We start from the raw sequence: 288,358 nt of genomic DNA, 5'->3' as shown, positions 1-288,358 counted from the left end.
CCTCTCTTCTCTTTGCTACTAACCACATCTGAGCCCTCATCACTTCATGCAACAAGTGTCTCAATAGCTTCCGGCAATGATTCTCTCCTTTAGCCTCTACCCAAAGAGTTCAAGGTGCAGATAACTATAGATTTACTTCCTGAAACATCTAAAAATTTAACTTGATCACATTGGAGCTCCTACACCATCCAAATACTTTTAGTCACTCACCTTGCCAGGAAGTTGAAATTTTAACCCTTTAACCTGACATTCCAGGCTTTTAAAAATCTGACTACAGTCTAACTCTTCAGTTTTTGGAACCATCACTGGCATGTATGAATTATCTCCCAAACCAAATGCATGAATTACTAGTCTCTAAATACGCATTTTATTTTTTCACCTTTCTGCTTTGTCCATGCCATGTCACCACTAGAATGTTCCACCCCTCCTCCCCACCTCCCTTTACCTTTTAAAATTCTAAACATCCTCCTAAGCTGAGTATGAATTATTGACTGGAGAGTAGTGCCGTCCTTTTGTTTGTTTGTTTGTTTGTTTGTGTGTGTGTCTGTGTATGTTTCATCTTCTCCTCTAGACTGTAAGTTTCTTGAGAAAAGAAACTATATCCTTAATCTGCTACAGTATGATACAAATATTAGTTATCACTAATTTGATGTCACATCCCAGAACAACAAAAACTTATTCAGATATTTGCTCAGGCAGATATTTGCATCACTAATTGTGTGACCATGGCGTCCTTGGAAACTTACAGATTCAGATTCTTCTGTTTGTTTTATTAAAAGCCTTATATTTGGGGCTCCTGAGTGGCACAGTCATTAAGCATCTGCCTTCGGCTCAGGGCGTGATCCTGGCATTCTGGGATCGAGCCCCACATCAGGCTTCTGCGCTGGGAGCCTGCTTCTTCCTCTCCCACTCCCCCTGCTTGTGTTCCCTCTGTCTCTGGCTGTCTCTCTCTGTCAAATAAATAAATAAAATCTTTTAAAAAATAAATAAATAAAAGCCTTATAACAGTAGAACATAGAATAAGATTTCCTGCTTGACTACATAGAGCAAATAATTTACCTGATATATATATATATATGACTTTCAATGCACTCTCCCAAGAAAAGATAGTAAGAACTATGAATTATTGCTTGTATTAGTCAAGATTCTTGCAGTTAAAAATAAAATCTAACTTACAATTAGCTTAAGCAAAAAGGATAAGGTATTGGCTCATGGAATTGAGAAATTCATGGCTATATCTGGTTTTATTTATTTTATATTTTTTTTAAGATTTTATTTATTTATTTGACAGAGACAGCCAGCGAGAGAGGGAACACAAGAGGGGGGAGTGGGAGAGGAAGAAGCAGGCTCCCAGCGGAGGAGCCTGATGTGGGGCTCGATCCCAGGATGCTGGGATCATGCCCTGAGCCAAAGGCAGATGCTTAACAACTGTGCCACCCAGGTGCCCCTAAATTTGGTTTTAGTACCAGTTAGATCCAGAAGATTCACTGGTTTTAATAAGTCATACTCTCCTTGTTCTGAGTGTTCATATTATTCTCTGCAGCTGCAGATAAGCCAACTGTATGTGGTAAAAAGCAATGCTAACTACAATTTTGATTTCACATTATGCCAAACTGGCAACCCCAATTAAAGAAGAATTTCTCTCTATCTCTTTCTCCCATTCCATAATCATAGAGAAAGTTCAGGGACAACTGTTGAACCTAAATAGGTCATATACCTATCTTAATAAAGTCACTGGGCCAGAAAGAAGAACACCTGAGAATAATTCAACCTGAGCATGAGTTCATGCCAGTGGCCAAGATGGTAGCCAAATATATTGACAGCGTGTGTCTCCAAGACCACATGGTGTTGAGGAAAGATAAGGACCAGTTGCTTTCCAAAAGGAAGGAAGGAAGGAAGGAAAAGGAATGGAAAAAGAAAAGAAAAAAAAAGGATAGCAAAAATAATCATTTCTCCCTTTAAGTCAGGGAGATCCTTTGGGTCCTGAATTATTTAGATTGACTTTAAATTCTGAGGTGTTAGTTCATTCAATTATCCTCCAATATTTATACTGTACCTAGTATGTGTCAGTCACTCTATTAGGCACTGTTGAGGATAAAAGATTATTAGCTTTGATTTACAGGAGTGATAAATGTAATATACTAATTCTGATCCAAAGTAGGATTTGGTATGTGTCATAAAAGTGGGGCTAAAGATAAGGATTTAGGAATCATACATATAGAAGCAATAATGTAAGCACTGTAAACAGATGACACAAATTTTGAGGGAGAGAATAAAGATGCAAGAGAAATGGAGACTAAAGAGAGAAAGAACTTAGAATAAACTTTCATATCCATGTTCAAGTTGTATTCTATAGAATGTGAGCTCCTTAAGAGTTAAACTTTAATCTTGGGGCCCCTGGGTGGCTCAGTCAGTTGAGCATCCAACTCTTGGTTTTGGCTCAGGTCATGATCTCAGGGTCATGGGATTGGGCACCACATTAGGCTCCACGTTCAGCGGGGAGTCTGCTTGAGATCCTCTCTCTCTCCTTCTGTCCCTCCCCCACCTCTCTAAAATAAATAAATAAATCTTAAAAAAAACTTTAATCTTGCTTTGAGCAACAAAAATATTAATAGCAGAGAAATAAAATAACAATGTTAATACTGAGTAATATTTATTGTTTACCATGATAGAAATTGTGCTAATTTTCCCATTCAATCCTCAAAACAGTCTTATGAATTAGATAGTAATTTTAATGCTCTAATTTTATGGATAAGAATACTGAGATCCAAAATGTTCAATAATCTGCTTAAGCAAATGGTAGATATGGCTTCTTATCAAGTCCAGAGTGTGACTCTTTTTTTTTTTTTTAAAGCTTTTTTTTTTTTTTTAAAGATTTATTTATTTATTTATTCGACAGAGATAGAGACAGCCAGCGAGAGAGGGAACACAAGCAGGGGGAGTGGGAGAGGAAGAAGCAGGCTCATAGAGGAAGAGCCTGATGTGGGGCTCGATCCCATAACGCCGGGATCACGCCCTGAGCCGAAGGCAGACGCTTAACCGCTGTGCCACCCAGGCGCCCCCAGAGTGTGACTCTTAATCAGTATATTATAGTAAACATTTTCAAAGATTGTGTCTTCTCACATGAGCCAAGGAACAGATTCAGATTAAATTACCCAGAAATGGTGTTCTTTGAGCTTTTAGGTAGCCTCATGTGATCTCAGCTTCTTGCCCAATGTAAATCTCAACGTCATTCTCTCCTTAGATTCATCCAGCAGACTTTAAAATCATTCAGGAACTCTGTTGTTTAAGAGGAGAATGAATGGGAAGACCAGAGGAAAAAAACGTGGTTATAGCATGGTTGAAGCTTTGCCTTTGTAGTAGCAAAATAGAACTCAGAGATACTGTTATGGATTGATATATCACCCCAAAATTAATATGTTGAAGTCCCCACCTCAAGTATCTCAGGATGTAACCTTATTTGGACACAGAGTCTTTAAGAGATAATCAAGTGCAAACAAAGTCTTTAGGATGGGCTCTAATCCAGAATAGCTGGTGTACTCAAACCAATGGGAAATTTGGACACATGAGCATTCGCAGGGGAAAGACTACATGAAGAGATATGAAGGAGAACACCATGTGAATCTGAAGACAAATATTGAGGGTGATGTATCTACAAGGCAAGAAATAGCAAAGATTGCCAGAAAACCACCAGAAGCTAGGAGAGAGGCCTGGAACAGATACTCCTTCACAGCTCTCAGGAGGAACCAAACCTGCCAACACCTTGGTCTTGAAGTTCTATCTTCCAGAATTATAAGACAATAAATTCCTATTGCTTAAATCACCCAGTGTGTGGTGCTTTTTTACAGCAGCCCTAGGAAATTAATGTAAGTATCTTCAAGAAACCTGAGAACAAATCTAGGGTTCTTGCAAATGAAAAAAAGCAATTCCCAATTCTTTCTTTCATGGGGGTGCCATGTTAACAGAGCCAGTTCATAATGAAAAGAGTTGGATCAAACTTCTACCTGTGATTTTTATAGCCTCATGGGGAATGTTTGCAAATAATTTTACATAGATTATACATTTTGTGTTTTCTAATTTGTTGCCATCATTTGCTAAAAGGTTAATATTTTTTCTGAAGAGAATGCTTTTCTTTCTTCCAGAAAGCTGACACCTGATTCATAAGTGACCATTTACATTTCTTATTCTGGCTTCTAGGACACATCTAGATACTCGGAATAAATTGTTGACCCATTGTTCATAGGTCAAATTCACACTAAAATGTTCTCAAATATCAAGAAAATGTTTTTATTTTAATAACAATCAGCAGCTCATCTAATTGCTAATTATAAGGGGTCTTTTGATAACCATGGTGGAAGATCCTTATTTGAGGTTTTGTGAAGAAGTTAAAATATGGCATGAATCATAGTTGGGATCTATATTCATAGCCACATTACCAAAGAGCATACAGAACGAAAAGTTTAAACATTTACTATGTTCTTGAGTAAACTGAGAATGTGAGTAAAATGTATCAAAGTTGAACACCACAGTCCCCTGAAGGAAAAAGTCATAAGAAAATGTGCCCCTGTGGGCTTACTTTTCTAGACTCAGTGGGACTTGATGGACATTCTAAGCCAGCAGAATTGTGACCCATGTGCACCCTCAGAAAGAAGCATGGCTTGTAGCAAAATCTAACAGAGTCACTGATCCTGTTCTTGGACCTGATATGTTTGCCTTCCTCCCTTTCTGCCTCGCTTCTTCTTTCCTTCCTTCCTTTTCAGTATAAATATGTTTTTCCTATTAAGGTAATGCATGTTTGGAGTTATAAAGAAGCCCCATTGTTTTGGGCCCAGCTCTACTAGAATGAAGGAGCATTGTGAAGCAGGAAGCTTGTCTCTCATTTTCTCAATGCGGAGTATGAACTTAGCAGCATCACGTATAGGTTAGACGCTGATTTAGAAGTCAAATGGCCCTTGTTTTAAACTGACAAGTCCTCTTATTAGCTGTATATAATTTTAGGGGTAGTGCTTAGCTACTCTATGCTTCCTCACCTGTAAATTAAGGATGATCATTGCACCTCTCTCACATGGTCTGAGAACAAAACCAAACCAAAACAAACAAACAAACAAACGTGGCACCTGAAGAGCAGATAGCATAGGGATAACCCACCTGGTGAATACTTAATAAATGTAGGCTAATAATTATGCTTATCAAGAAGAGTAATTATATGACATTCTGGAAAAGCCAAAACTATAGCAAGGGCAAAAAAGAACAATGGTGACCAGGGATTTGGGGGAGGAGGAGAGTTAGGTGAGCATTGAATACATGGAACACCTTTCAGAAGGTGGCAAAACTCAATTCTGTATGATACTGCAAAGGTGGATATATGACATTATACACAACAAAATCCCCAGAACTTTCTAGCATAAAGAGTGAAACTTTCTTTATGCAAATTAAAAAAAAAAATAGTTTGGAGGTCAGGGTACCACAGGATGGAAAGCAGAATTCGATAAAACTACGTCTATTACAAATGTGTGAAATAAATCTAACCATACTACAAATATATGAAGCAAACTTAAGTGAAGGGGGTGCAGGGAAAAGGTAACCTAAGTAATTTTGGAAATGAAGGGAATCTGTGAACTAAAGGCAAAATAAACTATATATAAGTACTGTGGTCAGGTTGATAAAATTGTTTCTCTAGGGGATACAGTTAATTTTGATATTGCTGTACAAATACACTGGAACTGAACAATTAAGTAACTGGGTCCTAGATGTTGGGAGCCAGGTCTATCAGTGTTGCAGTGGAAGATTAAAGAGAGCAAGGGAGGAGGCTAGAATGAACCACGTGATGATTGATTAGACTTGGAGACATCAGTATGAACCCATGACTAGCTTAGGATACACACAGATGATTACATATAGAAATAATTATAGGTATGCATATATGAACAGGCTGATACTCACACATAGAACTCCTTGCTCTGTCAGTGGAGAGGGCTTAGAAGCAGTGACATCTCAGTACCAACAAGCACACCTACCACCCAGATCTTGTTTTCTAATGCCATTTTCCAATGAAGGGAATCAGGGTTCCCTGGGGAAAGGGTCAACTCTAGGACTGGGGCAGAAAATATATAAGATGAGCTCAGAGTACCTTGTAGTGCCAGAAAGTAAGGAAATGCCTTTTAAAAAATGGTGGTGTATGCAAAGGATATATTAGACAGTTAAAAGAGCCCCCAGCGGTTAAAGCTACAAAATTTGAGCAACACAATAAATAAAGTAGTATTGGCTTATAATTCAAAATAAAAAATAAATTTTTGATTCCATACTGATTCAGATAAATAATCAAACAAATAATAAATAAGGGAGAATAAACAAATCTTCCATGCAGAAGAATTCTAAATAATTAGTGGTACCCTGTCCTCAAGGAGGTGAAGTGGAAGTCCCCACCGACTTCCTTCCAGAGTACATATAGAAAAGGGAAAAAAAGAGCAATTTTACAGTGGATAAACCTCATAAACACTAACTCAGTCAGCTGGTCAAGGTAAACATCAACAGTGCTAAGCCAAGTTGATAGTATGTACTCTTATGATATGATGTGATGAAAATGGTACTTTACATGTATGGTCTTCCTCCCCAAAACCAAAATCAGACAAATACCAATTGAGGAACATTGTACAAGACCGTACAAAATCAACCAGTAATTTTCTAAACTGTCGAGGTCACCAAAAACAAGGAATATTTGATAAACTATCACAGCCAAGGGGAAACTAAGGACACATGAAGACTAAATGTACTGTAGTATCCTGGAGAGGACCCTCAAACAGAAAAAGGATATTAGGTAAAAATCAAAGAAACCAAAATAAATTATAGACTTTAGTTAAAGTAACATATCAATATTGATTCAACAATTGCAAACAAATGTAATATAAATGTACAAACATAAGACATTAATAATAGGAAAAATAGGTATGGGGTATATGAGAACTCTGTACTATCTTAAACTGTTTTGAGATTTCAAATTTCTTTTAAAAAGCAAAAATGTAAAGGTAAAACTATTGTAGTAAACCTGAAAACAAAAACATTAACCAGTATTACTAAATATTATTATTTTTTATTTGGTAAACTATTAGTACAAAAAATACCTGGCAACTATTAGAACTTTATTAAACCTAAATGTTTTTAATTATTGTTCCAACTAACCCTGGTTCAATTCTTATACTTTATTCAACTCATGTTGAATCTCTTCTTAAAATTAGACCCTCCTTGAACTTGATCTGGTACATTCAACAACTTTACTGCCCACTCAATTTACCTATGGGGAAATCTTGTGGATGTCAGTGACTTTTATATTCAATAGTCAATTCCTAACACTCTAAATGCTCCATTATTCCACACTCTTTGATTTATAGATTAAAGGACAAGTTGCCCTTTTTAATCAGTGAAAAACCACCCAAAAGTAAGAGGTTAGTCACAAATTACATTGACCTATTAGTCACACAAATCCCTCCACGACTATTTTTCCTAATAAAAGTAGATTTCACATCATTTATGTCTCCCATGTTTAGTTCTTTGCTTCAGAAGTCAGAATTTACAGATTTAGCTTTTTTTCAAGTAAATCTTCTTCTAACAAACTTCCCCATGTATAGTAGATTTTATGTGGCACTGTTTTCTTTTAAAAGATAGGTAGGTACCAATCCAGGCTATAATAGGGATAACTAAAAGACATTCTTAAACAATATGAGTGGGGCAACTGGGTTGCTCAGTCAGTTAGTTATCTGCCTTCAGCTTGGGTCATGATCTCAGGTCATGATCTCTGGGTCCTGGTCCCGGGATGGAGCCCCGCATCGGGCTTCCTACTCAGCATGGAGTCTGCTGCTCTTCTCTCCCTCTGCCCCTCCCCACTGCTCATTCTCCCTCTTTTTCTCTCTGTCTCTCAAATAAATAAATAAAATCTTTTAAAACATAAAGAAACAATATGAGTTTTAAAAACAATCATATAATAGTTTCCTGTATACTCCCAGCAAGTTGCCCCTTCCCTCCCTACTACAACATAGAAATGTACGTCCCTGAATCAAAGTGTTCTATGAATCCTGTGCTTTGAGAGCTTGAAGGTGAATAATGGGGCAGAGAGATTACAAGAAACAGTAGAGACAGGTAGTTGAGCTCCTCCCATCACATAATGTCATGCCATAAATCCCAGTCAGCATTCTTAGGACTTGTGTATCAAGATCTGATATGAGAATGATATAAGCATAATCTAGAATTTTATGGTTCCTCACAAGTTCCTAAAACATACAGTGACAATGGCCATTGATGCAGATGGGGCAGGTGGAAATACAGATGAAAGAAAATTAAGAAATCTTATCACTTCTCAAAGTGCTCAAAACCATTAAGTTCAAAGACAACTCATTTACTCTTGAGCTCAGTGGGCTTTCGCTCTACACCAAAAGTCTCTGTGTACCTACCACCCTGAGCCAACTTTAACCTGTATTTGGAAGATATGGACCATTATTTTATTCAGTATGAGAGTTCCCTTTGCTCTTCATAGTAAAATATAAAGTGATGTGGTAACTTGGTGATCAGCTCAAGGCTCCTCCCTACAGAGTGTGGGTCCTGAGAGAAACGGGAAAAGCAAGTGCAGCCAATTTATATAGCTGATAATTCTTTAATATATCTGGTAATTCGTAAGTCTTACAAAACTTTATGCACCTGAAAGTTTGGGGTCTATGTTGAATGTGTGTGTGTGTGCGTACGCGCGCGTGTGTGTGTGTGTGCGTGCGCGCGTGTGTGTTGGGCTGGGTTGCCTTTTTATGCATCTAAAAGTCAGGTTCTGGGGTACCTGGCACAGGTGGTTAAGATCCGACTCTTGGTTTCATTTCAGGTCGCGATCTCAAAGTCAGGCTCCACGTTCAGCACAGAGTCTGCTTAAGTTTCTTACTCCCTCTCCCTCGCCCCTCCCCACCTCTCTCGCCCACGCTCTCTTTCCTCCCCCTCTTTCTCTCAAATTAATTAATTAATTAACTAAAAGAATTTCAGAGGAAGTTAAGCTATGATGTGGTACTCAAACTTTTTCGACTGTAGTATTTGTGACAACTGCTGTGTATTTTATCAAATGGCATGGACTTAAATTGAGATATATTTTTAAGCTGCTGTGTCTTTTTGAGTTTAAATGTAAAAACAAGGTTACACACATGGGAGCTGTTGGATCCCATGGAACCATAAGGCAATGTGGTAGAGTAGACAGCATAGCTATTTAAACCTTGCCTCACCTCCAATTCCGGAAGCTGTCTTCTGGTCTCAGGTATCTCATTCTATTCCACAGACACCCTGTAAATCTTACTTCAATCTCTGTAAGGGTGAGATTATCTTATAGTCAAACCTCAGAAATGTGTCTACCCTGGGGCAGACTGAGCAATCCAAACAAATTTAACACCTCAGCTTTCCCAACCATACCAGACCTAACCTAAAATTGCATTTGAAGCTAAGACCTAACCTAAAATTGCATTTGAAGCTAAGACCTGTTGAAGTCCTTTGGATACATGACCGTTCCTTTATAATGCAGTTCTGAGGTTGGCTTTTCCACGGGGTGAATTTGAAATGGATATTTATGGAGATAGGTTTTACCTCCAAACCTCTCTCCAGGTTTGTTTGTTTGTTTTTTCCCAATCTTTTTTTCCTCTGTCTCTCGTTCTAATCTTCCGCTCTTTCTACCTCTCTGTTTACAGGTCACTCCCCTTTTCCTCTCTTCCCTTCCCCTTCTCCCTATGTCTTCCATTTCACTCCCTTTCTACCTCTCCCCCATGGACCTCTTGCATCCCCTGCAACGTTTTCCTTGACTTTCTAAAAATCTGTCTGTCTGACCCACGGTGCTGCCAGAGCTTCTGCTCTGATACTTCCCCTATTTCTCTTCCTCCTGCGAAACAAATTGAAGCAAAACTGTATTGTTTGTGGAATTTAACAAATGAAGTCTTATATTTGCTTCTCTAACATAGTTATATCATTCTTCGCTTACTTTGGTCCCTGAGTTCTCTTTCTGTGGGTCTTACTGAGAAAAAATTGAGGTATGCCGTGTTATACACATACATAATATGTAAATATTTGAAAATTTTTACTTATTGTAATTCTCTTGAATGTGTGTCAACGTTTTTTGTTTTTGTTTTTCTTTAGAGAGAGTGCGTGCGTGAGGGTGGGGGAAGGGGCATGCGAACTTTAAAACACAACACTGTATTTTATACTTGGAGGAAGCATGTGGCCCAGTTAGAGATGAATTTTGACTCTGATATTTTCAGAAGCAACATTTTAGAATTTATACGAAATGGAAATGAACTTTCTTCATCGTATGCTTTTAACTGCAATCTCATTAATGTGTTTCAGTTATTTTCTCTACAATAATAGTATGCAATTATCTATACTTATTATTGAAGCCATCTTAATAGAACTTTTATTAAAACTGGGAAGGCTTAGACATAATAATAAGACATACTGAAAATATTTATTTTCAGTGACAGCCTTTATTAGAAAGAACATACTTTTCCTCAGAAAGGAACTCTGTACAGAATTATTTTGTATTAATTTCAGTCTAATAAAATCAAAGTACATTTTACAAATTAATACATAAAGTAACACATTCTAGTGGATTATTTCTAAATTTAGTTTCGATTTTCTTCAATTAAACCAGAGGTTTGAAACGATCCTCAAATTTAAGAAATGACTTGAAAAAGACTGAGTAAAGATAAGAAAGACCAATATTCTTTACCCAATGACAAAAACAGTTAAGTAACGTCCAATGAGACTCACTGTAAAGGCATTTCCCCCCTTTCTTTCTCATTTCAGAAATATGGTAAATACTTGCCTATTTATCTGGGAAGCCATTTAGTGACAAGACACATCCTCAAACTGATGAAACTCCTCCTTGTTGAGATGGTATTATGGCAGACATTATTGTTGAGCCAGAGGCTTCCTTTGTATGCTCATGCAGAGCATTCTATCTTGCTGATAGCTTTGACCTATTGGAGGTCATATTTGACCTTGTAGCCTGAACAGAATTTTTTTTTTTTTCCTTAAAAAGAAATGACCAAAGGTGAAATCAAGAGTCCAACACTTACGGGACCAACCACTCAGGTGCCTACCCCCTTTTTTAAATATCTCATTTGGTTTTGATTTACATTCCACTGATAACTCATATGATGAACACCTTTTTGTATGCTAAGTTTTCATCCGCATGTTTTCATTGAGAAATATCTGTTCAAATCTTTTGCCCATATTTTAGTTGGGATATTTGTCTTTTTATTGTTGAGTTGTAAGTGTTCTTTATGCCTTTTAGATACAAAATCTTTATCAAATATATAATGTACAAATATTTCATCCCATTCTGTGGTCATTTTTTTACTTTTTTGTTAATATCATTTGAAGCACAAAAATGTTTAATTTTGATGGAGTACATTTATCTATTTCTTTCTTGTGTTATTTATGCTTTTTGTGTCATATTTTAAAAACTATTGCTTAAGCTTAGGTTACAAGTATTTGCTCCTATGTTTTGTATCTAAGAGTTCTATCACTTTAGCTATTTGTATAAGTTTAATACATTTTTAGCTAATACTGTAGATGGTGGAGGCAGGGTCCGGCTTCACTCTTCTGTGTATGAATATGCAGATGTCCTAAAGTCATTTGCTAAAAACACTATTCTTTCCCTCATTGAATTGTCTTGGCACTCTTGTCAAAAGTCAGTTGACCATAGATGTGTGGGTTTATTTCTGGACTCTCGGGTTAAATATTATGTGATCTTTATGTCTATCATTATGCCAGTACCACACTGACTTGATTACTTTGTAGTAAGTTTTGAAATCAGGAAGTGTGAGTCATCCAACTCTGTTTTATTTTATAAGATTGTTTTGACTGTCCTGGGTCCCTCGCATTTCCTTGTGAATTTTAGGATTAGTTTATACAGTATTGTAGAAAAAGGAGTCGGAATTTTAACAATATTAAGTCTTCTGACCCTTGAACGTGGAATGTCTTCCCATTTGTTTAGGTCTTCTTTAATTTCTTTCAATAACTTTGTGATTTTCAGTGTACAAGTCTTGTCCTTCTCTAGACAAATTTATTCCTAAGTATGTTATTCTTTCTGATGCTTGTAAATGAATTGTTTTCTTAATTTCATTTTAGGATTTTTCATTGCTAGTGTACAAAAATATAATTGAGTTTTGTGTATTGATCTTATCATGCAACTTTATTGAACTCTTATTAACTCTAATACTCTGCACGTGTGTGTACGTGTGTATTCTTGGTGTTTTTATATATATCTGCAAATATGAAGATACTTTTACTTCTTCCTTTCCAATCTGGATGCCATGTATGTCTCTTTCTTGTCTAACTGTCCTGGCTCAAATCTCCAATAGTGAACAGAAGTGGTGAGAGTTTACATCCTTCTCTTATTCTTGATCTTAGAGAGAAAGCATTCAATCTTTCATACTGACTATTATCTCAACTGTAGATTTTTTTGTAGTTGCCCTGAATTCAGTTCAGAAATTTCCCTACTATTTCTAGTTTGTTGACTATTTTATTCTGAAATGGTATAGGGTTTTGTCAAATGTGTGTTTTATTCTGTTTTTTGTCTATTGACATGATCATTTTTTTTATTCTCTTAATATAGTATATTAAATTGAATGATTTTCTTGTGTTAAAACACTGTTGCATTCTTGGAATAAATCTCAAATGGTCATGTGTACTCTTTTTAGAGTTGGTTTGCTAGAATTCTGTTGAAGATGTTGGCTTCCATATTCATAGGGGATATTGGTCTGTACTTTGCTTTTCTGTAATGTCTTCGTCTCATTTTGGTATCAGGGCAATACTGGCCTATAGAATGAGTTAGAAGAGTTTTCTCCTTTTCTTTTTTAGGGGAGAGAGGTGGAGAAGTATGTGAAAGGTTGATGTTAGTAATTCTAATGTTTGCTAGAAATCACCAGTTGTAGCTGCTTGTTTGTTTAGTGACATTTCTGAACTAATTCTGTAAAGTTCTATTTTTTTGTCATGTGAAAACTCTATTTAGTTTAGGGATGAGCTAGTGATGAGACAAAATACCAGAAACAATAAATACCCCAGTGTTTATTGAGATTTGTGGACATGTTGGAGCACACCTCCAACACTCAGTTTACAACTTGGCCTTTGCTTCCTCTTCCTGCTTGTGCAGAGTTTTAAGGTAAGCACAGGTGAGATCCTAGGGCCTTCTCAGGTCCTTCCTGAGTACGTACACAGCACTACGCATGTGAATGAAACCCAGATTCCCAGGGAATATGTCAGAGCTCTCCAAAACCTGTATGGACACCTCTTTCCTCAGCTTTTTCTTTTAAGCTTTTTGGTTAGCCAGTTGTTTGTGCTGATTGTTAACCATCACCTCAGTCATGGTCATTTTAAAGCATTGCCTGGAAATACTTTTCATAAATGCCCTCTGGGGAGAAGCTTTTAGCATTGGGCAAGCTTGAGTCAGGTCAAATAAAGGCAAACCTTTTCAGTTGGGTCTTCCAAGGAACCATCTAACAGAACAAGCAATATCAGTTCTTTGGGAATGAAGCTCTGGAAGAGCTCCAGCTCTGTTCCACCCCCTCCAGTATTGGGAAAGTGGGTTTCCCCCCCATCCCCCCGCGGCAAAGGCTGAGCTGGAGAGTGAAAGACGGGAATTGCTGTTTTTACCAGCATTTGACAGTTTTTCTTAAATAAATGCTTCCTGCGTTGCTACAAGCCTTTGGCTAACTTCCAGAGATCTGAAAAAGTGGATTCTGACTATTTTGCTACTTTTCTGTTGTCGCTTTTATGGAGAGATACATTTTTGGATGTCCTTTTCACTACACATAACTATTAGCAGTAAATTAACCGTACCAAAATTGAACTGATAGAGTACAGTCAGTTCACCAGTATTGACCAGTAATTTTGTGACAACTCAATCTTCAGTACTAACAGAGGAAGAAAATAAACTAAAATAAACAAATAAAATAATAAAATAAAACAGATGAACAAATAAAGAAACCAGTAAATAAAGTACGTTGAAGCAAATCAGGCATCTCAACCTCTAAACTCTGAAATATGACTGCAGGTAATAACAAAAGAATATCTTCTCTAAAGGTGAAGAACAGTGAAGTGTCTGCAGACAGGTGGTACGTATTTGGGTCCCTACTTAAGAGAAACATTCTCGGATGACAGCTCCAGGATCTGAAAGATTTCATCCCCTTGTTTTATATTTGGACAACAAATTAGAAGATGCAGCTAATGAATTAAGAGTAAAGTCTACTTGTAGGGGCGCCTGGGTGGCACAGCGGTTAAGCGTCTGCCTTTGGCTCAGGGCGTGATCCCGGCGTTATGGGATCGAGCCCCACGTGAGGCTCTTCCGCTATGAGCCTGTTTCTTCCTCTCCCACTCCCCCAGCTTGTGTTCCCTCTCTCGCTGGCTGTCTCTATCTCTGTCAAATAAATAAATAAAAAATCTTTAAAAAAAAAAAAGAGTAAAGTCTACTTGTAGAGTGAACGCATCAAAATGAAAGCAAAGGCTCTTTTTAGGAAGAGACTGTGTAAGAACATCAAGATCACTTTGCACTTAAACGCTCGCCAAGGATGATTGATGATACAAGAAGAAACTAAGAGGTAACATGTTTTTGTGGCTGTACTTTTATTTGCTGACACTACAAAAAGCCACATCTCTACTACACAAAGAATGAGTTCACAGTGGAAAAACACCAAAGCACCTCCATGGGCGTCTATACGGTACTAAGACAAAAGCTAACTCAGAAAACGCTTTCTGTGAAAACCAAGTTGCCTTACTCATATCGTGTTGATATCTCCGCATTTGTTTCCATCTATCAAGTAGTTTTATTTTTAAATCCAGTCTTCTCTCACTGCGATAAGGTCTTTCAAATCATATTCTTCTTGTGTGTCCTCAGAGCAATCGATGGGGTAGATGAGATAAATAGGACTATTCTGGGAGACACGGAATTCTTAATTATAATATAAAGTATGTCTTAAAATGACAGGGACTAAGTGTCTTTCAGTTGGGTCATTCGGTGTTTAAAAGGCCACTTTAATTTGGTACCTGTTGGGGCACAGACAACAAAGACATTTAGTTAATGATTGTGCATCATTATAGAGGGCAATTTAGCCGTGTATACAGAGCCAAACCCTCCCCAGAGAGTCGTCACAAACCCCACGATTATACTTAGACGACTACCATTGTCCTTTAGATGACACCGCTTGGCTTTAAAAAGCTCATGTTCCCTGGAAGAGTTTGCCTCTCTCTCGGGCTATGGGTAATCCTTAATCACTCATTTATCTGACTTCCTATTGCAATTACAGTAATTTCTACACAAACGAACATTCTATTATCCATGTTAGCTTTATGTGCTTTAACCTGGTCTTTTATTTAGATAATCTGCAGCTAGATTCCTGAATTTCTGTATCCCCCTCCTCCTTTCTTCTCCTCTCTTCTTTCATTCACGGGCTCCTGTCCTGATTCCATCTCATCCCAGCTCTTCACCGGGCAACAAATGCCACATCGCCTCCCTCTACTGTAGCAATTCATCTGAACTGTCTTGAAACCATCAAGCCTTCCCCAATGAACTGAAAGAAATTGTTCAACTTTACACTGTTTCTGCCCTGTTTAAAGATAATTTTGAGAGTTTCTCCTTATTTCTTATTTTTAAAAACTAACTGTCTGGTCTTACATCTGTAGAAGGTCGTATGTTTTGCTGTCTCCACTCCTCATTATTTGGTCACTGAAATACGGATTCTATTCCAACTCTTCCACAGAAACAATGCACACTTTACAAACTTTATCTTATTGGAAGTTTCTGTAGCACTTGAAATATTTGACCACTTTGTACCTTGAACAACAGTCCTTTCTCCCATATACTGCAGACTCATCTCTTGTAACTCTCCATCTTGCACTTGCTTACTCCCGCCTTCCAGAATGTCTTCTTGTCCTTCGAGATCACTGTGCCCTGGGCTCCTCTGTGCCTTGTCATATGCTCTTCTGTCCTCTCCCACCCTAGCCCCTTCCCCGTTGCTTGGACTGTATCTATTCTTCTCTAAAGTTTCTGTTTAGATGCTCCCTCCTTAAGGAATTCTTACCTGATCTTCCAGGTCTGGGTTTGTGACATCCTGTGAGTTCTCAGAACACTCTTTACTTCCCTTACAACAGCACTTCTGTTATAATATTGTAATTACCTCTCCTCATCTGTACATTTTGGGAGATCAGAACCATGTCTACCTCATCCATCTCATGAATCGCTCCCATAATGCTTAGGACCACGTTGTCATCATCATTATCATCATCTTCATCGTCTCCCCTCCTCTTCAGCTAAAAAGGAGACACTGAGCTAAGAGCTTGACATATTTAAACTTCCAACTACCATATTTTGCCCATCAGGAAAATGAGGTTCAGAGAGATCAGAAGAGGGGTCAGCTAAGAATGAGAAAGGAGGATTTGAACCTGGGGAGTCTAACTCTAGAGCCCACTCTCTATTCTTCCTTCTTGGGATAACAGTGTTAACAGCACCCGATTTCCCTCTGGAAAACCACTCCCTGTCCAACCATTCCCCACCTTCCTTTTTCTGAGATTTCACTTTTTACATTACCCCCCCCCCCATGTACCTGTGGCCACACATTTTGTGGCCTATGGGAAAGATTTGATTGTGATCTGCAGAAAGGTGCAAAGCCTATCACTGGTACCATTCCCAGTTCACCCAGGCATCTCCCCACCATTCTCTGGAGAGACTATCCCGGGTCCTTTTCATGGCACGGGCAAGAATGGGCATACATTAGAAAGAGAAGAGCTATCCTTTCTAAGGATTTAAGTGATTATGCCTCCCTCCAAATTCAAAAAACACTAGGTTTTAAGAGTAAAAAGAAGAAGGGACTCCTGGGTGGCTCAGTCGGTTAAGCACCTGCCTTTGGCTCAGGTCATGAGCCTGGAGTACTGGGATCGAGTCCTGCATTGGGCTCCTTGCTCAGCAGGGAGCCTGCTTCTCCCTCCCCCTCTGCCCTTTACTTTCTCTCTCTCAAATAAATAAACAAAATCTTTAAAAAAAACAGTAAAAAGAAGTGTAAGTGTACTATTTAAATTTGATAAATTAATAAAGCTAATAGGAAAACAAACAAAACTTATCTGAAATATAAAAACGAGACGTACAACTATTCAACTATAAAGTCCATCTCCAGGCACTCCTGACACTTGCACACTCCCTGTTGCTACACCAGTTACTACTCTGTTTCCTCAGCATTTGACAAGCTCTGTAACTCTTAAGCCCAAAGACTGTTTTCATCCCCGGAAGCTCAGCCTCCAGAACAGTTCCCAACATTACAGTGGTACTCAAAAAAAAAAAAAAAAAAAAAAAAGCAGTTGTAATATAATACAATGTAAGCCAATGAAGAAAATATATATTTCCATCAAAGGTTTTTGTTCCCTCTTCACAAGATAGTTTAAAAAGAAATGTGGTTGAATAATTTTAAAACTGAACTTGAATCTGTCTGACCAGATGCAATTGTGAGTATTTCAGAACCAAAAGGGAAAGTTAAGTTGTCCTCTGTTCTGTCATCTTCAATTCTCTGAAGCAGAGATTTATATAAACTGTCACGCTGCCCCATATTCCATCCAAATTTCATTTTGCTGCCGCACAGGGCTCCTCTGCCTTTGGGGTAGAGCTCCCTTATGCCTCAGTCAGCTTTCTTCACTCTGGGACAGGCTGTGTTCAGCCCCTCCTTTTACACACAGGCGGGCATCTTAACACCGGTCAATATTTCCTAGCGACAAGGGCACCAGCCCCCTCCTACGGTGGAGCAGAGAGCAAGGGTAAGGTGAAGGACAGACCCCAGGGCCTATGTGCCATCACTCGCTCTCCTTCCTTAACCAGGCAGCGGGTTGCCCTGGAGAACCGGCGCACAGATGCTTAGCCCCCTGCAGGAGCAATCTATTCTTGAGACGGATGAAGTTTTTTTTCCAGTCAGCACTGTGATACTATAATGAGTAGACTCCGGCCTCAAAATTAAAGCTTCCTGAGAAAAGAACATCCTGAAGATTGTTTGAACTATATTACTGAAATTCTTCTTAATGCATGGTGACTCAACCCTGTTTGTTCATTGCAAACATAAGCAGGGCTGATTTTGAAGGGTGTGCCTGGTTAAACATATTGTATACACCCTCTATATTAAGACCAACACCTGGTTAGAAGCTGCAATTTATTTTGTGTAGAGTGTTTAGTTTTCACATAGAATAGAAATTGAGAAAGCAGAAATTAAATAAGGTTGGCAGATGTCACATCATGAATGTCCTCCTATATCCTGCATTTTTGCTATAAAGGACATTATTGGGACAATGGGCAAAACTCAAATGGAGTCTGAAGATTAGAAGGCAGTCATGTATCATTGTTAATGTCCTGATTTAGGTGGTCGTGTCATAGCTATATTGGACACAGATGACATTCAGGAACTGTGAAGTACAGAACAAAATGTACAAGAATTAACTCAGGTTGCTAACAGTGTAACAGGAAAGATATCAGGGGCATGGAAAAGATGTTGAAAAATACAAAGCACAGTGTCATAAGGACCAAAATCCAGACAAGAATCTATAGTTGTCAGTATTTCTCTACCAACGACATTGGCTCTAATACTCACTCTTGGAGATTCATGGAGGTCTAGACCCAAGTCACTGGGAGATGGATATAATCCCATTCCTTTCCTCTCTGCTGAATGAACACTGGAAGAAGCAGGAGTAGCATTATTCTAATATTAGTTTAGAATTTATTCTAATTTAATATTAAAGGGTAAATGATTGACCATCTCGGTGACATCATCTCTACCTAATTCATCTCAAAAACATTTCAGTATACTCAAATTAATAAATGTTGAGTAAGGGCTGATATTTAAATGGGGCAATGAGTACCATTACCACCCCTTCCCACCGTCCCCCTCATTAAGAAGAAATTCCTGCCCACTCCACCTCAAAAAGCAACAGCCACAAACTTTACACTGGTAAATCCTACTACCTGCCACTTTCTCAGTAGTGCTTTCCATGTGTGCCAATAACACCGTGATAATAGATTCTTGGACAATTCTCAAGCTTGACATGTATTCGTCCACAATTATGGAGAGCGCTAAATAGTGAGAGAAAGATGCTTACAGTTTAGTGGAGGGAGATCATAAGCACAAGCAAACTCTGAAATACGTACTCACCAAATACACGCAGATCCCCTTCCCTTCGCCCTCACTGCAAGATTCGGAATGTCCCAGCTCACCTTCTCTCTCCTCTGACTTGTAACAGAATCTCATTTGCCCCCAGCAAAAAAAATGGGGAAATCAACTTACATGGGGTCAGGGAGATGCATTTTATCAAGTTTCCTGACATCCCTGAGTCTATTTCCACATACCTAAAACTGGGACAAGCAAACCTAGCACCTGGAGAGACTGGATCAAATGTGATCATGAGCATGAAATACTACACTCAAAGTATTCCTCCCAGCTCTCTTCTCTGCTTCTCTCAGGGTGGGTGGGTCTACAACCAGAAATGCAGTGTATAAATAGGAAAAAACCTGATGATTAGGAGGGGAAGTGCGATGGGGGGGCTTGGAGAAGGTTGAAGACCTCTCTCCTCCACCATGGCTTTTGGTACTCCTAACCCCAACTGATCTCTCCATTTTTCACTTCCAGGGAAGAGAAAAGCCTCTCTGTTTCCTGGTCTCCGTCTGCCCTCCCAGCATCAGAAGTAGAGAGGCATCTGGCCACCTGTTCAGGTGCTTTTCAGTTCCTTGATTATCAGAGAGAGCAGGCTCACTCAAGTTGGGTGGATATTGATCTGCCCCAGAACGTTCGGATTTCTGAACTGGCATGTTCTCAGAATCCTCCCCATTCCTTCCCCCAGTACCCTCCAGGGCTGGACTCCAAGCTGTGGTCCAGTGCAAAGACAGGAGTCATCTGTGTTTCCTGTCAAGCCACCCAAGGATCCTGGAGCCCCACCTAACACCCAGATACCTGCCTGCCCCAGCCCCAACCGCAGCTGTGCTCATGCAGGTGGATGGGCTGCATGTTGGAACTAGGTGGGAACAAGATGGTATAACAAGGCTGCATCTTTTCCAACTCATCAGCAAACTCCCCGTAATTCTTAATTCTTGAATCTTCTTTTCCTCTCCCATCCACTTTCACCAAACCCAAGAGTTACTTCTATAACTTTCCCAAACTGCTGAACCCTTGGGCCCTTCTCACATCACAAAAGCCAAATGAACCCTCCTTAGAGAAAGGCATGAAAGACAAAGAGGGAGGGAGGGAAAGAGTGAGAGTAGGAAACCAGAAGGAGTATAAGTTGGAAACCCTCATGTGATATGAGATTTCAACCAGTCACAAGTGTCACTCTCCCTCTTCCTTGAATACTGCCAGCATCATCCCCAGACCCCCACATTGGCACACACTAGTTCTCTGTTGTGGCGGAATGTCTCACTCCCAGTGGGGCAACAGCAGGAAATCTTGCATAAATACTCTAGAGTCATTTCAATAAAACAGGTTGAGAAGGAATTGATCAAAGACTTATCTTTGCCCTCTTCAGAAGTTTCTGGATGTCACTTCAGGTACTCCTGAGAAAAACTTGTCTATAGTCTATAGTTATATATTTTGTGCTATTTCAAGGTACTTACAGAGTTTGGTTTGTTACGTTGGGAAAGAAAATACATACTACTGTATTTTAGTGGTATATTCATCAAAGCCTGTCAATTCTTCCTTTGGTTTTCTAAAACAAAATAAAGAACCAGCCTGTATAACATTATTTTGGGGACCCCAAACTTGGACTTATGGTACATGAGCTGGCCCAGTCCTTACTCTATTAATAAATTACTTGTCATGCAAATTTTGGGGAACATTGACCTGTCTCCTTCTTGAGGTTATCATGAAATCATATTAGATGATATGTAAAAGTAGTTTGACAAAATACAATATGCAATATAAAAATAAGGTGTTATATTTAAAGAAATTACTAAAATAGAGAAAATCAATGCAAAGCCTATGAAAAAGAACCCATGAGACCTTTTGCCTAGAATTGCCTGATTTTTCCAAAAGCTTTAAAGAACTCAGAATGGGAAAGTGTCTCTGAATCTTAAATTCTTCCTTAAAAGTACAAAACCTTCCTCTTTTACCATGTGATATTTGAATTACATCTGTAAGTAAATCTAACCCAGTAGGTGTTAGACCGCATTCTTTATTATTTGGTATAAAGATCCATACCACAGTTGGAGTTGAAGCTATTCTCTGGATAATTTGATCAATTATTTCTTAAAACATTTAGAAACGAGATATGATATAACCCAAAGACTGACTAGCTGGCTGGTTGATAGACTAACATCACTGATGGAGGGAGCCTAACTGGATAACTGGGGACCAAAATGGATACAAGCACGTGGGCTCCATTTATTTTTTCTGTACATAAAGCTTAGTTTGTATGTTTCAGCCTTTCACATCACTGAAGTAACTCACAAGAGAATAAGGCCGTTACTAAAAGATATAGGACGTTGTTCACGCAGCACACCATAACCATTTTAGCCTTACATTTAATGCACTATTCCCTTTTAGCTCATACAGTAATCCTTAGCTCCATTACCAGAAAACCACCATACAACACACTATGTATTTGACATTGTTATCTTTTCTTCTGCGATGCTTATATTCTCAATATTACCTATTGTACCATAATTCTCAAAATTTTTAAAGATTAAGAACCTTAGGTTTTGTGTTTTTTTTCTTTTGGTCTAAATATTGAAGACCAGTTTATTCAAGTAGCATAGGTTAGATGAGTTTTCTGAATGATTTATTTCTTTTTCTTCATGTGCTTTTTAGTTTGGCCAGGAAAATGTATAAATAATCCACCAAGTCACATTACAAGTCATTTGATTACTGGTAGCTGGCATGTGGAGCAATGAAAATGCAGTTTAAAAAAAAATTAAATGCTGAGCGGCTACTACCAAGACACCAGGCAAATATATATAAACAAGAATCCTGTGATTTTACCATAAGGAGGCTATTTGTCTTACTTATTTCTGGCTTCCAGAACTGTGTCTGATCATAGTAGCCACTAAATAAATATTTGTTTAACATAAACAAATGAATAGAAACACCCAGACAAAATCGCTAGATCCGAGTGTGGACTGAAATAAGTTTTCTTGTTCGCTGTTTTTCGTTTCTTTTCTAGAAGCCAGAAATGGTTTCTACACAGTTCATTCACTATAGCAAATTTCCAAATAAACCTAAGTCTCCTTAGAATGTTCCATGGAGAAAGTCACTGTTCACAGGAGTTAGAAAGCATGCTAAGGCAGACCACAGCTTTTTGAAAGGGATGTGAAGAAATCCGAACCCTGCACAACAGCCTCTTACCCCAGACTGCCCTGTACAGAACTGCTTCTTACAACACTCTTTTTGGAGATGAACAATCACCAAGAAAGAATAAACTAAACATGCCACCATTTTGCAACGTGAGTTGTTTTTATATCCTGATCGAGTTTCTCTAACAGACAATTTATAATACTCTCTAACTTCACTATCAACACTGAAAAATGAACCCTTAAATATTTCTTTTTCCAGACAGTATGTAAAATTGATGCAAGATCTTTGCTGACTGTGGTATGAATTCATCTAATGATACTGCAAATTCTTTAATTTTCTTCCCATCTCCCCACAAAGCATTATCAAACAAGAAGAATTTTCAACTTGAACATCATTATAAATTTAGGGGAGGTGGTAGAGACAAATGACAAATCTGAATTAAAATGCAAATACCGGGGCCCCTGGGTGGCTCAGTTGTTAAGCGTCTGCCTTCAGCTCAGGGCCTGATCCCAGGGTTCTGGGATCAAGCCCCACATCGGGCTCCCTGCTCTGCTGGGAGCCTGATTCTTCCTCTCTCACTCCCCCTGCTTGTGTTCCCTCTCTCACTGGCTGTCTCTCTCTCTGTCAAATAAATAAATAATCTTTAAAATAAAATAAAATAAAATAAAATAAAATAAAATAAAATAATAAAATAAAATAAAATAAAATAAAATAAAATAAAATAAAATGCAAATACCGACAGAAGGTCTGGAAACCATTGCTGTCCATTTTTCATTTGTTTAGGTGGATGGTTGTAGGTTGTGAGGCCGGGAAGGAAACGCAATAAGCAATGTCATGATGATCCAGTTATGGCCAGAACATGGAGAAGTCGGAAGCCTTTACCAGACAGGTGTGAACAGGAACCATCCAAAGGAAGGCTACTCCAGGCTTTGAAAATGCTGGTGCAAGAAGGGAAAACCACAGAAAACAACTGAGTAGCAAATAGAGGCGGAAAACAGAAAAATCAAAGATAAATATGTCCATTCTAAAAAGAAATTCCCGGGACCAAACACAATAATCCCACCTAGTACATGGCCAGGAGTGGCCCAAAGCCCTCCTAATTTATCTTTCAATTCCCAGGGGCTTACCTTCTCATGACCCTTTGTCCCCAACCCTTGCATCTATGCATGATGTGTTTATTTCATCCATGGCAACCTAAGCCCGAACCTTCCTATCAAGCATCGTCATCAATTTTCATAAAAATAACACTCACCCTTAACATTTTTGAGTTTAGCAGAAACTGACTGATGCCCCTAATGATCAGAGATGACTGATGAAGAGAACAAAATCCACATCACATCACACTCTGCCATTTTACTGGCCTCCGCCTGTCTTCCTATCATCTCTTTCTTTTCAGGAGCAAAACACAAAATCCATTCTCTGTCTCACTCGGAACAACTTACCAAAGCCTCTGAAACCTTTGTACTAACAATAATCAAGTCTCTGGATGTTGGAGAAAGGAGAAGAACGTTGTAGGTGTCTACTTTCTATCAATAATTGTCAATGCTTTCTTCCATAAAAAGTAGAATGGTCTGAATAATGCATCACATCATTACATGTATCAAACAATTCTTAGAGATCTTTTGCAGTCACTAAGATCTTACTTTCAAAGAATATTTATGAACGTAAAATGCTTATGATATGGTGAGACATAGGCTATACATGTGATACAACATTTTTTACAGAAGTCATTTATATTCATAAAAATGACTTCAGAAAAATGTAGTAAAATATTAAAATATCTTTGAATAGTGGCATTATGGATGATTATAACTTTCTCCTTTATAGTCTCTCTATAAATGTTTTGTCATGGAAAGGAACTGTTTTTAAATCAGAAAGAAAAACATAATTCTTATTCTTAAAGATGTCTTGGAGTCACACTCAGTAAAATTGCTTTTAGATTAAAGTGATATCTGGTAAGTTTGAGCTACAAAAGCAGGTGAGAGCATTGTGAGTCTCCTTTTAAATGTGAAATACATACTTCACTTGTCCTTGAATCCCAAGCAATTTGATTCTTTGAGAAACTGAATTTGATTTCTCCTTGGGGAACTCAATCTTTTTCAAAATTTAAGTCACACTCTTATGAAATTAATACATTAGGTTAAAGGAACAAGAAAAAGAGATTATAAAAATAACATGAATTAAAGATACAGTAGCATATATATTTTAAACCCTTTCTTTCAATAAAAAAATTTATTAGGAAGGATTTAAACAAGTTATTTAGTTTTGGGACTTGCATATGATCTTCTGAAGTTGGGTACCTGAGGGCCAGGTTTTTAAAAAGTTACCTTTTAAGTGCATGCTGTATTATGATGGTCTTCTGTTGATATTTCCTGTCTCTTTAAATGATGTCACGATTACCTGTGACGCAAGGCAACTACCACAACTTCTCTTCCTGTCTCTGAAATAGAGATCCAATGTACTCTGCCTAAACCCCTTGCTAAGAAATAAGTGCCCGAGTATCTTCAATTTTTAAAATAAACATATTTAGGATACGCTACTGCCATTGATTCATGTATTCACATATTCACAACAAATATATACCTGTGTCTAACATATACCAGGCACTGTGTTAGGCTCTAACAATAATGAAGTGAATAGGAAAACTCCCCGCCCTTAAGTACTTCATATTCTATGGGAGACACTCAAGATACTGGTAGAAAACCAAACTACACAGTTGCTTGTTTGCCCTGATTCCTTAATTGCGATTAATGCTTAATTTTCCCTCTGAAAAAAATATTGTTACTGCTTTGATGGAATCATGCCCAGTTTTTTTCTCTTTTTTTCTTTCTTTAGCTCTCTTTTTTCCTTCCTTTCTTCCTTCATTCCTTCCTTCCACCCTTCCTTCCTTCCTATAAACCCTACCAGCGCTGTGCAGTAAAACAGCCACTAGTCATGTGGTTACTGAGCATGTGTGCTGTGGCTAACCCATATTGAGATGTATGCTAAGTGTAAAATACACACTTCATTTCAAAAATTTGATATTAAAAAATGCAAAATATCTCATTGATAATTTTTTCATATTCATTACATGTTGAAACCGTAATATTTTATACATAGTGAGTTGGACAAAATATTTTAATTAAAAGTATTATTTTATTATATATTATATTTATTATTATATTATATATTATATCCTATTTATATAATTATATATTATATTTATTATTATATTTATTAAAATTTTTATTTAATTAAAATTAAATTCACCTTTTTATTTTATTTTTTTTTCCAACTAGGAATTTATTTTTTTATTATAATAATATTTTTTATTATATTATGTTAGTCACCATACAGTACATCCCAAGTTTTTGATGTAAAGTTCCATGATTCATTAGTTGCGTATAATACCCAGTGCACCATGCAATACGTGCCCTCCTTACTACCCATTACCAGCTTATCCCATTCCCCCACGCCCTCCCCTCTGAAGCCCTCGGTTTGTTTCTCAGAGTCCATAATCTCTCATGCTTCATTCCCCCCTCTGATTACCCCCCCTTTCTTTATCCCTTTCTTTTCCTACCAATCTTCCTAGTTCTTATGTTCCATAGATGAGAGAAACCATATGATAATTGTCTTTCTCTGCTTGACTTATTTCACTTAGCATTATCTCCTCCAGTGCCGTCCATGTTGCAGCAAATGTTGAGAACTCGTTCTTTCTGATAGCTGAGTAATATTCCATTGTATATATGGACCACATCTTCTTAATCCAGTCATCTGTTGAAGGGCATCTCGGCTCCTTCCACGATTTAGCTATTGTGGACAATGCTGCTATGAACATTGGGGTGCGTTTGGCCCTTCTCTTCACTACGTCTGTATTTTGGGGGTAAATAGCCAGTAGTGCAATCACCTTTTTAAATTCATTTTAATAAAACTGGTTAAAAATTCTTTTTTTTTTTAAGATTTTATTTATGTATTTGAGAGAGAGAGGCAGCAAGAGAGGGAACACAAGCAGGGCATGTGGGAGAGGGAGAAGCAGGCTTCCCGCTGAGCAGGGAACCCGATGCGGGGCTCAATCCCAGAACCCTGGGATCATAACCTGAGCCAAAGGCAGACACTTGATGACTGAGCCACCCAAGCACCTCAAAAATTCTTAATTTTGTATGTGGCTTAAATTATACCGTAGCGCATGTGAATTGCACTAAATGCACTCAGTTTCTTACCCTGGGAGGAAAATAGAGAAGCTTACGACTTCCTAAATCATATTTGTACAAAACGTCATGACATATACTTTAGTTTTAGTGGTCAATTATGAGGGTCAGCCCATGTGAACATATAAACACCATTCAGGAAAACAAAAATCAAAACCAAAACCAAACACACTAGTGTGTGATCACTAATAGTTTTTGTGTATCTTGTAATCATTATAAAATACAGCAGCATCTAGTAACTTCCCTCTAGTTTTTACCTTTGGAGTGGAAGAGACGTTCTTTTCTACCTCGGTAATTTGTTTCATATTATTCATATCACATACTCATTACATAAGTACTATATAAACAGATCCATTTTTGTGGGTTTTGTAATTTACACTTTGTAATAGGATTAAAAGATATTTAATCTATTAAATATGTAAGAGTCTACATACATCTAGACATGTGCTTATACCAGAGAAGATGAAGAAAATATTATTTCTATTTTCTCCTTAAGAGTTGAATAAATCTAATTCCTTTCTTATTTGCTGTGATTCCGTGTGTTTGTAGTCTCTAGGTGAAATGTGTGGAGCTCAATGAAATATCACTAGAATTTTTCAAAAGCCTCATTATACATAAAAAAAAAGATTTTAGCAAGATGATTACTAGAATAATACCTTTTATTTAATGTTTTCTTTAATTTTCATAAAAGGGACAGTCACAATTTTAAATTTAAGTTTAGTTTAAAAATTTTAAATGGCTTATATTGTTTTTCTCAATAATACAACTTACAGTGTCTATTTACAATGTATATCACATTATAAAATATCCCACATAACTTTTCAATGATCATATTTTATAACGATATATCTGAAATATAATAAAGGTGTTTCTTAAACAATTTTGAATATAATAAAGTTTGAGCTAAACACTCCTAAGTGTATCTCACCAGAATCTACTCATTACATCTCACCTTAAATTACTTTGCAATGAATCATAATAGCATGCCATATAGTACACAGCCACACCTCCATTGTATAAAAGATACATGTAAAAGGAAAAATATATGCATACTTTTCTGTCTAATGGTATCATTGCCTTTAACACTAGATCACAATAAATATATTGGTTTTTTGTTTTTCTAATACAGCCTGCCATCTTTCTTTCTTCGGAAGTCCAAAACTCCTAAAATTTCCATCTCTATGATTTAGCCATTGAAAATTTGATTAAAATATTGCTTTCATTTGCATAAACATTGAACAGAAAAACAACACCTTTATTCACTTTTCCCATGCATTCATCCATTGAATAAACTTTTACTGAGCAGCTACTATGTGCCAGACACTGTGTTAGGCCCCCTTGGATATGATGATAAGCAACATATTATTTTCCTTACTTTCATACAACTTAAAAGGATAATTAGACATTTCACAAATAATCTCACAAATAAAAACACAGTTATACACCCTGAAGAATACAATGAAAGAGAAGCACAGGTTTTATAAGAAAGCTTAGGGACCTGTATGTTCTTTCCTTGTTTCCTTTTGAATTTCAAAACATGGGGATGTATTACCCGTTCAAAAATCAGTCATTAAAAAACAAAAACTAGGGTTGCCTGGGTGGCCCAGTCAGTTGAGCGTCTGACTCTCGGTTTCAGCCCAGGTCATAATCTCAGGGTCGTGAGATCGATCCCCCTCCTCAGGCTCTGTGCTCAGGAGGGAGTCTGCTTGAGATTCTCTCTCTCCTTCTCCCTCTGCCCCCCCCCCCAGTGCATGCTCTCTCTCTAAAATAAAAAAATAAATCTTTTATAAATAAGTACATACATGCATACATAGTAAATCCAGCAAGAAAAAAAAAAAGTTAAACTGAAGGAAACACAGGAAAATAAAAGTGGTTATTGGCATTAAGAGAGATGGTGAACTGGGAGGATGAACGGAAGAGGAAAATTTTTCACTATATCTCATTTATTTTTCTTTTTATTTCGAACTATGTTAATCTATGTATTCAAAAGTTTAAATAAAATATATTAAAAAGCTAAAATAAATAATTTTTTTAAAAGAAAGCTTAGGGGGATTACTTTAGCTGAGAGAAGTTAAGGAAGGCCTTTCTGAGGTAGTGACTAGTTTTGGCTGGAAGAAGAGCTAGGTTGCGCTGAGACCATTGGAGGAGTGTTTGAGGCAGAGGAAACTGTACATGCAAATACCTCAAGCCAAAGAACCGCACGCATCTGAGGTACTGAAAGACAGCTGGGGGATGATGGAAGATGAGGCTGGGGAGACTGGCAGAGGTCAGGTCACACCTTGCCTCATGTGCTCTTTTTTGAGACAATGGGCACCATCTAAGTGCTGATTACAGAGTAGTAATGTTAATTTCATGGTTTTGATGGTTATAGTTCGATTGTGCGGAAGAATGTCCTTGTTTGCAGGAAAAACACCCTTAAGTATTCGGGGTTGATGAGGCATCATATGAGCAATTTACACTCAAATAGTTCAGAGAGGAAAAAAGTTCTTTGTCTGATACTTGCAACTCTTCAGCAAGCTTGACATTGTTTCCAATAAAGAAACCAGAAACAAGATTGGATAATGAAAGTTCCTTTCTCCTCATCCTCTAATAGTTTTCCATTCCATTTTGTTTTTTTAAAACAAAACAAAATATCTGAATGAAATAATTTGGATGTATTCAAGGAAATACAATTTCTGGGACAACTTATCTTTCTTATTAGATACAGATCCATATTATGTGTTTCGCATACAACCAAAAATAAGGTATTGGGAAGCAATCATTTTCAGTTTAGTCCTAGAAGGGCTACAGCGAGACACACACATACTGTGGGTACAGGTAGTTTGGGACAAAGAAAAGGTAAAACAGGTTCTTCTCGGGTGAGTTACTGGTACAGCCCATTTCTTTGGCCTGAAAAGTTCAGTCTTCCCTGCTTCCAGCCCAAGCTCAAACACAGGACGGGCTCTACCAGGCCTGCTCTGATATGTGAGGAACAAATAGGGGCCCACATACCAAATGTTGAAATACTTAGAAATTATAAATCAAGCTAATAAAGTTAATTTAAATATATTTTTGTCCTTATCTTGATAGTATACCTTCATAGCCATCTAGAAGGTGAATTCAAAATTTATAAATAAAAATTCAAAATTCCAACTTCTTAGACTTCTTTCTGGAATATGTAGTTCAGGCGAGAGAGGCCCACTCCCCTTCTCTTCCCACATCAGGCTCCCACCCACCTGCAAAGCCCATCCCTCACACATGTATGGACACCTCCACAAAGAGCTGCTCCCTCTGCCACCACCCCTTGGGTCTAGGAATCAGGTGCAGGTATTCCTTCAGTGTCTCAGTGATTCTCTTGAACTTTCCATCATGTGATTTTTTTATATATTGTTCCAGAACTTCGCCTAACATATATTCACATCTAATATTTGCTAAACACTAGGTTTGCTAAACATCTATAGTATTGTTGGCATAAGTTTTTATTTCTTTTTACATGATATGAATCATAACAGATGTAACTATTATCTTCAGCTTGTTTTGTTGCTCTACAGTAAGTCTTAGAGATCTACCCAACTTTATCTATGACTTTGCTTTGAGAAATCATAGCCATCATTGTGCATGTGAGACTGAATGTACAGACAATGGTCAGACCATATACAAAAATGGAACTCTGACATATAATCTGCAGCAACCAGCTCAGGAAACCAACTCATTTGTTACAATATCCATCCGAGAAAGCCAGCCTACCAACTATAAGTCAGACTATTATCTCCAACAATTGGTCCAAGAAGACAAACAATAATCCCTGTAACATTGAAACCAAAATGTCCAGGACTTGACTAATAACTGTCAGTTTCCTTAACTTTTGTCCTCCTTCCATCTTAGGACCAACCAGAAAAAGCCAAATATGTACTCCTAACCGATCACATTGGATTCCCCACTTCTAGTTAGCCTACCTACAGCTTCCCATGCCAACAGCCCCCAATCAGGGCACACCTGAAGTCTTCCCTAATTCAGTATAAAGCCTTCCAGCTCCTGTGCCTGTCTTTGAGTCTCTGCCAAACACACGTAATGGTGGCTGATTCCTTTGTAATAACAAGCTTGGGGTAAATAAAATGTTCTCATTTGTTAGTCTTTGTTTATTTCCACATGTAGCAACCAATGATGGTTTTCATGCTTAACATCATTGATTGCAATGAAGCAACTGGCAAATTTAACTGCAATATCTGTTTGGCTAATGTGTATTTACAATTTGCTAATTTAAGTAAGTAATTTAATAAATAACTTTATTATTTTATCATTAAAATTTCAGTTGGACTTGTTTCTTTTATAGAACTAGCTGTGGCTCTAAAAAAAATGGAATGTAGACTGATTCAGGAAAACATTCACAAGGCTTTATTCATTTCCTGAGTTAGCAGCAAAAGCAAATGTTTCATTAGTAATTTATGCAGTAAATGGTAGATTCTTTGAGTTTTGCATATAAGGATGAGTCATCACCAAAGGGTATTTTATATGGTGAAAAACAATGTTCATATCTGTGAAGTCTTTTTACATAATTTAGTTAACAAAAGGATGTTAAATCTGAGAATATAATTGATTTTATTACTGCAAAAGCATTTGGTAAGAGGAAGAAAAAGGCATGATACTTAGAGCAATAGAATTCCTAATCAACAGAGGTTGAAAAGTGACATAAGTTCCCAGATATCTTCAGTCCTTACAGTAGGCTGTTTTTGAGGTCTGTGATGTGAAGATACTTTAAAAGTCAAACCATGAATCAGAAGTCATTTTGAAGACAGATAAAGTAGCTGGCAAATTCTAATTCCAGTGTTTTCTGTTTTCTGCAGAGAGCAGGAGAGCCATTTCCAGATGTAGCTCTCTGTCCCTCTCTCCTCCATTGAGTACGCATCTTCCTCCCGCCTTCCAGGTCCCTCCCAAGTTCATTTCTCCAAACTCTTCCTTCTCCCGTCATGCCAGTAATTCCTTGAGGTGTAGATGTGAGCAATCTAGAGCAGAGCCATCAAAAGGTGCCTGTCACAATGCAGATTCCTGGGCCCTGTCCAGACCTTCTGAATCAGAATCTCAGGGAGCAGAGCCAGAGGAATGTGTGTTTTCACAAGCTCTCCAGATGATTCCTATATACACCTGAAGTTGAGAATTACTGTTTAAAGCATTTATTGACCTCAAAAATCTCACCAAACCTCTTGGATTCAGAGAAGGCCTAGTAGGCTAATGACAATATAATCTATATTTTTAACCTTAGCTTCTCATTTGAAACTCAACTGGTTTCTCTAACTTCTGATAAGAACAATTTATCAGATAACTTACAGTCAATCCACAGCTCAGGAAGAATAAAACCAACCTTGTATATTTGCCACAAAAGAAGCTCCTCCCTTTTCTTCTATCGGTGGTCCATCAGCCTCCTAGTTATTGACTATTTAAAAATTTAAAAGTAAGAGTCATCTTCGACCTTTGTTTTCACATTGTAAATCCAATTGGTCACTAATCATGTGGCTTTTTCTCTCATTAAAGTGTCTAACTGTAGCCAAATCTATCTTCAAGGCAGTAATTGTTAACCTGAGTACCTACTATGTGCTAGGAAATAGTGATATGAAAATAACCAGACCTTATTCTTGGTTCGAGATACTTCTACTCTAACTACCATGAGAGTCCAATAACTAAATCATCCTCTGTGCTAAGTGCTATGGGGTAAACATGGCAAAAGAACTGACAGTACACAGATAAGGTACCAATGAATGATTCCTACGTGGTCTGTGAAAGGTACAGGCAGGAGGCAACATTTAAGCTGGTGTTTACTGAAGGGTAAGTGGCTTCCCAGGCAGCAAGGAAAGGACATTTAAGAGCAAAAACATCTGGGTGGCTCAGTCGGTTAAGCATCTGCCTTCAGCTCAGGCTGAAGTTCGAGTTCTGTGTCAGGCTTCCTGCTCAGCGGAGAGTCTGCTTCTCCCTCTCCCTCTGCTGCTCCCACTCTCTCTCTCACTCTCTTTCGCTCTCTCTCTCTCAGATAAATAAATAAAATCTTAAAAAAAATAAAAAGAGCGAAAACAATAGAAGCAAGAACACCGGGATGTGAAAGTGAGTTGGACAGAATAGTCCTTTGCCTGATGAGTGCTGGGGAGTGATTGTGGTAAAGCCAGAAAGGGAGGTTATGCCCAACTTATTGAATATCTTGTGTGACATGCCAAATAGCTTGGACTTCTTCCTTAGGCATTGAGAGTCACCAAAGGGTTGTTTTCTTTTTAATTATTATAGTTATAAATATATATATATAGGATTTTAAAATTCAAATATTACAACGCTTAAAATAAAATCAAAACATTCTCTATTCCATCCGCTCCCTCTCCAGGCCCTATTCCTCTCAGGCATCTACTTTCCATACTTAAAGCTGTTACTTTTAGTATTTACCGCCTTATTTCAAAATAATATGGGGCGTTGAAGAAATTTCATTGTGAAATCAACAAATATCGGTGTCATTGAGTCTTTCCTCTCAGCTGATCTCTTCTGTGAAGAGGAATTTTCTGGTCTCCTGCCTGAAGGCACAAGGTCAAGTGCAGGAGGCTTCACTGCAATCACCTTATGTTCTCGTTACTCGACTTTTCCCTGGACAGTAGTCTTTGAGGCTTAACACATCCAGGAGACTTTCTTTGATCTGAGGTTATGTCAATTACTTCCTATCAAATAAATCATTACATTAATTTTAGCTTTATACTTTGAAGATCCCAAGCTACCTAAATTTTTTTGTAGCAGTTGAACCTGGTTTCTATCAGACAGATGAAGAAACTGAACAGACTGAAGTGAGGGTAAAAGTTGGTGACTATTGAAGTCTTCTAAAGCAGAGGTCAGTAATCAACGGTCCATGGGCCAAATCCAGTCTCCCATTTTTGTACTGCACACAAACTAATAATGCTTTATATTTTTTAAGTAGCTAAAAAAAAAAAAAAGCCGGAGGTGAATACTATTTTGTAATGCATGAAAATTATATGAAATTCTGATTTTAGAGTTTGTAAATAAAGTTTTATTGGAATCTTACCAGGTTTAGTTTTTACATTTTGTCCCCAGCTCCTTTCATGCAGGAGTAACCATGTAATTGTGTAGTTGTGATAAAACCCACGTGGCTTGCAAAGCCTAAAATGTTTACTCTCTGACTCTCTGCAGAAAAAGTTTACAGACCCTTATTCTAAAGCAATTAGCTGGGGCAATGCAAAGAACATCAGGTAAGAGGATGAAAGCCAGGTAGTCTGGCCAAGAGAAACAGAGAGAGCCCTATTAGAGAAAGTGGGAGGAAAGAAAGTAAACGCGTTTTCTGCCTGTAGGACGTCCTTCAATTCTGGGTAATGGAGGCCATAGAGTATTAAGCCTCAGCAAATTTCAACTGTTAATACTTCTCCACGGAGTTTCCCATTTCAGCTTCCTATCTCACTCTCCTAAATCATTATTGTCTGTATCACTTGCCAATATATCTTTAATTATCGGCATAGGTGCATGTACACGATCTGTTCCTCAAATAAATTTTAAGCTCCTGCTGACTTTAAAAAGAGAGAGGAGATGCTTTACAGTCCCTTGTATTCCTGTTTTCCCAAGACCTAGAACAATGTATCATGATCCCGAGTGCTCATGAATGTTGAGGATGATTATCTGCCAGGCATTATCTTCACTTTTCTTTCTCTGGAAAAAAGAAAATAAATCCCTACAAAAATGTATTTCTACATTCAAAGAATTTTAACAAGATAGACTTTGAGGCAGCTTAAGCTATCAGATGCATAGCACAGTCTGGGAACTTGGAATTCCGATAAAACGTGTTCTTGGTTGAACCCATCAGTTAAAAAAGAGACCTTTAGAGCTCTCTCAATTTCCTTCTTTTCTGGACTCCACCTTCTCCAACACACACTTGCACCCGTGCCTCAACCATCACAGCCTGATATATTCAGAATCAGAGGATAAACTTCTTGACAGTGAAAAAAAGGTAGAGAAGAGATGTCAGACTAGCATGTGCTAAACCAGAGCAGAAAGAAAACAAAATCCGAAAATACTTGAAGCCAATGCAGTTTGCATCTCTAAATTTCACCCCAGGCTCTGGGGAAAGGGTGAACGGCAGGTTTCATTTAATTCAGTGAGACACCATTCCCAGGGTTAACCTTTTCCCGTTTGTGTCTTAGGTGATACAAATTTATTTCATTAGGGCGTTAATGGGCTGGTAGTCTCGATTGTAACCTGTTGCAGGAGTTCAGTAAACAAGTGGTCAAGATGCCGTTAACTGTGGTTTAATGTTAGGGGGGAAAAAAAGGAAGCAGGCCTATAAATAATTGCTTAGAAGCTCTGTCTGAATAGAAAATCCAGAAACTTGAGCGATCTAAACAGAATCATAGATTACACACCTTTTTAATCCCCGATGAAAGAATTGAAGATATTCTCGAACCTTACTCAGCAACATCATCTATGTATTGTCTGAAGTAAATCTCAGTGTATTTGACTTTAAAACATTTCTCTAATGTGACCAAGGAAGGGTAAAGTTGGAAGAAAGGGAAAAGAAGCGTGGCACATGGGCTGAAGAATTCGCCAGACAGAATGCAGCAGAATGCCAAAGGCTCTGAGACAGACTCTGAGGAATGAGAAGAGGGGAAGAACAAACTGGCAATTTTTCACAAAGAATAATAATGAGTACTTTCAAATCTCATCATCCCTTCCCCTGCAGTGCCAGCAGACTGATGATGCAGAGAGCCTAAGTGACTAGGGAGACACTTATTCTAGCCACAAACAGTGCGCAGAACAACATACATCTAGGACGCTTGCTACTTTGCTAGTAATTGTGGAACTCAAATGTGAGGCAATATTCCTTCGGTAATATCGGTAACCCCATTCAAACCACAAAATAGAACAACGAGCACATTGAGCACCCTCCGTCTCCATGATAACTTTGGCTATGCCTCATTGTTCCGAGCTTGTAAATTACAATAAGGAAGCTGAGGAGCTGGCATTTACTAGGCACTCGGTACATATCTTCCGGATGAACCAATAGGTAAATATCTGGGGGTTTCAGTGTATGGCTGCACAAATCCTGAAGATGCAGATAAAACAAAGCATAAAGGACTTTGTATGTATCACGGATAAAGGCAAACGTTTTAAGGACTCAGTGAAAAGCAGACTTGGTTATAGAATTCTGTGCAGGAGAGTTCTTGGTGAACACATCTTCTATTCCAGAGAAGATCAAAATGTTAGCCAAATAAGCAGAAGAGAGTTTCCAAGGCAATATTGTAAATCCCTCTCTCTGAGAATGAAGTCATCGAGCCTCCAGTGACTACACACCATGGTATAAAAATATTTCTTTTTGTCATTTTATCATGTAAATAGGATCCAGAATTTGGAAAATATGGTAATCTACATGAACGTTGGGGAACTTGCTCAAGAGCACATAAAAAATTAGGGAAGGGCCAGAATTATATGCCCCAAGGTTTTAACCTGCTCTTTAGTTCTTTAGCTCAGAATGATGCTCTGCATTCATCCTAACCTTGTGGATAACACACCAGAAATAAATGCCCTTCTCACCTAAGAAACCACCCTTCTGAAATTCCCTTTTATAAGTTTGAATAATTCTTCGTTTCCGATACTCTTTGGAAACAATATTTTTGTTCAAATGTCACAAAATCACATGTGTACAGAAGCCAGGCAAGTAAAATACACAAAAGAAGTGGAATGTATGAGGTGTGGCAAATGGTGAGTGACCCTCGGCCCTGGTTTCTGGGGACTCAGATGCCGAGGACTGCAGGAAATTCAAGACTCAAACCCAATGCAGAGGCTCCAATTTTTTGAGAGAGAACAGAAGTTCAGATTGGTATATAAGGCATTTAAATTTCATTGTGTTTATTTTGGTAACTAATTAAAATGTAAAACACTGGCCAGGCCAAAACCACAGACAAAACCAAGCATGTCTGTGGGCTGCGTCTAGCCAGAGGGACAGCTCACTTCCTTTATATGTTGCCAGATGGACCTGCTGGGGGTATGTCACTCTGTTTGGATTGGCTTCTAATGTATCAGCAATCAGGCACATTAAGGAAAGTCCAAGAACATTTTTAATAATGCCAACATAGATGGAATTATACAGCCTCCCAGGATGGCTTACTCTGTAGGACAAATAATTTAAGGTTGAGAGTTACGTTGTGTCCTAGCTAAGAACATAGGCTCTGGAACGAAGTTGCCTGGGTTTGAATTCCAGCTCTTTCAGTTACCAGCTCTGTAACCTTGGGCAAGGGATGTGATTTCTCATTGCTCAGTTTCAGGTCTGTGAAATGTAGATAATGACAGCTACATGAATATACACATATGAATATATACATATGAATATATACACGTACATATATACACACAAACACTTAAAATAATATCTAAATTAGTGATATTTAATTACTTGCTACTATTATTCACAAATCATAACATCGGTTAAAACGACAAACTCTACATGTCTATCTCACAGCTACTGATCCCATGAGTGACCTCAGGAAGCTTGCTTCTTCAGACAGAACAGGTGGGGAAATCAGGTTCCCTGTGGTAAATTCCCACTGCTTTGGCCTGAGTACTGATGCCATCACTTCTTGGAAATGGCATAATTGCATATTTCAATGAGATGAATATACATAGCAAATTTTTGAAATACTAAAAATGTTAGCAGTTAATAGTATGTCAATCTATCTTTCCATTTTTTCTTTCTTGGAGATCATCCATTTTAAAGTCGGGGACATTCTGTTCCAGAGTTGGAAGGCAGAAAAATCAAAGGACTTTTATTTTCCTCTTTTATGGGTTAGTGAAGCATGAAACTTATTGGCAGATGCTTGGGCTAGATAAGTCGCCATGCTATTCATTCAAGTTTATTTTCACATTAAATGATTCTAGAGGTTTTTATATTTTAAAAAGGGTACCCCAATTTTTTTGACTGCCTAGAAATAGAGAAAACAGATGGTCACATGACATCTTATCTATTTTACTGAAATAACCATATGTTTGTGAATCGTCAGTGATGACACAAAATTCACTTTCTGTGGCACCAGCATATTTTCTCACCAATGAAAATCAAGATACACTCTGCCCTTTAAAGATTCCATAACTTTTCTTTTTCATTTCCAGTATTCTGACAAATAAATAAAAGGCCCACCATGCTTTCCCTCCACCCAATTCTTCCTTCCTAAGGCAGGAGAAAACAATTGTGAACTCTCAGGAATAATCTCATGAAGGGCTGTTTGTGGCTTTGTGCTCACATGAAACCCAACCCAGGAGCTAAGAGAAGCCAAAGTGCAGAAGCACAGAATCACAAACGATGGGAAGGCATCGTAGAAAGAATGTTGTCTACACGCGACCACCACCACCATCCATTTAACAACAAGGGGTCAAAGCTCAAAGATAGAATATACAAAATATGCAGCTGGGTACACAGGAGCCAGAAGCCAAACCTAAAATTGTCAATGAATTGAACTATCTCTGTATTCTGAATTCTGTGTCTATTAGCTTCTAGAAGTATTAAAATTAGAGATGCATCATATAACATTTACTGTTTTTCCTCTTATAACTATTTCAAAATTCTCAGTTTTCCTCAAATATGATGGAAAGATCACCAGCCTCAAAATCACCTGAGGTCTACGCAAATGACAGATTCCCAAGCTCACTCCAGACCTACCGGGTGAATTTGGGTACTGGCAGTTTTAATACACAACTCAGAGGATTGTTACAAACAATAAAGTCTGAAAACCACTAAAATTCAGAATCTGGGATGTACATTAATACAAGTGGAATTATTGGAGTAGGGAAAAACTTTCCCACTTCATTTATTTGAAAAGTGGATATCCTTTAAAATCTCAAACTTGCAAGATTAATTGCTATAAAGAATCCTTGGGTTATAAATTCCAAATGCGCTTTCACATATGTGCATCAGTGGTTTTTTATCATAGAGTCACTTCCTCGTCTGGCTTTGTATCCTGGGGACTGACCCTAGAATGAGTCTTATTCAATGTCAGTGAAAGCACTTGGCTTATGTTAGGTGTGATGAGTTATATTTTGCTGCATTTAAAACAGAAGTACAGCTAGCGTTTTGTCTTGTGTTTCTGAACAAAGACTGTACCTACAGGGCTAGGGCATTTCAAACCCAAAGAATGACATAGAAAATAATGTTTTTGTGTCTCCATATTCCCGTTTAATTTATTCTTTACTCTAAAAGGAAAAAAAACAACTAAAATTAAACATGAATATAGCTTAGAGTTTAAATTGTATAACAGATTTAGAAACATGACAACTTTTAAAATGCATTAAACCAGGAAATGGCATTTCAAATATAGAAGATCCACAGATAAGCTTCTAGAATTTTATCTTAAGTTTGGTTCTCTTCCTTGTCCTACAGCCACTATTTCCCCCTTAACATGGTTCAGTACTAGCCTGGCACTCTACATACTATGTGGGTGAATTGAGGCTTTTTCGAGATTCTATTTTAAGACAAAAAAAAAAATCTGTTTTAATTTGAAACAGAAATCTGCTTTAATTTGAAACAGTAATGATGGTAAATCCCCAAGGATTCATGCCCAATGTTTCATTACAAAGGAGCTATTTCTCCTTGTTTTCTGATAATACTATGTTGTTGTTGTATTATTATTATGCTGCAATAACTCTGCCTGTTACATTGTTTCGTATGCATAGTTCATTGTTATTATTGCCACATTAAATTGGAATTGTGTTCTCCACGGAAGCTACTTTTAGTCAACCAAATACCCTGTACTCTACTACTCCTGGTACTTACATCTTATAGGAAATTATCAATGTCCTCAGAATAATAGTAAAAATTAATTTAACAATAGTCTAGAAAGATGAAGAAAGTGAAAATTATCCTTCTGAACTATTGTCACCAGTCCATTTAAGATAACGAATATCTAGGAAGTAGAACTTACTATCCACTAAGTTTTCATTACTTTTTCTATGCACTTCTTGTCCATTGTCATGTAAAGCTAGATCCATATGGTCATGCATTTCATTCTCCATAATATTAGGACATAGGTTAGGTTTCAATGATAGCTTTAGGCAAATATTTGTGGAAAGACTTGAAATAAACTAGGTAGGGCTGGTTAAATGTTTCCTAAATTTGTACTAGATTGGTTCTACAATGATTCATCAAAACATTGGTTAAAAATCTTGTATCTAAAATTTTGTTGAGAAACGACAGGCAGAGAAATGCCATCTGATTGGCTGATATTTGCTGGAAATTAATGACCAACGATAACCCACCCCCATGAGACAAACGCAAGGAACCAGATCCTTTCATACCTGGACGGTTCTAGGAATGCAGAGATGACCTGCTGTGAAACGCTACACCTGGGACCACAGTTTTACACCTGGTCAGCTTCACACCTCTTATCAGTAATCCTTTCTCCAAAGTCCATGCTGAGCTAAAGATCAGAGCTAACATTTACTTCTACATTTCACATTCTTTGGGTCCTTATTTGGTGCCAGGAGTCGTGCTAACTGCTTTACAATTCTGTTTGCTTGTATAATTATTAAATCCCATTTTACAGTTGAGAAAACGTTTAGCCTGTGCTTTTAATAACTTTAGCGTATAATTGGAAACATCTTTCTTTTTTAGTTTGGTAAATATTTTGATTTGCTATTCTTTTACATTTAGTTGAATTCTTTTTCTTGTGTTAAAAATCTTTCCTAGGTGCATATGCATAGATACATGCTACCATATTGTAGACAAATAATTTCACTTGTCTCTCCTAAATTCCAAAAGTAGATATTTGTATCTTTCTGGGAAGGGGAAGCATCCTTTCTTATGTAGACAAAACTAGTGGCTACTAATGGCTACTTCGGACTGAGAAATACTTCCAGTCAATCCTAGCCAATATTCTACTGTAGAATATTAATAAGTCCTTATTGTATATAAACCCTTAACATTTTCAAAGCGAATATTTGATTATTACAACTCCAAGGTAAGCAGGAAAGAGATTATGATCCCTGCCTTAGAGACGAGATAATTGAAGGGAGGGGAACGCCAGTCAACTGATTTACCCAAGATTATGTAGTTAAATAATGGCAGAGGTTCGTCTTAGAACCTTGGCCTTCTGATGACTCACTCAGTGTTTTTCTAGTAAAATGTCCCTCTAATAACACTGAACCTTCTGGTCATTCAAGTCTTTATAGCTCACAACTTTTATGAATGTGTTCATTTCTCCAGAAATAAACAACTCTATGTGGGATACGAAACTGAACTGAAAGAAAAAAAGACATGGAGATTCAAAACAAAGATGTAATAAGTTCCAAACTATGTCATAAAAAATCACAAAAAAAAATATTACCTGGAGAATTAGGTTTCAGCCCTCAAAAAATTTGTTAGACTGACCTTCAGAAGACAAATTCTTTAATTTATAATTTGTCTAATAGCAGCATTTGAAACACAGACCATCTTTGCAAATACTTGCTTTTGTTATTCTGTGCTAGCTGTGAAAAAAAAATATTTGTGTATGATAACTAGTTTTTGGACATTCCCATTCTGGACCAAATAACTATAAGAAAATCTTAGTCTCAGTCAAAAATGATGTCAATTTCAGCTATTTTAAATATTTCAAGATGAATATGTGTAAAAGACAGACCAGCATCAGGATTCCTGTGGAGTTACTTTCTTAATCAGTGCCATTTGAGTTTTTATTATTTACTCTAACTTCCTACAGTTAAAAAGCAAGTCAAAATACTATGGGAAAATGGGTTTTTTTTTTTTTCTGTCATTTACAGAGATTTTCTGTAAATGTAATTTACCAAAATGTTTGAATGAGTGAATCCAAGCTCTAATTCACAAGACAGCTGCTCTCTTGCTCGGTTGAATTGAATAGTCTCCGTTCCGTTTCTCTCCGATCATCAATTCTATTCTCCTCTCTGAAGACCCACTTTCTCTGCTTATTCATTATCACTGTTTTTCCAAATTTTGCCTTTGGTTTTATATCTGAAGGGTCTTCTTCTTTTTTTTTTTTTTTTTTCCTTTCTAAGGTAAGGCATGGACTCTGGTCCTAAGTTTTGATGCTTTGCAAGTCTAACACACATATTAAACCAGCCATAGTTTTGTCTCTTAATTCAAATTTTCAATATATAAGACAAACTGACTCAGCCCAATCTGGAGTCATGTTTCATCAGATATGATAAATAGGGTGAAGACTCATATATAAATAATGCCACTAAAGCCTAACAAGTCAGGATGGAAAGCCCACCAAGAAAGGAGAGTAGGCCAGGAAAACACCCTAGTTTATTATTAAACTATCATCCTAGTTGGCCCAATAAAGAAAAACACAGGGTGTTAGAGATACACATAGAGCGTGCACTTAGCCTAGACCGGAAAGCATTGTGGAAAGTTCCTAGAGCAGGTAATATGTGAGCTGAGATTTGAAGGATAAATGAATAAGAGTTGGGGAGAGACAATGAGGTAGAGTATTTAAAGGTTTGGAATCAACATGTACAAAGATAAGAGGTATAAAAGGGTTTGGCCTCTTGAGGGAACTGTAGGTTTTTCAATGGGACTGAAGAACAGGGTTTGATGGAGAGAACAACAGCAAATAAATCCGGAGAGTTTGGTAAGGACCAGATTATGGGGTATTAGTTAGGCTCACTGAGGAATGGGTTTTTATCCTAGAGACAATTATAATCCTTCAAGGAATTTTAAGAAGAGTTTTGACACGAAAATGCTAATAATAGTATTAGCAACATATTTTTGAGTACCCCTCTATCTCAGGAACCACAGACAATACTTGACATGCATTATCTCAACTAATTCTCACAAAAACTTAGTGAGGTAGACACTGTTAGTATCTCTATTTTTCAGATGAGATCATTGAGCTTGTAAGTAATAGAAACGAAGCCAAGGAAGACTTTGAGGCGAGCAAGATTAGAAACAGAAAAACCAGTTCTTAGATGGCTGCATTAATTCTGTCTGAGAGGGACTGGGACTTCATCTGAAGCAGACAAGAGGAAGGACTAGATGGGTGAACAGTGAGGGAGTCAGAATCAAGAAGTTGTGGTTCAGGTTGGCTATGGCCAAAAAGAGAAGGAAGCGGCCAATAACAACTCCCAATGTTCTGTATTGGTCATCTGGGAAGGCAATAATTCCTGAAAGGAGAAGCAAAGTTGAAGAAAAACAGGTTAGATTTGAGGCATCTGTGAGATACAAAAGTAGAAATATCTAGCCTGCAGTTGAATGAATGACTAGGGTACTCAAGAGAGACACAGAAAAAATGTAATCGCATTTCTTACTTCTGTAAAATTCCAGAGCAGGTATTTCAGGTTGGAGGGTGGCTCTCCCTCAGAAAATAAGAGTGAAAGTTTGAGGCCAGACATTTCCTCTTAAGCAAGTGAGGAGGAAGTTGCATGTATCACTTCTAATGCTAGAACCACCATGTGTCCATACCTACTGCAGTGGGGCTAGGAAATGCAATCCCTAGCTTAATTGACATAAAACGGTTAAAATTCTATTATTGTGGAAGAAGAAACAGCTATAGGATAGTCATTGGAGAGTTTAGAGCCATGGTAATGCATTAGATTACCTAGGAAGAATGTTGAAAGTGAGAAGTAAAGAAGGCCAAGAATGAAACTGACATATTTATAGACCTTCTCAGGCTACATAAGAGCCATCGGGGAGATTTCCTTGTTTTTTTTCTATCTTGAGTTGCACTTCTTATCTTGCCCTCCCCTCACCCACTGCTTTTTTTTAAGCATTTGATAATCTGACTCATGATTGTCTACTTCGTAACATAAAATACTGTGGTAGGAGATAACCCCGTTTCCAGTTACGATTCCAGGGTTCCCCCACTACCAACAGCACACTGCAGTCCTGACCTTCTGCTTTATCTGTGGAGATCAGCCAAAGCACATAGAAGGCATATTATAAAACTTTTTATAACAGATAATTTGTAGGGACAATTAAGTATAAATAAACCAGAATTAAAAGAGTTTGAAGGGAATGAATGATGGTCTAGTACTAACAAGATACAATTTTATAGGAATATACACAGTAATGTTTCAAAAAACTAAATTCATGAAAAAAGAGGTAGCTTTGCTCAATAACAGTTAATAGGAATACTGCAATATTTGCTGAACAACAGTTAATACAAATACCTCAAATTTTATTTGACCACAAGATCAATGTTCAGGAACACTGTTATACAGCTGCTAAAAAAGTAATGTCATCTCAGGTTTTATTGGTAGGCTTGGCACACACAACAAAAAATGGTACACAAAACATTTTATACCGAACTCTTGGGAATGCCATATTAACATTATGGTCACCTGTGAGTTCCTTCTCTCCCTTTACCCCACATCCAATTAATACCAAGTCCCATCTCTTCTACCTTTTAAATATGTTGTGACTCTTGTGGTATTGAGCTGGAATTGGAGACATCAGTATAAACTCATTGTATTTATAATAGGTATATTATATATAATCTATAATTATGGAGCACACATATATTACATACACAATTTCACAGAAAGAGTTATATACATATGTACCTCTGTGTGTGTGTGTGTATGTGTGTGTATATACGTTTCTTAGGTCTGTCAAATAGGTGGGCCCAGAAGTAAAGATATGAAAAGAGCAAACAGCACACGTAACACCCAGATCTTTATTTCTAAAGACGCTTTTTCACTGAAAAGACCAGGGATCCTTAGAGAAATAGTTGAGTCCAGAGTTGGGACAGGGAAACTATAAAATGAGGCTGGAACGTTTTGTTGTGCCAAAAAGTAAGAAAGTGCTGAAATAGAAACATCTCAAAAAAGACAGGATCCAGCTTAATGAATACTAAAATTAGTGGATGAAATTTAGTTGAACAAAAAATTTACATGATTTCAGAGTAATCACCAGAAATTACTTATTAATGACAAAGAGGAAAAAACTATCCTGGGGATCACTTCATTATGCTTAAAAATATTGAATAACTTTGATATATACCTGAAACTAAATTAGATGCTGTATGTCGATTATACTTGAATAAAAAAGAAGAAACCCAAATAAAAATTTAAAAATAAATATTCTCCCTAATATGATTAAAAAAAAGATTCACATATAGAAGATAGGTCATTTAAATCTTAGCAACTTTTTTTTTTAAAAGATTTTATTTATTTATTTATTTGACAGAGAGAGACAGCCAGCAAGAGAGGGAACACAGGCAGGGGGAGTGGGAGAGGAAGAAGCAGGGTCCTAGCAGAGGAGCCCGACGTGGGGCTCGATTCCAGAACGCCGGGATCACGTCCTGAGCCAAAAGCAGACGCCTAACGACTGCGCCACCCAGGTGCCCCAAATCTTAGCAACTTTTGTCTTAACCCAGGAGAAGCATCAAAATCTATGTGTGTATATAATATTGTGTATATATATATATATATATATATATATGCATGTATTTGTGCATATATATTTCATTTTACATATTTCTGTCAGAAAATATTTACATGGCTAAAATACTTCATACTGTGCTATATATATATATATGTATTTACTGTGCAACTGTTAACAGAACAAAAATAATTTTTTTCTTGTTTTCAGGGGTTATATTTGAAATATAACCTAATTTGTTTGTTGCATGCATATCTCAGAAGGAAATTGTACATAATTTTTAGAAAGGTTAAAGCAAAAGAAAAAAGAAAATTTTAAAAGGGGAAAATCAGTAACTTTATAGTAGATTACCTAACAAACACAAATTTCTTTAAGTTATCAAGGTCAACATTGGTAATAATGAGGCAAATCGACATTATGTGCTTCCTGATATGATATGCTGAGGACACGACATCGCTTTAATGTTATTACAATCAAAAATACACAACCGAAAGCTACTTGTGAGGAAACATCAAAGAAATCCAAACTGAAGGAAATTCTGCAAAGTTACTGGCTTTACTCCTCCAAAACGTCAAGATCATGAAAGGAAAAGGAAGGCTGAGGACCTGTTTTTAAATGAAAGGAAACTAAAGAAACACGACAATTAATACAACCTGTGATCCTGGATTGTATCCTGGACAAGAAAGCAAGCTATATAATATATTATTGGAACAATTTGTGAAACTTGGAGAAGAACTATGAATCAGATAATAATATTGTGCCAATGTTACATTTCCTGAGTTTGATAAAAATACTTTGGTTATGTAAGAGATAGTCCTTAGGAAATAGATATTGAAGTATTTGTGCATAAAAAGGAGATAGAGGGAGGAAAGAACAAATGCCACCCTAAATGAGGCAAAATGTTAAGAATTGTTTGGTAGAGGATAGAACAGAGTTCTTTACAATATTTTTTGCAAGTTTTATGGAAGTAAGGAATTGCATCAAAATTTGAAGCTAAGAGGAAAAACTCTCAAATCCAACCCAAGCAGTTAGCAATAGATCATTTTCAGAATCTAGTAAATACTTCTAATGCAAGAGGACCCATTCTTAATCCACTAATCTAAGAGCTTCCATCTGCTATATAAAAAAAAATGGAAAATGTTTGTAAAGTCTTTTGTTTACATTAATGCTGTGCTGTTGTTTGAGATAACTTCTGTTTTAACATACACCGAGGAGATCCTGTTTTCATCCACAGTCATTTGGGAGGTCAGCTTTCAATAATGGAACTTCCGAGAGTAAGAAAATTATAACACTAGATCTAAAAGATGTTTTAGGATACTAAGTGTGATCTCGAATAAGCTAAAAATATGCCATAAGTGTCACAACGTCTTGGGCAGTTCCATCCTTAGGATAAATCTGCCATAGCTAACAGCGAATGCTAAAAAGAGAATTCTCAGCAGAGTGCTCCAGACTTAGAGTTATAATTCAGCTCCACCAGTCACTAGCTGAATTTAAAAAGATACCATTTATATATTTAGTATATTTGTATTCCTAACAAGAACACTACAAATACTATTATCCCAATTTGACAAATAAAGACACTAAAGTGAAGAGATGTTGAGTAATTCTCCAAGCTCACACAGCCTGCAAGAATTTGAACTAGGACTCAAACCCTAAAGCCACCAAAAATAATGCCTTTTCCTCTATCCCCTTTCTACTGCTGTGTGAACGACATAGAGACCCTAAAGACTATGAACATTCCCGAGAGAGAATTTGCTCAGGCATGGTAAGTTAAACAAACAAACAAACATATAGAGTTAGAGTTATTGTGGCTATCCTCACACCCAGGAATGCTCTTCTAGGAATTTACCTTTAAGAAATAATCAACATTTCAAATCAAAATTTATATTCAAGAATGTATTCATTCTGGCAATTCTATATATATATATATATATAAAAGCTTTAACTATCCAATAATTGGTTAAATAAGTCATGGTAGATACAATAGTATAACAGTATAGTATATAATCATATAAATCATCAATGACTATGTGAAAATGAATACCATATAATGTTTCATAAAAAAGAGCTTAGACAGTATGGTTCAAATATATATACCTGTATAATATACTTAGTATATATGTCTATATATACATACATATGTAAGAAAAAGACAGAAGGCTATAAATCAAAATGCTAACATGTTTATCAGTGAGCATTGTGGGTGACTTAGGTTTATATTTAATATCTTATCTTTATTTTCAAAACTTTCTATGATTAGTTTTAATCACTTTTATAATTTAAAAAAAGCCACTAAGTAACATTTAAAAGAAGATTCAATGCAGCCTTTGAAAAGATAAGAAGGAAAATAAGAAAGAAAGTAGAAAGAAATCTGGTGGACTGGGTGCCTCCTTTTGCCTATATTCGTCAAAAAACCATGAAGCAAAGGGAGTCTCACCAGCAGTAGGCTCTGCAATGAAGAGATAACGGTGAGTCCCTGATCAAAAGAGAGTGAACAATATAGGGGAATTGCCTATTTCACAATCACAGTCACACAGGTTGCCAACGGCGCTCCGGGTGCTATATTCTAATAAGGGATGGCAAAAAAAAAAGAAAAAAGAAAAATTCAGGAAAAGTGTAATGCATTCACGGTTCATAAAAATGTTCAGGGAGGGGGCACCCAGGTGGTGCTGTTGGTTGAGCGACCGACTCGGTTTTGGTTCAGGTCCTGATCTCAGGGTGCTGGGATCCAACCCTGCTTAAGACTTTCTCTCCCTCTGCCCCTGCCCCACCACGCCCCCTCAAATAAATAAATAAATCTTTAAAAAATAAAAATAAAAGCATTCAGGGAAAAATACTGAAGTAGTAAGTCTTTGAATCTAGAATTTAAAAAGAAATAAAAACAGAGCACGGAAACTAATTCTGTACAGTACGATAATGGCAGATACATGTCAGTACGCATTTGTCAAAACCCACAGAACGAATAACACCCAGAGTGAACCCTTAATGTAAACTATGGACTCTGGGGCATAATGATGTGTCAATGTCGGTTCATCTATTGTAACAAATGTATCACTCTAACGTCAATAAAAGGGGAGGTTGGGTGTGTGCGTGGAGGCTGGGTGTACAGGAACTTTCTGTACTTCCCACTTAATTTTGCTAAAATTGTTCTAAAAAATAAAGTTCATTAAAAAATAAAAAAGAAATGAAAATGGAATTTTCTTTAAAATCTAGCACAATTCTCTAATCATTCCAACTTTAAGCTGTGAAATCACTGAAGGAGATTTCATTGGATTAATTTAATTTAAATTTATGTAATCCAATTTGATTTAATTTAATTTAAATTTTAATACAGGAGTCTCCGCTCATCCTCACACTATCACAAGAAGGGTAAGGACAGTACCATAAGATATTTTCAGAGAGAGAGACCACATTCACATAACTTTTATGACAGTACATTGTTATAATTGTTCTATTGCATTATTACATAATAGTTATTGTTAATCTCTTACTCTGCCTAATTTATAAACTAAATTTTATCGCAGATATGGCTATATCAGGAAAAAGCATGTTGTAATTTCAGGCATCAACTGGGAGTCTGGGAACATATCCCCTGAGGATAAGGGGGTACTACCCTCTATGCCCCTATATTTTATGCTTGTATTCCCTAGGAGGTGGAAAAATTAATTTTTTAAGGAAAGTATGTGGCAGGGTGTGTGGGTGTATATGTGTGGCAACATAGATAAATGAGAGAGAGAGAGAGAGAGAGAGATAATAAATACTATGCATTTACAAAACACCTGGCTAGGCACTGATACTAACTCCTGGAGATAAAAACAATTAAAGGCGAATTCTTGACCTTTAAGAGACTGTAGTCTAGCAGAGAGACAGACTTGCAAACAGACAGGGCCCCTCTCTACTGACATGCATGCTGTGTACTGCATTAACCCCGGGGAGGGGGGGTGTATCCTCATAGTAAACTAGGAAATGGATGATACAACTTGGAGTTGCTTGGCAGTCCTATGAAAAATTACAAAACAAAAAGGGATGGGTCCTGGGGGCATAAATGACCGGGCACCCACTTTCTCTGTGGAAGTGATGGAGCCTTCATAGATTAGATGACGCAGTACTTGAGACTAATGGGATATGAAGAAGGAGGGCTTGTTCCAAGTATGAGCAAAAGCAAGATTACAAAAGAGAAGATAGTGTTCCATGTGTCCGGGAAGTAAAGTGCAAGGTGAGTAGTGACAAAAGATAAACTGGAGAAGTAGGCAGAGATCCCGTGGGGAGGATACAGAGAGTAACAGTTTTCTACTGGAGCAGGGAGTGAAGAGACCTGAAGTGCTTTGAATAAAGACATGACATGATCAGATTTTTATATTAAAAAAAATAATCCTTGGGTAACAAGGACAGACTCCATACTAAAGACAGGAAGATAGTGAACTCAATACTGCAAGAATCTAAGGGAAAACAATGAGGGCCCGAACTAAGGGTCAGGGGTGGGGTTGGGGTGGGGGCAGGGCAGGGGGAGGAGGTAAGAGACCAAGAGCTATTGAGAAGGTGGAATCCGGGGAGCTGGTGTCTAATTGAATATGGTGGTGAGAGAGAAGAAAAAATCTCCAGTGACTGCCCAGGCACGGGACCTGGCGGCTGGATGCCATCTTTCTGAAAGGAAAATAGAAGAAAGGGATCACGTTCCAAGGAAGAGATGAGAAGCTTCGTGTAAAACATGTTGAATTAGGAGTGCCTGTGTTGGGCATCCACACGGAAAGAGTCAGACAACAGCTAGATGTTCGGGTTGTTTCCTTTTCGCTGACATAGAAGAAGTGGTGCTTTCAGGATCTATAGCTCCCCTGTATTTGCTATGCGGACAGACATCCAAGGACCATTCAATCCTGTGGAGGGAAATGTGCCTGTCAGCTCAGAGTCAGACTTCACCCAGAGGGCAGGGAAAGACTGATGCTGGTCCCGAACTCAGGTGAGCAGAGTTTCCTCTCTTCTAAGGCATCATCCCTTTTCTGTCAGCCTGCTCTTCTGGAGAATCCGGCAGTACAGAGCGGGTGTCGTATCTGATTAGGAGTGCGCGTAGCGGGTGTCTTCATACATGCAAAGAACACAAATGAAATTGAATATGTATACATTCAATTAAAAGCATCCAACTAAGAAAAACAAATCATTAGCTATCTTCCTATACTGGTGTCAAAAAAATTATTAATAACATGGCCGGATAAAGCTGTCCGGTAGGCATTCCATAAAAGTCATGAATGTCCATCATCCAGGAGATTTTAGAGAACAGCAATTCAAATATCAAACGGCAAACAGACATAAACGTCCACCGTCAGGCTTACCGTGACTCAACATGGACAAATATATAAATACCAAAGTATGTAGTCTGAGGAACGGGAGCTCAGAAAGTTGCGCAGGGAGGCAAAAATACAGAAAAACGGTCACCTCCCTTTTAAACCATCAGGGAAACCTCCACTGAGTTCACAGTAATTTAGTTGTGTGTAGAATGGTGAGCTTGAATTTCTGAGAATAGAAGTTTCTGCATCGAAAAAATAGCCTGGAAAGATTTGTAGGAAGGAGTGGGATAATTTGGTGATAGGAGAACTGCGTTTGTTTTCTTGGGGAGAGGTAATACACTGGATCTTGGAGGTAGGGGGTGGAGATTACAGAAGAAACTTTCCATGGGAAGCCATTTGGTTGCCTCCTGCCTTAACATGTGCATTCAGCAACAGCAACGGCTACCATGAACCAAGTTAGGAGCAGGTGCAAAATCACCCCCTATTGTGGCTTATGAGATAGAAGGGAATTTCGACCTTGTCACAGTTTTATTATGCATTCTTCCCAGGCTTAAGTTGAATGTTGTTATTTCTATTGTTGTAAGTTTCCAGTTTTCAAGTATCATGACCACGTGCTTATGCACGCATATTTTAGAAATTAAAAATAGATTTCTATTACAGGTGAGAGAAATAAACTGCATGGGAAGAGGAACTCCTGAACAGCAAGGAAATTATTTTCATCCAAATGTCCTGAGTGATTAAAAAATGAAAAGAGATTAAAAGGAATCCAGAACAATTGCAATACTATAGTATTTCTGCCACGAAATGTTGATGCAATGGGCACTGTTTTAACTGCTACCAAACCACCTTTACCACAGGTAACTATGAGCACAGGACAGGTTTTGCAAACTACAACTTGGAAACAGAAATTTCCCACGCTAGAATTCTTTTAATACGTGTAAAAATTAGTTATGATGTATATTTTAAAACAATACCCCCCAACAGGCAGTGATTTAAATTTTTTAACGTACAAGTCAGAAGGACAACATCAATCCCCATTTAGAATTTTTAAGTCTTCCTCAGTCTGACCTGGGGGGGATTCATTTCCGTACTCCACTGCATGCCAGATAATAATGAAAATAACAGCAGTAACAAAACAATTATTACTGAGCACGTATTATGTGTAAGGCATTGTTCTTAAGTGTTTTTCATGTGCCGGGTTATCTAAACGCCACAAATCTCAGTGAGGAGGTACCTTACGTGATGGAAAAAGTCAGCAGTATTTACAGTTTCAGACCCTGAAACTTTTCCAGTAAAGATTATTTAATGTGTGTTGAGTATTAACAAGAAACAGGACACAGTCAGTCTAAAGGAACCAATTCCTGAATTCAGATATTCAAAAAGATTTTAAGAGTGTACTATAGGCTCGTCATATTAATTGGACTTGAAAAAGGATTTTAAGGAGGAAAGGAAAATTTGGCAGGTGGAGAATAAGGAAATTTTACAGCTGAGTTAGAGTTAGAGTTGGCCTACAAGAAGAATCCGCAGGAAAAGAGATACTGAAGGGAATAGGGAAAATCTGGTTGAGGACCGGGACCAATCTTTAAAGCCCAAACTCAACATGTTCTCATAATCCTGTGTTTTGTCTTTTTATTTTTATTTTTTTTTAAAGATTTTATTTATTTATTTGACAGAGAGAGAGAGACAGCCAGCGAGAGAGGGAACACAAGCAGGGGGAGTGGGAGAGGAAGAAGCAGGCTCATAGCAGAGGAGCCTGATGTGGGACTCGATCCCATAACACCAGGATCACACCCTGAGCCAAAGGCAGACGCTTAACCGCTGTGCCACCCAGGCACCCCTGTGTTTTGTCTTTTTATAACTCAGACTAGTCACAAAGGCAGTGTGGAGCAGAAGAAGGAATTCTGCACAGAGAGAGGATCCAAGGGGCTGAATGTTCACCTTTGTTCTGCCATTTAGTTGTTGTGTGACTTTTACAAGCCACTCTTCCTCCCTGAGCTTTATTTCCTCAATCCTGAACTAGGGGCAATGATACGTAGGTATTGTTGTGAATATTAAACAGGTAATATGCTTTCAAGAGTGCAAAATACTATATAAATGAAAGATATTGGCTGTATTATTTTCAGGTTCAGTCACTGAACATTATTCTTCCTTTTTTTGATCTTTTGCCTTGTTGGCATAACAAGGTATCTTGGCATCAGCTGAGAATTCAGTTATGAAATTCTTAAGTAAAAAGGCAGTTAAATGACAGAAAGAGAACATGGTTTTGAGCCTGAGGCAGGACTGAATTCCTGAACGCACACTTCATGACTTACACACCAAGGTCACCAAGTTCTAAATCAATGGACTCTTTCAGCCACCCCAGCCCATCAACCATCATGGAACTCTACCCTTGCATAGCCCCAGGCAAGGGATGAGCATGAATTTGGACTCAAATACAACCTAAATGGAGATAATGCCAAAGACCAGCTTAATAAATCTGTGTGGTGGTAAAAAAGATTTTATTTTCTGATCCCAATATATAAATCTTGCAGGAGTTTAGGTGTACGTAGGTGTACTGGTTATTCTGGCTAACTGCAGTTTATAGGTCATAGGTCAATCTTCTTTCTCACGGTCATGTCATGGGGAACTCAGCTGCAACAGTCTCCGAGGTTTGGTGTGGCAAGTAGGGGAGGCAGAGGTGGCCCGTCTGTGTCTCCTAGTTACAGCGCTGATAGCTGGAGTCAGTAGAAAAATATGGCAAGTTGTACCAAAAGGAATGTAAGTCCAGAACTAGGGGTAACTAGAGAATCACACAATGTATCCACTGGGGGCAGAACAAAAGCCTGAGCCAAGGCCCAGAGGGAAATAGGACTGAGGAATGCAGCCAGTGAGGGTGGGATGTGACAGCTGGTAGGAAACCAGCCTAACAGAATTTGGGTTTTCTGTGCTGGCACCTAGAGTAGATCCATTAAAAGAGGCTACGATAAAAGAGGGAATAACTAGAGTGAATATATATATGTGTATATATATATTCCTTTTTCTAACACTTTTAATAAATACCTCTCTATATAGACATTACAAGAAATAATTAATTATGAAATATTGGTAATGGGGACATCAGCATTAGGTACTGTCTCAACATCACGACAGCCACCAGATATGATGCTGAACCTTAGGACTGTTACAGTCAGTTGAGTCTTCTAGTCATTTGGATGGTGACCAGTCAAGGGAAAATGCAACATTTTCAAAACTACTGATTTAGAAAAATCAGTCATCAAAAAAGTAAATAAAATGATAGCTCCAACAAAGTAAAATCACAAAGACAGAGATAATAAGATATTAGGAGGAATGATATTTATTCCAGTACTTGGGTAGAAAATCAACCAAAAACTTTGACCAGTGAAATACAATGAAAATCTGCAAAAAAAGATAACTGGCCCCTGGATAATGGTTTACTAAACCTAGGAGGAAAGACAAAGTCAAGGTGAATTAACGGAATATTTGCTATTGATGTAGCTTATAAATTTGATTCAGAATCTTGAAATTTTCATTGATAATTTGTATCCCTAAATTCTGATCATCTCTACAAGGTTACAAACTAATGTAAAAATTTGGCACAATGTTTTAAAACAACACCTCAAATGATAGTTTTTTAAAAATGCAATGGGAGACAGAAATTGAAAAGTGGATAAAAAGAGATAATGTTCATTCATAAATTCCTACCTACCCCTATCCTAGGTAAAATGAAAGGGAAATGATGAAGGCCTAGAGAGGCGAATGAGTTAAATTCTCCAGAGGAGCATTGTCTCAGAGTTACTATGTGGAGGAGCTGGGCTCTCAGGCAGAAGTGACCACACCGTCAATGAAGAAAGAATCTTTCATTATTCATGTCAGAGCGTCTTGGTCTGTTATGGAAAAGGAATGGGATGTTATGTAGCTGAGAGCAGACCTTACCTTACCTTGAATCCATGAATTTGGATAATCTGGATGTTGATATTTTTCGCCCAAAGGGAAAAAAACAGAGTGACACTTTTCAAAGTATGTGGGAGAGAACCACACTGAATGTGGGTAACTCTTAGGATTTTTATAATAATACTTTAAAACAAAATTGATGACTTTCTTCTTCCTGGAGTCTATAAAAACTTACACCAAAATAATAATAATGATATTTATAAAGATGTGGAATACAATGTCATATGGCAGGATAAGAAAACTCAGATATTTATCAGCATGATTTTTCTCTTACTCATCATCCACCCCTCCAACGCCCCCCCCCCCCCCCGCCTTTAGGCTCAGAGAAATGTGCCCTAGTTTTCCCCATTGGGAGATTATGAAAACTTTGCTGGCAATCAAGTGAGACATCTCAACGTGTAAGCTTTAATTGAATTTAATTTTTTTAAAGATTTTATTTATTTATTTGACAGAGAGAGAGAGAGCACAAGCAGGCAGAGGGGCAGGCAGAGGAAGAAGGAGAAGCAGGCTCCCCCATGAGCAGGAAGCATGATGCAGGACCCTGGGATCATGACCCAAGCTGAAGGCAGATGCTTTACTGACTGAGCCACCCAGGGGCCCCTGTAAGCTTAAATTTTAAATAGAAAGATTTAAGAGGCATACAAAAATGGTCAGGGGGGAAAAAAAGGAATTCTCTCTGCTCTCTCTGTCCTCCCCATGGAGATATGAGAAGGGAAGGCAGAAGAAAAAAGTGGAAGTTTTAAATATAAGTATGGAGAGCCCTATGCCTTGTACCTCCTTCCTCAAACATAATGGACAGTTGGGGGTGGGCACCCCACAAACATAGTTGTCTCTTCAAGCCTCTTCTTTCTCCCTTTGTTCCCTTTAGGTCTGATGAGCCACAAGTAGAGAATCTGTGACTTCTGCTCTAGGGGAGGTCCAGGGAAACTGCAAGCTGCCCAGAAAAGAAAGCACCCTCTTCCCCATTCAGTTGGTGCAGGCAGTAAACTGCAAATGTAGCGGGACAGTAGGCAGGAGAGGCCCCTGCCCTAGTTTGGGTCTTCGCACTGGACCACAGGATGTCATATTGGAAGGATATGGCATGGACGTGGATAGGGCATGTGCCTTGAAATCTGTTGAGTCCACTGCTATATCTTGGCTGTCTCCTGCGGGAAGTCAAATTGGCTTCCCCAAACTATCTTTTTGCATTTTGATGGATTGTGATTTATTACCTGAGCTGAGGACGTGGCAAGTCACACCAAGGAGAGAAGAGTGAGAAGTCAGTACACAGTTTGCCACCATGACAGCATTGTAAGACGGGGGCAGAAAGAAAACATCTTGAAAGAACTGAGTGTAAAACCTGAAATGGCTTAAAGAAAAAGAAAAAGCCCTAAGCTTACCTAATGTGATAAGATCGATTTTCTACAACAGGTTAAAAAAAAATTGAGGGTAAGTTTCAAGTCGGAAAATAATTGTAGTCTTTTAAGATGAAGAAAGTTTCACTTCTTGCACACTGTGAACTTTGTGCCTGCTGTAACAATAATGTATCAAATATGCTCTTTGGAGGATCTCTGTCCCTCTCTCAAATATGCTCCTGGATAATGATTTGGCTGCTGCTAAAGCAGCAATCTGAGTTGTATGGCAGCCAAGAAAATCTCGGATCCTATGTTTGCTAATTGGACGTAACAATTCATGCTCAGGGGCAGCAAGCAAAATGGGCTTTACTCTGCCAGAATTGTTTTGGCTTCCATTTTTTTGGTTAGCCCCAATCCCTCTTTCCAATTTCTCTGAGGCCTGAAACTACTTTCCCGGTGAATAGTAATTCCCTACCCAGATGTAAGAAACGCTCATTCCACTGTAGCCGGAGAGGCTAAGTCTTCCTGTGTGAGAAGATGAGGGTTAGCAGTTGGAGAGAACTTTATATTTCTCTGAAACTTGATCACTTTAGAATTAATAAGAGCAAATATTGGAATTAATTCACAAGGAAGTAGAAGTCATAAACACTAGACAATAACATTCAGGCATATGACCTTTCCATTTTAGGTAGCCTATAAATGTAAGTCATAGCTTGCAAATCAAATGACTAAGAGAAAAGGTGGGTCAATGATACAATTCTAGGTTTAAGTAATTAAAATTTAATGATATTTGGCTCTTAAATTATAGAAGAGAGGGCCAAATGATGGCCTCTGCCTGATCTCTGCAGTGGATGTTTAGATTATTAAAAAATGTTTGGGAAAGGGGAAATCAATTAGATTGAATCTTCATAAGATCTCTGAAGATTTCAGTTTTCCCCCCTCTATATGCGAAGTTTGAAGCTGAGAAAATGACCAGGAAGAGGAAATTACTTTGGTCATTTAGAACTTTGAATAAGTCAAAGTTCTTTGATTTGAAGAGTTCTTATATTTTTCTTAAAAGAGATTAGGGTACAACCATTAACAAACACAACTTTTATTTCTATTACTTTTTACAGTTTTTGTTTTTGTTTTGAATTTACCATTCGATCTGATCTCTATAGCATGCCTTATTTTTTCCCATTTTAGAAAGGGACGTTTATAATGTGAGTGGTTAAGTGAAATGTTAAGGGTTATACTGACTTACTAGAAGCCAGAAGGAACTCCTGCCTTCTGGCCCAGAGCCCATTGATTCATTCTTTTGCAAGCAACTGTTCTATGCCCCAGGGACACAGCAGAGAAGAAAACAAAATCCCTTACAAAGAAATGTCGTGTGTCAGTGGCTAGTGCCATAGAGAAAATGAGGCTAAGTAAGGAGCCTGGGGTGGGGATGGGAAATGCCTGACTGTGTGTGTGGGAAAGTGGGGGTGGAGAGGTTAAAACTGCTCCTATTTCATGGGAGAAAGTCAAAAAAGGCCACAATGTTAAGGTGACATTTGTGACAACTGGGCAGGGATATGAAGGTGTTGGGGAGCAAGAATGTCCTATCCCCTTCAAGGTCCTTCTAGTTAGACTAAGAATCAAATTGACATGAAACAGATTAATAGAAGAAATTCAAATTTATTTTTGTACATACTGGGAAACCACACAGGCATGGAAATTCTAAAGATAAGCAAAATGAGGTTTATGTGTAATTCTGAACTAAGAAGAAGGTGGTAGGGTTCCGGGACTTCAAAGGGAAGAAATGCAATTCACAGGAAGATGAAAAAGAGTAAATGTTTGATAAATAAATGTTTGCTGAGCCACTCAGAAACAATGGGACACAGAAGACTTTCATCAGAGAAGCCTTGGTAGGTTTCTCCCTATCTACCATCCTAGTTCATAGAATAATGTAGTTATCTATGGTGATAGCTCTTTTCCTGCAGCATGTCCTCTAAGTCTTTAGGCAGGTGTGAAGGAGCTAAAGAGCTTTTCCTAAATCTGCTGGGGTTTGATTGCTTTTTAACTAAAAATGATCTTCATAACAAAGTGACCCATCTAGGAGTGGCCTGCCTTTGGCCCCTACAAAGGAAATTTGGGAATGTATCACATGTAGAGATCAAATGTGAGAGAAGAGAAGTATTGGCCAGGGGTGGGCCAAATTCTAACCAATGAAGTTTTATTGGAACACAGCCATGTCCAGTGGTTAACATATTATCTATGGCTCCTTCTGTACTACAACGGCAGGGTTGAATAGTTGTGACTGAGGCCATATGTGGCCCATAAAACTGAAAATATTTGCTATCTGGCCATTAAAGGAAAAGTTTGTGGACCACTTGTTGATGCAGAGAGAACAACAAATGCAAAGTCCTAAGGCACAAGTGTGTTTACCATATTCGAAGAGTAAAGAAATCAAGTATGGCTATGGTGGAGTGAACAAGGAGAGAGAGAGGACAAAAGGACAGAAGCAGCATAGGGAGCAGATCTTGCAGGGCTTTTCTAGGCCATTCTAAAGGATTTTGAGCTTTACTTAGAGACAGGAAACCACTGGAGGTGATTGAGTACAGAACTGACATGATCTGATCTACCTTTTAAATTGTTCACTCTTCTTAGGATAGATGAGAGGAGCTTAGTCTGGTATATAGTCCAATGATCCAAATAAAACATGGTTCTAGCTTGGACTAAGGCACGAGAAATGGAAGTTGTGAGAATTTGTCAAATTCTGAATATATTATAAAGATTGAGCTGATGGGATTTGCTGATGAACTTGAAATAGAGCTGTGTGTGTGTGTGTGTGTGTGTGTCTATGTGTGTGTGTGTGTGTTGGGGGATGGTGTGTGGGGAGGTGAGACAGTAAGCGTAGTGTTTACTTGTGTGGGCCTTAACATGTAGAGGATAGGAATGCCATTAACATACGAAAGGCAGATTGTGAAAGATGTAAGGTGTAGTTTACTCCTGGAAGTGAACAATTCAGTATGCACATTAAATTTTAGATGCCCTTTGAATATCTAAGTGGAAATGTCAAAGAGGCACACACACATCACATCGGGGGTTCAGGGGAAAGGTTGGAAAGGGACAAATAAATTTTGGAGTCGTCAATGTTGACATAACATTTAAGTCACAAGGACAGAATAAAATCACCTAGAAAGTGGCTGTTAGCAACACAGGGGAATGATTTGAATAGCTACCATTTAATTTCAATATATGCAACAGGCCCTGAGCTAGGAACTTTATACTCTTACAACACGTAGGTAGGTACCTGTACACCTATTTTACACATGTGGAAATGAAGACTGTAGCATTAAATGACTTGTCTAATGCCACTCAGCTAGTGACAGAATCCAGATATGCCTGCCTCAGTGGTCTGAGCCATCCCTCTCTCATGACATAAGAAATAGAAAAAACAAAAGACTGAACAACGGCTCTGCATGTTTAAATAGTTAAAGAGGCAGTCAAATTACCCAAGTGGGTTGCACATGAACTCTGCTCGAAGTTTCAACTGCAGGAAGATGCCTCTCCAAGGAAACCGCTAGACTGGTGAACCATGATAATAATATCATGGAACTTCCTCCTCAATTTCCTGATTTGAACAACAAACTCTCTTGTCACGAATAAGCAGAACATGTCTAGTTTATGAGCAGATGAAGAGGCAGCCACTGCAAAGGAATTCATGCATTGATGTCATGCACATTTTAAGGCAAAATAAGGTTCTGGAGGTTAGATGCTCGTACAGGACACTGGACAGATCCTTTATTAAATGAGAGGAAACAAACCTCCTGCCTGAAAACCAGGTATGAATCACATGAAACAGCACTGAGACAGAGAATATTACTTAGCAATCGATGTGACTCCCCCCTCCCAATGTCATTACATCCTTCTAGTGTGACATTTAGCCTCACAAATGCACTAGGCCTAAGTGAAAGTGTTTTGGTTGACTGGTAGTCTCAAACGACTCTGCTTCCATGAGCTTCTCAAAAGTACAGTCACTCCAGCTGTTAAAAAACAATGAGGAGCCACAAAACGCCTGGTATCCTCCTTCCTTTTCTTCAGACACGCCCGTCCTGAAAGAAATCATCACAATTTTCGCAGCAGGCATCAAAAGAGACTCATCACGTTATGCTGAAAGGTAAATAGGAACTGAACTGTAAGCAAATGTGAGAACCTCCACTTACCCCAGTTAGAAAGCCACACCTTGAAGTTACACCCACATCGTGGTTATGAGGAAACCAAGGAAAGGAAGCTGTATTGGGGGCCTGTTGAACAAGATTAAGTCTTGGTGGAAATATGTGGGTCATGCTGGTCTGAAGGAAGCTTAGTGGGAGTAGCCAGAGGTTTGGAAAGCATCACAAGGAATTGAGTAATCCCAGCGTCTTTTCTCCTCCACCCCATGTTTCCCAAACCCCAGGTTTGCCTCTAGGGAAGCCCATTCCCTGGGACAAGGTGCCACAATGATGAGTACATATTCAATGGGAGAGCATTACTATGGAGGGTTTAAAATGATATATGGTGATAAGCCTCAGGAGAATGAAAAGATGTGTTCAGCATTGGTTCCTACCGTTGTTTTTAGGGATTTTGCTCCCTAATGCCCTCTTACCGAGTGCCACAACCAAGTTGTACCATCTTTGTATTCCCGGAAACACCCAACAAAACACTTGTCACACTGTGGGCATAGAGTCATGTTTCTGGAACGGAATAGTAATGATCACCCTGTTGGTAGATAAGCATAAGCGCCAGGATGCAGATTCTTGATCTTCTGTTTTGGAAATTGCACCAGTACTGCGCTCTCCTTGTGGTACTCCCTTGTTTTATAGACTACAGTCATTTTGTGTCCTCTGGATCTCTGGATGTATTTCTGGAGCAGGAACAAACTGGAACTAAACTACTGAGGTATACATAGTCACATTCATTGTCCCTCCCTTGTGAAGAATAGTCTTTGTGCTTTTGGGTTATTCAGGACTTTTTTTTTTCTGATTAGATGAGAATACTAGCCGAGTGTCAGAGAGAAGGGAGTAGACAGTGCTACATAAGAAAGTATATGGAAAAGAACTGTCTGTAAGGTTTGAGGAGGGGGAATTTGGAGGGAATGAGTAAGCCATCCAGCAAAGGCTGGGCTTTCTAAGGAGCCCAGGGCCCTTTCTAAGAATCAGGGTATTGGAATAACTGCCATGAGGTAGGGAAGAATGAGGCGAGGGGGGTTATAAATAGGTGAAGAGAATTTTGAGGAAGTTATCTTATGCTAAGTGTTTTATCTTCCTTCTAAGGTTATCTTAAGAAATCATTCAGAAAATATCCAAATTATTATCCAATTCTTTGGGACTTTGGTGTGTTATTTTGCTGAGAATAAAAAGGCTCTGTCTTATTTGGGGTATAATCATTATCTTTTACACTGACTTGACTAATGTTTTAGTTTACTAACATGTTAGTGGGTTACTGAATAGAGATATTTCACTAAAAATTGCATGCCCAGGGGCTCCTGGGTGGCTCAGTCCTTCTGCCTTCGGCTCAGGGCGTGATCCCAGAGTCCTGGGATTGAGCTCTATACCGGGCTCCTCCGCTGGAAGCCTGCTTCTTCCTCTCCCCCTGCTTGTGTTTCCTCTCTCGCTGGCTGTCTCTCTCTCTGTCAAATAAATAAATAAAATCTTAAAAATAACTAACTAACTAAATAAATAAATAATAAAAATTGCATGCCCAAAGGAACTTAGTTTCTGCCATTGGTCAAAGGATCAGGTGGAGTGCAGTGGCCACTGGAGGTAGAATTGAGACTGTGGGTGTGTGAAAATAGAATAAAAGGGTAACGTCAAAATAACAGATGGCCATGAGGCCAGAGGTTACCTAAAAGCTGAAGATGGTTGGCCCAGAGCTGGGGAAAGCAGATAATAGTAGCTCCTCCTACCCTTGGGGGATGTGTTCCAAGACCCCTAGTGGATGCCTGAAACCAGGGATATTATCAAACTTATATATATATATATATATATATATATATATATATATATATATATATATATATATATATATTGCTTTTTCCTATACAAAAATGTCTATAATAAAGTTTAATTTATAAATTAGGCACAGTAAGAGATTAATAATAATAACTAACAATAAACTAGAACAATGATAACAGTACACTATAATGAAAGTTATATGAATGTGGTCTCTCTCTCAAAATTTCTTACTGTATTGTACTCACCCTTCTTCTTGTGATGATGTGAGATGATAAAATACCTGTGTGACGGGGTGAAGTGAGGTGAATGATGTAGGCATTGTGATGTATCCTCAGGCTACTATTGACCTTCCTATGTTAAGTCAGGAAGATTGTCTGCTTCCCACTGTGGTTGACCACGGGTGACTGAAACCACTGATAAGGGGTGACTATTGTACTACAACTGTAGGTCTGTCGACACATTGTTGTTAGACTAAGTGTATGGTGTTGGCTAAAAACACAGTCAAGGAATCCATTCTGAGTGTAAAGCTAGATACCTGGTTCTGTTTTGAGGAATTCCATCCCTGAGGTTGAGACTGTGCTTACCCACCTATATAAAACCTCTGAGAGTTAGTATCCCTTGCATGTTTTCATGTTCAGTCCTAGTATGTTGCATGTTAGTGCTATTCTCTTGCCTCTGATAGGTCTTTGGAGAGAGGATTGCTCCTATTCTCCTTACATTTGATCCTTTTTGATTTCTCAGGGTGTATTCCTTTTTTTAAAAACGATTTTATTTTGTATATTTGAGAGGGGGAGGTGAGAGAGAGAGAGAGCAAAAGAGAGAGAGCAAGAGAGGGAGCAGAGCAGGGGGAGGGGCAGAGGGAGAGGGAGAAGCAGACTCCCCACATCAGGGAGCCCAACGCAGGGCTGGATCCTAGGACCCTGAGATCATGACCTGAGCCAAAGGCAGATGCCCAACTGACTGAGCCACCCAGGCATCCCGGGTGGTGTTCTTTAGGGTTGACCAAAAAGAAAAGAAAGTCAGCATCTAAAAGTTCTATAGCCAAATGACTAAGAGATGTGACACAGCTCTATGTCCAGCTCAGAGTCTGAGAAGGAAGGCCCTGTCACATCAGTCAGCTGCAATTGACATTATCTCATTGGGCTGCCATGTCAAGCAACTCTGTCTGAGGTAAAAAGTGTTCAGTTTTCTGTTGGTATGCTAGCATTTAGTTATTGACCTGGTGCTGAATAGTGTTTCATTGAAAAAAAAAGTGTGGCTTGGCAATTCCCTCAGATTCACACTTGGTATGTATGCTTGATCCCCACTAAGGGAATACTTTTTAGAAGTGTTATGATATACAATTCTCTTTTGTGTGTGTGTGTTGCAGGAGTTGGAGGGGGCATTGGGGGGGGGATTCAAGGGTGGAGCAGAGAGAGGCAACAGGGTGGGAGGATGGAACAAAATACTCACTTTAACTGCTTTTCAATTCTTATTCAGTCACTACGGTGTATTAACCATGAGTAATGGCATAAAGTACAGTAAAGTACAAACTTTGTTGCTAGCTCTTCAGTCCACAAATCAAATTACAAGGAGTTATTTGAGAAGAAGAGCTGAACTTCTGGTAAAAGTTTAGCAAAATTCTCAAAATTTTTACAGTAGTATTTAAATCCTAAAATTAGGTACTGAAATTGAAACTACTATGAGTATCATTCCTTAGCTCAAATATTGTGCCCATTGTAGAAATAGCATTTGAAATATATGAGAATTTATTGAAGAACTCCTGATTATCCAGTGTCTTGGTTTTAAGAATTTGATAATATTTTTCACTCTTATCACATTAATGCCTCATATTTTACATTTAAGTATTCATTTGGTCTAATTAGTTTTGTTTTGCTCTTCTGGAATTTTCTCTTCACTTGAACTTACTGGTCTTTATTTAGACATTTTTATATACGGTTTAATGATAGTCGTACAAACAATATTAAGTAGTGACGGGGTAATCTATGGAATAATGAAAGCTCACTAAAATTTTCCTTATTTGTTTTTCTAGAAAGGCCAGAGCCTGACAAAGAGCACAATGTAGTGGATCCTGTTTGTTCCCAGACATGGCTTGTTTATTTAGCTGATGATATTTGTCCAGTCTACTCAGGTACAAATGGTAATAAAATTATCCAGGATTCATAAATGTGGAAATTAAATTGCAACACCACTCTTCGAAGGGCTCAGTCCAAAACTCCGAGGCATCATCCTTGTCTCTTCCTTTCCCCCCGTACTGTCAGCAAATCCTCTTGGTTCTACCATTAAAGTAAAATCCAGGATCTGACCCTTTCTCACCCCAGCCACTACTTTTAACCATTCCACCCTAAGCCACCAACTCCTGGCTGGATTATTGCAGTGTCTTCTTAACTGTAGGGAGAACTGTGAGCAGAAGGTAAAATTATCAGTGAAAGATGGCTATAGTATACTCTATAAAGTATACTCTCGTATACTACATTCCTTTCTATTTGAGGGCAGGTTGTGTCTAAATTTCTGTCAGAATATTTGACTGTCTAAATTTCTGTCAGAATATTTGTCAGAATATCTGCTAAGAACCAGAAACCCATTCAAACTCATTTATACAAAGAAGGAAAGAAAGAGTAGCCAGTTTTCATAAGGAATAAGGACTGGGAAAATGGAAAGTCAGGAATGGAGACTCTGCTCTCCACTTCTCCATAGAGTCAGTTCTCTGTAGGTGGTATGTCTGCTTCATTCTACTATGTGCCATCTAAGTATGGGCACACTTATCTTCAGTCCCAGCTCCACATGACTTCCTAGTTCAGACTGATTAGCTTTGTCTGATTCAACTCCAAGTCCCCAGAAGAAGATGATCTCTTGGCTTGGCTTACTTCAGATGTCTGCCTCAATCTGTTTGGACCAGAATACATGATTATCTGTTCAAAACACCTGGTCCAGCAATTTTGCAGGACTTAGCGGACCCATTCAGATAAGGGGGCCTGAACTGGGCAAACTAACTAATTAATATCTCTGCTGCAATTTACGAATAATTTAAATTCAATATTCTGTTAAATGGTGTAGTGAATCAATTACTGTCACACATACATCCTTTGGGATTCAATAAATTGGAATGAAGTGGATATAAATAAATGCTGGCAGGTAAGGTAGATTTGGTCTACTTCCAGAAAGTTTATGCTGGTAACATAATTTCTTATTAAAATATTTATTTTCAGTGTCTTTTTTATTCCTCTCGATCAGCATCCAGCAGCCCCTATGAGACCAATCACAGAGCTTTCGTTAGCCTGGTAGCCTTTAAACAAGGCAATGAGGAGTTGCAGATTCTGGAATGTTATAAATCTCTGGTCTTTGGCTTTCCATGCTGACTAATTAAATGAGGTACCTTTCTTTTTCTATGTTGATTTTTCTTCTTCTTTTTTGTCTTTTTATTTTCATTGTATTAGTTGGGTATTGTTTCCAGCTGTGTTGACTCCGCTAAATGTAACATAACTACCTATAATTTGCCAGTGATATATACTATTACATCATCTCCTGGTCCATTCTTCCAGTGGGTAAGAAAGAATTCCATATGAAAGAATACTGCTTGCCCAAGGGCAGAAGCTACTGAATTGTTTGGAATCAACACACTGATTCATTCATTAAAACAAACAAAAATAAATCTTTGTTGAGAGATTATTAAGGGTAAAACTTTGTGCTAAACTTTAAATGCATAATATAAATTAAAATTTTAATCATTTAATTCTTAACTTAAATTTTTAATTAATTTTAATTTGATTCTTAAATTTTATATCTTAATTTTTTCTTTTCTATCTTAATTTTAAAAATCAGTTGATCAATTGGAACTGACTTACAAGAAAAACTGTGAGTTTGAGGATCCATTATTTTATTTTTGCTATCATAAGGTAAATATTTTGGGGCACTGTTGTTTTTTACCTAAAATAATTCTGGATATGTGCTGGTCTCCTTGAGCTTGGAGAGGATGGATTGCAAGACCACAAAGCTAAACGCCATTAGCAGGTATGCCCCACATTCATCTAAAACATCATGTGTCCTCTATGAACTGAAGTTTTGGGAATGCCAGGATGAATTCATAATCTGATGAGAGGGATGAGGCATGAAAATCAAAACCAAAATTATAGAGTAAAAAAATGGGGGACTGGCTTAAATTGGTGATCTCTTGAACTCCCTTTCACCTCAAGGACCCTGACAATAGGATGGAAAAACTGACATTTTTGAGTATCTACAGAGTGCTAAGCAACACAGTGCAAACTTACATTTGTTTCTAGTTTACCCTCACAATACCCTAAGAAGAAGGTAGTATGAATTTCATTTTACATATGAGGAATCTGGCCCTTAGGAAAAGTAAAGAATTTGCTGAACGTTGCACCTTATCACCAAGGCCTGGATTGAAATCCATGTCTGGCAGACAGCAGAACCAGGATTTTTCCACTGCACCACAAGTCTTCTGGGCAAGAAGCTGTCCCTTTTCCGAAGAGTTTTGTAAATTTATTTCCAACTTAGATGAAAAGGTGGATCAAAAAATTATGTGGGGGAAATGATCTCTTTTGCAATTTTCCTCTGTGGACGTTTTGGTATTTTAAAGAAGCTCTCCAGGTACTTTTGATAACCTCCCCACCTACCTTCTGATGCCCTTCCTCCTCTTCACCTGGTCAACTCCTATTTATTCAACTGTCGTGTGTATCACTGCATCTAGGTCTTCTCTGGCTGGTTAAATCACTCTCTTTAGTCCTTGTGCAAGATTCCATCATCTTAATGTACGATTTCTCTTTATGTGAGGTTTGTCCCCTTTAGGCTGTGGTGAGTTTGTCGAAAGCAAGTATTGCATTTTTGTGTCTTCGTTACCTAGCACAATGACTCAAACTCAAAATGTGTTTCATAGAACTAAATTAGTAAACAAAAACTTCAGAGCCACTTGGAAATGGCTTAAGAAAATTTGTTTTATTATCCGTTGTACCCAGTGAATTAACTGAGTGATTCAATAAAAAGTAAGCAACAAAACAATTTTACAGGTTCTAAGTGTCCCTTGATGCGGAAGCTCCAGAGAGAACTACATTTCCCCAAATCCCTAAGCCCCCGTCGTAGTTGGTTTGCTTAATATTAAAGACCTGTCACATCAACTAATAGCGTGGCGAGAATTTCCCTGAACCCGGTAGGAGGCCGCCAATCACAAAGAAGAGGGCGGGCGCTTCTGATTTCGGTTCAGGAAACCCCTTGTATCTTTTCCTTGCGTCTTCACAGGACCGTCGGAGGCGAAGTTAATTAACCCGAGAGAGTGTCCTCCCTTCCCATCCCCACCCCAAGAATTAGAATTAGTCTTTATGCGCCTCCGTCCTTTCTTACGTTTTCCCGTTTCCACATCCTTTCCAATCAAATGCCTCTTGCTTCCCATCCACATTTCTTTCTTTGAACACAGTCTCCGGGGCGGGGGGTGCGTAGTATTCCTAAGCATGAATCTCTACCTTTTCAAACTTGAGCTAGACATTTGTCTCTACACCTCCAGCGAGGGGGGCCAGTGAAGAAGCGGAAAAGTCTGAGCAAACACTTCATCCTTCCCTCTTCCCCTCGCAAGAGTGGAGAAGCTATTGGGGATTACTTAGTGCATAATCAGTATTACAAGGAGGATTGTAGGTTCTGAAATTGAGTGGCAGTGCGGTGTTTACTTCTACCTTTGCTCCCGCCTCCATCCCCACCCACCCTAGCATGCGGACTGAATCCAGGGGTGGTGTGCCACTGGCCCGGGCAGACACCCAGCCTTGGATCTGTTCCTCTCTGGCAGTCTGTTCCACTCCAGCAGCTACCTGCCATGGCCATGCTTTAATCTGACCAACAGTAATAGATTCAGGAAATACCCCCCCCCCCCCCGGTTTATCTCCTTTCTTTTTCTAGTACCTAAGTCTGTCATCCTTTTACCACAGACATAACCGTTGTCTAGAAGCTCTTTTTCAAAAATCAGATCCAAAACAATCCAAAACAAAGCCCAACAGTAAAGCAATATTGGACCCAGCTACCAGGAGCGTGTACCTCCGTAAAGGGTGAGAGCATAAAACCCCGCTTTAATGACCGAATTTAAAATAAAGGCTTCCTGCTGCTCGTTAGTCAACATTTTTACTATCTCAGCTGCAGGAGAAGCAGCTGCATACTCTGGCCTGGCTATTGGGGTGGGAGAAATTTAACCATGGTCTGGGATTTTCGCAGAGGGTAATTTAAGCCCCAGCTCCGCTCCCGCGGAGAGGGGGCACGCGGCTGGGGGGGGGGGGGGGGCTGCGATGCGCGTGCGCATGCTCAGCGGCCCCGCTCCGCGGAGGCCCAGCTGCCACCACCGCCGCGGCCGGCGCTGTAACCGCGGCTGCCGCTGCTGCTCGGGGCGGGCGTTGGTGTCGTGTGCCGAGGCGCCCTGTCAGGCGGGAGGGAGCGGCGGGGCGGGAGCCTGGGCGGCGGCGGCGGCGCCTGAGGAAGGCAGCGGGGGCTCTGAAGGAGCGAGGGCGGGCTGGTCCAGCGGCGGAGGAGCGAGGCGGAGAGCGCGGGGACCCACCCCGGGCGCCCTGCGTGCGATGCCGGGCGCGCAGCGGCGCTGAGCGGCGGGGAGGCCGAGCGGCGGCCGCGGACGGAGGGCCAGCGACCCCCGGGAGGAGGAGGAGGAAGCGCAGGAGCGGGAGGAAGCGCCGAGGGACTGCGGGACCGGGGCGGGCGAGAAGTGGCGGGGCCGCGGGCCATGGACGCGGCGGCGGCGGCGGCGGGGGCGAGCCGGGGCGGCGGCGCGGCGCAGAGTCAGCCCGCGGCCAGGTGAGGCTGGGCAGTGCGGGCTCCGGGCGCCGCCGCCACTGCTGTGCTGCCCGGCCGCGGAGCGAGGCGGCGGTGGCGGTGGCTGAAGCGGCGCCACAGCAGCCGCAGCGAGCGGCGGCGGCCTCGGAAGAAGAGGGGTCGCCGCCCGGGGTTCTGGTGGCCCCTGCTCTCTCGTCGTCGCAGTATTTCCTGTTTGGATTATCTTGTGCTTCTCCCCAGCTGCCTCCTTCCCCTCACACTCCCACTCTGCCCCACTCCTCCGTGTCCTCGGTGGAAGCTGCCCTTGGCTCGGGCTCGTTTCCCGCGCCGGGGGACGCCCCTTACCTCCCCTCGCGGGTTGCGGGGGAGCCCCTCCGAGACCATGAGGAAATTCAACATCAGGAAGGTGCTGGACGGCCTGACCGCCGGCTCGTCCTCGGCCTCGCAGCAGCAGCAGCAACAGCAGCACCCGGCTGGGAACCGGGAACCCGAGATCCAGGAAACGCTCCAGTCCGAGCACTTCCAGCTCTGCAAGGTGAACGGAGCGCGCAGCCCCGCGAATATTGGGGTCGTTTTAGGGGGCAGCTCGGGCATTTCATGGGAGTGCGGGGGGAAAAGAACGGCAGTAATAATTATATCTCGAATGAAGGGCTCACTCCTCCTCAAGCAAACATTTGCTTAGTGGGTTATTTTGGAGATTGACATCATCTTACTCTTTTTGGGTTTTTTTTTTTTTTCCTTTCCTCTTTTCACATGCAGCAGTCATTTCAAGGTTGCTTCTAACGTATTTTACCGACCTTTGTTTACTATTCTTAATAACCATAGGGCCTTTATTTTCAAGCATTTTAATGTAATTCACCAACTTCGAAGTTTCCTTTGGAAACAGTGTCTAATGAACATTGTTCATAGAAAAGCCAAACCTGTTCAACTGGATATTTGCTTATCACCTTCCTCTTAAAATGTGGTAGGAAGCTTAAAATACGAAATCACAGGGTCCTTTTATCATTATGTTTGATTAAAAAGTTGGTACTGTGATTTTAGCCCATTAATGGCACCATTCCCATAGCGGTCTGTAATTCGGAAAGAATGATGCAGCGAATTAATTCACTGGCTGCTCAGTGCGAAATACAAACTTGTCTTGATATTAATTCCTGCCATAAAATACCATGTGTTCCTATGTCAGCTTCTTAAAAATGTCTAAAAACATGTTTTTGCCCTAATGCCCTAAAATTAAGGGTTTAATAACAAAATGCAAAAATATATGTTGTACTTATTTAAATTCTGTTACAATTGCAAAATTTGGGTATAGATGTTTGATAATTGCTTTACTGAATCCTTGACAAAAGTAATTGCACGACAGCTTTTTTTTTTTTTTTTTTTAGCAGTACTCGGCATTTAGCATCCAAATAAAGTAACAAAGTTATCACACTTGAAATAAAGCATGAATTGCATTTTTACATTAATTTACAGAATTTTTGACTCTGGAAAACTTTAGTATTTTGGTCTCAGACATGATAGTATAGAATGTTAATAAAAATGTTTCTTCTATATAATATCTGTATTATGGAAAAGCAGAAATTAAAGTGTAACATTGGGAGATATACACACACTTTTTTTGATTTCGGGTTCTATGTGAATAAGTTTTGTTAATGTAGATTTTATAGTTTTTTTTTTTTTTTTTTAAGGGAGTAAGTGCATGTGTATGTGTTCTCCATCACTTATAATTGGTTCTAGATTCTAATGCCTGTATTGACTTTTCTGTTTTTAAATTCCGCTTGCTGCCTTGGTTGCTGTGATGTCATTTGCCCATCCCTAGACTGTTCGCCATGGATTTCCCTATCAACCTTCAGCCCTGGCCTTTGATCCTGTACAGAAGATCCTGGCAGTCGGAACTCAGACTGGTGCTTTAAGGCTGTATCCTTTCATTTTTTCCCCCCCACTATTACTGTATTCTCTGCAGTCCTTCTGTACTGCTGATTTGTTGCTTTTCCTGTTTTAATTCCAAAGAAATGGTATGATCAGGTATATATATTGTGAAATCGTGTGCTGTTGGCTTTTCTCTTGATTATACATCTATTCAGGCTGTATGTTGCTGGGGTGTTTATCATCTCTAGGTTTATAGTAGCTAAATACGTATCCACATACAGTTCTAAAGTTTTGCTGTAGTAACTACTGTCTTTGCAAGGAGCTAGAAGTTTCTAATGGGAAATCTATCTGCTTATATATACTAGAGGTATTGGGTATTTTGAATGTAATATGGTTTGGAATGAGGTTTAAAAGCAATAGCGTAGGACACACCTTAATTGCTTTTAAAGAATATTATGCATTGGTAGGTATTGAATTTATGACCTATCATACTAATGAATTAGAGGTTGAATTTGATTTAATTGTTTCTGACTTGCCCATTCAGAAAAAAACATTAGAAGACAAATCCTGTAAATTAATTTTATATAAGTAGTTATGAAGTGTTGATATTTCTAGAAGTTGTAGAGCATTTTGTTAGTATAATGCAAATGGATAAGTATATTCTCTTGATGTTTTCCCTTTTGTAGCCTACATTTATTATGTATATGTAAAAATTGTTAAGTTAGCTGTACTCTGAAGCATTAATATAAGGAGAACTATTTTTCCTGACTATGCATGAACTATAATAGCTTTGTCATAGCATAGTTTTTCCAAATTCCTATTCATTCTTCAAGATCAGTTTCTTAGTCTGAAGAGTGGAGAATACTTCTCACTTTTATACTATTGAACTTCGAATAAAATTGTTTGCTTTTATGATGAAATTTAATCATACTTTACTAAAATACCTTTATTTTTAAACTTAAACATTAGACTTTTAAAAGTAAATGCTTTGTTTATCTTTAGGATATCTGCTTCTACATATTGAAGTAATGTGTTTGTAAATTAAAAAAATCACTAGATGATCACAATAGAATTACTGTTGTCAGTAAAATAAAGAGAAGGAAGGAGCTTTACCCCTTACCTTTTAGATTTATCTGGCTCCTGAGAAGAGGGGAGAGGAACCTACATTTTAGTTAAACATCTGCCTTGATTTTCCTTATAATCTTTTAAAATCTTTATTTCAAAAAATACTGTGTATGGTGTCAGGATATGCCTTAAGTTTCACTTACGTTGTGTGTTATCTTTCAAAATACTTAAGAAACTTTTCGGATGGGCCATTGATATGTATTATTGAGAAGTCTACATTTATAGTAAATACCAGTAGTGCACACATTCCTGTTAAAATGGTAAAATCTGACCAGGCTAGAGCTGAATCTGTGAATTTCTAAGAGTATGTTTAAAGGGCTCTTGCCCAAATATCTAGATACTTGAGATTAGAATATTTTTGGCTGCAAGTGTTAAGTTGTTTTTATTCCTGAACCCAGTGATCATTACCTTCTAGTTTCAGGTTCCTATTTTAGTCTCATGAAGATGGGACAAAAATTTAATTTTGTCAGTGTGGGTACAACGTATTCAGCAAAAATCCATGTAGTGACAAGAATAATGCATTGTTGGATCTAGGTGGACTGTTTGGAACTAAAAGCAGATTTTTTTTTGCCCCCCCCCCCACAAAAATATCACTGGATTAAAAGAAAATAAAAAAAAGAGTTAAATTAGTTATTTTTAGATTTTGCTTTTCTTTTATATGGGCTCAGCTTTTACTCTTGTCTCAGTGTAGTCTCAATTTTCCAATGGTATATAACTTTTTTTCTTTTAACAGTGAGTCTGCCCCTTTTATTTTTAAAGCAAGTGAGTACCACCAGTGAGTCCAATTTCATAAAACCAAATATTTTTCTTAGACAAGATTGTTAACCTTAATGCATTTGAGTAATTAGCAAGTTGACACAAAGAAGTTAAAATATAGGCCTGATTCTAATTGCCAAATAAAAGCAAGGATCGGGTGTCTAAAATCCTCACTTGTACATGACTTGCTTATACATTTTAATAGCTAAACACTAACTGAAAGTGAACCTGTAATTATAGTTTACAGTTTTACTCTAATTTTTTTTTAATTTTAGAATCTCTCTTACTGTATTGAGAATGAAGTAAGGAAAGCTATTTACCAAACATGCTTCTACTTTTTAATGAGATTTATATGAACATTCCAGAGTGATAAATTGGTTTGCCTACCAGTAAATACCAGCTAGTCATTTCTTCTGTTTGGTTTAAGTATTAGATAAGCTTATAAGCTTTATTTATTGTGGCTTTGATTTATAGAAAATGACCAAAACCTTTTTATTTTTTATTTCCACATATGTAATTTAAGATCTGTGTTTCTATGTTCTTTGTTATTTTCAAAGCTAAATTAAAATTAATAGTTTCTAATTTCAAAGCTTTATATTGGCTTAACATGCAGACTTATTACAGGTATATTCTGTTGCTCTTGCTCTTTTATATTTCTTGTTATTTCAGTTGGTTTCTTTTAGTCCTTTTCTTTATTTTCTTCTCATATTAGGCTCTCGGAGCCTGTAATAAATTTGTCCTAAAAAGTGACTTTGAAGCAGAAATATACTTGTAGATAAAGTGTTTTCGTTCCTTTGATTGTGGAGCAGAAAGTAGGAGATGTTTTCAGAAGTAGGATTGGGCTATTAGAATTTGCATTACATGTCTAATCTGACTTATAGAATGTCTTCCTGAATGTTGGACTATACTAAACTAATCTACTTAGAGGTATTTAAAAAACTAGATGAGAAAGTTACATCTGATATCTAATGTTTGCAGATAAGAATTAGTGAAAATCTGAATTTTGGAATAATTTTCTAACCAGTAATGAGGCAAGATAAATTTAATAGGTTTCCTGCATTAACATATAGCAAGTGAATGATACTGTAAACATGCTTTATGTTCAGTTTTCTTGGCTTCTGGAATGAATATGAGGTTGGAATGTACTGATGGGAAGCAGGAAAACATAATTTTATATTCTAAGTCATATAGTAGTGATGTGATTTAATTATCTTAATTCCTCTTCTTTTTGTTATGTAGAAATAGGTATAATTTGATTCTTATGATTAATCCAGGTTTGAAAATTATTGGGATAAAATATATAATTATTTTCATATCAATGTCTACAAAGGGAAAAAGAGGTTTTAACTAAAGAATGAAGGCATTTCTAGTAATGTTATTGTTGTCCTTATCTAGACTCCTGGTTTACTAGTATAATTTTGAATTACTGTAACCAGGGGCTACCCTGATATTTGTAATGTATTTTTGTCTAAATACAATGAAGTCATTTTATGTGTGACTATTTCAAGGACTAAGCAGAAAAACGAAACTTCAAATTTATTGAATTTTTAAAAAAATTGTATGACTTTTTGTTATATTTATCAACATTATTTTAAAACCTCATTTATTGTCTTCTTGACTTGTGGAAGATACAGTAAAATAGGCATCTCTGATAAGGCTTGGATTATCTTTTTTATTTTAAGGCATGGATTGTCTTTTAAACTGCAGTGTAATGTTGCTGAATGCAGGCTCACAAGTTGATTTTTGTACATTGGAGTTCATTTAACCAATACTTATTAAGTGCTAACATTAGATTATAAACCTGAATTCTGGTTCTTTTCTTGCCACTAAGGAATTAGGTGTCTTTCAATGTGTTTTTTTTTTTTTCCTTTTAAAATGAAGATGCTGTATTAGATGATTTCTTCAAGAAACAATTCTGTAATTTCAAGTGGCTACATATTGTTCTAGGTGATTATACAAAAGAAATGGAGAATGTGATTCTTCAGAAAGTTTCCAGCCCTAACTGAAGGACTAAACTAGTTAAACAGTTGAATGTGGAGTATTATTTAGGACTCTACTGACATTCTGCAAAGTCAGATTGCAGGAAAAGTCATTGCATTTGATGACACATTAGTAGATACGGATCACATAGAGTAATAGGGAAGGGGGTCTAGGAAAATTATTCTAGGCAAACAGTATGGGCAACAGTAGAGAAGCGAATTATGATAGTCAAGAGGAGTACTAAACAGCCAGTTTGGAATAGTGATCCTAATTGAATTGGAGACAGAAGTAGGAGCCAGTTGGTGGAGAACCTTGAATGTTGACCTGAGTTATCTTGAGTGTTATTCGGTGAGGAATCATTGTAATTATCTATTTATTCTTGATCAGTGTCTCTCAATAGTGGTAGCATTTTGGACCGGATAATTCTGTGGGTTTGTCCAGCACATTGCAGGCTATTTAATATCCCTGGCATCTACCTACTAAATGCCAGGATTGCGCCTGCTGTCAATATGGCAGCCTAGCCTCACATAGTTCCAGGTGTTCTGCTGGATTTAGCCCAGGTTGTTCACCAGTTAAATAGGATAATAATCCTACTGAGGTCATGAGGTTAGCATCAGGATTAAATGCAACAATGCGTATGTGTAGCTTTAAAGGCCATGCAGAGACCGTTTTGGTGAATATTCAATATATGATATTATGAAAGTTTTCTGTAGTTTTAATATTCAGGTCTGTCATTATTTTAGCAATACTTGCTGAGAGGCAACTAGGTGCCAGGCACTATTTAAGAAGGCCTTAATTTCATTTATTTTTGTAACTAATGCAATCTTTTAAAAACATCTTGAAAAGGTACTGTTCTTTTTTTTTCTTTAAGAATCATTGAAATGACTTTTTTTCCTCAATCACAAGGTTGCAACATTGCTCTTGAGATATAATAGGATAATATATGTGAAAGTTTCTTGCGCATAGAAGGCGATAAATGTTTAGTGATTTTGTACTTGTAAGATAGCATTAGAATGTTTGACTTGCTGCTTATTAGTTTTATTTTGCAAAACAATTACAGTATTGGAAAAATTTAGAAATCTGATTTTTGTTCAAACTAGTTAAAAGTGAAACAGCTAAAAGTGAAATTTACCTAGAATTAAGCCAGATTTTTATCTCATCTTCTTCCCTGCCATCCTTTTTGTCCATGGAAGAATTCTAGTCATTTGGAATGCTAGCTCCAGAGGAGAAAGGAGGACTTCGAAATACTTTTACTTCTCAACTCTTAGCTCTTTATTAAAGAGGACTTTGTATAAAAGGAAGAATGAGTACTGTGTCAGCAGCAGTAGGTTGTGATTCTCAGCGTGAACTACTGCAGCAGGAGGAATAGGCACTTTTACATTAGAAACAACCAGAAAGGATGCCTGCCTGGAAGCAGTTACTTTGCAGTGAATTTCTTTTTGAGGGAAACAAGGTATGATAGAATCTGAATGGAATTGAAAATTAGTAGGGAATCAAGTCTGCTTAATAAGCCTTTCTGCCTTAGGTAGATGGGTTTTTATTTGTTTGGTATTCTTTGTTTTCCATTTGTTTTTTTAGTATCACTTACTTTTAAAATCATAACCTGATTTTGCCATCCTGAAGGGAAAAGGTAAAGGAATTTTCAAAGGATGACTTTATCTTTAGAGGATTTGTGTTCTAGTGTTCAGACTAATTTTGGTGAAGCCAGGCAAAATTTAGTCTGGGCTACAGTCTCCTTTCCTATAAAATGGGGAAATTGGGATGTGTGATATCTGGAGTCTTTCTAGCTCTAGGATCTTAGAATTTCTTTTTCTATGCAGGATTTGGCCATGCTCTGAACCATTTCTGTTTAGAGCCGTCTTCTGATTGATTGTTCTGAGTGCCTATTAAAGAGGATAAAGTACTGGACTCCATCCCATTGTGGGGCCTTTTACTTTGTGTCCATTGATTGCATTCAAAATCCAAGTCAGTAGATGCACAAATGTAAACCTTTGTTTACAAAAGGGAGCAGGAAAGAGCATATGAAAAACATGCATTTTTTTCATTGTTGAAGCACAACTCATGTTGAATACTTAAGATACTAGGTTATTGCATTTTTATTGTATGACAGGTAAAGTGTCATTATGACATAGGAAACGTGGGTATTTTAAAAATACTGTTAACCAAGTTTACTTACTTTCCTATCTTGGGTGTAAATAGTAAGGATATAAAGTTGAAATGAAATTACGTAAAATTAATACTGAATTTTGTTAACCTTAAAAGTAAAACTGTCAGTTTTTTACCAGTAACAGATGGGTTTATTAGAAAATAAAAGAATTGCAACCTGGAACAAACCAGCTGCTGAAAAACTGTAGGCAGGTGCAGGGAACAAAGGACAGGAACCCTTTTTTAAGGAGATAAGGGGTAAGTTGGGAAGACAGGAAGTACCTAGTCCATTGGAGTAAACCCAAGAGTTCAAAGTGTTGTGGCTTCTCATTTGTGGAGCTGTTGCCTTAGGGGGGTGATGAGGAAAGTGTCTCCTTCTCTGGCTGAAGTAGTAGAGTAGTATCCACTGCATGGTCAGGTGCATCTCTTCCTGTTAGCTCTGCAACTAACCACAAGTGGTAGGGCATGAGAACTTCCCTGCCAAAACCTTCCAGCTCCTATTTTAGTGAGGTTTCCCATTACTAATTTTCACAGTTCCTAATCACATGATTTTATTAATTTTTATATGAGATTTAATATAGAGACTATTGAATTGCTGGTATATAATTTGAGTGCTAAATTTGGTGATTGTTTAGTAACTTGGAGTAGTAGTAACTAGTAACGTATGTGTAAATAATTGGGCTGTAGGGGTGAGTATCACTAAATAAAAGGTAAGCTTTGGTTGTTTTTGTTTGGCTTTAACTTCATGCATTGGAAGTTAACATGTTATTTGTAAGAAGAAAATTAGTAAAGCGTCAGTATTGTTTCGTAATGTTTAAATGAGAATTTCCTGCAGTGATTTGGCATATTATCATCATCAGAAGGTACAGTACCTTGGGATTACAGATAATGAAATGTTTTTGGTTTGACGTAAACAGATCTGTTGAGAATATAACAGAATGATACATGGAAAAGGGCATTTTACTATGTACCACCTTTTATGTTTGAATGGCTTTTATTAATATAGATTTTAATCATAATAAAGTACCTCAAAACTTCTTGGGAAGTAAAACAAGGTAATTATTCCCTTGATTTGTATGAAATAAACTAAGATTTCATGAAGGACTGCTGAAAGGTACTTGATACATCTCTCTTCCCTTAGTCACATATGACCTAAATAATTCTAAGAAGCAGTACCTTCTGATTTAATTACTCAGACTTCTTTCTATAAAGATGGTTATGTTTATAATATAATTATATTATACTTCAAGGTGAACGTATTTCTAACTTTTGTTTGCAACAATAAAGAAGAAAGATAACCAACTTATCTTCCATATATTAACGTTATAACTTTTAACATTTTTGAAGAATTTAAATACCTAGTAGTTACTACTTTTGGATTTAGTAATCCCAGTTGCTTTAATCTCTTGCTTTCTTGTGTCTCATTTTGAAGAAATTTTGGACACTAGTTTTGTTTACTGCATAACTTTTTTTCTTTTTTGGCTGTGGAGGGTAAGTAGGGGAAAGAATTGTTGACACAGTTCGCTTCTTACTACTTTCTGTTCCACAAAGGGCCATGTGTTTAGCGATTCCTTCAATCTAGAATATTTTTTTCCCTGTTAAAATAATTCTTATCTTTAAAACTCAGTGCCTTTGTCTTTGTGATTATATATTTGATTTAATTCATTCCCAGTTCCACCCATGTAGCCATCTTTTTCTTAATTCAGCATTTAAAATCTAAGTTTCCACGTTACCCGTCTTTATAAGTTATATGTAGACATTTTTAAATAGCTCAAATTAGACCTTTTTGAAATTATAGCTATAATATTGAGTGGTATTTTCTTTTAAAACAAACTGTCAGGGGCGCCTGGGTGGCACAGCGGTTAAGCGTCTGCCTTCGGCTCAGGGCGTGATCCCGGCGTTGTGGGATCGAGCCCCACATTGGGCTCCTCCACTATGAGCCTGCTTCTTCCTCTCCCACTCCCCCTGCTTGTGTTCCCTCTCTCGCTGGCTGTCTCTATCTCTGTCAAATAAATAAATAAAATCTTTAAAAAAAAAAAAAAAAAAAACAAAACAAACTGTCAGAAACATTTCCACATATGAGAAGATGCAGTGGAGTTTAAAGCAATGAGAAACAGAATTAACCAGTATCGTTTGTTTTATCAAGAGTCCAGAAACTGGACAGTAGTTGGTATACAATTCTAAAATCACAACGGAAGGAACACAGAGTCTTTTTTTTTTTTTTTTTTTTTTTTTTTAAGATTTAGCTATTCTAAAGTGAGGAGGAGGGGCAGAGGGAGAGAGCGAGTCCTGGAGCGGACTCCCCGCTGAGCGTGAAGCCCCACGGGAGGCTTGATCTCAGGACCCTGAGATCACCACCAGAGATCAGCCGCTCAACAGACTGAGCCACCCAGGCACCCCAGGAACACAGATTCTTAAATGATCAACTTAATAGGTTCTCTACTAAAGATCATATAGAAGATGGGTGTGTGTACGCGCGCTTGCATGCATTTAAAATCATGAAGATCTAGATTCTTAGTTCAGGAGTCAGCAAACTTCTTCTGTAAAGGGCTAGAGAGTAAATATATTAGCCTTTTAGTTTCTGACACAACTACTCAACTCTGGCGGTGTAGCACAAAAGCATCCATAGACAATATGTGAAGGAAGGAATATAGATGTGTTTTAATAAAACTTTATTTATAAAAACAAGCAGTGGCCTGGATTTGGCCCATAGGCTAAAGTTTGTCAATCCCTGTTTTAGTTCATCAGGCTGCCTTGCTTTTAAGTCAGTAGTGGTGAGGAATGCTCAGGAAGGAACTACTACAGGCATTTTTATAGTTAATGCAAGTATAATTTGTGAAACTTATACGTTTAAATTTAATCTTTTAGTCATAAATAGAAAATGGTTTAAGAAAAAATAAGTAATTCTTAATGATACATAGTACTTCTATATGCCAGGTTAAATTACTTTCATAAATATTTTTTGGTCCTATGGAAAAGGCTTTTTTTTTTGGTGGGGATTAACATAACAAAGATGCTTAATTAGGCATCTTTCAGGGACAGTTCAGTAATCATTTCTATTAATGAAGTATTTAGCTTGAGACCCTTACTACCTAATTTTAATTAAAAATGTTTGCATTGTAGCTTTTTAATATTTTCATTAATATTATATAGAGATGTAGATACATTTAGATAGATACTTCTATTTTTTTATTTTTTTAAAGATTTTATTTATTTGAGAGAGAGAGCACACAAGCAGGAGGGGAGGGTCACACAAGCCGGAGAGTTGGGGCAGAGGGAGAGGGAGAAGCAGGCTTCTTGCTAAGCTGGGAGTCCAACGAGGAGCTCTCAATCCCAGGACCCTGGGATCCTGACCTGAGCCCAACACAGACACTTAACTGACTGAGCCACGTAGGTGCCCATAGATAGAGAACTTTTAAAGATAAAAGTGAATGTAAGCATTTTACTAAAATACTGCAATTTTGTAGTTGTGTGCAAATTTTGATGAAAAAAAATAATCAAATTTCATTTGTGGAAGAAAACAACCTGAAAAATAATGTATTAAAAAAACAAACAAACAAACAAACTCATAAAGTTCCTGGAAGCAAATTCAAGTTAATGATTACATTCTTAGAGTTGGATATATTGCATGTCCCTTGGGAAGAATGTGTGATACTTTAATTGGAAACTGAAATTAGATCTGCTTTTTGAAAAATTTTTGTAGTTGCTCACTGCATCATTTTCAAGTAGCAATAAGTATTTTATTCAGTAAATAAGGCTAATTTCTACTTGATTCTGTTTCTCTAACTGGTGTTAGTCACCAGTAGAAGTTGTTACATAAGACAAATAATGATGGCATGCTGAGCATATTTCTTTACTGGTGCTGTGATTTAAAAATGAGTGTTGAGGGGCTCCTGGCTGGCTCAGTCAGTAGAACATATGACTCTTGATCTCAGAATTGTGAGTTCAAGGCCCACATTAGGTGTGGAGCCTACTTTAAATAGATAAATAATATTAAAAATGAATGCTGTTCTAAAGTAATTTAGATTCCCTTAAAATGGAAAAAATAAAGCGGTTTGAACTAAAAAATAGCTAATACTTTTGGTTTTATGTTCTTCATTTGAAAATTAAGGTTTGCTTAGCACATGTTACTTGTAAAATATATAGTCTTAGAAATTATATGGTAGTTTCTGTTTAAATAACAAGATTTTTAAAATTTTAAATTAGGGATTTTGTATATCCCTAGTTTAAGTTTTGTTTGTGTTTCCCTTTCAGTAAATGCTGTCTAGAATTTTTGACGTTTTCTTGGTGAGGTTGTCTATTGAAGAGTGATTAATCCTACCCTTTCTTGAAAGTACATAATCTTTCCTTGTAATAGCGGTACCTCTGCTTTTTCACAGCAGTACTCTGTCAGAGGTGACTATAAATCTCGTGGCATCAGCTATTGCAGTACTTTCTGCTAAATTGCTTTCCTTTTGTGTATTTTTTTTCTTTTTGTCTTTTGAAAAGGAGAAAAAGTGTTTCAACAGACTTTCCCATCTATTCAGTCTCTGTACTATATTTTTCATAATGGGTTGTATTTTTCTTTTAAAATTCACTTTGTCATACTTGAGAAAAGAACTTAGCCATTAAGCATCTGAGAATGGATGCTGGGATGAAAGATTGTTTTTACCTGATATGTCGGAATGTACATTCTTTCTTGTTTCTCTAACCTAGACCACTATTTATGCCTGTATTTCTTATAGACTGAGCAAGTGGTTCATTTCAAAGTATATTTATATATCAAAAGCTATTCTAAATAATTGCCTGTGATAATAAATGTAATTCATTTTACCCCTGTAGAGACAATCCTAACCCCAAAGCAAGGAATAGTAAGAATGAATATTTTTCAACAGCTCTAATTTGTTTACCAATAATAAAAAATTCTTACTCAAAGTAATAGTGGAAGAGGTAACTAGTGAATACTAGAAGTTAGTCTAGATGCTGCAGTTACTTTTTTGTTTTGATATTACTTTCATTCACATGAAAAGAAAGCAGTTAACTGACATAATTTTTCAAGTACCATTGGAAATTTATTGTAAAATATTAGTTATGTTGCATTAAGGAAGTTTTAAGTGTTGATCTATGCATCTTCCACAGTTATTTTTAGCATTTTATTAAATTTTTACTGCAGAATAGTACATTATAGTTTTGCTTAAATAGCAGACTAGCAGAATGTTAAAATTGTGAGTCAGCAGTAAAATTATGTCCACCCTTATAATCATGAGTTAGCCACATGACTAATTTCATTTATTAGTATTAATTTTTAAAATAGACTATTTTTTTGAGCAGTGTTTGGGTTCAGCAGAAGGTACAGAGTTTTCCCACATTTCCCTCTCTGCACTCAGCATAACCCCTCCATTATCTACATCCCCCACCAGAGTGGGACATTTGTTATAATTGATGAACCTACAGAGAAACATTATCATACAAAGTCCGTGGTTTACATTAGGGTTCACTCTTGCTGTTATGCATACTGCGGGTTTTGGCAAATATATGGCATGTATCCACCACTATAATATCATACAGTATAGTTTCATTGCCTAAAGATCCTCTGTGCTCCACCTATTCATCCCTTCCTGCCTTTCACCCCCCAACTCCTGGTAACCAATGTTCTTTTTATTGTCTCCAGAATTTTGCCTTTTCCAGAATGTCCCTGTAGTTGGAATCACAGTTTTTAGCCCTTTCACATTCGCTTCTTTCACTTATTAACTTTCACTCTGTGTCGTTTCATGACTGATAGTTCATTTCTTTTCAATGCTGAGTAATATTCCATTGCCTGGATGTACTACAGTTTAGTTATCCATTCACCTACTGAAGGGCAAATTGGTTCCCTCCAAGTTTTGGCAATTATGAATGAAGCAGCTATAAATATCCCTCTGCAGGTTTTTGTGTGGATATAAGCTTTCAGCTTCTTTGGGTAAATACCAACAAGTGCAATTACTAGATTGCATGTATGGTAAGAGTGTATCTGGTTTTGTAAGAAACTACCAAACTGTCATCCAAAGTAGCCGTACCATTTTGCATTCTCACCAACAGTGAACAGGAGTTCTATTGATTTACATTTTTATCAGCATTTGATGTTGTCAGTTTTGGAATTTGGGTATTTTGCTAAGTTTGTAGCAGTAACTCCTTGTTTTAATTTGCATTTCTCTGGTGACGTATGATATGGAGCATCTTTTCATATGCTTGTTTGCTATCTGTATATCTTTGGTGAGGTGTCTATTAACGTCTTTGGCCCATTTTTTGATTGAGTTCATTTTCTCCTTTTTTTTTTTTCAAGATTTTATTTGCTTATTTGAGAGAGAGAGTGAGAGAGAGCACAAGTACGGTAAGCGGGAGAGGGAGAAGCAGACTCTCTGCTGAGCAGGCTCCCCCTTCCCCCCCCCCCCCCCCCCCCGCAACGCTGGGCTCTATCCCAGGAATCTGGGATCATGACCTGAGTCAAACCAACTGGACTGCCCAGGCACCCCTCATTTTCTTCTTGTTGAAGTTTGAGTTCTTTGTATATTTTGGATAACAGCCTTCTGTCAGTTGTGTCTTTTATAAATATTTTCTCCAAGTCTATGGCCTGTGTTCTCATTCTCTTGACCTTGTGTTTTACAGAGCAGAAGGCTTTAATTTTAAAGAAGTCCAGCTTATCAATTTTTTTTTTCATGGGTGGTGCTTTTGGTGTTGTACCTGAAAAGTCATTGGCATACTCGGGGTCATCTAAGTTTTCTTCTATGTTATCTTCTAGGAGTTTTATAGGTTTGCATTTCACATTTAGGTCTGTGATTCATTTTGAATTAATTTTTTGTGAACAGTACAAGGTTTGTATCTAGATTCATTTTTGGTGGTAAGGTGTGAGGGGAGGAGAAGCGTCCTGTTGTCCTATGATTAGATCTTAGTCTTTCAGTGAGCCTGTGCTTCTGAACTGTGAACTTCACAAATGATTCTTAGTCACCCCTTCCCCCCACCCCCAGGTGAGTTAGGATGGCTGGAGTGGGTTGGAGGGGGGTATTTCCCTTCCGCTGTGTCAGTTCAGCTCTGACAAACCCCCAGCTGTTTAGGCTCCCATTAGTTTCTCCTGAGGGAAGATCTTGTTAAGAACAGAATGCTCAGTGTATTTAAAAATCGTTGCTTTTCCCCACCCATTGCTGGAAGCAGGAGGGGAATTTTCTCATATGTTTGCTGTGGGAACCCGGTGGAGCTCTTGGAGGTAAAACTCACTAAAGTGTAAGGATTCCCCGCTCTCCCTTCATGAAGAGGTCCCCCTGGAGTCTTCAGCCTCTGAGGTCTTGCAGGCAGGCGGTCGTCACATGGATCAGGTGGAGGAGGCAGGGGAAGCGATCCCAGATGAGAAAGCTGCAGCGCACATAGGTTGTCGTGTTTAGCACAGATCATTTGAAATATTTCCATTTTTTTGAATAGGATAAATATATGATGTACTGCTTCTTTTATTTGTTGACTCTCACTTATTTCTCGTATTGTGGAATAACAGAAATGAAACCTCTCAGCTGCTCAAGGATTGTTGTTTATGTTTACACTAAATGGTGGGGTTGGTGTGATGCTGAAGTTCCTCCTCTTCATTGATAGAATGCTCTCATCAATATTCTTTGACCACATTGTGGTGGTGTTTAGATTTTAACTTTATTATTGAAAATCATCACACTGTGGTTAAGTTTCTTCAAGACTTAAGCCATTAAAAATAAAAATCATCTACTGAGCTTTTATTCAGAGTATTAAGCCGGTTGAGAGTAGCAGCACCTTGAAGTATAAGAATGCACTAAAATAAATGGTAACAGAAGTTAGTGGAAATCATCAGGGTTTATGATGGATAATTTTAATCAGGGAGGAACAGTTTACCCTTCAGAGTCATTCTTGGTTTGTTAGCAGAATATGTGTTCAATGAAAGTTACTTTCACACAATATTATATAATTGAATTTATGATACTGTGGGGTAATTTATTAGTCACTTATGAGTTCATGAAAAGTTCATTATCTGTATCCTCATCTTTAAACTTTGCAGAATATAAATGTATTTTCAGAAACTGCACAGGTTATCAAAGTTCTCCAGTTGCTTTTCATTTTATATGTATTCCAGTCTTCTATTCCTAGTTTGGAAAATTGAATGTGTCACTTCTGTATAGGTTGGAATAATGCCAATACTATCTTTGGCCTTTTTTTCATTGACAGGAATTGATGAACAGATTCTCTGAGAAGATATATAATCTTTAAAAATCTTACTAATTTACTAAATATATACTGTCGTGATATTACCTCATTCTTCATAAAAGCAGAGGTTGCCAAAATATGTGCACAAGACACAGTGGTAGTAAGAGCAGTGAAAACTTGCTTAGAAGCTGTACTCTCAGAATTTACCACTGGCTGGGGTCCCATTGCCTGCTTCTTTGACTGTTTTTTTCTTCTGCTTTGCTGACAGTACGGTAGAATTCCCAGAAGGCGGAATAAACAGAGGAACTATTGCTGTGATTGTAATAACAGCCTAACAAATGATTGGAAGGTAAAATGAATAGGCTGAGCTTATAGATTAATGGAATTTTAAAAGCTTATAAAGGGTCTTCTTTGTTGTGTCTCATCTGTTAAATACTTCCTGTGTTTAAATCTTGAATGAAATAAAAATATTTAAAAATTGAGTGCAAGACAGACGGAAATAAAGAGCTTAATTGCAAAAATGCTAAACTGTAGTGTGATTTTTTTTTTTTACCTGTTACTATGCTGCATTTCAGTTAAGTTGCTAAATAGTTAAATTCATTCACTGCTTGTGAGAGATGCTTTAAATCCTAGACGAAAGGGATTTTTAAAACTATATTTAAGAATATAATGTTTTAATTTGTTTTATTAATAATTGAAGTCATTTTTGGCCTTAAATTCAGTCTTTTGTTTTTGCCTATTTGTATCATCATTTATCATTCATACGAGCTGATTCTTCTTTTTTTTAAAAATAATTTTATTGAGATACATTTACATAGCATAAAATTTACCCTTCTAAAGTGTGTGGTTCAGCGCTTTTCATTATATCCATTGAGTAATGCAGTCATCATCATTTCTTAACTTCCAAACATTTTCTTTACCCCAATAGGAAACCCCATACCTATTTAGCAGTTACTTTGCCTTACCCTATCCACCCAGTCTTTCACAACCATTTATTTACTTTCTATTTCTATGGATTCATCTATTGTGAACATTTCATATATAAATGGAATCATGTAATATGTAGTCTTTTATGATTGGCTCCTTTTACTTAGCATAATGTCCTTAAGGTTTATCCATATTATAGCATGTATTAGAGGTTCTTTTCTTTTTATGGTTGAATATTTCATTGTATAAATACACTGCATATTATTTATCCAGTAGTCAGTTGCTAGACATTTGGATTTTCCTCTTTTTTTGGCTATTAGAAATAATGCTGTGAACATTTGTGTAGAAGTTTTGCATGTATGTTTTCTTTTGTTTATATTCCTGGGAGTGGAATTTCTGAGTCATATGGTAACTCTGTGTTTAACATAGAGGAATTGCCAATTATTTTCCAAAGTAGTTGTACCACTTTGCAGTCCTGCCAACTAATTGAGAGTTCGCATTTCTCCACATCCTTACAAACTCTTATATTGTTTTTTGTAATCATACTAGAGGAGGTGAAATGGTATTTCATTGTGGCTTTGATTTGCATTTCCCAGTGACTAATGATGTTGAGCATTTTTTCATGTTTATTTTGGCTATTTGTGTATCTTCTTTTGAGAAATGTCTATTCATATCCTTTCTCTATTTTTAAATTGGATTATTTTGTTGTTGTTCATTTGTAAAAGCCCTTTATATATTCTGGATATTAAATCCTTATTAGATATATGATTTACAAATATTTTCTCCTATTCTGTGGACTGTGTTTTTCACTTTCTTGATGATGTCCTCTGAAGCACATAATGCTTTTAATGTTAATGAAGTCCAGTTTATCTATTTTTTTTCTTTTGTGGCTTATGCTTTTGGGGTTATATCTAAGAAGCTACAACCTTATCTGAGGTCACAAAGATGTATGTTTTCTTCTAAGAGTTTTATAGTATTAGCTCTTGAATTTAGGTTTCTATTTTGAGTTAATATTTTTTATATACTGTGAGATAGAGGTCAAATTCATTCTTTGTCCCGTAGATATCCAGTTGTCCCAGGGCCATTTGTTGAAAAGACTATTCTTTCTCTATTGAATGTTCTTTTTTTTTTTTATAAGATTTTATTTATTTATTTGAGAGAGTGAGAGAGAGCACAAGAGCAGGATGAGGGGCAGAGGGAGAAGCAAACTCTTCACCAAGGAGGGACCCTGATGCGGGGCTCAATCCCGGGACTCCTGGATCATGATCTGAACAGAAGGCCGCACTTAACCGACTGAGCCACCCAGGCACCCCCATCTATTGAGTTTTCTTGACATCCTGGACATCCAAAGTCAATTGATTATAAATGTTTATTTCTGGATTCTCAGTTCATTCTGTTGATTTAGCTGTATAGTAATTATGCTAATACCACACTGTCTTGATTACTGTAATATTGCATTAAGTTTTGGAATTGGGGAAATGTGAGTCTTCCAACTTTGTTCTTCTTTGTAAGGATTGTTTTGGCTATGCTGGGTCTCTTGCATTTCCACATTACTTTTAAGCTCATTTTAGGCTCAGCTTGTTAATTTCTACAAACAGCTGGGATTCTGACAGAGATTGTGTTAACTTTGTAGATCAGTTTGATGACTATTACCATCTTTACAATATTAAGTCTTCTGTTCCATGAATATGGGATATCTTTCCACTTACTTAGATCTTGTTTCAACAGTGTTTTGTAGTTTTCAGTATACAAGTCTTGCATTTCGCTGGATAAATTTATTCTGAAGTATTTTATTCTTTGTGATATTGTAAATAGAATTGTTGTCTTAACTTTATTTCTCAGATTGTTTATTGCCAGTGTGTAGAAGTACAGTTGATTTTTGTGTGTTGATCTTGTGTTGTGCAACCTTACTAAACTTATTTATTTGTTCAAATAGGTGTTTTTTAGTGGATTCCTTAGAATTTTCATATACAAGATCATGTCTTTTATGAATAGAATAGTTTTATTTTACTTCTCCTTTTCAGTCTGGACACTTTGTATTTCTTTTTCTTGTCTGTTTTCCCCAGCCAGAATATCCTGTATATGTTGAATAGAAATGGTGAGAGTGGACATCCGGTCTTTTTCCTGAGCTTAACAGGAAAATATTAATTTTAGTCTTTAAGCACTAAGTATGATGTGAACTGTAGGTTTTTCATACATGCCCTTTGTCAGGTTGAAGAAGTTCTCTTTTCCTTGAGTGTTTTATCATGGAAGGGGGTTGGATTTTTCTGTGTCCATTGAGATGATCATGTGATTTTTGTCCTTTATTCTAATAATACCATCTTTGATTCTGTGGGCTTTTGGGGGACAAGGTCATTTACTCACTTAAATATCTTGCTTAGCTTTGCTAGGAATGGTTCCTCTCACATAGCTGGAGTCTCTAAAATGTTTGTAGGCTGTGCATTTTACATGAATATATTTGTAACAAGTCAGTCTCAAAATTTCAACTATAATTAGAATATAGAACTCAGCTTTTTGCTTATTCTGCTGTACACAGCGAATAGTGCACTATTATTAAAATTAATAGATATTACCATGAACTAACATGAAAGATGAGTCTAGAAAAAATTTTTTGATTGGTATATTGCTTGTGCCCAATTGGTTTCATAATGTCTATTTGCTACTGACAGTTGCATTTGCTGTAGTTTTAGAGTTTTATTTATTTATTTATTTATTTATTTATTTATTAAAGATTTTATTTATTTAACAGAGATAGAGAGGAAACACAGGCGGGGGGGTGGCTAGTGCGAGAGGAAGAAGCAGGCTCATAGCAGAGGAGCCTGATGTGGGGCTCAATCCCATAACGCCGGGATCACGCCCTGAGCCGAAGGCAGATGCGTAACGACTGCGCCACCCAGGCGCCCCAGTTTTAAGAGTTTTAGACCAGAGTTTATTTCGTGCTCAGATACAAAATATTTTAAATCTTCTTCTGTAATTTCATCCTCTGGTTTTAAAATGACTTAAAGCAAGTCAGGAAGTGACATTTACATTATAACCAGGTCCCATGGGTGCAAGAGGACCTAGCTCTAGGGGTCCCAAAAAGACTGCTGACAAAATCAAAGCAGAAAGACCAGTGGTGGTGAAACAAGAAAGGGATTTATTTCAGTGAGGCCAACACCCAAAAGAAAGCCGACTAACATCTCAAAGACTGTCTTCAACGTGCTGAAAATAGTTCTATGTTTATATAAGGAAAATGTGGGACAAAGACCAGTGGGTACATGCAGGTGGGCAGTAAAGGTCAGGTTGATCATTGTCTTGGGGTCAATCATGTGACAGCTTGCTGGTATTGGAGCAGTCCCGATTGCTTGAAGGGTAGTTGATCCATCACAAGATGCTTTGCCCACTGGGCTCTTTGCCTGAGTTAAAAGATAAGCTGGAAAGAAGAACTTAACCAGTTAGAAAGTACAAATTAGGGTCAAAATGGAGATAAAGTCCCGTTCATCTGTTCGTTCTTTCTTTCTTTCTTTCTTTCTTTCTTTCTTTCTTTCTTTCTTTCTTTCCCTTTCTTTCTTTCCCTTTCTTTCTTTCTTTCTTTTTCTTTCTTTCTTTCTAGATTTTATTTATTTTTCAGAGAGAGAGAGAGAGAGCGCGTGAGCACAAACAGGCAGAGCAGGCAGAGGGAGAAGCAGGCTCCCTGCTGAGCTAGGACCCCGATGTGGAACTCGATCCCAGGATCCTGGGGTCATAACCTGGGCCGAAGGCATATGCTTAACCGACTGAGCCACCCAGGCGTCCCTCAGGTCCTCTTTCAACATGTGAAAATTGGCTCTTTTTTTGTGCAGTAAGTCTTGATGATTTATATATAAATGGTTGTATGTGCTTGTGTATGTATGTACTGGAGTTAGACTGCTTGGGTTCAAACCCCAGCTTCTTTACTAACTAGCTGAATGGCTTTGGGCGAGTTATTTGGCCTTGTTTTACTTTAGTTTTCTCTTTTGTAAGCAACAGAGCCTATAGAAGAGGTAATCTTGTAAGCTAATATGTATACAGTACTTGCCACATATTGTTTAATAAATCTTAACTGCTATGATGATGTTGATATACTTCAAAGCTTCCTAATTCCTCCTTTCTTCCCCCCTTTCCAAAAACAAAACAAAAAACACCATTTAGACAACTGAGTGAAAGTTTATTTCGAATTTGATAATACAATATTATAAAGGGCTTAACTGGTTTTGGTCTTTGTTTCTGCTTAGTAATTTCTAGTTTCATCATGTTATTTTTTTCCTTAAATATTTCTTTTCCTCCTATTGCTTAATTAGAGGATGTCTAAATTCAAAGATTTTTACTCAGAGACTTTGCTCTCAACCCTTTTAGCCTTGTCTTCTGCAACTCTTATGCAGGATTTATGATGGTGCTTTTCTGGACAAAAGCCATAAGTAGTTGTGCAGGAGGTATGTGGCCTGTGTCATGGGCATATGAATTCATTGGTTTATTCCAGAGACAAAGTTGACTAGTAGGGTTAGGTAGATACCCTAGCTCTTGATGGGCAGGCAGTAAAAAAAAAAAAAAAACTAAACTAAAAGTATCTGATAGGAGGATAGCACCATTTTTAAAAGGGTACGTTGGTGTTCAGAATTAAAAGGTAAAATATGTTGACACCAGAACTACTCAGTGGAACCTTAGAATTTGGCTTTGTCTTACTGTTGATTAATGCATATATAAAGGAGCAGGCATTAATAATCAATATTTCTTTAACAAATATCTTTGTAGAATTGTTCAGTATATAACCTTTTCTTCTCGGTTTTCTTCATTTTGTACATAGCCACAATAGGAATAATTTACAAAGCAGATCTTTGTTACAGTGTTTGACTATTGTCTAATAAAACTGTTAACTCTTAGTAATAATATTAGGAAGAACCATATATGCAAGAAGCAATAATCATTACAAAAATATGAAAGGATATGAATATTTGCCCCTATGACATGCTGCTTAGTGATCTCATATAGTCAAAGTTGTTTTCTTACATTATGGCATATCCACTATATGGTATCTTTAGTTCTTGTTAAAGTAATGAGTATACTAGTTAAATAATGATAATGGGTGGGTACCATTTGGTGAGTACACTCTCAATAGTTTTAATTCTCACCACAGCTCTGCAAGCTAGACTAGATAAGTATCTGTATTTTATAGACAAGAAAGTGGAGAGGTGTAATGATTCTCCTCAGGTCACAGCAAGTACTGGTGGAGTTGGCATATGAACTGACTTGAGAGTAGATGTCTTAATTCTCAGCTGTGCCTCAGGTGTTCCTGTGGCCCATCATCAACAACAAAACAAAAAGGGATACCTACCCAGGCTGCTTCTCAGGCAATTTGGGATTAGTAAATTTGCAGTAGCGCTGGAATTCTGATACACTGCCAGGAATGAGAACTGCTTGCTCTGGAATTTGTATTCTTTCAAACATATCTTTTGATTATAGGTAAGTAACTTCCATTCCTTAAAATGTAATTTTAAACTTTTTGTTATTATGAAATAATGACTGACGATTTTTCCCCCAGTCCATAGATAGGGCTTTTGTAGTATTAAGGATCCTTCAGGCTGCCTGCAGCATAGTGCTACCCTATCCAAAGGAAAAGGGAGAGAAATCAGTAGTAATTGAGAAAAATCACTTCTTTGAGCCTCAGAATTATCATTTGTAAAATATGGATAATAACTACCTTTCAGAGTTACCCTGAGGATTAAGTACAATTGCATCTTTAAGACACAGAGCCTGAAACTTAGTAGATAGTAAGTGGTTCTTCTTTATTATATTAAGAAAGTATTTTTATTATCTTAGGTGTAAGTAAAGTTACTATATTAATAATAATGTTATAAAAAATACAGTTTTGTCTGGAGTAGTTCCATGTATAGATAAGAATAAACCTTTCTTGGCCTCCATGTAACTGACTTCCTGGATTTACAGACCCTTTCCAGTCTCTGTGAATAAAATTTTGATTGATGCCCATAGCATACTGAAGTTTTCAGACTGGAAGGCCCAAATTACTAGATCTATTTGCTTATGTTTTACTTAACTGATAATCAGTTTTGTGTATTCCCACATCTGTTTGTGCCTGTCATATTTGATACTATAATTTAGTAATTAGTTTACTTTAAGAATATATAATGTGAATGCAAAATAGAGGGGTTTTTAAAAATATATAAAAATGCAAGATGAATACTTTGGGAAGACTTCATGAAGTCAGTCACTTAAAATTTTTCCAATGTTGTGTGACTAACAGTAAATGATCAGAAAAGAAATAGTAAGATTGTATGTGAATTTTGCGTTTAGAATGCATTGCCAATATCTCTAAAGTTCCATTTAAAAAATTAAACTACTTGGGTGCCTGGGTGGCTCAGTCAGTTGTGTTTGCCTTCAGCTCAGGTCATGATCCCAGGGTCCAGGTCATGATCCCAGGGTCCTGAGATGAGTCACGCATCATCAGAGTTCCTGCTCAGCAGGGGGTCTGCTTCTCCCTCTCCCTCTGCCTCCGCTTCTCCTCTCTGCTCCTGAGCTCATGTGCGTGGGCGCTCACTCTCTGGCTCTCAAAAAGGTAAAATCTTAAAAAAAAAAATGAATAAAAAAAACCCCCTACAAATCTTATACCTGGATAGTTATGGCTATGTTTTATTTATTTATTTTTTAAAGATTTATTTATTTGAGAGAGAGCAGATACACACATGAACATAAACGTGGAGGCAGGGGCAAAAGGAAGGAATCCTCAAGCAGACTCCCCACTGATTGCACCTGTTGTGGGTCTGGATCCCATTACCCATGAGATGAGGACCTGTGCGGAAACCAAGAGTCGGACGCTCAACTGACTGAACCACCCAGGCGCACCATGGCTGTATTTTAAGAAAAACGGTCCTGGGGGCGCCTGGGTGGCACAGCGGTTAAGCGTCTGCCTTTGGCTCAGGGCGTGATCCCGGCGATATGGGATCGAGCCCCACATCAGGCTCTTCTGCTATGAGCCTGCTTCTTCCTCTCCCACTCCCCCTGCTTGTGTTCCCTCTCTCGCTGGCTGTCTCTATCTCTGTCGAATAAATAAATCTTTAAAATAAAAAAAAAAAAGAAAAACAGTCCTGAATCTCATTAATAGATCCATACTTAAAGAAGATAATATCACAAGATTAGCAAAATTACGTATGATTTCTGAAAAAAATAATAGGTAAGGTAAGTAGAATTTTTATGATTCTTCATAATAGCTCACATTTTTTATTAACTTAGTTTTACTGATCTGGTTAGATGAGAAATTTTTCTTCATGTAAAATCACAATTATGGAATATGCTAATTGGTCCCAGAAAAAATAATTTAGCTGGAAAGATTAGAATTAGGCTCCCTTTACTAGCTAAAAAAGGCATCCTGTCAAAAGAAATGGATGAGTATAGATGTAGGTCTTTCTTTGGCCAACCAGGTGTGATTTGGTACTACCAAGTTACAATAGTAACAGTTTGAAATCTAGCTTCCTTTAGGTGCATTTGGGCAATTGGTGTAGTAAAACTAGTACTACTAATACTGATGATGATGATGATAAAAGTTTGAGATGTTTGCAGAGTAGGGTACTATAGGCTAAACATGCACGATTAGTCTATTTATGAAACAATAGAAGAATTAATTGCTGGCAATAAAATGAAAAAATTCATGAAAAATAAATATCACCTTGAAAAACTTTTAGAAATAGGAAGGAAAAAGTGTATAGAAACTAGGAATTTAACCTTAGGTGTGATTATTTTTACTTAAGAAGAACCTTAGGACATGTATGAAAAGTATATAGAAATAGTCTATACACCTGAATATGAATTTGTAAAAAAAAAAAGGCTATAATTTCATTAAAGCCAATCACATTTTAGTTTAAGATTTAGCTTTTTATTTTCAATTACTATTTATTAACTAGTGAAAAGTAGATTAGTATAGCAGCATGTTAAAATAGCTAATTTCTTGTTTCAAGTTTATGAGGATAAAGGCATGTAACAATGCCTGGCACGTAGGAAGTTGTATAAGTGTTTTGGTTTTTGTTTTTTTTGTTCTTTATTTAGCATACCTTATTATTAAGAGTATCGACTCTGGAGCTAGAATGCTTATTCAGATCTCATCTCTGCTGCTTTCTAGTTGTGTGACTTACAAGTTGCTTGATTTCTCTGTTTCAGTTTCCTTATCTGCTTATGGGGGGACATTATATATTCTTCATAGATTATGGGAATTAAGTGAGTGTGAGTGTGTGTGTGTGTATATATATTATATATACACACACACACATATACATATAAAACATAATATAATGCCTAAGACGGAGAATAATGTGTGTTTATTGTTACCATATGCAAATTATAAATTTGCATATTTTGAATTCAGGTCTATTGTAAAAGATTGATACATTCATTGGCAATATAACATCATCATGCTATAATTACAAACATAGTTATTTAGTTCTTCATTATATTAACTTACACTATTGAAAAATAACACTATGGAATGAAAAATGCCAGTAAAAAGATTGGTTCCAAAAGCATTATTCCAAAATGACATGTCTCTGCTTTTCACATTTGTTTGCTGCCTTGGGCAAAATTGGATGCTCTGCAGATCAACTACCTTTTCTCTTTTTATTTTAAGTGAAAGAAAAAAACTTGGACCAGAGTAAAGTGTATTAAACCTATTTTATGTTCTGTATATTGTTGTTTTTGATAGTTCTTTTATATTCTAGAAGGAACAGTTATTTCTTTTAGGCCTGTAATCTCTGAGACTTCTGATTATCAGCAGGAGCTAGCTGATGTGAAATAAATGTAACTCTGAATCTTAATCTCAATAAATAGCCTGTATTGAGTATCGGGTCATTGGAATATTTATTAGTCTATTATGTAACTTAACAATTGCTATAAAAAGCCCACAGATACCGTAGACTCCTTAATGAAATTAATGGCAGCTTTGGTCGTCCAGGAGTAGAATGTTATTGCCAACATGATAGTGGAGCTGCAGTAATCCAACTTCAGTTCCTGATTAATGAGGTTAGTGAATTGCTTTAATCTGTCCTACTTATATATGAAATAGGGGCACATCTGGTCTTTCAGATTTCTTGCATGCATTCATATTTAAATATTTGAACAAAAGTGAATTTCTTATAGGTCAGAGCTAATAGCAGTTCACTGTAAGGCATCATCATGGGAAGTTACATAAATAATGCAAGATGTTTCTCAAAACAGTGTTCCAAATAGAATGGTATAAGGTAAATCTTTTTGGTACGAGTTCTGCATTTAAATTTTATTTCTTGGATACTGAAAGTTATGTAACACTAAAATCTATATTAAAATTTTTTTAGAGATTGAGTTTATTATAAATAACAAAATATACTTTTCTAATGACTTGTTTGAAATACAACCAGGAAATAAAAATCCGTTAGAAAAGAAAACTGGTTCTTGTCCAAAATTCTTGTGTCACTTACTGGTTGAAGTAATTGATGATGTCTTTCTTTTTGGTAGAGTATAAAGTTAGGAAGAGCTCAGGAAACAAATACTATTTTATCAACAGAGTAGATAACATGCTTGCAGGTTTTTAAAAAGTATGAGCATTTGCAACAACATGGAGCAAGAGAGTATAATGCTAAGCAAAATAAGTCAGTCAGAGAAAGACAAATACCATATGATTTCACTCATGTGGTGTTTAAGAAACAAGCAAAGGGAAAAAAAAGAGAGGCAAACCAAGAAACAGAGTCTTAACTATAGTGAACAATCTGATGGTTACCAGAGGAGAGGTGGGGGGATGGGTTAAATAGGTGATAGGGATTAAGGAGCACACTTGGGATGAGTACTGAGTGTTGTATGGAATTGTCGAATCACTATGTCGTACACCTGAAACCAATATGACAACTAATTAGAATTTTTTAAAAAAGGAAAATAAAAAGTTAATTTAAAATATGCACAGCTGTGAGAATAGATGTTTACTGTATGCAGTGATGAGCAGGAAAAGCTGGTCATTAGAAGAAAGAAATTACTCCAGAAAAGGCTCTGCTGTCTTTAGTTGTGATAGTCTGTGGACATTCTTTTTGCCTTCAGGTCCTAAGGTTCCATGGCATAAATTCTTTTTTTGTTTTTTTTTTTTAAAGATTTTATTTATTTATTTGACAGAGATAGAGACAGCCAGCGGGAGAGGGAACACAAGCAGGGGGAGTGGGAGAGGAAGAAGCAGGCTCATAGCGGAAGAGCCTGATGTGGGGCTCGATCCCATAACGCCGGGATCACGCCCTGAGCCGAAGGCAGACGCCTAACCGCTGTGCCACCCAGGCGCCCCCATGGCATAAATTCTTAAATGTGTGTGAGAGGAAAAAAACAACACTCGATACCTCTGACCTTTTGTAAAATGTTTTTATCAGAAGATTAATATGCAATTATGTAGGTTTTTCAGGGTCAGAAGTGTTTTTTAAAAACTGCAGTATTCTGTGGAGAACTGTATAATAGGCATTGTAAAATGTTAAAATTCAAAAGAAATCACAATATAGAAGGTTGTTGAGCCCATTTATGAGGACTCAAGATTATTTTTCCTATTTAAAAAAAATTTTGTTGTGAAATAATTCTATTGGCAGTTACGTTCAAAATAGGTTCTGTGTGTACTTCCCCCAGCTTCCCTCTCATAGTAACATTATGTATAACAATAGTATAGTATCAACCAGGAAAATGATATCCATATACTACTATTAGCTAGACTGCAGACCTTATTTAGATTTCATCACCATGAACTCTTTTGTCAGTGTGGTTGTGTAGTTTTGTGCATTTTTATGACACATAGATTTGTGTAATGACCACTATGAACAAGATACAGATCAGTTTTATCATCATAAAGGAATTCCCTAAGGCTCCCCCTTTATAACTGGGCCCCCTCCTGCTCTCAGTCCCTAATCCCTGGCAACCACTAACCTATTCTCCATATTTATACTTGTGTTAAGATTATTTCTTAAAGCAGTACATGAACCAGTGTAAATAACATTGCAAATTGATTACCTATACACCTAAATTTTAGAAATCATAAGTAAATTATGTTGTCATTCATGCAGGTTTCTTTTCAATAGGATTCATCATAGAGTTCTTAGATATGACTGTTTTTATTTTACATGCTTAAATGTTACATTTTGAGTACTTAAAAATGATGTTGCTGTTTTAAAAAATGCTTAGCAAAATATGAATATTTAATTGGGGATGCTACAGAAATCTGACAATTGGGAGTAGCTATTTGCTTTTACATTTAGTAGACCGTATGTAGGTAAAGGAGCCACCATTGGAGGTGGTCAACTCTCATTGCTCTTTTGGCTCTACATCTCTTCTTTGAGATTTCAAGATGGTGTGCACATCTTCAGAAAGAAGTTGATTATGGTGGAAATAGGAATGAAGAGTACAAATCTTTGATACTCTGAATCTTTGAGTTTCTCTGCTTCAAAATGATATAGATAAGAGGATGCTTTCTAGTGAAAACATATGGGCTTAATTCTGCTCTCCGATAGTTATGCTGTAGCAGTAGGAATCACACCATAGAGCAGCCCTCATAGAATTTGAAAGGTGGAAAGGACTTGGAGAGATCATTTAATATAAATTTTCAGAACTATTTTAATCTTCTTTGATAAATGAGAAACTTAGTTTAAAGGAAGGAGATTTTAAGATTTCTCATAATAACCTAGATGAATAGAACTGCAAATCCTTTTTTGAAATTAACATAAGTTTTTCATGTTGCATTTTTTATCTTATTCTCTCAGTATAGATGAAACGTATCTGACTCCTTTGAGGAAACACATGCACATGTCTTAATAAATCAGCCTTAGTCTAGAGATTCTTAATCATGTTCACATACTGGAATCACCTCTGAAGATTTTTAAAAATATACCTGTGTAGGTCCTTGCTCTGAAAATCTGGTTTGTGAGGTCAGGGGTGAGACTGACCTCCTGTGTGATTCTCATATAGGGCCAGAGATTCTTCTCCATACTTAATAGTATTTAGTAGTGTTAGATGTTTTAACCTTCTAAATTAGTTGATTATTCACCCCTTTGGATATTGAAGTTATAGTGTGCTGAATGCTACCTTTATTTTCTGTATTATTCTGTAGTAGAGTTATGATCTGGGCATACTACATTCCAAACAATTTTTCTTAAGCCAAATAAAATGGGAAAGTTACTTCATATTATATTTTTCTTTTAGTCAAGAAGATGTACAATAGTGATCGAGTAACTTAATAGTCTGACCTCTAATTTTACGTAGCTATCAACCATAATATCCAACTAGATCCTAATATATTTATAGTTTATAAGATACTAAATTATACTTTAAATTGAAGAAGTGAAAACATTTTTTACATATACATATAACACACTGTATTACATCTGCTATTTAGAATTTGGGTGAGACAAATGTTTCTCAAAACTAAATCTATTGGCTGAAAGTTTTGAAATTTGGGAAGGTTTTTTTGGCAGCTCTTTAGTAGCTTTAATGTTTGTAAGATGTATTTTATATAAATTATACTTTATTTTTAAGGGAGCTCTTGTGAGTGCCTTGGCTGATGACACCTTACATTTGTGGAATTTACGTCAAAAGAGACCTGCCATACTACATTCACTTAAATTTTGCAGAGAAAGGTAAGAATTCTCTGTTACCTATGTATAAGGTATTTGCTATTCTATTTTGAAATATTTTCTTTGAATTTTATTCTTTGATTTTATTTTTTTGTGATAGACTTTATGCACAATCTAAAAAGTAATTCAAGAACTTCAAAGGATACATAATAAAAAGCAAGTTTCCTTCCTTTCCAGACCCATTTTCCTCTCCAGAGACAACCACATAAATTTCTTTTGTGTCCTTCTAGAAATACTTTGTGCATATAGGCAGAAATCTTTCTAGATAGCTTTTTTTTTTTTTTTGCATAAGAGGGAAGGCGTTATTTTTCCTATAATTCGTGTTCACTTAACAATATATCTGATAGATTGTTTCATATTGGCACAAGCCAGTTTTCCATAATTATTTTCATAACTGCATGATATTCTATGACATGGAAGTACCGTAATTTAGTCAGTCTTCATCATTGGACATTTATCCTTTTTGGTCTGCTGTTCATTTTGTTCTGTTGTGATAGTGTAATACATATATTTCTTCATCCATTTATACAAGTACATCTCTGAGATAAATTTATAGAAGTACAACAGTTGGTCACAGAAATCTCTTATATGACTTGTGAGTTTTGTACTTTGATTGGAAAGACCTTTTCTCTTTTTTAATTCCAGTATAATTAGCATACAGTGTTACATTAGTTTTAGGTGTACAATATAGTGATTCAACAATTCTGTGTATTAATCAGTGCTCATCATGATAAGTGTACTCTTAATCCTCTTCACCTGTTTTACATACTCCCCCATCTACTCCCCTCTGGTAAGGAGTTTATTCTCTATAGTTAAGAGTCTGTTTTTTTGTCTTTTTTTCATTTTTCATTTGTTTTGTTTCTTAAATTCCACATATAAGTGAAATCACATGGCATTTGTCTTTCTTTGACTTATTTCACTTAGCATTGTACCTTCTAGATCCATCCATGTTGTTGTAAGTGGCAAGATTTTATTCTTTTTTATGTCCGAGTAATATTCCATTGTATATTGAAAAGACCTTTTTCACCCTAGTTTTATTAAATATGCTCCCGTATTTTTTTACAGTGCTCTTAAAGTTGCATTTTTTATGCTTAATCTTTAATTCATATGGAATTTACTTTGGCATGAAATATGAGCAAGAAATATAACCCCACCCATTGCTTATGAAGTCTGTTTTTTGGTGTATATATGAACATTTATATATGTGTGTGTATATGTGCTCATAAGCATGAGCAGATGTGAGTATATATGAGTATGTGCCAAAGTTAAGAAATCTGGGTGTATATATAGTATCTAGATGCAGTGGGGTTAGTGTCTTTAGGACCTGTCTTCTGTGAAAGTCAGATATCAGACTGCCCAAAGTATATCCAAGGATCAGACCATTTCTTCTTTGATACATGTTGATCTGTTCAGGTTATATAAATAGGTCAGTTTGTAAGTCTCGGTTTTTGCCCACAGTGGCCCTCCAAAATAGGCAGACTAAAAAGGCTGCTGAGAACATAGCAGTTCAGACTCCTTTAGCCAACACCAAGACATGTCTACATTGTATGGTGGACAGAGACCAGAGTTGGCAGGGGGGCAGTAGCAAAGTTTGCTATTGGGCTGCCTCTTCCCTGGGAAGATAGATCTTCTAAATAAGTTGGAATCATGGTTCTGCTTCAAGGAGAGGGACAGAAGTGAAGGAGTTAATGGAAGGAGGGAGGGTTGACATAGGGGTTAAAAGGCAGACAAAAAGGTAAGGTTCAGTTGTTTTCTACCTACTAGGAATAGGGCCAGCCTCAACTTGCCGGGCAGAGTTCCTTATTCTGCTTGCCACCTGGATCTCAGGGGGAGCCCTGCATCAACTTCAGATGCCACCAAGCAGGTGGAGATAGTGAGAGGAACCTTAGTCCCAGAACACACCTTGTCAGTCTCACACCACCTGCTGGAAATAAAAATATAGGTCTAGCAAAGTGATTGTCATCCTGGTGTGATTTTACCTTCCAGAGGGCATTGGACAATGTCTAGAAACATTTTTTGGTCACAGAGGAAAGTGGAATGAGCTACTGGCTTCTAGTTGATAAAGGCCGGGGATGCTGCCAGATATCTTTCAATGACAAGGCAGTCAGTTCTCCATAACAAAGAATTTATCTGGTCCAAAATATCAGTAGTGTCAAAGTTAGGGAACTCTGGGCTCTAGCACATCAAAATGATATCATTTGGTCCATGTAGTGCTGTAGAATTTCTCTTAACTCTCTACCACCCATTGGAAGGATTCTGTCAGGATATAGAATTCCAGCAGAAGAATACTTCTGATACCTCATTTGCCAGTGGCCTGTCCATATTTCTCATTGGGACACAGGAATGTAGCAGTATGTGGTCCAAATTTAGAAATATACACTATAGGTTATTATGGTATATCTTCAGGGAGAAAGGGTCAAAGCTTAAGGAGTCCCAGAATAGTCAGGGTTCCATCATTGTCATGTATGATGTAAGTCTCCTCAATAGTACCTCTAAGGATGGTCTCTGGGAAATTCTGGGAAAAATGGGTAAGGAATGGCGAGTTAGTCTATAAGGTGCCTGTAGTCACAGTCTGACAAACTTTGTGTGAAGTATATCTTTGTGTGAAGTACAAAAAAAGAGCTTTTCTTCTTGGTGAATACAGCCTCAGGGTCCACAGTTCCCCTCCTTGGTTGGGTGCTATTATGCAGGGCACATTCTGCACAATTGTATGCCATGGTCATAAAAGTTTCAAGTGAAATAAGCTGATAGAGTTCCCAGTTTTGAGTTTTGTAATAGAGTTTATCCAGCTGACCAGTAGAAGCTAGTTGGTCCCATTTGAAGTTCAGCTTACTCTTGGTTTTCATTAAGGTTAACAGTAAAGAAAGAACCATAGCATGATACTTCTTCCTTGAGTATCTCCTTAGGATGAAATCCTCTAAGATAGCTACAAACTTGTATGGCAGCCATTGGACCTAAATGCTAAGGAATGGGCCTGTTGTCTCGTGGATGAACCTACTTACCTTCTCTCAAGACTAAAGTTCAGATTTCTTCAAGTGTCAGGAAGGAGAGAGAGGTAGCATTTGGGAGGAGCCTCATTTTCCACAGCACCTGGCTATATGTGGGAAGAGAAGGGCACAGTAGGGGCTTCATCCAGCTCTAGGAACCTGCCCATGGTGGTTAAGACTTGTTCTGCCCCTCAGCCTGAACTCTGTGTCATTCAGGACTGTAATCTGTACCCTGATGGAAACCTTAGAGCAGCTGTCTAGGGACAAACTGTCTGAGGGACAAAATCCTATCATTCCCTGCCAATCCTTCCATCTTCCTCATTTGTAGAAATCCATCCCTTTCTTTATATAACTGCTTTACATTCAGTTTTTATATCTGTGTCAGTCAGAATAGTTTGCGTTATGCTATAATCTTAATGACTTGATACAGCAGCAGTTTATTTTTGCTTACACTATATGTCCTTTGTGGGTTTGCTGGAACTCTCTTCCTTTTCATTATCTTTATTCTGGAACCTGGCTGAGGAAACATCCTGTCTTTACAATATTGCCAGTCACTGTAGTAGAGAAAGAGAATGTGGTGGAGCATGTGTTGGCTCTTAAAGTTTCTGCCTGGATGTGATACGTATCTCTTACACTCTCATTTTGTGGGCCACGGGAAGGCATGTGGCCATCTCTAATTTCACTCATATAACCAAGAAGCAAAAAAGCAGGAAATCTTGTGAATATTTGTAATGACTATCACAGTGCTTATTATTGTTGACAAAATATAATAACCAATGACCTAGTTGGTTTTCTCCTTATTTCACAGTGGATTTGAGCTAACTTAATAAGTTAAATTATTCCATTTCATTTTTATGCTATTTGCATTTTTACTTCTGAAACTGGGAAAGGTAGGAAAAATACAAAAATTTGTAAGTAGCTATTTCATTAATTTTGATCAGTTGTTAAATAATGTAACCTTAAGTTTTACCATAATATTTTTATAAGTAAAGTTTCTTAGAATAGTAGAAATTTATAAGTAGAAACTATATGTAGTGATTTAAATTGTATTTTTTCATAATGTGGATTTTTTTCTAGTTTGACTTAAAAATTGTGCTAAAATACATAGAACATAAAATTTTCTGTCACAACCATTTTTAAGTGTACAGTTCAGTAATATTGAGTACATTCACATCTTATACAACTATGTAATATGGGTATTTTGATAGAATTTCTCTTTTATGGTATTTAAGGAAAAATACAGAAATTGGAAGTCTCACATCTTGGTTTAACTATATGAAATTGGGCAGGTTACTTCACTGTTTTGTGTGTTGGTTTTCTAATTTGCGGAAAATTTTGCTCAGTGATACATGTAATCTTTATCATTCCTTTCTCTCACATGTTAAAACAGCTTCCTCTTATCCCCATTTATTCTATAGGTAATTACAGAATGCTAATTTTGTGCCAGCTTAATGCTAGCTGCTGAGCATGCATTTGTGAAGACAGACTTGGCCCTTGCCATTAGGATCTTGGTCAAAGTTAAGACAAGCTTAGCTTCCTAGATGCCCCAAAAAATGACATTTTTTCATACTAAATAAATCGGTATCTCAATTTCCGTAGAACAGTTTTGAGCTGGGGATAACATAAACTTATCAATCTCCTCCTTGGTTAGCAGACAGCTTGTACTAATTGTCAAGTTTAGTTCTTACTGTAATTGGTTATTTAGCTTGAGATACGATTTTCTCTATCTTGAAAAGCAATTTACCTGGGGCGCCTGGGTGGCTCAGTCATTAAGCGTCTGCCTTCGGCTCAGGGCCTGATTCCAGGGTCCTGCATTGGGCTCCCTGCTCCGCTGGGAGCCTGCTTCTTCCTCTCCTACTGCCCCTGCTTGTGTTTCCTCTCTCACTGGCTGTCTCTCTCTCTCTGTCAAATAAATAAATAAAATCTTAAAAAAATAAAGGCAATTTACCATAGTGGTTAAGAGTTCAGACTCTGGGCCAAATTGTCAATGTTGAATCTTTTTTTTTTTTTTTTGAAAGATTTTATTTATTTATTTGACAGAGATAGAGACAGCCAGCGAGAGAGGGAACACAAGCAGGGGGAGTGGGAGAGGAAGAAGCAGGCTCATAGCAGAGGAGCCTGATGTGGGGCTCGATCCCGTAACGCCGGGATCACGCCCTGAGCCGAAGGCAGACGCTTAACCGCTTAACCGCTGTGCCACCCAGGCGCCCCGTCAATGTTGAATCTTAGTGGATAGGCCCATCACCTGCTAACTATATCAGTTTTGTTATCTGTAAAATGGATAATTATTATCTCACGAAAGCCCTAAGATGCATATTATAAAGTTAATATGTATAGAATAAATAGTATATATAAAGCACTTAGAACAGTGCCTTAGAAATCACCTGTATTGTTTTTGTTTTTAAAGGTATTGGATTTACTTAAAGTAATAACTTGTAACTTGAAATATCTGCGTTACCAGAGATTTTACTTAGGCAGTCTTTATAGAAACAACTGATTGACATTGGAAAATCATTAGAGCCAATAATATTGGCTCTACGTGGCTTTATACGTGTAAGGGACAGGTTCTTTGGCTTTGGTGGAAAATGAGAATTTGACAAGTAAAATTCTGTATGGTAGTTTTTGTGTTTTTTAAATCAGAGAATGTTCCATTTAGTTTGTGGGTTTTTCTTTTTTTCTTTAAAGAAAGTTTAATTGGGAGGAATTCATGAATTTATAAGCAACTACAACTATATGCTAGTCTTTTTTTCATCACCTTGTTACCATGACCAGTATTCTCAGCCATGTTAAATTTTTGCATAACAGTTCTTAAGTAAAAATATGTGGAACATTTTAAGACTGAGGACTAAATATATCTGGGCTTTCCTATTTAGAACCTACTATTTTCTTATAATTACATTTCCAATTATATAATTCTTTATTATTCATAATACACTTTCACATAAATGTTATTTAGTCTCTGGGTTCAAGAAAAATTTCCCTAAGTGAAATTTCAAAGAATAGAATTTTTCTCTATAAATATGTTAGACACCTGAATAGCTGAGTCTTTAATATTGAAATTAATACATTTCTTTTAAGATATATTTTTCTTTTATTCTAATACATTTGTATCTATTCGTTTGATGATAGATGCATGTATTGGTTTAAAGAATAAAATATGCATGCATGCATTCTAAACTAATGGTTAGGAGAATACAGTATCACTAGTAATCAGAAAGTTCCTCCTAACAATTATCAATGGTGCATCAATGTCCAAAGTCCTTAAGAAAAAACTATTTGACAAATGGAGTAATTCATTCAGGAAGTGACTGCTGCAGTAGCATCAGATTTTCTTTTTTTAATTTTAATTTTTATAGAGAGAGCATGTGTCAGCACGCAGGAGCGGGTGTTGGGGGGGAGGTAGAGGGAGAGGGAGGAGAGATGTAGGACCCCCCCCCCCCAACCGCTGAGTGCAGAGCCAGATGCTGTGGGGCTTGATCTCATGACTCTGAAATTGGGACCTGAGCCAAAACCTGGAGTTGGAAGCTTAACCATCTGAGCCACCCAGGCGCCCCCCATCAGATTTTCTTAGTAGCAAAAGTAAATTATTGTAGAAACAAAAACTAATTTATCCCATTATACTCTTATTAAAATATTACCTAAATATTGTGCTTTGCATACTTATGAGGCTTATAATTTGCCCGGTATGCACATGAACCACTGTAAAAGAATATTTGGCTAGATACCAGCCTTCAAAAAAATCTATACAGGTCTTCCAAAGATTTTGAATTAATTCAGTGCACATATTTAACAAGAAAAAAATTAATCATAATATTGGAACAAATTAGAGACCTAGGATTACAGGTTTTGTGGTAATTGCATCATATTGGCAAAATATTTTCCTTAAAAAGTAGCTTAATGAAAGTGTACAAGCATTAGAAATGAGAGTGATTTCGTGTGATGAAATTCAGGACTAGAACACAGAAATGGAATGGAACACAGGCTGTTAGGCAGCCTTTCAGAGGGATATACTATTCCGGATCTAATTCTAATACACGAAGAGAATTGTTTTGGAATTCTATACATGTGATGAGTCACCTTGGGAGTTTATAGGGAACCAGCTCCTGAGACAAAATTTAAAAAGAAAGAAGAAAACTGTCCGTGTTCAGAGGGAAGATGATTGTGATTTGACGACCTTGAGACTGTAAAAGGAAAGATGGTCAGGAAGTGTTGGATAACTTCCTAGAATAAAATAATCCATAATAACAAAGAAATTCTGACAAGGAAATTGGGAGAGACATCCAAAGAGACTGGTCTGGTTGCACAAGGTCCTTATAATGTATTCAGGTATAAAAAAATTATGTGGAAGGAGGGGGATACATAATCAAAGGTGAATATAAGAGTCATTTATCTCTCTTAATAGACACAGTGACCTAAGGCATGTGAAAAATAATAAAGACAAAATAACGAATGAAAACAGTTTATTTTTTATGTTTAGGGCAAGAAAGCTAGGTAGATTAATGGTAGGTAGAGTTAGGGCATATATTATTCCTCTAACTGTATAATGCAATACTGGCTCAGACAAATTGTGTCTTGGACTGCTAAGAAAGGGTTGGCTCCTGTAACATTATTGATTGGCCTAGGAGGAATATACAATGGGAGCAGTGCTTTAAATTTGGAAATGAAAAAAATACATTTTAGAAGGTGAATACATTCAGTTCACCAAACATTGGGTGCCTTCTATGTGCCAGGGATTATGCTAGGTATTTAGGATAACAAAGATGAATAAAATGCTTGAATAGCTTACATCAGAGGCCCAGACATAAAATAACTATGACACAATATGGGTGAATGCCATTTTAGAAGTTTAAGTTAAAAACTCATGATAGAATAACTAATCCAATCTTTCAACTTTTTTTTTTTTTTAAGTATACTGATTTCTTTTAAAGGAAGACAAAAGTCAGTCATGAGGAAAATGCCAACTACAACCAGATATCACTACCTACCCATCAGAAAGGCTAAAATACTGTCTTGGATGTGACACAATAAGAACTTCTCATAGTCTGCTGGTAGGAGTGTTGTTAGTTACTTGAGAAACATTTTTTGCAGTATTCACATATTCCATGACCCAACAGTTCCCCTCCTAAGCATACATGTATGGTAGGCAGAATTTTAAGGTGGGTCCCAAGATTTCTGCTCCTGGTGTCCACATACCATCACACAAACACTAATCTAGGTGAAGGCATTTTGTAGATGTAATTGAGATCCTAATTAATTGACCTTAGGGTAGGGTGATTATTCTCAGTAAACCTAACTGAAGCAAGTGAGCCTTTAAAAGGGACTAGACTCTTCCTGGCAAAAGGTTCAGAGCCAGAGAGCGATCCAATGCAAAGGATATTGAGTCCTACAACCATAAGAGACTGATTTCTATTAGCAACCTTGAAGAGCTTCAGAACGGATTCTTCCCTGAGCCTCCAGAAAGGGACACAGGAATGCATCCTGGCTAATGCTTGTATTTCAGCCCTGTGAGACTGAGTAGAGGCTCTCAGTCATGCAGTGCTTGGACTTCTGACCTGTAGAAACAAAGAATAATTTTTTTTTTTTTTTGGTAATCTGTTAGAACAGCAATAAAAGACCAATACAGATTTTGGTACCTAGAAGTGAGAGGCTGCCATATCAAATACCTAGAAATGTGGAAATTGCTTTGAAACCAGGCAGTGAATAGAGGTTGAAAAAATTTGAGGAACGTGATAGAAATGTCTAAATTTCTTTGGGTAGGCTGTGGGGCTCTAGATTTGGAAACTGCTGCCAATGAGGACTTAGAAGGGAGAGAGGAACGTGTTTTTGGAAACGAAGTGGTTCCTTGTTATATAATGGTGGGAAGCATAACAGAAGTGTCTCCTGCATAATGTGTGATTAACTTGGATATTTAGCTGACGAGATTTTCAAGGAAACGGTTGAAGGAGCCACCTGATTTTTTGCTTGCTGCTTTATAATAAAATGCAAGAGGAAAGAAAGAAATTGAGGGAAGAATTATTAAAGGATCAGGGCTTGATGATTTAGGAAATTCTTACCCTGATCCAGCTGGTAAAAAGATTGTTTCTCAGTGTGGCTTAGAGAAAAACATGTAAGTGTGGCTGAACAACTTTTTACTAAAAACCTTCTAAAGACCAGAGGTCAAAGTATTTAGCTACACAAAGGACTCTTTTTAAGAGATCGTCGGTGTGCTTCACAGATCTTTTCAATCAAACCGAAGAACCTCTAGAATGCTTTAAGATGCGCAGTTTGAGAAAATTGTATAGCCGAATATTGCCAGCATGGCCTGAAAGACAGTACAAAATGAAAGGAGGCTGCGGCAGCAGCAGGCTGATGAAAATACCGGCTCCAGGCAAGTGCTGTCTTGGATGAAAAAGCAGAGGGTGGAGCTGAGAGCTACAGGGGATTGTTCCCAGACTTTGAAACCTAATTTAAGAAAAATCCAACATTTGCCCAACTTGATTTCAAAACTGTTAAGGACCAGTGACTCCTTTTTACCTTCCACTTTTCCCTGTTTTGAACAGGAATTTCTATAACTGTTATCCTGTGTTTGTCTCACCACTGAATGCTGGGAGTCTTGGGGGCAGATGGTTTGTCTCTTTAGTTTCATAGGTCCACAGATGGAGTGGAATTGTGCCCAAGAGCTTATACTTAATGGGTTACAGTCAAGACTCTCATCTACAAGAAATTTAGATGAGCTTTGGGATTTTTGAGTTGATAATATTTTAATGAGATCTTGGACTTGATATTGTAGTTGGTTGAGACTTTAGAGATATTGGGGTCAGGTGAATGTATTTTGCATTTGGGAGGGATGTGAATCTTCAGAGGCTTAAGGGCAGACTATTAGAGGCAGGATTCTAAGATGGTCGCCAAGGTGTTGACCCCTGGTATACACACACCTTGTAATTATTCAATCAATTCTAATCAAGGTGTTGCTGTGAAGGGGTTTTGCAGATGTAGTTGAGATTCCAAATCAGTTGACCTTCATTCATGGAATGTATCTAATTGGTTTTAGGTTTGGATTACCTGACTTAAAATGGCAGCAAATGCATAGAATTTCCCCGGTTGGTTTGGCTCACCTCTGGAACTCAATTTGGTTTAAGTGTCTCCTAAAGTATATGGGTAACTTGAGGAAGATATGGGCTCTAATGAGCATCTGAATAATGTTAGGAAGAAGTGGACTGAGGAATGGATGTTAGGTAGGTAAATGACTAGTGTCCACTGTATTTTACTGCTTTCAAAATGACGTTGCTAACTCTTAAATCCTTAGCATTCCCTAAAAGGTCTTTTAAGGTCTGGACTCTACTTATTACCATAATTCATTTCACTATGCTTCTCCCTCTCTTTCTGCATTATAATCTAGTCACCCTGACTTTTCCTTTTTTTTTTTTTTTTAATGAATGATCCTGTCTCCTCCCTGTTTGTATGAGCTGATCCTCCTGCTCCAAACACACTTAAGATTCTTGTTCCATGGTTAACATGTGTTTGTCATTTCTTTTACAGGTTTTTCTGTATATTCCCTAGTCTGGGTTTTGTGCGTGTTTTGTATTGTACCATAGTAGGATGCTCTTTCCCTAAAATAGCACATACCATGCTTACTGTAATTGCCTTGGTTCCTTGATTGTCTTATAGATTAGAATGTAAACTGTTTATGTTTCTTTTTTATTTCCAGCAGCAGTCTCAGTGCCTGACATCTAGTAAATGCTCAAAAAATTATGGATTGATTATTACCTCATTGCCTTTGCAGAAACAGAGGGGAATCTCTTCTGTAGAAGGCATGGTGCTCCACAGACTGTGTGGGTTACCTGGGAGATAAGCTAAGAAGGAAAGTCTTGAAACAGAAAAAAATAAGAGTATTTTCTCCAGGCTAATTCTATATTTAATCTTTATTCCCCTCCTCTAATAGATCCCAAACTAGCTAGGTTGTTTGATTATCCTTAGACGGCTACTTGGTCCTTGGCCCATAGCAAGGCTTTTAAAGTGTTTGTTTTGTTTTGTTTTGTTTTGTAAAAAGAGTGAGATGAGAGAATAAAGAACTTTGAGCAATAGATTTCTTTTTACTAAACCAGCATGCCTGCAAGGTACAGCAGAATTCCATCTGTATTAATTTGGCAGTGATTTTGTAGGTGAAGGTTTTATTTTCCTTTTTTTGCTTTACTGTATTAGCAAAAATTTACAGAAGTGTTCAATGATATTTTCCATAGGAAGTATCTTTTTCTTAGTAATAATTTTAATAATAGTACTTCTAGGGTTTTACTGTTAAGCATGATATAGGATGTTGGTTTGAGATAAAATTGTTTTTTCCTCTCAGAGTTGGTTGTCAATTATGGAAGTTAAATTTTAATTGAATGCTTTTTTAGCATCTTTTTAAAATTATTGTGTGATTTCTTACCTCCCTTTTTTCCTATTGATCTGTGACATTAATAGATTTCCTAATATTAAGGATTCTTGTATGGTTGTGAAAATTTTGGAATAGCATTGACAGTTCTTTTATTATATTGTTAAATATGATTCTTAATATATCCTTAGGACTTCTATTTTAAAAAAACTAGGGAAATTTATTATTATTTTTAAAGATTTTATTTATATGCACGTGCAAAAGGGAGAACACAAGCAGGTTGAGGGGGGGAAAGGACAGAGGGTTAGGGAGAAACAGACTCGCCGCTGAGCAGGGAACCTGACACTGGGCTCCATCCCAGGATCCCTGGGATCATGACCTGAGCCAAAGGCAGACGTTTAACTGACTAAGCCACCAGGTGTCCCAAGACTTCTACCTTTGTTTGTGAGATTAGAATATAACTTTTTTTCCTGGTATATTCAATTTTGGTATCAGAGCATGCTTCCTTCCTATAATGAATTGAGTATAATATTTATAATATTATATTTATAATATAATATAATATAATATTTATAATATTTATGGTTAATATTCAATAATACTGATAATATTTATGATTCAGAATATCATTCCATTAAGATCAGAGGCTGTATCTTATTATATTCTTGTGTGCTTATATTCATTTTTATACTCTTCATATCCCTTTTCTCTCTTTTACCATATTTTGGTTAATATGATTTGTCAGAGGTTTGTGTGTCTTTTAAATGAAGTAGTTTGTGGGTTTATTTTATTTTTGTCTTTTATTGATATCCAACTTACTGATTTTTATCTCGATTCTTTACTTCTCTCTGCTGTTTTGTTTTTAATCTCTTGACTTAAAGATAAAACTCATTTATTTTAATTTAAGAATTTAAATACTTTAAGCATGGCAATGATAAGATAAAGGCAGAGGATGGAAATTTGAGCCTATGAATTGTAGGGATTTCATGGTGAAGACAGGAGAAAACAGAGCAATGGAGAGAGAAGTAGTGATCAAAGGCATAAAGAAAATTTTGTGGAGCTAAAATATCTTTAGGTTGAAAGGGCTAACAAATGCTCAAAAAACTGCTGACATAATGGAATTAAAAATACCTTTATAAATTATGTTCTGACAGTGTCAACTGTGAAAGAACTCAGAAAATAAGATGATTATCTGAACATTCCTCCTCCTCCCCAGATAATCCTTCTTTCAGACCTTGCTAGAGAGCTGTGAAGTTAATGTGTCTTAGTGTGCAAGGCTAACTACTAGAAGGATAGAAAATATATGATACTAAACCTTTGAGGAGAAAAAAAGGAAATGAAGAAAATAGAGATTAGGAAAAGAGAAAATTACAGAAAGAAAGTTAATCAAAATGGAAAAAATAAGTTCAACTATATTAGTAATCAAAATCGTTATAAGCTAAATTCACTGAAATTTTGAAATTTCTGACTGGATTAAAAAACAAAATACAGATATTAAGCTATTTATAAAAGATATACCTAAAACATAATTACATAAAGTTTGAAAGCATATATATGAGAGGAAAAAAGCACACATCTTACAACAAAATTTAGAGTGTTCCTAGAAATAACATTAGCAAGAATGTAGAAGATTTATGTGGGGAAAATTTTAAAACTATTGAAGGAATCAAAGAAGACTTAGGCAAATGGAGTGCTATGTCATAGAAAGGAATACTCAAGTTTTAAAATGTCACTTCCTTCCAAACTAACCTTATAAGTTTAGTACTATCCCACTCAAAATCTTAACAGGGTTGCTCATAGGACTTAATAAGCTGATTCAAAAATTCATACGGAAAAAAGAAAGGCCCAGAATAACCGAGATAATTTTGAAAAAGAAATGTGAGCTGGTGAGACTTATTTTATTAGATATCAAAAATGATTTAAAGCCTTTAGAAATTAAAATGATATGGTAGTTACAGAGGGAAGACAAATGGATCAAAACACAGTGAGCAAACTCCTCAAACATATATATGAAGAGAAACACACACACTTTTGATATATGACAAAGGTGGCATTGCAAACAAAAAAGGATACAGTAAATAAAAAATGCTGTGATGACTGTTAGCTAAATGGGAAAAGTGATTCTTACCTCGTAGCTAAAATAAATTGCAAACCAGTTAAAGATTTTAATGTGAAATGACCACAGAAAAATTACAACTTTGGGAGAATGTTATACAGGAAGTATCTGTAAGATCTGGGCAGGGTGTGCTTAAACAACATACACAGAAAAGCACCGACTCTATTGGAAAGATTAAAAGTTCTGTATAATACACTTACCATAAAGTTAAAACTCAAAGCCCATCTGCCAGGTACTGCTGGATAAGAACACAAAATTCAGAATAATTTGCATAGTACTTTTTAAAAACAGTGACTCCCTCCCCATCCCCAATTCTTCTTGTCTTACATGTGTATTTTATGAACATTAAGAAAAAATATGAAAGGATATGTTATTAATATGACATAGAATACATTTTAGAGGAGAGGCACACATGATAAAAAAAATTAATAAAAAAATCTTTGGAGAGGTTCCTGGCTGGCTCAGTTGGTGGAGCATGTTGTGGGTTTGAGCCCCATGTTGGTTGTAGAGATTACTTAAAGTCTTAAAAAAATCATTTTAGATAGTAAGTTTGTATAATGTACAAATAATGTCATATTTGTGTATATATATCTTGCTATATATATATATATATCATAGTTGCGTGTAACACCCAGTGCTAATTACCACACGTGCCCTCCTTAATGCCCATCATCTGGTTACCCCATCCCCCCTCAGCCCTCCCTTCTATTACCCTCAGTTTGTTTCCCAGAGTCCAGTCTCTCATGGTTTGTCTCCCTCTCTGATTTCTTCCCCTTCAGTTTTCCCTCCCTACCCCTATGGTCCTCTGTGCTATTTCTTATGTTCCACATATGAATAAAACCATATGATAATTGTCTTTCTCTGCTTGAGTTATTTCATATTTCACTTAGCATAATCCCCTCCAGTTCCATACATGTCTATGCAAATGGTAGGTATTCCTCTTCTGATGGCTGAGCAATATTCCATTGTATATATGAACCACATCTTCTTTATCCATCATCTCTGCTCCTTCCACAGTTTGGCTATTGTGGACATTGCTGCTATGAAGATTGGGGTACATGTGCACCTTCTTTTCACTACATCTGTATCTTTAGGGTAAATACCTAGTAATGCAATTGCTGGTTCATAGGGTAGCTCTATTTTTAACATCTTGAGGAACCTCCATACCGTTTTCTAGAGTGGCTGTACCAGCTTGCATTCCCACCAACAGTGTAAGAGGGTTCCCCTTTCTCCACATCTTCGCCAACATTTGTTGTTTCCTGCCTTGTTAATTTTTGCCATTCTAACTGGTATAAGGTGGTATCTCATTGTGGTTTTGATTTGCATTTCCCTGATGGCTAATGAAGTCGAACATTTTTTCATGTGTCTGTTAGCCATTTGGATGTCTTCTTTGGAGAAGTGTCTCTTCATGTCTTCTGCCCATTTCTTGACCGGATTGTTTGTTTTTTGGGTTTGAGTTTGAGAAATTCTTTATAGATCTTGAATATAAGCCCTTTATCTGTAATGTCATTTGCAAATATCTTCTCCCATTCTGTGGGTTGCCTCTTAGTTTTGTTGACCGTTTTCTTTGTTGTGCAGAAGTTTTTATCTTGATGAAGTCCCAAAAGTTAATTTTTGCTTTTGCTTCACTTGTCTTTAGAGACATGTCTTGAAAGACGTTGCTATGGTTGATGTTGAAGAAGTTACTTCCCATGTTCTTCTCTAGGATTTTGGTGGATTTCTGTCTCACATTGAGGTTTTTCATCCATTTTGAAGTTATCTTTGTATATGGTGTAAGAGAATGGTCCAGTTCATTCCTTTGCATGTGGCTATCCAATTTTCCTAGCACCATTTACTGAAGATACTTGTCTTTTTTCCATTGGATATTTTTTCCTGATTTGTTGAAGATTAGTTGACTATAGAGTTGAGGGTCCATTTCTGGGATCTCTATTCTGTTCCATTGATCTATGTGTCTGTTTTTGTGCCAGTACCATGCTGTCTTGATGATCACAGCTCTGTAATATAGCTTGAAGTCAGGCATCGTGATGCCCCCAGCTTTGGTTTTATATTTCAACATTCCTCTGGCAATTCGGGGTCTTTTCTGGTTCCACACAAATTTTAGAATTGTTTGTTCCAGCTCTGTGAAAAATGCCAATAGTAGTTTGATAGGGATGGCATTGAAAGTGTAGATTGCTCTGGACAGCTTAGATATTTTAACAGTGTTTATTCTTCCAATCCATGAGCATGGAATGTTTTTCCATCTCTTTGTGTCTTCCTCCATTTCATTTGTAAGTGTTACGTACTTTCTAGAGTATAGATCCTTTACCTCTTTGGTTAGGTTTATTCCTAGGTATCTTATGTTTTTTGGTGCTATTGTAAATGGAATTGATTAAATAAATTTAAGTAATTACATTAAAAAGAAAACAACTTGAAATGCTGTGTCTGGTCCCCACTGCTGTCATAAGTATCTCTTGCCACTTAGGTTTCCTTGAATGCCCCTGTCAGCAGAAACAGCAACAGAAACATGGTCTGTGCCTCCCTTTTGCCTGCAAATGTCAAGCACATCAAATTGGTAGAAACTTAATCTCATCTGGAACTTTAGCTATGGAAGAATCTGGGAAATAGAAGTTTTAGCTTTCTAGTATCTGCAGAACAAGAAGGCATAGAGGAGAATGTGGAAGAGGATACTGAGTACTAGTTGACCAAATCCAGCACACTATAACTCTACACCCTTTTCCCAGATAGACGTACCACAAGGTGTCTCTAAAAATTTAGGAAGCATTATGGTAGAAGATAGGAAGCCATTAGGTTCTTCCAAGTAAGATTATGATATGATTTCTCTTGGCTTTGAAAAGATAACTCTGGGTGCAGCTAAGAATTGATTTGACTTAAATTAGGCCCAAGCCATGGGGATAGAGAGGGAGTAAGTCAGGGATATCTGATTGTTTTGTTAAGTAACATAATAAATTCTCACATTTCATGTAGTTTATTCATTTAATGAGTTAAGTACTTATTAGCTAAAAGTGTGATACTGGCTGAGAATATAAAAGTGATGGTGTATTTCCTGTCATGTTGGGCTGATTTAATGGTGATATAGCCATATAGATGAGCCTATTGGTTCATATGTCCTTACGGATTAAATATACATGTGTATTTTTTTTTTAAGATTTTATTTCTATATTTGACAGAGAGATAGAGAGCACAAGCAGGGGAAGCTGCAGGCAGAGGGAGAGGGAGAAGCAGGCTCCCTGTGGAGAAGCCCAATGCGGGGCTCGATCCCAGGGCCCTGGGACCACAGCCTGAACTGAAGGCAGTTGCTTAACCAACTGAGCCACCCAAGTGCCCCACATATGTATTTATGCCCTTGTTTATGGATGATTAATTTCAACATTACTTAGACTGTATGTATTCTTCTGTTAAAATTGGTAATAATTAAATATTCCAAATTTGATGCTTGTTGACTATAGTAGTACTTGATAGACTGCTGCTAAAGCTGAATAGTGAATAGGAGATATATATCACTTCCTAACACATAATCTGTTACATTTTTTAATTCCCTTAAGCAAATACAGAAATTATTGTGTCCCTAGTAACAACTTTGTGTAGAATAAGGATATCGATTTTTAAGTCCTGTAGAGGGAACTAGAATACAACTCCATTTAGTGACATTCTGACGGAATTCAACTTGATTATCTTTGTATTTCTAATACATTTGATTCAGTCAGACACTTTTTTTTTTTTTTTTTTTGCTCCTTATTCATTTTAAGGTACCTTTTCAGGCTCAATTTAATTTACTGTTCTTATAATATATGACCTTACTAGTGAGTCTCAACTATGTTATTTTAATTATTTTTAGTATAACATTTATGCTTTAATATGTCAGCACATAAACTTAAATTAACTTGGTCTCCTGGTCTCAGTAAAAACCGAAGTTACTATCATTTACTATGATCTATATCACCTTAAAATAAAAATCTTTATAATAAAAGTGTATGAAGAACAATAGTCATGAGTTTCAACCAAAAATGTTTGAGCTTCATAGTAAATGCACTGGTGGCATTTTAAAAATTTTCCTGGGGTCTTTTTAATTTAATTCTAAGAAATATAAGAATTTATTTTTCCTATATGTTTTCATAACTTTTCAAATAAAAAGATTTTGGTTGAATGGATTATATTAAATAACATTGTCTATTGCTGCATATCAAAACATCCCAAAACTTGAAAGGCTAAAATAACAGCCATTTTGTTTGCTCACAGTTCTGTGAGTCAGCACTTGGGTTGACCTCAGCAGAAGTGGTCTTTCCCTGTAGTCAGTTATGCAACTGTAGTTATCTGGCTGCCCAACTGGATTGGATGATTTAGCTTGCCTTACATGTCTGTTGGTTGGTGCTGGCTCTGGGCTGGGCCAGAGTCTCCCAACAGGTTAGCCTGGTCTTCATCACAATGGCACTTGGGTTCTAAAAGCATAAGAAAGAGGGCAAGCCCCAATGTGCAAGTGCTTTTCAAATCTTTGTTTGTGGCAGAGCTGCTAATGTCTCAGTGGCCAATGCAAGTCACAAGATCCTAGAATTAGTGTTGGGAGAGACTATACAAAGGGGGAAAACACAGGGAGGGAGAAGAGATCTCTTGGGGGACGTTACTATAGTAGTATAGTGATATTTAGTTCGTTGTTGAAACTTTCTATTTTCAATGTTTCTTTGCATCTGTTGATCTAAACAAATTTGAAATCTCTTTGCCCCGTGGCTATTCAGTGCTATTTGTTTCATAACTGCTTTTACTGAAAAATACTAGCTTTCTATTATGGATCACTTAGAATCATTAACAACAAGTCTCTCTTTCTCTATGCACACATGCACACATATACATATATACATATGTCTACGTATGTATATATATACATGTTATATGTGTATATATGTATAGTTTTAAGTGCTCCAATTAGGGTGACTCCTTTTAAATAATGTAATTTTTTCATCAGTTTATTACTTCAAAGCCTGCATAAGTTATGCTTGAACTATTCTTTAAAGTTTCAGCAAAGAAAGCTAAGATTTTTGTTTTATTTTTTTAAAAGATTTTATTTGAGAGAGTGCTCAGTATAAGTAAGGGGGTGCAGAGGGACAAGCAGACTCCCAGCTGAGCAAGGAGCCCAATGCAGGGCTTGATTCCAGGACCCTGGGATCATGACCTGAGCTAAAAGCAGATGCTTAACTGACTGAGCTACCCAGGCGCCCCAGATTTTTATTTTATTAAACAAGGAAATATAGTCATTTTGTATAACAAATATTGAAAGAACCCATTAAATATAATAAGTCCAGTTTGTCTCAACAACCAGTTTTATATTTTGGTGACTGATTAAATTGCCCATAAACTTATGATCTTGCAGTTCTTAGTAGGTCATGTTGATTGAGTTGCTTTTCTAGTAGTATGTTTTGGGGGACCACATTTTCTTATTGGCCTTTCCCTAAATCACTGGCATGGTATTTTATTTGGTTGGAATATGGAATTTCAGTTTTCTCACTATTCCTATTCCCATTTGCTCAGAGCCATTAAAATTTGCTAATTAAGAAATTCTCAATTGTAATAAAAGCCATTTGACTTCCCCCTCCTCAACTGAGTCAAATAATGAGGGTAGTTATGGAGCAGAGTAATTTTTAAATGTGGTGCATTGTATAAATACAGTCCTGTTATTTCTACATAAGACTCATTCTAGGGACCATATTAAAGTCTTGGCGATAGACAATTAAATGAACATTTTAATTAAGTTCCTTCTTAAAATGTTAAATGGTGGTTTGTTTTCACTTCCGAAAAACAAAGGTGCTTAAAATTTTTCAGCAATGTAAGTTGGTTTTACAATTGAGAAAAAACTTATGATGGTAACTAATATTGAAAAAGTGAATCTAGAAAAAAGTTCCAGATTTTTTGCTGAACATTGAAGAATTTATTCTTACTTTGTTTCTTTAAATATTTGAGAAACAGTTGCAGTATGCTGTTGCACTGGGAATAGAAACTATTTTATGAATAGATCTAAAATCTCTGCCGTTGAGGAGATAAGTTTAAGTTTTTGAAGCATATTATGTAAATAATTCTGTAATCAGTAACTACTGCTTTGTAGAGTGAAGAATAAAGGAGAATTGCAAAGTAGTGGAACAGATCTGGAGGTTGGATATTTTGGAATTTTTTTGTTGTTGTTCATCTCATTATTTTGGCTTATTCATGTTGAAATTATTTTTGAATTTTCAAGATGTTTTGCTCTATTCATGTTTTAGTTTACAACACATTTTGAATGAAATGGTTGCCTTATGTTTATTGCATTGTTCATTTTATACCTGGCTTGTTGTTGCTACTTTTATGTACTTCAGATTGTTAAAATTTGCCTAGAACTTCTAGTTGGTAGACTGTCACTTAATAATTAGCTAACATTTATTGAACACTTACCTGTTTCAGGCCCCATTTTAAGTATCTACCATGCTTTGTCTTATTTGATACTCAGGGGAACAGTGTCAGGTGGATGTCCTTTATTGCTTAGGAACTGAGGCTTTGAGAGATTGAGTGGTTTACCTAAGTTCTCATGCTAATGAGCGGCAGAGCTAGAATTAAATACAGGCAGTCTAATTCCAGAGTTTATGCCTGTGTATTATCAGAATCACAGTCTGTTTTCATAATCGCTAAATCCATAAATCTCTAAAAACACAAAATTTTAAAACAGCTTTATTTAGTGTATAACTAGCATACAATAAGCTGCACATACTTAAAAGTGTCAATTTGATAAATTTGGACACATATATACACCCATGAAACTGTCATCATAATAAAGGTTACAAACATACAAATCACCCCAAAATGTTTCCTTGTGGTCATCCCTCCCCTCCTCTATTTCTAGCCTCCGTCTTCACAATCTCCAGGTAACCATTGATCTGCTTTCTGTTACAATAGATTCGTTTGCATTTCCTATTACATATAAATTGTATATGAATGGAATCATACAGTGTGTCTTTTTGTCTGACTTCTTTCCCTCATGTTAAGGATTTTGAGATTCATCAATGTTGTCTTATGTATTAGTAGTTTATTCCTTTTTACTACTAAATAGTATTTTGTTATAGGTATATAACAATTTGTTCATCCATTTACCTGTTGACGGTCATGTGGACATTTGGATTGTTTCCAGTTTTTGGCTATTACAAAGCAGTTGTTGAACATCTGTGTATAAGTCTTGTATAGACCTATGTTTTTCTTTTTCTTGGGTAGATACCTAAGAATGGAATGGGTCTGCCAGTGACTATAGTAAATAAATAATACTGTATTGTATATTTGAAAGTTGCTAGAAGAGTAGGAGATCTTAAAAGTTCACAATAAAAAAATATTTCTAACTACATGTGTGGTGATGGATGTTTCCACTGGGCTTATTGTGGTGATCATATTGCACTATATATACACATATATTGAATCATTATGGTGTACATTTGAAACTAATATTATATGAAAATTATATCTCAATTAGAAAAAAAAAACCTGCCAGAATTATACCTTAAAATATTTAATGTGTTTATGAGATACTACTCCCATTTTAGGTGATATACAAAATTTGCATTATGTACTTTTTTAAAATTTGGAAAATTCAGAATTCTGAAAACTGTATGGCCCTAGGATTTTCAGAAAGGTACTGAGGACTTATTGCCATGTGATGTAATAAGGTACTATAAAGTGTTTTTTTTTTTTTTGATGCAGTAGACATTTCTGTGCTTTAAATTTCCCTTAGAAAGATGACCTATTATTATATAAAACCCTCAACAAAAAATACAGATGATGAATCTTAAGTAATTATCCAAATGAATATTCCGTTGAGGATGTAGACCATGAGTTGCATGTATATTTATTTGATAAGTATTTTCATCTTGAAAATTTTCTATAATGAAATTATGGTAATGGGAATAACAATATTGTGTGTGCTATATCTTGCCTAAAACCTAGTGTCCATATTGACAGTCTAGCACTGATTATCATTGTGTATTATTCGAAGTGCTGTTCTATGGAAATTTTAAGTAGTATATTTTGAGAGACACAATAGGTAGTCTGAAAAAAAAGACCATTATATGATTTCATAACATACTTATTTTTTTTACTAAAAATAATTGCTACAAAAAGGACAAGATAATGTCCATTCTTGATCATGAAGTCAAACGAGCTAATAATAGAAAGTGTTTGAAATTGTTGGAATGATAATAAAGTTTAATACATGCATGTAAATTATTTGTTAATGAAGGCCTATCATATCATCATGACATAGGAAGAGATAGTTAGTTGTCTAAGCCTCAATATGGAGGATCTCTGCCCTCCCTGAGGCTTATAAGTTAGTGAGGAAGGTAGACCATACCTGTCTTAAAAGTCTAGCCTAGTAGAGATACAAAGTATTGGGATATCAATTTGAATAAAGGTGATATTTGAACTGAATCTTGAATAAAAGAAAAATATGAGCTGGAGGAGCATTTTGCCTGGAAGGTATAGTAAGTGCAGTTGATGAGATGGATTAGTGTATTTAATAATTCCTAAGAAACATAATAGTACCTTGGGGTCATGTGGGTATTAGACCTAAGTTTGTGGCTTAGTGGTTAAATTTGTGATGTGCCTCGTGTTGTGATGAGCACTGGGTGTTATACGTAACTGATGAATCATTGAGCACTACATCTGAAACTAATGATGTACTGTATATTGGCTAATTGAATTTAAACTAGAAAAATGAAAAAAAAATTTGTGATGTGCCTAAAGTAGCACAGATTTGAAACTCTAACTTTATTTTTTTTTTATTTTTATTTTTTTTGAATTGTGAACACTTTATTATTTAAAAATATAATTACCCTTCCTTGTAAATCAGTGTCATCTTATGAAACTCTAACTTTAAAGCTCATCTTCTTTCTGTCAAGCCATGCTATTTACTGTAAGGGCTTATGTTTGACATGTAAGTTGAATTTGCATATTAAATATTAATCACAATGAGTAGGTAAATCTGGTTGTATGTCATTTTTGCCTTTCCTAAATTATGTGTCATGATTAACCCTCAAATACAATTAATAAAATTTACAGACATTTTTCTAATTACCTTTCTGGATATATTTCTCTTGCAGGGTTACATTTTGCCATCTGCCTTTCCAGAGTAAGTGGCTCTATGTGGGCACTGAGCGAGGTAACATACATATTGTCAATGTGGAGTCCTTCACACTCTCAGGCTACGTCATTATGTGGAATAAAGCCATTGAACTGTGAGTTGGAGCACATATTCCATATCTGAAAGTATCAGTACCATATATGATACCTTTATATAATAATCAGTAAATTCATGTGGAATTAAATATGTCAAACATTGTTGTTGTTAAACACAGTTTATTAACCTCTTCTAAATATTATCCTATTAGCAGTTTGTAAGTTTAAAGGCTTTATAGACAGATAGTTAAGTTTAAAGTCTTTATAGATAGATGGATGGATGGATGGATGGATGGATGGATAGATAGATGAACGTATGCATATATGACATGTGTATGTATGTACAAACTGTAGCACAAGTTTAATGAAACAATTCTTAGGTGAAAAACGCTCCAGGTTTTTTTTTTCCCCCTGTATTTTTATCTTCTGGTTATTTTTCTTTTGAATGCTGCTCATTCATTGATGGGTTGCCATCAATGTTTAGAAAACATTGATCTAAACCACTGCTTGATATGTTTTAATCAACAAATATAATGTAAATGTTTGCAATGTAACAGAGTATTTGACAGTTAATTTTCCTTAATTTTGATATAATGATTGTTTTCATTTAACAAAAACAAGAACAGGGTTGAACGGTAAGGCCCTAAGGTTCCTTAGCACTAACTTTGCACTCTGTGTTAGAATCTTATCTTTGTATCTTATCTCAAGATTTTTCTTATTTTAGACATAAAAATCAAAATTTAAGGATATTGACAAGGTTCATTTTCAGTGTTTTTTTTTTTTAACAAATAGTTCTGTATTGTTTCATTCCACAGAATTTGACATTAAAGCTAAATTTGTCACATCTCTCTTAATTAATGTCTTGGTGCACCTGTGGTAATGTATTAAGCCTGGGTTTCCTTCCTGTGGCAGGGATGTTATCGTATCTCAGTCCCTTGGTACAAGGTGTGGGTTTTTGCTCTCTGTTCCGTGAGTTGATCACAACATTTAGTGGGTAGGCCTAGTGCACATGTCTGTATGGTTTCACAAAGGTCTCTAAGTGGACTGGTGTCTCAGCCCTCAGAATTTATGAAGAGGGAGGTGCTCATTCCTACTGTATGGGCATAATTTCAGCTCCATTCTTGGCTGTATGACTTTTTTTTCCTCTGTGCAAGTACAGTGGCATTACTTTTTTGACTTTTTAAAAAACATGGAGTTTTTCCTATTTTTCGTGTGAACTATGAAACTGGATGAGATGCCCCAGTTGGAGGTTAGAGTTGAGTAAAATAAGATAGCAATATTTTAGATGAATCTTTATTTAAAAATATTAATTCTGAGAATTATACCATGAGAATGTGGGGTTTTTTTGGTGCTAAAATACTAAATTGAAGATTCTTTCCTTATATAGAAAGTATACTTAAAGATTTTGCTGACTTTTACCAACGTCACTATTTTTTTCCAATTCGTATTTTTTTTTTTTTTAGTTTTTATTTAAATTCCAGTTATTTAACGTACATTGTAATATTAGTTTCAGGTGTTCAGCACTTCCATACAATGCCCAGTGCTCATCACAAATGCACTCCTTAATCTTGATCACCTATTTAACCCATCTACCCCCACCCATATTTTTCTTCTGAGTCCTACTTGATCCATATTAAGAACTATACATCTCTAATTGATCACTTACTGAATTATTTTCCTCCTTTATAAATATATCTTTATTTTCCATTCATTGTTCTCATTGTGATGAATATATAGTTGTATTGAAATTTTTAATTGAGAAAAAAAATCTTACTATATTCTATTTTAGGTCATCTAAATCTCACCCAGGACCAGTTGTCCATATAAGTGATAACCCAATGGATGAAGGAAAGGTAGCATTTTTTTCTAAAAATACATATTTATTAAATGCATGGATTTTGGTAATTTTTAAAAATATGCAAACTCTTCCAGCACCATATACGTTTACCTTGCAAAATTGAGATTTCTAACAAAGGTTGGTACATCAAAGATGCTTACTGGTTTATTTATATGTTATGAAGAACAGGTGAAAGAATTAGAATCATTTACAATTTTAAAGAACAAAAAATCCTAAGTCAAGTAAAATTTCATAAGTACAAGTAAAATTTATTAATTTATTTTTGGCCTGTTAAGATTTTCTGGTATTCCTGGCAAAAACTGTTTTCTTTTGATTTTGAATTATTTTTAACACTTTAGTTATACAATTTTTGTAGCATTTATCACATAATGCCTTATGTTAGAGTTGGTTGTATCTCATTTCCCTTAAATTTTTCTTCATAGATAGTTAGATTAATAATTAGAATTTTTTAAAATAGAACGTCATTTTTTATATTCAAACCAGTTTCATAGTCAGCATCTAGTTGTTTAGATTTAATACATTTAAAAATAATAAAATTTCCTTTTCCATGAATCTCTTAACTAATTTAGTCTCTTAAGTAGTTCTATTTAATGATATTTTTCTACTTACATAATTTTATATTAGCCTACATAAACACCAGGATGTTTATCACTATCAGAAGCCGGTGAAATGAAATTTCTAGTGTTTGTGAAGATTTTTTCTTCCCTCATTTGGTGGGAATGGTCTAGCCTGTATGTTGAGTTAACACTATTCTCTTATTTGCCACTAGGAAAATAAAAGGATAGTTATACTGTTTGGAGTTAGCTTATAATCATACAGATGTATGTTTTGAGAGAAACTTCACACGAAGCAAGTTATAGTAACCTGTACCTCCACTTTATTTTCTTTGCTTCAAGGTACTTGTTTAGAAGCCAAGACTTGGGTGGGAGGCATGGCAAGAGAATTGAAAACTTCCCTCCCTTCTACCTGGATTCAGTCTCTAAGTCATTTCAGTCTTTTCTTTGCAGTGTCTCTTTTCTATTCAGTCTCATTATGACTGCTAAAGTTCAAGGCGTTCCAACCCATTCATGAGCCATTTCCACATCATTCTTCCTAGAGTGCTGTTTTAATGTTATTGCTCTCCTGTTAAAAAGCTTTCAGTGGTTCTATAGTAGTTAACAAAATAGTTTCCTCAAAACATAGCCCTAGGTTTCATTGTCTTTCAGAACATCTTTACCTGAATGCTATGCTGAAGTAAATAGTTATTTTCCAAATGTGAGCTGCTCGTTAATGTCTCCATGCCTCCTTTATGTGAGTCCCTCTGTTTGGAATGTTTTCCCACTATTCTCTCTCTGCTGAATACCTACCCACATTTTGAGGCTCAGATTAAATGTATATCTTTCGTGATATCTTTGCTGATAATCCTGACTAAAAATGCTTTCTTTCACTTTTAAATTCATTAGCACCTTAGTTGTACAAGTTTTACAGTATTTGTCACATATTGCCATGTATTAGAAATATGTGCATATCTCACCTCCCCCAAACTTGAGAAAGACCCCTTGAGCATAGAGATAATATTTACAAAGGTTTATGTTTCCCATAATACCCAACATATAAATAGTAACGCCTCAATATATACTCATTTTATTGTATAAATAACTTGTATATAACTGCTTATTATCATCCTCATTTTTTAAAAACCTGACATTATGTTATTCTTCTTAGTTTCTGGAGTTAATCTCACTCAAACATTTTTGAAATACTAAGGTACTAGAATAGATTATATTGTCTAACCCTTGATTTCTAATAGAAAAATCCACTTTATAACAATGACTCTCTACTGCTACCAAAGGTCTTTGTGACATTGTGTCTCTAAAGAAAGGTATAAGGTGACAGGGCAGGTTCCTCCAGTATTAATCTTACGGTAGATGTCACGACATGAAGCCAAGGTCTTAGCTAGGGAGGGTTAGATATTAGTATAAAATTACTTATGATGGTAACGGTAATAACTGCCACTTAATGAATTCTACTTTGTTTTAGGCACTGTGCTTTCTACTTTATATGCACTATTTTATTCGATCATCTTAACAGTTTTTAAGTTAGTTATTTTCCCTAATTTACAGATGATGAGGCAGAGACTTGGTGCGATTATGTGTTCCAGAGGTACAAGGGTAGATATTGGTGCAGCTGGGATTTTGAATTCTGATTGCTCTGATTTCATCCCCAGAGTTATTGATGTTGTTGAGAGTTATATTCATATTCAGTGTACCCACTAGTGCTTTTTATGAAAGAAAAAATAAAATAGTCAACAATATAAATTAACATCTCTGAGTTATAAAAGATTCTAGTAAGAATAAACATTGAAAGAATTTTCCAAGTTTAAATACCATATCTTTAAGTTAGCTCTTTGATTTTTTAATATGTAGGAGATTATGTGGATTAAAGCCTAACCTGTTGGCATCAATTTCTAACATTCTTAGGATGTTAGAGCTGGCTAAAGGGGTTAAAGCTTACTATAACCCTCTTATGATATTAACATCTGGATGGGTAAAATTATTTCCTTAATGTTACACGGCTTCTAAGTAACAGATGTAAGACTAGAGCTTAAGTGACCTGTGTTCTGAGCAACCCAGTGCTGTTTATACTGTACACAACTTTTTTTTATATAGAATACTTTATTGGTTTAATTGTTACGCTACAAACATAAATGTTTTTTCTACCTCTGTGACATTTTATAAATCAAAGGAATACATCATTGAAGTCAAAGGACTTAGATCAAATCTTACACTGTACATCAACTCTTAAATTTTATCCTTTTCCATCTCTTACTCCTGAAGTTTCCCTATTACTTCCCCATCAAAGAATGACATGTCACATGTCTAAGATATTTAGAAGGACTAGGCAAAGGTAAAGGAAACAAATACCACCTTTTCCTAGAAGGATTATGTATCTCCCATTGCCTAGGTAAGAACAGTTTGTATTAGCAAAATTAATTGTTCTTCCTACAAAGGTGGGGAAAGTTTCATTAGCTTCAGTGATTGCCCCTCCAAGTGCCTCTGTAATCTGAAATCCCGTAAATTGCTATTTCATTAGAATTACTGGGTCTGCCCCAAGTTTGTTCATATCCCCAGATTACATGAAGAAGTATTAGCTACCTACTATTCATTTATGTATTCATTAAACAAATATTTATTGAGTGTTTCCTGTGCACTAGGCAGGATATTAGAGGCATAAAGATGAAAATGGATATGCTAACATAGGAGAAGGAGGGTCTTCATCTATTAGAAGAATTGGGGGTTGGCTTACCCAAGGGAGCAATACTAAATTGAGACTTAAAAATGAATAGGTGATCACCCAGTGAATAAAACGAAAGGAGGTGTCAAGCAAAGGAAATATTGAGATTTGAAAAATGTCAAGGTGGAGGGTTGTTGGCAGCAGAGGTTAGATAGTGGACCGTTTGTGAAGCAAGAACATGCATTCCCATCTGGAATTTATTCATTCACAAAAACAGTATTAAGTCCCTACAACATATCAGTTAGGCTGTCTGTCTTATGGTAGGGGTGAGCAATATAAAACCAGTCCTTGCCTAAGCAGACCAGTGTTATAGTCAGTAAGAGAATTCAGCTAAGGAAAAGGCCATTATTGTGTACTTACCCTTTAGATTAAAATATGTACAGAGTGCTGTTGGAGCACATAGAAATGGGACTGACTTACATACATTTGGTGGGTCAGGAAAGGCTTCCCAGAGGAAGTGATAGCTAAAACAACATCTGAAAAATTAGTAGGATTGGTCAGGCAAAGAGGATGACTTCAAATATGGCCAAGAAAGACAGCAAAGATAAGAGAAAGCATGAACTGAAAGATGTGCTGGAGTGTATTGAATAAGAGGAATGTGGCAAGGGACAAAGCTGTAGCGGTCAGCAGAGGTCAGACAATGATAAATCTTGTAGGTCATATTACTCAGTTTGGACTTTATCCTAAAACTAACAGTAAGACATTAAAATTTTTTTAAAGCATGCATTGCATGATCAGATTTGCATTTTAGAATTGTTAAACATTAGCGGCAGTAGAGGGTGGGTTTAAAAAGGAGCAAGACTGGAATCAGGGAGACTAAGACCAGAAAAGAGAACTTTGTGTCTTGAACTAGGAGAGAGGTATTGGAGGTAGGGGAAAGTAGAGAGCTAATAGGATGTACTTTTAAAATTACTTGATGATTTTACCTGAGGAGGGAGAGACTAGAATTAAGGATGACGCTCCCAAGGTTTTTGTCTAAGTGGCTTAATGAACATTAAGATAAGAAATACTGAGAGAGACACTGCAATAGGGAACACCAGAAAATGAGGGTAGGGAAAAAAATAATTCACTTTTGGACACATTTACTTTGAGGTTCTTGTGGAGTAGGTAAAGGGAGCCGTCATCTCTGGAATTATGAGTCTGAATCTTATGAGAGGGATCTAGGCTGGATGTAACTTGGAACTTTTCAGTAGATAGATGAGTAAATGACATTGCCTGATAATGTTTTGAATTAGGAAAGTTTGTAAACTCTAAAGCACATACAAATGTTAATTTTTATTAGTAATTTATTAATGAAAATATACACTCAGGACTTCAAAATGGCACTATTTTCTTTCTTTTTTTTCATAATAATATTTTTATTATATTATGTTATTCACCATACAGTGCGTATTTTCTTTCTCAATAATTAGTTATATATGTTAAGTCCCTTATTATCAAAGACATATAAATATGCAATGCAGTATTCTCATTTGTCATTCTTGTGATTAGCAATGCATATGTTTAATTGTAACTTTATGCTTGAAGCATATGAATTATAATAGTTATCTTTATTGTCAGCAAATAAGTGGTTCACATAATATCATTCCTAGGTCATGTGACATTTTTTTTTATTACAGCTTTTGATTGGCTTTGAATCTGGAACAGTAGTATTATGGGACCTCAAATCAAAGAAAGCTGACTACAGATACACATATGATGAGGTAATATTATTTTTGCTAATCAAATATTATTTTTGTCATTTTTCTAATTCAGAGCACTTTAAGATCTTAACTGGTGATTTGAGTTGAGGCAACCTTTGTAATTGCAGTAACACCTTTTATATATATATTATATATATGATCACACAGCTCAAAAGATTTTTAAAAATCTCTTTTCCATCACTGTTATTTGGCCATCTTATCCCCTTACCTCTGGTTCCAATGTTACCAGTTTCTCATGTATTCTTCTAGAGGTAGTCTGTCATTTACAAGCAAATAATAAATGTGTCCTAAGTAAATCCTATTTTTGTATTACAGACAAACGATAGTGTACTGTAGACAATTATAGTTTTGCTTGCTTTAAGATCCAAATAAAGATTGACTGTGATTGATTGATGTCTTCTAAGTCGACTTCTTTCAAACTGTAGGTCTTTCCTCTTAGTCTTTGCCTTCCCTTTCTTACTTCATTCCTTCTTTTTGGCCATGCATTCATCGAAGATAGTTTGTCAAAGACTAGATTTTTCTGGTTCCATCCCTCCGTGTTTAACTTTTTTCTTTTTTTTTGCCCTTAGATTTCCTGTAAAATGGATAGTTTACTGAGGCTTGAACAAATTCAGGTTCATTTTTCATTTTTAGCCAGACTTCTTAAATGATGCTGATGCTCTTCTGTCAGTTGGAGGGTTAGTGTCCGTAAGGTTAGCAGCCAGTGCTGTTCAAAGCCTGGACTTATTAATGCATAGAGGTTGCAAAATGAAGATGTTCTAATTCTGTAATTCCTTCTCTATTTATTAGCTCAGACACTTTAGTGTAAAGAGAAACTTCTCAGCTACTATTTGGTTAAATAGTAGTATAGTTAATAAAGGAGAGAATAAATGATTCTTTCCTTTTATTTCAGTATTTACTCTAAAGGGGTTCTGTAATAATCCCTGGTGACCAATTTGTTCTTGCTTTTAGTTTCACTATGTACTTTAAGATTTAAACATATTTGGTGTGCTTCAATACACTGAAGTTTTTATCCTTATTGATTTTAAAATTCTCCTATTTTGGTCTACGAACCTCCTTTTGGTTCCTGAGTTCTTTGGTGGTAATAGTATTGGATAGCTTCCCTGCTATCTGTTGTAGAAAAGTGTAACTATTAATCTCGTATATTTTTGTTTCAAACTTAGAGTAAGATTTTTTCCATATAAAATGTGGCTTCTTTCAGTGTGAAATGGTATCTGGTAACTGTAATCTGGGGATTATTAGTAGGGGTCATGATTTCCAAATCAATGAATAGAGCTAGGAAATGTATAAGTGGTTTTGCTTGTTTTTAAGCTAAAATATGTCATGTGTTCCTACTGATGTTTTCAGTTACTTAAAACAGATTATATTGGGTAACTATAATAATACTTGGAATACTTTATAAATGTTTGCATGTGGTCTTTGTAAGTATGGCTAAAAGAGAATTTCCTTTGTTTTCATAGCTGCATACTTTTTGTTTTTATTATTTTTTGTACTTTTTATTTTTAAAGTTTTTAGTTACTAAGCACTGTGGTTCACTAATCAAGATCTTAAAAGTATAAAAAAGAATATTTTTAATAAAGGGGTCTTCTAATTTCATTGGAAGTTTTTACCTGTAAATCTATTTTCTATACCAAAATCAGAGCAGATTTTAAAAATTCACTTTTTTTTTGTTTTGCTTCTTATAAATTTAAATATTATCTTGGCTTTAGCTGTTTACCCTCTTGCCTTAAACGAATATACTGGAAAAGTACATGAAACAACAGTTTTTAGAAATTAGATAGCAGGTAGTAAGAACAGAGATTCCTTAGAGAGGAAACAAAGAAAGTGAGCCATTTAGTTGCCTTAGCTTATGGTCTAGAGATTTTCCAGGTCTCAGTACATAAAGGGGAAACCTAGGCGGGAACTGAACAGTCTCTTTGAGTTGGGGATACAGAATTGAGAATTTGGGGAAGCCAAAATATTTGTAGCCTTTGAGGCAAGGTACCAAAGAGTAGGGAACTACCTAGAGAGAGAGAAAGAGTTAGAAGTCTACGGGGAACCTCCCCACCCTGAGTCTTCAGGTAAATACTGATTAGTGTGTGGGTGTGAGGCTTGGAAATGATCCACTAGAAAGGAAAGGGTAAAACAATTGTCATAGCACACAAGGCCAAGAGTACTTCACATTTGCAACAGAGCGGGGAAACCTTATAATGCACGGACATCAGAAAAAGTACTCAAAAGGTATTGCTTTAGTAGTGGAGCTGCACTAACACTAAAGATGCATCTGGCTGGCATAACAAAGCTTAAAAGCAAGCCTTGAGAAGTCTAAACTGTTTTCAAATAATATACCTACTCCAAAAGGCTCAAAAGTATTCCAAAGAATATAATAGTAACCCACCACAAAGTTTACAAAAGTTAGCATCCAAATAAGAAAAGAAGCCAGAAAGTATGATGCAAAATGAAGAGAAAATGCAGTCAATAGAATCAGACTCGGAAATGAGACAGATGATAGAATTAGTAGACAAGGATATTAAAACAAATGTTACTGAATAGGTTCCATATGCTCCAGAAGGTAAATGAAAGCATAAACATGTTTAAAAGGGTTTTTCAATTCTTCCTTGTCCTAAGTGGAATTTTTAGAGATGAAAAAATAAAATGAGATAAAAAATACTCTCTATTGGTTTACCAAAAGATTTGATTTTGCAGAAGAAAAGGTAATGAACTTGAAGACAGCAGTGACACTACTCAATATGAAAGGTGGGCAGAAAAGGAGCAGAACATCAGTGAACTGTGCTTCAACTTCAGGCAGACTAATGTATGTGTGATAGCCCCAGAAGAAAGAACATGGACAGAAAGTATATTTGAAGAAATAATGACCCAAGTTTTTCCAAATTTGATGACAACTATGAACCCTATAAACTAATAGGATATATAGATATCCCAGAAGTTCTGTGAACTCAAAGCAGAAGGAAAATGAAGGAAAGCTATATAAAAGCACATATTTCAGTTGCTTAAAACTAGAACCAGTGATACAGAATGTTTTAAAGGCAACCAGAGGGTGTGGGAAGGGAACACATTAAATACAGAGACACAAAGATAAAAATGACAGCAATGGTTTCCTTACAAACAGTGCAAGCCAGTGCAAGTAGAACAACACCTTTATAGTACTGAAAGAAGAAATTGTCAATGTAGCATTTTATATTCAGCAAAAATATGTTTTCAAAACAAAAGAAAAATGTTTTACACGTATTAAAAACTCAAAGAATTCATCACTTGTAGACCTTCACTGCAAGACATGTTAAAAAGTTTTTCATGCATCAGGCAAGTGATATAAATGGAAATATGGGTTTACTCAAAGGAATAAAGGACACCAGAAATGATAGATATGTAGGTAGATATAAAAAGCTTTTTAATTTTTAAATTCTCTTTAAGAGGTAATTATGCAAATCAAAAATGATAAAAATGCATTGTAGGCTTTCTGACATGTAGAATTAAAATACAGACAACAGTAGCACAAAGGTTAGGAGACAGAATCTTTTGTAAGGTTATTATACTGTACCTGAAGTGTTATCATATTACTTGAAGGTGGACTATGATAAGATAAAGATATATGCTATAAATTCTAAAGGAAATACGAGAGGAACAACAGTAACCCAGATAGTTACGCCAAAGAGGAATATAAAATGAAATTTTAAAAATATTCAATCCAAAAGGAGGTATAAGAGGAAAAGGGGAACAAAGAACAGATGGGGGAGATAGAAAAAAAATAGGGCGACAGATTTAGACCCAGCTATGTCAGTAATCATATTAGATGCGGTCATTTAAATACCCCCCAAAAATGGCAAAGATTGTCAAATTAGACGACAAAGCAAGATCGAGCTCTTTGCTAACTGTTAAATACCCACTTTAAATATAAAGACCCAGAAGTGTTAGCAAAAAGATGGAAAAGTAATGTTAGCACCAAATGAGAAGAGTGCTTGAAACAGCTGTATTAATATCAACAAAGTAGATGTCCAAGCACTCTCCTCAACACCAGAACACCGTTCTTTTTAAGGACATGTGGAATATTCACCAAAACAGACCATAGTTTGTACCATAAAATCAGTCATTATAATTTTAGAAAAATTGAAATCATTAAAATCATGTTCGTTTAGTACAGTAGAATTAAATAAAAAATAATAAGGTGTATGAAAAATCTGCAAATATTTGAAAGCGAAACAATATACTTTAAAATGACCCATAGGTCAAAGAAGAAACAGAGAAAATGAGAAAGTATTTTGAACTGAAAAAAGTGAAAATAGGACATACGGAAGTCTATGAAATGCTGCTAAAGTATTCAGTAAAGCATTGTTTATATTACAAAACAAAAGAATCTCAAATCAATGGCCTCAGCTTCTCCCATGAGAAACAAGAAGAACAAATTAAATCCAGAGTAAGCAATAGAATTGAAACAACAAATCAATGAAATAGATGACATTAAGACAATAGAGAAAATTGGTAAAATCCTCATTTTGTGGAGATCAGTAAAATAGGTAAACACACAGCCACAGTGATAACAAAAAAAAAAAAAAAAAAAAAAAAGAAAAGACACAAATTACCATAACAGGCATGGAAAAGAAGATATTACTTCATTTCTACAGAAATGCAGAGAGACTGGTAAGGAAATATGTGCAGTTTCATACCAGTAAATTCAGCAATTTAAACGAAGTGGACAAATGCCTTGAAAGATACCAAATTCCTTGAAAGTACCAAATCCCCTTCTAGGAGAAATAATTTATCTGAGTAGCTTTATATTTATTAAAGAAATTGAATTTTTAATGAAAATGTTTCCCATGAAGAAGACTCCAGGTTCAGAGGGCTTACTGCTAAATTTTACCAAATCGTACTCACTGTACCCAAACTCCTTCCAAAAATGGGGGAAGAGGGTATACTTCCCAATTCTTCCTGTGAGGGCTGCATTATCTTCATACCAAAACCTGAAAAGAAAGCTACAGACTAATGAACAGATATGCAGTAGAGATGCAAAGTCATAAAACTTATTCTTAATAAATGGTAACAAGTATAATGACTAAATCTTACATTTAAATAATAGCGCTGTAGATGTAAGATCTAACTTCTAAATTGACTTGTTCTAAGCTAAACTGAGTGAAAAATTTCTGGCTATATTTCCATGAGTTCATGCTATTTTACGCTCTTGTTTCATATAAAAATGCTTTATATTTGATTCTTGATGCAGATTGCCAAGTGCATAATTTTAGACATTGAAGAAATTATTATAGTTCTCACTAGTGAAGGTTAAAACTTTAAGACCTTCACAAAATACCACCCCAGCCCCTCTTCCCCCAATATTTACTTTCTGTCAATGGTGTATTACTTCAGTCAAATTCATTTTTATTACACTGGGGCAAATAAATAGCATTATGATATCAATTCTGAGAATTTCTAATATAATAAAAGTTTTTGGTGCAGTTTTAATTGTTCATTTGGTTTCTTGAGGATGATTGAGATGGGTGGGAGTAATGGAAACAGAAGTTCATCTTTACCCTTAAGCTTTTGTTGCTTTGTGTAACCGTAGTTAGTACTTTTCAAATTGACAAACTCACCTGGTTTTATGTCTAAATTATAGACTTTGAGTGTACTTGAGGTAGTATTCCTAATTTTCTACAGATATTTTCTGCATAGGATATTTTAATCTATATAAAATTATATTTCTTCAATGATGTTTCATTCCTTTCAGGCTATGAATAGTATTAAGATATTAGTACTCTTTCTGTAGGAACTAATGTGTTGGCAGAAGTGAAATATAGCATTATTGATGTTTTAAGACCGTAATTTAGTACTTATCAAACTATTTCAGTGGTTATTCTTTGTCATGTCTAGAGTCAATCAGTGACTTTTGTATTCTGGTTTCATGTTGTTTTTTCCTAGTAGACTGAGAAGCCACAGATAGAAATATAGGTATACAAGAAAATAATAGTTTGTATATTGCTAGCACTGTGAGTACATTTATCTCAAGACTGTCAGTCTTTTATAATTATTGAAATAATGTGTTTGTAACTCACAAAATTGGAATCAGTAACAGCTTTTAAAAAATTATGTTTCACCCTATAGATATTCATTGAAGGATTTTATTCCTTTAAGGTCGTCTTTTCAATGTTTAGAAAGGTGCTTTTAGTTTTTAAGACTGCTTATTTATCTCTCTTATACACACACACACACAGATAAAACAATGCTTAGAAGAATAAATAATTTGTTTACTTTTTCAAAATATCTAAGAGAGTTTCATTTGGGTTTTATTTTTAGTGGAAATGGCGGTGTTTTCAATTTATGCCTGTTAACATCTTTAGAGAAGAGAAGCTATAAATCACTTAATATCCAATATATAATAATTTTATCAGCTATTTTACAAAAATGTATGATTCTATATTGTCTTACTCAATTAAACAGTATTACTGCTGTCTCTCTTCTACAATGGAAATAATATTAAAATGTTCATAAGTTAAAATACTGGGGCCAAAGCTGTACAATTTAATGTATCATTCATATATATAAGAAATAATTCATCCAGTACTCTAAGCATTCACTTTATTATTTGATAACATGAGAATAATAAAACTAGAGTGTTTTCAGTATTTCCTTTCCATGTATTTGCAAGCATTATAATTTAAAATCAAAGTCTGTATTGTAAAATTTTTTTTTTTATCATTTCAGTGACATTTTCTAAGGTTTTAGGAATAGTAATTAAACTAGCAAGGTTGCTTTTGAATATAATATTAAGATCTTATTTTCTAGGGGAAAAGAAATTATTTTTGGTGTTAATCTGCTAAAAAATGTTAATCAGTTTATGTATAGTGTAGGAATAGCTGGACTAAGATTTATATACAACTTATATACAACTGATCAGTTTGCAAAACAAATAAACAGGGAATCTATTTAATTTCCCCCGTATTTTGAGTAGGTGAGTGTAAAATTTGATAGGTAAATAGCTAGCCTGTTATCTTTCAAGAAAATTATTCTTAAAGATGCTCTCTTAATTGATAAGAATAGCACAATGCGTCATATGTACTCCTTTTGCCAGAGCCAAATAATTAGATATCACAGTTTAAAAAAATGTATCAGAGTAGACAGTGCTCATGCTTTTCTTTTAATTCTCACAGATGAGAATACTGTCCTACTGTTAATCCATTAACTGCCTCACGAGCTTTACTACAGTTATGGTTTCTTATCAGACACTGCATCTTTTAAAGAATTTTTTTTTAGATTTGTATATACTGTTCCTGTGGCGTAAGCCTAGCTCTGTCATCTTCTCTCCCTTTTCTTCACATTTTTTCTCTTACCCTGAATTCATCATGTTTCTCTATAACTTAAGTATATCTCTCATTTATTATGTTAGTTTCCATTCATTTTGCCCTTGATCTCTCCTCCTATTTCCCTTCATCTGTATCTGTAGTTTCCCATTTTTTAAAAAAATGAAGTAACCTCTTAATCTTCTGGAAATTGCATATGTTGGAAAAATAAACAAGCCAATTTACATACAAAATTCCTCAACCCCAGTTGTTGCTACCTACTTTATATCTCATATAGTCTCCCATGAATTACTCAGTTTTGCTCCTAACCCACCTTCTGATTCTAAACACGTGCCAGGTTTGGTTAGTTAGATTTCCTGTTCCCACTTTGTTTACATGAATGTCCACTTCATTTTCTCAAAAGGACTAAAGAAAAAGTAAAACTGCATGTTTTATATATATATAGTTCATATGTGATATATATTATTCACATATACTTTATATATATACATAATGTACATATGTACTACTTAAGCGTATATCAGTATATATACTTACCTATATACTATACTTAGATAATATATACATATCTACATATAATACAAACATACTTAAGTAGCATATGTGTAGTATTACATGCAGTGGTATTAGAGAGACTATTAGAAAAAAGTGATATCTTGTATGAAGTTGAATTTGTATTTAGAAAATTGCAGAAATAATTGAAAAAATCATGTATATTTATTGCATGCAAAAGTTTGTATTTGGTTATTCTTTCGTAGAGTATTTTCTGGTATTTGTTTCTCTCTGTTATCCAAAATAATTGTGATCCACTGGTCCCTGTAATTAGTATTCATTTTTGGAATAAATAATAATTCAATACTATCTTTAAAGTAAATGGTACTTTTAAACAAAGAAGTATATGATTTTCTTTAGCAAAGTAGAAATAGTAATTCTCTATAAATATCATATATTTATGTATATGATATACATTTATATAGATTAAAATGTTTTTATTTATATGCCCCAGACAACACTGAAGCTCTCTCTTTCATTTCCCTTATCACCTTAAAAAAATATTTAAAGGCTTTGAATAGCTCTTTAGCTCTACTCATATTTTACAGAAATAATTTCATCTGTTAAGGTTATTAAGGGATTATTTTAAGATTGAGTTTATGGAATATCATATGTGTATCTTGGAATAAGCTGATTACTGTTGTAAGATTTTATTTAGGGGGCGCCTGAGTGTCTCAGTCAGTTAAGCTTTTGACTCTTGATTACAACTCAGGTCATGATCTTAGGGTTGTGAGATCAAGCCCCATGTTGGGCTCCATTCTCAGCACAGAGTCTGCTTGAGATTCTCTCTCCCTCCCCCTCCCTTGTGTGCTTGCTCTCTCTCTCTCTCTCTCAAATAAATGAATAAGTCTTTAAAAGATTTTAGGGGTGCCTGGGTGGCTCAGTCGATTAAACGTCTGCCTTCAGCTCTGGTCATGATCTCAGGGTCCTGGGATCGAGCCCCAAGTCGGGCTCCCTGCTCAGCGGGGAACCTACTTCTTCCTCTCCCTCTGCAGCTCCCCCTGCATGTTCTCTCTCACTCTCTCTCTGTCAAATAAATAAATAAAGTCTTTATAAATAAATAAGTAAATAAATAAACAAACTAATGATTTTATTTAGAAATTTGTTAGAGATACTTTGAACTCGAAACATTGTGTTAAATATTGGCATTTAGAAACATAGCTAATTGTCTTTATCCATCTTCATTTAAATTTTAAAATATGATCCATAATGTTGTTTTAAATATATAAGCATATGTGGAGCCCAAATAAATGGGCATTAAGACGATAGTAAATGTTGACTTGTACATAAGTGGAACTCTTAAGTTCCAGTTACATGGTTTTGTGCTGTCGTGAGCAGTTCTGCCTTCCAGTAAGACAGCTTTTAAAATCAGTTGACCATTAAGAACTAGAAGTGTATCAACTTGAGTTGAAAAGAAATAATTTAAAGAGCAAAAATCACCCAGGAGAATGATTAAAAAAATTTTTTTTTGCAGGCAAAATAAATAATATTAGAACAAAAAAATTGAAAGGTTATATACGTTGGTCATATGAAAGTATTTTTCAGATAGTTTTAAAGTGGCTCAGAGGCATAAAATAAATATCTAATCAAAAAAGGGTCCCTTCAGATTTTAAAAATCATCTCATTACTGTGAGAAATGGATAACATGTCTTAAAGCTCTCAATCTGAGGTATTTTTAATTGACCCTAATTCCAAATCGACATATTTGTTTCAGAATTTCAGTTAATTAAAAAAATTTGTTCTAGGGGTGCCTGGGTGACTCAGTTGGTTAAGCATCTGCCTTTGGCTTGGGTCATGATCTCAGAGTCCTGGGATCAAGCCCTGCATCGGGCTCCCTGCTCAGTAGGGAGTCTACTTCTCCTTCCGCTCTTCACCCACTCATTCTCTCTCTCTCAAATAAATAAATAAAATCTTTTAAAAAATTGTTCTGTCTAATGCAACCAGTTTTTCTGATGAGATACTTGTTGTAATTACTTGGTAAATTACGTTTGGGTATAGTTTATCCTCAGAATCTATAAGAATACATTTTGTTTTTCTGGACTCATTAATAATACATATATCACTATTATAGTATTCTTATGCTAGCTTAAGGAATAAAGTAAAAATAATTTAAAATACTGTCAATACTATATTAAATCTCATTTGCATTAAAGAGGGTTATGGGAATGTGAAGTTAATGTGTTGACTTCAGCTTGGGAAATATGAAAAAGTTTAAAGTGAAAATTATAATACTGATTGTGTATAGCTTGGTTTTTAGATTTTGTTTCTAAAAATGGAATTCTTCACTCTTCTATAGGCTATTCACTCTGTTGCTTGGCATCATGAAGGAAAACAATTTATTTGCAGTCATTCAGATGGCACTTTGACTATATGGAACGTGAGGTCCCCAGCTAAGCCTATACAGACAATCACTCCACATGGTAAGAACGTATTCCTTTTGAACACTACACAAATTGTGATGTACAATAAACTGTTTTGAGTTTGCATTTGGATTTATTTGTTTTTGAGGATAAGAATGAGTTTTCTTTCATTTTGAGGAAATTAAAAATATTTATACATATAGAAATAAAATGTAACAACCAGGTAATAAAATCTCAAATTAACTATATTTACAATTGAAATTTAAATTTGAACTTTGAGAAAATGAATGATACATTATATTCTGAATATTGTTTGTCTAGTAGTCCAGAAAGTAAGTAATTTTGTGAATGATACAGGACTTGTCATCTTAAAGGTATCAATTGCAAGTTGCTAATACACACACACACACACACATAACAGTATGCGGAAACACTTTGAACTCTACAGAAGGTGATTTTATGCGTTGAAGTATTATGTCAGGAGTGCCCAAGATTACCTTAGGTTTAATGATTTATTAGTAAGACTTAAAGGATTCAGCAAAAGGATGAAGAGCAAAATCAGCAAAGGGAAAATGTACATAGGATGAAGTCTGGAGGAAGCCAGACTCAAGCTTCCAATGGTCCTTTCCCAATAGAGTGACACAAGACATGCTTACTTCCTCTAGCAATGAGTTATTACCAGATGTGTGAAATGTTGTCTATTGTGGAAGATCATTTGAGACCAGGAGCCCAGAGTTTTTACTGGAATCAGTCCATAGGCACTATCTACTTGTAGCATGCACCAAAATTTCAGATGTCCAGAAGGAAATCAGGGATTCATCATGAATTGTTTTGTTCATACAAACAGTTTAGGCACAGTGTGCCACCCTTATCAGTCTGGGAATGGTGGAAACCATCTCGAAAGCTAGTTACCAGATGCCAGCTAAGAGCTAACCTTGCAAGCCAACCTTTCTAGGGATAGCAGTCTCAAGCTTGCTTGTTCTTTTCTACGCAAGAGCTATTTATAAAACCTCTTAAGTTTTATTAGGGTGTTTATGAACAGATTATGAAGGCCTTCCTTGAGTTTTGGATGAAGTTTAGGAATTTGCATTTCTTTATTAATCTGCATTCTCCAAAAACCCTAAGAGACTCTTAACCAGTGGATTTAGGGAGATTAAAGGAACTGTTCTTTACATTGGTAGTCTATTGAAGAATATCCTTGTGGTATTGCTAATATTTCATTGTTTGCTTTAAAATTATCAATGCCCACTTTAAAAAAGTATTGGTCCATCCTGAATTATTGCAATGTAGAAATTAAATAGTAAAATTAAAGATTTATCTATCTGGCAGGATGGGTTTTTAGAGTTGTTTTTTAGAAAAAAAGAGTAATTCATAAATTGTGGTATACTTTACCATTGCTTTGTGGTAGCAGTCATCTGGAAAAGCCCTTATTTTAAATTTGCTATGGGTCTATTTATGCATGCATCCAGAGGATAGATAGCCCTTATGATTGAGGTTCCAGTTTTTCTTAATATACTTTCATTCTTTATTCATTCTTTCATTCTTGGTGATACACCTGAGAATTACCATAAATTTTAGAATTTCCTAAGACCTCTAGAACCTAAGAATCCTGAAAACCAAAAAAGTAGATGACTGGTCTTAAAAACTTTCATTTCAAATTCAGAGAAAATGAACCTAGTATCAAAGGCAGTAGAGATATACAGCATTGGCTTTGTAGTTTTAAGTCTATCTAAATTTTTATCTTTTTTTATAAGAATGGTACGTTTTTTTCTTTTGAATCACTTGAGAGAAAATTGCTGACATACTGCCCACTCACCCGAAAATATTCTAATATCTATTTTTTACAAACAAGAACATTCTCCTGTATCACCAAGTTTTGCCTCATATCAAAAGGGTCTATATGCAGATTACATTTAATTGTCCTGTTTGAAACTGAAACAGTTCTTGAGCCTTTTCTTGATTTTTATAACTGACAAATTTTGAATATTCTAGGTCAGTTATTTCATAGAATGTGCCCGCATTTGGTTTTGTCTGATGTTTTTTCATGCTTAGATTCAGGTTTGGAATATCTTAAAACGATTGATGCATTCTTTTTGCTGCCTCTCAAATGGAACTTGTGCTTGATTTGTCCAAATTGATGGTGTCTTATACCTTGATCCCTTGCTTAAACTTCTGTCTGTTAGATCTATTACAATGTTCTTTTTCCTTTGAAATTAATAACTATTTTTGATTTGTATTTATAATCAATAAATATTTGGATTTGAAGGAAGTACTCTGAGACTCTATCAACATACTGTTCCTCCTCAAACTTTTATCCTCTGGTTTTAGCACCTGTTGTTGTTTCTTGGCTGGGTAACTTTTATTATGGTAATTGTCAAATGGTATCTTCTCTATTTAATCTTGACCTCTTTTTATATTATCAAAAACTTAGATCTTTGGGAACAGACTTTGAGAAGTGGCGTAAGTGAGTTTCTACAGAGTTTATTGTATCTTAGCAAAAGAGGGTCACTAGCTAAAATTACTTTTAAACAAACAAGAGAAAGAATATTTGATTTAGTATGTTTTTTTTTTTCAAAATTAGAATCCAAACAAAATGTAAATAAATTTTTTCTGTGGCAGGTGTTAAGTAGGATGGCATTTATTGCATATTATAGCAGTCTAAAAATGTAGATGATCAGATGTACTCTTTATTTATAAAATATGAATTATTTTTGATAGTAGTAATGTTTACTGCTTATTTTTAGTGGTAGGTAACCTACCAGAGTTAAATTTATGTTGATAGCTGATTTCAGTGACAAAACTAAGTGCATTTTTACATATCAAAGTACAAAAATGTGTTTTTCATGCCACGACAAGGTGTCATATATTCCATATATAACCAGACTTATGGTATATAATTTTGGTATACTAAATGTCTGCTTTGATGGATTGAAGTTTGTATTCTCATTACTATCTTCTGTTGTGGTCTCTTCCTTTTACTTTTTGGCAGTTATGGTAAATTATTTTAAATATACTAGACTTAAAATTTTTTCCATTTTGGTTTTTTTTCTTATTTAAACCCATATAATGGTTGTTTGAGTATCTTCTTCTTAAAAAAACTTTGTAAGTATTACCTTGATAGCGAGGAACTGATAGTACTTTAAGACTCCTACCAGTACTTCATTATGTGATGTTTAGTGTTAAGAATAATTTAAGATGTCCTTGAATAATCTGTTCGGAAAACATAATATGACATCAGCCTAACATGGGGGTTTAAAACCAGAAGACTTGTGGTCAAGTCCTGGTTCCATAGTATCTGGGTCTGTGACCTTTGGGAAGTCAGTTAACTTTTCTGAACTTCAGCCTTCTCATCTATAAATGGAGATAATAGTTAAATTTAGTCTTCTCATGTGGTTGTTGTAGAGATTATTTTTATTTATTCAACAAATATTGGATCTACCATGTAACAGGCACTGTTCTACATCCTGGATGAAATAAGCAAAATGTAAGTGGAAGTACCTGAAAATTGTGATGTGCTATACGTATGTTGATCATAATAAATATAAATCTGAGTATGTTATTTATTTGGTAGGGTACAACCAAAAGATTGTTAGTGTTATATATTTCACATATGAATTTTTTGTATTTTAATGAGCTTTTCGGTGAAAAGCCACGTTATAGTCAAAGATTTGGAAATGCTGAATTAAAGTTGATCATATTCTTCAGTGTAAGACTTCTTAACTTTAATGTGTACTATGAATTTCTAAGAGGGAGGATATATATACATATATGTATACATACATATATAAATATTATTTATACTGTTTTATATGTACATTTATTTTGTGTGGCTTTTCACAAATTTATTTGACTTTAATGTCTTTTATTCAGAAAACATTTTGTGATTCTCTAGTCCTCTATGAAATACACTTTGAGGAATGATGGCCTTGAACTATAATTGAATCATAAGACAGTTCTCCAGATTTGTTAGCAGTGTTCAGTTTATCCTTGGATGACATCTTTCATTGCTTAAGTTGTTTGACAGCAAACTCTTATTCTGAGGGGCAGAGTAGTTATCTAGATAGTGATGATAAAATAGCCAGCAAAGGAAATGATTTGATTCATTTAAGATAATTTTTTGATATAATATTGGATAATTTTACAATGCATATAAAAATGGTTGATAGTTATATTTTCTCAGAAAGTTTTTATTTGTGTGTCTGAAATCCTTAACAGATTTTTTTTTTTTTTTTACTAACTCAAGTAGTGATACCTCCCTTTAATCTGGGTTTTATGAATATCAGAGAGCATTTCCCTGGCAGTGAGACAACCTGGAATGTAACTAGCTTTGCTATGTGTGGAAATACTTTATGGAGATAATTACTGTTCTCTGGGACTTTAGTTTCATCATCTGTAAAATGGCAGGATTGAACAAGGTGATTTTTAAGGTATAAAATTTTGTGAACATGTAGAAATTAAGCAGGATCTGTTCCATCTATTAACTGCAAAGTCATTTCATCTTGGTGGGCCGCAAATTTTGTATTTCTGTGTGGTAAGCCTAGGGGTGAGTTCTTCTCTCCTTTTGACCTGTTTCTCTCCTCTGACAAACAAACTTCCATAATTTAGGAGGGAAGAGCTTGATAGTCCTGGCATGGCTCATACATTTACCCTGAAGCAGTCATCATGGTTCAGCGATTGCTGGCTCAGGGCACCACAGGATCTCCCCTGTAACCCTGGGTATGTGTGTGTAAGAGTGAGATTTTTCTGATTGTCGTCTTCATCAACATCAGATGATTCAAGGAAATGGAGTGAAAGATGGTCAAAATCCATAGGTGTTCATTATAGGAAATGCCAGTTTAAAATTTAGTTTCTGGAGCTTATTCATCAGTATGATCAATCTACTTATTAAGGAATAAACCAAGATTGGGGAACTTTAACTCTATTAAAGTGTCACTGAAGAAAAAAATTTATGTAAGTAAAAGTGTAATATTTTACGGATGTAACATACAAAAATTTCTCTTAATCTACTTTTAAGATTCACTTGAGCATAAAACATTCAATAAATAATAAAACCATACTTCAGTTCTTTATATAGTTCATTACAAAGTTTTCCTCAGTTTATGAATTTGAAAGGAACTTATCAGACTCTACAGAACATATGCAAAGAAAACTTTTATTTAAAGGCAAAGGATGTCCTGCAGCAGGAGAAACACAATACAGATAAGCATTCCGAGAGGCATCCCACATGCAGGCTCCCACAGGCACATGTATACAAGGATTGTGCCGAGTATTCAGCTCCAGACACCAAGATCTAGCTTCTGAGGAACTCAGTTTACCGTTTCAGTGATCAAGCCCGTCTTGTCATGCCAATTAAGCCAGTTGCCAACCATCAATAAAACTGTTACACTCGGGGTCACTGGGGGAGTTTTGGGAGTTTGGCATCTTGAACAAGTATATCATAAATCCCACTGCCCTTGGCCAAGGGTCAAAAACCAGGTATCCAGGTGTGTCTCGTCCAGCTATAAATTATCTCTGTATTCGTACTTACTAAAGAAAGAACACTCCTCATTTTGGAGTAGTAGTATTAACAATGTCATTCTCCAGTTTGTCACTTATTTTCTCGAATAGAACTGTTCAATAGAAATATAATGCAACTGCATATGTAATTATAAATTTACTAATAGCTCTATGAATAGCAGTTTCAAAAGGTAAAATTAGTTTTAATAATGTTTAATTCAAAATATCATTTAAACATGCAACTTACAGACTTGATATATTTCACATCCTTTTTTTGCACTCTTTGAAACCTACTGTGTACTTTATACTTATGCCACATCGTGGACCAGACACATTTTAAGTGCTCTATAGCCATGTGTGAGTAGTGGCTACCTACTGGATAGCCAGCTCTAGGCTGAAAACGTAATCGCTGTGTAACGACTGTATCAGTTAGAAAATGTGTTCGACATTCTAAATATCAAAATCAAAAACAAAGGAAACACCTGTTTTTGTCAGTGATCCTCACTCATTTTTGATGCATCTTCATTCATTCATTCATTCATTCATTCATTCAATAGGCATTTATTGATCACCCCCTATGTACGAGAGATTAAATACTGGAAGTATATTTCCCTTGAAGAACTCAGAATCCAGTGAATGAAAATGATCTATTAATGGATTACTAAAATACATATTATAAGTGCTGATAAAGCATACAGGATATGCTGTGGAAACAGACTTAGTATGTTTTTGGATGAAGGGTGTAGGAAGATTTCACAAATTCAAGTTATATGAGCTTGGTCTTAAAGGATGAGTGGGGTGTGAAAAGATGGGAAAGAGCAGAGCAAGGCTATTTTAGTCAGAAGATACAGAGACATAATCAAAAGCAGGGTATTCTTGGAAAACTGCTAACAGTTTAATATGGCCAGAGTTTAAAATACCTTCAGTCAAGATGCAGGAAACAAAGGCAGACTGCATATAGAGGCAAGAATATACATTGTAGCATGTTAAAGAGTTAGGACTTTGTGATGGAGACCTAAATGATTTTACAATGAGAAACATAAAATTTATATTTTGGAAATAGTACTTTGATGGTAGTGTATTAGGTGAGCTGGGGGCAGAAGAGGGAGACAAATTAAGAAGCTTTTGTAAACAATAAATAAGATTTCAATCGTGACAGCAAATGGGAAGAAATGGACATACATGAATACAATTCTGGAATTTAATCAAGAGGACTGAGGCCATTTTTGTGACTGGGTGGTTTTAGGAATGGCAAGCAGGGCATAGTAAAACATAAGAAATCAGATGTGACTTGGAGGTATGTATGATTTATTAAGTTGTTTTATAATTAACCAGCTCTTTTCAATGACTTATCAAGGTAGTTCACAGGTATTTAAACAAGCACCAGTTGAATAAGCACAGGTTTTGCTGCTCAGGTGACAGCAAGTAAGAAGTAAAATGACATCTAGTGGTGAAATCAGCTGATCTTCTAAACATCCTTTATTTTACATGTGCTTTATAAAAATCTTAGTAAGTGCCTTATTACTTATCTTAATTTAGAAAATGGTTAGTCTATGATTACAGAGGAATAAATTTGCCTTTCTGGAATGTAAGCAATAATTGGTGTCATAATTTTAAAAATCTGAGTTGAAAAAAAATCAGATTATGCTGATCAAAAGGACTCATTAATTTCCAAGCAAGACTCCTGAAGACAAGATCACCATAAAAACTGCAACATTTTTGATTTACAGAGATAATAAAACTACTCTGTTAGCATCCTTGTAGGGGGTGGGGAAAAACTTTACTTACAAAGAAATAAAAATCAGACTGGCTTTAAACTTTAAGTTTAAATACTGGACATAGGAGAGAAAACATAGAAGACTATTGAGCAAGACAAAAGCTAAGAATTTTGTACCTAGCCAGGTTTTATGTGTAATATATAAGCTCAAACTTGTAAAGATTCAGTAGATATACTACCCATTGCCCTTCTTTAAAAATTGTTCTAGCCACTGAAAGATTGGTGGTAAATATTGGAGTAAGTTGAGTTATAACTGAATAATTGTTTACTTCATGAAACAAAATGCATACAAAAAATGACTTGTGAAAATAAATGTAAAATTTGTGTCTGTAATCTCAAGTTATATCAGTCTGACATTCCCATTAGAGCTTTGGGTGGTAGAAGGAGAATAAAAGCCTGATGCTGGCCTTCAGAGCAAACATTTAAATTCTTTACTGAAAGCTCACATATTTCTGAACAGATTGAAATAGTGGTTGAAGTTCTATGTTCCTTGTACAGTGTGAGGGACTACTTTTCAGATTTAGGCCTCTTTTTTCCCTGCCTTTCTTTTTTTCTCAATTTCCTTCCCCCTGCTCCCCGCCAACAAACCAGTCTTCTCTCCCAGCAGTGCAGCAGTCCAGCAGTCCTCTCCAGTCCCTTGGTTTGGTGTTCGACTTAAACTCTATCACTGGCCACTGGATTTTTGTACATTAGGATGCCAATTTAATTAGAGGTTCAAGTTTCATTGCACTGTCATTTCGTACAAAATGGGGAAAGAGATGATCCCCTGGGTTCTTGAGGCAGGATTAGATGCTCTAAGATCAGTTGACAGGGGTGTATTTATAAAAATTTAATGTAATAAATTTGAAAATACTGTATCAGTGGGGAAAGCAATGATGGTTCAACAAATAGTGCTGGCAGGTGCATACCTTTGTCACAGCTCTTCAGATCGTACATTTTAAATAAGTGCACGTTATTGTCTGGCAGTCATAGCTCAATAGAACTATAAAAATAGCTTTGAAATTATTAGAGGAAAAATACCTTCCCTATGCCAAAATATACTTCAGAAAATAATTAAATGTAATAAGTGAAACTATAAAGCAATTTTAAGAAATTGCAAAAAAAAATTGATTTTGATGTGGTAAAGAACTTCCCAATAAGTGTGAAACCAAGGAGGGGAATGACAAAAAAGGGCTGATAGCTTTTTTTCATACAAATACATACATATTATTCATAAATGGAATCATATCTTACCGGTCCCTTCTCCCTCAGCCTTCCCCCACATTAGCAGCCCAGTGACCAGGTACACTATGTCAAAAATCTTGCAGGTGTTCTTCAAAAATATATTTCTAAAATTATATATATTAGTACACACATATGTAAATATGAGTGGTTTTGCCATTGTTTTGCATAAAATGGAATTATATTAATCTTTTTTGTATGTTTTCTTAATCCACTCTACTTGAGGAAATCCCTTCATGTCATCAGGCTTAGCTCTAATTCCTTCATTTTCATGGTTGTGTAATAGCCAGTTTTGTTCCCAGTTTTTCACAAAGCATTCAGCCATTCCAACATAATGAGCATTCACTTTATTTTCAGTTATTGATCACTACAAGTTATGCTGTCATTACCGTCTTGTACATATTTGATAGGCATTGGTCCTTTTGTTTCTATGGAATAAATGCTTAGGAGTGGAATTGCTCTTCCTAAGAATTAGAGTTTTAAGTATTTCTATTTTTAATTAATATTCGCAGACCGCCTTCCAAAGAGACTGTATCCTTTGCACATTTCTTTCAGTCATGTATGAGGACCTCTTTGACAGCGATCCCGCCAGCATGTTATAGCCCATTTCACTTTCTGTATTTTGCTTTTTTTTTTTTTTTTTTAAACTTCCTCTTTTCTCAAGGTTTCAAAGTCGACCAGAGAGGAATGACTGGGGCTTTCTTCTTTCTCAGGTATTTTCTGGGCATGCACATGACCTTGCACATGTGTGCAACCTTTTAGTCCTGGAGTGTGTTCAGTTTTTCAGGATTGTCTTTTAATTCTTGCCCAGGCTTTTATTTGACTCACCTGAATCCACAGCCTTAGGCAGCTGTGATACCGCCAGCAGATTGCTATTATTTCTGTGATGCCCTGCAAGTGAAAGGCCTTCTGTCCCTCTGAGCTGATGTCTGTGTCAAATGAAGTTGCCACAACACCCTGGGAATAGAGGTTTCCAGGGAGCTGCGTTGGGACAAAATACTGATTGTGGTCTAGGGAAGCTGGTTTTAACAGAATTGCAAAAAAAATTTCAGCCCTCTTTGTTGGCTGATAATATTACATTTTCATGTCTGCCTAGCCACCTAGCTGGGAAGTGAGGAGGTTGGGAATAACACTTATCAGACTGTTCTAGTCCTCCCTGTCTTACAGAGGTTCGTTCAGTCATTTCTATTGGGTAGACAATGTTCCACTTGTTTTGTGGCTTCAGTTTATTTCCAGAGTTCTGAAGTGGCTAACTTTAGTTGTTTTGCTAGTATTTCAATTTTTGTGGGAGAGGTCCTTTTGGGTTTACAGAGGTACTTACTTTGTCATTCCGGAAGTCCATTTCCTTTCCTAGTTTCCTTCACTATTCATAGGTAGTGACTCTACCATGTGAACTCTAAGGTCATTTTTTGCAAAAGCTGTTTCTAATTATATTAAATTTATGAATTAATTTTAGAATTGACATTTTAGGATTTTAAGTTTTCTTAACTGGAAACGTTAAGACTGATGAAGACTTCATTATTTAAATGTATAGTTCTGTGCAGTTTTAAAATTTTTCTAATAATTCGGTCATAAATGGTACTGGGAAAGATGTTTGTAACATATGCTGGATACAGTATCAATGACCTTTAAATATAAAATTTGTTTTTAAATGTTAAGAAGATAACATACAAGCATAGGTAAAGCACATAAGCTATTTTAAAAGAAGAATACAGATGACCAGAAAGTCGAAGAATATTGTTAGAGATAAAAACAATACAAATTAAAATTAGATACCCTTTCCACTTAAAAACAACAGAAAAATAGCATTGTTTGGGAAGAATGTGGCAAACTGTGGTCTTACACAGCTAATGGAAGTATGAATTGGTGCAACCTGTTTGGAATACAGTTTGACCCAGATATCACTTTTCCTAAGAATTAATCCTAAGGAAAAATCATTAATTCTTTACTCACTTATTAAATAGCTACTGAGCACCCACTGATATGTCAAACAATGTTCGTCACCAGGGATACATCAACAGAAAGCACATATACACTTAAAAACCTTTGCTTTCACGGAATTTACATTCTTCTTGGTGAGTCAAACAACAAACAATGAAATTTAAACAAAAGTTTATTAGGATGAGCTAGGTGTATTATGGGGGGGAAAGCTTGGAAAGAAGTACTGGGATAGGGGCATGTGTCTGGGATCTCCAGAAATAATATGTTAATATTGAGAATGATTAATTTCTAAAAATGAAGATATGTTTTATTTTCTTTTTCTGAGTTGTTTCTAACAATGAACATGTAGAAATAGCAGAAATCAAACTTTTTTTTAAATAATAAAATTCTTTATGAGTTTCTGACATTTTATAGAGGTTGGTTTATTTTAGCAGTCTTTGGGCATTACAATGGATGGATTTTACTTTAGGAGAATAAATATAAATGAAGTTATTAGCATAGGGTTTAATTTTGCAACTGTCACACTTGGGTGAAAAACACGATTTAGAATTGTTTTTCTCAGATCTAGCTATTTTAAAACTTGAATTCATTTAGAAAATTAAAATTCCGCTTGCTTATCTGCAATTAAGAACATTGGGAAGGCTATCAATTTCTTTTATAAGAATTTTGTCACATACATGTCATTACTGAGTTACTCATTTACTTTTCAGCGCTGAATTTCAAACAGTAGATTTACTTCATTATTTTAAATATTTTATATTAAATACTTCTTTTGAAATCATTTTAAAATGTTTCATGGTGTATTTCATTATATTTTACTTTCATTTTATATATAAACCATCAATATAAGAATTTAGAGTAACTTAGAATTTTAGAATTTAATGCAGGAAAATATATTCTAGGAAAACAATTAAAGGATGGGAAGAAGCCAGAACCATGCAAACCTATCCTCAAGGTGGAATTCAAAACGACTAGATCTGGGTAAGATTTTACTTCATTGCCAATATTCATTTTATATAATTACTCAAATAGCACTAAAGGCTATTTTATCATTGTGTTGTAAAGCCTGCTTTAGAATGGTCTAGCTCGGTCTTAAATTTTATGCATTCTTTATTTAACAAGATAACTAAAATTGGTAAGTTTAAGATAAAGTATTTCTTTGTATTCTCTTTGTCTTTAGTGGTTTTGTAACGTATCTTGGAAAATTCGAATAATCTTTCTTGTCAAATGTTATACATTCTGTTAAATTAGTCTTCAGTAACTGTCATTTATTCACTACTGAAAATCGTGGCATAAGCAGTGAAAAAATATTTAAAACTTAACCAACTTATGCTGTCTGTGTTAATTATGAAAGATAGATGTATTCTTCAAGAATTGAATCTCATAAGAATATTCAGCAATTACAAAAATACATGCAGTTTAACACTAAAGGAATTTTGTCAGTTGTATTTTATATTTTTTTTATATGTACCAACTGTTTAAAAATATAATAAAGGAAAAAAGTTATAAATGTTTCTTTGAAAATGTCACATTTCATTAACCCTAAAAGAAGCCTTTTATTTGTGTTCTAGTTCCCTGGGAAAAGTGTGTGGTTTTGTTTACTATAGCTGTGTAAGAGAGTGAACTTACGTAGTATCTAGTGCATCGGTTCCCAGATTGTGGTCCTTGGGCCAGCAGCATTAGCAGAGAACTTGTTAGAAATGCAAGTTTTCGGACTCCACCCCAGACCTTCTGAATCAGACACTCTGTGGCTGGAGCCAACCAAACTGTGTTTTAATTAGACCCGTAGAAGATTCTGATGCATGGAAGTTTAGAACCACTGATGTATGTTTCTGTATACCAGTTTATGACCACTGGTTGTTATAACTGGCCCACTTCCCTTTGTAATTTGCCCTTCTTCTAATCATAATCATTTCAGCCCTATTCTCATTTGAGAAAAGACAGTAGGCTGAAGAATTGTTAAGATTGCTATTATTTGTCCTTGATCCTCATTAATCTTCCTCTGGGATTCAGAAGATATATTGTGTTCCGAAAAGAGGTTGAATGAACTCCAAAAGGAATGGCATCTGTTTAATTGACTGTGGCACCTCACTGTGTAACCTTTGGCATAGAGTTACTTGATGTCTTTGTACTTCAGTTTCCTCACTTATGACATGAATATGATAATAGGTCAGAAGGTCATTGTGATGATTTAAGTGAGACAGTCATGTATTGAAAACATTTTACAGAGCGCCTGGTACATAATAAACTTTCTATAAGTAGTTGCTCTTATTGTTTCTAGGAAACTTCCTACTACCAATTGATTTTTTTTTTTTTTTTTTTTTGCCATAATTTGAGTACGGCAAAGGAATGTAAGTAGGAAAAGAAATGACAGCAAGAAAAAAAAAAGGGTGTGTGGGGAACCAGGAAAAAAACCTGTTTATAATGCAGCATCAAATGAATTGTCTAAACATTTAAATTAACAGTGTTTATTGTCTTCTGAATTATCCATTCATTTTAACAAGTACTGATTGGCAACAAAGATAAAAGTCCAGGGAAGATTTTTTTTTCTTCTCTGTGCTTTACCTATTCCTGTTTTCCATATTTATAAATGGTAGTACTTATGTTTTCATTTTCTTCATGCAGCAGTATTTTTTCTTCCATAAGATCAGGCATGAAGAAAAAGTCTAGCTCTTTTGCATGCATTTGTAGATACCTTTAAATAGATCGATAGAATCACTCTCTGAGAATGATCTTCACTAGCTTTCCAATTTCTTTTTTCACCTGGGATAGGACATGCAGTAAATTAAAAGGTTCTTTTTTCATCATGGCCTCCTTCCTTGAGATAGTTCCCTAGAATTCCAATGTGTAGCCAATGTTGAGAACTACTGCACCCCCCATTGCATCTAAAGCAGAGTCACCCTCTATTAAATAAACTTGTCAGCTCTTACCTTTTCCTTTTCCTAGCAAGTGTCTTGGGCAGGTGCCAGCTAAAAGGATTTGGGTTAGCAACAGGAATTGTTGGCAAATTGCCAGATTTTATTAGCAGAGCCTTCCTCTCCTCCTCAAGATCTTTTGCATTTTCTTCTTTTTACCTAAAAATCATTCTAGGCAGAAAGATTCCCTTTCATCCTTTATAGCTTAGCAATATCACTGCTTTGAGGATTTTTGGCCATGTTGTCTAGGTTGGGTCCCCGGTAATATAGTGTCAAAGTATGCTATGTATTTCCCTTCTAGAATTTGTACTTGTCATTAATAGTGAAATTATTTGTTCAATGCATGCCTTGCCCTTTAAATATTAGCTCAGTGAAAGCATGGGACATAACCTGTCTTACTTCTAATTGTCCTAGCATAGTGTTACTGCATATAAGGAAGAACATAGGCTGTTGTTTAGAAAAGTGTAGCCATGAAGAATTAGCCGTTATAGGTTAACAATAACATATAATTTAACTCTGAGGGAAAGGTAAACCCTGACAAAAAATGGAATCAAGATCTGTGTCTAACTTTTATTTTCTAGTAAAATAAAAGCATATATTACTAGGACAATTAGAAGTGAGAAAGATTATGTTCTAGTTTGCTGACCCCCCCCCGATATGCACATATGTACATGCATGATATATTTAAGTTTATCTGTAAGCAAATTTGCCCGCCCAACTGTGGTGCCTGAATTTGTTTCCAACTAGTTTAGTACATGATTTCTTTAATTTCATATGTGCACTAAGAGCTGTAGGTGGATTGCCTGTATAAGAATATGAAAAAAGCACAGGGGCGCCTGGGTGGCTCAGTCAGGTGTCTGACTCTTGATTTTGGCTCAGGTCATGATCTCAGGGTCGTTAGATTGAGCCCCATGTTGGGCTCTGTGCAGGGTGATTCTCTCTCTTTCTCTCTCCCCCTCTGCCCCTCCCCAGCTGGCATGCACACATTCTCTCTCTCTCAGAAAAAAAATTTCTTTTGAAAAAAAGAAAAACAGACTAATAAAAACTTGGTACATTTGTGATATTCTGGTTCTGAAAATATCTAAAAGTCTATTTCAGTAACATCCACAAGTTGCTTCCACTGAGTTTCCCCCCCACTGCTACTAGAATATCCACTGAGAGAATCCTAACTCTCTGAAGCCCAAAAACAAACTCCTTCATGCAGAAAGGTTTTTTCCCAGAACACAGACTTACTCTCATATATTTTTTCCTTCTCAGCTATAGATTTTTCTTAGATAACTGTGTCTGTGTAATAATCCATAATAACACTTACGCTGCGCTTACTGTGTGCCGGAGAGTATTCTGAGCACTTTATACATCCTCATTTATTTAATCTTAGCAGCCACTGGATGAGGCAGGTATGATTACCTTTGTCTTCCAGGAGGAAACTGAAACGGAGACGTTGAGTGACTTGCCCAAAGTCATACAAGTCATAAGCGGAAGACCCCAGATTTAATTAAGTCTGTACTCTTAATCACTTTACTTCCTTTTTAATGAAACCTATTCTCTGTTCACATTAACCACCAATCCCCAAGATCATATTCAGCAGCAATTGCTCTGCGAAACTATCTGATAAAACTGTGATGAAGAAACTCACCTTCAGTTTAGTCACATATGTTGACCATTGAGAACAGTATTTTAGAAACTAGTCTTTACATCAATAAATATGTTTATATTGTCATCGTCTATCATGCATGGAGCTTTCTCTTTTTATATTCTTGCCACCAATGTATTAGAGTCAACAAATGTTCCATACTCATTCTCTCTCCATCCCAATTCATGGTAAGCCATAGCATCCAGAAGAGAGACTCATTCAGATAGCATGCCCACTTTCAGAAGCAGAAGTGGTTCCTTTTTGTATTGTCCTAATAATTCTCATAGCCTTACTTGAGATGAAACTGGCTTCTTGTCTTTGGAACTCAAAACTCTTACTTAGATGGCTTGGCTTCCAAGCACCAAGAAGAAAAAAACCAGGTGAACATCCATTATTTGCCTTTTATAAGCCAGGTATTCTATGCAGTTTGAATGCATTACCTTCCATAATTCTCACAACAACACTGTGAAGTAGGCACTTTTATCATCTCCGTTTAGAGATATAAATAATAAGGCTTAGCTTAAGTTAACTTGGCTTACAGAGTAACAGAGCTGGAATTTGGGCTCAGGTTGACTCCAGAGATGGAGTTGTTTATCAGTACACTGACCACTCTCACAGTTAAGATGGGTTAGGATAGGGGCGCCTGGGTGGCACAGCGGTTAAGCCTCTGCCTTCGGCTCAGGGCGTGATCCTGGCGATCTGGGATCGAGCCCCACATCAGGCTCTTCTGCTATGAGCCTGCTTCTTCCTCTCCCACTCCCCCTGCTTGTGTTCCCTCTCTCACTGGCTGTCTCTATCTCTGTCGAATAAATAAATAAAATCTTTAAAAAAAAAAAAAAAAAAAAAGATGGGTTAGGATAGAATCGTCCTAATGAGTCACAAGTCACTTAGTTTGCGAAGAACTGATTTCTTTTTCTTTCTTTCTTTTCTTTCTTTTCTTTCTTTCTTTCTTTCTTTCTTTCTTTCTTTCTTTTTCTTTCTTCCTTCCTTCCTTCCTTCCTTCCTTCCTTTCTTTTTTAAGGATTTTTTTTTTTTTTTTAAGTAATCTCTACATCCAGTGTAGGGCTTAAGCTCACAATCCTGAGATCAAGAGTCACATGTTCTACCAACTGAGCCAGCCAGGTTTCTCTTTTAAATGTGGTAGTTTATCAGATCATCTTCATAAATTTAACATTAAATCATACTCAATACAAGTAATCATATTAATGTGATCTGAGAGGAGATTCTGTCTGTGTCTCTCTAATAGGCTGGATAACTTGTAAGTAACCCTAGCTACTCAGAGGACTAGAGAGCTTCATAGATCACTTCTAGGCTACAAATTCTAATTTGATGAAGTCCAGTTTTAGGTTTTATGGTATCCCCTTGTGGTCATGGCACTCGATCTTTTTTTTTTTTAATTTTTTTTTTTAAGATTTTGTTTATTCATTTGACAGAGAGAGAGACAGCCAGTGAGAGAGGGAACACAAGCAGGAGGAGTGGGAGAGAAAGAAGCAGGCTTCCAGCGGAAGAGCCTGACGTGGGGCTCGATCCCAGAACTCCAGGATCACGCCTTGAGCCAAAGGCAGACGCTTAACGACTGAGCCACCCAGGCGCCCCATGGCACTTGATCTTAACACTGTTTAGGAAAATATGTAATGTCACTTAATCTTTACAATAACTCTATGAGGTGGATATTACAGAAGAGAAAACTGAGGCTCAGATCATTAAAATTAAATTGTTCAGTCCTCATAGGTACAAAGTAATGGAGCTAGGATCTGAACATAGATAGCTTCTTCCAAAGCTTGGGTTATGACCCATTGTGCTTCTCTGTATTCAGTTCATTATCATAATGACTTATTCTTATGCTACCCTGTTATTTTCCTCTTTACTCAGGAAGGTCCCTGGTGAAAACTTGTCGTAACTAAGCAGTATGTCTCTTATCAAACATGCCCAGTTAAAGAATTCCATGGCTTCTGATGTAACTTGAGTGTGAGAGAGTATGGGGCCTTGCAGTGAGGTCTTCAACTACATCCTCACATTTCTCCCTGATGATAGGGTAGGTCAAAGCAGTATCCTTAGAAGGTTCAACTTTATGTTCTCTAGACTAGTACTAGTCGAAGTATGGTGCATGAATGGTTCCAGTCTGCTAACTCTCTGAGACAAAATATCATACAGAAATCAAAAGTGAGAGTATGGAAGCTTGATATCATTTGACATTACCACAACATCTGTGCACACATTTAGTTGTTTTTCTTACAAAACATGGATTTTCAATGAATTGAAAAATTTTTTAAATAGTTCTTGACCACAGATAGTTTGAGAAGCATTGTTCGAAACTATAGCATTACCTAATTAGAAGAGTGCTTTTAATTCATCTCCCTATATTTTAGATTTTCTTTATTGCTTTTCAGCCCTTAAAAATTGGTGTTTTTGATTATTCCATTCTGATTTGATGGCTCAAAAAACTTAGTAGAACTAGGAATTCATAATTACTTTTTGAGTATGCTCCACAGTTTGCTTTCCACTCTAACCATGTGTGCAGATAAACCTATTATAATGGCACATAATCAGCAAAATCTAAGCTTTTAACTTTTATGTGAAAAGTGAACAATTTGACACCAAATATGAGATCATAGTTGTATAGATTTCTGTTGGACTATTCAAATTAAAGAATCATAATTTACATTTGGAATTTGAACTGAGAATCTTAGAAGTTTGATGTAGAGTCTCATAAAAATCATATGTTCATTCAATAAAACGCTAAGCACTGGGGGACGCCCTGGTGGTTCAGTTGGTTAAGGGGCTGACTCTTGATTAGGTCATGCTCTCAGGGGTCGTGAGATGGAGCCCGGTGTTGGTGCTGGGCGTGGAGTCTGCTTAAGATTCCCTCTCTCACGCTCCCTCTGCTCCTCACTACCCGCTCCCCCCCTCCCAAAGCTGAGCACTGACGTTAGAGTGGTAAATAGAAGATATTTGTTAGCTTTCAAGAGCTAAGGTAAATTATACCCTCTGTTTCCTAAAGGAGCTCGCAGTATAAAGGGAAAGTAGATAAACATAATGGCAATTCAGTGTGGTAAAAATGCTGAGAAGCAGGCACAGGATGCTAGGAACACAGAAGGGGAACCCAACACAAAGTGGATGGATCAGGAAAGGTTTTTCTGAGGCGCTAATAATTGGACTGAGTGTTAAAGGTTTTTTTTTTTGTTTTTTTTTTTTAATTTTATTTATTTATGTGACAGAGAGACAGCCAGCGAGAGAGGGAACACAAGCAGGGGGAGTGGGAGAGGAAGAAGCAGGCTCCCAGCGGAGGAGCCCGATGTGGGACTCGATCCCAGAATGTCAGGATCACGCCCTGAGCCGAAGGCAGCTGCCTAACGACTGCGCTACCCAGGCGCCCCGAGTGTTAAAGTTTTAAAGTCAAACAGAAGATGAGGGGAAGTGTATCTCAGGCAATAAACAATGTGTGCAAATGCTATTACAGTAATTTCAGCTGCAGGCTATTAGGGTCAGAACTAAAGTCATCATGGGGCTGACATGGAGGAGACAAGTTCTTGAGATCCTAATAGAGGAAACAGGATGCATTTTACAAGATTTGGAGTTGTGTCCTCTCTTATTACATATTGCTTTACTCACTGCGTTGTGGCCCCACTGGTCATTTAGTTCCTCAGATATACCAAACTCATTCCTGACTTGGGGTCTTTGCAGTCGTTCTTCCTGCTGCCTAGAATACACATCCCTTTCCTCCCAATGCCAAGCTCTTTGAGTGGCTGGCTCCTCATCATTCTGGACAGCTCATCTGTCAGTACTTCAGGGATTTTTTCTGACCACTCTTACAGTAACAGCTCTGTCGCCCCCTCACAGTCAGCCTACCACTCCACATTGTTTTATTCTCTTTGTAACACTTGTCCCAATGTGCTTGTTCATGTAGGCCAGACATGAGAGCACTCTTTTAGTTTCAGGAATACAGGTACTCAGAATAAATTTGAATGAATGGGTAATGTTGCAGAACTGAGTTGAGCAAGTTGGTTATAAAAATGGCTTTTGGGTAGCCGTGCCTTCTTTAACTGAAGAGTGTTTCATATGAAACACAACTTGAGCCAAACCACTTACCAAGGCCAGCCTGGGGAGGTGAGTCAGAAAGACAAAGGAATTACTTAAAAGTGTCCAGCCTCTTAAAATTTCAATCAGATTATGAAAGGTCTAGGGGCATCTGGGTGGCTCATTCGGTTAAGTATCTGACTCTTGATTTCAGCTCAGGTCATGATCTCAGGGTGATGAGATCTAGCCCCACATCAGGCTCCATGCCCAGCATGGAACCTGCTTCAGATTCTCTTTTCCTCTCCCTCTGCCTGCCCCTGTATGCGCACATGCATGGCACTTGCTCTCATGAATGAATGAATGAATGAATGAATGATTGAATTAAATGTCCAGACACCTTTCTAGTGCAGGTATCTTCACAAAAATGACAGTCTTGAGGAGTACCCAATACCACTAAAAGAAATCCTACTGAAATTCTACTTAAAGTTGTGGGATAAAAATTATATTACCTCCAGGATTTATTATAACATCAAAAAAGCTAACCTTGTGTTTAAAAACAGTAAGATTCTCCACCTCCATAATTCATATGCTACCTAGAAATAATCTAGATTTCTAGAATTTTTTATATAATTCTAAATGCCAACAAAACAATTTATATAATTTTCACTATCTAGTATTAAATATTTATTTTATTGTATTGATGACTATTTTCTTATAAAATATTCATCTCATTAATATTTACTCTTCCAAGTTTGGTTCTTTATAAAGAAAAAAATATAACCTGTTGGGTGTTCATAAGTTAGGTGATTCCTGCGTGGAACACTTAGATTTTTTTTTTTTAAACAACACATAAAAAGGAAAAAAAAATATGGATTTAAATATATACATATATGTACGTATTAAATAAATGCATACATATATGCATTTATTGCTAGATTTGAGGAACTTTTATTATGAAAAAGAATATTACCTTGGTACTTCTTTGAAACCGTTTCTTACTCATATTTTTTTTATTCTTATGTTTTTATGCTTACTTTTTTCATCATATATTTTTTTCTCTCCTGAGTTTGGAAAAGAAGTGTAGGCAACTTACAAGGCACTGAATACACACTTAGTTGCCTTTTGAGGATAAACCGACCTAATTGCCATGGTGTTATTAAATACTGTATTAACAATTTATCTAATAAACTGGTGACTTACCTGGCAAACCTACCTGGTATTTCCATGGAAATTTTATTCTGTAATGTCAGCATCTCCCTGTTTCTGGTTCTTATATTAACAATGCTTTTTTTTTTTTTTTTTAAGTTGGCTATGTGTAAAAACATTTATCAGACTATTTTTGAGATATTACGTAAAAAATACATGGCCCAGGCCTCCCGTCTATAAAAGATGAAGTTGGATTCTTCATCCTTCCTTCTAGTATTCTATATTCAGTTGTATGCTGTATTTCAAAGTACACAAGAGAGGAAATGTATCCTATTTATTCATTATATTTGGAAAAAAAGGAAAGAAAATTAAATATGCTTTCCTAGCTACAGTCATAATAATAACATTATGCAAAGAGATTGAAACAATGTATTGGTATAGTTCTGTTTGGGAATTTTAGCCTCAGTTACTGTCACTGAGGTGGAAAAATAAGGTTAACCAAATCAGTTCAATGGCGAAAAATCTAAATGATAGTAAGCTGAAGAGCGGTTAGTGTAACATACATTTCTGTTCATTCATTCATTCACTTACTCATTCTATTAATTTACTAAGTTTTGGATACAGCAATGAACAAAATGAACAACTCTCCTTGCCCTCAAGGAGCTTACATTTTCATGAGAAAAACAATGAGCAAAATAAATAAGTTTTAATGATAAATGCTATGAAAAAAATAAAACAGGGATACATGAGAGTATAGTTTAAAGTAAAATACTGTATACACACACATATACATATGTTATTTTATATATTAAAATAGTAAAATGTTTAAGTATTAAAAAACAATTGAGTTATTTGGCTTAATATTTATATTTCCTAATAAATTACACATTGTACTACTACTTTAAGTAAATTTTAGTGGAGTTTATTTATTTTAGAGTTTATTTTAGATAAAAATAAGTATCATTTAGAAATTTTAATGTTTCTTTCCACATAGCAAAAGAAAGGAAACTTTCATGATGGATAATAACAGTAATTTGATGATAATATTAATAATAGGTAAATCTTACCAAAGGTGTACTGTGTGCCAGACATTGACCCCAGTGCTTTGTGTATATTAAATCAATTAATTGTCTGAGAGTAGGTACATACCACTCGGTCTCCATTTTATAGAGGCAAAAGCTTGGCACAGAGAGGTTAAGCAGCTTTTCCAGTATCACACAGGAAGGAAAACCAGAGCTGAGATTTAATTTAAACTCAGGCAGCTTAGTTCCAGAACTAGCACTTTTTTTTTAAAGTAACAAAATATCGCTTAAATCTAATTGTCTTATTATTCATAGCATAAACAAACAAGCTTCAAGATAAATATAAGAAGTAGCAGTTTAAAAAAAATAATAAGTAAATAAATAAGAAGTAATGTTTTTAACAATTGCATATTATTACATACTGCTTATACCAGATGTGAAGAGGAAGATGGATCTATTGACCTTAGAGTCAGAAACTACCTAAAAAATCATAAATGAAGATTAAGAAAATCATATATCAAACTTTTAAAATCATCTGTTTAATGTACCATAAACAACTTCCTCACCAACAAATGGGGAGACACATAGCAGATCAAAAGCTAATTCCTTAGAATGCAACAAACTCTTACCGAACAATTAGAAAAGGATTACTAATCTAATGAAAACATGGACAAAAAACATGAATAATCAAGACAGAGATAAATACAAGCCAAAACATATGAAAAGATATTTTGTCTTTTGCCTATTTAAGACATGCAGTTTTAAGAAGTGGGTCTAGGTAAATCATTAAGTAATGGCTAATAGGGAGACAGATTTGTAGTGGTAATCAGAAGTGGCAAGCTGGCAGCTGGTAGGTGTACATGGGAGCTGTGGCTGGAGAGCATACCAGCCAAAATTCCAAAAGCCCTACGGAAAATGATTTTGAGTGACTGTTTTCTCAAGGGTGATTTATAGCTAGTACATTCCTGATACATCAATGAGAAGTTAATTTATTACATAAAGTGGATGCCTCAGGCTATTAACATTCTCTCTTAGACCTTCTGTTGAGAAGACCTGGTTATTAGGATTGGAAATAAACGCAGTACATTCAGGAGACCTGACCAGTAGAAACGCAGAGATAATTTTTTGACAATTGTATAAAGAGGATAAAAGAAAAAATTTTAGGGACCAAGGATAAGTATGAGAGAGTCAAATGTGGTCAATGTTCTTTCTTATTGTAGGTTAATTTTCATGAATTCACTTGGGTCTTACCTAATGCAATTTAAAAATCCACATATGAATATTCAATTCATGCATTAAAGTGTTAGAATTTGTTATTTCACTAACTAAAAAAATTACAATACAGCAAGAAAATAGTCTCCACTATGCTATTTATAATCCTGCCTATGTATTTTATTTTCAGGGAACCTTTCATTATTTTATCAGGAGGTTTGTCCTATGATACTGTAGGAAGAAGACCCTGCTTAACAGTTATGCATGGGAAAAGTACTGCTGTGCTGGAAATGGACTATTCAATTGTCGATTTTCTAACGCTGTGTGAAACACCATACCCAAATGGTAATAAGCTTTGCATCTTTAAAACTCATTCTCTATAGAGATCTGCTATTCAGAACAAAGACTTACAGGTTTTCTAAATAGTTTCCTTATCCTCGTATGCTATAATTCTTCTGGGGGAGAGTCGCTGTCTTCATAACTTTGCAAGTTTTATCTCAAGAAGTTAATTTTGGTTAATAAGCTTTATCATACAGCTTCATACAGTTGTGTAGGCTAATAAGTCAAATTCATTGAGCAAGATGGCAGGCTGAAAATTCAGGAAAGAGTTGTTGTCTTGAGGCAGAATTGCTTCTTTTTTAGAACCTGTCTTTGCTCTTCAGGCCTTCAGCTGATTGAATGAAGCCCACCCACATTATATCTGATAATCTACTTTACTCAAAGTCTACTGATTTAAATGTTAATCCCCTCTAAAGAATACCTTCACAGCAACATCTGGATTGGTGTTTAACTGAACAACTGGACACCAAAGCAGTGATGAGCTGACATAAAATTAACCATCACAACTAGTATATATTCTTTCAAGAGGAATTTAAATCTGGATCTGTTTTACTTCATTTGAAGCTAATTGAAATGTAAAGCTGTAATGCATTTTATGGTTAAACAGATGCATATAAAATATCTAAGAAAGAGATTATAGTAGTATAGTAGTACTCAAGTTCCTATGAGATCCGATAGTAAGAATTGTTCTTACGGGTGTTCCGATTTAAATTTTGGGTTTGTTGTCCATGCCCTGCCTTGGATTTTGCAATACCATAGAAGTTACTGTGAACTTCTTGTCTTAGTCATTTTTACAAAACTGAAATAATTTTGTCTGAGTTACTATACAGATTTATCTCATTTAAAACAAAATAGTCTTAAATTACATGAAGAATGTTACATACTTGAGAGAATGGAACAAAATAAAAAAACGAGCAAATTTTTATTACCTAATTTGCTGTCTTCTTGCATATTTAAAACTGTTGTTCATGCATCATTTGCCTGTTCCAGATTTTCAGGAACCATATGCTGTGGTGGTTCTTCTGGAAAAGGATTTAGTACTTATAGACCTTGCACAAAATGGGTAAGAAATAAAATTTGGTGAGAGATTATTTTAGCCATGTGGTGAAAAAGACTTTTTAGCATAGGGTTGGCTATTTCTTTTATTTGAAAAATGCTACATTTATATCCATAATCTTGACCTCTTTTTACAGTTCCAGACACACATTTCTAATTACCTGCCAGACTTACCAGATCTAGTATGTTGCTCATATAGAATTTCCATTTTTTAAGTCAAAATTTGTTGAATTTCTGAAATTTCATATGATTCAACCTAATACTTGAGCACCCTGGGGGCACACAAAATAAGTCCAAAATTGATCCCATCACAGTTTTCCTCCAGATAAGCTCTGTGGTCTCCCCACCCCCATGCACTCTCTGTGGCACTATCCTAAATATCGTTGTTGGAGTAATTTTACGTGCAGCACCAAGCTTGTCACTGTCCTGTTTTAAGAGTCTTACACTCTACTGACAGAGCCAACTGGGCACCCTTTAAACCACTTTAAACCACTGTGGTCTCTACTGTTTGATTTGAAAGCACCTTCTCAGCCTGCTACTCTACACAGTAGAAACTTAGGATACCTTTCCAACCTGATTTCTCACTATCTTCCTACAGGTGCCTTACTCCCTAGAAAAACTGAACTGTGATCATATTTCAGTGCCTTTTCTTATATGGCTCCCAACAACTGCAAACTTCACTTGCTTCACTGCTATCAAAACGCCATATAATTTTCAAAGGCAGCCCTCATTTCCTCTCTAAACGTTTCCCCTTTCTCTTAAACACACACACACACACACACACACACACACACACACACACACCCCTGATCTATGAATTGCCACCATAGCTCCTTTGTAACTTTTTGTGGTATTTGCCATATTCTGCTTTTTCTAACATAGATGATAGTATGTTTACTTATAATTTCTTTGAATGAAAAGATGTATTATTTATTTGTATCTCCTGTGAGATAATCATTAAATATTTAATTGAGTTTACCCATTCAGTATTCAGTGTTTCTCAATTAGGAGCAGTTTTACCACCACCAACCCCCCCCCCCCCCCCCCCCCCCCCCGACAATGTGTAAACGTCTATTATGGACGCTACTGGCATCTAGTGGTAGAGGATAGGGATGCTGCTGAACATCCACAGTGCACCTGAGAGTCCCTCATAATAAAGAATTACCTGATCTAAAATGTGAATAGTACCAGGATTGGGAAACCCTGAAGTATAAGTGAACAGTATTATTTACCTTATTTTAAGGCATTCCTAGATTTACATCAGCTCAGTATGTGCTACCTGTAATTATCAATTGGGTATTTTTTTTCCTTTTTTAAAAATTACAAGACCATAGTGGATCAAAGGAATTAAAAATATTATTTCTAAATGACAGTCCTGGGGACACCTGGGTGGCTCAGTCGGTTAAGCGTCTGCCTTCAGCTCAGGTCATGATCTTGAAGTCCTGGGATCAAGCCCTGCATTGGGCTCCCTGCTTAGTGGGGAATCTGCTTCTCCCTCTGCCCGTCCCCCCACTCATGCTCGTGCACTCTCTCTCTCTTAAATAGAATCTAAAAGATAAATTAGCAATAAAAAAGTAAATGACAGTCCCAGAATAACTTATTCTTTTTTTTTTTTTTTTTTTTTAAGATTCACTTATTTATTTTAGAGAGAGAGAGAGTGCAGGGGCGGGGGTGTGCAGAGGGAGAGGGAGAGACAGCCCTAAGCCAAGCCCACTCCACGCTGAGGGCAGAGCCCAATACAGGGCTGGGTCTCACGACCCTGAGCTCAGGACCTGAGCCAAAACCAGGAGTTGAATGCTTAACTGACTGTGCCACCTAGGTGCCCCTAGAGTAACTTATTCTTAATAGATTTTTTTTTTCCCTTAGCTAAGTTTTCAAATATTATGTGAGACTTTTATGTGTGGTCTGTACCAAAATTTAAGTTGAAGAAAATACTGTGTGAATAACCTGTGACTAGGTATTTTATTTGGCAAATGGACCAGTTAAATGTATGATAATAGTAGGATCATTGAGCCTAAGGATTATAAAGTTCATTTATAAAGAGAAAAAAAGCTACCTGCTGTTTTTTTAATTCATGTTTTTGTTTGATTTTTTTTTTCCCCTGTGTTTTTATGTGTGGTTGAGGAATGAGTAATGACAATTTGGTTCATTTTGAAATCTAGAAAGGACTTTTCCAAAATTATTCTTCTCTAATTTTTAAATTATTATCAGTAGTAGACTGATAAATACGTCTAATTTTTGCAGATGAGCCACTCTGAACTTTTTAGACTTTTTAAGCCATATTCTGGTTTTCCCGATATTTTTAAGTAACCATTCTCAAGAAATTCAAACCAGAAAAGAAATATCATTGTATATTTACTTAATTTTACTTTAAGATTTTTGAAAGCATTTTTTGCTTTATTTAATGAAATAATTTTGTATCTAGAAAACCTTTAAGGTAGAATTTTATTTAGATTATCACTGAAAACAAGAGAGCATCTCTAGATTTAATATTGTACTAGGTATCACATTGATGGAGAAAAGAGAACTGAAAATTTGTATTAGCTCTACTGACATAAAAATGAGGCATCTGTTGGTTGAGAACCTTATACCTTAATGGTTAGGAGCACAGTTTAAATTCTGCTTCTTCTTGCTAGCTGGCGTGCCTTTGGCACATTACTCTAAGTGTTTGTTCTTCAGTAAAATGCCCACATCATAAGTTTCAGTGCAAGAAGTAAATAAGATAAATGTATACATAGAGCACTCGGTCCAGTGTGTGCCACATGGTACATAGTTCTAATTGCAACTTTTCTGTTTATTGTTCTGAGCAACTTGCATTATAAAAGATGCCAATTTTTTTACATATTTGCACGAAGTAAATCTTAAATCTCTATGGGAAAATGTATGTAATTTCTAAAAATACGGAGAACATTGTATCTCAAAAGTTACAATATAAATTCAGATAATACATTATATGGACCTTCAGAGGATGTTATCTTTAATCAAAGTTAAAAAATTGTTTTCATCCCAAAGCTGTACATATTTTTTTAAAGTTTTCATTGTTGTATTAACTTTGTTAAATTAATAAATATTTTTCTTTTCTTGTTGTTAAAGATATCCTATATTTGAAAATCCCTACCCTTTGAGTATACATGAATCCCCTGTTACATGTTGCGAATATTTTGCTGATTGTCCTGTGGACCTTATTCCTGCACTTTATTCTGTTGGAGCTAGACAGAAACGGCAAGGTTACAGCAAAAAGGTATTGAACATGAGTTTTAATATTTAATGTTACATTTCAGTATTTTACATTTATCACCTTGAAGTATTTGATAACATTGATATCTTTTTTAGAGAAAATATATAGAAAGTCCTTTTTGGAAGCAAAATATGTTGTTTACTGTTGTCATAGAAATATGTATGGAGATGTATGGTTGGAAGTTGTTTTATACAATAATCTTTTTTTTATAGGAATGGCCCATTAATGGAGGTAATTGGGGCTTGGGTGTTCAAAGTTACCCAGAAATAATTATTACGGGGTAAGTAGAATCCTGTTTTGCCATTCAATCACTAATAGCTAAATATAATTAAGACTACATGAACATTAATTAATTAGGCAAGTAGTACTTTCCTTTATGCTGTAATGTATTAAGAAATATTGTTGCCTAGAACCTGCCAACTTACCCTGAATTTTACCTTTCTTCATTTGGTTGCTATCTTTTCAAATAACAGTATACTTCAAAGAAAGAAAAAATGTGATTTTTTTTTTTCTTTCTTCACAATTTTAACTCATTTGCTTTTCATAGGCATGCTGATGGGTCAGTTAAGTTCTGGGATGCTTCCGCAAGTAAGTATTTTGAATATTATTGTTATATGTTATACAATCATTGCTTCTATACAACTTTTTTTATAATAATTGTGTAACCAACATTTAATTTAAAATTTGGAGGCTATAAAAAAATAAATAAAATAAAATTTGGAGACTATAAAATTAATACATGATTTATCAAATATATGAGTTTAGAATTTCTAATAGATGTAAGATATTTTTAAGGATATTAACCAGTAAATTAAGAATGATTCTCAACAGAAGTAATCAGATCCTTTCTTCAAAATTTCCTTAAGCTTTCTCTCTTTTTTTTCAAACTTTCTCTTTTTAACTCCCAAGATAAGAGAGGGAATATATTTTGGGGCGCCTGGGTGGCGCAGTCGTTAAGCGTCTGCCTTCGGCTCAGGGTGTGTTCCTGGCGTTCTGGGATCAAGCCCCACATGAGGCTCCTCCACTAGGAGCGTGCTTCTTCCTCTCCCACTCCCCCTGCTTGTGTTCGCTCTCTTGCTGGCTGTCTCTCTCTCTCTGTCAAATAAATAAATAAATAAATAAATAAATAAATAAAATCCTTAAAAAAAAAGAGAGAGGGAATATATTTCAAATCAGCATAAATTTGTGGAATAATTTTAATGCCTGATTATAAGCTAACAGTAATTTGTGCTGTCTTTGCGAAATATATATGTATGGTGGTTACACAATAGCAAAAAAGGAAAGAATGCTTTGAATTGTCAATGTTTGCAAAACATACATAGTGAGCAGTGAGAATCCAGTTAACTCGGGATATTTTTGTGTTTCATCATGTAGAAGTGTGAGATAGTATTAGTACCTTTTATAGAGAAAATATTTAGAAAATCATTTTAGAAAGGAAATTTGTTCTTTATTATTTTCATTATATTTATACTTTTTTTTTTACAAAATCTTTTCATCAGTAATATTTTTCAGGTTACCTAAATTCATCATCATGATGCATTTTGTTTTTTAATGAATACAATTTTTTTGGTCAATAGGTACAGTGATTACATTATCTAAAGGTAAAATAGAGAAATGTAGACCTGGAAATAAAAATATGGTTCAAATAAATATAGGCTATTTTCCTTAGATAGTATGTCTGATTACATGTTATTTTATATTTGTTGTATTTGTACTAAAGTATCTAACATGTTTTTTTCTAGTAACTCTACAAGTATTATATAAACTAAAGACATCTAAAGTATTTGAAAAGTCAAGAAATAAAGATGACAGGCCAAACACAGACATTGTAGATGAAGACCCGTATGCCATTCAGATCATCTCCTGGTGTCCAGAAAGTAGAATGCTGTGCATAGCCGGAGTTTCAGCTCATGTTATTATTTATAGATTCAGCAAACAAGAAGTGATTACAGAAGTCATTCCGGTAATAGTCTCTTAATTATTTTCAGTGTCAGATGTCTGACATTTTTAAAATTTCTGAATTATTTAGATTATTTGGAGTCAGTTTTATCTAGAATTTTTAAGAACACGTAAGTGTTTACATTGCCATCTATCTTTTGTGGAAAATAGCATACTTTATCTTTTTAGTGAGCATTTAGATTTAAGTCCTTATGTATACTATATGTTTCATTTAAGGAAAGTTAATATGAATATAAGCATACTTTAATTTGGTATTAACAGGAATGCCGTAAATTCTAAAATAATTGTATGTGTGTGTTCTCGCATGTATACACACAATCATTTTTTAAAAACTGAGTCAGAAACATGTTTTTATGGTTTCACTCGTTTATGGAACATAAGAAGTAGGAAGATCGGTAGGAGAAGAAAGGGAAGAAGAAAGGGGGGGGTGGTAAACAGAAGGGGGAATGAACCATGACAGACTATGGTCTCTGGGAAACAAACTGAGGGCTTCATAGGGGAGGGGGGTGGGGGAATGGGATAGGCCAGTGATGGGTATTAAGGAGGGCACGTATTACATGGTGCACTGGGTGTTATACACAAGTATTGAATCATGGAACATTGCATCAAAAACTAGGGATGTACTGTATGGTGACTAACATGATATAATATATAAATATATTATAAATATATATATATAATATATAAATATATAAAATATATTATAAATATATATATAATTATTATAAAAAAAGAAACATATTTTTTCTTTGCTAAATCTTAACCTTTAGAAATGTTACGTTTTTACCTTTAAAAATGTTATTCCCACAGAAGCATATGTGGGTGTGTGTATAAACTGTATAAAATGAATAATTATTAAAAGTAGGTGATCTGTCTTTCTTTTACAACAGATGCTTGAAGTTAGATTGTTATATGAGATAAATGATGTGGAATCCCCAGAGGGCGAACAGGCACCGCCTTTGCCAACACCAGTTGGGGGCGCCACTCCTCAGCCCATGCCTCCTCAGTCTCATCCTTCTACCAGTAGCAGTTCATCTGATGGGCTTCGTGATAATGTCCCTTGTTTAAGGTAACTTATTAAAAATACAGATATCTTGGAAATTATTTTTTTAATTTAGATTAATTATAAGCTTTTTACGGTAATATTTTCCTGTGACATAAGATCATTTCTTTCTGTGTGTTGCTGTGGTTAATCCAACTCATTTTTCTGTGGCATCAAGAGGAGTATGATTGAATTCTGTGATTTTTATCTTTAAAGTGCTAAGATTTGATCTTTACACATACTGGTAGAATAGCATGGATCTTTTCTGTATATGTACCTCAATCTTCCAAATCCATGGATGTTTTCTAGTCTGGATTCATATGTGGATTAAATGTATATGTAGACTGCTTTCTATATGTAGACTCCTTTTCTACCACTCTGAACATTGTACACATAAAGTATTATACCCATCTATCCCCCATTTTGCGTTTTTAACCTATCCTGCCATTTCTTGATCCAATTTCTGATTTTGGGGGCCAATTGGGGATTGCGCAGCAGGCATGGCTGGCTTATTTTTGCTTAAGAAATTTTTTTTCTTCTTACTAAGTAAATTAAGAATTCCATGAGTTCTTTTTTATTTTATTTTATTTTATTTTATTTTATTTTGTTTTATTTTATTTATTTGATAGAATGAGAGAGCACAAGCAGGGGGAGTAGCAGAGGGAGAGGGAGAAGCAGGCTCCCCGCTGAGCAGGGAGCTGGATGTAGGACTTGATCCCAGAACCCTGAGATCATGACCTGAGCTAACGGCAGCTGCTTAACCAACTGAGCCACCCAGGCTCCCCCCATGAGTTCTGTGTGTCTTCATCACTGAAGTTTTAAATGTGCCCATATACGCACTTCTGATATTTTCCTAGAATGCTTGTTTCTGCTCTAATCTAATGGGCATGTTAAATATGCCAAAAAAAAAGGTGAACACTTCTTTGAACCTTACCTAAGTTATCCATAAGGAGAAAATAACAGACTCAGACTCTTCTATAAAAAAGAACACTCAAGTCTTCATTTCTGTCTCTTGAGATGGACAGCTGCCACTGATTAGTGGTATTTCCCTGAGAAAAATGAGAACTTCTGCTCAGCCAGCATACAGTTCTGAGTGTAGTGCCTTACAGACTTTGCGTGAAGTGACTGTAACTCAGTTCATATTTGGAGTACCCTTAGTGATTCATATTTACCTTAAAATTTGGACAACAAATTTGGTCAGGTGTCATGGTCTTCTTCAGTAGAAGTACCAACTAAATGACTCAAAAGCATCCTTATCTCTGAGTTTGGTGTCAGGAGATTTAATATTGAGTAGTCTTCCTGCTGTCCTTTTATTACACTGTCACTCAGGAATTATTGAAGTAAGCAGGCTTTGCATAAGTTTTACAAGAGCAATTATTAGAGAAAAAGTCTGAGCAATCAAAAATGTTCTCACCTTAAAGTAGATTTTTTTTAATAGTAAAAGTAGTCACACACAGAAATATACTACTCACTTTAATTTTAATTGATGTAATTAATAAATTAAAAAAGGAAAATTTTATCTTCCAAATCCACTCGAAGTTTTCTGATGCAGATATTACAGGTGTTCTATCTAAGTGTCCCTCTCCCTCTGCCTCTCCCCCCTGCTTGTGCGCTGGCTCTCCCGTGTAAGCTTGCATGCGCTCACTTTCTCTTTCTCTCTGTCAAATCAATCAATCAATCAATCAATCAATCTTTTAAAAAAATAAGTGGCTGTATTCCTTAAGTCTCACATTCTTATAAGCCCCACCCTTACGCCCCCTAAGATGTATATAACAAGTTTAACTAATAAGAAATTTGTATGAGTTTACTCAATAAAGTGAGGTTTGGGAATACATTTATCTTTTTGCTGAGTAGTTCACTTGCAAACTGTACCATCACCTCAAACTTACCACATATTCTTGCAAAACTAGCTCTTCATCCTGACACAGTTTTCTTTTTCTCTTTTTCTTTTCTTTCCCTGTCTCTCTCTTTTTTCTTTCTTTCTCTCTCTTTCTCTTAACTTAGAATCACTCTAATTTTCTCCCCTAATCTCCCTCTAATGATCCTTCAGATCGTTCATTCCTTCAAATATTAAGTACCTTCTCTGCACTAGAGTGTTAAAAGTAACTACAAGGTTTCTGCCTTCATGAAGTTTAGAAGCATTTTTGATTCTTCATAATGTGTTTCAAATCTACCGTTTTCTTATTGTTTTACAAAATTACAGGCAATTTTTAATTGTTCTCCTATTCTACTTCATCTTGTAAACCTCCACCAAATTAATCTTAACAAAGTATTTCTTATAAACCTTCATTGGCTCTTAATTCCTTAAAATAATGAAAATATATTTTGCATAAATTGATCACTGACAGCTCTTTCATAGGCACAGCGTCCTCATACTGTGATTAGGTAGTAATATTCCCTTTTTTAGACAAGAGGACAACTGGAAAATGGCAGAGCCAAGACTTAAACTCTAGCTTTTCAAAAACCCTCAGTTCTTTCTACCAACATCAGACCTTTCCAACCAGGCCTTACAGACCCTCTGAAGTCTGACCTTAGCCTATCTTACTATATTGATTTCTCACTGTTACTACACATGCCTCCACTGTAGGCAAACTTACACTCTTGTTAAAATCTTGCACTGTGGGTTTCCTACTTCTTGTTTGCATATGTTTGCAAAAGCAATATATTTTGAGCACCTATTCAGCAATTATTGAGGAAAGAGTCTACAATCAAAATTACCCAAGAGTACATTTTTTTAATAGTGAAAGTGTCATGCACCCAGAAATAAATTTCTCACTTTTTTTATTTTTTTATTTTATTTATTTATTTATTTATTTATTTATTTATTTATTTATTTTTATTTTTATTTTTTTTAAAGATTTTATTTATTTGACAGAGATAGAGACAGCCAGCGAGAGAGGGAACACAAGCAGGGGAAGTGGGAGAGGAAGAAGCAGGCTCATAGCGGAGGAGCCTGATGTGGGGCTCGATCCCACAACGCCGGGATCACGCCCTGAGCCGTAGGCAGACGCTTAACCGCTGTGCCACCCAGGCACCCCCCTCTCACTTTTTTTTAAACTCATTATGTTTTTGGCCATTTTTCATTTTCTTACACTATATATTTAAGTCTACTTTTCCAACTTGCATTTTTTTTCTAACTTGATTTTTTCTTCCTCTTCTTAATTCTTGGGCTTCCCATTCTCCTCATTCTTCTCTCCATTCCTCCCTCCCCTTCCTACCCATTCTATTTTTTCTCCCTCCCCACTTCCAACCCCCCCAATTTATAATGGGAACTTATATATGATTTCTTATTTTTGTTATTTATATACATGTTTTGTCTCCAACTAGATTAAATGCCTATAGAGAGCAGGATTCAGTTTTTTCATTTTTGTATATTTAATACAATTTCATATATAAAGTTACTTTTTGCATAGTTATTTATGCATGACTTTATAATTACATAAGCTAATAAGATATGGAAGATGAGTTAAAAGGTAATATGTTTTCCTTTATTACAGAGTTAAAAATTCACCACTTAAGCAGTCTCCAGGTTATCAGACAGAACTAGTTATTCAGTTGGTATGGGTGGGTGGAGAACCACCACAACAAATAACCAGCCTGGCAGTCAATTCTTCATATGGATTGTAAGTAAAATTTATGTGTTTCTCAGTCTCTTCATAGTATTCTGTATATTTTTTATTTTTAAAAATAGGATGATCTTTATTATAGCATCAGTTAAAAAGTTGTGTATCTTTAATTTCAGATCAGATTTAATGTTTATTTGGAAAATAATTCTGTTCCGAATAATTTACTCTGGATACGCTTATAGTGCTTCCCAATGAATTAAGATAAATGTTTAAAGTCAATATGTCCTTTCCTGGATATACTCTCAGAAATGATTTCCTTATTAATGCTCAGTATAATGGAGGTCTAACAGCATCAACTCAGAAGACTTTGTTAAGCTAATTCTGTAAATGTTGAACCAAAGCTATATAATTTCTTTTTTCTACTTCCAAAGTTCACTTATATAAATTATAAAGGCATAGTAATAGTTTAGTAAGTATTTATACTAGAGTTGTATCATCAATTCATACCTTTAAGTATTGACTATTAACTATACATACTTTTTATTATAATTTGGTAGACTTACAAAGTATTTTTGTTTGTTTTAAAAATCAACATTGTGGTATAAGAGAAGCCATACACTATTTAGTCCCAGGGCTATTTATTGGTATGCGGGTCACTGTCTTCTTTTATGCTAGCCCTAGGGACTCATTCATCTTTCTTCTTCCTCCTGGAGCTATTACCATTCACTCTGTCTTTTACAGGTGTATACCCAGCTAAGACTGGCTATAGTCTGAGATCATCATGTCTCAATGTCTTTTATTTGCTACCCCACGTGTAAGAACACAAACCTTCTCTCTTTTAATATTTCACTGCCCTCAACCATAAAGAAAGAGGGAATAAGAAAAAGAACCAGTAGGAAATTTGAAAGGAAGTTGCAAATCAGTTGATCACAGGTTCATGGACTCACAGTTAACATTTTTTTAGCCCCTCCTTGTATGTTTTTAATATTTGAACTAGCTGCCAAGATTATTTAACGTGAAATCCATATTTAGAGCTTTAACTGAAAAATCTGATTACCTGGCCCATTGTTTCCATTCCTGCTTGGCAGCGGTCAGCATGAACAGAATTGAAACTTTTCCTCTTTAGATGGGTCATCCAAAGTCCTTGTCTTGCCTGTTTGTATTACTTACAGAGTCCCTCTGTACATTTCAGTTTTCGACTTCTGGCTTAAGACATGTTAAAAGAGTCAAATTCCTTTATTCATAGTGCTTGGTTTGTAGTTCCTGACTCATAATTGGGAAGGTACTTGGAGTACTCCAAAGGGAGACCTCCAAGATTATGCTTTCTACTTTTTATTCTTGACTGTATAGATTACTAAAACTTTCCCAGAGATAAAATCCCCCACTTCCCTAGTGGAAGAGAATAAGTCTTCCCCTGAGCTGCTCAAAATGCCCCTAAGTCAGAAAAAGAGTGGTCACATTTCCTATGGTGGAGTTTTATGTCTGTGATCAAGTTTCACTTCCTATGCCAACATTTTTTTTTAATGATAACGACTTTTAATCATTAGTGTCTGCTGAAGATCTACATAGTTCCATGAGAAGGCTTATATAACCTGTATTTTCATGTCTCTGATAGTTTTTAGTTACAGCAGGAATTTTCTGAAAAACCCATCCTCCTTCTTTTCAGCCTTATAGACTACAAGTACATTTCCTTATACATTACTTATTTGTGCTAAAACATTTGCTCTTTTCCTATTCCCAGGGTAGTTTTTGGCAATTGTAATGGCATTGCCATGGTAGACTACCTCCAGAAAGCAGTACTCCTCAACCTGGGCACTATTGAATTATATGGCTCCAATGATCCTTATCGGAGAGAACCGCGGTCTCCTCGTAAATCTCGACAGCCTTCAGGAGGTACAGAGAAAACAATCCTGAGTTTTAGGATTTCTATAAATACTGAGTTACTTCTGTGAATATAAATACTTCAGTAAGATAAATAACTAGTCTGACTTTGTCTATATATGTAAACTGTCAAAACTAGTAAAAGGTTTGAGGCTTCTTTTGTGTTGTGTTGTTATTAGATTTTGCTTTTGTTTTTAATATCCTAGGATTTGAATTAACATTGGGAAAGAACTACAGTGGCAAGCTTCTTCAGCTAAATTATAATGAGATGAAAATTTGTCTCATTATTATGGAATAAAAGTTAATCTCAAAGTTTTGCCCCTTTTATTGTTTGGTATTATAAGACCAAAATTCGTTGTTCCAAACGTGTTATTTAAAGGGATCATTTCCCATATGATAAAAAAATTGTAAATGCAAAAGTGAACTTGATTTCTATGAAAATACAGTGCTCTTAGGCAGCCTTGATTCAATGCAAACCCAGATCTATTAAGAATTTTCTCTGTAGCGTTCTTTTGTGGTTGCTAGGTAATTAGTCTTAATTTTTTATAATTTTTAAATTTTTTAAAAGGTTTTATTTACTTATTTGAGAGAGAGCATGAGGGGAGGGGCGGAGGGGGAGGGAGAAGCAGACTCCCTGCTGAGCAGGGAGCCCAGATGTTGGGTTCCATTCCAGGACCTCTGGATCATGACCTCAGCCAAAGGCAGACATTTAACTGACTGAGCCACCCAGGCGCCCAATTAGTCTTAATTTTAAATGTTTTAATATGTCTAGTTGGTGGTCTTTACCAGTACTACTCACCATTTTTTTTTTTTTTTTAACCTCATGGCATTGGATCTCTGGCGCTTGGGGGTATATTAGTGAGGCCTTCAGCAGTTACTGGCCTGCAGGCTCCAGTCTCCTCAGGACCTGTTCAGCTGGACCAGGGATTGGGGGATTGAGGGGAACCCTGTCTTGGGGAGACTTAGCCCATTTGCACAATGCCACTGTGCAGTGAAACACTGGGAAGCTCTGGTCTATACTTATAACTCAGTCTCTCCAATTTTCAGTTCTTTCCGAGATTCATTTCTCATTTGCTCTCATGGCATAATTAGCTAGTACTACCTATATCACAGTTCATGAGAGAAGGAAAAAAAAAAAGTGGTGGGGTATAGACCCTACTGTCACTTTGGCTTGATGCTTGGATTTTCTTTTCCATTTTTGTTTTTGTATGTGATCATTTTGCCATGTGTTATCTTCAGCAGAAATTGTCCCAACCATACCATTCTAGTACCTTTGTCTCCTTTTTTTTCCTTCACTTTTCATTGCTTCACTAAGGCATGCTGATTGTGACTTCTTGCATGTGCGGCCTTTCTAGCTTATATTCTGAATCTGTGAAAAAACTCCGTTCTTCTTTAAGTAAGTTATTTATTCCATGTCAGTAAAGTCATGGCATGTTTGTTTGTTGTCTGTAAAATCATTTTTTTCTCATTTATTTTTAACAGAGTTTATTAAAACATTATATATCTAAAATGGTATGCTCATTCCTTAAATTCATCATCTATGTATATGAAAACTAGTGAAATGTTTGTGTCCCAGTCCAGTTTCTTTATAAAGCAAAAGAAATTGGTATTTAGTGTTAGAAAGTTAAAACATTGTCATGATAGAGGAAACAAGTACTTTTAGCAATTCTACCACAAACCTGTGTAAAAATTTCATTGCTCCTAAAATTAATTTCTCTTCTCCTTGATACCTCATAGTAGTTTCATAAAATTGCTAGAAATTAAATACCTAAGCTTATCCAAGGATAGAAACCCATTTTTCCATGTGATTTCAAAAATATTTTTTTCTTAAATTTTATTGCATCCTGTATCCTGTAGTAAATCTCATAATATTATTTATATTATTTGCTTTATTTTGTATTGAAGAGTTAGATGTTTAGGCAGAGGAGCACTATTTGAGTTTTTCTTTATTAGTTTAAGATATTATTATGCTCACTTGTAACAATATTTAGGATTGTGTCTTAAATAAAAATTAAAAGAAAGTTATTTTATTTTATTTTATTTTTTAAAGATTTTATTTATTTATTTGACAGAGATAGAGACAGCCAATGAGAGAGGGAACACAGGCAGGGGGAGTGGGAGAGGAAGAAGCAGGCTCACAGCGGAGGAGCCTGATGTGGGGCTCGATCCCATAATGCTGGGACCACGCCCTGAGCCGAAGGCAGACGCTTAACCGCTGTGCCACCCAGGCGCCCCCAAAAGAAAGTTATTTTAAAACGTGCTTTAACATTTTAAGAATATTTGTGCCTTAATTCTGAAATATGTTTCAAATAAAATTAAATATAAAATAGCTGGTACTAAAGTTCTTTAATTGCACTGACAAAAAGGATATTCTTGCAGAAGCATGCATTTTATAATATGTTTTGGAAGTGTAGCCCAAATACCACCAAATTCTATCTTTTTTAAAAATTGGCTTGGAGAAATGTTTTTACTACAAGTAGATTCTAATATGTTTTCATAAAGAGTGAGGTGTCACTCATGAAATTATTTTATAAACATTGTGTTTTACAGCTCTATTAAAATACAGTTGAACCCATTACTAAAATATGTACAGTGCTTTCATAGTAAAAATTATGAAGCTGTTACAGGGACATTTAGTGATAAAGTATTTCAACTACCTGTGTATCTGCTTGCTGAGAGTCTTAATTATAACAAAAGTGAAACATGATAATATGTGTCTTGTTTTGCTGACTACTTTTTCACTCAGTGAAGGACATAAAAGGGAAATTTCTGTTCTGAATATAATTCTAAACCCCAAATAAGATCTTCTTAATGACGTGAAAGTGATAAACCCATGAAAAGAAAGTTAGCTTAGTCTTGGAAGTTGATAATTTTAAAGAAGGGAATTAGAGGGACAAAGTTGTGCATGACTTTAGGAAAGATATTTTTTTTTTGAAACTTACAAAGAAGTGGCTCTAAAAATGAAAATATGGTCTATACAGTTGCAATTAATTTCAAGTCTTCAATATATTCAGTAGAATAGAAAAAGAGAAGTAGCTATCGAGCCGAGTAATACTAGTTGATATTTCTGAGTGTGTGTGTGTATACTGTGTATGTATATATTATAAGAAACAAAACACACTGTATAAGAAATGAGGGATATAATCAAGGATGTATAATAAATGTTGCATAAAGCATTAAGTACTGTTTTGAATATAGGCTGGTCTTCAAAAAATGGGCTGGCAAAATGTTTGGTTTCAATGAAAATATATTTAAAAAAGGATTAGGACTCTAGGGATCATTTGAAATGATAGTTGAAAAACAACGTAGAGCTAAATAACTTTGTTTCTCAACCCTTCATTAAGAGGAATGATTTATCTTTCTGGAAAATATGAAAAATAATTAAGAGAAATGAAAATCTAAGCTATATTATATATGTAAGGCTGACCTTGGTAATAAAAAAGTGATAAAGTAATAAAAACATATCAAGAGAATTTGTGAAGGGAATTTGTAAACAGTACCCAAGTTGATAAATGTCAAATAAATCAGTAAATTTGATGTACAAACCAGTCAAAATTCTAGAATCATATTTGTGCATATTGAAATGCCTTGTATGCATACTGAAAATAGAGCTATCAATTGAAGTCAGCAGGAATCCGCTAAAAGTAAATTGTACCAAAATCGGTGTTATTTTAATCTCGTAACTGCATTGATGGCTCATAGCAGCCTGTTGACATAATGTTTCCTGAAGTTAACCAGATACATAATAAAGAATTCCATGTATGTTTTTTATGAACTAGGTAGATGGAAGTAACCTCGTCATTTTGACAGTTGCAAGATTGGTTAAATCAAGAGTCAGCAAACTACTGTCCCTGAGCCAAAACCGGCCCACTGCTGGGTTTTGCCAATACAGTTTAATTAGAACAGCATCATGCTTATTTGCTTAGCTGGCCTCAAAACCAATTTAGACCTTCACAGAACACGTTTGCCAACCCCTGGATTAAACCGTGGTATCTAGTGGGTCAATTTGTAGCCTACATTAACTTTGATGTAGTGTACCTCAGTAGATACATTATGTTGAATAATATATGATTATGCTTTGTTGAACATTTTAGATAGTAAATTAAGCTTCCTACTTAAGCATGTGAAAAAGAAGGATGCTTTTTGTCCATAAAGGGTAACTACTACATTTGATGGCAAAGACCCAAAAAGATATTTGTAGGTAGAAATCATAAACCATATACAATAGCCACATAGTATAAACCATAGATCAGTCATGTAGGGTTGGACTTGACTTTTACCCAGAGCCAGCTGGAAGGTTTAAAATTTCAAAATCGATTATTTTTATTCAGTACTAGGCTCACTGTAGTACTAGAGTATACTATCACTACTATTTATTATTGAGGTATAATTGGCATATAAATCATTATATTAATTTCAAATACCAATTTGATATTTGTATACTTTGCAAAATGATCACCACAGTAGGTCTAACAGTCTTTATCTTAAATAGTTACAAAATTTTTGTCCTTGTAATGAGAACTTTTAAGATCTACTCTTAGCAGTTTTCAAGATATCTAGTCCACTCTCATTAACTATAGTTATGCTGTACATTACATCCCTTATTTATTCTATAACTGGAGGTTTGTACCCTTGACCCCTTTTACCCATTTTTCCCACCTTCCACACCCTGCTTATGGCAATCACTAATTTGGTCTCTGTATCTATGAGCTTGTTTTTGTTTTGTTGTGGGTTTTTTTTTTTTCCCCCGGGGGGTGGGTGAGTTTAGATTCCACTATATCATATAAATGAGATTATACAGTAATTGTCTTCCTCTGTCTTATTCTATTTAACGTAATGTCCCTGGAGTCCATCTATGTTGTCACAAATGGCAAAATTTAAATCTTTTTTGGCTGAATATTCCATTGTGTGTGTGAACGTATATATGTGTATATGTATATACATATATATATATATATACACACACATATATACATATATACACATATATATATGTTTGTGTGTGTGTATGTGTGTGTGTATTTACCACCCACGTTTTTATATGTGTGTGTATATATATCTACCACCCACGTTTTATAAGAAAACCCAACATTTTCTTTAGCCATGCATCCATTGATGGACACTTAGGTTGTTTCTGTATATCGCTACTGTTTTAAGACTTGCTATTTTAGTCAAGAAGGAGTTCATTTATATAAAGTATTTTGTCAAAGATTAAATGCATACCTAAAATTCCATCCATCATCTTTGAACTATAAAAACTAGTTTTTGGTTTTTTTCCCCCCCAGAACCATTAGTTTAATAAGTGTTAAAGAGAAAAAAATTGCTGGTTGTCATTCAAAAACTTCCTAGTGAAGAAAAATAATATATAATTCAAAATAGAAAGCCCTTCTTATAAACCCAATTCAGTACTCTGTGTTCTCTGAAAATGTTGTTGTAAAAGCTTTCTTAGTGACTGGATGTGACATCATGTCTTTTACCAAAGGATTGGAAAAGTAGATAATGGTCATATATGCACATATGTCAGCATAATAGCTAACTTCTTCTGAGGCCTAAATACGTAGTCCCCGTCTGTTGCCCAGCTATCCCAAACTCTTGATGTGTGTTTACTTATAATTTTTAAAGAATTTGAAGGAATTCTTTTCATTCCAATCACGAAGCAACTTAATATCTGTCCTATTTACTCTGCATATTGCCATGTCTTTTAATTCTTGTCTGCGTGTAAAATACCTTGCTTTGTTTTCTCCTAAGAATCTAGGCCTTCCTATAAAATAGTTTTATATAATTCATATAACTCTGTGAAAAAGAAGTATTTCTTTAGAGCTCTTTAAAAATGTGTGGTATAGGGGCGCCTGGGTGGCACAGCGGTTAATCGTCTGCCTTCAGCTCAGGGCGTGATCCCGGCGTTACGGGATCGAGTCCCACATCAGGCTCTTCCGCTATGAGCCTGCTTCTTCCTCTCCCACTCCCCCTGCTTGTGTTCCCTCTCTCGCTGGCTGTCTCTCTCTGTCGAATAAATAAATAAAATCTTTAAAAAAAAAAAAAAAAGTAAAAAAAAAAAATGTGTGGTATAGCTTTTAAGAAGTATAGTCCTACAAGATAAGTAATGTACAATATTTTAAATATTGAATGTGGAGGCACAAAATATTTTAATTATTATTTAAAAGTATTCAAGGAAGGTGTTTGAGATGTACTTAGCCGAAACCACTTTGAGGTTTGAGTTGAGAATTTCTATGATGTAAAAATCACCAGGTTTACTACCAAGTATTTATTTTCCCTCAAGAGAAACCCAGTGAGTCTATCATATACTCTCAAATTAATGATTTTAAACAAGTCCTACTTCATGTCTAATGTCCTTGAAGAATAGAAAATTATCTCTTAGAAGTTTCCTTTTTGCTTAACTAGTGACTGACTGCTGTATTATTTTGAGATATTTTACTATCAAAATGCTCTTATTTCCTATCTCGATTAATGGGCACAGTATCAATGCCAGTATAGTCTATTCAGCTGCTGGGTTTTTAACAATGGGCAGTCATTAAATGTGTACTGTAAATAGAACATAAAACTGCACTTACATAAATTTGTGTTGTGATTTGGTTTCTGGTTTTGTTTTTTAGCAGGTCTGTGTGATATTAGTGAAGGGACTGCAGTCCCAGAAGATCGCTGCAAATCTCCAACTTCTGGTAATGTGTTTATTTCATTAATAATTATAATTCTATAAAAACCAATACAGTGTATCAAAATTCCTTTTTACAGATAAGCATTTAAAATAACACCTACAAGGAACTTTTGTGTCACATATTTATTCTTAAAATGGTAACTATTTTTTGCATTCTCCTTAGGTGAAAAGAATTGCACTAGTTAAAACCCCATAGCTATTACCTGTTAAGAGTCATATAACTGTTTACTTAGCTTTCTTATATTATATTTTTTAGGGAAAATATATTTTACTCCTCACCATTGGATCAAATGGTTTGGTTAACCTACAATCTTGTCTTTGCTCTAGGCTTGCCTGGTGTCATCTGGGAGAATAGTGCTCTAATTCTTGAGTAGTGTCCATTTAAATATTATCAAAGATTTTGAACATTTATAATCTGGTGGTAACTGTAGACAGAATAATTTTAGACCAAATGTATGTGTTTTTGTTTTTGGTCAAAGTGATATTTGATATAATTTTATGCCTATATTAAAACAGTTGTCCTTTTTTGTCCATGTAATATAGGTCTATATGTGATCTATGTGTATATTAATATTTTAGTGGAACATAACTTTTAGTATCTTTTCAGTCTCCTTAAGATTAAGAGGATTGTGATTTTATTATTATTTTAAGTGGATAGAAACTTTGCCAGTCTTTGCTACAGTTGACTTCACAATTTTAACTACCATATTAAATCATTCTGGCCGGGGATATTTATCAGCTTTCCACTGGAAAGATTGTTCTTAGGATAAAGTAACACGGTTCTTAAATAGATTTTGGTCCTTCCATAGCGGGTTCTACTACATCAGAAGTCATTATAAGCATGGGAAATATTGAGAAGTGCATTTTACTTTGGTCTCTCATATTTCAGTTTAGCATTTTATTAGACATAGAACTGTAAAAGCTTTTGTGATGTTTTGTTTTTGAAATTGCATTTTCCTGATATTGCACAAATTATCCCTTAAGATATATCTACCTTCTGGTTTTCTTAATCTTTAAATTTCATATTTAAATTCACTCATTAATGGAACATGGAGCTATAGGAATTATGTAATTAACACCTAACGTTAAGTCTGAATGTTGGTACAGTAAAGTTTGAATGAGAAATATGGAGCAAATAACTGTACATCTGATCTTACAGAACTAGAGTTATTTCTGAATTTGGAATTTAGAGCTGTAGTATCTTTTCATTATTGCTGTTCGTTGTCCATCTACCTACAATAGTATTCTAATCTTCTTACCGTCTCTAAAGGCCATATGAATGCAGTTGTCAATATGTTAAGGCTAAAAGCCAGACTGAATAATTTGGACATGTAATTATTCTTTAATATATTAAATGACCATCAAAAGTGTTTTAACAAGACTCAGCCCAAATAAATTAATACTCCTCATTATCCTAAGCCAAACTATGAATAGGTATATACATCTATCAATTTGGAATAGCCAACAAGAGGTAATTATAGATAAGTATTTAAGTATATTAAAATCTGAGTATTTAAATATAAAAAGTGCATAAAAGTAGAAACCCTCCAAATCTTTCTCTGAGAAATTCAAACATTTTTGAACATTTTCAAATATATTATTTTTTGATCCACGTGAAAGGACATATAGTTTTAACATACAGAAATTTATATGACACTAGGTATTGTTTCAGTGAGTTTGAACTGCAAAGTAAAACTATGACTGCAGAAATCATTGCTAAATCAGAAATTCTGATCTTAGATAGAAAACTCTTAACTTATTTAGTTTAGTCTTTGATTATGCCCCGAAAGATATAAGAATTTTCTGAAGAATTGTATGCATTCCTGCATATCAGAAAAGACAGCTTTACAAAAAACAAATCAAACTTTAGTAGATAGTAGTTGTGTCTGAAACATGTTTCATAGAGCAGGAGATAGATGTCACTCATATGTACTAAACATACACTAGAAACTAGAATAAAATTCTGAAAAACTAATCCTTTGACACTACATTCTTAACAGCTGTGTCTTTCACTACTTGTCCATTTTAAAATAGTAGTAATTCTTGCTACCCATCTTGGGCCAATTGTCTTACTCTTTGCACATTTGTAACTTTTTTGCCTTCATTCTTGTTAGCATTCGGAAATAAAAGAATAATTTAGTATCATTCCTCTCACCAATACATACAAATTCTACTAATTTAGGATGGTCAAAAAAAGAAAAACAGGTGGGGTAAGTTTGAGATGAATCAGAAGAACCACAAGGTGATGATGTTATTAAAACCATCGAAAGTAGTAATTAAATTACTAGCCTTAATACTTTCTGCAGTGTGGTAGGATATAAATAAATAGTTAAGTGATACAATATAAATTATAAAACCAATATAGTTAATAGAAAACAATGTATCATGAGAGAAGAAGAAACATGTAAAAGTGGGTTGGGAGTTCAACTTAGTCACTCCTAAATACTAAGAGGAGGACCACTATTATAAAAATGAAAAGTGGCCATACAACCTTTATCAAAATCAATGTGTTTATTCAAAATAATAATATAAATGAGCAACTTTTTGGAAAGCATTTAAGTCCCATAATCAAAATTGGTAATCTCAGCAGTTTAGCTGATCAGTATCAAAGCTCAATTCAAAAAGCATCCTGAGAAAATCCAAGTAATGAATATAGTTTGTTTTTTTCATTTGTTTTTAAATAAACCAGCAGTGTCTCTGAAATAGAATATTAAATTCTGTCATCCTGAATTAACATAAGAAATAACTCTGCTATCTCCATTTGGTCTCTGCATTTCAAAGAACTCAGATTGCTTTACTGAGCACTTTAATAATATTGGAATTTTGTTTTAGTACTGCATCAGAAATGTGTGTGTGTGTGTGTGTGTGTGTGTGTGTGTGTGTGTGCATATGTGAAAATAATAAAAACATTTGTTAGGTTATTTCAGTTTGAAGGAAACCCAGGGCCACATAGACCATTATATAAATGCTGCCTTCAGGAGTTGCCATGTGCCCTAGAAAAAAAAACAAGAAGCTGTAAATATTTTCTATGTTTATTTAATCATAATTATTTGGTAAATATATTCAAGTGGGATATGCTGAAAGCATTTTTGGAACTTTGACAAAAATTCTGAAAACCAATGGTAGGAATTTTCAGTTTTGGGAAAAATAAGTCTTTTCTTTACATTTATGGCTTATGTTGGAAATTTCTTTTGGAAATACTAAAAAACATTTGTATAATTTTATATTCATATTTAGATATGTAGCTATTGCTCTAAGATGAAATATATCAAATAAAAAAGTATTAATAATTTTTTACATTCCTGTGGCTATTTAATATCAGAGGTGACTGTGATATTTTAAAATATTTATAACATAACTATTATCTTCTTTGAAAAACAAGTATACGCATTTCTATTCCTGAAAATATCACTGAATCCAGTGTTACTTCTGTGATATTTTTTGATAAAGGATTTATGAGGATCCATAAATGCTACTTAGCAAAAATAACATCATTTTTAAAGAGTAATCTTTTAAGACTATTATAGAAGTAATTGGATGCTGCCAATGTTGCAGGTTTTACTTGGTCTATGGAGAGATTCCAAGGATATTTTCCACTTAGCCAAAGAAAGTATGATTTTTCTGGGGGAAGAGAAGGTCAAACTTTGACCTTATTTATTAAGGTTCAGTACTTTCACTGGGATAAAAGAGAAAAACAGTACAGAAAGACTTTTTTATTTACTTCCAGTTATGTTTCAGGTATTTGCTTCTATCAGAAAAGCTTTTTATTCATTCAACAAATGTTTACTTAGCGATTGCTGCATACAAAGCACTCTACTGAGTGCAAGGGGGGGTGCAAAGATGAATCAAATGGGGGCCCAGTTTTTAGAAGTGCAGTGCAGTGGAACAAGTGTAAACTTTTTAAAATATGAGATTTTAAATGATGAACGTCATAAGGGAAGTGTACAGATAAAGGGCTATTGGAAAAGGGAAACTGATTTATAGCAAGGAGATTGTGAAAATTTATGGGCGCGATATCATTTGAAATGTGCTATTATAAAGAATAGATCCTTTAACAAAAGTTGTCAACTAGAATACTACTTAGGATTACATTTATAAATAAAATATTTTTGTTAGAAAAGAAATGTGATGAAAAGTTAAAAACACCTTTTTTTTAAGGAAAAGAGGCAACTAAAATCTGTATGGTGACTAACATAATATAATAAAAAAATATTATTAAAAAAATCTTAATTATAAAAATATTAGATAAACTTATTGAAAGTCACAGCCAGAATAAAGTTAAATATTTCTTGCCTCATTAAATGTAAGTAAATATTTGAACATACCTAAAATTATAAGTATTATCCTCAGTATTTTAAAGATCTCTCTGGTAATGATAGAATTTATATGATTTTGAAGTTTGTATCTAGAAAGTTAACCCTAAAATAAATTTTGACTATACTTCTTGCACAGGATTCTTAGTTCAAGATGAAGCTTATTCAGTTAACTAGTGTCAAAGAATTTTTGCATTTTCTTTCAGAAACAGTTAATTGCTGCCTATATTTTTCTTTATCTGTTCTCTAACAGCTATACCAAGATTTTTCTAAATGGTTGTAACTTACGGAAAAATTGTTATAGATTAAAGTTAATATTTATATATACTGGGGATCTCTCTAATGTGAAAGATAATGCACTACTGTTTGCTGTTCTTACTGTAATATTATAAGAGTTGTTACTAATTGTACGCATGACATTTTCTTGAGGCCAATAATATGGAAACTTATCTTAGAAGTTACCAGATTATTTTGTTTGTACTTTTCCCTATGACAACTCCGTGTTTGTGACTGACGATGTGCCTGTTCCTTCCATTGTCTTCGTTTGTGTAGGTTCTTCATCACCACACAATTCAGATGATGAACAAAAAATGAATAATTTTATAGAAAAGGGTATAGTATCTTTATTTTAAAGTATTTTCTTTAATTATGTTTAATTCATTTAGTTTACTTTGAATAGATTTTGACATTTTATATCAAAATATTATTTTCAGTGAAGACCAAAAGCAGAAAGTTTTCCAAGATGGTAGCCAGTGATATAGGTAGGAAATAGAAATTTCTCTTTTGTTTCTAATCCTTGCTATATGCAGTGTTATTCAACACCAGAAAATGATCTAATGCATTGCATTTTGTATATATTAATTTGTTATTTCTGTGCTAAACAATAATCTCTTGGGCTGTTTCTTCTAAACTCATTGGGGCAGTAATTATTAAAAATCAGTTAAATTGGGATTGCAGTTCTTCTTCTGACTTACAATGTGAATTATTCTATTTTTATTTTTGCTTTATTTAAAATAAAGCAGGGTTCAATTTATGCAATAAGTAGTACAATTTTATACTTCCAGATTTTGAGATCTTTTTCCTTTATAGTTTTGTTTGTATTTTCTCCTACCTTTATTCCATCTTTCTCAAATTTTCAAAATCCCCAATTTCAAGGAAATAGTTCTCTAAAATATTGACTTTTGTTCTGTAATCTGCACTACCCTTGAGTTAAATGGGAATTTTCTTAAGACTCTTCCCTTCCCCCCAAGTAAAAATGATTGATGGAGAGTATTTTATATTAATCCTTTGACTGTTTTTATGAATATACTTTGAAATGAATTACCCAGTCCAAGGTTTTCAGTTTAAAATAGGAAGACAAAATAGAATCAAATTTGAGGACATAATCAAACTCTTAAGATTTTTTGGTTGGTCATAGAAATTTGAATATTCTCTGAAGATTTTTAAAGGCTTGAGAAACACTGTTTTACAAAAAGAATAAATCTTTGATTTAAATACAAAATTTTTATTATACGGTTATTATGTTATTTCTCCAAAATGCCTACCATATATTCCTTGAATTATATTAAATAATATGCATTTCTAAGGCCGCTGAAATAGATTTACCTTTTCTTATGATAAAGCTTAATATATAATCAAATTAAATTTCAAAAATTTAACAGAAGTAGCATCCATATTGTCTGCATGTTGTAAATTGAACCCTGTTTAGTCATATTAACGTTGGCTGACTGTTAGCACCTCTGGTCATTTTTAAAATAAGATGGTTTATTCTTGGGCAAAGGGCTCTTCATATATGGCGAGTTGATTATCTCTTTGTGGTTTTATAGTGAATCAGTTGGTAATAGTTAAATCACTTTAATTATGTACTAGCACTATAGCATAATACTTTTTCAACCAAATCTTTTTAATATTTTTTCTTAATAGTACTTATTGTCATATAATGTAAAAAGTTAGAAGGGACTTTCCTACATACCCTTAATCAAAGAACTTTTAGAATTTAATTATCTGGGATTTTACCTTGCATGAAGGAACCTTGTGTATATAATTAAATTTTTAAAAATAATTTCTCTGTCCGATTTTTGATCCTGGGGTTGTATTTGCTTTGTTAAATGTGGTGACTATCTCCTCTCTTTTTTCTGTGTTTTGAATAGAATATGTAACATGAAGTATCTGAGCCTGAATATTTGAAAGTCTTCAGTTAACAAATTTCTTAGATGAGGAACATTATTGGAAGTTCTTTGGTGATGTTCTTGCTTGCTTTTTATGTTATTGGCAAGTTTTTCTTTTTGTCGTGCCAGTTTTTATATTTATAGTTTTTGGGAAACGTGTTAACTTTATTCAGTTTTTCAAACTTAGGTTAGTCACACAGTTATACATAATTATTTTGCTTCTTCAGAAACTACTGCTCTGGCTCCTTTTTTTTATATAATTTTGTTTGGTTTTGGTGGTAATCTTTCAGTGTGGTTTTTAATCCCAACATAGGTAAAAGGAAAACTCACTTCTCAGTTTTTTTCTTCATTCATATGGAGACTGCTCCATTTTTGACTATAAAATTTTTACAGTTAAAAAAATGAGTTTCTCTCTCTACATTAGTGTCTAGTTTTATAATAAGAGTTATAAAATATGCTATTGAAAAACACATAAAATAATATCAGGAGAAAAAATACATAGACTCTCCTGAAGACCTCTCTGTCAAGACGTGTTTTCTGTGTAAAGATTATGGTGTCAAAAGTAAAGGTTTCTGGGGCGCCTGGGTGGCGCAGTCGTTAAGCGTCTGCCTTCGGCTCAGGGCGTGATCCCGATGTTCCGGGATTGAGCCCCGCATCGGGCTCCTCCGCTGGGAGCTTGTTTCTTCCTCTCCCACTCCCCCTGCTTGTGTTCTCTCTCGCTGGCTGTCTGTCTCTGTCAAATAAATAAATAAAATCTTTAAAAAAAAAAAAAAAGTAAAGGTTTCCTTGAGGAGTGCTTGGGTGGCTCAGTTGGTTAAGCATCCGACTCTTGACTTCAGCTTAGGTCATGATCTCAGGGTCATGAGATTGAGCCCCACATCGGGCCCCCACTCAGTGGGGAGTTGGCTTGAGATTGTCTCTCTTGCTCTCCTTCTGCTCCCCTCCCCGTGCTCTCTCTGTCTCTCTCTAAAATAAATAAATAAAATTTTTTTTTAAAAAGTGCTAGGATTTCTTGAGCATTCTGAGCTCACCGTGTTCCTTATCATCCAGTCCTGTACTTCCCCTGAAGTATTCTGAGCCTCATAAAATTATCACCTCTCTCTTCCTCAGTCTACAAACATTTATAGCTTCAACTGTAATTGTAGTGATGCAGTGGCCTAGTAAGGGAGGGCATAAGAATTTAAGCCTAGACCCTGAAGATTGACACTAGTAAGAAAGCCAACTTGCTTGGAAGGCTGACTGAAGTGTCTTGGCTCCAAAACTTTGTTTCCGCAGCTGCACCTTTTCTTTGAAAGTAATTGCTGCTGATATTGGAGGGGTGAGGTGCAAAATGTCATTCCTTAACACTCTAACCCAAGCTTGGAAAATCAGCCTCTTTTTTACTGCCCAACAGTACAGCTGAGATAGCTGAGATGATAACAGTTTTTTAAAAACATATATATATATATACTTAACAATTACAATTTTTCTGACACCATGCCGTGCCAGCCTTTTATAAGTAATATTTCTTATTTAATCCATTTGATGTGACTACAGTGAGCTACTTACTATTACTTCCCTGTTTTACAGATGAGGAAAAAGAGAGGTAGAGTGTAAGTAATGTATCTTGTGGTTACACAGCTAGCAAATGACAGAGCCAGGATTCCCACCCAAGTAGTCTGACTTCACTGTTTGTCATTCAGCACTGTAGTATATTACCTCTTAAGACAATTTACTAAAGTCTGTAAGGATTCAAAAACAAGTCCATTGTGTGATTTGTAACTAGATACTCTGGTTATGGGCCTGTTCTATCTACATAGTAACCTAGAAAAAAAGATGGTTCCTGTTAAGTTCTGCCCTACCACCAGATCTTGGTTGTCGTGTTGGTGCCTAACACCCAAACATAATATACAGTGCCTGGAAGTCTACCTTCCTCAAAGACCAGACTCAAGGAAAGTAACTACAGCAAACAGCAGAGACCCTAACCCATCTACCCAAAGCCTAGCTTCCTTGTTTCCTGGCTGACAGCTAACTCAGGTAAATGATGCTGACAGTGACTTCCTTGTTCATGCATTGGAAGAGCAGCCTAAAAAGATATAACTTTAGTTTTGTGAGTTTAACAGCAAAAATATAGCAGAATATAATGCAATTGCAGCATCCCTAAAGAAAGGTATATGCATGTAATACACATATAGTGATTTGTTTTGCCTGTTTAAACTTGATTAATTTTTGTTAGTAAAATCTTAGTGACGAGCATTTCCAAAATCAATCTTTCCTGTAGTATTAACCATTTCTGTAAATCATTTAGAAAATAAGAATAGTTATCAATTTTTAATTTGCTTATTATTTATATTTTATAAAACTTTGGAAATATAAAATTCTGTAAAGCTTCTTGTTAAGTTTGTAAAAAAAAAAAAAAAAGTCCTTAAATGTGTATCTTTGTTAAACTGTTAATCAAATTTTTCGTGATACCTTATGAATAAAATATGGTCCAGATGCTAGCATTGTTTGGTTGATTTTGAAACTACGTGATCAACCTTTTCTAAAGATTGTTAATTCTATTTCATTGATTCTATTTCACTGTGAAAGTAGATTTCTAGCTGGATACGGTGGTCTACAAGCCCATGTCCCATATTATTACTAATTTTCATATAGAAGAAATGATTACATGAAGCTGTGAGGGGGAAAATAATAACTAGAGATTAAAATATAGACACTCAAAAATACAGTGACTTACTAAGCCAAAACAAATAGAAACTTGGCTCCATTTAATGAGTACCTTCCAAGCTCCAGTCACTATAGATACTCTTCAGGTGGTATTTGTAAACCTAGGGAGGATTGTACCTCCATGGTCCTTTTAACTTCTCAGACTCTGAGTTAGCAGTTACTTGGGTAATGACTAATTTTCTTTTTTAGCAAAAACTGAAGTAATTTTTGAAGTCAATTTAAATGAAGATAATGATCATTAGTCTAAATACTGTTTTCATTAGTTCTCTTTTACCTAAGACCAATGATTCCTTTTTTAAATTAAGGAGTTCTAATGCAACTTAAATAGGTTCTTAGTCATTATTTTCTAAATCACTAATTAATTAAATCCTACAATTTTAAATCTGCTCAAGCCCCCTTATTTTTCAAGAAAAGATATTGAGCCTCAAAGAAGTTAAGTTGCACATCCAAAGTAATGTCCCACAGTAATGACCTAGTCAGGACCAGAATCCCGGTCTCTTGACTCTTATTTTACTATAGCATATCTCCACTCTCATGCTGTAAGTTCTCTTTTTCTTGTGCTGTCTTCCCAATTCTTTTATATTTACAAGTTGAAAAAGAAATTCTCAGAGGTCCATTTGGAGTTTGCCATGTGAATAAAAAGGTATGTATCAAATTAATTAAGTAGAATTTTAAGTTATAAAATTATTCTAATTCATTATAAAAAATTAGTACTGACATTTCTACTTTATATTCCCCATTATTCAATCCCAAATGTGTGGCTGTTACTTCTATAGACGTTCATCTTTATATTTAATCCAATATGGCTACTGAAAAATAGAAGCTCATCTTGAAAGAGAAGATGAGTCGAGTGTGCAGTAGTACCATTTTTACAGGTAAAATTACTCTTAATTTATGAAGAACTAAATTTCACAGTCAGGTACTTAAAAACCATTATACAAGTCTGAGGTTTTCTAATTAATTCTTTTTCTTTTTTTCAGGATGACTAACATCTGAAGAGTATAGCATAGTGTGTATTGGATTTTAATTTTATTTCAGAATGTATTTTCTGTCAAATTTCCTAATAAAATCTCAGCAAAGTCTGTTTGTCTTTTGTATCATAGTACTTCCTATGTATGCATTTCTTACTCCATAGAACCATCTTTTTCTTATACTGGAAGAATGTAAAATGATCTTTCTGGAAATAATTTATTGTTTGATTCCTAACATAAAGTAAATTAGTCCAATTGAAGTTAAATCACTGAAATACTTTCTTTGTCAAGTATTGTTTGAATAGAACTGTTAATGTGGCAATCCTGTTCACGAAGATGGTGCTGAAGGCGAAGAAGGAAGCCGCTGACCCTCTCAAACCTGAAGCCAAAGCAAAGGCTTTGAAGGCCAAGAAAGTGGTGCTGAAAGGTGTTCACAGTCACAAAAAAAAAAAAAAAAAAAAAAAAATCTGCACGTCACCTGCATTCCGATGGCCCAAGACACTGCATCCCCAAAGGCAGCCCAAATACTCTTGAAAGAGCACCCCCAGGAGAAACAAGCTTGACCACTATGCCACCATCAAGTTCCCCCTAACTACTGACTCATCCATGAAGAAAATAGAAGACAACAACACACTTGTGTTCATTGTGGATGCAGAGACAAAAAGCACCAGATCAAACAGGCTGTGAAGAAGCTCTGTGACATTGATGTGGCCAAGGTCAACACCCTGATTAGGCCCAATGGAGTGAAGAAGGCATATGTTCAACTGGTTCCTGACTATGATGCTTTGGATGTTGCCAACAAAGTTGGGATTATCTGAGCTGAGTCCAGCTGGCTAAATCTAAATTTTTTCACCAAAACAACCAAATAACAATGTGGCAATTTATGTTCTACCATTACTTGTATTAGTTTGCAAGTAGCTGCCATAACAAAATACCACAGCCTGGGTGACTGAAACAACAGAAATTTATTTCCTCTAGAACAGCTCTGGAGGCTACAAGTCCAAGATCAAGGTGTTAAAAGGTTTGATTTCTTCTTGGCTTGCAGGTGGCCGCTTTTTCATTGAGTCTTTTATAATCTTCCTTCTATTCTTCACAACTGTGGTGTTTGTGTGTTTAAATTTCCTCTTTCCGTCAGTTGAGATGAGGGTCTACCCCTAATGGCTTCATTTCAACTTAATCACCTCTTTAAAGGCCCTGTCTCCAAATTCCTCATATTCTGAGGTATTGAGGGTTAATGTTTCAACATACAAATTTTGGAGGAACAGTTCAGCATACACCTTTTTTTTGTAACACCTTTTATGCTATAGAAAATGCAGAGTTTATTATGATATCCTAGACGATAAGTTTTATGAATTTACGGAAAGCAAATAGAAATGGGAAAAATATTGAAGACTAAAGGTACAGGAGTTCAAGAATTAGAAGAATTTGCTATAGCTGAATCTTTAACAGATACTTTAAAGATTTCCCTTCATTTCAGGTAATGTATATGTGTTCCATATATCAAAAGTGATCTGTTTGATGAATAGGCCTGTGTTTAATTTGCCCTTTTTTTCTTTATTTCATCTGTGAGAAAATTAAGCTTCTTTCTGTAGAAGTAAAATTCCAGTGACTGTGCTTATTCATTTATTTATTCATTCATCAGCATGGTCATTGACCACACGTTAAGTGTAATACACATACACAGATGCAGAATTTTGCAGGATAAATTTTTATCTCCAAACTCATGGAATTTATATTCTAACATGGGAAATATACATTGATAGACATTGATATTATTAATTCTAATGGCTATTAAAATAATGTGTAATAAGTGGCAAGAATTTCTACTTCTTCATCTCACTTTGCCGTTGGTATCTTTGCCATATCCTATAAGCTAATTTTTAGTCTTGTTACTACTCTGATTTTTAAAATTTAATATGGATACATTTCAACATTTTACTTTAAAAAAGTGGCATTGGATCTCTGCAGATGGTGAAAAAACTGATATGTTACCTTCTTTTTAATTATTGAACCTCTCAGTATAAACAAAATTTGGTTTTTTGGCATCTTCATACTGCCGTAATAATAAGTCATTTTCCCTGTTATTGTTGGTATACTGTTTCCTATAAAAGTCACTTTCCAAAAAGCAGAAGTTACACTTCTGTTTTCCTTTCTTTTAAGAAACCTTCCATAGAAAAATCAGATGTGGGGGCGCCTGGGTGGCTCAGTCGTTAAGCATCTGCCTTCGTCTCAGGGCGTGATCCTGGAATTCTGGAGATCGAGCCCCACGTCGGGCTCTTCCGCTGGGAGCCTGCTTATTTCTCTCCCACTCCTCCTGCTTGTGTTCCCTCTCTCACTGGCTGTCTCTCTCTCTGTCAATAAATAGATAAAATCTTTAAAAAAAAAAATTAGATGCGGAACAAAGTAGATAGAAAAAGGAAAATTATAAAACATCAGCTTAATTTCAGAGAAGCAATATGAATCTCCATAATTGAGAAACTTTACAGGGATTGGTATAGTTGCCATGACAAAACTGTCATCTGTGGTAAGGAGGTCTAAACAGTGCTCTTGAGATTTGTTTCTTTCCTTGCTGTTGAAACCATTGCAGACATGATTGTTGTGATCGTACATCACTTCATTATTCCTAGCATGCAAATGAAGCTCTTTACTGCTTACTCAGACAGTTAGCTTGATATCTTCATTCCAGTTTATAAGAAGAGAGTAGAGACTCAGGTTTACAGCCTGCCAAGACATACCTGATACCAGTTTTCTTCAGATTGAAGAAACTTTATTGTCATTCCCCTCGTTTCTGCTGTGGACAAAAGCATAGGAAAAGAGAACTAGTTTATAATCTCTAGTGACAGAAGATTTCAAATCAAGGAAGATAAATTGAGTACAAGGAGCAAGAGTTGAAGAAGACACAGTTGAAGAAGAGAAAGACAACTTGTCTTCCAAGAACTCATTTCAATTGTATGTCTTCAGTTTGAAAGCCTCAATGGGAGTTGAGTAACTTCAAAGCATGAGCAGAAGTTTCTTTATACATGCAATGAAATCAGCTCACAAGGTAACTGGGTTGGCAAGTGCTTCTGAGACTCCTAAGAAGTAAAAATACGATCACCAAAAATTGGTGGATAAAGTCTATGACTGCTTCATCCACAGAATTATACCAGGGTGCAGAGTATATGCTAGGAGGATTGAGTAAAGGTTTTCCAGAGGTGGATCTCCCTGTTGTGGGCCTGCCATCAAGGAGGTTAACTAAACAGACCTGAAAATAAGTATCTTCCCTAGAAGTCACAAAATTAAAACATAAAAATATATGGCCTAAATTTCAACTTTAGACCTTAGGTTTGGGACTTAGCCTTCCACAGAAAACAACTGTAAAACTAGTCAAAATATCTAGGCTCTTCTTTCTAGACATTGAGCAACAGGTAGTCTAGGGCTGCCATCCTTGAGAGAAAGGAAAAATAGGAGGTGAGCTTCATGACCAGGTTTCTGCCATGGAACACTTTCCTGTTGCAGTGCAGGTTGGGTAGAACTCAGGAGGAGCTGCAGTCTTACCAAGCTAAGGCAGCAGTGAGTGGAGTTCTGGGCTGCTAAATTGACTAGAATTTGTGAGATAGTGTTCTAGAGAGGAAGGAACTGCAGAGAGGGGACTTCACAGAAGTCTGTGTGTAGGGTTAACTCGGGTTCAACTCCAGGCTAAAGTTATACATGAGCTGGGCAAGACTCTCTAAGGCCTAGTAGCAACCACCTGCTATGAGTCTGAGAGCTGGCAAGGATACCAGCAGTCATGCAGTACCAGGAATTGCTGCCATTAGACCTTGCTGAACACCTTGGTCCTTCTGGATATCCCAGAAAGGCCGCTCCTTAAGAGTAAGGATCACTTCTTGAAAGCATAAATGCCATATCCTAGAACTAAATTCAAACTGATACAGACCTACCCTAACAAAGAAGAAAACCAAACCTGATAAAACCAAGGATCCACCAGTAATTTAATGGCCAGGCAGAGCAAAGCTCAACACCTACTAAGGTGGATGATATAATACAGACTCCCTTCAACACATTATCCACTCTGTCCTGTAACCAATCAAAAGTTCCTAGGCATGTGAAATAAAGATTCAAAATCAAAAGTAGGAAAATGTGACCCATAATTAAGAATAAGAAAATTAGTAGAAACAGACTGAAAAATGATTTAGATACTGTAATTAGCCCAAGATTTTTAAAGCAGCTGCTGTAATATGTTTTAGTACTGAAAAGAAAAAAATGGTCATAATGAGTGAACAGATAGAGAATAGCAGCAGCAGCATAGAGAAAATAGCAACTTTATAATGAATAAAATGAAAATTCTAGTACTGAAAGTTCAATATCTGCTATGATAAAACCATCCAGATGAGTATCTATCACTGGATAGAGACTACAGAAGAAAGGGCTGTGGAGCTTGACAGCAGATAAATACAAATACGTTGTGGAATGCCAAGGATCTGAATCCTTCCCCACCCCCTCCTTTTGCTCTTCCCCTTGCCATAAGTATCCATAAAAAATAGACAAGTTACATTCGAAAGTAGGTGATAATCAGCCTGGCTTTAGATTTCTCAGCTACCCACAATGCTGAGAGAAAATGGAACAACTTGAGTTTTGAGGGGATATAGTTGTGGGCTGGGACTTGTACATATTACCAAATTTCTCTGATCCATGTTTGTCTTTGTTTTCAGCTAAACAGAAGTTTGTAAAATGTTATATTCATATGCCTTTCTTTTAAACTTGAAGAAAAAAGCTACCTCTTAGAGACATACTTTAGAAGACCTTGGGATTTGGGAGTTGTACTAGAAATGATTGTCCCCTATGGAACTCTTTCCTAAGGAAATAATCAAAATATATGAAAATATTTTTGTACATTTTTATTGCCTTATTTATTGGAAAAAATCTTATTCAGGAAGTGTTCATATAAATATGCAGCCATTAAAATATACTAATAACTGAGGAAAGAAAATGCTTCTTCTGGTAGTGGAAAAACAGGATACAGATTTGTATATAAATAAAAAATGGATTTTAAAAAGTTGCAGGAAATAGGCAAACGTCTTGCCTCTTGATTATAAGCATTCGTGGTGGCCATGTATTCTGTTTCTCTGTTTTCCAAATTTTCTGTAAAGGACACACAATTCAAAAAAGCTTAAAGATAAAATGCATATGTATGAGGGGACAGTTAGAAGATGTTAATCTGTTAATGCGTGTGAATCTATTGCTTGAGACTGTGTTTTTCATCTAAAAATTCTAATTTTATACATTGAAGAAGAAATGTAAGCTTTAAAATACTTTGGGAAGAAGATAAAGAACATTGTCCCAAGTGAAGGATGCCTTACACAGGAGTTTATACCATGTAATTTCATTCATATGAAGTTCTAGAATAGACAAAACTGATTGATAGTGGAAAAAAAAAAACCCATCAGAACAGTGAATATTTCTAGGGATGAGGACAGGAATTGATTGGGAAGAATATGCATGACATTTCTTGGGATGAATTTCTATATCGTGTTAAGGGTTTGAGTTACATAGGTGTTTGTCAAAACTCAATATGTATTTAAGATTTGTTCATTTGTATATAAATTTTATTTCAAAAGAATACTGTCAACAAGTGAGGAACATACAGTTTTGTGAAAATGTACAAAGTCTGAGTTATTCCTTGATGGCTTTATCTTCATGTCCCATGGTCTTAGATGGGTATTCCAGGGTAAGAAATTTAGAAGTTCAGTGTACTCTAATTGGCACCTTGTGCATGCATCTGTTACTTGGTACATTGCAGTGGAATTTTTTCATTCCTCCAATGAGCTGTGAACTCTTGGAGGCAAGAAATCCCTGCCTTCTGGCATATGGCCGGTAATGTGCCCAATAAATATTTAATAGGTAATAAGTATGCCTCTGCTCTTGCCCCACCTCTATGTGTAACAGAAATGTTTCTCTGTTCATTAAAATTATTAGTTCTGTATCTTTTTTATAATATTAATTGGTAAGTGGAATTAACACAAAATAACAAAGGTTAATCTTTTAACATTTGTCATTTTAAGTTCTGTGTTCAAGGAGATTGCTCAAAATTATATCAAAGTGTTACAGAAGTGTGGCTTAAATATTTTGAATGCTATGAGTTCACGGTCGGCTTGTGGGTCTCCAGTTGCAGAGTGTTCAGGAAAAAATATTAGACCCCATAATTAAATCATTTTATGACATTTATAGTAAATTCAGAAAATCTGCCTAGTCTTTTTTGTGTGCGATTTTAACCTCAATAAAATGTCAAAATTAGACCAACTGAAGAATTACTTGAAAGTTGGTTATATTCAGGGTTTTTTTTAACATGATAAATAGTGCTAGACAAAAAAAAATTATGTTTTATGGGAAAGATTAACTTAAATTTTTTAAATATTTGAGAATTTATATAGAAGAATTTCTAGTAGAAAATCCTGAGGGAGATTGAAAGCATACACTTAAGAAATTCAAAAGGAAATTTCATGCTAGTGAAATTTTTTGGCAGAAATAGGTATATGCTTATTGAATGAAAGCTTCAACGGATATATTTCTAATTGACAGAATTTTTACTTAATGTATTGTCATTAATGAGGAATAAACTTGAGGTAGCTTGTAAATTATTCAAGTTATTTCTCTTCTTTGTTATGTTTAGCTGTATATTGAATTTAGTTTTTGAAACAAATGAGGTTGAGCTTAAAGCGGTGCATACCATTCTATACTTCATGTCCTAATGTTTTGGGGGTTTTTTCCATTTTCTTGTTTTAGTTCCTTGGAATATTATCGTAGAATAAAGGAATGCTGGGTTGTTTACAAGTGTATTAATAATTCATTTGTATAGCATTTTACAGTTTATTTAGAAATCGTATTTCATTTGTTTATTATTAATAACATTTATCAAATCCATATTGTGTGTCAGGTATTATGCTCAGTGCTTTGCTTACATCATCTTGTATAATCTTCACAGCTGTGAAATTGGCATTATTATCTATCCTCATTTAACAAATGAGGAAATTTCAGGTTTAGAGAGGCAAAGTGATCGGCCTAAGGTCACACATCTGGTAGTTGGTTGAAGTGGATTCCATCTAAGGTTTGATCTGATGCCAAATATAGTCCTAACCACTATTCTTTACCCTTCCACATTTTACAAACCTAGGTATTGAAGCTTGTCCAGGGAACATTTGTTATGACTAACTGATTATGCATACTGGGTTTGCTCAATTAGTTTTGGTTGCTATCCTGAAGTTTCTTTTAGTCTAAGGACCTGTCTGCCCAAAGTGTGGTTCATAGACCAGCAAGCAGCATTGGCATCTTCTGGGAGTTTGTTGGAAGTGTAAGAGCTCAGGTCCAATCCAGGAGTATAGAATCAAAATCTGATTTAACAGGATTGCCAGGTGATTGGTGTGTACTTTTAAGTTTTTGATAAGCACTGGTCTGAAAGAATAACTGGATTAAAGCAGAGTAGTGGAGTCTAGAGAGGCATCCACATCATCTGATTAATGTCTTTAGACTCTACCAGACTGATTTTTCTACTTCAGATAGCATCTAATATTGTATAGATATTATTTATCAGTCTGTGTACATTGTACCCATGGTATTTGGTGAAAACCTCTTTGAATTCTTTTGAGAGTGTTTAATATTGCATTTTAGAAGATGGTTTGGGGGTATAATATCTCCTAATTTTAGAGAATTATATATTAAATACGATGGTAACCATTTATATGAAATCAGCTAACCACAGATTTCATTGGCTTGTTTTGTAGTGCATTTTATCGATTAACTGATACTGATTATGTCTCGGTGAAAATGGGTTAGGACTGATTGTATATTTGACTCATTCTTGATGTTTAAAGGATGATGATTAGATTGATGAAGTTTAGAAATGAAAACTTGAATCCCCCACCCTTTCCCGGTTTGCCTAATGCCTCTTTCCTAATACTGGATTTATCATTTTTTTAGATGTGGAAGTTATATACTATGACTGGATTTCTCTTTGTTTACATGGCGCCCTTATGGACTAGCAGGGTCTGTGCTTTAAGTATCTCTTAACAGCCCAAAATTTAACCCAATATATGCATTCATGTATTAACAAACAAGTGCTTGTTCAAGATTGTGCATAGGGAGCACTAGTCTGTCACGCATGCATTGCCACTAACATAATAGATATAGTTAAACAGCTCCTAACTCTAAATCACTTCCTAGATTAAGGCAATAACTGACTTTGAGGATGGAAAGTGAATTCCAGTAAGTTTATACAGAGGCTTTTTTATTCTGGTGCAAAATAGAAATCGACATATAGTTTACATTTTTGTAAATACTATAATTTTAGATTGGCATGACTTTGTTTCGTTTGTTTTTCACTGACAGGTAAATAATGGTGTTAACTTGTATCAAGAATAGGCGAATCCAGATAGTTGTATGATGTAATCAGATACTTAAATTTAATCTTAGATGGAAGTTGTCCTATATTCTAGAGATTAACTTAAAAAATAATGAACCCAGTAGCTATGAAGATGAGGAACTGGAAAGATTTTATTATATCAGCTATCCAAACTCCATCTTCTGCCTCTATTGTCCTTATCTGCAACACCTTCCTTCTGAGAAATGACTCTGCTTCTCTTAGAAAAGCCTAACCCTTTCCTGTGAGCCTAAGAAATAATTAACAGTTAGAATTAAAAAGCTTTCTTGAAGTAACAAATTCAAGCACACAAAGATATTACATCAAGTAAGTACAAACTTTTAAAAAGTTGAAAACAAGTTTTACTTTCCACCTATAATATTATTAATCATATTTTAATTATCTTAGCATCTAGATTTAGTAATAAAAGTATTTACTTCTATCTGGACAAGCAGTTGGTATTAATAAATATGAATCAAATATGCTTCAGAACTTTAAAAATGTGTTTTATTTTTCAGCAAAGATGTCAAGGAAGTTAAGCTTGCCTACTGACCTAAAGCCTGACTTAGGTAAGTAAAACAAATAAATAAATAAAATCTATAGTAGTTAAACTCCCTCCAAAGGGAAGACAAGGAAATCAGAAGATTTAAAATTACCATAGACTATATTTTTTATCAGAAATCAAGTTTAAAATGATTAAGATGTTTAAGGATCAATAACCTCTAGAATGCCATCTATAAATTATTAAAGATTATAAATTCAAGCAAACCAAAATAATACATTTTCTCAGCTCTCATACTTTAAACAAGGTTTAGTATAAGACTAAAATTTGTGCAGTTTCAGATTAATTTCTATTAAAAGTTGATATATCCCATTTAACCATCTGAAAACTTACTGAACTTTATAAACTTATAAGAATTTAACTTTTTCACAATAAATTAGTTTTCTGTATTACAATGCATTTCTCATATCAAAAATCATTATTACGTCTTGGTGATAATAAGTTGGGAAGTATTTCTTTTTCTATAGTACTTTCTATGCAACTAGTCCACTAGGAAAGCAGAGTGAACATATTCACATATTCCCCTTTCGCTTTATCTTCAGATCAAAAACACCTCCTTGATATCACAGAATAGGGACAAATGACATTTCAGTAAAGATAAAAATAAACTTGCAGCGTTTCTTTTTAAACTCACTTTTTTTTTATTTCAGAAATTTTGATGGTCTTTAATGAATTAAAAAGACTGACTGAAGAGGGTTTCACCCATCTTTGTCTTAGAAATAACTAGATTTCCTGCCTTATGTTTGCTCACCCCTGTCATCTTCTCTCTAGGTTCCTTAACTGCCTTCTTATGCATAATGCAAACTTAGGTATTGTTCATTTCACCATACTATTTTTAGCATTTCCAGATCATAGTCTTACCTCAGTTATACCGATAGAAGTTATATGATTATCAGTGAGTAGGCATACTATCTTCCACTGTCAGCAGTACAAGGTTCCATTCCTGAACATAGGAAAAACAATTTTGTAGAATTCTGTAGTAGGACTGGTGTTAAGGGAACAAGAGTTAATCTAGAATATAAGGTAACATATGTTTTGAGAAGGGAGTAGCTCCCTTTACTATAGAAATGAAAGATGTAATTTGACACTAAGTGTATCTGAGGGGCAGAGTTTTCATCAGACTCTCAAAGACGCCCGTGATTTTAATAACACTAAATACTGCTAGTTAAAATGGTTTTGTATCTTCCAGTATCTTAACAATCTGAGAAAACATATGGAAGGTACTTTTACAATTAGTGAAAATACCACAATTATTTTTAAAAAGAATATCACACTTATACAAGTAATTTAATCAGCAGGTATATTCCCTGCTTGTATAGATCATCTTTATTCAGTTCATGTTTTAGCTTATATGCCTATGTATTTCAGTGCCCTAAGCCAATTACAACTGATTGATCCATACCTTGGAACAGTCTTCATGCTGCCAAGTAATTTCCCTTCAAGTCATTGTACTGCTGAACTATGTTTTGATAGAGATTCTTAGCTGGTAATTGTTTTACATTGGCTGGGGAGTCAATGGGGAAAAACAATTTTATTGATAGGCTCAAACTACCAGATGTTCCTAAAGCAACTGAGACTGTTACCATCCTACAGCTCTGGGAGCTTCTGTGACTAGCATTCACTTTGGCTTGTGAGGAAATCTTGCAACGCTGCACTTTGACTATAACTTCACCAGCCCAGATTCCATGGCCCAGCCTCAGAAACCATGGGTGATATTGTTAGGCTGCTGATGTTACTTTTCAAGTGGCCACAACTACAGGAAAAAAAAATCAGACTTTTATACCTAAATGTGAATTAGTTTTTTTGTCCTAAAGTTTACCCTGACCAAATTCAACTCTTGGTGTGATGTTTTGACTGGGGGAATAAAATGTTGTTGCGTAAGGCTCTATGTGGGAAGGAAAGGGTGATATATATGGGTCGAGTGTTCTAGGCATCCAGAGAGTAACATGAAAGCAATGATCTTACGACATGCTTGTAACACCTACAGCTGGATTGAGGCATTAATGATAAATTTTATCTGAGTTTCGAGCTTCCAGAAACATCACATGTTCAAATATATTTTTGTATGTAAAGACTGAACTTTAATTCTCAATAATAACCAAAACCCTCCCCTTGATTTTGGTGGTTTGACTAATCCCATGTCTATCTGGAGTTGCCTGAGAAAGTTTTAGAGTTGGACATGACACAAGTCCTGACTCTTCCACCAATTAGCTTTGTCATCCTGGGCAAGTTATTGAACCTAAGTGTTTAATTTTAATATTCATTAAATTGTGATGATAATACTTTTCACTTGTTATATGGATTCAATGGAATGATAAATATAAAGTGTTATGAGAGTGTGTATCACATGGTAGGCCTTGCTTAGTGGTAGCCATTTTCATTTCTGCTCTTATTACTAGAATTAAAATTGAAATTTCTGGTCCATTTGTTTAGCTTGCCCAATTTCTAAACTTTAAGGCACAGAGATCCACCACATCTGACTTAACAATAGTCAGTACAAGTTGTAATTCATGAACTGCTAAAAATTCTAATTTGTTTTCAAGCAGTTCTAGGCAGATAGAATTTTGTAAGTTTAGGATTGATTCTGATTCATTTCATTTTAACATATTGAACTATACTTAGGAGTTTCTTTGGTAAGCTAATTTTTGTAGAGAAGTCATAATAAAAATGCAGTTGTAGTTTATGAATTTTATATAGTTAAATTAGTCCATTAAATTAAAACACTGTTTATTTGGCCTATGAATTAACATTTGAAGTTCAGATTATTGTGAATCACCTGTTGTAATTTTAATAGATAAGAGTAAGAATTTTTACACAGATTAATTTATAATGAAATTTATATTTTCAAATTTTCTTATATTATCAAATTTATATTATAAAATTTTCTTTTTAAAATTTTTTTACTTATTAGAGCAAGGGGAAGGGGCTGAGGAAGAGGGAGAGAGAATCTTAAGCAGACTCTGCACTGAGCACGGAGCCAGATGTGAGGCTCACTTTCATGACCCTTGAGATCATGAACTGAGCGGAAACCAAAGTTGGAAGCTTAACCAACTGCACCACCCAGGCACCCCTCAAATTTTCTTAACAAATTTTCATTGATTTCTATCTTTGTCACTGGGTCACAACTGAAAATATATGTCAGTCACCTTGTATGTGTATGGTTTAGTAAAGTAACGAATATTTTTATCATTGGAAACTACATTTAAAATTTCTACTATTGGGGTCCCTGGCTGTCTCAATCAGTAGAGCATGAGACTCTTATCTTGGGGTTGTAAGTTTGGACCCCGTGTTGGGTGTAAAGATTACTTCAAATCTTAGAAAATAAAATTTCTATTATTTTACTAAAATAACTTTAAAAACTGTAGAGTTAACATTTGGAATCAGTTTATATATTTAATATTACACACTCATCCAGTAATGAGCTGTTGCTTTTGGGAAAATTGTTTCATTTATAAGAAATAGTTCTGTTTTGCCATGTCAAAATCTTTAGGAGGAATTACAGGCAAAAAAGAGACATTTTTAGGCACTATAGTTAGAAATTACCCATATTATTGCCATAACTAGTAGCTTTATTATTTTCAGAGGCTAGCTATAATCAAAATTCTGTTGTATATAATTATCATTTGGGGAAATATTTGTCAATCTATGAATTTAAATTTTTTAAAGATTTAAGGGAAAGAGAGATCACGTGTGTGCAGTCAGGAGGGGCAGAGGGAGAGGGAGACAAGCAGACTCCCCCTGAGCATGGAGCCAGACACGGGGCTCTATCCCAGGACCCTGAGATCATGACCTGAGCCAAAATCAAGTCTGATGCTTAACTGACTGAGCCACCCAGGCGCCCCTGAACTTGAATTTGATTATAAAAGCTTTTAGGGGGTATAGTTAGGATTCGATTATACCTTTTTTATTTAATAAAATGCAATTTAGAAGACTTGACTGTGTTTTTTTATTTTTTATGACATGAAGTCATTTCTTTCATGATAGCACTGAAAGCATGTGATTTGAGGACCTATTTATTAGATGTGAATAGTAGAAACTATGGGAAATTTTAATATATCCCAAAGGTGTGGCAGCAAGACATCAGTTTAGATACTTTCAACTATAGACCTCTCTTCAGCAAGTACTTATTGGATACTTTTATAAGGCAGATACTATGCTCAAAATGACACAGCTCATTTCAAGAAACAGAGTTACTCTAGAGTGAGGCCTACGACAAGTCAGGAAGAACTACAGAACAAATGTACTATTAGTGCCACGAGAGAGAAAAAACTATCAAGATTCAAAAAAAAAAAACATATTTGGTTTTAGGAATCAAGATAAAACTTCGTGAAAATGATGGTACCTGAGATGGCAAATAAGCACAATCTTGATAGAGGAAAGGGTGAGGCACAGGAACTAATCAGAAAATCACAAGCAAACATCTAAAGTAGGTGAGCACAAGATACACCTGGAGAACAATGAATGACTCAGTTTGTCCCCACAAGGTCCTGGAAAACAGGGTAGCATTGAAGATAGGGCCAGAAAGGAGAGTTGAAATATTTTGTGGAGAGTCTTAAAAGCCAGCCTGAGTAAGATATTAAACATGATCAAATAAAGAGGAACCACTGAAGATTTTTTAAATAGAGGTGATAGAATTATGACCGTATCTTATAAAATTCATTTGAGTTGTGTTAAAACAGTGACAGAATGAAGGTGGGAATACCACTTATGAATTAGTGAATGGTGATGAAGGCCTGAATGAAGGGTAATAGAAGTTGATTGGTAATGGAAAGATGGAAACAACACTGGAGTAAAATAACATAGGACTTAGCATCCCATCAGATGTATAGGTAGAGTGAAAGGGAAGAACCAAAACTGAAAGTCATTTTAAGTGTTGTTCCCTAGAACAGGGTTGTCATGAATATAAACAGTTCAGTGCCATTAGAAGTTAGGACTGTGGGGAAATAATGTATTTTGATTTTACATAGTGAGACATAATAGGAAAAAATTCCCATAAATTTGGAAATGCAATAGCAGGAGAAAAGAGGCCAAGGCTCAAGGCAAACACAATTGGCCACAGTGAAGAAGGCAGCTGAAGACAGGAGAGGGTTTATTAGTATAATTTTGAAGTATCCCTGTCATTATAGAGTCAGGTAAAGGGAATATACCTGGTATGAAATTAAGTATGAGCCAGATACCATTTATGCATTTTGATGTAAAATGCCTTGGATGAATGTTGATTACAGTTAAAAAGTCTTTCAAGAAAAATGAAGGCTTAATTTTTATGGATTAAAGGCTTTCATATGGACAGATTTTGAAAAAAAAAATCATTCAGCAAATTTGAAGGTAGAGTCAGAGTACTTCTAAATGGATTTTTTAAATGTAAATAATTGAAAATGCAGCAGAAACTTTTGATGTGCTATATGCTGGCTAACCGAACATAATAAAAAAAGGAAGGAAGGAAGGAAAGAAAAAGAAAAGGAAGGAAGGAAAGAAAGGAAGAAAAGAAAAAAAGAAAAGGAAGGAAGGAAGGAAAGAAAGAAAGAAAAAGAAAAACAAACAGCATCATGAGAAGAGAGGTTGGTGAGGTCTAAGATTAGAATAGCAACCAGGATATGAACGAAGAGCCACACCAAAAACCATATAGATCACACATCCAAAAATTCACTGGAATCTCACCCAGCTCACTTCTGAGAAGTGTTAATTTATCCATTTGTATTTTATATTTAAGCAAAGGAAAAAATTATTAACATAAAAGTAAATTGTTTTTAATTAAAAACTATGCTATAAGTTTTGTCTTTTTTGCAGATTAACTATGTGGTCAAAGTTTTATGATGTAATGGGCATTCTCACAACATTTTAATTCATTTCAGATATAAAAGATAATTCCTTCAGCCGATCACGGAGTTCCAGCGTAACCAGCATTGATAAAGAATCTCGAGAAGCAATTTCTGCTCTTCATTTCTGTGAAACTTTTACTCGAAAGGCAGATTCATCTCCCTCCCCGTGTTTGTGGGTTGGTACTACATTGGGAACAGTGCTTGTCATTGCACTGAATCTTCCCCCAGGAGGAGAGCAAAGACTTCTTCAGCCAGTTATTGTCTCTCCAAGTGGTATGTATGCTTTCATGCTGTACTTACATTGAAGATCTGACTTGCTATATTTAGTAGAAGCCTTCGCTTTTCATTTTTGAATTGATCTATGAATTCTGAAATGTAAACTAATTGGAGATGTAGTCTTATGTTTTTAATGAAAGAATACATGAATAAGATTCCAGAATATTGTTTATTTATACAGCCATTCAGGTTTTGCATTTTTTTAACTCTAGGATCATGTCTAAAATGATTACTACATTAGAAAATTAAAAAAAAAAACCTGTTCTTCTAATGCATTCTAAGATACCTTAAAAATGCTACGTTCTATAAGCAAAAGGATGGTACCAGATTTAGGAGAAAAAGCAAAAAGTATTTTTTTAAACATCGTATAGTTGGCTATTTTTAATATCTAAATGTGAAGTCTTAAAATGTGTTATTCTCCTTTGAAGTGTTAGGAAAAGGTGACTTAATAGCAGATTTTAAGAAAAAATTTGTGACCTTCTTATTTGAAAATGAGATTCAATTTCACCAAATATATGTGGAGTCTGATAGATCTGGAAATAACTGAGAAATCTGGTTTCCATTACTAATTTATGCTGATTTAGATAGGAAAAAACATGATTGTGCTCATTAGTGTATCCCTTGTTTATACGTGGACTTTAACATTACTTGGAATTTAAAATTAAAATGTAATTATGATTTTAATGATAATTTGTGAACTATCTTTACATCAAAGAAACTGATTTATTCATTCAACTCAATAAATATTTGAGTATGTTCTGTATGCCTAGTTGTTAGAAAAGGTTACATAATGATAATATTCTTACTAGTCTCCTTTCTTATAGTAAGAATGTGTATAGGGGAAAAAAAAGCCTGGAAATAAGATAAGCCACATAAAGAATGTTCTGGTAGCCATATTAAAAAATTTAAAAAAAAAGTGAAATTAATTTTAATAACATTTTATTTACCCTAACATATCCAAAATACTATCATTTCAGCATGTAACCAGTATTTTTAAACTGTTAAGATATTTTACTTTTATTTATTTATTTATTTTTTGTACTGAGTCTTCAAATCTGGCATGTATTTTACTCTCACACCGTGCCACAAGTTGCACAGGCCATATTTCAAGGGCTTTGTAGCCACATGTGGCTAGTGGCTGCCATATTGGACAGCACAGCTCTAGACTCCATCCACTTGCTCTCACACTTGTTGGTAGCACACTTGGCTTATATGAGAGAAGACACAGTTCCAGGCACCCCAGTATTTATCTGTTTGGGGCATGTAGTTCTGATTTCTTTTTCCGGACTCAGATACATGCTCAAAGGTTGAATCCCTTCAGTAGTAAGCCGGTGTACAATTTCAGTTTAATATACATTCTGCATGTTGTTGAATGTCTACTATGTATCAGAGTTGGAATAAACATATTTGCTGTGGGGGTTAAAATACTTGTTATCTACTGAACTTACTCATTTTAGGTACTATATTGAGGTTAAAAGGGGCGATCCTGAGAATGGCATTCCTGGATACCACAGGCTGCTTAGTGCCACCTGCATATGAATCCTGGAGAGAACACAATGTTCCTGAAGAAAAAGATGAAAAGGAGAAATTAAAGAAACGACGGCCTGTCTCCGTATCCCCCTCCTCTTCTCAGGAAATTAGTGAAAACCAGTATGCAGTGATATGTTCTGAAAAGCAAGCAAAAGTCATCTCACTGCCAACTCAGAACTGTGCTTACAAGCAAAACATTACAGAGACCTCATTTGTGCTTCGTGGAGATATCGTAGCGTTGAGTAACAGTATCTGCCTTGCCTGTTTCTGCGCCAATGGACATATTATGACTTTTAGGTAAGAGTTACACATTTTTAAAAGACACAAAGATGGCATTTACACCCTTAAAACGTAACACTACAGAATTATATTCCAATTAAATGAAATGCTTTTGTTTAGAGTCTTATACACTGAGAATTTATTTTCATTCAGTTAATAGTGAACAAGTTTATGAAGACTACAAATCCGTTTTATCTACCTCTCAAGTATACTAAATCATAAGGTTTATAGTTCCTACCGTTTTTGCCTTCTATAATACTTTGTTCAAGACTGAAACCTACCTTGTTTATTTTTGTTTGTTTTATTTCCAGTTAGTTAACATACAGTGTTGTATTAGTTTCCGGTGTGCATGATAGTAATTCAACACTTCCATACATCACCCGGCGCTCATCATGACTGGTGCACTCCTTAATCCCCATCACCTATTTAACCCATCCCCCCATCACCCTTCCTTCTGGTAACCATCAGTTTGTTCTTTATAATTAAGAGTTTGTTTCTTGATTTGTCTCTCTCTCTCATTTTTTTCCCTCTGCTTGTTTGCTTTGTTTCTTAAATTTCACTTGTGAGTAAAGTCATGGTATTTGTCTTTCCCTGACTTATTTTACTAAGCGTTATACTCTCTAGCTCCATCCATGTCATTACAAATGGCAAGACTTCATTCTTTTTTATGGCTGAATAATATTCCATTGGTTGTGTGTGTGTGTGTGTGTGTGTGTGTGTGTGTATAAATATATATATATATTTATATATATACACATGTTTTTATATATAGATACACACACAATATATATGAAAGAAGATGTAAATCTTCTTTATCCATTTATCAGTCAGTGGACACTTGGGCTGCTTCCATATCTTGGCTATTGTAAATAATGCTGCTATAAACATAGGGGTGCCTGTATCCTTTGAATTAGTGTTCTTGTATTCTTTGGGTGAATACCCAAAAGTGTGATTGCTGGATCATAAGGTGATTCTATTTTTAACTTTTTGAGGACCCTCCATACTGTTTTCTAAAACCTGCCTTGTTTCTTATTAACAACTTTTTAATATTTTTCTCAAGTTTGCCAAGTTTAAGGCCTCTACTGGATGTGTATTACTTGCCCCTCACCAACATGCGGATAGCCAGAACATTCTGCTTCACCAACAATGGACAAGCATTATATCTTGTTTCACCTACAGAAATCCAGAGACTCACTTACAGTCAAGAGACCTGTGAAAATCTTCAGGTAAATAACAAAAATATTACTATGATTTCTTCAAAGGTGAAATATTCTCTAATCCCTTACTTTTGTTCATCTCTTACACTCTCAGGAGTATACAAATGACCCTGTATGGGAAAATCCAAAGCCTGACTTTCAGAGCGTATGCTTTGAGACTTGTCATAAAGTAACTTCATCAGACTCTTGTTTTAAGAGGGACTTATCTCACTGATCCATATTTTTTCTACCCAGTAATGGCACAGAAATATGAAATATTACATACATTGTATACCCACTCTCCACGTATAATTATCAATTATATACACAAAGAAATCCTTTTTAAGGAACTGTGTTAATGTGGAAATAATTATATCTGCACATTGTGTCATCCCCTCTCATATACTTTGTAGTCACAAGGATGTATATACGTATAAGAAAAAAAAAGTTTTTATAGTTTTACTTTGAATATTTTTATGATCTGTTTGCAAGAGACTACATTCTTTAAATACAAAACTGTTTCTTTTTTTAATATTCAAGTGCCTTATGTGCTTGTATATACAGTTGACCCTTGAACAAGATGTTTGAATTGCACAAGTGCTTATACAGATTTTTTTCAATAACTACCGTATAGTATTATAACTATTTTTTCTTCCTCATGGTTTTCTTAACATTTTCTTTCCTCTAGCTTACCTTAATGTAAGAATACAGTATATAATAAATATAACATATAAGATAAGTGCTAATCCCTTCTTTATGTTATCAGTAAGGCTTCTGGTCAGCAGTACACTGTTAGTAAACTTTTGGGCAATTCAAAAGTTACACATGGATTTTTGACTGTGCAGGGTGGTTGGACCCCTAACCTTCACACTGTTCAAGGATCAACTATATATTAGAAATGATCAGTTTAGTTTCACCTTTTAAAATAAAAGTGCTCTTATATTGAGCTAAAACATTAAAAATAAAAATATTAAATATTATATATATAAATATTGATACTTAGAGGAAACCATTATTAAGGGAACTTTATTTTAAGAGAACATTTTAATGAAAGTTTTTACAGTTAGCCCTGTTTTACTGTTTGTAATGAATTAGTGGCTTGTTTTTAGAATATGAGCTTTAGGGTACCTGAGTGGTTCACTCGGTTAGAATATGAGCTTTAGAGTCAAGACTGAATTTAAGTCCCATCCTTGCTAATAATTACACAATTATGTGACCTTACACAAGTTACTTACTGTCTCTGAGCTTCATCATCTTTAAAAATAGGATTAAAAATAATATTCATGCCAAAGGATATGGTGTGGATTAAAGAAGACAATGCATGTAAAGTGCTAAGCATAGTGCTTGGTACAGAGTATGTGCTCACTGTCAGATGTTAGTATTATTTCAGTAAGCTAAAGTGTCCTGGAAATATACTTCTAATGATATTATTATAAACCTTGAGAGTGAAACAGAATTACAGATCTTTTAGATATAAATTTACATTAACATTTGGGTGGAGGTGTTTTTTCAAAGATTCCTAGGTTTCTGAATTAAACCTTCACTTTTTATAGGGAAGATATAATTTTTCTTTAGTGTTTCCTTTCACTAGTTAAATGTTACTGTATTAAGAAATAATATGGACAACTGAATATATTCTTAATTCACTTTCATCTGAAATGTAGTCTTAATTCAGTTACTTAAAATTTTAAACTTCATGACTTTTTTGGGATCAAGTCTATTCTTTGGTCAGTGTTTTATTTTAGTAAAAATAAATAGCAGCAGCCGTAAACTTTACCTATTTATTTTTAAATGAAATGGTCATTTAGTAACTCAATTTTAATAACTATCTGCTAGTGCCCTCATGATAAAAGATAAATGAAAAGTGAACTCTAAGCAGTTTGTGATAAAATGTTTTCTTTGAGCATTATTGACATTTTTAGTATTTCTGTATTTTCAGTGCCTAAAAATAATGCTTTGGTAAAAATATGTTGTAAGTACCATGTAAGTACCATGAACTTTATAAACACTGTTCCTTGGTTTCCAGAGTACCCTAATTGTGCATTCATTTAACTTTAACCAAAAAAATAAAGAAGATGCCTATAAACATTAATGGAATAATGTTTGTATCCCAAATGGAATAATAGGGACCAGACTAACCCTCCTGCCTGAAGCAACCCCCAAAAAGCAGACATAAACATGAAATAACAGTTTTCAAGATCCTGAACATTAAGCAATGAAGGAAAGTAATCCCTGAGAGAGAGGAAACAAAGGAAGTGCTCCAGCTTTAATGCCTAGATAGAGTTTCCAGGGCATGCTTAGAGGGAAGGTACCAAGGCAGAACCTGACCAGCTTCCTGTGTTGAGGAGACAGAACCAAAAGTCTGAGTAGACCAAGTGAGTTAGAGTTCTTAGAAGAGAGTACCAGAGAGAAGAGAGCTATGCAGAGAACCCTGCACATCTGCAGAGGGTCCAGCCAAGAGTATTCAGTAGAGTACCGTTAAACACATGCATGTGGATACTCCCTGGCCTGGGAAAGAACCATCGGAAAGGAATAGAAAATTAGAGGGAATTGTGCCTGGTCCCAACAGCCAAACTAAAAAAATTGATAGTTCATGAGTGTGTTAATTTCCTGAAGCTGCTGTAACAAATCACCACAAACTTGGTGACCAAAAATAACATAAATTCATTCTTTTACACTTCAGGAAGTCAGAAATCTGAAGCAAGTTTCACTGAGCCAATATCAAGGTGTTGGCAGGATCATGCTTCCTCCAGGGGTCTAGAGGAGACCTTGCCCTTGCCCCTTCTATCCTCTTGTAGCTGCCAGCATTCCTGGACTTGTGGTTGCATTACTCCAATCTATGCTCTCATGGTCACCTTGCCTCCTCTTGTGCCTGTGTCAGATCTCCCTCTTATAAAAACACTTGTAATTGGATTTAGGACCCATCTAGATAATCAGGATAATTTTCCCACAGCAAAATACTTATCACATTTGCACAGACACCCGCTCCCCCTTTTTTTTTTAACAAGATATAACATTTATAGGTTTCAGGGATTAGAACCTGATTTTTTTTTTTAAAGATTTTATTTATTTATTTATTTATTTGCGAGACCAAGCATGAACGAGGGGTGGGGCAGAGGGAGAGGGAGAAGCAGACTCCCCGCTGAGCAGGGAGCCAGATGTGGGCTAGATCCCAGGGTTCTGGGATCAGGACCTGAGCCGAAGGCAGACTCTTTTGCTTTTTTTTAAAAAAAATTTTTATTATGTTAGTCACCATACAGTACATCCTTAGTTTTTGATGTAGTGTTCCACGCTTCATTGTTTCAAAGGCAGACTCTTAACCAACTGAGCCACCCAGGTGCCCCTAGAACCTGATTATTTTGGATGGCCATTATTCAGCCAACTTCAGTGAGTAATTCGGTAGAGTACTCAGGAGGGTCTGGGCTCATTAGTTGGGGAATAATTAGCCTAAAATGAGCACTGCTTCCGACCTGCCTAACAAATTATGAAAGTGAGACCCAAAAGGATCAAAATGTTTCCTATTATCCCAGAATGAAGCTCAAGACAACTTAGCAAGATGAGAAATATCAAGTACTCAACAAGGTAAAAATCAAGATATGGCATCCAGTCAGATTGTCAGGAAAATATGACCCATAATGAGAAGAATAATTAATCTTCACGAAACCAAACCAGAACTGACACAAATATTTCAATTAGTACAGAAGGACATCAAAACAGTTATTATAAATGTATTCCATACATTCAAAAAGTTAACTGGAGACATGGAAGATACAAAAGACCAAAATCAAACTTCTAGAGATGAAAACCTACAGTGCTGGAGATAAGAATATACTGGATGGGATTAACAACAGATTAGACATTGCAGAAGAAAAGATTAGGTAACTTGAAAGCATAGAAATAGAAAAAACAGCTGAGTGTTTAAACTGGACACATTCAGAGCACTAAACCACCTGGGTTAGAAGAGAAGTTCTTACCAAATCAGTGACCTCAGCTTCCACCATAAGAAACTGAAGGAAAAAAAACCCAAAACAAATGAAACCCAAAGTAAGCAAAAGAAAAAAAATAATAGATACCCAAGTGGAAAACCGTGAACAGAAATAGAAAAGAAGGAAACAATAGAAAAACACCAATAAGGCTAAAAGTTTGATCTCTGAAACCAATAAAATTGATCTCAAGTCTGATTATGAAGAGAGAAGTTACAAATTACCAGAATCAAGAATGAGAGAAGTGGCATTACTACAGATTCTACAAATATTAAAATGGATAATGAGGAAATACTATGAACAACTTCATGCCAATAAACTCAAAAACTTAGATGAAAATGGGCAAATTCCTGGAGAGGCACAAATTACCAAAGTTCACTAAAGAAAAAATAGAGAACCTGAAGAGTACTGTATCTAACTGAGAAGAAAATTCCAAACCCAGGTGGCTTCCCTGGTGAATTCTATCAGTGTTTTAGGAAGAAATAATACCAGTTCTATACACAAGACTCAAAAATTGAAGTGGGGAAGTCCTTCCCAATTCATTCTAGAAGCTATAATTAACATGATACGAAAAATAGACAAAGATATTACAAGAAAATTATATATAGACCTATATATTTCAATACAGATGTAAAAATTCTGAACCAAAGTTTAGCAAATTGAATCCAACGGTATATCAGAAGGATAACTCTGGTCATGATTAATTATCGTGTCATTTATCCCAGGAATGCAGGGTTGACTTCACATTTGTAAATCGATCACTATAATTCACCATATTATAACTTAACTAATAGAAAGCAGTTGACAAAATCAAACATCCTTTCCTAATTAAAAAAAAAGAAAAATCTCAGCAAAGAAGGAATAAAAGGGAGCTTAAAGAACATCTAGGGAAAATCTACACCTAATACTTAGTGATTAGTTACTGAATTATTTTTCCTTAAATTCATGAGCTAGAAAGGGATGTTCACTCTCAACACTTCTGTTCAGTGTTATATTCTGTTCAGTGTTGTATTTAAGGTTCTAGCCAGTGCATTCAGGCAAGGAAAAAAAATCATCTCAACTGGAAAGGAAAAAGTAAAGCAGTTGTTATTCACAGATGACATGATAATCTATCTAGGAAATCTATCCAGAAAGCTACTAGAAATAATGACTGAGTTTGACAGGGATGCAGGATATGAGATCAATATTAAAAAAAAAAAAATTCTATGGGAGCAGTGGACATTTCGAAATTAAGATTTAAAAAAACATCATTTAGGGGCACCTGGGTGGCTCAGTCAGTTAAGTGTGGCTTCAGCTCAGGTCATGATCTCAGGGTCCTGGGATCGAGCCTGACATCTGGCTCCCTGCTCAGCGGGAGTCTGCTTCTCCCTCTGCCTCTGCCCCTTCTCCCCAGCCCCTCTTGTGCTTGCTCTGTCTCCCTCAAATAAATAAATAAAATCTTTAAAATAAACAAATACACCATTTATTATAGCAACAAAAATAGAAGCTACTTTGGATAAATCTAACAAAAATATGAAAGACTTCTACATTGAAAATCACTAAAACACTGAAAGAAATTTTTAATAACCTGAATAAATTGAAATATGTACTTTGTTCATGGGTCAGAAAATTTAATATTGAAATACCAGTTCTCCCAAAATTGATCTATAGATGTGAGGCAATCTCACAAAATCTCAGTGGAAATTTTTTGGGGGAAATTTATTCTAAAATTCATATGGAAATGCATGGGACCTAGAATAGGCAGAACAACTCTGAAAAAGAATAAAGTTGAAGGGCTTACACCACCTGATTTTAGGAATTACTTTAATGCTACAGTGACCAAAAGAACATGGTATTGGCATCAAATAAGATAAATAGATCAGTGGAACAGAGTATAGAGTTCAGAAATAAACCTACACATACATGGACAACTGACTTGATGTAGACAATGCAATTGAGAAAGGATTGCCTTTCCAACAAATTATGCTGGAAAAATTGGATATTAAATATGTAAAAAATGAGCTTTGATCCATGTCTCACAGTATTTACAGCAATTGACTCAAAATGGATCATAGACCTACAGGTAAATCCTAAAATTATAAAACTTTTAGAGGGAGCCTAAGAGAAGATCTTTGTTAACTTGGGCTTGGCAAAGATTTCTTAGTTACAACACCAAACTCACCATCCATAAAAGAACAAATTGACAACTTCAACAAAATTTAAAACTTATGCCCTTATGTATCTGTAAGGGGCTTATATCCAGAATATGTAAAGGGCTCTTAAAAGTCAAAAGAAAGAAGATAACCCAATAAAAGCATGGGCAAAATATTTGAACAGATGCTTCACCATGAAAAGATGTGCAGCAGTGTTAGGCCTTACAGAACTGTAAATTAAAACCACAATGAGATACCATTAAACACTTACTAGAAAGGCTAAAATTAAAGAGAACACCATGCCAGGGCACCTGGGTGGCTCATTCAGTTAAGCATCCAACTCTTGATCTCAGCCCAGGTCTGGATCTCAGGGTCATGAGATCAAGCCTGATGTTGGGCTCCATGCTCAGAGGAGTCTGCTAGGGATTCTCTTCCTCTCCATCGCCCTCTGCTCTTCCTCCTACTTGCACTTGCGCTCACACTCTTTCTCTTTTTCTGTCTCTCTCTCTCAAATAAATTTGAAAAAACATACCATGTCAAGTTCTCACAAGGATGTAAGGGTCTAGAACTCCTAATATACTGCTGGGAATGTAAAAAAACAAACAAAAACAAAAAACAGCACCATCACTTTGTAAAACAGCTTAACAGTTTAAAAGTTAAACATTCATAAACCAAAGACCTAGCCTTTCTATTCCTAGTTTTTTAACTTAAAAGGAAATTGATATTCCTGTTTTATTTTTACTAGTCAAAAAACTGGAAACTACCCAAGTGTCCCATCAACAAATGAATGAATAATCAAATTGCAGTGTAACCATACAGTAGAATACAACTCATCAATAGAAACGAATGAACAGTTGATAATATTCAGTATCATGGATGGATCTCACAGTAATTGTGCTGAGTGAAATAAGCCAAGCAAAAAAAAAAAAAAAAAGTTTACAATACTGTATGACTCCACTTATATAAAGCTAAAGAAAATATAAATTAACCAAGGTTGAGAGAAAGCAGATCATTTACTTGGTGATGGGGGTTCGAGAAGGAGTAAGTGAAGTTTTTGCAAAGCAAGTACAAGGAAGCACGAGAGATAGCTATGTTCATTATCTTGATGGTTGGCGATGATTTCACAGGTATATATACATATGTTAAAATTTTATACTTTAAGTATGTGCAGTTTGTTATATGTCAGTTAACTCAGTAAAGCTGTTTTTAAAAATTCATGGACTCCAGAACTTTTTATTATCATTGAGAGGCACTTAGTCAAAAGTATATGTTTATAGATTGAAATACCTAAATTCATTTCTACAGCATTATTCTAACCATATCTTGAGTGAAAACATGAGCAAAATGGACAAGTTATTTTTTCAAATTGACAATTTGTTTTTATTTTTGAATTTAAGTAAAAAACATAATTTTAAAGAGGTGGAACATATGAATTATTTCAGTTTAAACAATTTATAATTGTCCTAAGCACCTTAATATTGTAATTTATAAACAAACTGCCAAGTACTCACAGTACAAAATTTTTGACAGTTGAATTATTTAGCCTCTCTTAAATGTCATACATTCAATATTGAAATTTATTGCTGTGCGCATCTTGGAAGATATTTATTTAGACTCAGTATTTTTATAACATAGGGTTTTCTTAATCAGAATTATTAAAATCTGATTATTTGATGTATTAAAAAGTTTTGTGATAAAGCACATATATTGACCATTCATGAAATCAGTCCTAAATTTTACCCCGTAAGTTTGTTAACATGATGAGTGAGATCTAAGAGTCCAACGTCAGACAAGTATATTCATATTTTGTATATTCATATTTTGGGGTAGTTTAAAAGTTCCAGATACTATTTCAGACATACAGTTTACTGTTATTAGATGTAGAAAGATACCATAGAAAATACAAATCTATTTTAGATTTCATCAGCATTATTAGTCATTAAAATTAATCATTCTCAGTAAATTTAATGATAGGTAAAATCCTTATTTAAATACAAGCAAAAAAAATCTGGAGATACTATTTAATGTTGTTGTAATATAGGCTTTTTTTAATATCAGTATTTCTCCCCAAATTTTAATACTGAGACTACAGACTCTTAGAAATCCCTACTTTTAAACTTCCTTTAAACATAATCTATTGTATTACTGATCTATTGATAAGTGATTTCCATATTTTCTAATTTGTTTCATATTTTGTGTGAAAGGAGTTTTTCTCTTTTAGTTTTTTTTACCATTGGGTGTCTACTCTTGGCACTTTATATATTCATTATTTTTAATCCTGGGAACATTCCAGGGGTAGGTATTATAAAGTTGAGGAAACCAGTTCTCTGAGAAACTGATTTGCTGAAAATGCCTCGGTGAGTAAAAGGCAAAGATGAGAATCGAACCCAAGTCCACGTGGTTCCAAAGTTCATACTCATTCTAGTCATTCCTACACTATAAATGACTCTGTTTATAAATGTAATCTGTTTTTTTTATATTTCTTATTTTGCATTTGTAAAATTGTAACTCATTAAACACCAAATAAATTAAGAGTTGTAGTTCTAAAATAAAGTTTAAAATGCATATCTTTATACTATTGTTATATGTCATGTTACTCTTTTGATTTAGCATAAAAGACACTTGAATGGTAGCTGTTTGCCATTTTTGTTGTATCAATTTAGTACATATAGTTTAAATTGCAGTCTTTTGTAGTAGAATATAAAAATAATTGGGAATATGCCTAAAATCAGCTTTGTTATATAGTGTAATGTAAATTTGAATTAAATAATAGTTATCAGTATATTCTTTAGTCAGTTTTAGCAAGTTTGATTTATTGACTTCAGGAAATTTTTCATTCCAGTTTTATTCCACTTTGTAGAATTTCAAAGGAAAGAAAATAAAATGTATAGGCTTCAGTCCACTTCAACATTATAAATGAAACTTCTGTTTATATTGTGTTAAAAATTTTCTATTCCCATTTATAATCTGGTTGGAAAAACAACATTAATATGAATATACTTAAAAGTAAAATCCTCGGACATCCTTTATTAACTTTCTTAGCCCAGCCCTAAAGAAACTAAAAAATACATGCTTCATCTTCAACTATAATCATGTAAAACCAGATACAGCAGAACTCCTACCTGGAACCAATAATGTACTTGTCTTTTGTATCATAGCTACTGCTCTTAAGTGGGCAGAAATGCAATTCCAAAGCCTCACTATACTTTTATTTTGATTCTAAAGCTTCCCAGAGCTGCCTTATAAATAATTTTGCTGCCATTCCTCTCTTAGAGAAATTCCTCTTCCCTCTCTATGTATTATTTACAAAGTCAGTAACATGCCAGCAACCTTTCTTGTCTCCTGAGTTAGTTTTACAATTTCTGTGAAGAAATAGTGACATTCTCTGAAGAATAGTGACAGTAATTTCAGACAGTACAGAAAGAAGCCTCCCATCTCCCTGCCATGTTGCTGGAATTCCAGGTGTATGTTGGCATAATTCTCTTCCTAGGCTATGTTTATGAAAAAAGAAGTTGATGTGTCTTTCTAAATTACTAATTTTCTGACTCAGCTGAAAGTGATGATTCCAAGACTGTGTATCGTCATCATTACACTAAACTTTTCAACTTACTAGTAGCTTTTCTTCTTTCTAATGTAAGAAGACTTAATTACTAATCTAGTTATCAATTTTTGATAATAAGAATTATGGGAAAATTTTGTCATAATTGGAATCTTCTTACAGTTAAGTGAGATTATCGTCTTTGCTTGAAATGTAAGGAAAATAATCAGCCAAAGTAGCAAGCAGCAAGTTAGTCTTAGTAAATTTAGTCTTAACTGTTTGACTAAGTCAGTAAGTACTGGATCTAGTCACTTGAAATATGTTCATTAATTGTTTGTGAATCTCAACAGGTAATGTTATAAGCTTAAGTTAGAGTTTACAGTGATGGTTTTGTGAATTATAGTTTAGTTTCCCTGTAACTTTACCAATTACAGTTTGTTTTGATTTTAAAGGAGATGTTGGGTGAACTCTTCACTCCTCTAGAAGCACCTGAAGCACCAAACAGGGGATTCTTTAAAGGCTTATTTGGAGGTGGTGCACAATCTCTTGATAGAGAAGAACTGTGTAAGTTGATTTATTTAATTTGGATATTGTATCTATAAAACTGAAACATTCAATCCATTTAAATTCTTCTTATATGTATAAATTCTGTTCACCTTTTTCCTCTTTGTCACAATTAATATGTCCATGTTTTGAGCAAAAATACATAAAAGTTTTTTTTGTGTCATTCTAACCCAAATTGGGGGAGCATTTTACTCAGGGAACCGAGATCAGAATAGCTTCAGGTGATTAAAAAGGAGTATTCACAACTTTAAATGAATAGTTTGGAAAGTATTTTATTTTCATTAAATGTGATCCTTATTATTATTTCAATTCTATAATTTACCATAATTGATGATCTTAACTTTGAAGAAGTTTTTAACCTAAACGTTTATTTTACAAAACCTCCAGAACTACTATCATTGCACCAGAAGGTTATTTAAGGTAGCAAAATATGGTTTATTTACTACCTTCCACATAATTGGCACAGAGTAGAAATTGGTCCTTGAATGAGCTAATGCGTCAATGATTGTTTGACTTTTCTTTCAAAAAGAGCTGTTATCTGTCCTTAATTTTTTTTCATTTTATTCTCTTTCTGTTTTATTCTCTTTCTCCAACAGAATGTTCAGTTTTGCTAAATTTTCCTTTTGTGTTTGTTTGACTAATTAGAAAAACTGTAAGATTGAATATCAGTAAGTAGCAGTGCAGTGCAATTTAATTTTCAAAACTTACCCAGATTATTGATCAATCATCTTGGTACTGAAGAACAGTCAGTTTTCATTCATTTTTAAAAATGAAGACTGTTGTTTAAGTTATGGGGAACTGATATTTTGGAATAACATTCTCACCAAGGATAATTAATAAAGTTACACAAAATTCAAAAAATGTATATATTTTTTTAATTCTTAAAAACATCAAAGAGCTAACAGTATAGTAAGGACATGGGGAAAGATGGGAACCCAGAGTGCTGAGTCTGACAAACTGAGTCCACTTTTACCCTGGAGTACTTTGCTAATCTGAAGCAGAAGGATGAGATACTAAACTGTGTTCATACTAGCAAGGTGGGCTCCTTGAATGGGCAAGGGTAGGGATCTTGTTATACGACTTCTCCTCTTTGCAAGGACCCCAAAGTCCACAGCTTATGAGTAGAGGTGAACTGGAAATAAATCAGCCCTCATACACACAGACTGAGCTCAGCTTTAAATTATCTGAATGTCCCAGAAAACTTTCAGCCTTAATTAAGTATTTTTTTACAGACTGTCCAAGTCCCTAGCACTTGGCAGAAGCAAATGAAAATATTCTCTAAAGGAAGATAACATATTCCAAGTCCTCAAAGTATTTGTAGAAATAATTTTTCAAATATGTTGTCCAAGTTAACCAGGAAAACTAGTAATCAACACCATGAACAATAAAATAGAAAAGGCAGAAGAAGAATCACAGGTACTTCAAATATTAGAATTATCAGATATAAACAGTAAAATAGTTATGTATATTGTAAGTTCACATTCACCATGCCTGAACATTTTGTCAGATAACTGAAACCTATAAAAATTGGTACAACAAACGTGTAAAAAACTAAAATGAAGTTCTGGAATTGAAAGATTCAAAAAACAAAAATAAAAACTGAGTGGATAAATTTAACCACAAATTAGACTAAAGAGAAAATTATATAGTTTGAAGACAAATAGACCATCTAGAATGTAGTACGTAGTACAGAGAAGCAAAAAAAAAAAAAGATGTAAAATACAAAGAAGATAAAAGAAATAAAAGTTGCAGTGAGAAAATCTAACATAGGTTAGACTTCTCAAGAAAGCAATAGGAAAGCATGTAAAGAAGAATCAATATATAAACATATATGGCTGGAAAATTTTCAGATTTGATACCAATTCACACATTCAAGAAGCCTAGTGAATTCCAATGATTTTTTTTTTTTTTTTTTAATTCACAGTGAGATGGGTGTCTGGGTGGCTTACTCAGTTAAGCGTCTGACTTTTGGTTTTGGCTCAGGTCATGATCTCAGAGTCATGGAATTGAGCCCCGCTTCAGGCTCAGTGTGGAGTCTGCTTGAGATTCTCTCTCTCCCTCTCCCTCTTCCCCCTCCAACTCACTCTCCTTCTCTCCCTCTAAAATAAATCTTAAAGAAAAATTCACAGCTGGATATGTTACATGAAAATAGAGTATATCAAAGACAAAGAGAAAAATCTTCAAGGTGACTAGAGGAAAGTGAGGCATTTTTTTAACAAGCTATAGACTGCTCAACAGCCGAAGATAGAAAATATTCTTTAGGAATGAGACATATTTAGACAAATGAACAAATGAATAAGACTTGCCATCACACTAAAAGGAACTCTAAAGGATGTATTTCACATAGAGGGAAAATAATCCTCCATGGAATGTCAGAGATGTAGGAAACAGTGTTTTAGAAAGAAAGTAGCAAGTGCATGCATAAATAACATCTTTATAGACTGTAAAGAAAAGTTGTATAGTATGTGTATACACATATACACGTATGAATAGTGTGGCCCCCCAAAAAAATCACATAAAATCAAGGGAGTCACAAAGGGTAATGGATTTAAGGTGATCTGAGATCATGCATTTTTTGGGAGACTTTAAAAATATCTAGTATCATTAATAAGTTAAGGATGCATGTTAAAATTTCTAAGGTGACCTCTACAACCTAGTATATAACTTCCAGGTGAATAGCAGGAAAATTACAATCCTTCCAAAATAACGCAAGAAAGGAAGAGAGAAAGAATACAAAACAGGTGAGATAAATAGAAAGCACATAAAGGACTGTAGACTTAAATATAAATAACCGTAGTAACTATGTCCCATTTAAAAGGCAAAGATTATGCAACTGAATTTAAGAAGAAAGAAATGTACATTGTTTATAGAAGACATATTTAAAACAGAAATATTAAAATTTTAAAAGATAGAAAAACATGAACACAAATGAAGAATCAGCTGGTTTAGCTATATTAATATCAAAATGTAAACATTAAGGCATTATTGAATGCACCTTATATTTTCACTTCAAAATATATAAAAAACAAATACTGACATAACCACTAGAAGAGACCATTTCCCAATCATAGCAGGGGAACTGCTAATATGCCTATTGATTGAGATATAAAAGCAGACAACAATAAGTCTTATAGTAAAGGATATAGAAGACATAAACAACACAATTAATGAACTTAAATCTAATGAACAGATATATAACATTGCAGAATACATTCTTTTCAAACACCCACAGGATGTTCATAAAATATATTTTTAGGGAAATTACAGATGTATACTGAATTATTTTGGAGTAAAATGTCATGTCTATAATGAATTTTGAATATTTTAAAATTTTACATGTAGACACTCACACATAGCAAAAAAATGTTATTACCAAAATTAGATCACGAGTGTATGGATGTTTATGATACAGTTCTTTTACTTTCCTATATGTTTAAAACTTGCATTTTAAAAAGTTGGGGTTTAAGTTGACCATATGTTAAATGATTTTTAAAAAATGAAATTTCAAAGGATTAAAATCAATTAAGTGTTTGTGATCTAATCACAATGCAGTTATGCTTGTAATTAATAACAAAGCTAATTTTAAATCCCTGTGTTCAAAAATTAAGAAATAAACTTTTGAATAACCCATGTGTCAAAGAATTCATAATCATTGGTATGCATCTAAAGTAATAGGGGATTATGCTAAGTGAAATAAATCAAGAAGAGAAAGACAATTATATGGTTTCACTTATATGTGGAACATAAGGAATAGCATGGAGGACATTAGGAGAAGGAAGGGGAAAACGAAGGGGGGAAATGAGAGGGGGGATGAACCATGAGAGACTATGGACTCCAGGAAACAAACTGAGGGTTTCAGAGCGGAGGGGGTGGGGGGATGGGTTAGCCCGTGATGGGTATTAAGGAGGGCACAGTATTGCAATGAGCACCGGGTGTTATACGCAAACAATGAATCATGGAACACTACCTCAAAAACTAATGAAGTATTGTATGGTGACTAACATATAAATAAATAAATAAATAAATAAATAAATAAATAAATAAATAAATAAAATAAAGTTACAGTGTTATTTATAGCTTTAAATATATATACAATATTATTAGAAAAAAAAAACAAAACAGGAAAATGAGTGAACCGAGCAGGCATTTCAAAAAGGTAGAAAACACAGCAAAATAAACTAAAGAAAATAGAAGATGATAAGGTAGTAATGACTTAGTAAACAAATACAAAATAGAAAAAAAAAATCAACAAAGCCAAAAGTTAATTCTCTAAAAATCTAATAAAATCGATAAATCTCTGGTGAATCTGAGGGGGAAAAAAAAGGAAGGCACAAGTAAACACTATCAGGGATGAAAAAAATAAGAGAATGTGATTGCCCTAGTTAAAGCATCAAAACCAGCAACTTTGTTGAATCTGTTTTTCCGAAGCCATATCTCTCTCTCTCTGCCCATAGCTGGAAAGAGCTCTTTGCTTGTGATTATATTGGGTTCACCTGGGTAATCTGTCTCCAGCTCCTTAACTTAATCACATCTACAGCTGTTCCTTTTCCTGTGTAAGGTAAAATAATCATAGGTTCCAGGAATTAGAGTAAGGTCATCTTTTAGAGGAATGGGGGCATTATTCTGTCTACCACAATCATAACAAAACAAACAAAAGAAGTCAAATACTTAGAAATAAATCTTAACAGAAGATGTTTAGGACTCTATGGGGAAAACAGATAATTCTATAATTTTGTTGACAAAAGTTAAAGACCCAAATAAAAGAAGTATACTATGTTCATGCAGAAGATTCAGTTAAAGGCATCAATTCTCCCAAAACTGATTTGTGCATATGCAGATATACACTTAATGAAGTCCTTATCAAAATCACCTTCCCCCCAAAATTTTATAACTGATACTAACCTTTAGATGAAAATACAAAGGGTCTTACCTCTTCTCTTTAGCCTTATATTAGAAGTTTTAACTAGGACAATTAGTCAAGAAAAGGAACTAAAGGTCATGCAGATTGGAATGGAAGAAGTAAAAGTCTGTATTTGCAGATGACATAAACTTGCAAATGAAGAATCTTAAGGAAGCCACACACACACACACACAAAATACAGCTAACAAACAAGTTCAGCAAGATTTCAGGCTACAAGATCAATATAAATAATTTCATTTCTTCTATGCAACTAGCAATGAACAAATCATATATTAAGAAAACAATTCCATTTATAATAGCATCAAAAAGATAAAATACTTAGGAATAATTTAACAAAAGAAGTGTAAAATGCACTAAAAACTTCAAAATATCATTTAAAGATATTAATTCATAGATAAATGGATTGACATCCTATGTTCATGGATGAGACGACTTAATATTGGGAAGAAGGCCATGCTCCCCACGTTGGTCTATGCATTCAACACAATCCCTGTCAAAATCCCAGCTACTTTTTTGAAGAAAGAAACAAACTGCTCCTGACATGTATATGGAAATGGAAAAGATCCAAACAGCCATACATACACAGAAATTTTTTTAAAGAAGAAAGTGATGGAGAACTCACATCTTTCAATTTCTGAAGTTACTACAAAACTGTAATTATCAAGATAGTGCAGTACTGGCATAAAGAGAGATGCACAGACCAGTGGAATAGAGTTGAGGATCCAGGAATAAGTCCATACATGTATGGTTAATTGATTTTCGACAAGGATGCCAAGAAAACCCAAAGGTAAAAGAATGGTCTTTTCAGCAGATGGTGTGGGGACAACTGGATATTCACATGCAAAAGAATGAAGGTGTATCCTGCCCTCCCACCATTCACAAAAATTAACTCAAAATGGATCAAACCTTAATGTAAGAGCTAAAACTATAAAAGTTATAGAAGAAAACAGAGATAAAAATCTCTGTGACCCTAGATTAGGCAGTGGTTTCTTAGGTATGACACCTAAATCACAAGCAACCAAAGGAAAAAGTAGATAAATTGGATTTCATTAAAATTAAAAAAGAACACTGTCAAGAAAGTGAAAAACCAGATTGTGATAAAATATTATCAATCATATTGGATATATCTGAAATCTGATAAAAGTGAAGAATCTTACAACTTAACAATAAGAAGACAAATAACCCAGTTTTTAAGTGGGCAAAGGGTTTGAATAGACATTTCTCCAGACAAAATATACAAACAGCCAATAAACACACGAAAAGATATACATCATTTCTCATTAGGGAAGCAAGATCAAGTATCACTTCACACTAGGATGGCTGTATTCAAAAAGATGTTTGCAAGAATGTGGAGAAATTGAAACTCATACATTGCTGGAAATGTAAAAATGGCATAACCTCTTTGGAAAACTGGCAGTTCCTCAAAAAGTTGAACATAAAGTTATCATGTGACCCAACAGTTCCACTCCCAGGTATATACCCAAGAGAATTGAAAACACATACTCACACAAAAACTTGTACAAATATTCATAGCAGCATTATCCATAATAGCCAGAAAGTAGAAACAACTCAAACGTCCATCAGCTGATGAACTGATAAACAAAGTGTCATATCTCCATACAATGGGATATTATTTAGTCATCAGGAAGAATGAAGTGCTGATACATGCTACAACATGGTTGAACCTTGGCAACATTATTTTAAGTGAAAGAAGCCAGATGCAAAGGCCACATATTGTATGAATCCATTTATATGAAATGTTCAGAATAGAACAATTTATAAAGACAAGAGTAGATTATTGATTGACAAGGGGGGTAATTGGGAGGTGACTGCTAATAATTAGTGTGGCGTTTTTGTTTTGGTTTTGAAGAAAATGCTCAGGAATTAGTGATGATGGTTGCACAACCTTCTGAATAAACTAAAAGTTACTGAAGTGTTCAGGGGCAAATTTATGGTATGTGAATTATATTTCTCATGAAATAAATGTATGCTGAGGGAAGAGGGAAAATCTGACCTCATTCTTTAATAGAATTTAAGACTTTTGCAGTAATCTAGATATTAGGTAATCAAGGTCTGGATTATGTAGGGAAAGGAAGCAATAAATTCCTGAGATCTTTTGAAGGAAAAGGTCTATTTGTAAGTGACAAGATAAATGGAAAGAAAGGGATGTAGCATATCTACAACTTATGGAGACTGAAATAGAATAATGAATAAATTCATTTTTCTTCTAAGCTTCAGCATAGTATTTAAAGTATGAGAAAGCATGGAATAAATAAACTAAATCATCTTTAGTTATTTTTACTGTTATGTAAACTGGTATCAGTATGCCCATTATTCATTGCAACAAATAATTACTAGTCCCTTTTTACACAAATTTTGTTACATAAACTAATACAGAGTAGAAAATTAATATACGTTCTGGTTTTGCATGTTTAAAAAACTAAAAATTATTAAAATGATATAAAATTAATTATGAAGTGAAATATATAAATATTTCAATTACATTGTTACTCCACCTAAAAATTGTGTTTTAATATTATATAGTAGGATTTTTATATTAAAATTTTCATTTGAGTTACTTTTTCACTTATCAAATCCATTCAGTTGGAGAATCATCCTCAGGAAAGGCCTCAAGGAGTCTTGCACAGCATATCCCTGGCCCTGGCGGCATTGAAGGTGTGAAAGGAGCAGCATCTGGAGTTGTTGGTGAATTAGCACGAGCCAGGTTGGCACTAGATGAAAGAGGGCAGAAACTCGGTGATCTGGAAGAAAGAACTGCAGCTATGTTGTCCAGTGCAGATTCGTTTTCTAAACATGCTCATGAGGTATGTCTATCAAACAAATGTTTAAACAAAATAACTAGGTAAAGCAAGTATGAAAATTGTTGGATTTTTTTTAGTAGCTATTATATTTCTACACAAGAACTTTCATTTATCCTTTGTACAATTGCAAATTCCTGATTTTTGCCACCAGAGGGAGCCATTACAAGACTATGTTGCAGTAGCCTTTGGTCTCTCACTGAAGTTTACAAATTATGAAGGAACCCGCTCATCTTCAGGCTTTTTGTAAACAAAGCCAATGATTTTTCAGCTGTTTTTAGGGAATGCAGAGGCCTCATATTTTACTACTAACTTGTAAAAAAGGAAATAATTTCCCTCTCTTGATTCTTTAGGTTGATCTAAATAACTAAAATTGGCAGACATTTTTATTCAAATAGACAATACTAAATCTATCTGTAGACAGATTTACACAGAGGATGAATGAGATGCATTTTTGCAACAAATTCATCATGATGAATTCAGAAGTCATGGTGGACCTTAGAAATGGATGCTGTAAAAAAGGGATCCGTAGCTGGCCTTACAAGTATACTTCATTGGCCAGAATAGTAACACTTTAAAAAACTGACCTTAAAGGCCCTTAGGTAGAATATACATCTTCATTTTGACACATAGGTCTGCCACTGCATGATGCTTTACACTGGGCTACTTCACGCATTTAGTTCCTAGCCTAGCCCTTGAGGATATTTTTAGTTTGTTATCTGAAGAAAACATATTCAGGTTATTTTTATATTTGAGTACCCAGTCTATCAGTCATAGCTCTTCAGATTTTTCAATCAAAACTCATCTTTTCCTTGCTCAGAAATACTGCCACTGGAATGCATGAAAGAGGTCACTTGACCTGGGAGAGATTTGTCCAGGGCTTCAGAGAGATTTGGAGATCCCTTGTGAGTCCTTGTACTAGGCTAATACACACCTCAGATAGAGGCTAGTGACCTTGGTCGAGAATTTTGTTGGCACAACCCTGCATCTGACTATGATCTCTAATGCATCTAACACTTCAGCCAATTCAGAATATAGTCACACTCTAAGTATTTAGCAAAGAGCTCAGAGTTAAACTGATAGCTTTTCCCTTCTACCAAACGATGTTTGTGAGCCATATTTGAGAGTCTGTGAAGATGATGTATTGAGGTGGTTAAGCTCACGAGTTCTTAAATCAGACAGTGTGGGCTCACATCCCACTTTCACCATTGTGTTACCTTGGGTAACCCATATAAGCCTTATTTTCTTCATTTATAAGATGAGAATAGTAATCTCTAACCCATAGAGCTGTGAGGACCAAATGAATTCATGTAGGGAAGCTGTGCCATATGGTGCCCATCGCCGAGTAAGTGCTCAGTAAGTTTTGGATGGCAGCAAGAGTACTGTTTTCAACCTTTCATTCACCAGGTTCTTTAACCATTATTTTTAGTTCAAATCAGAGAACTGAAAATTACCTTATTTGTAAGGTATTAGCTTAGGTCACCAAAGAATATACTGAGCCAAAGTTTAATATTGTCACATTTCTAAAAAAATAAGAGAACCTTCTAGGCTATAGTTCTTAATAGTTATGGTCTTTTCTCTAAATGGAACAGTTCTTACTTACTGCTTTCAATATAAATTGATCAGAAGTAAGCAATATGGTAACACTGTAGAATGTTTCAGGGTGATACAATGTTTTGGAAAAATATAGAAATCAATTACAAATAAATATTGTTGTTCCGGCATTTTTAAAACATTTTTATGTTTTCTCCCCTTTAGATGATGTTGAAATACAAAGATAAGAAGTGGTACCAGTTCTGACAACCCGAAATCCAACTCAGTCTAACTTCAGCTGGAAGGAAAAAGAATTTTCCTTTTTTATTTTATTGATTTCACTTTAGGAAAGTTAACATTAAAAGGATTGTTCGACACTGGATACCGTTCTTTCCTAGCACAATCATGCACTGTTTTACCTCAGTCATGTGGCTTGAACTGAGGAGTGTGGCACACACTCAAAGTGGAGTATGTGGTGTGTGCGGCTATGAGTTGGCAGTTTGGGAACTAAGCAGGTCACGTGTTACAGATGAAGAAACAAAGGGGGATGTTGAGACCTGGCAGGGACGATTCCTGGATCATTCCTGTATTAAACTCTCATATGCCAAAAGATTCTGTGCTGTTGTATCTGCCATCAGTGTTTGACCTCTTTGAGGGAGAGGCAATAAGTCACAAGTCCTGAAGCTGAAATAGTTACGTTTGTGTCATTGACTGACTTATAAACAGCTGTCTTGGGCTTTCCCTCCCTTAAACTGAATGGTCATCAGTATCATTAGTGAAAAAGAAACAAACTGTTTGTTACCATCACTTTAGACAGATAAGCTGAATGGTGGGCTTTAAATAATAAAAACATACACATAGTTGACTTGTGTATGGGCTACTCTTGGATTCTTGTTATTGTATATTTGTGTTTAGTCCATATTTTGTCAAAAGCAAAACAAGGCGATACATCACTTTTCATTGAAAAGAAAAGTGTAGAGCATGACTGAACTGCTCATCATTCTGGGAGTTTCCATGTAGTGGCTATACAGTGTGGAAAGTGAGAAAAAACCTCCATTGTGGTGAGGAGAATACTTCAATGTCCCTTGTCCTTGTTCTCATTAATTCAGCTAAAGGTGGATTTGACCAAAATAGTTAATGGTTAAATTTGTAGAAATGTTGAAATTGGCTAAGTTTTTAATTTTGCTTGAATTTTTATAAAATGTTTAACCAAATGTACCTTTGCATTATTTAATTAAAATTGCTAAAAAAAAATGTTTCATTATTTCAGTAAAATGCTCAGCTCCCTTTTTAAAATGCCCTTTATTTGCTAACAGTTCCAGTACACTCAGGTGATGAGCCAATTAAATCTTAGTGCACATGCTGTCGCATGGAAAATTACAAGCATCTGTTGTCAATAATTATCTATATAAGAGTCTAGTCTGATGACCTACAAAATATTTTCTGTAGAAATATACTATAAATCTGTACATGTCCTTTCAAGGTTTTAAAAAGCCAAAAGGAAAGGAAAATATGTGCATTTTTGGTAACTAAATTATTTCTGTATTGGAGTATAATGCAAACGAGACCATTAGTGGATAATAAATGATCGGTTCCTAGAAGAGCATTGCAGACAGGGGGGAGATGACTTAGTAGACCTGGAAGTAAGTGATCTCGTTATACAGGCTCATCTGAGGTGATTATTGGTGGTTCTTAAAGCAACAAAGGAAGAGCAAAATAGAAGCATTACACTTACTATTAATGAAATTTAAATATTTTCTTCTATAAAAATTGTTTAAAACAGTTTTCTTTTTTCATTAAGAGATAATCAGAGCACAAATTGATAGCAAACTTGATGGTTGTTTTTTCTATTCCATATGATCATTAAAGGTATAGAACACCTTAATTTCACACAGTCTGTTATGCATCTTTTCCTCTTTGTTCTTTTCATTAATAAAGCTTTTATGTTTACATTTTATAATGTGCAGTATGGGATACAAAAGTTTACATTAAATTTACTTTGACTGTCATTAGGGAGGGACTAAATATATGTGATAGAGATAATTGATCGAGCCAAAATAAATATTTTAAAAGTAATCATTTTCAAAAGGTTTTGAATTTGTAAAAAATACCTATAGATAGCATGTTTCTGTTTAGTTAATGTCAGCTATATGATGAACTCAGCACTTTACAGATGGCTTAATTTGTATCCTATGTTATCTAATTAACCCGTTGTTCCATGATCTGTCACAGGAAGTATTAGGCCCTTTTTTAAGGTACAGTTTTGAGAATGTCATCAATAAAATCAACAGTTACGGATTTGAAGTTGAGAAGCATTAAGTAAAATAATATACTGGTGGATTCCCCATTATGTGGAAGGGCATATTAGCTCCAATTATTTAATTTGCTGTGTTACTTTATGTTAATTGTATATCAACTTTATTTCTATGGTCATTTGTCCTGTTGTATATAAAATGAACTAATCTTGTAATTATTTTCAAATAGAGAAGTAGATACATTTATCTGAGATGGATTTTATAAGAAAATGTTAAATCAATATTTTGAGTTATTTTATTTTGTTTTTAAATTGATCTACAGATTATGCACAGCAAACCTAGAAACTCACTTAGAACTAGAAAGCTTGAAGTATTTTTGAGAATAGGAAATAGCTTCTCCGAGTTCTACTTGATTCAGTCTGTAGATAAGAGACAGTCTGCAGTAATAACTAACCCAGGGAATTTATTGTAATTTGAGAGATAACATCTCTATTTTTTTCTTTTTAAGTGCAAAAAGTAACAGTCACCAGCAAGCCAGGATTTCAGGAAAACAAACCAAAAAAAAAAAAAAAAAGTCAAAAATAGAAAATATTAGAAAAATGAAAGATTTGTGTGTGCTTCCTCCATATCCTCATTTGAGAACATTATTCTTTGTTGCATTTGTCCTTGGCTCTAAAATCATTGAAGTATTCATTAATTAGCAGCTTGTCAATAGGAAGTTGTTTCCCCATATGTACCACATATTCATTTCACTCTTCAAACTAAAATTCATATGTGTTTAGAAAGTTATTTGAAATCTTAATACTCTGACAAATTCTGTATATTACATCCAGTTGAAGGTTCGCATCATCTTAATCCCCTGGGTTTGCATTTAAATTGTACAAAGTGTTTCCAAAAATGGTTATAGATATCACTGAGCTACGATTGACTTCTTAATTTGCTTTTCTTTATGGATGTGAAAAAAAAATGCTGCTACTTGTCTATGTTATGTGTAGTATATTACAATTTAAGTACAGTACTTTATAGCAAAGAAAGAAGCATTTCTTTTGCTTAGACCTTCTTAATTGTAGGTTTCTCTGAAGTTCTTTTGTGTAGATATGTGAGTGTTTTAAACAAGTCTGAAAGTGTTACACATTTTTAGGTTACAAGAGGTGGTGGGGAGACTGCTGAGGAAAGGGAAGACGGGGGGACCCCCACAGAGTGCAAAGTTTTACCCTGAGTTCCAGATTCCATATATGTTTTGCTGAAGGCATTTTCTCAATGACATTAGAAAAGCTATATCCAAAGGTAGATTTTTTGTGGCAAAGATTTGTTTTACATTTTAACTTTGGGGATTTTGTTTATTTGTTTTTGCAAAATAAAGAGCACTGAACTTTAAACTTGAATTTTTTCTGCACTTTTTTAGGTAATGAAAACTTTTTATTATCATTTAATCCACATTTCTCAGTTAAAATTAAGTGATACATATGTATAAAACATACCAAAATCATGAATATGCTGCTAGCTGCACCTTAAACAATTAAACTGGTCATAGTCTTAAAACCTTTAATAGGGCTTTATATAGTTTTCAAGGAGAAAAATAGTAAAATCATTTGCTGTATGTTTCAGTGTTCTAAGGTCTTAAATTATTGCAACACTTTCAGATTTGTTTTAAGATCATACAGTAACATGTTATATTTATACATACTGCTAGAGAATATACTTTTAATTTTAAAATGAAATTTTTATAAATGTACTCTTTAATTTTAAAAATGGTGAACTTGTTAAGTTTAAGTCAAAGTACTTAAAAAGTATGTATATTATCCATACAAAAAGTTATGTTTTACGCTTATAATAAGAAATATTGGTATCTCATATCGAGATACAATTAATTTTAGAGAATCATACATTATTCAAAAGTCTTCACGCATTGACAGGAAAGATAATCATTATTTTGGTTTAAAAAACCCTCTATTGAGCATTTTCAAATATTAATTTTATTTTGGGGAAAATGCCCACAACAATAATTGCAAGATCTTTCTCACTAGCTGCAGCTTACTGTCGGATGCCTACCTTAACTATTGTTTTAAAATATATATATATTTAAAATAGTTTTCCAGGTATTTTCTTCTACCTTTTTAAAAAATAAATTTCCAAAAATGAAAACAGAGTTTATGTATTTTTGTCAATGAAGGTTTTTATTTTGTAGTTTATAGAATTTGTTCCTTATCAGTTTGATACTTGATCACTATTCCTAGACTTTTTAATCTGTATTTACTTTGAAAAAGAGCACTTCTCTATCTTAAGTGTCCTCCTTTTTTTTCTTTTCCTTTTTAGAGTGTTTGTTCTCTTGGTTTGAAATTTATGCCCACAAATGATTTTTTTTTTCATTTGAAAATGAATGTGAAGATACTGTTTACAGCTTTTGTTAATCACACTTTTCATCACTGATCAATTGCTTGTAAAGTGCTATGGGGATTATTTTTCCTGTGAATATTAATGATCTTATTACTGCCACTGAAGTTTTAAAAGTTCTGTGGACAGAAAATAGTTGTAACAAAAGAACAAAAATTAAAGGGAAAACTTTAGTTTACCTTTCTCAGCTGAATTAAATGGTTTTAATAACTTCCCAGTTACCAGGGTTATAACATGGCTTTTTTTTTTTTTCAGTTATAATACAGTTTTAAATTACTAGGCACAATTCATTTACAGATTGAGTACAGTAGTCCAGGGCTACATGTAATTGCTCTTTTTATTGCATATTGCACTCTTTACATCAGAAAAACCATGAATGTCAGTTTTGCTGGTATTTTGCAATGAGGCTCATAATTTAAATTAAAATTTTATAGTGTATGAGATGTAAATAAGTCAGTACTAATTTATTGTAGGTTGTTTGGCTCAGGCATTTAAAATGGACATAGGCTAATGGCATGGAATCCTATTTGATTGGGAGTTTCATTTTTTAAAATATACTTTTGCTAAGTGTTTTGTGTTGTTCGAACTTTGCTTCAACTCAAGACAACGTGAAGAGTTAAAAACAGACTCAACATGTCAGTAGAAAGCAATGCAAAGAGTAAATCATATTTTAAATTTTTTTAATTTGTTTTTTTTTTGTAAATAAATGGTACTGTGATACTTTAGGTGTGACCTCTGCTTACATGGTAGTTAGAACCAGAAAAACATTTCTTTCTAGTTATACTATTGGTTCATTGTAAATGCATCACCAAAACAATATTAAAAAGAGCAAGGATAAGTTTTTCTAACATTGTCCACTTCAGGGGCAAGCATGCTTGGTATAGAGCTCTAGCTTGTGTCTACCTTAAACCCGCAGGCAGTTTTCAGTTGCTGCACTTTTTTTTTTTTAATTTTGCTCTGCCCAGTAACTATCTCAAAGGTAATTGCTGGAATATGTATTTTAAATACGGTAAAAAAAAAAAATCTGTGTACTGTTTCATTTTAAACAAAAACAAAAGCACTATTGCAAACACTAAAAATGTGTTCAACTTTGTAGTTATTTTGCATTCCTGTACTTCACAAAATGTCATCACAGCAAAAGGTTTAAAATTAGGTAATGAAATATTTTTGTAAATAAATACCGTTAAGCTGGTATTTTAAAAAAATGTATTATAATGTTTCTGGAAAATGTTCATATATATGTATATGAATGTCTCTTTATGCTGAAGGGCTCTGATTGGGCAAAATAAAATACTCTAATCTCTCCTGAAACTAAACAAGCCCTTTTTTCTGGAAAATCTGTTTTAATTTTTTCTCTGAATTATGGAATTAATCCCATTAGTTTAACCTAAGCAAATAATAGATACAATAGATTTCTACATTTGCAAAGATAAAGTCAATTCGAGTAAGACAATATTTTTCTCAGCTAGGTGGGCTTTTTGGTAAAAGTCACCTCCCCCGCATCGGGTGGGGTGAGATGCCCTACTGTAGGCACTTAACTGTAGATGAACACGTCTTGGCCTGTGGTGTGTATGGAATCCCCTGGGTATCTTGTTAAAAGACAGATTTGGATTCGGGGTATCTGAAGGGTCTGACTGCATCTCTAACAAGCTCCCAGGCAGTACAGATGCTGCTGGTCTGTGGAACGTACTTTGAGCAACAAGGATGTAGAGAATTTCCGTAACTGGCATTTTGCCAGTTAATAGTAGTGCCCAACTACTTGTACCAAGAATGAACATCACATTAATGGATTTAGAATAATATAACTCAAAGAAGACCAAACAGTACTTATTGTTTCCACTGTATTTCCAAGCAACGAATATGGTAATTCTCTTATTAAATTGAAGGTTTACTTGATTTTGGAATCTATGATTTTACTGCCCACATGGTGGCAGTCATGTCTCACCTATTGTCTGAGCCTTGACCAGGCGTTTAGAGTAGTGTGTAACGGGAAAACCAGACATTTGCAAAGACTAATTTTCATTATAATTAATTTTTATTCAGAGAATTATTAAAGTCTTGGATATGGAACAGAAAAAAATGTCTTCCTAAGCTATTGGTTATAAAGTGATGTAGAGCATTTTGTAGAATGATCTAGTTTGTTATCAAAAATTATAGTGTTTTTCCAGAAAATCTAGGCATAAAGTGATAATTTTAAAAACTAAAGAAAGATTGTCTTCACGTCTCGGTTCATGGTCTTTTAAAGAACCTCAATCAGGGTGTGTACTGTGTAAATGGTACAGTGCCAGCCACCGTTTTATAGAAACATACTTGTCACTCTTCACAGGAGTTTATAGGAAGATTCTGATTATTTTTCATTACTTTAAAGATAATATGATTGCTACATCATTGTACTTTTTTCAATTTTTGTACAAATGTGATCTTTTAAAGAAGAAAAAATTGCTCCAAGTCATTTTATTTTTTCATATTTTATCTGTTTCAAATCAATACTCAATACTCACTTAAAACTTATGGAAATATTCTAACCCTTAATTTTGGTCATATTATCTAATTTTTTACTATTTATAAAATAAAGCACCATAGTTTTTCATAACTGCTTTTTAAACCAACATAAGATACATATTTCATTAATAACAAACTTTCAGATAGCACAGAAAATGTTGTTAACTAGCAAAGAAAAGTGGAGAAATATCAAACTCCGGTTCTTCATTTTCTTGTCTGTTGCAATTTTCTGTCATCCATGGAAGACCTAAAGTTCTGCTTAACAGATATTCTGAGGGACAATCAACAGCTTTATGATTTCAAAATGAGTGTGTGTGTGTCTTCCCAAACAGAAGACCCCTTTGTGCATCTCTCCCTGATGTTTATCTCTGGATCTTCTCTCCCTCCCTTCCTACCTCCTGCAGTTCAGTTCTGTCCCTCTATCCCTGATGCCTGTCACCCCAAATCTCATTACTTTTTAGTGTTTATTTTAACCAAACACATTTTGCCAATTTAGGGGTGGGAGGGAATACTTTAATTCTCAGACGGTTCCCTCCTAAACACTGGGTGGGTTTGTAAATAGTTTTTATAAAAAATAATGCTATCCCTATTCCTTGCTATAACCTCCAGACATTCAAAATCTAGGTAGACAAATCAAAAAACCAAAACAGTGTAGCACACAGAAGAAGTGCACTGAAGCAGAAGTTTCGGAAGCTAAGCCCAGGAGGATGGGAGGTAATAGAAAGCACCGTGCTGGCAGCCCTCGGGTCCTGTCCCAGCCACTTCACGAGGGTGTTGAACCGGATGTCTTCCCTTTCAAGACCAAAGTGTCCAAGAATTCATGAGCATGCATTATATGCATGGGTCTAAAAGAAGACCACATTTTAGCAAAGGTTACCCTCTATGTTCCTTTACTAATAATGTGACTACAGAAACCATTAGTCTAAGCAGGGATTCTCCAACCTGAACATCCAAATCTTCCCGAAAACCTTGTTAAAACACAGATTGCTAGACTACACCCCCAAAGTTTCTTACTAAGTCTGGAGTGGGACCCAAGAATTTGTATTTTTAGCAAGTTCCCAGGTGATTCTGATGCTGTTGGTCCACAGATCACACTTTGAAGACCCGATCTAGAGCAATGCTGGAGAACCAGTGTCCCTTTTATCGCACAGGTATTTTGGATGTTTCCTTCACGATGCTCTAATGAAGCTCAGATAATATACTTACCTATACATGTAATCTTTTAAAATCGATATAATGTTCTAATACACTAAAGATATGAAATGAATGCGGTTTATAATTTTTAAACTGGATTTCAATATGTAAATCCCAAGGTTACACACTAGAACAACAACAACAAAACTTCCCACAAATGTACAAAACACTACCAATAGGATGATCCCCAGCACTCGCCTCCACCAGCTACCATGTGAGCTAGTGGTCCAGAGAGTAAGACCAGCAGTAGGACACATCCTTATTCACATCTGTTGACATCCAGAGGGGCTGTCAGAAAAATGTTCATCAAGGTTATGCCATGATGTGTATAAGAAAGTATAGAAAAGAAGTCTTGACTTAAATGCTAGTTTGGATTTTTTGTATATTTGCATTAATCGCTCTTGTAAATTCATGTTCCCTTTCCCTTACTTAATCGATGCTTTTGAACTGGTCAGAGTGGATAGGAGAATAGGACTTCATAAATTTGTGCCTGAAATTCACAAATCTCAATATCTTAAATGGTGTGGTTCTCCTAACAAAAACTCCTCTTGATAAAATAGATAGCGAATCCATACAGAAGATTCTATTACATAACCTTACTAATGGTTAGTCTATTGGAAACGTTACTCCTGATAACCAAAGCTCAACGAGTGATTATTGGTTAGTTGTTAGACAAGTAGAACTGCCTTGTATTTTATTCCAGGTTCATTAAAAGGGGGCATTATCTACAGCCCCTTTCAACTGCCAAGCCTGAAGGCCAGGACTCCACCCTTGAGTTTCCTAGGAGTCACTCAGCCTCTACTTGCCTGTTTCCGTGAGTGTAAAACTAGGGTCTGAATACTGGTCTTATCTACCTCACAGACTTGGAGGGATATAATACAATAACCTCTGAAACTCATAGAAAACAGAATTAGCCCACAGACACAAGGCTTTATGATCTAAAGAATATTAGTCTCTCAGAAGCTCTGTGAATCAGAAATATATTTGGGTAAGAAAAAACAAGTAGGAAATCTTGTATCAGGATCAGCATATCAGGGAGTATTAAAAGTGCTATAATGAGCATAAAACTCAGAGCTATATTTACTAAAGTAATTAATGGAGATCAATGAATTTAAAATGTGTTGGAATTTAATAAGCACCTTTAGTTTCAACCTAATTTCTTCTTCGTGGCATGTTACTTCACGATGATTTATTGCCAACAATCATCAAGATATAAGATCTTATTAAAATTAATATGCAGTTGCCTTTCAAATAGAACAACCAGAATCCCAGTGCCTGGCAATTTTTAAAAAAATAAATACAAATTTATAAATGTTCATTTCTTCTCTCTGGTATAGAAAATAAATATTTTTTTTTGGTGTTTAGTCATAGCATAGTTGATATTTCTCAAAGGTCAGTGATATACTATCTCTCTAAATAAATATAAAAGTTGTCTGAATTTAGGATGTCACTTTCCTGTTCTTTTACAGAGCACATTACCTTTGAAAGACTTTGTTTCTGTTTAGCCAGTAAAAGATAGACTGGATCAGGCCAAGGTCCAAGTCCTTTACTGCTGTGTACCAGCAGTATGAACCTAAGTTACTTAACCTTTTTAAAACACTTCTCTCAAATATTAAATAGAAATAAGAGCAGTACCAATTCTGTAAGACTGTTTAAAGGATGCTGTGAAACTCAGCAGAGGGACCTCCAGCCTGAGAGGCAACAGAGCACGGGCTCCGGGGGGAGATGCGAGCAGTCCCTGCTCCTTGCTGGGCGTGTTGATCAACTTCGGCAGGTTATTAAGCTTTCCTTGCTTCAGTCTCCTTGTCTGTCAAATGGCGGTGATCAAGTGAGTACATGTAAAATGCCCAGCGTCCTGTCTGATGCATGCAGCTCGTCTTAAACTCAGTCCGCCGATAGTAACATACCATTACTGGTGCCACTAACAAAAATGCGGATGACTGTAAGACATCCTGATTTTCAAGATGTAAACTACGTGAAAATGGGAATAAGAATTGTTGAAATAGAGAAGTAAACACTCAAATGTTTACCATTATTAGGAGAGCTAGGCAATATGACCCTCCTCCACCTACCTGTAATCACATGTAATTCCCAGATCAACCACCGTGGGGTGCAGGACAGAACTTCTAAAACTCCCCCTCTTCAGTATTTTCCCAGGCACTGGTCTTGTTCATGCGAAGCTCCTGAAGTTAGGACTCACGTGGCTCCATCAGAGGTAAGGTGGTGTTTCAGGAAGCGTAAAACAGCATAATACAATACAATATAGTACAATACAACGTAATACAATACAACATAATTCAATGCAACATAATACAATACAACGTAATACAACAATACAAGATGAAAAATAATTTTAGAAGAATCTCATTCTTTATTTGACTCTCTCAGAAGATGCTAAAAGAAACCCAATTCCTATCCCCAAAACACTTCTCATAGCTATTCACGCTTTTGAATTTTTAATCCCCTCATACTCTCTAAAGACTTTCAGATGCCAAAACCTTCAGTATGCTCTCTCCCTCTCTTCCCTTAGACTCTGATGCCCAGATATGCATGAAGAAGAGTGCCCAAAGTCCTCTCTCCCCATCCTGAGTCTCAGGTAAGATCTCTGGACACATGGGGAGCTCTCTTAGGCCCCCTGCCAAGCCATGGCATCTGGGCATCCCTGGTATCATGCCATCACAGGGTGGGCAAGTCCTCTGAATGATGAAGGGAGATGGAACCTCAGCCCTTCCAACTCTTAGACCCCCAAACTTTTCAGAGAGTTCTATTATTACTCTACCCTCCCTGAAGCAAATCCCTGGTGGGTGTCAGGCTCAGAGTCCTGTCTTCTCCACTCCAGCCTTGGACAGACAAGAGAAAGTCATTCTGCATGCTTCCTGTTTTGACCAGTCCTCAGCTCTTAGGTTTAAGCCCAAGCTGTCATTTAGTCAAATTCTTTTTTCTTTTTTTGCCTCAGCTATTATCTCTACCGTGAGCTCAAAAATTCCATTTTCAGGGGCGCCCAGGTGGTACAGTCGGTTAAGTGTCCGACTCTTTTTTTTTTTAAAGATTTTATTTATTTATTTGACAGAGAAAGAGACAGCCAGCGAGAGAGGGAACACAAGCAGGGGGAGTGGGAGAGGAAGAAGCAGGCTCCCAGCGGAGGAGCTCGTTGCGGGGCTCGATCCCAGGACCCTGGGATCGCACCCTGAGCCGAAGGCAGACGCTTAACGACTGAGCCACCCAGGCGCCCCAAGTGTCGACTCTTGATTTCAGCTCAGGTCATGATCTCAGAGTTGTGAGATCGAGCCCCATGTCAGGTTCCATCCTCAGTGGGGAGTCTGCTTGAGATTCTCTCTCTCCCTCTCCCTCTGTCCACCCCCCTACTCTCTCTCTCTCTCTCAAATAAGTAAATAAACCTTTTAAAAATACTCCATCTTGAAATTCAAATAGAGACTTAAAAAAAGAACTCAACAGATATTTATTAGATACCAAGACGTGTCAGATTCTGTTTTCAAATACTGGAAATAGAAAAGCAAACAGCACCAAGACCCCACCCTGGGTTTACATCCAGTGGCAGTGACACTTTTGTTTCTCTCTCTTTCTTCAGTAGAAGTCCTAACTTGAGGACAAGGAGGGTGATGTGACTTTGCCACCTGAGCAAGGGAAAACAGGAATTTTATATGTGGGGTGAGGAAATATATCATTTAAAACATAGCAACATTATCCCACCAAAACATTTATTAAGCACCTAATCTTCTCCCTCCCTCAACACCCGCGTCTAATCAGTCACGCATGTGTCCTATTACCTCACAAATGATTCTCCAACATGGCCACTTGCTTTCCTCCCTGCTCTGTGGCAGCCTCAGCTTCCGCTTCCTGGTGTTGATTATCCTCCTCGCTCATCTCCCTTTTCAGGCTCCTCCCTCTCTAGTATGTTCTGTCCCAGCTCCAATTAAGCTATTCTCTTTTTAAACTTTTCTGAAGCTCCTCTGATGACCTATAGTGATTTGCAATGCTTTACTGTGGCGCTGTGGCTCTGTAAGAGTCTACCTGCAACATGCCGTGATCCTGGTACCCTTTACGATTCCATCCCATTTCCTGCAATTACCTCCTGCCCTAACAACACGTGCTGTCAATTCTCTGTACTCTTGTTCATGCTTGGAATACCCTTCCTTTCTTTCTCGGCCTGGAAAAATCCTACTAATCCTTTATGGCCAAGCTGCAATGTCATTTTCTCTTGGAAGCCTTCCATGCCCCCAGGAATGATTAATTACTCTCTTCTCTCTGCTACAATAACCATTTCCTCATACCACTAGTTGGATCCTTATCACAATGGGGCCAAGTTACATGCATCCATCTCTTTAGATCATAAGCTCCTTGAGTAAAGAGATGGTCTTATCCAGATCCTGGAGATAAGTCTGGCATACTACCTGTTAAGTAGGAGATGATAATTAATGTTTGATCCTACCTTGACATAACCTAAGAGCTTATGTAAACATACATAAATAATATTTATACATATGCATAAGCTTTCATATAAACCCACATGCACATATATTTTTATGTATTTCATATTTTATCCAAATTTTAATATCTCTGTATTCTGCCACAAATGTTTAGTAGCTGCTATTTCCTTTGAAATTTCCCAATAAATATAAAATTGCCTTTATTTTAAATGCACTAGTATTCTATTTGAAGGCTTTTATGGTTTTGACAGTTCTGAAAACCTGACTGGTTTCTGAAAGCTTATTATTAATTCTATAATACTTTATATTCTGTACTGTGTATCTATATTTAATACTCTGTTTAACTTAAATAAGATTTCCTACATGGTTAATAAGACACAAGTCAAATGTATGAGTCAGAGGCAGGAATCTATGCGATGTCTAGTCAAGTGATATGATGGTTTGAAGTAAGCAATCAGACACTCATTGCATTTCATAATCACTATTTAGTTCTCAGAGAAGAACATTTAAATTTAGCTTTTTAGATGAAAAAATTAGAACAGTATAATCCACAGGAGAATCATTTTAGTCTTATTTCTCTTATTGTCTTTCTTTCTCATTAGTCTGTGAAATACTTTCATGTGGAAACAATCAAGATCCTCATTTGAAACTATAATCCGAAGAAAGGTAGAAATGTAACTAAGTAAACTAATAAAAATGGGTATGATGTGCTAGGTTAAAGATACCTCGTTTTTAAGAAACGACAACTTCCCAAGTGACTAAATTCACCTCTAATTGCTGGGTTGGGAGTGGGGGGTCATAATATAAGGTAACTTAGGCTGACTAGAGAAATTTTCATAATCCTGGGTGTCTAAAATCTGGGTGGTAACACAGCTCCTTAAGAAATTCGTGTTTTGTCTCCATACGTAAAACTGACTTGTTACTATGATTAATATTAATACTATTTTTTAAGCTGTAACTTAGATGTCATTACGACTAATGCAAGAGGAACAAAATCACTCTGCAGCCATGTAAATGTAGGATCCCAAACCTCACACTTGGTAAAACCTTATGTCAAAAGAATTCAGAGTAATATGCCCAGAGCCACAGGGCTAGTTGGTGGCAAAGCTAAGATTAGAATTTCTCAGAACAAAATCCAAACTCCCCGTGGCCTACAAGGCTCTCCAGACCAGCCTCTTCTTGCTCCAATACCCCTTGCGCTTCAACCACTAAGCTCATTTCCACTTCAGTGCTTCTGAGCCTGCTGTTCCTTCACCCAAAACATTCTTTTCCTGCCTTTTCACAGGGCTGGCCCTTTCTTATCTTTCAGGTCTCGGTTTAAATGTCACCTCTTCAAACAGGCCTTTCCTGAATTCTATGTCTGAACTTGAGATGCTAAAATAACCTCACCCTGCACCACCCTCCACCCCCTTATCAAGTCACCCTCTATCAGGGAACCTATTCAATTTCTTCAAACACTGACCACAGTCAAAATTACCTTGTTTGTTCATTTCTTAGCTTGTTTACCTGCTTCTTCTAATAGAACATAAGCCCCATGACAGCAGGAGTTTGGACCATATTACTCCTTGCTGTATTCCTAACCCCAGAATGGGGCCATCTTATTTATTGATGAACTCAGATCTCTTTGGTCCTGTTTAACTGGAAGAGGGAAAGAACACTGAGCTTAGAATTAGAAGAAGGAGTTTTGTGTTCTGGGCAAGTCACAAATGGTATCATCCTTGCTGTTCTCATTTTTGGAACAGGGACAACAATGGCCTCCTATTACAGGGCTGTTGAGAGCAAAAAGCAAATCATATATGTAAAAGTGCTTTAAATAGAAGTATATCTGTATACAGATAAGTCACTTCTCCCATGCTAGACTTACTCACAGTTCTTTAAATCTTCTGGACCCCAAGTGCTATGGTCCTCAGTGATCCTTTCAGATCACACACACTTACTTTCCCTGAGGCTTGTGTAAAGCAAGCAGGTGGATGGATCCAGTGAGATTCCAGCATCAACTCACATTTGCCTAGAAACTTCTATCCTCTTCAGTTGCAGAGGGTCAATGCTTCCTTTGTGTCTAAAGATGATTATTACCTCACTTCTCTTGTCATTGCTTGAGGAAAGAAAAAAAAAAAGGAAGCTTATTGATATCACTTACTTCTGGTCTATGTCTATGTGGCCAGGGAAGCTTACCTCACTGTGAGAACTGTTCATTCTGAAAGTTGAGGTACAAAGATGGAATCAAGTCCCTCTCTCCCCCTCTCCATTTTTGCCCATGAAAGGGCAAAATTCAATTTCTGGCCCTTAGGTTACAGAAGACCCTTGAACAATGCAGGGGTTAGGGACCCCAACTCCCATGCAGCTGAAAATCCACATATAACCTTTGACTCCCCCCAAAACATAACCTACTAACAGCCCGCGGTTGACTGGAAGTCTTCTTGATAACATAAACAGTCCATGAACACATGTTCTGTATATTACATGTATTATGTACTATGTTCTTATAATAAATAGGCTATAGAAAAGAAATGTTCTTAAGAACATCATAAGAGAAAATACATTTACAGTACTGTAAAAAAATCTGCATCTAAGTGGACCCATGTTGTTCATACCTGTGCTGTTCAAAGGGTCAGCTGTAATTAATCCCCAGAATGACTGAAATGGGAGCATCTTTACCTTCAGGGAAAAACTCTACTATCATCGGGGTACACTCTAATCCCCATGGCTTCAATAATCCCCAATGTCCCCCATCTTTTTTTCAATTTATTGAGATCTGGGCCATAAAGTCTTATCCCCAGTGATATAATTACAAAAGTAAGAGTAAATTACTATAGAACTTAATACATCTTAGAAAACTTAATAGATCTTAGAAAACAAAAGAGAACAAATGAGGAGATGGTAATTAGCAATGATCATAAAAAAATGGGTATGTGCTTATTTATTCTTTACAGTATGCTAAGTAACTTAAAATGTCTTTCCAAAATACATTTAAAATAACAATCGTGTTTTTTGAAGTGTAGAAATTCAAACAAGTGTCAGGTTTTAATATCATTTGGAAGGATGACATGCGCTATGAACAGCCCAAGGAGAAGACCGTCACAGTGAACAAGATGAAGTTGTATGTAGAGAGACGAAAGGAAAGAAAGTAGACTTGTGTGGTCTATGCTGGGAGCTTGGCAAAGGCAGACTGCGAGATGCGCGCCTGGGCTGGGAGGTACTGCTCTGGCAAAGGGTTCAGGGCATTCAGATGCAAAAATGCCCTGGACTGTCTCCTACCACTCATGCCTGTCCTGCTTTTCTTTGTTCTCATTTTTACCTATTTCACTATTGCCTTGAATCTTTTTTCTCTTGCCATTTAGAGTACTGTGGATTGGGTTTGGGTTTTGCTCCATTTTTAGCTATTTCTACTTGCTTAAAGGAACATAAATTTTCAGTCCAGAATCCGAAGGTATTGGAGGGAAAGACAGTACATAAATCTGGAGATAAAGCATAGAAAACGCCTAGGTGGTTGTAAAACGTGCAGTAAGCAGAAGAAAGTGCGTTCACAAAAGACTGGAGTTTAAATTAAGTCCTCACCCTGGATAGTTTGTAGATATTGTGCAGCTTACATTCATTCAATTATTTATTCACTCACCAATTCATTCAATAAATGCCAAAGCATGTAATATGTACCAAACAAACCACTCAACCATAAACACATAAAGATGGTTAATTAGAGCTCCTGAACACATGGAGATCACAGTCCAGGTGAACAAAGTACAATCAGTGTCCGAGGTGAATTGATAAGGATAAGAACAAATACAGAGGAGAGGCACCAACTTGGCCTTAAGATGTAAGGTAGTGCCTCTCCAAAGGGAGCCAGTATGAAGAGAATCCAGGAGATGAATAGAACTGAACTAAGCAAAACCTGGAGTGTCATAATTTTTTCCAAACATTTAGGGTCAGTTTGGAAACTGCAAATAGTTTGGAGAGACTGGAATGCATGGAAGGAGGGAAATGGCAAACATTGAGTCTTTGGAAGATAGATCGTGAATTTGGAATTAGCCTAAGAGGGATGGGAAGCCACTGAAGGTTTTAATTTGGAGAGAAAGGAGATGACACGATGGGTGAGAAAGATTGCCCAGTGAATTCAATACAGAAGAAAATAAAATCTACTCTGGTATCAATATGAAACTCTAGCCTATATTATAAGCTGTGTATAAAATGTGCTGTGTGGCTTTCACTTAGGATGTAGAAAACTGGAAAGAGTATGTCTCCCACCCTAACAACAAGAAAAGACACATAATCTACAAACTCATAACTTCTCTTAAACCCACCAGAGAGCTAAGGTCACAGGGCAACCCTCTTGTCTGAAATCTGAGTAAACACAGTTACCTTCAAGGAGAGATGGGAATCACACACCAGCTTTCCTGGAGCCGAATATGGATGAAAGACAGGGCTGATATACATGTGGGCAAGAAGACTTTAGCTAAAACTTTTAAGGAATTGCTAAAGACCAAGTGTGACCTGCCCGCAGAGTACAGAAGCCCTGGAAGCAGAGAAACACAGGGAGTTCACACCCTCTTACAGCCTCTTCTCCACAGACCCCATCATCTGCGCACAAGAAAGGCTGGGGGTTGAGGAAAGAGACACGAAAAAGAGTTCCTCCTAGGACAGAGCTGGGGGTGGGGTGAGGAGAAGTCATCACTATGAGAAAGCACAAAGCCTCACCTGGATCCTTATTTTCTATGGTACATAAGCCTTAAGCAAGTGTGGAAAGGTCATCCAATCCTAACCAGGAGATAGATGAAAACACTGCATCTGGGAGAAGGAAACAGAAAAAAAACCTCTGTCTCTGGAAGAGGGGCAAGAAACCGTTTTGGGCCCCAGACATTTGATGTTCTCTACAGCTGCAGAAGGAGCAGAAGCCCTAGGAAAGCTCTACCCCAGAGACTGAGAGACACAAAGTCTACCAAATTCTGCCGTCGAACCGGTACAGGAGAGAATAGCAACCACTCCCACAATACAAGCATCAGGTAAAAAATAACCTCAGTCTACTACTGAGAGAGAAGCAAGAACATGGAGAGAAACACTCATCTGATAAAGACTTGAAAGCAGCTGTTACACAAATGCTTCAACAAACAATCGTGAACGCTTAAAATTAATAGAAAGTTTTAAAAGTTCAACAAAAAATTTACAGAGGAAAAAAGGGCAGTTAAAGAACTAAAGAATTCAATAGCAAAAAACTCCTTGAATGGAATGAATAGGAGAATTATAATAATAAAGGAAAGAATCAGTGAAGTTGAACGTAGATCAAGAGAAATAATCCAGGCCAGTTGGTAAGTACACTCGTGGTGAACATAGCATAATATGCAACCTTGTCAATCACTAAGGTGTGCATCTGAAACTAAGATAACATTGTGTAGCAACTCTACTCAGATTTTTTTAAAAACAGTAATTTTTAAAGTAGAAATAATCCAATAAGGAATTCACAATAAGGAATATTCTGCACAATAAGGAATTCAGTCTAGATTTCAGTATCTAGGAAAAATATCTTTCAGGACTGAAAGTGAAATAAAAAACATTCCAAAACCAAACAAAGACATTAAACGAAAACTATAGAAGAATATCTCTCATGAGCATAGACACAAAAGTTAGGACGGAATAAGGAACAATCCAGTTGTTTCCAATGTTCCCTGAAGGACAAGGAACTCATCAAAGGACAGGTCATTTGTGTGGGCAATCTGCTGCTTCCACTTACAGAAGGGAGGAAACTGAACTAGATCCCCATACTTCCATACGCACTATCTCCCTTCATCTCACTTAATCAGAGGAATGTCCAAGAGGATCACAGATTTCTGCTTAGCCCAAAACCCAGAAAAACCGGGCAGTGAAGACATATTTCTGAGAACTGCAGTCCTGTTCGATATGGATGTTTTAACTTGAGGAAATCACCAATCTGGGAAACATAAGTGAACCTGTCTGTAGCCCTGGTCATCTTCTCTGTGAGTGCATTCCATCTCTGGACAGCTTTAAGCAAGGGCAGTCGTGAAGGCTTTAGACTTATGCCATAACTGTTGGTATTTATTCAGTACTCGTTATGTGCCGAGCACTGTGCTAAGCATTTCAAATACACAATTTTACTTAGTTGTTCACAATAACCCTACTGGGTCGGTAATATTACTATTCCCATTTCAGGGACAAAGAAACTGAGGCTCAGAATATTTAAGGAGGAAGGGTGTTGACTCCAGATCTTCCAGTAGCTTAACTCTGAGAGCCACTAATGCTTTTCCTGTACCATCCCCCACAACTGAATTGTACACTTTACAATTTTAATGAGATGAAATTCTGACGGTCCTTACAAATCGTAGTTAACAAAACACAATACTTCTCTCATTCTAAGACTGTCTATAGCTTTTGTCTGGATCAAGAGTAAAATTGAGCTTCTTTTCATGGCTTTATTTTTTTTTTTTTACAAGTGTGGACATTTCTGTGCACTGGCAACAAACAAATCACTATGGACTTAGCTTAAGGACTGAAGTTGCATTCAATAAGAATTTTGATCAGTAAATAAACGTCTCAAGCATTGTGATGTCTTTGGCATGGACCACATAGCCCAGGGTTCCAAAAGAAAATATAGCTTAAAAACAAAACGGGACAAATTTTAAAAATAAACTCACTGAAACTTGCCTCTGAGCAGTGTTTTGGGACATCCAGGCCCCTATAAAATCGACTCTTCCTCTCCCCAGTTTTCCTTTGAACTGTCCAGTGGTATCTCAAAAGCAAGTTATGAGACCTCCTTCAAGCACCCGTCATTTTCTTTCCTTCCAGCTTGGGCCAATTTGATAACATGTGGGACCATCCCCAATGCTAGCGCCCCCTAGAGTCTGTGCAGAAGTCTGCTTTTCTTGCTGCCTTTTGGGCGCTAGATGCTGAAATGGGGGCCACATGTTGCCGGTTCCCCAAAGTCTTACAGAATTTATGGTAGCAACAGCTCCTTTCTTTTCTATTTGCAGCCCTGGAGCGCAGGTTCAAACACAGTCCTGTGGAGATGAGCGAAGGTCATTCCTTGAATCTGACATCTCATTGGCCTCCCCACGTTCTCCTCTTGGCACACCCTTCCCTTCTTCCGTGGAAATCTAAATACTCTTCTTGCCTGTTAGCCACCTGCTCTAGAATTTCATGGTCAACTATTTGACGTGAACCTTGTGCTTCGTTTTGAAGCTACCCTGCATAAGTGTGTAAGTCCTGATGCTTTCCTTGGGACCTGAGACCCAGAATGGAGAGGGAAATGTCCTCGCTATGTGCCCAAGAAGGGAAGTACTGGTCTTTCAGATGGACTAGTTATCTTTTCCTTAAAGTCATCTTTCTCTTAAAGGCACATGATTACAGCACGTGTCTTCCCACGAAGGATCTCCTGGTGGGGTGCACCGTGGAGACCCTGGGTGTCTGCAGGACACTGAAGCCTGGTCTCTCAGTCAGTGACGTTGCTAGTTCCAGCAGGTATTTCTGGACAGCTGGGGGAAAACGCATCCGTGTGCATTCTCTAGGGTGTGGAGGGGGCAGGTCTTAATGTGTGCAGGCCTGCTCAGCTTCCGGCTTCGGGCCTGTGGGCTGAGAGTACCCCTCCCCCAGGCTGGCACTCTTTTTTCAACTCCCCAACTATGACAACAGCGGAACTATGCTACTGTTTTGACTGGGAAAAATCCAAGAGAAATAGTGATCAGCTTTACCTGTCAGCGTTATAGATAAACAAGAAATAATGTTCCAAGCCTACAATTCAGATCAATTACTAATACATTTACCTAGACTTAGACATCATAAGTTCAATGCGTCATAGCAGCTCCACTGGAACCACCTAAAGCCCCTTGTCTTTCTTTGGTCTGGCCTCAGCCATGCATCTTCAAACACATGGGGAGTCCGGCTCTCCTAATTCTCCCCCCCTTGCAGGGGTCACTCTGACTTTGAACATAAGCATGTATCCTGATCAGACCTCCCTTTCTCGCTTGGGTCACTCCAGCCTTAATGCCTTGTATGGGTCCTGCTTCAATTTCACTTTCCCAAATGCATTGCCGTGGTTTGAAATCTATGTGTGTGTTTAGCTTCCTCTGCACAATTACCTCTTCAGTGCCTCTTCCTTCATGCTTCCCCGGGCCTATTACTCATCCTCCCACCTCTGTGCTGCCAGCAGCCCTGAGAGCTCCACCTCCCCCCTTCTAAGCTCATTTCAGAATATTCCAACAGCTTCTCTTGAGAAAAGTTACTCCTTCTGTGCGACTTCTTTATTTCTTTCCTGCTTTTACAAATCTCTCTTCCAACGTCCACATTCAGAACAGAGAAGAAAAGCCAACTCGCCTTTATTATAGGCCAGGTGTTTGCCGAGGTCCTCATTTTATACTCTATTCTACCAGAAAGAAATTATTGAACAGATGAAGAGGCTTAGGTTTTACGAGAAGAGATTTAGTAGCTTGTCCGGAGTTGTATAGCTGGGCCCAGAAGATGGATTTAAACTCAGACTCTGTGATCCCGAAGCTCCTGTCACCTCACCCTCCGATGACACTGCCTCCACAACATTCCTTTAGATTAACAAAGTTGAATTGTAGGTACGAGGATCCAAAGACATGGATGTGTTCAAATTCTATTGGTAGTCCTCTAGGAGACTCAGTGCAGTATTTCCAACTACACCTAGGTGATCTCTTGGCAAACAATTTCTTAAAATCTAGAATTCCAGAAGTGGAAAGCACCCAAGGGTATTCAAGCTCATTGTGTGTGAGGAACACAGAACCCCTGGGAGGCTGCATGACCCGTGCTGTGAGCAAAGCCAAGCTTTTAAAAGTATAGAGAGGAACACATATGTGCAACCCATATGACAAGAAAAAGGTGGTATTTCTTTTTTTTTTAAAGGTTATATTTATTGGGGCGCCTGGGTGGCTCAGTCCATTAAGTGTCTGTCTTCAGCTCAGGTCATGATTCCAGGTCCTGGGATCAAGCCCCACATTGGCTTTCTGCTCAGCGGGAGCCTCCCTCTCCCTCTCCCTGCCACTCCCCCTGCTTGTGCTCTCCGTCTGTCAAATAAATAAATAAAATTAAAAAAAAAAATTTAAAGATTTTATTTATTTATTTGGGGTGGGGGAGGGGCAGGGGAGAAGGACAAACAGACTCCCCGGTGAGCAGGGAGCCCAACGCAGGACACTCAGTCCCAGGACCCTGAGACCATGACCTGAGCCGACGGCAGACACTTAACCGACTGAACCACCCAATGCCCCCAAAACTGGTATTTCTAATATGTAAGAACCTCCTCCTAATTATTAAGGAAATGACAAACAACTCAAAACAAGCTAATATACGAACAGGCATCTCATAGAAGAGGGGGCGATTCGAGTAGCCCACAACCATACAAGATGTTCGTCTTTGCCTATATTCACAGAACTACAAACGAAACAGTGATTTGCCTGTTTTTAACTCTCAAAATTGACAAAACTTTTTTTTTTTAAATGATTTTATTTATTTATTCGACAGAGAGAGACAGCCAGCGAGAGAGGGAACACAAGCAGGGGGAGCGGGAGAGGAAGAAGCAGGCTCATAGCAGAGGAGCCTGATGTGGGGCTCGATCCCGTAACGCCGGGATCACGCCCTGAGCCGAAGGCAGACGCTTAACCGCTGTGCCACCCAGGCGCCCCAAAATTGACAAAACTTTTAAAGAACAAGATCCAGGCTGGGAAAGATTGGAGAACAGATACTCTGTCCACTGTCTATGAGATGTGTGGTCCCCTGCATCCGGGCTCGCCTTCCGTGACTTGCTTGACAAGCAGAAGATGAGAGAGTGACTGAAAGTTAGAGCAACTGCTCGGTCAGAAAAAGCCTGCAGGTTCCTCCTGAGCCCCAAGACTGCCCCTTTGGAGAGATCTTTAACTTGGATATGGTATGGAGAGGAGTTGAGACTATCTGGAGAGAGAGGGAGAGAGAGATCCGGGGAGCCCCCAGCTGGTTAGCTCTGCAAGCCATCCCAGCTGTGGGCCTGGACACTTGTGGAGCCAAAAACCAAATCATCCCCCACCTGATTCTGCTCAAATTAAAGCTTCACGAGGAAAGGAACTGGTGGTGTTTTTGGCCACTAGGACTGTAGGTGTCTTGCTGGGCAGCAACAGAAAACCAGAACAGGAGCGGATGGCTGCTACCATTATGTAATCTGGTAACGCTACTAAAATAAAAAATATAACACCCTTCAAACCAGATATACCACTCCTTGGAATCTATCCCAAGGCAATCAAAGCTCCAGCACCTAGGATATATGAACAGGAATAGTTATTGAAGCATTTTTGTGGCAGGATTTAAACAAACAAACAAAAAAACTAGGAAGTAGAGGCCCATCGCTAGAGAAATATCAAACATATTATAGGATGTTTAAAAGGATGAGAGTCTTACCATTTTCCTTTGAGGGATTTCTACCAAGTAAAAGAGAAGTATGCAGAACATGATCGTGTTTTTTATAAAGCAAACAATGAGGGGACAGGCTCTCAAATATTCAAACGCATACCGTATTTCATGAAAGCTAGGACTGTAAGTCGTCGCAGTTTCCGGAGATGTTACAATGTGCAGAAAGCATTGCCTCTCAGACCCGACTTGGTACAGCGTGTGCACACCGTACGGGAACGGAGTGACAGCAGAAAGAGACACACTGGTTTGTTGACGCAGCTCAGAGGCCTTGTGTTTGGAGTAAGGGATGAGGAAAGGGGTAGGGAGACATGCAAAAAGAAAAACAAAGGCTTAAAAGAAAAAAGCACACATGATAATATCCCATTTAAATAAAATATGTGCGTTAACAGAAGAAACTAACTTGTGGGAATGCCCATGAAATATTGTCAAGCTGAAAGACCAAACTATGGAGTAATGAACATAGTATGTTTCTATTTTGGCAAAAAGAAAACACCCGCATGTGCGCACGTCTCTACGGGCGTGGAGAAGCTTGTGGATATTTCAGATTGGAAACGATTGTTCTTTACATTGTTCCACTTATGACAAGCATTATTACTTTGCGGTTTGTTGAAAACTAAACAAAATTAAAAGGCACACAAATCAAGGGGGGAAAGCACATCGTGTGGCCATATAGCTAAAAATAAACCCGGTGCTTTCATGCACATTTCAAGGGTCCTTGTTAACAACCATCATCATCATCTGTGGTTCATCAGGAAGGAGCAGACCACCTGCTGATTACTCCGTGATCGATTCCGAAATTTAGCCAAGCCGACACACGGTTTGAGCATCTTAGTCCATTGTCAACACTCTTGTCACCATAATTACTTGGTTCAAACATTTGAAAAACTAGCATTGATCATGCAAAAATCAAAGGTTTTTTCCTATCTTAACACTGAAAAAAAATTAATGTCATGTTACCATTAAGAAGAAAGTAAAACTAAATCTGTCCCTGAGTACAACTTAATTTTTTGTTGTTGTTGTTGTTGTTGTTGTTGCACTCTTGAAAGGTGACTAAAAGACCACTAGAACTAGAGTCAAGAGGATGGTCTGCACCCTAGTTCTCTGTCTTTCTGGGCTAAACGTGCCCAGAAACAAGTCATTCCTCTCTTGGTTGTCAGTTTGCTTATTTATAAAGGGAGGAGGAAAATCCTCCCCACACCAATTTCAAGGATTGTTATGAAGACTAAGTGAGAAAATGTGTGTGATCACATCCCGTTCGTGTCTGCCCCAGGAGAGTACGTGCCAGATTCCAAAGGTCTTATTAAAGATACAGTAGAAAGAGAAAAGGAGTTTCAGAATCAGAGACCAAGGGCTTTTTCTGTCACTGTCTAGCTGGGCCACTCTGGCCGTTCCAGGTCGCCACTCAGGGACCTAATTTTTATAAATGCATAAATTCGTATGTCTTTTTGGGAAAAGAGAAATTCCTAAATTCTCTGTCCCCATAAAGCTACATGTTATTTTACTTCAACGTCCCTCATGCACATGGAAGCACCAAAACTATTTCTTTAGCACGAATGATAATGAAAAGTATTGCCCTAAGTCCAGATAACAAATGAAGACGAATGTTTTCTAGAATCCTCTTTCCATAGAAGTACACAATCTTCATTTACCTTCAGGGATGACATCTGTTCCTTGAAAAATATTTCCTTTATGAGATGCATTTTCGTGCCTGAGCCTCTCCGCGATTCCTACAACTGCTGTGAACTGTCGAGCCCTCCCATCTCTCGCCGAGACGCTTCTGCTGACCTCCTACATTCCGCCCGCTGACTCACGGCCTTCTTCCTAACGGAGCTGCCGAAGAGCAAAATGCACAAACTGTACTTTGCCCCTGTTACGACGACGGTCCCACACAACGCTTGTCAAATACTGTATTTCACTTCCGCTCATTGTCATGCATGATTAATTGTATTATTAATAGTTTTTTTTAATGAATATAAAGTATCATTGCATTCGAGTGAACGTTTGAGGGTTTTGTTCTTAACGAATTCAACATCTTTCTCGACACAGGATGCTAACACTCAGCTGCCCCAGATAGCCAGTGGCTCAGATCAGACGCCTCTTCGATGGTTCATTTTCTGTGTCAGCTTCATTGGACCATGGGCTGCCCAGATACTTGGTCAACTTTATTCTGGGTGTGTCTACAAGGGTGTTTCTGGATGAGATTATTATTTGAATCGGGAGACAGAGGAAAGCAGGTGGGCCTCCCCAGGGTGGATAGGCCTCAGATTAATTAAAAACCTGAGCTGAACCAACACTGAGACAGAGGGAATCTTGCCTGCCTGTTTGAGCCCAAACGACGGTCTCCTCCTGTCCTCAGACTGGAATTTAAACCATCAGCTCTCGTGGTTCTCATACTTTCGGGCTTGGACTAGAACTTATACCACTGATTCTCCTGGATTTCAGGTCTTCCGATGCAGACTGGAACCATCTCAGCAGCTCTCCTGGGGCTCGAGCTTGCCAACTTCAGATCTTAGGACTTCTCAGCCTCCAGAATCACGTGAGCCAATTCCTTACAATGAATCTCTTTATATATATTTATATAAAAATATATCCTATTGGTTGTGTTTCTCTGAGAGCCCTAATACAACCTCCACCTAGCTTTCAAAGTCTTCCATAATTTGACCCCACCCTCACATGCAGGCTCATTACATTACTATAAGAACAGTTGAGACCACAGCACGCCAAGCACTGGCGAAGAGCTCTGTATGCATTACCTCAATTAATCTTTATAACAATGCCTTGAGGTAGGCCTATTTTTATTTCCATTTTGTAGATAAGGACGCTTAGATTTAGAGTAATTCTGGGATTCTTTTAGTTGACTTTTCTTAAATAAACTCTTCCAACATGAGCTCGAACTCAGGACCCCGAGATCAAGAGTCACACGCTCTGCCGAACGAAGCAGCCAGGTGGCCCTGATCCTGGGACTTAGGCCCATGCCCCTCTGACTCCTAAACCCGTACTCTTAGACTGGCTCTATGCTATCTCCACAACTGGCTAAATGAGCCTTTCTATAATGAGGTCAAATCTTTCCATTCATTTTGACCCCAGTGTCTTAGAAAGATAATCATTTCTAAACTTTGATGAATAACAGAATCACAGGGAAATTTTCTTAAAAGTCTGAATCGTTCAGCGCTAACCTTCAGAGCTATAAATTCTCTGTGGTGTGGTTCAGGAATCTGCCTTTTGTGGATTCTAGGGGAGTCTGGTAGGCCAGTATTTGGCAATAAGGGCCTTAGGTTAAGCCAGGGGCTCTCAATATCCTCTCAGAACCACTGGGAGGGCCTATTAGAACACAGACTGCTGGGCCCCATCCCCAGTGTTTCTAATTCAGTAGATTTGGGGTAGGGGCCAACCGTCTGCATTTCGAACAAGTTCCCAGGGGATGCTTCTGCCGCTGGCCCAGGGAGAACTACCGGGTTTGGCTATTCTTGCTTTGACTATTCTCGTTTGTCCCTTCCTCTGATCAAAATGTCTACCCATTCTCCGGAGCCACCTTCTTCAGGACACCCGCCTGCTCTCACCTTCCTTCTTCTGCTTCCCGGGTCAGCCAGGCTTGGCAGGTGCTGGCAGCTCCAGGGAACTCTGGGATAAGAAGAAAGCATTGTCTCTGTTCTTTCCTTCTTTTTAAAAAGCCCAACAGAGGTGTTTGGGGGTTGCCTGGGATCTCCCGCCTGTGCACGTGCTCTGAGCCACCGGCCACCCCCCCACCCTGACCTCTCCCCTGTTCGTCCGCCCCAGTTCCCTTTGCTGTGGTTACTGAGGAGGCTCCACGGAGAGGCCGCCCAGGGAAGGCTCTGGGAGCTGCTGTGAAGTTATCAGCCACCCGGAGACTGTCAGTCCTCGCAGCTGCCCCACCTGCTGGCCACACCTCGCTCTCAGCACCTCTCAGAAGTTTCCGTAAGATGGCCCTCAGCTGTCATCCCACCCGCTCATCCCCTTGCTTGGAACCAGGGCCCTCGCCCTGGGTCCCAGCTATGAATCCCGGGCAGGATCACTCCTGGGACAGAAACTGGTGTCCTCTGACCCCCGGCCTCCGGTCTGTAGGCCGTGACTGATGCCTCCCTCGGGATGAGTTCATTCTTACCGGGCACCTCGGTGCCTCTGGGTAACGGAATCCCTACAGAGCTGCCTCGCCGGCCTCCCACACACGCCCAGACAGCACGTCTGAAGCAGGATTGAGCAGAGCCTGAGCTCCCAGGGGGATTCGAACCACACTTTCAATGCTTAATGGTGAGTGAGTATTTTATAAGAAGTCCTTGAAGTCAGGGATGATTCTTTCAAGTATAAACTTGTTGCTACTTACGTGTGACCCACAATGCCTAGAGTAGGTATTAAGATGCACGCAGTTACCTCTTAACACATTCCCAACCCAACCTCTCCCAACACCTGCTGTGGCCGTCCCACCCCTGCTCCCCCAACACACTTGACGCTTTTCACCCCTTCTCTTCCCAGACCCGCTCAAATGCTTTTCTTTTATGAACCTGTCCTTCTGCCCACCGCACCCACTCCAGATTTCTTTGCTCCTTGGTAGTAAGTTTCTCTTTCTTTTTCTTTTCTCCTTTTTCAAGTTTTTGCTTAAAATCCAGTCAGTTAACATGCAGAGTAATATTAGTTTCTGGAGCCGAACTTAGCGATTCATCACGTACACCCAGCACCCAGGGCTCATCACAGCAAGTGCCTCCCGTAATGCCCATCCCCCGGTGACCGGCCCCCCACCTTCCCTCCAGCAACCCTCAGTTTGCTCTCTGTAGTTAAGAGTCTGTTTTATGGTTTGCCTCTCTTTTTTCTTTTTTCCCCTAAGTTCATCTGGTTTGTTTCTTAAATTCCACACATGAGTGAGATCATATGGTATTTGTCTTTCTCTGACTGACTTATTTCACTTAGCATAATACACTCTAGTTCCATCCACACCATTGTAAATGGCAGGATTTCATTCTTTTTGATGGCTTTGTGTTTATATACCACTTCCTTTTTACCCGTTCATCAGTCGATGGACACGTGGGCTCTTCTCATAAGTTGGCTATTGTTGATAAGGCCGCTGTAAGCGTCAGGGTGCACGTATCCCGTCGAAACAGTGCTCTTGTATCCTTTCGGTAAATACCTCATAGTGCAATTTCTGGGTCCTAGGGGAGCTCTATTTTTAACTTTTTGAGGAAACTCCATACTGTTCTTCAGAGTGGCTGCACCAGCTTGCATTCCCCCCAACAGTGGAAGAGGGCTCCCCTCTCTCCGCATCCTCGCCAACACCTGTTGTTTTTTGTATTGTCGATTTTAGCCACTCTAAAAGGCAACGTTAGGAATGGGAGAAGTTTCTCTTTCTTTACATTTAGAATTGCCAGAGGGAAGTTTCAGGGCCTCTTCTAGCACCTGGAGTCCAGCCACCCCAATCCCCCATCTCCCCACCCCCACTTTCACCCCCTGAGGCTCCAGCTGGGAGCAGGCCAAACCTTCACAGTTGCTCCCCTGTTCCTGCCCCCGAGGGAGCCAGCTGCAGGCTGATCAGCTCAGGGACAGCTCTGCCCCTCATCTCCAGCCTTCTGGACTGATCCTGGATCCCAGAGCCTCCGGAACATGGTGGGAGGATGCAAGTCCCGTTAGACTCCATTCTCTCACTTTACCATTCATTCCTTCAGACAGTCTCTCTGGCTCCGCTGACGCGTTAGCAGCCCCCAGAGACCGCAGTGTCACTCTGGGCCAGACAGATGTTTTGCCATCCATACATTCTTCAGACTCTTCTTTGGTCTCACAAATATTGGTACTTTAATTTCTCTTCCGTCAGGACCCCCAAGCCCTCACACCACGGGTCAGCTCTGCCAGCTCTGTGCTCCTCGCCACAGACTCCAAAAGCACTTTTACAACTTTAACTTCGTTTCATAATCAAAAATAGTTAAAATAGTTTTGCCCTAATCTTACCAGACGCTCTGTGTGCCTACATATGACGTATACATAGGCGTAAATGTGTCTGTGTATCCAACGGCCAAGAGCTTAGTGCACTTGGTTATGCGTACTAGCAGTAGACAGAGATGTCATTCTTTTCTTCAAATAGAATTGGATTTGCTTGGGGCGCCTGGATGGCACAGTCATTAAGCATCTGCCTTTGGCTCAGGGCTTGATCCCAGCATTCTGGGATCGAGCCCCACATCAGGCTCCTCCGCTGGGAGCCTGCTTCTTCCTCTCCCACTCCCCCTGCTTGTGTTCCCTCTCTCGCTTCCTGTCTCTCTCTCGGTCAAATAAATAAATAAAATCTTAAAAAAAAAAAAAGAATTAGATTTGCTTAACTTGTGAACATCCTTCCTTTACATCATCCTTCTGGACACAAATGTTACCATTTTATTCCTGGCTAGTATTTGTATCCAATCATCAGACTTCAGTTGTATATTTTTCTGCTCGATTATCAAGCTTTGGTGTCTCTTTAGACTTTAGAACTCTATTTGTTCTGTAATTATGTTTAATTCAGTTTCATTATTTTCACTCATCATGTTCAGGACTCCTATACCCTAAAACTTACCAAAAAAGACTAAAAAGACATCCAAGGGTTACTTTGTTTTTCTTTACCTTCATTTCACTTGACTGCATCAGAGATGGGATGGAGAATGACAGCAGGTCTCCCTCATAAAACAGGCTAGAAATTCAGAGACTGTGAATTCTGGCTACAGTTTGCCATTCACATATTTATAACCCCAGGGAAATTATTTAAGCTTTTTCTCTGGTCCATGACACACTTGTCAAATCATGTAGGATCTATGATAAATGTCGTGTGTGATCTATGATCTATGCTGAAAACAAAACATGGGCTCATCTCTTCAGCCAGATACAATAATTAGCAAATCCATTTATTACAACAGTAGTGTCCAAACCCTAAAGATGAACAGAAGTGCCTTTCTGACTTTTAAAAAATATGCAAGTATCTGAAGTCCATCCAATCCTGCTGCATCTGATTTTTAAGCAGTTCCCTGATGCAGAAGCGACCTGGAAGTGCTCTAGAACTCCAGGCCAGACTTCTGAATGCTTGTGCAGTGGACACTCACCATGCATCTTTTGGAGAAATTTGTTCAAAATTTTGTCATCCTGCCTAATTTATCAGTAACTAATGAAACATGACCATGCTTGAATAATTGCGGACAGGCCAAATTTTGAACCCATGCTGTTCACGGCAAGATCTAGGCTGTCAGGATGTTCACACACGTTTTTGTGGAACCAGACACAGGATTGCACTTAAACCAACTAATGAGAGTCTTTATTTAAAATAAAACAATAAATAACTGGAGAGAGGAGGATGGAGTCAGTGTTTCCTACTGCATCAGCTTCTGTTGTAAATGTCAAGGCCTCGAAATCTTTGCAAGATTAGCAAATTATTACACCACTCAAAAGGAGAGTCCGTCAAGAAGAACCTCAGATGTGGAAATGTGCCTTTGGGTATTAGGATATAATGAGGCCCCTCAGCAATTTCACCACCTCTTGGATAACTTTGTGCAGAAAAAAACAAACAAAACAAAAATAACACCCCCCAAAGCAAAATATTTCCCCAAAAACAAGTGTGAAATTTTGAGTTTGGAAAGTATGCCACCCTCCCCAGTCCTCCCCTTCCGTGTCTATTCTTTTTTCTGCTACTTCAAAATAATACTGTGAGCTACTGGTTTAAAAGTCACCAGGATTTTTATTTCTTCTAATACAATAGACTCGTGGGTTGTAAAGAATACTTAGAACAGACAAGTTGAGCTGGGTCAGCTCTCTTAGCTCCCCCAGTTCCAAGTCAAGGACTTGCAGGAACTGTGTTTCTCTTCTATCTGTATCAGTTAAAACTGGGACTTCAATGTGTCTCTTGGCCTATGGACAGAACAGTGTCTTAGGGTCCTAAGAATCTCGATTGCAGTGTTTCCTTGGGTTCTGGTTTTCAGGTTGTTTCCCAAGCCCCTTCATCTCTTTCCCCAAAGCACCACCTTTGCTTCAGACCCTCCGCCTGGCTTATTACAGCAGATCTCTATTATCTCACTGTTATCTCTAGTCCGTTCTGTCTGTAACCGCTAAAGTGTTCTACCATCGTCTGTACAAATCTAGCTGGGCTAGTCCTTCCTTAAAAATCATCTTAAATAAGGTCCCAGAACACCTAAGGAAATGCATGCGCCCTTGCTAATAAGGGGGACATTTTCAGTAACAAGAATCAGAACAATGTGCCCACCTTCCAACACACAGCAAGTAGGGTGTGAAAGCTACACCCATCTCAAGAATCCGGAACGTGACCCCTGTGATTCCATCCAGTACTCATTATCTTCTACTCTTCCCTGTCACCCCACCCCCTCACCAAGGGGTACAGACACATTCAGTGTTTACGGGGACGTCCCTGACAAAAGGCAGGCCCTTTCACACCTCTGCAGTTCTGGAAGGGCATTCTGTTCCCTGGAACAGCCTGTGGGGCTCCATGGTCAAGGGCATAGGGTACAATCTGCTTGCTGTCCCCAGGCAGGTGCTCATTGTCACAGCCGTCCTTCCCAGTCCTTCGTGGGATTTATTTAGCCACTGAATTCTGACAGAGGGACGAGGCTTGCCTCTATATGGGGCTTTGCAGGAACAGTGCCTTGGGTTTGCAGCTGGAAATCTTTCCTATAGAGACTTCTTTAAGGTCAACAGATGGAGTTGGAAGATTTATTTTGGGATCTGTTTAGGGTGTCAGTGAGCTGAGGGCTGCCAGGGAAAGAAGGACATACAGGTTTTATTTGGAAATTGTTCTTTTTATACGAACTTGCATTAAAATAAAGGATTTAAAAATAAGATAAAATACTAAAAGGAAAAATGAAAGAAAAACAAATACAGCAAAAGGATAAAGAAGATAAAATAGTGTATGTATAAGTCTATACATGAGATCGTGTCAAGCAATATCCTTGAGCTGATTTAAATAGCTTTAAGTTACCAACAAGTGGGGGTGCCTGGCTGGCTCAGTTGATAGAGCATGCGACTCTTGATCTCAGGGTTGTAAATTCAGGCCACACATTGGTTGTAGAAATTACTTAAAAATAAAATCTTTAAAAACAAAAGTTACCACCAATTACTCTGAGGAAGAGAGGTTACTGAGTTGAGTGTATATTTTCAAGGGAGAGGTTGTGTAGTCTGGAAAGCGTGTGCTCCTTGTTCCTTTGGGTTTCATATTTGGTGTTGCCATTCGGCATCTGCATTCAAATGGCACACGCAGTCGGACCTGGCTCCTTCTGTGTTGAGCTAAAACGCCTGAGGGCACTAGAATCATCCTGGCCTCTTCTTCTTTCCAGCTCACCTGGACACAACCTTTAGAAATGAGGACAGCATCCTTTGAAAGGAATGGAAGCAGGTTGGCAGCAGGCAGTGGAGAGCTCCTAACTTATTGAATTAAATGAGAGTAATTGAATCCAAACATTAGCCTAAAACTATGAGCTATGGGGCACATTGAAAGTTGGTGTCAATCATCCCTATTCTTTGCATCTACAAGCTGAGATCTTTTACTTGTATATTAAAATGAAAAGTACAGAACATAGGACCCTAAGTAGATATGTGCTATGATCTAACGGCTGCACGTCATATTACTGTCAAAATCCAGACAACAGACTCAAAATGGAGTCACTTGTCCCATGTCCCCAGAACAATTTATTACAAATTCAGCTCTCCCAAAAATGGAATCTTAAACCAGTCGACCAGGAATCACCTGATCAGCAATAGTTAGGTAATGTGCCAGACAGAGTCCTGCCATTCCCTAAAGGAAGGTAATCTTGCAATAACCAGCTCGCTTTTTTGCCTCATTCAACTTCCTTGTTCCTGCCCTCTTCTGCCTATAAAGTCTTTCATTTTGTACAGCTCTTCAGTGCTCCTTTCTGTCTGCTAGACCGAATGCTGCCTGATTCATTAATTGTTGAATGAAGCCAATAATATCTTTAGAATTTACTCAGTTGAATTTTGTTTTTTAACATTACGTATTCTCATTCAGTAATACTGCACTTAATGAAAGTATTTTGCATCAATACAACCACTCCTTGTTATCAGATTAGCATCTCACAAACAGAGAAAGAGGGCAAAGCATTTCAACACTGTAAACCTGAAGACTCTTCGGTTGCTAGATATATCGTAGTATTGCACTATTTGTGGAGCTCATGACAATACACCCCAGTGACACACCTCCTGCCAGAACTAAATTTAACCTCTTAAGTCAAGAAGTGACCCTATCCATTGACATTTTCTTCCTTAAAATCTTAAAAATCCCAACTACATGTTAAAAATAAATTCTTTCCCCCAACACTGAAAACATTCTTCATTGAGACAGCAGAACCCAAAACAGGTGCATGAGATCCTGTGAAAGAGTCCCCTTTAGACAAGACCACTCCATTCCCGTTATATTTGACATACGAGTGTGGGTTGAGTTTTAGCAGAACTTTTCCAGAGGACTGGTGGTTGTTAAAGAAAAAAATTTCATGACACTTGTTAAAGTCAGAAAGAAAGACTTTATTCAAGAAAGGGCTACGACAATGGGGTTTTGGGCAGAGGTGAAATTGGGCAATAGGTAAGGCTCAACTCTGAATACAACAGAGTTGAGCCTGAGTTCTGACAGCAAGTAGGGATTAGCCAAGGGGCAGGGTGGGGTCAGTGGATGGAAAATTACTAACAGGAAACATCAAGAATAGGGGGATTCTTTTATTTTTCAAGATTTATTTATTATTTTGGAGAGAGAGAGAGAGTGAGAGAGCATGAGCAGGAGAGGCAGAGGGAGAGAGAATCTGAAGCAGACTCTGCACTGAGTGTGGAGCTCGATGTGGGGCTTGACCTCATGACCCTGAGATCATGATGCTGAGATCATGACCTGAACCGAAACCAAGAGTCGGGATCCTTAACTGCCTGCACCACCCCGGTATCCCGGGTAGGAGGATTCTTACTGGGAAGGCCAAGGTGATGAGAAGTGGAAGGTGGGAGATTTTCACTAAACCAGCCCAGCAGGGTTCTTGCTAAGACCAGACTGAGTGGCCCAAGGACAGAGCCTGAGGTCAGGGCTTAGTTGAGAAGAGGGCTCAGAGAAGCCTGACTCATGTTTGGTCAGGGAGAAAGTGTCTTGTTTACTAGTTACTTGCATATAACACAGCTCCTGGTGGGTTTGCTCTCAATGAGAACAGACACATGCCTGGGCTACTCTCCTAAAATGGAGGGCTCGATGGCGGTCCTCTCCCCCCCACCCAGGGGATCCTGAGGGAGCAGGATGAGCCCCGGGCCATATTGTGGCTGCTTCTGGGAGCCCATGGGGAGAACGTGACCTAGACCTGACCCCCAGAGACTCAACTTCTCAGACCCCACAGGCTCCTGGCAGGACCCCTATGTCACCTCTGGCAGTGTGTGCCCCTCTGGCCTGAGTGGTGAGAAATGAAGCCTCGGCTCCCATTCACTGCCCCCAGGCCCAAGGAGGATGGGAGGCAGCCTCCACAATCACTTCAGTTTTGCACAGGCCTTGTGAGTCAACATTCTCATTGTAAAGGCCCATTGTTCATGATTTTAAAAAAGAAATCTGTGCTTAGTTCCACTTTTGGAAGGAGAAAGTTAATTTTAATCAGGCTAAAAATAAAGGTGCAGGTCTGTTAACTGTGGTCACGAGGAGGCCACATTTTCACATGGAATTGGATGAACTAGACCAAAGGCTAAAAAAAAAAATCAGAATCATCTGGAATCTGACACCATTCTCAAGGCCTTTTTTAGGCCTTATTTATATTTGTATGACTTTCTTGTAGTTCGTGTTTGCCGCCAACTAATAGCTTTAGAATATCAATTTTATTTTGTCCTTTGTAATTTCCTGAAGCTTGTAGAGCCCAGTCCTTTGATATGTAAATGGAATCCTAAAGGCAGGAGGTGGGAAGTGAAGCCTGGCCTGGCAGCGCAGTGTGGGAGGACCAGAGTCTGCAAGAACAGACTCCATAAATACCTGGAGTTTTCCCTTTAGACCTTTCTGGTTAATATCACAAGGGGAGGAGCTGGGAGGAGGTGGGGGTGGGGAGTTTGGAGGGAACTGGAACATGTAACTTCTTTCTATGTAAATGTTCTGCTCCTCATCAAACTTCCCCCTGCCATTTTATTTTATTTTTAAGATTTTATGTATTTGAGAGAGAGAGAGAGTGTGTGTGTACAAGCAGGGGGAGGAGCAGAGGGAGAGGGAGAAGCAGACCCCTACTGAGCTGTAAGTCAGTCTGATGCGGGGCTCCATCCCAGGACCCTGGGATCATGACCTGAGCCAAAGTCAGACACTTAACCGACTGAGCCACCCAGGTGTCCCATGAGAGACTCTTAACTCTAGGAAACAAACTGAGGGTTGCTGGAGGGGAGGGGGGGGTAACTGGGTGATGGGCATTAAGGAGGGCAAGTGATGTGATGAGCACTGGGTATTACATGCAACTGATAAATTATTGAACACTACATCTGAAACTAAAAGTAAATAAATAAAAGCAATAAAAATAAAAAATAAAAAAACCTAAAAAAACACATACTTTCCCATAGGGTTGAGTGCTCAAAAACTCTTTTTTAATAAAGTTGAGTGATAACAAAGATTAGAGCTAAAGACTGGAAAGACATTCAAATTAATAAGATGTGCTTGCAATTTCAAAAACCTGACCACATTCAACTTACTTATACTTTCAGATTCCCACCCTTGGGGGGTTCCTGGGCTGTCTGTTGCACTCCGCATGAGCTCCCAGCACCACACACCCCCCCCCCCCAGATGCACCCAGTGCAGGGGAGATGTGGCCCTAAGGAACAGACGCGCTCTAAAGCACTGACACAGCCTCATGGTTTCAGGATCATTAAGAAATCATTAGCGAGGAGGGATTGCTGGTTTAAATTAGAATGACACTGATAGACCTATAATTAGCAGAAATGAAAATTGTTAATTAAAAGTGTATCTTATTTCCCCCTGGTGTGATCTCTATTTGCCACTTGGTTTTAATAAAAAATGAAACCATTTGGTAGATTTTGTGAACCCAAAACAAACATTAAAAAAATAGAAAAAAAGCCTAACTACCTTTCTAAGGCTTAAACCATGTCCACTCAGAGCTCATGTTTAAATTAGATTGTTGCATGTGGATTCTGAAAAAAATTTTAAAAACATTTTGTTGCCAATTGTTTTGGGCTAAGTTGTGTCCGTTCAAAATCCATAAGGGGCCAAAAACCAGGGGGTGAAAAAAACCCACAGTTGGGATAGGGAAGGCTCAGCAAATGGCATTTATCATAGTAGCCAGAGGAAACTCACAATTCCAACTTGATCTATCACTAAAGTGACCCATAATTTACTGCAAAATTGCTTCTGATATGGAAAGGGGTTCAGTTACTAATCACTCCAGGAAAGAGGTGTGATTTGTGGATATTCTATCCATCACCACCCCTGGCCCCGAGCACACCTTGTCTATACCCTCACATGCACCCACCACTGTCCTTGAATCCCTTGATCTTTTCACTGGATCTGACCCTTTGCATCCTCAGACTTCAATATTGAAATCGGGCTCTGCAGCACCAGAATGCTTATGTGTATTTTTTTGTAGTTAATTCTATGCTGAATTGTCAAGAGTTGTCTGAATGAATCATAGACCAAAAGCTTTACTCTCAATAATAAAAATGCTGGTCAGACAATATATTCAGTGATAGCTATAAAAAACTTCATAAAATGAAGACATCCTGAGGTCAAATAGAAATTGTGTTCTTCAGAGTAAGCACTTAGAGATCTCTGCACTGAGATTAAGGCTTTCTGAGAAAGGGGACCGGGATGTAGGATCATCCATTAAACTCATTAAATTAAACCCAAGTCTCTTTGGCTCAGTGGGCTCTGAATGCGTGGCTTTGTTTGATTTCTTTTCAGAAACTCCTGGCACTCACTTAGTAATATAATAAGTGTGATTTTTTTTTTGATGCCTTTCATATTGCTTCCAAGAGAAATTTTCAAATATTTTTCCCCAACAACAACAAAAGCCCATTTCTTGAGGGTTCCCATTTTATTTATTCTCTTGCTTGCCATCTACAACCTCAGGTTTATGTGGAACAAAACCATTCTCCTCATAGGTTCCAGAACTTGTGATTTCAAAGTTTCATATAAGGAAATATAATCTGATTATTTCATCTGGAATAAACCGCAAATTACTTCATATAAATAATGATTTCCTAATTTTGATAAGCTTTCAATTTTACAATGGGTTTTAGTATGTGTTATCTCACTTAATTTTTCCAACAAACCCACAATATGAGTTACTTTTACTCCATTTTAGGGCTGAGAAAAACAAAGCTCAGACGGGTCGGGGGAATTTGCCCCCGACTACAGAGTGTGCAAATGGCCGAGGCAGACTCACACCCAGTGGATCTGTACCCACTCCACTTCCACGATCACCATTGCCTCCTGCCATTTCATCTCAAGACAGATTTCAACCCCTGAATTCAGAATGAGCCGATCCACTTCGACCTGCACAGTGGAAATCTCTCTAATTTCTGGATTAGGCTCAAATTAACCTACTATCTTCTCTCTAATTCCTCTGTCTCTTCTTTCTTTTGAATCATGTCATTTTTTTTTCCTGGCCTTTTCATAACTATTCCTGATTTTCATCTAATCTCCACAACCACAGAGAAGTGTTACATCTGGATCTTATCAAACAGGGCGGTGGGCAGAGCCTAGGACGCACGTCTGCTGGTTTGGAGAAGCCCTGATCCAGGATTAAACGGGGGGGGGGGGGCGCCTGGGGGGCGCGGTGGCTTGAGCATCGGGCTCTTGGTTTAGGCTCAAGTCCTAATCTCAGGGTTATGGGATCATTATGGGATCGTTAGGGGATCGTTAGCTCAGGCTCTGCGCTCAGCCGGGCGTCTGCTTGAGATTTTCCCTCTCCTGCTCCTGCTCCTGTTCTCTCTCTCTCTTTCAAATAAGTCAATAAACCTTAAAACACACACACACACACACACACACACACACACACACACACACAAGTTAGGGAAAATCTATTTAGAGAGAACATCCTTTCTCTATCCAAACTCTTCCCCTGAAATTCCTTTTTAAAAAGAATTTAGACTTAAAATTCCTTGCATAGAACTTTGCAGAAACCGGGGATGTACTGTATGGTGACTAACATAATATAATAAAAAATCATTAAAAAAAAAAAAGAACTTTGCTTTGATTGTTTGTTTCTTTTTCTCCAAAGGACACAGAGACGTGGTGCGGTCGCTCGTCGGCAGGACATTAATACAGTCTGTGGTTTTATTAACCTTGATAGTTCAGCATATTTCAAACACATCAGCTGCATCAGAATGACCTAGAATGTTTGTTTAAGGTGCAATTCTTGGGCTCCATTCAAGACTTACAAAATCAAAATATCTGGCAGAGCATCTGTGGAATCTGCATTGTAAACATGGACCTGGGGGATCGGCCGGTGGAAAGTCTAAGAAGTGCTGTGGAAGGAACCCAGGCCCCCCATACATGCTGTAGCCACAGGCATTCTCCTCGAGCTGGGAAATCACGGCACTGAGATTCCCACCTTCTGAGAAAGGTGCCTGAGATGTTGGACCATCCCTTAAGCTCGTTACAGTAGGACAGACCTCAGTGGGATGATAGTTCAAACCCAGAAGGCAGATAAGGAAGCTGAAGCCCAGGGGAAGAAGTGATTAAGGAAAAAATCCTTCTCAATATTATTCACAGTTCTAAACAAAACAACAAATCAAGTTTCTGTTGTGTTTACAGGTCTGTGGGCCCTAGGCTCTCTTCCAAGGGGGTCTCCCCCAATCCCCCCCCCCCCCGCCCAATCTCATCTGCTTCAAAATATGAAGTCTCCCTTTTTTAAAAACAATCACAAACATTTCATGGTATAGAAAAAAGGTCATTGGCCCCCAATACAATGGATTAAAGAGCTCTGGCCTTCAAGGTGACCTTGGAGACCAGTGGGTTAGGACAGTATACCTGGCTGTCAGTCCTTGTAGGCTGGTTCTCAAATTTTCATGCTTAGAAATGGCTTAATCTGTTCCCCTAAAAGTGTTCAGGTAAATGGTACTGACAAGAAATGGAGTGGTAAACTGGAAACATGATGGGATAATTTACAAAAAGCACAATAATCAAAAATTCCCAATGTTTATGTCATCACTGTAGCATAGAATCATCTCTGGGAAGAAAATATCTCAATGAAAATGAGTTGGGAAGTCAGTCTCCAGGTTCTTCCTATGCAGCTGAGTCTGAAGCCCTTCTTGGTTACCTGTCCTTACTAGAGAGCGTTTGGCTGTTTGATTGCATATTTGTCATCTAGAACAGTGCTTTACAACAGTTCACTTGGCATTGCTGGGTTGTATAATAAGTGTTGAGTGTTTTAAAAAAAACTACCAACTTGTTTTCCAAAGTGGCTGTAAAATTTGGCATTGTTCTCAGCAATGTAGAGAGAGTTCCAGGTGTTCCCCATCTTTGTCAGCACTTGGAGTTGTCAGTTATCTCAAATTATAGCCATTCTGGTAGGTGTGTGATGCTGCCTCATTTTTATTTTAATTTGCATGTCCCTAATCACTAACGAGGTTGAATAGGTTCTTATGTGCGAACTTGCCATTTGTATCTCTTCTATGATGAAGTCCTATTTACCCAGTGTTTTGTGGTGGTCAGCAAGCTGATTCTGTGTCAGTTTTGCTAGATCTACAGCGGAAATTTTCTTTTTTTGCTTTTTGGAGCTATTGTAAATGGTCATTTGAAAAAGTTTTCAATATGATTCCGTTGTGTGTGTGTGTGTGTGTGTGTGTGTGTGCGTGTGTGTTGACCTTGTATGCTATCCTGTGACTTGCTGATCTCCCATATTAGTATTAGAAGTGTTGTACATTTATTGGGTTTTTTTTTATGTAGGTAATCATGCTTTCTGCAATTACAGATGGTTTTATTTCTTCATTTCCAATTGGTATTCTATGTATGTGTATATGCATCTATCCATCCATCCATCCATCCATCCATGTCTTGTCTCATTGCACTGGCAGACTTCTAGTACCATGGTCAATAGGAATGGCAAGAGTGGACATCCTTGCCTTGTTCCTGATCTCAGTTATTTTTTCAGTTTAAAAATGTCAACTTGGTTCTTCTTTATATCTTCTGTTTATTTGCTGAGGCTTTCCATGTTTCCATTTGTTTCCAGAATGTTCATAATTCCTGACTGGAATATTTGCTTAGTAGCTGCTCAAGTCCTGGTCACATCCTTCCAACGTCTGTGTCATCCCAGTCTTGGCATCTGTTGTTCCTCCTTTCCTGTGAAAGTTGAAATTGTCCTGGTTCTTCATATACTGAGCAATTTTGGGTTGTGTCCTGGACATTCTAATATTATCTTATGAGACTTTGGGTCTCATTTAAATCCTACGGAGAATGTGGACATTTTTGTTGCAGTAAGCAGTCGACCTGGTTAAGTTCAGGTGACAAGGTCCAATCTGCCTCCCGAGGGGTGGGTTCCGATGTCAGCTCTATCTTCAAAGCTCTTGCAGTTCTGTTCACATCAATCCCAGCTATATGCCACCTCGTTGTCAGTTTGGGATGTGAACCTGATTGAATGAAGTGAAGAAAAACAAATAAATATGGCTGCCCCCTGAGACAGAAGTAGAAGGTTTCTCCTGGAGTTCTCCACTGGAGCCTCAGTTCCCGATTCTGGTTTTCATGCTGCATGGCATTCAGGCTGGAAGGTACCAGAGGAAAAAAAGTTATAAACTAACTGTCAGTTTGGTGATACCTTGATTCTGTGTTTTTCTCGTACCACCTGGCACTCTTTCCTTTTTGGAGTCCTCAAATAGAGTCTTCATGCATTTGTCCAATTATTTTAGTTCCGTTTAGTGCACGACAGAGAGCGGCATGTACTTCCTTCATCTTGTCTGGAGTTAGATCTTCTTCGCCTTTCCACATCCATTGGATCTTTTAAACAACTTTATCGATAAATAAGTTGCATACTGTAAAACTCACCTAGTCAAAGTGTCCAGTCCAATAGATTTTTATATTTAGAGTTGGCAATCACCACCACCATTGATTTTAAAACATTTTTATCATCCCCCAAAGTAAACCCATACCCATTAGCAATAATTTGCTATTTCCTCTCATCTTTCCATCCCTGGCCCTAGGCAATAACTAATCTAGTTTCTGTATCTGTAAGTTTTCCTATTCTAAACATTTCATAGAAATAGAATCATACAATATGATCTTCTGTTATTGGCTTCCTTCAATTAGCATAATGTTTTTAAAAACTCATCCATGTCGTAACATGTATCAGTACATCATCCTCTTAGTGCTGTGTCATTTGCCAGTGTATGGATATAACCCATTTTATTTATTCATTCATTGCTGATGGACATATGGGTTTCCACTTATTGGTTCTTATGAATAATGCTGCTATGAACATTCTTATACAATTTTTGGTGTGAACATGTTTTCATTTCTCTTGGTTATATACCAATGAGTGGAATTGTTAGGTTGTATGATAAATGTATGTTAATATTTTAAGGAACTTCCAAACTCATTTCCAAAGCAAGGGCATTATTTTGCAATCTCATGAGCACTGTACAAGTATTTGGATTTCTCCACATTCTCACCAACACTTGTTGTTATCTACCTTTTTAAAAAATATGTAGCCATCATATTGGGTATATAAAGTTGTATATCACTGTTTTGATTTCCATTCCCTTGATGCCTAATGTTTTTTATGGAGGATCTTTTCACGTGCTTATAGGCCGTCATACACCTTCTTTTGAGGAAATGCCTATTTAAATCTTTTGCCCATTGTCATATGTTTTTTTTATTATAGAGTTGTGAGTATTCTTTATATATTCTAGATACAAATCCCTTACCAGATAAGTGGTTAGCAAATATATTTTTCACATTTCTTAGGTTGTCTTTTCATTTTTGTGGTATCCTTTGAAGCACAAAAAATTAATTGTGATGAACATATCTATTTTTCCAACTTATCCAACTTATTTATTGTTTTCTTTGGTTAGTTATATTTTTAATGTCGTATGTAAGAAATCATTACCTAAATTAAGGTCATGAAGCATTTACACCTATGTTTCATTCTAAGACTTGTATGGTTTTAGCTTTCACGTTAAGGTCATTCAACAATTTTGAGTTAATTTTTGTATGTAGCATAAAGCAGGGGTCTAATTTTATCCCTCGACATTGTGTATTTAGTTGTCCCAGCGCTATTGTTGAAAGGGCTATTCTTTCCCCCACTTTCTGAAAGCCTTGGCATTCTTACTAAATGTAAATGCGCGGATTTATTTCTGGACTTCTAAGTCTAGTCTATTGATCTCTGTGTCCATCCTTATGTCAGTCCCACCATCTTTATTAATGTAGCTTTGTAATGAGTTTTGAAATCAGAAAATGAGATTTCTCCAATGTTCTTTTTCAATTTTTTTCCCCTATTCTAGGTTCCTTGAACATACCTACCAATTTTAGGATCATCTTGTTAATTCCTACAAAGAAGCCAGCCATAACTGTAGTTGTGTTGAGTCTGTAGCTCAGTTTGTAGATCTTGGCAGCATTGTCTTCTGAACCATGTACATGGGATGTCTTTCCATTTATTGAGGTCTTCTTTAGCTTCTTCAAGCAATCATCTATAGTTTTCAGAGTAAAGGTTTTACACTTCTTATATTAAATGTATTGCTATTTTTTCTTTTGCTATTGCAAATGCGACTTCTTAATTCCAATGTTGCATTGTTTCTTTGCAGCCGTTGAATTTTAACTTCAAGCACTATATTTTTAATTACTAGAAGTCCTGTTTGTGTCTTTTTTCATATTGGCCTAGCTGTTCATGATTTAATATTTATAGCTTTTAATTTTTTTAACTTTAATTCCAGTTAGTTAACGTAGAGTGTTATATTACATTCAGGTGTACAATATAGTGATCCAACACTTTCATACATCACCTGGTGCTCATCACAAGTGTGCTCCTTAATCCCCATCACCTTATTTCACACATCCCCCACCCACCTTCCCTCTGGTAACTATCAGTTTTTCCTCTATAGGTAAGAGTCTGTTTCTTGATTTCTCTCTCTCTCCCCCTGCCTTTGCTCATTTGTTTTGTTTCTTAAATCCTACATATGAGTGAAATCATATAATATTTGTCTTTCTCTAACTTATCTCACTTAGCACTATACTCTTTAGCTCCATCCATGTTGCAAAAAAGCAAGATTTCATTATTTATTATGGCTGAGTAATATTCCATTGTATATAGATACCACTTCTCTCTCCATTCATCAATCAATGGACACTTGGGTTGCTTCCATATCTTAGGTATTGTAAATAATGCTGCAATAAACACATGGGTGCATGTATCCCTTTGAATTAGTGTTTTTGTATTCTTTGGGTAAATAACCAGTAGTGTGATTGTTGGATCCTAGGGCAGTTCTATTTTTAACTTTTTGAGGAGCCTCCATACTGTTTGCTGCAGTGGCTGCACCAGTTTGCATTTCCACCAACAATGCACAACTGTTCCTTTTTCTCCACATCCTCGCCAACACCTGTTGTTTCTTGTGTTGTTGTTTTTGCCATTCTGACAGGTGTGTAATATATTTTTAAACACAAAAAATGATCAGATCCAGAACCATCAGATCCAGAACTTACTCTGTGTCTGATTATTTCACTACCTGAAGTCTCCAGGTTATGTTTTCTCACCTGGTTCTCTTCCATGTCTCTCTCATGAAGATTTCTTTCTTCCTTTGCTTAGTTTTTTTTAATTTCACTTGCAGAAATGGTATAAGACTTAGACTGGAGCTGGTCAGAGAGCATGAGGGTTTGCTTCTGCCAGATCCCATGATGACTTGGAACTGAATTTTCAGATGGAGTTTTATCACACCGAAAGTATGGTTCCTGTTCCCACCTACCTGAATGTTAGGAATCTTCTGAGAGACAGCTCTGCTTTCTTTGTCACTCAGACAAATTTGAGATAAGCTTGCTAATTCTCTTCCTTCACATGAAGATAGCTTTCTATTTTACCCTATTACAGAGGTCATCATCTTTTGTAAGTTGCCACTTTATATGGGGTCAACCGTCCAAATCCCCACTCTGCTCAAGCTTTAGATTTTGTACGTGGATCTTTAAATCACAAGTTCTTAGCCCCCAGGAATGGCAAATACCATGGGCAAACAGCACTCCAGAATTGACATGCCACTTTAAAATGTGTACTTTCTTATCATTTTAACCCCTTGTTATTTGTACTTTTCTGCCAGCTCAACCATGCATTATAAAATATTTCAAACAAAATTATACAGCAATTTTCCTTTCTTCTGAGCATTTAATCAGCCATATTGCTTGCAATGGAACTTAATTAATGTCTTTTTAATTTCACTCCAACCAAAGTTAGAAGGTGTGGAATTTGATCCTTGTTCTAGCAGCATGACCTTTGGTAAGTCTTTCATTTTCTCTGTGCTTTAGTGACTCCATTTGTGAAAAATGAGGAGATTGGACTAAATTATTTTTATGGATCCTTTCAGCTGTAAATGCCCATGCCTCTCATGTGCAATAATTCCTAATTGTACAGAAACTTCGATAGTTATTAATCATATTCAGGGAGTTCTTTTATATCAGCAAGGATGAGATAGTTCTACTCAAAAGTATAATTTTTCTGTAACCTGAGTGGCTTATTCATTTTCTCTCAGATAGTGGGAGTTCTTCCAGTGGGGCCTGTATACTTGATTGATTACTACCATAATTCCACTTTAAAATAAGAGTTAGACAAAATGTACCAAAGTAAAATTTTGTTATTTTTCTTCACATGAATTTTAATAGTACCAAGAAAAGGTAAAATAACAGTGTTGTACCCTTGGAAGCAAGATATTTCAAAACTACTACTAGTTTTGTTGTTTTGCTTTTAAGATACAGTTTGGAATTTTTTAAAAATTCTTTACAATTTCTGATAAAATTCAGGGATAACTGTATTTTTAGCAGATTCAATATTTTCAAACCCTTTCAGGAAAACAAAGCATAAATCGGCAGCAGGCGTTGAAAAGGAAAAATCCTCTGAAGCAAGCATTCTGTTTACCGCTGAGAACCCATGAATCACAGAGAGCAACATAACCCATGAGTGTGTTTTCCTTCTGCTATTTGAAGTTGTGGGAGCAAGTCTGTGGCCTTAAAGTAATGAAATGCACTGAGATAGTACAAAAATACATTATTCAGTTGCTTGCTACATAATGTGATTTAAATTGTTTTTCGTTCCATTATCCTCGGCTCTTGGGCACTTAAGTTGAGGCAGATTTATGAGTATTTCATAATTAACAAGTGTTCCTCTCTGACAAAGAAAGTAATTTGGGGGAGGGTGGGAGTCCTTGTTCTCTGTCCCTGCTAAGCTTCTCCTTCAACACCTTTGTTTCCTACCAGTCTAAGACTCCATTAACTTTAAAAGCAAATTAGAAGCTAGCTTCTTTAACTGTTCTCACTTTACTCAAATCAAAAGGCATTTAATTAGTTTGCTTCTAGGATATATTAGTGCAATCACAGCATCTGATATAAAGAGTTTAACATGATGGCCTAATACTACTAAGTGTCAGCGAAAGACTTTGAAGCTGAATTATGGCCAACGCCCTAAGGACATCCTGGACAAAGTCCATGACTCTATCCTACATTTGTAAGACTGTCACCCATATATAAAGCCTTGAAAGACCCATTTCACCATGTTGGGATGGCAGCGAGTCCCTTGACAAAAGTAAAAGTTTGAAAGCTCTTTTTTCCAACGTGGTTTTGGCAGAGCCTGTCTATTCTCAACAAATATGAGGGCCTCTGGAAGGAAAGTGATTTATCTACTTTTCCTGCTCTCGCTCTAACACACCGACCACTACACCTTTGAGGACCCCTTGGGGTTGCTGGCGGGGCCATGCCTGGTTCACTGAGCTACTCAAGAGCTGGCACAACCTTCAAAATCTGAGGACGAGATATAGGAGGGCGTCTGTCGATGTACTGGTTCCTACACCCCGTGATCACTTGAGAGGAAGTGACACGGACATTTCTTAAATTGTATCCCTCTTTGCCCAGATTTGGAAAGCACAATGTACATTCTACTTTATACATTCTACTCTATATTTCCCGGATGATTTAGTGATACAGAAACCAAGAAAAGAAAGTACAATTGACCCTTGAACAACACAGGTTTGAACTACTACGGGTCCACTTATGTGCAGATATTTTTCAATAAATACAGAACACTACTGTACATGTATTTTCTCTTCTTTATGATTTTCTTAATCCTTTGGATTTGACAGTGAAAGTCACCGGTGACCATTCAAAAAAGTAGAGAGAAAAGATGTTTGACCGCAAGGAGCTGAGGAAAGATGAAGTGGAGACCATGCATAAAGATAACCGGTAAGTTTGCTGTAAAGAATAATAGGAAATAGGGAAGTACCTAGAGAGGGCCATGGGGTCAAGGAAGTGTTCTTAAGAAGGGAAATAGCAGGGGCACCTGGGTGGCACAGCGGTTAAGCGTCTGCCTTCTGCTCAGGGCGTGATCCCGGCGTTGTGGGATCGAGCCCCACATCAGGCTCCTCCGCTGCGAGCCTGCTTCTTCCTCTCCCACTCCCCCTGCTTGTGTTCCCTCTCTCGCTGGCTGTCTCTATCTCTGTCAAATAAATAAATAAATAATCTTTAAAAAAAAAAAAAAAGGAAGGGAAATAGCAGAGAGGTGTGTGTGCAGTTGAGAATCCTGTGGCGGTGGGGAGACTGACACAGGAGGAAGAAAGGACACTTGCAGGATCAAAATCACAGAGAAAGTGGAGGACAGGGCTGCCGTTGCTCCCGTGGAAAGGTGGGTGGAGTTCCAGGCATGACCGAGAGGCAGCTAGGTAGTTGGGTACATTTTGTTACATGAGGAGGTTCTCAGCTAATTGTATCTATTTTCACAAGGAATTAATGGGAGCAAGGAAGACACCTACACTATTCTAAGCTTTAGTACGTGAGGCTTATAAGAGAAAAAGCAGCAACTACTTAAGAAGGAGGAATTAATTTATATTATTATAGATTATATATTGTCATAGGTTAATATATTATTATAGATTAATATTATATAATATTAAATAAGTAATTGGTTACTATAATTGACAAGAACTCCTTTTCTATATGTAAATGTTAGGGGCAAATGAATGAATGAATTTGAGATAACATAGTGAGATGAATTAAACAGTGTTTAGGGGCAAATGAAATGAATGAATTTGAGATAACATAGTGAGATGAATTAAACAGTGTTTGAGGGTTAATATTTTAGGGAGGTCAGTTTTGCTGACCACAGAGAAAAATGGCAAGATGGTAAGATCAATTCATTCCAGAAATTTTAGGGAGCCATATGGAAAAATATATTAAAATGTTACTGAAAATGACTAAAAGAAAAAGTGAGATAGACATTCTTTTCCTGAATTACAAGACTGATTTAAGGCAATCATATTCAGAAATCTTAGTTTTTAAAGGAATTTAACAAAATGATTATAAAATGCATTGGGAAGAATAGATAGGCTTGGTTAAAATTTTTATTCAAAAAAAGAGGCCAGATTCTAAACATCTTGAAAAATTATGAAAATTAAGTTGGTGTTGTATTGGCATAGGAAGAGATAAACTGATAAATGGAACAGAAAAGTGTAGAAACAGACCCCCAGATTTGAAAGTGTTGGCATCACAAACTAGTGGAGAAGGAAGGATCATTCAATATGTGAACTAAGAAACTGGCTAGTTGTTTCTTTTGAAATTCATATTCCCACTTAATAGTATATTATAAATAAATTAAAAATGAGTTATAAATAAAAAAATCAAACCATATAAAAAGTAGAAGAGATTCTTTACCTGATTAGCTCATCTTTGATTAGTAAATTACTTCTTAATCTTAAAGCAAAGGAGAATGAAAGATTTGAGAACATAAAATGTCAAATTTTCTGTTTAAAAAAAATTACAAACAAAATTAAAAGAAAATGGAGAAACACTATTATAAACAAAGTACTCATTAAAATCAGTAAGAAAATATTAAGTCCTAATAGGTTAATGAACCAAGTATATGAAAAGATAGTTTTCCATGAAAAAACACAAATTATTATGAAATATCTGAAAAAATATAACTTTAGTAAAGAGATAAAAATGTAACATTGATATGCTAATTTCAGTTGTCAAAATAGGAAAAAATCTTTATATGATTTATAACTTGGTAAGACACATATACCTGGTGAAGGGGGAGTTGGTAGAATCTTCATGGGAAGTAATTACAGCAGTACATATCGACCACTTTGGCAGTGGGTTGCCTCTTCCTGGAACGTGACCTAAGAAAAGGTGAACAAAGAGGAAGACATAAAAATGTTCATTGTATGCCTGTTTATACTAATGAAAACATTTTATATGTACATATAAAAGTGGGAAGGAAATGTATCAAAGTGTTCACAGCTGTTGTTAGATTGTTGATGAGATTATGAAAAGTACTATTTTCTTCTTCGTTATCTAATTTTCTAAATTTTCAATGTGCATGTATATTTCTCTTAAAATAAATTTAAGAAAAACCATTTTTTTAGATAGGTGAATGTGTCAAAAGCCCCATCAAACATGTGTAGATATTATTTCTCATAATAATCATCTCCTAAATATAGCTTAAGGAAAACGATATTCTTTTTTTGTGGTTGAAAGCACAGTATAGCCAAATAGCCAAAAAAGATATCTGTCTATAAGATGTTCTATTTTTTAGATTCATCATTTTAAGAATTTAAGAATATTTATATATATATATAAATATAAATAAATATTTAAGAATATTTATTCTCAGACTTAGTGTATAATTTAAAAAATTTTTTAAATAAAATTTACATCATTTTTAAATAAAATTCATCATTTTAAGAATTTAAGAATATTTTTATATACATATAAATATATAAATATATATAATTATTTATATATAAATATATATATAAATATATATATTATATAATATATATATAAATATGTATATTATATAATATATATATAAATATGTATATTATATAATATATATAAATATGTATATTATATAATATATATATAAATATATATATTATAATATATATATAAATATATATATTATATAAATATATATAAATATATAATATATATAAATATATATAAATATATATTTAAATATATATAATATATAAATATATATAAATAATATATAAATATAAATATATATATTATATATATAAAAATATATGTATATAAATAAATAATATATATAAATATATATATAAATATAAATAAATATTTAAGAATATTTATTCTCAGACTTAGTGTATAATTTAAAAAATTTTTAAATAAAATTTACAGGCTATATTTATTATTTTTTTAAAAAAGGAACTTTTTACCTCTCTGCTAGACCTGCAAGCATTACATATGAATACACAATTCAATCAAGTGAATTTATGCACATTTACAAAAATTGCATTAGGTGTATGAATTATGATCAAATAAGATTCCTCGTAGTAAGTTAAGTGTGTAAGCCAAATGTTTAAGAATACCTCTTTTTATATCTTAAATGTAATAATTCTACCATATGCAGGTTGTCCAGCTTAAAATTCATAATTAGAATCTAGTCAAGCAGATGACAAAATAGATGCATAGAATACAAATGGCCAATTTATCCTTGTATATAATTAATTTATGATATTCTCTGCTTTGCAAATTTTGAAAGAAGCCTATATATATATATATCTCAAAAACTTATTTGTATTATAAATGCTTTTACAAACAACACAACGATTTTATATTTAATTTAATTTTCATTATTATCTCCTAGAACAACTGTTTTTTCCCTGAAATATTGAAGAAAAAAGATGTTATATTGGGTATGTAACTTACTACAACAGCAAGATCTGCTACTTTATTTTTTGGCAGATATTTATTTTCTTTATTTTTAAAAAATCACATGACATCAATTCATGAATGAAATATTATCACATCTTCAAAGCACTGGCTTTATTTTTTAAAATATGGTTATGTCCCAATTTATAACATGTCCATTGTTTTTCTGAGCCTTGGTTTCAAGCATAATAGCCAAAAAAGAAGCAAAAATTTTTCTAATGTTAAAAAGCACCTGAAATATGTCATAAGACTGCTGTAAAGAAATCGCACAATAGATTGCGACATTATTAAGACTGCTTCACATCCAACCACGTGAGGGTGTCCCTGAGCGGAAAGCTGTTTCTTACGCCCTTCGTAGTAACCACAGTCAGTTTTGAGCGGTCTGGAGGTCGTTCAGCCCAGCATCCCGCCTGTTCCCGGTGGTTCCCCACTCACAGCGGCTCACAGCACATGGAGGGGCCATTTAGCCAGTGACTCCTTTTTTAATTTTATTTTGACATTTCCTTTTCCTTTTAAAGATTTATGTACTATATGGGAGAGAGAGAGAAGAAAGAGAGGCTGGTGGGGAGGGGCAGAAGGAGAGAAACTCCAAGCAGGCTCTGCGCTGAGCACGGGGTTGATCTAAGGACCCTGTGATCAGAATCACTCGGAGCCAAAACCAAGAGTCCAACGCTTAACCAGCTGCCACTCAGGCGCCCCTTGACATTTCCTTTGAAGCATCCTGACCGCTGGCTTACCGCCTGCTGATTATGGGAGACTGACTCCGAGCAAGGTTGCATGCCATTTCTTTGATACAGGTGCCTCAGCGATGTTTTAAAAAAATCCATTTATTTCAGGCACTCTGATAATTTTTGATCAAGGACCAATTAATATGTTCACCTGATGTGGTGAAAAGACCATCTAATTTAGAGCTGTGAGATGTGGCGTTGGTAATCCTTTGTCTGTCACTTAATAGTTATGTGACTAAATGACCCACAGCCTCTCCAAGCCCTGGTTGCCATATCCTTAAAGCGATTTAAAAAAAAAAAAATCATTTCAAGGCTTGTCGTGAATGAGGTTCACAAAAGATAAAGTTCTCAACGCACTTTGTACATTTTAAGATTCTCCTGTTTCTGACTTTGTCTTCCTTTTCCTCCTAGTGTCTCAGAGGCTTTCCACATCTATAATTGAATCTGCTATTTTCTCTTTGTTAATATTCTAAGTTTATGCAAAAACCTAAATGCCATCATGCTCTGGAGCCCACACATCAGTGCCCCATTCTTTCCCGGTTTATCTGTAGGTACAGGCACTGTTCTAGGCAAGGAGCGTGCAATGTACGCGCGAAACTTCCAACAATGGAAGGACCGAGATAAATTAGAAAAGTTTTAGGAAGAGCAAGTACGGATAAGACCAATTTTCATTTGATTGCAAAGTTCTTTGAGACTGCTATAATCATTGTGCTATAAATCTGTAAACACAGTAGACACTGGATATTTCAAAATAATCCAGAGGAACAGCCCAGGGGAAACAGATAACTTAAATAGAGGCCTTTAAAAATCCTAATAAGTGTCTTTGAATTTCACTGTGCATGTATTTCCAAATACCAGTAATGTATATAATTCCAGTTTTGCATGTAATGAAAAGATTTTCTTTACCAAAAATCAGCAGAAATGATGCAGACTCTTGAAGAAAAGCTTGCTAGGTCTAGAAGTGCCTTGTGGATTTTTCCACCAAGCATGTCTTTACTGATCTTTTTAAGAACATCTACCACTGTTTATCATTTCTTCATTCATTCCAAAAATACTCACCCAACACCCACCATGTGCCAAGCAGTCTAGGCAATGAGCAGCACACCAAACAGTCACCACCCAGCTCTGCTCTCATTGGATCGACACTAAATGTTACGTGTGACGGTAGTAAGTTCCAGGGAGAAAAATAAAAGCAGGGAAAGGAGCAAACTGTGTGTGGGAGGGAGGAGGCTTATCTTCTTGGTCAGCAATTAATTTTCAATAAAACTTGTTACAAATAATTGTTTAATGAATAAAAAAATAAACTATTTTAGTCTCTTTCTTTCTTTCTTTCTTTCTTTCTTTCTTTCTTTCTTTCTCTTTTTTTATTTGTGGCAAGAATGTGCTTATCTTTATGTAGCGATCCAACACTTCCATACATCACCCGGGGCTCATCCCAGGAAGTGCCCTCCTTCATCCCCAACACCTATTTCACCCCCCACCGCCACCTCCCTTCTGGTCTGGTTGTCAGCAGTTTGTTGTCTATAGTTAAAAGTCTGTTTCTTGGTTTGACTCTCTCTTTCTCTTTTTTTCCCCTTTGCTCAATTTTTTTGTTTTTTCTTAAATTCCACATACGAGTAAAATCAAATCGTTTATCTTTCTCTGTCTTATTTCACTAAGCATTATACTCTCTAGTTCCATCCGTGTCATTGCAAATGGCAAGATTTCATTCTTTTTTATGGCTGAATTATATATATATACACCACTTCTTTCTCCATTCATCAGTCAGGTGCTCGGGCAGCTTCCGTATCTTAGCTATTGTAAATAATGCGGCTGTAAACCCAGGGGTGCATGTATCCCTTTGGATTAGTGTTTTTATATTCTTTGGGTAAATACCCAGTACTGTGATTGCTGGATCATAGGGTAGCTCCATTTTTAACTCTTTGAGGAACCGCCACACTGTTTTCCCACCATGGTCCACCAACGGTGCACAAGTGTTCCTTTTTCTCCACATCCCTATCAACACCTGTTGTTTCTTGAGTTTTTTATTTTCGCCATTCTGACAGGTGTGAGCTGATAGCTCATTGTTGTTTGGATTTGCATCTCCGTGATGATCAGTGATGTTGAGCATCTTTTCATGTGTCTGCTGTCCATCTGTACATCTTCTCTGGAGAAGTATCTGTTTGGGTCTTCTGCCCATTTTTCAACTGGATTATTTGTTTTTGGGTATTGAGTCCTATCAGTTCTTTTTATATTTTGGATATTGACCCTTTGTCAGATATGTCATTTGCAAATATCTTCTCCTTCTCTGTAGGTTGCCTTTTAGTTTTGTTGACTGTTTCCTTCACTGTGCAAAAGATTTTTATTTTGATGTAGTCCCAATAGTTTATTTTTGCTTTTGTTTCCCTTGCCCTAGGAAAACCTATCTAGAAAAAACTTGCTGCAGCCAATGTCAGAAAAGCTACTGCCTATGTTTTCTTCTAGGATTTTTATGGTTTTGGGTCTCACATTAAGGTCTTTAATCCATTTTGCATTCATTTCTATGTAGAGTGTAAGAAAGTGGTTCAGTTTCATTCTTCTACTCGTGGCTGTCCAGTTTTCCCAACACCATTTGTTAAAGAGACTGTCTTTTCCCCATTGGATATTCTTTCCTGCTTTGTTGAAGACTAGTTGACCATATACTTGTGGGCTTATTTCTGGGGTTTCTATTCTGTTCCATTGATCTATGTGCCTATTTTGTGCCAGTATCATACTGTTTTGATTACGACAGCTTAGTAATACAACTTAAAATTCAGATGTGATACCTCCAGCTTTGCTTTAATTTTTCAAGATTATTTTGGCTATTTGGGGTCTTCTTGTGGTTCCACATAAATTTTAGGATTGTTTGTTGTAGTTCTGTGAAAAATGCCATTGGTGTTTTGATAGGGATTGTGTTAAATGTATAGATTGCTTTGGGAAGTATAGACATTTTAACAATATTTGTTCTTCCAATCCAGGAGCATGGAATGTCTTTCCATTTCTTCGTATCTTCGTCAATTTGTTTCATCAGTGTTTTACAGTTTTCAGAGTACAGGCCTTTCACCCCTTTGGTTAGGTTTATTTCTAGGTATCATCAATTTTAGTGCAGTTGTAAATGGGATTGTTTTCCTAATTTCTTTTTCTGCTGCTTCCTTACTAGTGTATAGAAATGCAACAGATTGCTGTACATTGATTTTGTATCCTGCGACTTGACCGAATTCATTGATCCGTTCCACAAGTTTTTTGGTGGAGTCTTTGAGTTTTCCAAATGGAGCATCATATCATTTACAAATAGTGAAAGTTTTCATTTTTCCTTGCCAATTCTTATGCCTTTCCCCCCCTTTTTGTTCTGTGATTGTTGTGGCTGGGCTTTCCAGTACCACATTGAATAAAAGTGGTGGGGGTGGACATCCTTGTCCGTTGTTTTTGACCTGAGGGGAAAGCTCTTAGTTTTTCCCCATTGAGCATGATGTTTGCTGTGGGTTTTTTATATATGGCCTTTATTATGTTGAGATATTTTCTCTCTAAATCTACCTTGTTGAGGGTTTATTTTTTTAATTTTTATTTAATTGAGAGAGAGAGAGAGAGAGAGTGTGCGCACAAGCAGGGGGAGCGACAGAAGGAGAGGGAGAAGCAGACTCCCTGCTGAGCAGGGAGCCCCATGTGGGCTCGATCCCAGTACCGTGGTATCATGACCTGAGCCAAATGCAGACACTTAACTGACTGAGCCACCCAGGTGCCCCTTGAGGGTTTTTATCATGAATGAATTGTGTACTTTGTCAAATGTTTCTCCCGAGTCTATTGAAATGACCACAGGGTTCTTATCCTTTCTCTTATTGATGTAATGCATCAATGTTGATTGATTTGCAACATTGAACCACCCTTGCAGCCCAGGAATAAATCCCACTTGATTGTGGTGAATATTGGATTTGGTTTACTAGTGTTTTACTGAGGATTTTTGAGTCTATGTTCATCAGGGATATTGGCTTGTAGTTCTCTCTCTCTTTCTTTCTTTTTTGTGATATCTATATCAGTTCTAGTATCAGGGTAATGTTGGCCTCATAGAGTGAATTTGCACGTTTTCCTTCCTTTCCTATTTTTGGAATAGTTTGAGAAGAATAGGTATTAATTATTCTTTTAATGTGTGGTAGAATTAACCTGTGAAGCCATCTGGTCCTGGATTTTTGTTTGTTGGAAGTTTTTTTGGATAGTATTTCAATTTCTTTATTGGTTATTGGTCTGTGCAAATTTTCTATTTCTTCCTGCTTCATTTTTGGTAGATTAAGTGTTTCTAGGAATTTATCCATTTCTTCTAGGTTGTCCAATTTGTTGGCATATAGTTTTCATAGTCTTCTCGTATAATTGTTTGTATTTCTGTGGTATTGGGTGTTTTTTTCCCTTCTCTTATTTGTGGTTTTATTTATTTGAATCTTTTTTTTTTCTTGATAAATCTGGCTAGAAGTTTATCAATTTTATCGATTTTTTTCAAAGAAGCAGCTCCTGGTTTCATTGATCCATTCTTTTTTTTTTTTTCTATATCATTTATTTCTGCTCTAACCTTTATTATTTCCTTTCTCTTACTAGTTTTAGGGGTTTTTTTTGTTATTCTTTTTCTAGTCCTCTAGGTGTAAGGTTAGGTTGTTTTTGAGATTTCTCTTCCTTCTTGAGGTCGGCCTGTGTTGCTATAAACTTTGCTCTTAGAACCACTTTTACTGCATCCCAAAGGTTTTGGACTGTTGTGTGTTCATTGTCATTTGTTTTCATGAACTTTTTAATTTCTTCTTTGATTTCATAGTTGGCCCATTCGTTGTTCAGCAATATGTTATTTAACCTCCAGATATCTGTGGTCTTTTAAGATTTTTTCTTGCGGTTGTCTTCTAATTTCATAGCCTTATGGTCCAAAAAGATGCATAGTATGACTTCTCTCTTACTGAATTTTTTTTAAAGATTTTATTTATTTATTTGACAGAGAGAGAGACAGCCAGTGAGACAGGGAACACAAGCAAGGGGAGTGGGAGAGGAAGAAGCAGGCTCCTAGCGGAGAAGCCTGATGTGGGGCTCGATCCCAGGACCCCGTAATCACGCCCTGAGCCAAAGGCAGATGCTTAACAACTGAGCCACCCAGGCGCCCCCTTCTTACTGAATTTTTGAGGCTTGTTTTGTGACCTAACATGTGATCGATTCTGTAGAATGTTCCAGGTGCACTTGAAAAGAATGTGTGTTCTGCCCTTTTAGGTTGAAATGTTCTGAATATATCCGTCAAGTCCATCTGGTCCCCTGTGTCATTGGAAGCCATTGTTTCCTTGTTGATTTTCTGTTTAGATGATCTGGGCATTGATGTAAGTAGGGTGTTGTAGTCTCTTACTATTATCGTATTATTGATTAGTTCCCTTTTGTTTGTTACTAGCTGTTTTATGTATTTGGTTAACGACTTACATTTCTTAACCCAGTCTAAGTTTCTGCTTTTAGGGCTGCCATAGTAGAAAGAAAAGATAGGATCCTTTATTGTGATAAGTGGTATCTTTTAGGCCAACGTTTGCTATTTTGCTTTATATATTGGAAGGGTTTTCTTTCTGTTTCAATTTTTAAACATAGCTTTATTCAGGTATAATTTATGTCCAGCGACATTCACTCACCAGAATTGTCTAGTTCTATGAATTTCATTATACATATACCATCCTTAAACTTGCACCATGATTAAGGTATGGAACATTTCTCTCACCCCAAAATGTGCCTCCTTCGTTGTCGAGCTCTGGTCCTATCCCAGCCCCAGCCCACCACCAATGTGCCCTGTATCATGATTTTGCCTTTTGTACAATTTCATGTAAATGGCTTGAGAGAAAAAGGGAAAAAGGCTGGCTCTAGGTTTTTATTGTGGTTCTGGGATGGGGCTGTTGCGAGGATTCTTGCCGGCGGGCAGAGGTTTGTGTGGTTTAAATCTTGCGCTGGATCCAAAGGCGGGGGCACCTGCTCTTTCTTACCAGCTTGCCGGGACGCGGCACGCGAAGGAAGGAGGGGTGAGGCCTAAAAGCTGTGGGCAAACATCAGAACTGAAGCCTGACTATTATAGCTACAAATGCAGCTTTGGAGGAGTAGGGCGCTCTAAAGGCTTGGAAGCTTCCCTGGAAAGAGTAATACCAGAGATAACAGGATTATTAAGAAAGAAGAATTTCTTTATTCATTTATTATTTATTATTTGTGTTTGCTCATAAATATATTATAATTGTAAAAAATAAAAAAAATACAGGAAAGCATAAAACAGAAATTAAAGTTTGCTTATAACCTCATCATCCTAAAATAATCTTGGTTAATAGGTTAACGCTTTTGCTGTCCTTTCCTCTGTGGATTGTTTTGATAATTAGAAAAACCAAATTATCCAAAAAATTAAAACATGAATTTTTTTTTTCTGGTGTACTTTTCAGTACATTTACCCTTTTCTCATCTAAGTCTTGGTATAATTGTTATTTTCAAACTTTTTTTATAGGAGAGTTAACATTTCTTTTTTTTAAGATATATTTATTTTAGAGAGAGAGTACGCACGTGCATGCAAGGAGGGGGAGGGGCAGAGGGAGAGGGAAGGAAAAGGGGATCTAGAGAGGTAGCGAAGCAGACTCCCCGCTGAGCGTGGAGCCTGACACAAGGTTCCATCTCAGGACCCTGAGATCATGACCTGAGCTGACGTCAAGACTTGGCTGCTTAACTGTCTGAGCCACTCAGGCACCTCAAAAAGTTAACATTTCTATTCAAGTTTGCTTACTGTCTCTGGTGATGCTTTTATCCTATTTTCCTATTTTTACAAACATGGAAGATCTGAACCTACCGTATTTTTTCGAAGTTTGCAAATCTATGTTTCTTCGTTAGAAAAGTGTTAATTTTACCACATCTATTTTCATTTTGCTGTCAAGAAACCGCTGGGATCCCAGCTTGGCCCTTCCCGTTCAGTGCCTCTGCTGGAGCTTAGACTCACCAAAGGACCCAAGAGTTCTGCACAGCGCCCCAAGGAAAACACTCTGCATTTGGATCTCCGCATTCTCTCACCACTTTCATCTTTCAGGTACGTAAAGACCTTGTCAGATTTGAAGGGAAAACCGCAAACTTTCATGTTTCAAAGATTTCAACAGGCTTAGGGATGGTGCTTCTAATGGCTGACAGGGTAGGCTCTGTTTATCCCTGTTAATTCTCCCCTTTTCACATTCTTTCCTGGTATACCTCAAGTTATTTTCACTGCCACCACTCAGCGGCAGATAGGAAAAAGAATCCTCTGTCCCATCTTGCCTGTCACTTATCCTTCCTTCATCGTATCTATTTTGCTGTAATCTATTTAGTGAATAACGAGCCACATAGTTCAACTGTAATGAATGAAGTCAGCTCTATCATAAGACAAAAGCAGGCATGGCCTTGGGTTTTGCAAAGAGAAACGTGAAATGTGCAAGGACCCCAGTTCTCCAGGTGGTGCCCAGTAAATCCCCTTGCGGCTTGTCAGATGAAGGCCGACTGTGGTCATGGGGACTATGTGACATGTTGCCTCTTTGTATACATCAGAGATACCTGTTTAAGGTATATAGTATAAATGTATGCAGAATGACTTTTTTTTTTTAAAGGGGAAATCATGGACTCTGTGGAATCATGGAGCTGAGTATTTTGGGGTATTTATGTAGCACGCAAAGCCTAAAACATGTGCTATTGGCCTTTTACAGAAAAAGTTTGGTAACCCCTGCCCTCCTCATCCATGTTCACATAGAGAGAACTGTTGGCGCCAGTATTTGTTAAAAATCGATGGTTAATGTGACATTATAAGTAAATTTTTGGTAGTTATGGACTCATAAAATAATAAGATTATACCCATTGCAAAAATGTCTAGGAATGGGGAATGTCATTCCAGGGCAGGACACTGAAATTACATGGTACAAAAAACAAAACAGGTGACTTTGGAAGAGGCATGTGGTCTTGATGTTTAACTTATTCTTAAGGCCTCCTGTACCTAAACTATATTGTGAGAAAAATAAGCATAAGTTCTATATACCATTGGGGAAATACACAAATAAGTTTAAATTCGTCAACAGATGTTAAGTGACCTTGGCTTTGTGCTACGTATACAAAGCTATATATAAAATAATATTCACCAACATTTATGGAACTTTCACTATGTGCCAAATGCTATCCTAAGCACTTTCTCTGATTTATCTAATTTAATTCTGTAGCAGCCCTGTGACACGGGTACTATAAGCATTATCTCATTTTAAGAAGGAAATCCCATGGCTTCAAGAGGTTCGATAACTTGCCCAGACCATGCAACCGTGGAGATTCAGGGTCAGGGTATGAAACCAGGCAGTGTAACTAAAAGCTCAGAGACTTAACCACTCTGTATACCACTTCCCCAGAGATTCCAGTCCTGTGGGATAAGTGCTCTGATCAGGGACCCAAAATAAAACACCGTGGGGAGGGTGGGCAAGGGCTTTCCAGAGAGCTGAGTCTGGAATGACAAGATTTGGTGGTAATGGGAAGACACATTCTCAAGTAATTCCTAGCTTCAGACCTAAAGGTTTTGGGGCCACAGATTTATCTCTACCTAACCTCTGAACAAGTCCTGTTCAAATTGGAGGGTATATTGGGAGCACAGTAGGCTCCTTCTCCCCACCCTTTCTGTCGTAAGCCCGTGTTAGAGATGCCTCATCCTCCCCCACTTCTCAAGTGTGCCTTCCATTCTGAAGAGGGCTGCATCCCTACTTCCTTGTTTTGTGTCTCCATTATATGCTGTTGCACCCACCATGTTTTACCTTTCCCCCCTCCCAATATGAATCACAGGTTGCTCCCAAGGCCCTATCATCACAAATCACATTGCAAGGAACATCCTTATAGACCGTTGTGAGAGTTTTTTGGGGATACACACAGTGGAGTAGAATTGCTGAATGTTTGACGCAATCTGTGCCCTGCCCCCCAGCAAAGCATGAAGACTTCTATATACCAGTGAATAGCAATATGTAGTATAGGTCTCATACTTTTTATTTACTTGGCGAGGTAATACTTGGCATTTTCCAGCTGATTCTTCACTGTGTCATCAATGTATCCAAGCCTGAAACCACAAGTCAGGTAGCTCGTCATTACCTAGGCTGCAGGCCCAGCTGCTCTGCTTGGAACTGGCTAGACACCTGCTTCTCTTCATTCATACAATCAGTTGAGCACTTACTTATTATGTTAACGTCAGCGTTTAGGCCTCTGTGCTCACCACTGTGCAGTGAATCTTTTTACTTCCCTAGGGCTTTTCACCACCCCTGACGTAGGGGTACTTAGTACAAGGTTGTTGACTCAGAGAACAGAGGACAAAGAACTAACTTGCGAAGAAAGATGATTCTATTTGTAAAGCAGTTGGAATTAAAGATCAATTAATTGCTAGTGAGACATTATTTACTCTTGTCCTTCAGGGGGATCTAGAACTTTGGATTTAAAGCAAAAGAGATAGTTTGGGAACAGAGCCAAGGGTCAGTGAGTCGCGTGGGATAGAAGTATATTGAGTGGGCGATGGAGCACAGGTTTATTTCGCAATCAGGGGAGGATGGTGGCTGCCGAATTGGGGCCGGAGGGGAGGCTCAGTGAGACAGGGTTGCCAGTGGGAAGGGAATCAGTGCAGTGTTATCAAAGCCGCAGGACGTATGGATGAGAGGAGAGACCAGTGTCCCGTAAGGCAGGCAGTAGCCTTGGAATGAGACGAAGCACGGGCTGCTGGGTCTGAAAATTCATATTTCACTGGTATCTTTGATAAGGCCCATTAATTTGTACTAATATTAAGAAACGTATGACGTATTTTTCCTACTTATCTACAGAGAATATTTTGAACTTCCTTTTGTCTTAACTATTGTATGACACTTGAGAGAGCTATATAAAAGGGAAATTTGGAATGCAATATTATTACAGGGAAAATGGAATTTTACTAAAAGAAGTCATGTTAAAATATTGGGCTTAGCGATTACTCTGTACTTTGCGAGGCCCTTTTTTTTTAAAAAAAAATTAACCATTTCCATATTTCATAACAGCACATAAGAGTTCCTTTGAAAGTATAGGAGTTCTGTGTGTTTTAAAGAAAGGCATAGTGCTGTCTTTCTAGCACAGTGTAACACTGATACCACTTAACTTCAGAGAAATCTGCCCTTACCTGAAATTCTGTAGGAGCTAGAAGATACACAGACATAAGTTCCTGTAAGGTTGCATAATTTATTGTTGTATTCTTATTTATCATCTAGTATTCTCCTCATAGACTTTCCATTTTTTAATGGACATGCTAAGATTTTTGTCAAAAAAATTGAAACACTGTCTCCATTAATCTCATAGAACTTGTTGGAGAACATAGTTTTTTCAAAGATCCTAAATTTCAGTGTCTT

At 36.3% G+C, this 288,358-nt stretch overlaps 1 protein-coding gene and 1 pseudogene across 6 annotated transcripts; both read left to right on the top strand.

The window, feature by feature from the left end:
- Positions 1-68,420: 68,420 nt before the first annotated feature.
- On the top strand, positions 68,421-233,192 carry STXBP5 (syntaxin binding protein 5). Of its 6 annotated transcripts, none has more exons than XM_026504998.4 (28): positions 68,421-68,667; positions 69,949-70,046; positions 94,043-94,124; positions 97,629-97,729; positions 120,281-120,415; positions 122,146-122,209; positions 127,107-127,190; positions 137,325-137,448; positions 148,726-148,804; positions 159,959-160,113; positions 161,098-161,170; positions 164,257-164,404; positions 164,614-164,681; positions 164,949-164,989; positions 166,144-166,364; positions 167,251-167,429; positions 170,900-171,025; positions 172,710-172,861; positions 179,467-179,529; positions 184,391-184,450; positions 184,552-184,599; positions 198,594-198,644; positions 204,490-204,729; positions 206,190-206,559; positions 207,602-207,767; positions 217,843-217,954; positions 225,480-225,700; positions 227,453-233,192. In XM_026504998.4, exons 1-28 carry the CDS (start codon positions 68,515-68,517, stop codon positions 227,492-227,494), a joined length of 3,456 nt encoding a protein of 1,151 aa, XP_026360783.1. In that variant the 5' UTR covers positions 68,421-68,514; the 3' UTR covers positions 227,495-233,192. The 6 variants fall into 6 exon arrangements, with proteins under 6 accessions (XP_026360783.1, XP_026360781.1, XP_048081864.1 ...); XM_026504996.4 differs by having other exon boundaries at positions 179,464-179,529; XM_048225907.2 differs by lacking the exon at positions 184,552-184,599.
- LOC125283616 (60S ribosomal protein L23a-like) lies at positions 184,606-193,983 on the top strand (annotated as a pseudogene).
- Positions 233,193-288,358: the final 55,166 nt, after the last annotated feature.

Source organism: Ursus arctos, unplaced genomic scaffold, assembly GCF_023065955.2.
Source record: "Ursus arctos isolate Adak ecotype North America unplaced genomic scaffold, UrsArc2.0 scaffold_13, whole genome shotgun sequence".
Classification (NCBI taxonomy): Eukaryota; Metazoa; Chordata; class Mammalia; order Carnivora; family Ursidae; genus Ursus; species Ursus arctos.
This window is presented reverse-complemented; position numbering and strand designations above follow the sequence as displayed.

Excerpts from the sequence above, each read along its gene's own strand:
- STXBP5 (XM_026504996.4), top strand. The coding sequence starts at position 68,515 with ATGAGGAAATTCAACATCAGGAAGGTGCTGGACGGCCTGACCGCCGGC. Across the intron at positions 160,114-161,097 it reads TGAAACACCATACCCAAATG|ATTTTCAGGAACCATATGCT; the intron begins GTAATAAGCTTT and ends TGCCTGTTCCAG. Across the intron at positions 198,645-204,489 it reads TGACCTAAAGCCTGACTTAG|ATATAAAAGATAATTCCTTC; the intron begins GTAAGTAAAACA and ends AATTCATTTCAG.